The sequence below is a fragment of the Lepus europaeus genome, chromosome 1 (assembly GCF_033115175.1).
Source record: "Lepus europaeus isolate LE1 chromosome 1, mLepTim1.pri, whole genome shotgun sequence".
NCBI lineage: Eukaryota > Metazoa > Chordata > Mammalia > Lagomorpha > Leporidae > Lepus > Lepus europaeus.
In genome coordinates this window covers 39,340,587-39,628,944 of record NC_084827.1, presented here as the reverse complement: position 1 = coordinate 39,628,944, position 288,358 = coordinate 39,340,587, and the positions used below count along the sequence as shown (strand labels likewise).

At 38.9% G+C, this 288,358-nt stretch overlaps 2 protein-coding genes across 7 annotated transcripts; one reads left to right on the top strand and one right to left on the bottom strand.

The window, feature by feature from the left end:
* Positions 1-47,995: 47,995 nt before the first annotated feature.
* GNAT3 (G protein subunit alpha transducin 3) lies at positions 47,996-99,576 on the bottom strand. The gene is made up of 8 exons (XM_062198794.1): positions 99,459-99,576; positions 79,234-79,276; positions 73,034-73,175; positions 65,094-65,251; positions 60,746-60,874; positions 48,878-49,007; positions 48,543-48,696; positions 47,996-48,186 (listed from the first exon to the last, which is right to left on the bottom strand). The coding sequence occupies exons 1-8, from the start codon at positions 99,574-99,576 to the stop codon at positions 47,996-47,998; spliced, it is 1,065 nt and encodes a 354-aa protein (XP_062054778.1).
* A 49,530-nt stretch (positions 99,577-149,106) lies between these two features.
* CD36 (CD36 molecule) lies at positions 149,107-278,253 on the top strand. 6 transcript variants are annotated; one of them, XM_062210433.1, is made up of 16 exons: positions 213,451-213,627; positions 217,597-217,725; positions 244,597-244,677; positions 245,143-245,350; positions 256,371-256,531; positions 262,203-262,350; positions 263,078-263,257; positions 264,329-264,420; positions 266,687-266,733; positions 269,227-269,296; positions 270,931-271,118; positions 272,367-272,485; positions 273,767-273,840; positions 274,304-274,358; positions 275,195-275,359; positions 277,349-278,253. In XM_062210433.1, the coding sequence occupies exons 4-15, from the start codon at positions 245,231-245,233 to the stop codon at positions 275,357-275,359; spliced, it is 1,419 nt and encodes a 472-aa protein (XP_062066417.1). In that variant the 5' UTR covers positions 213,451-213,627; positions 217,597-217,725; positions 244,597-244,677; positions 245,143-245,230; the 3' UTR covers positions 277,349-278,253. The 6 variants fall into 6 exon arrangements, with proteins under 6 accessions (XP_062066670.1, XP_062066587.1, XP_062066417.1 ...); XM_062210686.1 differs by lacking the exons at positions 213,451-213,627; positions 217,597-217,725 and adding an exon at positions 149,107-149,139; XM_062210603.1 differs by lacking the exons at positions 213,451-213,627; positions 217,597-217,725 and adding an exon at positions 188,260-188,282.
* The last annotated feature ends 10,105 nt before the right edge of the window (positions 278,254-288,358 follow it).

Sequence of the window (288,358 nt, the reverse complement as noted above, 5' to 3'; positions counted from 1 at the left end):
CTGCCAGACCCTATTAGGTCATTACAGTCTCCAGAAATGAGATAAAATACATTTTCATTGTGCAAGCCACCTATCTATGGGATTTTTTTCTGGGCAGCATGGGTTGACTGTTACAGCATTTTTTTAATGAGTATGCATTAATAGAAGGTCTGCTGGTACATTGAACAAATTGTATAACTCATTTCAAAACAAACTGATTAATGACAAGTTGTAATTAATTGGACAATGGCCACAGAGAAAAATCAACACCTTTTCTTAATTAGAGAATGAAAAATATCTTTCAGAAGGTCACTGATGTATTTAACAAAAGTTATAAATTACTATGCTTATACTATCTGTGTATAATTATATTATAATATTTGAGGCAGCAGCTATAGATTTTTTTATGCTTCGTATGTTTCATATATTTCCTTTATACCGGGTTAGGAACATAGTGGCACTTCCCCCCATCTTCCTTCTCACCCACACTCCAACCCTTTATCTCCCTTCCTCTCATATTCCTAACTCTTAATTTTTACAATAATGTTTTTCTAGTACACTTAATGCTCATATAGTTAATGCTATCCTAAGTAGAAGAGTTCAACAAATAGTATGAAGAGAAATCAAGCAAAGCAAAACAAAATATAGTTCCTCAACAAAAAAGACAAGGGCTATAAACCTATAAACCATCATTGATTATCAAAATGTCTATTTCACTTCAGTGTATTATATTTTAGGTACTCTATTTATTACCTCTGATCAGGGAAAACATGATATCTGTCTTTTTAGGACTGGCTTATTTCATTAAGCATAATGGTTTCCAGTTGTGACTATCTTGTTGCAAGATAGGAATTCATTTTTTTTACAGCTATAGTAGTACCCCATAGTGTATATATACCATAATTTCTTTATCCAGTCATCAGCTGATGCACATCTTGGTTGATTCCATATCTTGGCTATTGTGAATTGTGCTGCAATGAACATGGGGGCACAGATAACTCTTTCATATACTGCTTTCTTTTGGTTTGGGTAAATTCCCAGGAGTGGATGGCTGGATTTTATGGTAGATCTATATTCAGATTTCTGAGTATTTCCTTACTGTCTTCCACATTGGCTGCATTCTCACCAACAGCGAATCAGTGTACCTTTTTCCCCTACATCCTCACCAGCTTTTGTCATTTGTTGATTTCTGCATGTGGACCATTCTGACTGGAGTGAGGTAGTTTTGATTTGCATTTCCCTGGTTGCTAGTGATCCTGAGCATTTTCTCAAGTGTCTGTTGGCCATTTGAATTTCCTCTCTCTTTTTTTTTAATTTTATTTTATATTTTTAAATTTTATTTAATGAATATAAATTTCCAGTGTACAGCTTATGGATTACAATGGCTTCCCCCTCCCATAACTTCCCTCTGATGCCTAGCTTTATTTTCCTCCTGGTTTGTGTTAAAGCAGACCAGAGGATGCAAGTCAAGGGAGTGCCTGTGTCCCATCTCTAATCTTCGGTGGCCTGAACTACAAGTCTATAGTCACAGGCATGTTCTGCAGTAGTTTTTCTAAGGTAGACAATGCCCATGAGGAAAATTATATTCTCACTTTAAAACTTTCTTTCCCTTTGGTCTGAAAGGGAGGTTTTTTTCTACTTACTATTTACTTCGCTGATGGCGAAGTAAATCTATCTATGAGATTATAATTTAAGCTCTTATTTTGGCTATGCTATTACAGAAAAGTGTTAGCCATCTCTTTTATAAGGTCTAAAGATTAAATTGTGCATCCTACAGATTCCTTCATAATAGAATTAGTTTCCTACCTTGAAGAGAATAGAGAAATGAAAGAACAAGTTGGGCTTAAAATAGAGAAATGAGGGAGCAAGTCCTAGATCGCTTGCTGACAATAGCAATATCACATGAATACTTAGCAAACCGTTTCAACCATTAGATAACAACTTAAGAAAACATTTACCAGAAGGTCCAATGCCTTCTATAAATTTTAAGAATCATGTATTTGAAAACACCTCTTAAATATCTAACATGGTGTAGTTTGTTTAACCAGTAAACTTAAGCACAACCATATAAAATGTTTTTAGTTTCTTTCTACCAACACGTTTAAAACATATGATACACAGATTCAGGTCACACAAATTAAAATGTATCTTTGATTGATTTTAGCAGCTTAAATTTATGGACCATCTTATCTATAAGCCATTTAAAATAAAACTCTTAATAAAATTTCCCCATGTGGACATACAATATGTACACACATATAACATAACATAATAGACCAATATAGCAATTTTAATAATAGCTTTTAAAATCTTTAACTCTTTTTGTAGATTGGCATTTGATTTGAATTGCTTTTTGTTTTTAGTAACCTCAATTAACCATACTTTCTCTCAGTTGGTACTGTTAATACATTATTGGCTTCATCTGTTTACAGATCCATCCCAAAGTACTGAATACAATAGAAGTGGCTGGGAAAAGTCCATAGGAACCTATAGGAGGACAGCTAAACACAGAACCAACAACGCTTTAGTTTTATGAGCAGCACATCATATATAACTGTGGATGACAAAAGACTTTAAGTGGCCATGTTTAAAATTATAAACTCATCAACCAACAAGAGGCACTTGCTTACTTCACAGTATTTTTGAAAGCACCTGTAGGATTTTACAAGTATTTATCCCTTTAGGCCTCTGGGGCTTTCTCATTAAGATAACTATCATGTCTAGTAACACAAGATCATTAGACTTTTTAATTCTCAAACATTTGTATTAATAGAATTTTCCATTATAGAAACTTCAAGTTTGGTACCACGTCACATCTTGACAGTACTTTTAATATAATCCAAATAGACTGATTAGTTGGTGTCTCTATAAGATGAGAGACATAGGTCCTTCGATTTTTTCAGTTGGGCCCAAACTGGAAAAACCAAAGTCCAAGATTTACTGGAAATTTTAGAGACCAGATTGTTTGAAACTTTGATTTTTTGAATGCCTGTCAAGAATGCCAAGAAGGCTCAAAATCCAAAATATCTGGTTGAAATAAGATTCCTTAAAATCATGACATAACATAGACCAAATTTGATCATTGTTACAAGGTGATTATTCAAATCTTTAAAAATAAGCACATATTTAAATAACCCACAGCTCTTAATAAAAATTCGGCTGTTTTTGAACAATTAGAATTTAACAGACATCAAGAGAACATGATAGATTACTTTAACACATTGCTTTAACAGAGCATCAGAGTTTAATTCTATGTCAAAGAGAAACTGAGCTTCCTGTGATCTTTTGCTGTGAGGTTTCCTTCCTTTACCTTCTTTCATATTGGTGACCATGTTTCTGTGTTTCTGTGTGTAACACATCTTTAAGCATCTTTTGCAGGGCAGGATGAGTGGCAACAAATTCTTTCAGTTTCTGTTTGCTATGAAAAGTCTTAATTTCACCTTCATTCACAAATGAGAGCTTTGCAGGAAATAATATTCTGGGCTGGCAGTTTTTCTCTCTTAGTACCTGGGCTATGTCTCGCCATTCCCTTCTAGCTTGTAGGGTTTCTGATGAGAAGTCTGCTGTGAGTCTAACTGGAGATCCTCTGAGAGTAATCTGACGTTTCTCTCTTGCACATTTTAGGATCTTTTCTTTATGTTTCACTGTGGTGAGTTTGATTACAACATGTTGTGGTGAGGATCTCTTTTGGTCATGTTTATTAGGGGTTCTATAAGCTTCCTGTACTAAGATGCCTCTGTCCTTCTCCAAACCTGGGAAATTTTCTGCTAGTATCTCACTGAAAATGCCTTCTAATCCTTTCTCCCTCTCCATGCCTTCAGGAACTCCGAGAACCCGAATGTTGGGTTTTTTAATAGTATCCTGTAGATTCCCGACAATATTTTTTAGATTTCTAATTTCTTCTTCTTTTCTTTGGTTTGCCTGTTTCCTTTCCTGTTCTCTGTCTTCTAAGTCTGATATTTTCTCTTCTGCTTCGCCCATTCTGTTTTTAAGGCTCTCTAATGTGTTTGTCATTTGATCTATTGAATTCTTCATTTCATTATGATTTCTCGTCACTAGCACAGTTTCTTGTTCCACTAGTTGTTTCATTTCATTTTGATTCCTCCTTAATATTTCATTTTCATGAGAGAGAGAGTTTCTATCTTGTCCATTAAGGATTTCTGTAGTTCAAGAATTTGTTTTTGTGAACTTCTTAATGTTCTTATCAATTTTTTGAGATCCGCTTCTTGCATTTCTTCGATCTCATCATCTTCATAATCTTGAATTGGGGTGTCTTTTTCATTTGGGGGCGTCATAGTGTCTTCCTTGTTCTTGCTAGCTTGGTTTTTGCGTTTATTGTTTGGCATGTTGGAGATATTTGGTTTCTTCACTGTGGTGTTTTTTCTTGTTACACTATGGCTCTATATTAAGTGGACTGTCTGCTTTTGATGGAGCCTTAGAGGCTTGAGATGAGTGTGGACTGAGAGCTGTGTTTGGTTCCTCAGGGTTGAGGGTGTGTCCAAGATGACACTCCCAGTTAGGTGTGGTAAATCTCTTTCTTTCTTTTTTTGATTCAGAAGGGAAGTAATTCCTCACAGCTCGTGTTCCAGCTCTGGTGTGTTGAGTCTGCCGCTGCTGTCCCGAACTTGGGCTCCCACGCTCTCCACGAAGGTCCACTGTGAATCACTAGTTCCAGAAGAGTTTCCTCTGCTGTTTTTTCCCCTACTCTTCCTTGACCCTGCAGTATCTCCACTTTTATTAACCTGTCTCTCCCCCAGACTAATAGTGTGCTCCCTTCCTATTCCGCCATCTTGCCGCTCTAAATTTCCTCTTTTAAAAAATGCCTATTCAAGTCCTTTGCCCATTTCTTAACTGGATTATTTGTTTTGTTGTTGAATTTCTTCAGTTCTTTATAGATTCTGGATGTAAATCCTTTATTATTTGCATAGTTTGCAAATATTTTCTCCCATTCTGTTGGTTGACTCTTCACTTTACTGATTGTTTCTTTTGCAGTACAGAGGCTTCTCAGCTTGATGTAGTCCCATTTGTCAATTTTGCCTTTGATTGCCTGTTCTTTTAGGGTCTTTTCAAAGAACTCTTGCTTATGCCAATGTCTTGCAGAATTTTCCCACTGTTTTGTAATGATTTGATGGTATCAGGATGTAGATTTAGGTCTTTCATCCATTTTGAATGGATTTTTGTGTAACATGTAAGGTAGGGGTCTAGTTTCATAATTCTGCATGTGGAGGTCTAGTTTCCCTAGCACGATTTATTAAAGAGACTATTCTCACCCCAGGAATTGATTTTAGCTCCTTTGTCAAAGATCAGTTAGTTGTAGATGCATGGATTGATTTCTGGAGTTTCTATACTATTCCATTGGTCTATAAGTCTGTTTTTGTGCCAGTACCAAGTTGTCTTGATAATAACTGCCCTGTAGTTTGTCTTGAAATCAGGTATTGTGATGCCTCCAGCTTTATTTGTGTTGTATAGGATTGCTTTAGCTATTCAGGGTCTCTTGTGTTTCCATATGAATTTTAGTATCATTTTTTTTCTAGATCTGCGCAGAATGTTATTGGTATTTTGATTGGGATGACATTGAATCTCTAAATTGCTTTTGGTTGTATGAACATTTTGATGATTTTGATTCTTCCAATCCATGAACATTGATGATTTTTTTCTATTTTTAATATATTTTTCTATTTCTTTAGTGTTTTATAATTTTCATCGTAGAGATTTTTGACATCCTTGGTTAAATTTATTCCAAGGTATTTGATTCCTTTTGGAGCTATTGTGAATGAACTAATCTTAAAAGTTTTTTCTTAGCCATGATATTTTCTGTGTATACAAAAGCTATTGATTTTTCCATGTTGATTTTATATACTGCCACTTTACCAAACTCTTTTATGAGTTCCAATAGTCTCTCAGTGGAGTTTTTTGGATCCCCTATATAAAGGATCATGTCATCTGTAAATAAGGATAGTTTGATTTCTTCCTTTCCAGTTTGTATTTCTTTGATTGCTTTTTCTTTCCTAATTGCTCTGGCTTAAACTTCTAGTACTGTATTAAATAGCAATGGTAAGAATGGCATCATTGTCTGGTTCTAGATCTTAGGGGGAATGCTCTCACGTTTTCTTCCTTCAGTAGGATGCTGGCCATGGGTCTGTCATAGATTGCCTTGATTATGTTGAGGAATGTTCCTTCTATACCCAATTTGCTTAGAGTTTTCATCATGAAATGATGTTTTATTTTATCCAATGCTTTATATTGAGATAATGGTCTTTGTTCTTCAGTTATTAATGTAATATATAACATTGATTTATTTGTAAATGTTGAACCATTCCTGCACACCAGGAATAAATCCTACTTGGTCTTGGTGAATGATCTTTCTAATGTGTTGTTGGATTCAACTGGGTAATATATTGTTGAGGATTTTTGCATCTATGTTCATCAGGGATATTAGTCTATAGCTCTGTTTCTCAGTTGCATCTTTTTCAGGTTTAGGAATTAAGGTAATGCAGGATTCATATAAGTGGTTTGGGAAGATTACCTCCTTTTCAATTGTTTTGAATAGCTTGACAAAAAGTGGAATTACTTCTTCTTTAAATGTCTGGTAGAATTCAGCAGTGAAGTCATCTGCTCCTGGCCTTTTCTTTGTTGGGATGGCCTTTATTACTGATTCAATTTCCATCGTGGTTATTGTTCTGTTTAGGTTTTCTATGTCTTCAAGACTCAATTTTGTTAGATGGTATGTGTCTGGAATCTATCCATTTCTTCTTGATTTCCCATTTTATTGGTATACAGCTCTTTGTAGTAATTTCTGATGATTCTCTTTATTTCTGTGGTGCCTGTTGTTACATTTTATTTTTCTTCTCTGATTTTGTTTATTTGATCTTCTCCCTCTTTTTTGTGGTTAGTTGTACATAGGGTGTATGAATTTTGTGTATTTTTTCAATGAACAAGCTCTTCATTTAACTGATTTTTTTGTATTGGTTTTTGGTTTCAATTTTGTTTATTTGTTCCATAATTTTAATTATTTTTTCCACCTATTTATTTTGGGTTTGGTTTTTTTGTTGTTTTTCTAAGTCCTTGAGATGTATTGATAACTCATTTATTTGGTACCTTTCCAATTTCTTGATATTGGCATTGATTAGTATAACATTCCCTCTTAGCATTGCTTTTGCTGTATCCCATACGTTTTGACATGTCGTATTGTCATCTTCATTTGTTTCCAGAATTTTTAAAAATTTTTTCTGTAACCCACTGTTCATTCAAAAGCATTTTGTTCAGTCTCCATGTGTTTTCATATGATCTACAGATTCCTGAGTTGTTGAATTCCAGTTTTCCATGTGGTCCAAGAAGGTGCATGGTATGATTTTGGTTTTTTTTGAATTTGCTGAGGCATTCTTTATGGCCTATCATAGGTCTATCCTAGAGAAAGTTCCATGCACTGATGAGAAGAATGTGTATTCTGCCACTGTGGGATGGAAGGTTCTGTAGATATCCATTAGGTCCATTTGGTCCATAGTATTGATTAACTCTCTTGTTTCCTTGCTGATTTTCTGTCTGGTTGAGCTGTCCATTGCTGAAAGTGGGGTATTGAAGTCCCCCATTACTATTACATTGGAATCTATGTCTCCCTTTAGATCCATTGACATTCCTTTTATTTTTTTTTTATCATTTCTTTTAAATAGCCAGGTGCCCTGTAGTTTGGTGCATATACATTTATTATAGTTACATCTTCCTGTTGAATTGATCCCTTAATCATTACATAGTGCTCTTCTTTGTTTCTTTCAACAGATTTTATGTTGAAGTCTATTTTGTCTCATATTAGAATGGCAACTCCAGCTCTTTTTTGGTTTCTGTTAGCATGGAATATCTTTTTCCATCCTTTCACTTTCAGTCTGTGTGTATCTTTGTTGGTGAGATGTATTTCTTGTAGGCAGCCAATAGCTGGGTCTTATTTTTTAATCCATTCAGACTATTTCTTTTAACTGGAGAGTTGAGGCCATTTACTTTCAAGGTAACTATTGATAAGTAATGACATGGCCCTGCCATTTATCCATAAATATTCCTATTTTTTACTTTAGATATTGTATGTACTTTTTACTGGGGGATTTTCTGCCTTGTCGTTCTTTCATGGTGCTGGCTATCTTTCCGTGTTTCTGTGTGTAGCACATCCTTAAGCATCTTTTGTAAGGCTAGACTAGAGGCAAGAAATCTTTCAATTTCTGTTATTGAAGATCTTTATTTAATCTTCATTCATAAATGAGAGCTTTGTAGGATACAGTATTCTGGGTTGAAGTTTTTTTTCTTTGGATACTTGGACTATATCTCACCATTCCCTTCTAACCTGTAGGGTTTCTGATGAGAAGTCAGCTGTGAGTCTAATTGGATATCCTTTAAAAGTAATCTGGCATTTCTCTCATATATTTTAGAATCTTTTCTTCATGTTTTACTATGGAGAGTTTGACAACAAGGTGTCATGAAGATATTTTCTGGTCATGTCTATTAGGTGTTCTATGTGCTTCCTGTACTTGTATGTCCTTTTCTTTCTCCAAATTGGGGAAGCTTTCTGTAATTATTTCACTAAATAGGCCTGCTGGTACATTCTCTGTTTCCACACCCTCAGGAACTCCTAAGACCCTTATGTTGGGTCATTTGATGGTTTCCCATAAATCTACACTGATTTTAAGTTTTCTATTATCTTCTTGTGTTTCTGACTGTAAGATTTCCAAAGATTTATTTTCTAATTCAGATATCTTTTCTTTTGCCTTGCCAAGTCTGATGTTGAGGCTTTCCACCACATTTTAATTTGATCTATTGATTTCTTCATTTCTAATATTTCATTTTGATTTCTCTTTAAATCTCAATTTCTTGGGAAAATTTTTCATTCATGTCACATATGGTTTTCTTTAGTTTGTGGATTTTCTTTTGAATGCTTCTGAGTAATCCTATGAATAATCTTTTGAATTCCATTTCCAGCATTTCATCAATCTCTTCATCTTAACATTCTAGTATTGAAGTGTTCTGTTCCTTTGGAGGAGTCGTGTCTTCCTTATTCTTGGTTCTGGAATAGCTGTGTTTATGTTTTAGCATTTGTGGAGGTATTTTTTTTTCTCCATGTTGGCTTTTATCTTTGGACTATGCCTGTGTGGCTTAGTGGAGTGTCTGCTCTTTCAGCGAATACCTAGAGGCGTGTGCTGGGTGTGGTCTGAGAGCTCTGTTCAGTGCTCCAGGTTGGAGCAAGTGTCCAGGGTATCATCCAAGTTGGAGGTGTTAGCTCTCTTCTTTTTAACAGAAGGGGAGCCATGGTCAAGTCTTCTGATGTGATCACTCCCTCACTTCCTCACCTTCAAGCTGAACAATGCCTAGGTGTCAGTACCCATGTGTTCAACATTCATCCACATGAATGATCTTTGCAGAGCTCCCTGTGTGCATGGTTCCAGCAGCAATGAGAAGCCCTAGCAACTGAGGAGTTCCAAGAGTGTGTCTCTGCAGCCAGAGTTTGGCCAGAACCCCAGCTATACCCTACACCCTTTCATGCGGTCACAATATTTTCAGTCTTAGCACCCAGGGCTCCCAAAGTCAAGGAATGCAAGAGAGTCCACTGTGCTCCTCTGGGCTGTCCTGTCCACAGAGAGTTTGAGGGGTTTCCAGAGCCACTGCCTGTGTATATTTCACTCTGGGCAGAATGGGTCTGATCCCCTCAGCCAGAGTCAAAGTTCATGGGGAACTCGAATTTTTGCCTCTGGTAGAATCCCTGGGTTTCAAGCAAACACAGTACCTGCTGCTGTCTGCAGCCCGACTACTTTCAGATTTATGCTGGGCGTGTACAAGAGTCCCTATGGATGGCATATCCCTTTGGTGGGGATGGCTCCCCCTCCCTGCCTGTTGCTGGGTGGGTGCAGCAGAACTGGTGTTGTTGCCCAATGTTAAGGTGGGATAGACCCCACCAGTTGATTCAAACTGCTGTGGTTGCTGCTACCAACAGATCCCATTAGCTGCTGTGTGTGCACAGAGAAGCTGGAGCTGCTGCTCCTGTTTATGTCTGGAATGGCACCAGCCTTTTCCCAGCTAGTTAGCTGCAGAGTGCTGGTGTGGTGGGGGAAGAAGTGGAGAGGTGTGCCTTCCACAGTCCCCACCTCTGGTGAACAATTGCCCAGCTACCCTGAGGGTTCTGGGCCGACTCAAACATGGTGTAGTCTACTAGACTCTCCCTGCAGCTGTATCAACAGTGATGCCATGGCAGGTGCAGTCTGACCTCACCTTGCAATCCAGGGTGGTCTGCTGGTTCCTCTATTGTGTTCCTGCTCTGTGCTCCATGCTGTATGCTCATTGCTGTGTGTCTGTGCCTTCCCCTTAGATCCAGGCCATTTCCTCTGCTTTCACAAGCTTTCCCACTGCAGTTTGCCCTGCAACTGTTTCCTGAGAGTGTAACTTCTCCACCTTTTTTTTCCTCTGCTAAACTCACAAAGCTTAGAGCAGACCTCCCTCTTGCTAGTCTACCATCTAGCCTCTCTTCTAGTTACAGATTCTTAAGCTCAATAATTATATGATGATCACAAAGATACTTCATCTTTAGTGAGTACTTACTATGTTGTAGGGGACATAATTACATCATATTGTTTAAACTTCACAGTATGAGGTGGAGATGAATACTTCTCCATTACACACATGAAGAAATTGCTGCAAGCCATACAACTAATGAAAACACAGGGACTTCATTAGATGAATCAGTGCCTAATTAAGCCGCGATACTCCATGGTCCACCATGTTGCTACAGGGCTGTACCTGTGACATACAGCATGGGCTGGTGTGAGGGAACAAGGCTTCCTAGGATGAAGTGGAGATGCTATGCCAGTTCTCTTGCCTGTAGCTCTTTTGTCAGATGCTGTATAGACCATGAATTTACCCACAGAAGAGTTTCCTCATTTACAATCACTCTTTGGTTGTGCATCTTTATTTTGTTGGCTCATGATCACTTTATCTCCAGATCTTGCTCTTGAATTAGCATTTTAGTACCCTCTCAAATACTGTCTCTGATTTTGCCCACTTCTGTATATTTTATATGATATATTTTTCTTTTTTATTTATGTAAAATGAATAAATTTCATGTATTTCATAACTACAGTTTTAAGAGCATATTGATACATCCTACCCTTTCCTTCCTCCCTCCCTTCCATTCTCCCTCCTCTTCTCTTTCTTATTTTTCTTTTAAATTTTTCAATGACATACTTTGAATTTGCTTTATTATCACAAGTTTCATCCTCAACTAAATAAAAAATTCAACAAGTAGTAAGTAGAAAATCCACTATTCTTCAGTACAGACAAGGGCTATAGACAATAATCAAATGTTAAAGTGTCCATTTTGCATATATACATTACATTCCTTTGTACTCTGTATGTCAATTACCCCAAATCAAGGAAAACATATGCTATTGTCTTTTACATGCTGGCTTATTTCATTAAGCATAATGGTTTCCAATTGCATTCATTTTGTTGTGAAAGACAGGATTACATTCTTTTTTACAGCTCAGTAGTATTCCATTGTACATATATACCACACTTTCATTATTCAGTCGTTGGTTGATGGATATCTAGGTTGATTCCATATCTTAGCTATTGTGAGTTGAGCTGCTATAAACCTGGGGTACAGATAAATCTTTCGTATGCTGATTTCATTTCCTTTGGGGAAATTCCCAGGAGTAGAATGACTGGATCATATTTTAATCAGATTAGTGTAAAGTTTTAGATACATGATTCATCTTGGTTGTTTTCTTTTTTAAAAAATAAAAAAAAATTATTCTATTTTTATTCATTTGAAAGAATTAGACAGAGAGAGAGAGAGAGAGAGAGAGAGAGAAGAACAAGAGAAGGGGATCTTCTATCTGCCGGTTCACTCCCCAGATGGTCACTATGATCAGATCTGGACCAGGCAGAAGCCAGAAGCCAGGGACTCCATCTAGGTCTCCCACGTACATGGCAGAGACTCAAGTACTTGGGCTGATGTCGGTGGCCTCCCCAGGCAGAGAAGAGGGGACTCAAACAGGGATGCCAACATTTCAAGTGGAGTTTTTTTGTTTTTGTTTTTGTTTTTTGAGAGGTAGAGTTACAAACAGACAGAGGGAGAGACAGAAAGGTTCTGTGTCAGCTGGTTCATTCCCCAAATGGCTGCAATGGCCTGAACTGGTCCAATCCGAAGCCAGGAGCCAGGAACCAGGAGCTTCTTCCGGGTCTCCCATGTGGCTACATGGGTCCAAGCCCTTGGGCCATCTTCCATTGCTTTCCCAGGACATAGCACAGAGCTTGGTTGGAGGAAGAGCAGCCAGGACTAGAACTGGTGCCTGTATTGAATGCTGATGCTGCAGGCGGAGAAGGATTAAGCTACTGTGCCACAGCGGCGGCCCCTCAATGTTATTTCAATTATCAAATATTTATATCTACTAGTATTTTTATTTGTATTGATAAGAATTGCTAGCTGAAGTGAATAGTGATACATATAATATTCATTTTAGCTATAATAAACTATGTTTGAGGGAATCCATTTGGCAGACTAATATGAGAGATATTCAGAAAGTTCATGTGAAATGCATGTTACCAAAGGCAATGCGTAGATTTCAAAATACTTCATCAAAGTAAGTTAATTATTTTTTCCATGAACATTCTGAAGTACCTTCTGTTCAATTAACAACATACTGCTCTTCTACCAACAGGGAATGTTAATAAATTCAATTTATTATCATAGTTTACAAAAATGTGTGTGTTATTGTTATGGACTGAATATTGACATTTCCCAAAAATGTATGTCTTGAAATTCCAAGCCTCAAAGCAATAATATTTGCAGATGGTACCTCTGGGAAGTTATTGAATTGAGGAAAGAAGGGTGGAGCCTTCATGACAGATCAGTGGCCTTATGAAGTCCAGTGGGCTGTCTGCCTCTGTCTTTGTCCCTGAGCATCTACAAAGAGGTCAAGTGAGCACCTAGCAGGATGGTGGCTCCCTACAAGCTTGGAGAAGAGGTTAAAGAATGAAACCTACCTGACTGGTACCTTGAAGTTGGACTTTATGAACACGAGAACTAGGAGAAAGCAATTTCTGTTGTTTAAAGCACTTAGCATTGGGTATGACCATTTTTTTATGGTAGCCTGAGCTAAGATAGTTATATTAAAAAATCCTCATATATGTGTATACTTAGACAACGGGAGGAATAGACACCAATTCTGACCAACACCCAGCACCAGAATTTGAGAGTTCATTGACTCCTCACTTTTTATATTTTTATGTTATATTAATATTTTCTAAAATGCATAAATGATCGCTCTAAATTCAAAAAAAGGAAAATTAAAATGAAATCAGAATTAAAATTTAAAAAAATTAGGATAAAAAAGAATCATATTATTGTTGATCATTTTATTTATAAACAAATAAACTTAGACAAGTTACTGACACTTCCTAACCCAAATCCCTCCATTTGAAATTATGTACACTCTTTGCCCCACCCAAAGTGTGGTGATTTTATAAGGAAAACAGAGGTAGAGCATAATAAAGCTTTTAGAAACCACAAAGTTACTTTTTATGTGTGCATTATACTGAAAAATGTTAATTGTTAAGTATGTTAAGAAAACAGACTTTTTTCTGAATAAGAAAGAGAAAAGCATCTTTAGACAGAACATTATGAACAAGCTAGCAATACATAAAGATGTTTTAACAACATTCTCCAAAAACCACATGGCAAATGTAAAAATAGAAACTCCTAATACTGCAGAACATGCTGAAGTACAAGTTCTTATTATTCTGGGATGTCAAATAATTCCGATAATATGTTTCTTTAAAGCATTGTTTGGCAAGTGCAAAGCAAAAGGAAACTATCTTTTTGCATCATGAAGAGCATATGCAAATATAAACAGAATGATGAACTGTTCTAAAACATCCATATCAGGGAAATTAGTTACATTTAGTCACATGTATTTTTATGATAAGCAATGTATAACCAAAACCACATATTATTTGGAAATTTTGTGCTTGAGAATGAAGTTATGAATAAGTCAGTGTGTATATCTGAATGGCTTTCCTTTCCTGAACTCACAGTAAAGCCTAACACAACTTTAAAGTCACAGAAAAGCAATCCAAATTGAATCAGGCAAAAGTGAGTGTATTCATTCATATCAGTAAAAGGGTCCATGGATGGGTCTTGTTCAGGTGCAACTGAATCGAGGGCCACAATAATGTCATCAGGCTTGACTTCCTTCTGACTCAGTTCTGCTTCCTAGATAGGGTCAATTTCCTGGCTGACACAATAGCCTTGAAGAGCTGTAGCTTAGGCTTCAATGCCCCTAACCCATTTGATATCTAAACTTTCTTTTCACTAACACTTTAAGCAAAATGCCTGTACTTGGTTGTGTCTTGAGTTGGCTCTTTACTCACCTCTAATCAGTGTTCAGTGTTAAGAGCAAAGATGGACATTGCTCAAATAGAAAGGAATTCTGGAACAGACATCTGACATGAGTTTCCAGCCTTCAGGCTCATGCCTGTGTCTACTCTGAGTGTTCAGTCCACCAACCTGCCCTAAAGATTTGGACTTGCCAACTCCCACAGTTATAATGTGAACCAATTCCTTGAAATAAATCTATCTATCTCTATCTATCTTATGGCAGAATCTTATCTAATACTGCACTTTACTAAAATGGGGGACACCCAGTTTCACAGAAAATATTAAGAATCACCTAAGAAGAAGAGCATGGAATATGTATTAGATGTAAAATCAATATCTAAACTTGAGAAAATTTGCTAATGTTTTGATCTATTATCCAATTTCTTCTGAGAGTTTCACTTGTAATATTACTTTGTATCAATATACAGAAAAAGTAACACAAACCATAAACTTTTTAAAGTTTTATGAGAATCCTAATGAGTATGTTATGTTCTTTTGCTCTGTCCTATGAAGACATTAGCAACTACTGTTTTACTGATTAGACATTTGGGGAGAGACACAATTGTATATTATATAATTTTACACCAATATGTTTTTAAAAATTAATTATTTTCAGAGGCAGGAAGGGGGGGGAGGGAGAGAGAGGTAAACAACACTCAATAGACATAGGGAGTGTGCCACTATATGTTGATATTCACTCCCCAAATGCCTGCAGTGGCTCCTGACTGGGGCCAAAGAAGGGAGCCAGGAATGCAATCCAAGTCTCTCACATGGGTGGCGGGAACCCAGTCACCTGAGCCGTCACCACTGCCTCCAAGAGTCTGCATTAGCAGGAAGCTGAAGTCAGGAGTGGAGCCAGGTATTAAACACAGGTTCTCCAGTACGGGACACTGGCCTCCTACCTGGCGTCTTAATCCATAGGCCAGATGTCCACCCCAATATGTTTCCATGTATAAAATACCAGGTATGAATACAGATTGCCCAATCAGGCTCTCTGGGGTAGGAGAGACAGAGGGGGCATCCAGAGAAAAGTGGATATGAAGAGCATTAGGTTCTTCTCTAATGCCAAATTTATGGTTTCCAATTTACTCAACCCTGGTGCAGAGTCTTGCAAAATCCCAGGGGTCTGACTTTGTCAGATAGCATAGTTCTTATTCTCTAAAACTCACTAAGCATTTGTCTTCTAAAACAGTATATGTACACCCACATAAACACACATGCTTATTTGGTCTGCAACTAATAGAATTAGAGCATGTGGTAAGTGGTCCTATTCAAAAGCATTTCTACCAGATTCCAAAGAATATGGAAAGATAATAGGAATAACAAAGTATAGAACATAAGCCTGTATAAGTTGCAATGATTTTATCAATAAATTTTATCAAATTGCTACTATGTATACCAATGTGTTCAACATTTAGGATAAAAATATACGTAAGACATGATGATATCTCCCATTTATGTCAAAGTCTTATTGGAGCAGAGAACCAAGGGATTGTTTTAGTTAAATGCTTTACTCAGCCAGTAAAAAGCACCTGGATCAGTTTGGTTTAAGTACCATGTGGGTACTGATTATGGTACTGACAATGGGAAGCTTTAGTGGAGGAACAGGACTTGTGTGAAGCTATTTTAGTAGAAGTAAGAGTTATGAAAGTTAAAGCAAGCACTGCGGCTCAATAAGCTAATCCTCTGCCTGCGGCGCGGGCACCCCGGGTTCAAGTCCGGGTTGGGGCGCCGGATTCTGTCCCGGTTGCTCCTCTTCCAGGCCAGCTCTCTGCTATGGCCCGGGAGTGCAGTGGAGGATGGCCCAAGTGCTTGGGCCCTGCACCCGCATGGGAGACCAGGAGAAGCACCTGGCTCCTGGCTTCAGATCAGTGCAGTACGCTGGCCGCAGCGCACCAGCTGCAGCGACCATTGGGGGGTGAACCAACGGAAAAGGAAGACCTTTCTTTCTGTCTCTCTCTCTCTCACTGTCCACTCTGCCTGTCAAAAAAAAAAAAAAAGAGTTATGAAAGTTAAAAGGGAAAAAAGATTATTATGGGTAAAAAGAACTGCGTGAGCAAAGACACAGAGATGGCCTTGCACTGGGTGTGTTTAAGAGCCAATGAATGGGCCATATTGACGATACTGAATAACACAGGTGAAGACTTTGATAGAGCTGTTATAGAACACCTTGTGTACTCATCTAAGAGTGTTGGTATTTATCCTGTTGATGTCAAATTATACAATTATATAGAAAAATCAGCTGATATGTGAGATCTAAATTCTAGTTTCCTAGTGATCAGCCTGGCAAGCCCTGGTAAACCACGTAACTCGACTAGTTTTAAGTTTCTCAGTGACTAAAATAAGCGGGTTGGGGAAAAAAAATGATTCCTAAATTAACTTCCAAATCTCATCTCCTTTTGATGCTCTAAAACTGAAATTCCATCAGTGTGAAAGCTTTTAAAGCTGCGTATACAAAGAAATGGGTTACCAGGGTAGGACTGATGCCATTCACTCTGAATGGAGAGGGCCTGGTTTCAGGGAGTTGAGGTGGGGCATGGTTATTGTTTGGCATCCTATGACAAATCCCCTCACCAGAATGGTAGCCATGGGAACAGAAGATGAAGAGGGGTTGATTTTGCAAAGAAAACACATTTAGAGATATAATACTTTTGACAGATTGGGAGAGAATAAGAAGGCGAAATAAATCAAGATCAGCCTGGGAGTATGAGCTTGAGTGATGCATAAAATGTCAAAAATATGGAAATGAAGACAGTTTGAGGATAATGTATGCTTGAGATCCCTAAGTGGAAATGGCCATCAAGCTACAAAACTTGCGATGAAATGTGGCCAAAAATGATGGATTTGAGGCTCTTCACAAAGGGGCAGTGCATGATAAGATGAAAACAAATAAAGGTGAGGGCTGGTGCTGTGGTACAGTGGGTTAAGCCGCTGATTGCAACACTGGCTTCCCAGGTCACATTGTTTGAGTCCTGTCTGCTGTGCTTCCAACTCAGCTCCCTGCTAAAACTTCTGGGAAGGAAAGCAGTGAAAGATAACCCAAATGTTTAGGTCTCTACCACCAACGTGGGAATCCCAAATGGAGTTCCTGGCCCAGACCTGGCTGTTGTGGTCATTTAGGGAGTCAACCAGTAGATGGAAGATTTTACCTTCTGTCTGTCCCTCACTGTTTCATTCAAATAGATAAATGCACAAAACTTAAAAAAAGGAAAAAAAATGAAGTAAAATCATGGATAGTACAGAACAAAAAGGAATGAAACAGAGAATGCTGATTCCAGGATATGTGCATATCCAGGTGGCCAATGAAGGTGAAATTTTAGAACTCAGGAAAACAGAGTTGAGTTCAGAAACAGAAGAAAACCCATGTCAGTGCTGCAGATGGCTTACAGAGCAAGGATAGAGGCATGTGTGTTCACTGTGGCATAAAGGAGATCCAACCCTGGGGACCTTGGAGATAATAGTTTTGGTCAAGAGAAAAATAATATTATCTTACAAAAGTTGGAGTGGTCAGAGAGGGAGAAGGAAAGGGAGAGGGAGAGGGAGAGGGAGGGAGGGAGGGAGGGAGGGAGAGGTGAGAGAAGAGGGAGATGACCAATGCAGACAAATATTTAGCAATTTTAATTTTTTTAAAAGATTTTATTTATTTGAGAGGTAGAGTTATAGACAGAGAGAAGGAGAGACAGAGAAGGGGCTTCCATCTGCTGATTCACTCCCTAATGGCTGCAATGGCCACAGCTGTGCCAATCCGAAGCCAGGAGCCAGGAGTTTCTTCCAGATCTCCCACAGAGGTACAGGGGCCCAAGCACTTGGGCCAGCTTCCACTGCTTTCCCAGGCCATAGCAGAGAGCTGGATCGGAAGAGGAGAAGCCTGGACACGAACCAGCGCCCATATGGGATGCTGGCACCACAGGTGGGGGCTTAGTGTACCTTGCCACAGCGCTGGCCCCAAAACTTTAATTTTAATTTTTATTTTTTATTTTTGACAGGCAGAGTGGACAGTGAGAGAGAAAGACAGAGAGAAAGGTCTTCCTTTGCCGTTGGTTCACCCTCTAATGGCCGCCACGGCAGGCGCGCTGCGGCCGGCGCACCGTGCTGATCCCAAGGCAGGAACCAGGTGCTTCTCCTGGTCTCCCATGGGGTGCAGGGCCCAAGCACTTGGGCCATCCTCCACTGCACTCCTGGGCCACAGCAGAGAGCTGGCCTGGAAGAGGGGCAACCGGGACAGAATCTGGCACCCTGACCGGGACTAGGACCCAGTGTGCTGGCGCCGCAAGGCGGAGGATTAGCCTATTGAGCCGCGGTGCCGGCCACCAAAACTTTAATTTTTAAAAGAAAGATGATGATAGAGCTATAGCTGAAAACTGAAAAGTGTGTTTGTTTGACAGGCAAAATAGTGCAAAGAAAAAGATCATTAAAAGAGAAGTAATCAGGGCGGTACAGTGGATTAAGTCCTCTCTTGGGACACCTATATCCTATATTGGAGTGCAGGTTCTAGTCCCAGCTACCCCATTTCTGATCCAGCTCCCTCCTAATGCACCAAAGGAAGACAGAATGAGATGGCCCAAGTACTTGGGTCCTTGTCATCTACTTGAGAGATCCAAATGAAGTTCCAGGGTCCTGGCTTTGACCTGGTCCAGATGTGCTGTTGCAGGCATTTGGGGAGTGACACAGTGGATGGAAGTTTTCTTGCTCTCTGTTTTTTTTTTTTTTTCCCTTTTGTGCTGCCTTTCAAGTAGGTGAAACAAATGAACATTTTTAATTTTTAAAAATCCTTTAAAAATCTTTAGAAGTAATTATTAGGTTTTTTTTTTTTTTAAGTAGCATGTAGTGTGAAAAACTAGGAGTAGGGCAGAAAAGGAAAAAACACTATGTTGACTTGTGGAGGGAAGTTGGTCTTGGAGAAACTTTTATTTTGTTTGCAGAAAAATGTTGTCTCTTATTGCATCACTATCATTGCTTTGAACCTTTAAAAATTTTTATTAATATAAAGAGAACAGATTTCATGTATTTCATAGATACAATCCAGGAACCATAATAAGTGTTTGCCTGAATCTTAGGTCTCACAGCAATTTTATGGGAAATGTTACATTATTACCTACTTGGCTACAGATGACAAAATTGAGGCTTAGCCTTTAGATAATTTACAGAGAATCATGGGGCAGTCAAACTATGCTTTAAACACAGGCCTGTCCAGCTCTGCAATCCACCATTATGTAGTCTTTCTATTAAGTTGGCCTTAATCTTCTCATGAATTATAAGAGACCATCATTTGCTGAGTGAATGTGGCATATATATATACATATATATATATATGCATTTAAAGATTTATTGATTAATTTGAAAGTCAGAATTACACAGAGAGAAGAAAGGCAGAGAAAGAGAAAGAGAGAGAGAGAGAGGTCTTCCATCTGATGATTCACACCCCAGTTGGCTGCAATGGCCAGAGCTGTGCCAATTTGAAGCCAGGAGCCAGGATTCAGGAGCTTCCTCCGGGTCTCTCACATGGGTGCAGAGGCCCAAGGACTTGGGCCATCTTTCACTGCTTTCCCAGGCCATAGCAGAAATCTGGATTTGGAAGAGGAGCAGCTTGGACTCGAAGTGGTGCCCAATTGGGATGCTGGTGCTGCAGGTGGTGGAACCAGACCTTTCTCCACTTTACGGAAGTATTGCAGAACCTGAACTTACAAGTTGGGGCCCTGCCTTCAGTGTGCACTTAAGGAAATACAGTCACAATGGCATTGCTCCTAGTTAGATTCATTAGTAAGAGTTTGTTAACCCTGTTTGTTGAGAAGCTTCTTGGAAGCTGCACTGATTATAGACTAATCTCAGGATCAAATTTTAATGTAATATCAAACAAACATATTCCTTGAAATTCAGAGTGATAAAAGGAATCTTAGAAAATCAATGCTTCAAAATTGACGCATTAAAACTTTTCTGGCAGGGCCGGTGCTGTGGCACAGTGGGTTAAATCCCTAGCCTGAAGCGCTGGCATCCTATATGGGCATCGTTTCTAGTCCTGGCTGCTCCTCTTCTGATCCAGCTGTCTGCTATGGCCTGGGATAGCAGTAGAAGCTGGCCCCAGTCCTTGGGCCCCTTTACTCCCATGGGAGACTGGGAAGAAGCTCTTGGCTCCCGGCTTCGGATCGGCACATCTCCAGCTGTTGTGGCCATCTGGGGAGTGAAGTAGGGGATGGAAGACCTCTCTCTCTCTGTCTCTACCTCTCTCTGTAACTCTGTATTTCAAATAAATAAAATAAATCTTTAAAAAAATTCTGGCATGTAACTTTGAGGTATGAGTAAGAAAGTAGTAAGTGACACTTGTCATTGGCTGTATGAAAGAGAATGTGATTTCACAACGAGGTGGAACACTCTTTTTGTATTAGAAGGCCACTGAGCTATGTCTGGTTTTTGCTATGAAAATGACAATCCTATGGTTGCTATTTTATCGATTTAATTTGCATCACTGCTATTAAATTACTTTGTTTTAGAAATCACTTTTTTGAATTTCATGCTGTAATTCTTAAAAAAATACAGAAGAAAAATCATTGTTACTGGGGGTACAGACTAGAGATTTAGAAGTGGAAGAGAAATTTAAATCATCTAGTGACTACATTTTTCGATTAAAGATAAAAAATTATATTTCAGGACAATCTTGGACATTTTAGTAAACGTAAGTTTTTAAAATTAAATTCATTAGCTCCACCTTAAGAGTATTGAGAACTACCTGCAGGAAATATGCTTTGTAGAGCAATCTCAGAGAAACTTTTTCTGCACTCTGCTTTGTGTCATTTGATTAAAAGATTGCATTTTACAGCCGAAAAAAAAAAAAAGAGAGAACATTCACAGATTGTATTTTTAGCAAGCATCCATAATTGGTGAAACTGGCTTGCAAAGACAAGCCTAAGTCACTCCAGATTTTATGATCTTTCCAGAACACCATGCCACCTAACTCCTATGATCCTAATACAATGGTTGTACCAATCATATAGAAAGTGTTCTGATGAGCTAAGAACCCAAGGGACTGACAGCAAGATGGTTTGAATGACTAGCAACAAAGTAGACCACTTTCCAGGAGTTTCCCCTTTTATCACAGTGTGTTTCATAAGATGATCTCTCAATCTTCAATAGAAGGTAAGGTAGGATGAGGGACTCTGCATATAGTGTCAGTTATCCATAAAGATGAGAGTTATGTCTTGAAGGCACTGTCTCCTTTTACTCTTGCATCTCTTGCCTGTAAAAAGTCTTTCTTTTCAGGTAGCCAGATTCCTGCTCTTCTCTTCTCCTGAAGCATGCCTTTGACATGCTGGGCTGAGCTTCCTCCTCTGACCCTTGCCCCATTCTACTTTTGAAAGACTGTGTCTCATCTAAAGGTTCTGCATGGTGGCTTCTGACCAATCAGTGAGCTACAGGTATAATGTCTGAACCTTCTAATACTTTTTTTTTTTTTACTTTTTAACATTTTATTGATGGAGACTAGAAATACAATATTCTATATACTTTGATTAGTTTCAACATTCACATACACCTTTAGTGAGGATAACAAATCCTCCCGAAATTTTCTTCCACTTTGAAGAAGCACATCATGAATTAAAATAAAATTTGAGCTATTCAAGGGATAAGCAGAAGCATTCTATTCCTTTTACTACCTTTTGCTTATCTGTAGCTTAACTTCTTTTGTAATTTGTCATCCTTTTAAAGTTCTTGAAATACAAATACATATGTATATTGTATAATATTCAATCATAAACGCTTTTTAAAAAATGCCTTCTGAATGAGACAATTACTCTTGATATTATAAAAATTCCTTGACAGTGGATTCTGGCAAGGTATACCTGTCCAGTGCTTTCAATTGGCTCATGTGTAGTGCCATTCTCATTTGTTCTCATCAATACAATGCCCTACTGGTATTTGCATTTATATCTGTTAAACATCTTCCTATTCTTTGGCTGTTCCCTTTCCCCCACTTTTTCATCTTGTATTGTGGCAATAAACAAACATACATACTTAACTTCCCAAGCTAAGGATACAGCACACAGTCAGTGATTCCTGCATCTCTATGCACGGCCTAGATGAGGCCTTGTCCATCAGGCTGACAATCCACATTAGCATGCACTTCATATATCCTAGTCCTATATTTTTGCTTTCTCTAGATGTTTTATAATCGCTCCCAGTCTGTTCTTGCAAAAGGAGACTCTACAATATTAATTAAAGCAAACTTTCCCTTGGATTAGCCAGACCAGCATATGATGGAGAAAGCCTCTTATAGACCCAGAATATTTTTGAACATGGAGAAAGAAGGTTATTGAGAAGGGCATAATCAGCATGTACTTGTTTCACACTGAAAGACATATTAGCAACTGTAAAAATTTAATCAGAAGTGAAGGGAAATCAGAAAGCTCTACAAACTTTGTAACAAATAAGAAAAATATAATTCATATGATTTTTTAATATGGGAAGCATTTTAATCTGACTGAAGTATTTCTGTGAGAACTCATTATCCTGTTTATAATTTAGAGTTGGAAAATATAATTATTAAATTTGTGAGTATCTGTAATCAAATAAAATGAAATGCACAGAAAAATTATATTTAATGTGTTTTGAGAGTCTACTATTAATTACTATTAAAACCACATAATGGAAAGTAATCCTGGAACTGTGAAAACATTGAACACTCAGCTTTTTACACAGGTTTAATTCCAAAGGAGTTGGAAACTCCACGGTGTTGATTCTCCCAAAGAGAGATAAAGAAACAATGTCTCCAGCACATTGGAGATTTGTAATCTCTCTTTTCCTTCCAGAAGCTCTATCCCAGCTCCAGCTGTATTTGTTTTTTATTGATACAAATTAAAAACAGTGATGAGAAACAACACACATCTATTACTTTACAATTTCTATGGGTTGGGAGTTCAAGTATTTGTCGGGTGGCTTTTCTACTCATTGTCTCACTCAGATGAAAGCAGGGTGTTAGACAGTATGGGATTCCCATTGGAGGCTTGGTGTCTTCTTTGAAGTGAACTGGTATTTGAGAGAATTCAATCTCTTATGACTATGGGACTGAGGCCCACTGAGACTCTAGCTTAGTAGCCACATCAGTTCCCACCATCTGCCATAATACAACATGCATTTGAAATCCTCTTAGACTTCTCCCCACCCTTGTGCCATTTCAGAGGCTTTTATAGAGACCTTGTTCTTTTAGAGCAGTTTTGGGATCACAAAAAAAAATGGAATTGAAGATACAGAGATTTCAGGGTACCCCTTGCTCCCACCACTACCAGACTGATGGATGGGTTACAAACAGTAAGCTCTCATTGACACAGCATTATCATCTAGAGTCAACCATTTATATTACGGTGCATGCCTGATGTACATTCTGTGGATTTGAACAAGAGTATGATGACATGTGTCTACTATTATATTATATGGAATACTTTTCCTGTCTTAAGACTCCTTTGTACTCTATCTTTTCATCCCACCTCCCCTCAGCTCCTTGGGGACCAGTCATCTTCTCACTGTCCCTACAGTTTGTATTTTCAGAATGTTACATGGTTGGAATATTATAGTACTTTGGCTTTTTAGATTATTTTGCTTTACTTAGTAATATGAATTAATATTCCTCTATGTCATTTCATGGCTTGATGGCTCATTTTTTTTTTTAGTGCTGAATAATACTCCACTATTAGGATTACACCTCAGTATATCTATTCACCCACAGAAGGGCATATTGGTTGTTTTCATATTTTGGCAATTATGAATAAAGCTGCCATAAATGCTTGTTCACAGGTTCTTATGAACATATATAAAAATACATTAACATACAGGTTCTTACTCCCACACATAAGAGCTCCAATAAAAGACACGAAAGAACTAAATAGTTATTCCATGTTCTTGGACAGGAACACTCTATATTATTAAGAGGTCATTTCTTGGGGCTGGCACCATGGCTCACTTGGCTAATCCTCCGCCTGTGGCACCAGGATCCCATATGGGTACCAGGTTCTAGTCCTGGCTGCTCCTCTTCCAGTCCAGCTCTCTGCTGTGGCCTTGGAAGGCAGTGGAGGATGGTCCAGGTGATTGGGCGCCTGCACCCGCTTGGGAGACCAGGAGGAAGCACCTGACTCCTGGCTTCGGATTGGCGCAGCTCCGGCCATAGCGGCCATTTAGGGGGTGAACCAATGGAAGGAAGACCTTTCTCTCTGTCTCTCTCTCTCTCACTGTCTAACTCTACCTGTCAAATAAGTAAAAAAATTTAAAAAAAGGTTCATTTCTTCCCAACTTGATCTATAGGTTAGATACAATTCCATTTAAAATCCTACAAGTTACCTTCTGGATAGCAATGGATTCTATAATGTATGGAAAATACATATTGTGAAACAAAACTATGCACAGATTTCAAAATATTTTTCATCAAGTAAACATCTTTAAATTCAATTTTTCAAAAGTGATAACTAAAATACAGATCCCAGAAATTGAAGAAGACACAAAGAAAGGGAAAGATATTCCATATTCATAGTTTGGGAAAATTAACATTGTTAAAATGTCTGTACTACCTAGAGCAATTTATAGATTCAATATGATCCTTCTCAAAATACCAATATAATTTTTTGTAGAACTAAAAAAAGCACTACTAAAATTTATGTTGAACCACAAATGATCCTGAATATCAAAAGCAACCTTGAACAAAAAGAATAAAGTGGGAGGCATCACATTACTTGACTTTAAATATATTACAAACTGCAGTAGTTAAAAAGCATGGTATTAACCTAAAAATAAATACACATACCACTGGAACAGAATAGAGACCCTAGAAATAAACCCACACATCCATAGCCAACTGTTCCTTGGGTAAGGTGTTAAGAACACATATTGGACAGGAGATTGTCTTTTCAATAAAGATGTTGGGAACAGTGGATATTCATAAGCAGAAGAATGGAACAAGACACCTATCTCTCATCATGTACAAACATTGGCTCAAAATGGATAAAGATCCAAAGTTTTTATGTAAGTCTTTATAAAGTCTTTCATGTAAGACACAAAACTTTTTAAAAATACTTTACAGACACACATGGCAGGAGAGAGAGAGAGAGAGAGAGAGAGAGAGAGAGAGAGAGAGAGAGAGAGAAGAGTGCACTCCCATCTATTGGTTCATGTCCTAAATGCCTAAAAAAGCTGAGGCTGAATGACATAAAAGTGAGAGCTGGGAACTCAATCCAGGCCTCCCACAGTGGGTGGGGGAGTGGAGCAGGACCAACTCCCTAGGCATAGATAAAGTGAAAGCCAGAACTGGGAGCCAAGGCTGGGAAACAAACCAAGGCACTTCAATATAGCACATGGATGTCATAACCACTAGGCTAAATGCTCATCCATAGACTTGAAACTTAGAGAGCACTAGAAGGAAACATGAGGGAGATGCTTCAGGATATTGAATGAAAAGGATATTTTGGATCAGATCCCAAAAGCCCAGGAAACAAAGCAAAAGTTGACATATGGGATTTCATCAAATTAAAGAGTTTCTACCTAGTGAGGAAAATGGTCAAGAGCGTGAACAGACAACCTATAGAATAAGAGAAGATATGTGAAAGTAATGCATCTGACAAGTGGCTAGTTACCAGAATATATAAGGAACAAAAATAACCCAATAATGAAAATCTGAATAATCCAACTGAAAAATGCACAGTAGATTAAGACATTTCCCAAAGGAAGACAAGCAGATGGCCAACAGCCACATGAATGCTCTTTAACCATCAGGAAAATGCCAGTAAAAACCACAATGAGATATCACCTTATGCCAGTTGGATTGGCTATTATCAAAAAAAACAAAAGATAACAAGTGTTGGTGAGGATATGTAGAAAATGGAATACTTGCACACTGTTGGTGGGAATGTAAATTAGTACAGACATTGAGGAAAACAGTACTACAAATAGAAGTACCCTAGGATCCAGAAATCCCTCTACCAGGTATATATATCTAAGGGAAATGAAATCAATTTGTCAGAGAGGCAACTGCACTCCCAAGTAGAACTATTCACAGCAACTAGAAAATGGAAACATCCCAGGTGTTCACCACCCAAAAGATGGATAAAGAAACTGTGGTACATGTGTAGAATGGAATACTATTCAGCCACTAAAAAGATGAAATCTTCCCATTTACAGTGAAACGGATGGAATTGGAGATCATTATGTTAAGTGAAATCAGCTAAACACAGAAAGACAAGCAGCACATAGTCTCACTCATGTAGAATATAAAAAGGTTAATCCAGTATATGTTAAGAGAATAGTGAAGGTTCACCAGAGACTGGCAGGGAAGAGGAGACTGTGGGGAAAGATTGATGAATGGGTGTTAAGTTATAGTTCTTTAGGAATAAGAGGTTCTGTTGTTTTATTGCAAGGCAGAGAGAATACACATGATAATGTATTGTATATCCTCTAAGAAACTAGAAGAGATGACTCTTATTTTTTTTTTTTACCATAAAGTAATGTTGAATGTTTGAATAGATATGTTTTCCCTGATTGGATATTACTTACTATACACACATATAGAAACATTGCTGGGTACTTCATACAGATATTGTATTCATCAGTAGAATATTAAAATCATCTTCATTTTTTATTATTAATTCTGGAACCATTGCTTCCACCTTTGAGAATTTTGCAACTTCATACTGAAACCTAAATGAGAATATGAAGAGGCATTTCTTTCTCTCTTACCCCCTAGATGGAACACTTTGTTCTAGTCTGGTTCTGTTTGGGATACCAAAGATGTGTCAGTCATAACAAAGGAAAATGTATACATTTATAGGTTAATTCATGGTTTGCCACTCTCCTTTGACACAACAGCTCATGGAGTTTTCTCTTCTGCCACTCATCTGCTTTTCCATGGATATGCTTGTTTTCTCTTTTAATTAGTAAACTCAGGGAGTAAGTGGCAATTTTGTCTCCTTTTCCTCTGCCTGGAATTTTTTTTACCCATCCCTAATATTAAAAGCAAAAGTTATATTTTATGAACTTTGATGATTTTGCATCTCTACATGGTAACATATTCAAAAACCTTAAATGAGGAAGATTTGAGCTAAGGAATGTTCTTTCCTTTTAGTTGAGAACTCTGTTTGAGATCAAATTATTCGTTGGAGATTAAGTTGTTAAGTAAATGGTGGATTAGGTAGCATCCTTGGTTGAAGTAAATCATGGGCTCATCTAGGTAGAGGGAAGTGGAAGCGCAGGGCAAGAGACACCATTTTTGTGGAAAGGGATGAATCAGTTGAAGTGTTGATAGGGAGTGTGTGTGAGAACAAAATGACTAGGTACTTTGACAGAGAAGTGCATGGTGTATTGAACAGAAAATGAAAGGGTGAGTCAGGAGGTAGAGATAATTTTTGCTTTCAGTTAGGGATATAGTGTATTTGAAATGCTGATAAACATTTGAAATCAGCACTCTCTTATCTTTCCCTATCACCCCTTTTCCAGTGCTCACCACAACCTCATCCTTATTCTTCATGTCTTGACTCTCATTTTACCATCACTATCAGCTGTAAGTCTTTGCCAAAGCTTCCTCAGTGACAACTGCATCATTTATTCTAACGGGGATTGTTCAGACCACACCTTAATGGACCTTTCCCTATACTACTACAACTAACTGCTCTTTCTACTTTTGAAAAATTTACTGCAGTATCACTTTATACTCTCTAGTCTGAATCTACTTCTTTTCCTTTTCTTCTTTTTTCAGTCTCTATTGCAATTTCCCCCTCTTTGCCACATAATTGTTATAATACTTCAAGGCTCTATCCCAAGGCTTTTTGGCTTTCTCCTCTATATCTTTAGACCATCACATTTACACCTGTGATTTCTGTTGCTATCTATCAGTGAGTATTCACAAATGCCTATCATCTAGCCTCACTTCTCTGAGATCCAGAACTGAATTTCCAGCTGCCTACTCAGCTGGGCTGGGCTATCTGGCAGACCTCAAATTGGCCATGTTCAAAACCACTGTCATGCCCGTCCCTCCATTTGTCAAGCTTGGTGCCCTTGCACATTGTCTAACTTACCAACCCACTGTCTCTGTCTTATCTTTTGGTGATGAGTTCATGACCAAAACATGTTTGAGTGCAAATTGGCACCTCCTCACATGGGGAACCAAATACAAGGAAAAGGGAAACAGAACAAAGAAGAGGCAGGGTTCAAATTTTCAGCCAGACAGAATTTATTTAGAGAAAATAAATCCACAGAGGTGGGTGACCAATTACCAGCGTAAATGCTGACCAAACATGTGGCAGAGGCCCCGACCCCAGGGGCTGGGCCTTTTTATATCTTAGGTGGGCTAGAGGTGGGGGTGGGAGGCAGGAGGTGGAAATGAGCTTCTCCATACTGGTTCTTCAGGTTTGGACCACTGGCTTCCATACCTGGGGAAGAATGCAGTGGCTGGGGTGGGAACAGTATAGGATACGAGACGGAACTGATCTCTTGAAAGAAGGCAGGGATAGCAAGAACCTAAAATGGCTGAGGCTTATGTCCTTGTTCCATCGATCCTGACTCTGAGTATAGATAAGGAGATGGGCACCAGTTTCTTTCTGACTACTTCCTGCTGATACGGGGCATTGACATGGGTGAGGTATCTATACTCTGGATCGGATTGATTGAAGAAGAGCAGTCCTGTGTTATTCCTTGCTTGGGGTATAGCCATCATTCCCTCCTGAAAGGACATTTGAGATATGTTAATTATACATAGCAGAAATAAGAGCACTATGGGGCCGGCGCCGTGGCTCACTTGGTTAATCTTCCACCTGTGGCACTGGCATCCCATATGGGCACCGGGTTCTAGTCCCAGCTGCTCCTCTTCTAGCCCAGCTCTTTGCTTTGGCCTGGGAGGGCAGTGGAGGATGGCCCAAGTGCTTGGGCCCTGCACCCACATGGGAGACCAGGAGGAAACACCTGGCTCCTGGCTTCGGATCGGCACAGCGCTGGCCGTGGTGGTCATGTGGGGAGTGAACCAATGGAAGGAAGACCTTTCTCTCTGTCTTTCTCTCACTGTCTATAACTCTACCTGTCAAATACATTTTTAAAAAAATAAGAGCACTATGATTATGAGGGTAAAAGGAAAAATTAGAGAAATTGCCCATGGTTGAAAAGATTGCCTAAATGAGGGCAAAGTAGGAAATATGAAAATAAGTGTCCTGCCTGTATGCCTAGCTGCCAAAGAGAAAGAACACTCCCGTTTTGTTTAGTGTGTGCGTGTAGGCAAGAGCTATGGGATGGAGTTGGTCTGGCCTGCTTCTATTTCTGGACTCCCTCATTTTCTCTCTGCTTATGGAAACACTGGCTGCTGTCACAGGTTTGGGCAAGGACTAAAGCTGAGTTCTTCAAGCTAAGTTGGGGCGGAGCAGGGACCTGTGGTCAAGACAGGGTTCCATAAGGTAGCCTCTTGAGGGGCCTGCAGCATTAGCTCACAGAAACTGTCTCCATTTGAGGTTTCGTATGTATGACCATCTAGAGTTTTATTGCCTGGAGCGAATGAATCAAAGAAGCAGATTAAATACACAAGGTCTAAAACTAAGGACGGAGTCATTATTAGAGGACCTGAGAAAGGTGCTGTCCAAACCAGGAGGGAGTTTTCTCATTGAGAGGCAAACAGAAACTGATAAGAAGGGCTTGAAAATAATCAGGCACACATTAAGGCCTCTCAAGGCATATGTGAGGTCCACACCTCTCTATCTCTTCGCGTGTGGTACTGGATGAGACATCACAAGGGAGGTGTGAACCTCCTTAGGGAAGACACCCTATGACTTCCATTACCTAGCTGACCTGGGAAGAGAGCTGGCCTACATAGGAGGTTAGTATCAAATAAGTAACATCTCTACAAGAAAATTTACAGCTCTGCCCCAAGTTGTTACTTACCCTACGCTGTCCTCCTGATGGTGATAGCTATTTTGGAAGCTAGGCAGAATGAAGGGTTTTTTAGCTTGGGGCCAACAGGGTCTGAGGTTCTGACTCAGGAGTCCTTCAACCTCTAGAGAAGTTCCACTTCCAGTGGCCTGGCTCTTGGCAGAGCTGACAGAGCTGGCAACTGCTTGCCCAATGCCCCGACTCTTCACGTTGAAAACAGGTGCTATTTGGGGGTGGACTGGCCTTGTTTGGTCTCCTTGATGGCAGATCATCATGTAAAGCAGCCATTAATTTGCCTGACAAAGGACTAACTTCCAAAATCTGTAAGAACTCAAGAAACTCAACAATGACAAAACAAACAATACAATTAAGAAATGGGCAAAGGAACTGAACAGACATTTCTCAAGACCAGAAATTCAAATGGCCAATAGACAAATGAAAAAATGCTCAGGATCACTAGCCATTACAGAAATGCAAATCAATACCACATGGGGTTTCATCTCACCCACATTAGAATGGCTCTCATACAGAAATCAACAAACAACAGATGAGGATGTGTGAGGATGTGTGAGGATGTGGGAAGAAGGGTACCTTAATCCACTGTTGGTTCGAATGTAAACTGGTACAGCCACCATGGAAGACAGTATGGATATATCTCAGAAAGCTGAATATAGACCTACCATATGATCCAGCCATCCCACTCCTGGGAATTTATCCAAAGGAAATGAAATCAGCATATGAAAGAGTGATCTGTACCCCCATGTCATCTCAGCTCAATTTACAATAGCTAAGATATAAAAACAACCCAAATGCCTATCAACTGAAGCCTTCCATAAATTTTAAAAGCATATATGATTGGAAATATTTCTTGACTATCTAACAAAAGTGTAAGCCAATTAAAACAGAGCTGTTAATAAATTTTCCCATGTAGACATACAATATATACACATGTATAATACATTACAGGAGAGAACAACAAAACAGTTTCAGTTAATAGCAAAGACAAGGGAGGGGACAAGACAGAAGAAGGCTAGGCATGGAGCATTCTTTGAAGCAAAGTTGCTCAGGACTTACCAGTGTTCTGGGATTTTTCTTTGCTAGCCCTGCCATATATATTACTAGAGATGGCTGGAAGAGAGGTTTCATCTTCATGGGAGATGTGGCTCATTTATGTTAGGCTTTAGGATTTTAGTGTTCGTAGAAGGAGAGGAGGTGGCTAAAGATGACTTTATTTTAGGGAAGACAGGAACAGGGGTAGGGGTAAATGGACAGTAGGGGCTGAGCCTTTGGGGATAGAGGGTAGGGGTGGGTTGGTGGTGTTGAAGTCAGGCTTCATTGCATTTGAAAAGCAGGCAGAGTCCTTTCTGGAGTTGCTTGTTGGGAGAGGTGCCGAGGTCCTTAGGGACCCTGTTAAGGTGGGCAGGGAGATGTGGGAAAGGCTCCTGGGTGAAGATTACAGTGCATTGTTTCAGGAGTTTGGAATGTCCCAGGGCATGGGGTAGAGAGGTGGTGTGTGTGTGTGTGTGTGTGTATGTGTGGTGGGGGGTCAGGAAGAGAGGAGAGAGGCAGTTTTGCCTGTCGGTGAGAAGGGGTAGGGAAGAGCTAGACAGGGAGATAGAGTGAGAACAGGGTCCTGTTCCAGAGGCGGCAGCATCCCTGAGGAAAAAGCAAGAGAGGAAGAAGAGAAAGTCGAGAGTTCAAAAGTAAGCTCCAAGTCTTTCTCTTGCCCAAGGGCTTGGAATGAGGAAAATTGACCTTGGAGGAGGACAAAGCCTGGGATGTAGGGGACCTCTGACCATTTGCTGTTTCTCTGTGTAGAATTTTGAGACCACACATGCCAAATTAGTGCAGAGGTGGATTAATCGCCTCCACTTTATCTCCCCTTCAGGCCCTTCTCATACAAATCTTTTAAGAGAGAGGCCAGAGGGGAGTTGAAATTTGGAACCCATGGATTAAGCAAAATACAGTGTGGGGGAAGAGGGTCCTTTCATAGGGCATCCCTGGGAATCATCCCAACCGAAAACCTAAGTTCTGAGTCCTCTAAGAGGAGAGAGCAAGAGAAACCGACCCAGCATCTCAGGCCCTACGAGGGCGGATGAACCGACCATGAGCATCGGCCCAGCACGCATGAGGTGACAAAAACCTCTCTGATCCGACGAGTTGAGAATGAGGTCCAATGTGGGCATGGAGCAATGAGATCTGGCAAAGGCTCTGGCTGTGAATTTGTTGGGAAATGACAAGGGCAAGCAGGAGTGAGAAAGCGACTAAAGCTGTTCTCAACTCGCTTGGGAGGTTTTGGAGAACTGTCTCCCAGGCCCATCGGCATCCCTCCAAGGAGGACGGCTGGGGCAATCCTGGAAGTTGCTCCTCCCTACTCCAAGGAGAAGCCAGGTCAGAAAAGAAAGTAGAAAGGGAGACACTCTTGGATGCCCTTTTGGGCTGTTGGGGTCTGGTTTTTGCCTGGGGAAGTTCGAGCCTCACCAGAGAGTCGTCCTGGTCAGAGGCTCTCGGTCACCTACCAGGTTATTGCCAGTCCCTTGCATCCATGGTCTCTCTCTTGAAAGGTAAATGAGGATACACTGTGCTGCAGAGAGGAGGAGAGTTTGGAAGGCGAGAGAGTTTGGAAGAAGGGGGAAGAGAGTCACAGCTCTTACCCCAAAGCTGGATCCTTTGCTCCCCTCCTCAGCTGGGGCACCAGATATAAGAAAAATAGGTGCAGAACAGAGAGGAGACAGAACACGAACTTGCAGCCAGACCGAATTATTCAGAGCAAATAAACTCGCAGACGTGGACCAACTGCCAGTGCGTGCACAGATGCAAAGAACACGTGGCAGAGGGCCCAGACCCCAGCAGGCTGGACCTTTCTGTATCTTAGGTGAGCTCCAGGTGGGGGTGGGGGGCAGAGGTGGAGAGGAGCGTCTCCATACTGGTTCTTCACACGTTTGGCCCACTGGCTTCCAAACCTGGGGAAGAATGCAGGGAGTGGGGTGAAGAACAATCCAGGGTGTGGGATGGAGCTCATCTCTTGAAAGAAGGCAGGGGTAACACGAATCCAAAATGGCTGAGGCTTAAGCCCTTGTTCTGTCGTGTTCGGCTTCTGGAATGTAACACACTCCTGTGTGCCTTTAATTCCCCACCTGTAGTGTGCTAGCTCAGGCTTTCTCCCTGTAATCATTTTCCCATACCACTGCCAAAGCCATCTTTTCATGCCTTCACATTGCTGAGAACTTTTTCAAAATAAAGAAGAAAATCTTATCTTTAAAAAAACCCTGCATGTTCTGATTTTTTCAACCTATTCTCCTTTCTGAGCTCCAGCCACCTCGGTCATTTCCATGTCCCACAATTTCTCTTACCCCAGGGCCTTTGCAATGCAATTCTCATGGCCTGGAATAGTTTCTCTCCTCCTTTAATCTCATTATTGCATCATCACCTGTAGTTCAAGAAAACGCAAAGAAAACTCCCCAGGTCCCTCTGACTACATCACCATTTGCATACTATGTGCTTGAGGATCATGCTCTTTGCTTTCATAACAAATATTGCATTTTATACTTATCATGTTATAATTTATGGAATGACTTTCTTCCTCTTAGGCTGGAAATTCCATGAATGTAGAATTTGTGTTTATTTTTGCTCCCCATTGTAGCCCTTTGACATGTTTCCTACCTTGCAATAGATTAATAATACATACTTAGTAAATTAATGAATAGTTAAATGACAATGTAGTCAAAGTTGGAAATAGCACCTTTATTAGATAAATCTTTTGAGGTACATCTTTACTACAATAGATAATTTTTAAATTAGACAATAATTTTCACTTACATTTCCCTCAAACAGGTAAGTTCCTGAGTGCTTTGTTCACATTAAAACTAAAAAAAAAAATTGTTGAAACAGAACTTAATACAAATCAATGTTTTGTCTAGATATTTAAAGTAATGTCTGCCTAAGCATAAAATATTGTGGCCAGCATTGTTGCACAGCTGGTTAACCAGCCACTTGCAATGCCAGCATCTCATATTGAAATGCTGATTTGAATCCCAGCTGCTCCTTGTCTGATCCAGCTCCCTGCTGATGCACCTCAGAAGGTAGTGCAAGATGGCTTGAGTGCTCGGGCCTCTGCCACCCATGTGGGAGATTGGATGGAGTTCAAGATTCCTGGCTTTGGCTTGGGCTAGTCCCAGCTTTTGTGGGCATTTGGGGACTTAGTGGCTGGAAGATATCCGTCTGTCTCTCTCTCTCTCTATGTCTACTTCTACCTTCCAAACAAGTCAATAAATATTTTAAAATGCTAATCAAATTCCTGCATGTTCTTCAGAGCATTGGAATCAGGGTAGCAGCCTGTGAATCTGCAATTGTAAAGCAATTTTGTTGTTATAAAGTTAAGTTTAAGGAAAAACAGTTTAATTTAGTCATTATATTTATATTAACAGACAATGATAAGAAAAATATGTACATATTATTCATATAAAGATCATGGTTTCTTACTATTTTCTTGTACTTATATGCTCATTTAGATATAGCTAAAAATCAGAGTCAAGTTTATTTGTGATGAGCTTACAAACCTGGCTTTGTTTTTCCTGGTTCTTAAGTTGGCTTTGTGTTGCATGGATCAGGTTTTTGCTATGAGCAGAAAGCCGGGAGTCCTGGGTGATGGAGAAATTGTTACTTGTGTCTTGTGGCTGAAGATGTGTTTGTTATATTTGAAAGCTGATCCTGTGGTTGCACTTAATAATATGTGATTTATCCTAATCTGCCAGGGTGCAATTGTGTCTCATCCTTTTTACTGTATATTCTTTTGGGGAATTTTAACCTAAGTACTAACATTTTTCTATTTTCAATTGTGTGGGTGAAATTGTCTGGAAAATAACTGGGCTGAGGGAGTCACGTTAAGATGATCCAGTAGCTTTTTGGTGAAAAATTAGAGTGTCAGGGAAGAAGTCTGCACAACCTTGTATAACAAGGGGCCTTGTTATACAAGAAAGGAGGAAAAAAATCTTGACTTTAGTTCAACATTTTAAATGATAATAGATCAGATTAGTAGCATCCTAATGGTTCCAAGTTTGAAGCAATGGTGATTTCTATTAGGGTAGGATTTGATTGTAAGCACAATGATTCCATAACTTCAGTGTAGCCCTCTTCATGTTTTATAACTTCAATCACGGTCATCTTTATGTCATGCTCAGTTCACCCTGAAGGTCCAGGATAAGAGTCATGTCCCTGCAGAGCCCCAACAGTTCCTCACTACCCAGTGACCTTTCTTAAAAAAAAATTGCTTCACCAAATCTCTTCTGAGATTGTCTCCATTTTAAAGAATGGTGCGGCTGCTGTCAGAAACTCATTATCCATAAAGTGGCCTGGCAAACCCAAGCAGTGCTCCCTGTCTTTAGAGAAGACGTTGTCCACTGTCTGTGCTGCCCGTGACCAGGAGGAAGTCTATTTTCCCTGTGTGTGGTCTATCAAGAGGAACGTCAGTTCCGTCATTTCACGTGGAATAGAACTGAAAACCAGGAAAGAGAAATGGCCTCTTTCTGAAAGAGCTGTCACAGAGTCCATGCAGTAACGTTATTCCTATTGGCATATTACTTAACATTTGCCAACTTGTAATTTCCAAAAATCTAGTTGTAAAAGTAGGGCTTCGTAAAGAAGAGGCTCTTATACTCTGTTTCCTTCTTAGAAATATGTGGGAGGGGCTGGTGCCGTGGCTCACTTGGTTAATCCTCCACCTGCAGTGCCGGCATCCCAAATGGGCGCCAGGTTCTAGTCTTGGTTGCTCCTCTTCCAGTCCAGCTCTCTGCTGTGGCCTGGGAGGGCAGTGGAGGATGGCCCAGGTACTTGGGCCCCTGTACCCACATGGGAGACTAGGAAGAAGCAGCTGGCTCCTGGCTTCGGATTGGTGCATCGCTGACCGTAGCAGCCATTTGGGGAGTGAACCAATGGAAGGAAGACCTGACCTTTCTCTCTGTCTCTCTCCCTGTCTATAACTCTACCTGTCAAAAAATTAAAAAAAATATATGTGGCAGTAAAAAAATATATTTAATTTTATTTAACTTTGTATTTCAAATACTTATTGGTTGAAACTACTCCCTTGTCATTTGACAATACATGTCAGTCCACTGGGATTATTATAACAGAATACCATAGGCTGAGTACTTCTGATGGTTTTGGAGACTGGATAATCCAAGATCAAGGTATTTGTAGATATGGTATCTGGTGACACTACACTTCCTTGTTCATTCACGTATGCTCTTCTCTGTATTGTCTCATGATAGAAGGGCCTAGGGAGCTCTCTTGGGTCTGCTTTGTAAGGGCACCGATCTTACTTGTGAAAACTCCAGCTTCATGTCCCAATTACCTTCCACAAACCTCACTTCCAAATATCATCCCAGAGGGGCTGGGGTTCATTTTAAGAATTTGGGGAGGACATGAACATTCAGCCATAACAACCATTGACCATGAATTTTGCTGATGTATTCTAGTGTGGGAAACTGTTGTTGGCAACAATTTGAAATTATATGGTGGCAGAAGTTTATCCCACAATAACTTTCAGATTGCCTATTAACTGTGAAAAAAATTCAGATGAATAAATTAATGGATGAGTGTATTTACAAATAAACAAATGAATAAAAATAATCTTTGGGCTTCACACAATGAAAATAATTATTAAACATGCTTATAGTAAAGATGAAATAAGGCTTTCTGGAATCAAATGTTACTGATATGATGGACCAGTGTTTGTAATAGATGTAAAAATGGTCAGTACATCTGTCTTTTAATCAGGAGTAGCCCTTTCAGAAAATGCTTTTTTCCAAATCTCTTCCCTGTATACCACCATCTACTTCAAGTCCTTTCCTCTTCTCTAATCAGGTCCTCTATAATTGTGCTATTAACTCTTTTTGTGTTTCTATCAGACAACATTTCTATAGCCCGTTAGTGTCTCTGCCCCCTCTGTCAGTAACTATCTTTGACATGTACCAAGCACTCTTGTGAGCACTCCACATATATTAGCTCATTTATCCCTCATCTTACAGATATAAATAGCAAGACCCCAAGGGACCTTACTGCCAGGTGTGCAGCTGATACAAGAGAGAGAAAAGACGTGGCCTCCATGACTAACTAAAGCACTCTTCCTTGGTGCGACTCGATTCTGCTTATTTTTCCTCCACTCTTGAGAGGGATGTTTCTCTTAATGGTTTATTCGTCTTTAAAGGCCAGAGTGTTTTCTCCTGTGCTTCACATTAGCTACTCGTATGTGCAAGTTCCCATAACAACAAATAAAATGAAATCTACTTTCCTAAGTTGAAACTCAATACCATTGCACTACACTGTAATAATTTTTGGCCGTCACAGTGATTAGGAGACATTAGGGAAAGGCTAAACTATGTTAAAATAGCCTACCTCCAAAACCTGAACAGCCTATAAATAGTTAAACTAATCGTTGTGGCTTAAGACACCAGGACTTGAAAGAAGCAAATTCTTTTGCAATCTGGGAACATTCTATTGAATGAGAAATCCTCCATGTTAGCAGATGGTTAAAAATAAATACCATTTGAGTTTCAAATAGCATGGATTTTACCATACTGTACTTATATAACTTGTGTATATAAACAGAGCTTTTTACTTTCAAAATCCATACTCAGCCATACTTCCCACACTTCTTAATACCTCTTATTGGAATGGTAATAAAGTATGTCCCGACATGAGTCGCTTGATGAAGTGATTTGCGACTACAAGATGTTTCCAATTCAGCTCTAACCTCCTTAGTCAGCTGACAGCTGGAGATTGATGTCAAAATTAGTGTGTGGATATTTAGCGTGCCAGCCTCCTGGGTTTAGAGCACTTGTGCCGTGTGATGGGCTTCGCTGGGCATGTTGCTGTCATAGATCATAGAGGTAATGCCAGCAGACAGCTGCTGTGTGTTGCTCATGCAGAAGGGCCTCTCCTGGAGTAAGACTTTATTTAGCTAAAAAAGAAAAAAAAAGTCTTTCAAAGTGAAACTATGATTTTCAACTTTTCAGACTGCTGTCTGGTTAGTAGAAAGTCAAATGTGTATATTCACCATGTATGCTCTGAGTTCACTGGATTGCAAGCTGGTTGTAATTCAATCTGGTCATTATGCATGGGGAAAAGTGTGCCTCTTTAAATATCTCTAAAACTATAAAGTGATACTGTTTGTATTTTTGGAATTTAAACATAACTGGGAGATAATATAAACTGAGTACGTGAAAGATAGAAATTGACTTAATCTAAGGAGTTTTCAAATTCAGCTTTTCACGGAAGACGTCCCATGAATTGTGTACAAAAATGTACAAACTGCAACTGGTTGGATCTAAATTTGTGAGTGTAAAAATGACTAAATAAATGGTTAAAGCAATAAAACACTCCTATAACTGTATTTATCAGAGTGTTTTATATCCTAATGGATCACAAGATAATGTAGTAGAATATGTCGAACAACTTGATCTTTTACAGCAAGAAGACCAAATGGTTGGGAATTGCTGGGCTTTTGTGTTTTCATGTTTAAGGAAGGAGAATAAAAGAAGCCTAAAAGCTTTAAGATGACTGCCGTAAGTTACACACATATACACACATACCTGTGCACACACACAGAGAATTTTATAATTAGTATAAGTGATTGTACTTTTCAAATATCTAAATCTAAATTTTACTTATTTTTTTAATTCTCTTAGCTTAAATTCATGAATATTTCCTCAGAATTTTAGTATTGAAGCTCATAATTAAAAAATATCCAAAAGGATCTATTGATTTTCAACTGAATTTTATCATAAACAATGAAAGAATTTTATACATACAAAGAAAATTTTTATGTGAAGATCCTCATGTGGGATCTCTGTCCTTAATGTGTTTTCCAATGTGAATTAATGCTATAACTAGTACTGGAAGTCATGTAGCATAATTGTTTTGTGTTTTAGAAATATCACCCTGGTGGCTAGGGGGACACAGAATGAGAAGGGTAAGAGTGGGGCCATGGGTACAGTTTAGGTCCAGGTTCAGGTCCCTTTGCAAGACAGATGAGCTAGACAAGTGGAGGGATAATGAAGGAATGCAGATAGCAAAACAAACATTTAGAATGTAGAATCAATGGGATGTGAGCAATTTGAGTGACAGGTGAAACAAAAAAAAGACTAGAACTTCATGTGGTTTGAACAATGGATGTAGATCATAGGAGGAGGTGTACATTTGGTGGAAGTGGAGGATCGTGAATTCATTGTGAAGATGCTGAATTGTCTTAATCTGATCCTGCTCCCAGGGAGTGTTGGGATATGCAACTGGGGATCCGAAAACAGATCCTGCCTGGAAAAAGTGAAGCCATGAAAGTATTAAAGAATGTGTTGACCAAGATGAGAAGATGGTCTAGTAGACATTTTGAGTAATACTACCAGTGACAGGATGAGCAGAGAAGTTAGGAGAAGGAATCAGGGAAATGAGTGAAAACCCGGGCGTCTATGGAATTCTGGAAGCCGAGAGAAAAGAAATTTTCCAGGAGAGCTTGGAAGATAACCACTGGTTTCTCTTCCTTCCACCAACTGGTCCACTCCTCAAGTGACCACAGTGATTGGAGCTGATCCTGGCCCGGATCCAGGAACTCCATCTGACTCTCCCACATGAGTTGCAGGGGCCCAAGCCCTTGGACCATCTTCTGTTGCCTTCCAAGGTACATTAGCAGGGAGTTGGATCAGAGCAGAGCAGCTGGAATTCCAGCTGGCACTCTGACGTGGGTTGCTGGCATTACAAGCAGTGGTTTAACCCATTGCACCACAACATGGGCTCCTTGTTTCTTGTAGTAATGACTAAGAGAAGCTGGCTTCGGTATTGGTTTTCTTTTTTTTTTTTAATTTTTTTAAATTTATTTATTTATTTATTTTTTTATTTAGAGACAGAGACAGAGGTTAGGAGATGGAGAGAAAGAGAGAGACATAGACAAAGATCAGGAGATGGAGAGAGAGAGAGAGAGCCAAGTTTTCAGGAACAGGTCCTTTTATTTTATTTTATTTTTTATTTTTTTTAAATTTTTTTTTGACAGGTAGAGTGGATAGTGAGAGAGAGAGAGAGAGAAAGGTCTTCCTTTTTGCTGCTGGTTCACCCTCCAATGGCCGCTGCGGCAGGCGCATCTCGCTGATCCGAAGCCAGGAGCCAGGTGCCTCCTCCTGGTCTCCCATGCGGGTACAGGGCCCAAGGACTTGGGCCATCCTCCACTGGCCATAGCAGAGAGCTGGCCTGGAAGAGGGGCAACCGGGATAGAATCCGGCGCCCCAACCGGGACTAGAACCCGGTGTGCCGGCGCCGCAAGGCGGAGGATTAGCCTGTTAAGCCACGGCGTCGGCCCGGTATTGGTTTTCAAAACAAACTGCTGACTTGGAAGCTTTGGTTTCATTGGTTTGTGGTGATTGTCTACTCATCTGACCTAAGAAACACGACCAACTAAAATAAACAAACATATATTCAGCATCCCACCAGGGACTGGTCTGCAACTGGGATCTAAAATCCAGTTCTCAAGCCTGAGCCAGGGTTCCCTATTCTAATCATGGCACCTGTTCCAAGAGGGAACATTTACTTCAGGAGAAACTTGTGTCACACATTCACAATGAAATACCCACAGGGGATTTTGCTGTTGGAATCTCAGAGCTTCACGAAGGCTTTTAAGAGTATAGAATACAGGGGCTGGCACTGTGGCGTGGTAGGATAATCTATTCCTCTTGTGGCGCCAGCATCCCTTGTGGGCACCAGTTCAAGTCCCTGCTACTCCTCTTCCAATCCAGCTCTGTACTTCTAGCCTGGGAAAGCAGTAGAAGATGGCCCAAGTGCTTGGGCCCCTGCACCTGTGTGGGAGACCTGAAAGAAGCTCCTGGCTTTGGATCAGCCCAGCTCCAGCCCTTAAGGCCACTTGGGGAGTGAACCAGTGGATGCAAGACCTTTCTCTCTGTCTCTCCCATTCTCTGTCTGTAACTCTACCACTCAAATAAATTAATAAATCTTTAAATAGTGTGGAATACAATATACGACATCTATGTACTTCTACTAATGCTTTAAAGTATTTTTGGAAAAGCACAGGAACACAATGTGGCTGTTGCTTAAAACAACAATGCGTTTTAGGGGGAAAAAATAGTACTATCTTTTGCTTACCTCCTGCTAGGTCCATGGGTGAGATCTCTATCATGAAAGGCATAGGAATTTATTTACTACAGATTTGATGTACATTTTGCTGAAGTTTGACAAAGCCTGGACAGTTGTACATAAGTGTGACTGGATGAAGAGGGTTGTTATCTAACAACCGTAACCTGGGGGACAGAGACGGCCTGTTCATTCAGGTTCTTCTTGGCATCTGTGCACCTTCCTTTCTCTCCTGTGCATATGACAAGGATCCCTCTGGAAGGAGGGCCTTATGACCTACTTTGGAGGAAGATCAGAGAATTCCTTTCTGGCTACTTTGGGGAGAGTAATAGGGTTCTCAGAGACCAGCTGCTTCTGCTGCCTTCTCAAATGCCAGCGGGCCATATTTGAGAACAGCATGTCCAAAACCCCTTCCCAGGACTCTTTTTTAAAATTTACAAAATATTAGAGTAATAATAAAAAGTAAACACCTGTGCCTGTTTTCATGTAATAAAAATGATATAGAGATTTCCATGATCCAGTTATTTGCCCTGCGTTACAAAAGATGGACATCAGCATGCTGCCATGCTACAGTGGACACCCTCTACTCGGAGATGGATAGAAATGTTGAGTGGTTGTTTCTTGAACTGAGTAGTGAGTAAGCAGTGTGGACTCACAGGGGACTGACAGATGCACTAACTCTGGATTTAAGAGAAAGAAAATTGTCTGCAAGGTAAATTATCTCAGACCTTATGCTTTATATGAACGTACTTCTACAGCTAATATTTTAAAGTGTAGTAAAATATTCAGGCTTTTTTTGTAAGATTTATTTATTTGAAAAGGTAGAGTTACAGTGAGGCAGAAGTAGAGAGAAAGAGAGAGAGAGAGAGAGAGAGAGAGAGAGAGAGAGAGGTCTTCCATCCACTGGTTCAATCCCCAAATGACCACAATGGCCAGGGCTTGGCCAATCCAAAGCCAGGAGCCAGGAACTTCCTCTGAGTTTCCCACATGTGTGCAGTGGCCCAAGGACTTGGGCCATCTTCTACTGCTTTCCCAGGCCATAGCAGGGAGCTGGATTGGAAGTGGAACAGCTGGGATTTGAACTGGCACTCATATGGATGCTGGCACTGCAGATGATACTTTACTTGCTAGGCCACAGTGCCAGCTTCTCAGGTGTTTTATTGATAAGATAATTGTAGCATAGATCATCTTTTTCTTCAGCATTCTGGATGGAGTGCTTTTGATGGGAAACTTTCTTATGCTAAATTGAACACTAATCATCTAGTGCTTTTCTCTTTAAATGAGTTAAAATGAAGTTAAAATGAGTTAAAATACGAATATTCATTAATTTTGATATTCCAATATTATTTAATCTTTGACCATTTTTCTTCTCAGAAGAGAAAACAGCAATACATTGAGTAAAGATTTTCAATCCCAACTGTGAGTTTGGTTTTGTTTCAGTATGACAACTTTAGAAAATATGAATGTCTTTCCTATAAAATAATGATTTTGCCTGTGTGTGTCATATATTATTCCTTATCTGAAAAGTGTAATAATTACAGGAACAGTACTGTCCCTAAAAAGTTAATTAGGTTCTTTTTATTTCCTTTCTCTTTCATGTGACTCTTTTTATTACTTAAGTAGTATGACAAATGGGACTTAAAATTAACAATATGCTATTGCTAAAGAAAAATGTACTGGCAGCAGCAGGGCTAGTTAACAAACAATGTCAGAGAGCACTCACTTTCCTTTGGATTTGGTGGAGTCGTCTGGAGGAAGGTTGTAATAAACAGAGAATGGGACGATTCATGGGGTAGCAGAATGGAATTGTCCTCTATTTACCCAAAGGACACACATTAACAAGCAGCCAATTGGCTACAACTCACAAAACATTGTAGTTGTCAGCCAGCAAATTATTTTGAGCTAAAGAAGATTTAAAACACCATACAGACTGAATGGGAAGACAGACTTTACAAAATGAATGGTTACTTAGACTTAAACAACAATTTGAAAGTGACCCCGAAATCCCACCAGAGTATGAAGACCCTGTAGCTGTGATCACACATTTAAATCTGTTTCAATGACTTTGCTATTTCTGAGTTTGATTAAATGATTCTGTCTTATGATTCTCTGATTATCATATACTACTGATCTAGAAGCAAAAACTGAACTATGATTCTGAATATGATTTTATTATCTGTTTCATTAAGGTTATTGTGATCCAAATTTATTATGGTTGCAGCGTTTGTGTAGAAAAACATATGATGTAAGTGTGCCCCCATGTGGTCTGGATTAGGCTATAAGAATGTCAGAAAAGGGAATATTGATGGGAAGTGTGCTCTAGTTGGTTATGACATCTAATGAATACTTATTCCACTCCAGGCAGAACATCATGGCTTTCATTTTTAAAGTTATTGTAAATTTGAGAATTCACAATATCTCCCATAATTCTTAATGATGTTTTATTTCGAGCAGTCATAAATTTTAACAAATGTGCCCACACTTGCTTCAGAAGTAATACAGCATAGTAAAGATATACCAGTCAATATAAGATGTTATTTCTCTCATGTCCATAATGTTATGACGAAGCCAAGCTTGAGTTATTTTCTGCAAATGTTTTAAAACATTTCATTATTTGAAAAGATGAGGGATAAGTAAATTTGTACTGGGACAGGTTCATGAACTGAGAACATATTTTTCACAATTACATGATGTAAGTGATGTTTGTTTATAACTTTTGCTAATTAATAGGATATTCAATATTTATAGTAAATACTGGCAACCATACAAATTTTGAAATTGCTTTTTTATAAAGCTTATTTTGGAGTCGACAGCTTTCACAAAATTTCAACACAAAGGAATTGCTCAGTTCATACCTTTTTCTTTAAATAAAGATTTATCTTTTATTTATTTGAAGGAGCAACAGAGAGAGAGGGAGAGATAGGGAGAGAAAGAGATCTTCCATTGTTGTTTTACTTTCCAAATGACCACAATAGCAGGGGCTGGACAAGGCTAAAGCCAGGAGTCTGGAACTCCCTTAGGGTCTCCCACAGAGGGGAAGGGGTCCAAGTGCCTGGGCCATCTTCTGCTGCTTTTCCAGATGCATTAGCAGGGAGCTCAATGAGAAGTGGAGCAGCTGGGACTGGATCAGGCACTCTCCTTTAAGATGCTCATGTTGCAGGTTAACAGCTTCACCACAATGCAAAGGCCCCCGGCTCACACATGTCTTCATTTACCCCTCTAATCACTAGTCCCAGAATACCAAGTCTTGTCTTTGACCAGCTCATGCATGTGGAAAACCTCAGAGGACCAGTCCTAAAGTCCCTGCTGGATATATGCCCACATCAGGTCTCGGAGGTAAATGCAGTCTCTCTGTATTGGGAAAAGTTAGAAATGAATGGATTGGGTACGTGTGGTAAAAATCCAAGGTAAGCAGGTCTGGAGAGCGTTATGAGTTCAGGAAGAGAAACCTCCCATAACGGAGGAAGAAAACATCTGCTGGCTCATACTTGAGTACACTTGATCCGGGTACATTTTTGTTTGTTTGAACACACACTGGGGTGGCAGAGACCTGGCCTGCCTCTTTGGAATGCTGTAAAAGCTGGAGGGCTGACTGCCCAATACAAGGCTGAACTTCCAGCTAAAGCAGGTGTCGCAATTTTAACCAACTCCATTTCTTGTCTCTCTGGGAGTTTCTTAAAAGCAAATCTTCCCATATTTTCATGTTGTTTTGTCTTAAATTAGCACCAAGTGTCATGAATCTACTTCTAACTTCTTATATCGAAAATTAGAAAATAAAATCCAAAATACTTTCAATTTTAAAGATTGTAACTGTTAAAAAATAAAATATGTTTATTTTGTTTCTTAAAAATTCTTTCCTAACTTCATCAAAATTCATTGTCTAGCATGGCAGTGTTTTTGATAATGAAGTAAAACTTGTAAATTCCTTTATAGAATTAGAATTTAACAGTTGTTATTTTTTAATGATCCCAATTGACTTCTACTTTTAGTTTGCTTATTTAACATAGTATTTAAAGCTTTCAAAGAAAAGAATGAAGATTCATTTATTTGAAAGGCAGAATCATAGAGAGAGGGGAGATACTGAATGAGAGAGAGAGGGAAAGACAGAGACAGAGACAGATCTTCTAGCTGCTGGTTCACTCCCTAGATGGCAGCAACAGCAGGGGCTGGGCCAGGCCAAAGCCCAGAGCCTGGAACTCCATCATCTCCCACATGGGTGCAAGGGCCCAAACACTTGGGCCATTTTCTGCTGCTTTCCCAAGCATGTTAGCTGGGAGCTGGATCAGAAGTAGAGCAGCCAGGACTTGAACCTACGCTCATATGGGATGCAGGCTTCTCAGGCAACAGCTTAGTTCTCTACTCCACAATGCTGATCCTGAGAAAAAATGTTTTATAAACAAATATTTATGCCTATCTCTTTTTGCACAAGTCAAAATTATATGTATATATATAATATACATAAACACATTTGGAAGGCAGAGAAGCACACAAACGCAGAGAGAGAGAAAGATTGATTGATTCCATCCACGGGTTTGCTCCAAGTCTGTGGCAGGCCAAAGCTTGGAGTCAAAACTCAGTCCAGGTCATCCATGTATGTGAATTTCAGGGACCCAGAACTTGTGCCATCAGCTGCTGCTTCCTAGGTGTGCATTGGCAGGAAGCTGGAATTGGGAGCAGAGCAAGAGCTTGACCCAGGTACTCCAATATAGGACAAAAACATCCCAACTGCTACACCAAAGGCCCATCCTGAGTCTATGGTTTTAAAAGGAAAATTGAACCATTTCTGGCCCCACTCTTTCCACTGCTGTCATCTAAAAGAGGAACCCTAAATCAGAAAAATGAATAATTTAGCAATTGTTAATAATAATAATAATATCTCAATATTTCTACTTTCTGTAAATTCCTCACACTGACATGGATAACAGTTTAAAGTAGGGTAAAAGAATAAAAATATAAAGAAATGTGTGAAATTATAGTATCTGCATTCTTAATTTAAAGTCTCATAGCATTGAATATCTCCTAGCAAAATGCTGTATCAATATCATTGTCATAGATATTGGGTCTTTGCCAGCAATTTCACTAGATGCCTGGACTAAATGATTGCTGATGCTACTTAATCTCTTGGACTCCTTAATAATTTACATTCTGCAAAGGAATCTCAAATTTTTAAGTGTAATTTATTTTGTACTTGATTGTATATGTTAAAAACTCCCTCGTGGGGTGTGTGTGTGTGTGTGTGTGTGCACATACACACATGTGCAAAGCCAGACACTCTATTCATGATGACTTCTTGAGTTACCATCATGCTTAGGTACTGAGAATGGAAACACGTCCGAGAACAAAGAAGCAGCAACAGTTGGAGAGACAGAGCTACCTAAATTGAATTGAAGACTGGTGAACTGCTTAATTTATGCTCCTTGCATCTCACCTGGCTTGTAAAAGCCCAGCTAAATCCCTTTGGAGAGTCTGTAAATCTTTTGTACTGAACTAATATTCTAAGTGATAAAGAAAGATAAAACAATTTTGAGATATACTCTAGGAGTGTATTGAGTGTGTGTCTGTGTGTGTATTACACTTCTAAAAAAGAAAAAAAAGCCATCTTTGGTTTGTAAAGCATCAGTTGAGCTTTTTAGAAGCAGGCTTTGACCACTAGAACACGAAATGCTATTTAGAGTGATTAGATCATACAGTATGAGTGGAGAAGCTCAGTCTTTCTCTTCTGAAGTCCCCCTATCTGCTTGTCCCTAATTTCTCCTTAATTACAAAGCATAAAAGCCTGTTAGCACCGAGACATAATTTTTCCCTCTTGCTGTCTAGAATTGTTGTCCCAAAGCCCATGTGACCATCACCGTAACAGTGTTCTGTGCCACCCTGAAATAGAACATGGGAAATATATACTCCTCTGAGGGCAATCATTCAGCTTACAGAGCTTTACCGTGTGTACTTGGCCATCTACTTTCTCTCCTCTTTCACAAGGATGATGCAAAGAGGTGCATTAATAAAATTTTCAACTCTGAAAATAAATTCAGCATTACTGATTGTTAAGCAAAAATGGTAGTGGATAGAAGTGTGTGTATTCATTTTGCATATATAATTTCCCAATTTCGCCTATATGTGTAAGGAGCACTTCATTTGGATGGCTTAAAACAGAGCCAATGGACCAGTAAAATGACTCAAACCATTTTTTAATAGTCCCTGCGTACAAACAAAGTTGCATTTGTCAGCAAAAGTGAAAGTCTTTCAAAATCTGGCTAGTAGAAATAATACAGAGTACTCTGAATTTTCATTATTTTATAATTAAAATTAGGCCACATGAATGAGTTTATTTCCAAGAAAATTCCCTGACACTGATGTATACTATTTCAGTTACCAAAATATATCAGTTTTTAGACCTAAGAACATAAAAAACAACCCCATTGTCCATAACCCAGAGAAATGAAAACTTATTCAGATACAGATGACAACACATGGAAATTTTTTTGGTGAAAACATCTCGATTTATAATGCTAGTTATGTTTCTAGGTAAGCTACCATCTATTCAAACTAATCACACAGCCCTTTTTATATCCTGAAGTACTCCAGTAAGAGTAGAAGGCAGAGTATTGGTTAGAAGAGGCCACAGTCTTTCAGATTCTCTTTGATTATTATATCTGTCACTGCATCAAACACGAACTTGACATTTTGCGTATCAGTAGCACAGGTCATGTGGGAATAAATTTCCTTGTCTTCTTTTTTTAAATTCAAGTCCAGAAACTGATTCTTGATGTAGTTCCCAGCATCTTCGAATGTATTTGGCCCTTGTCAATTAAAAAAAATTAAAGAAATAAATAATAGTTATAGGTTTTAAAGAACAAGGTTATAAATATTATCAATGTGTCTTAGGATTTTCCTTTGTGTGCTACTATTTGAGGTTCTAAGGGCTCTGTTTCAAAATCACAGTGTCAAGGGTCAATTATCAGCATTTATGTAGCTTCTACTTGGTACTTAACCCACTGAGGACTTCTGGTGGCTAAAGTGTAAACTCTGCATCAAAAACTCATAATACCATAGAAATAGCAACATATTCACCCAACAAACTAATATAAATATTATCTATCTACCTATCTACCTGTTCAAGAATTAATTGCTACAAGCTAATGGGAAAGAATCTCACCAGTATATTCTGGGAAGCAGATGCTGAGATGCACCTTGGTGACTTTTTCTTGAAAGAGATCTTTTTTATTGAGAAACAAGACAATGGAGGTGGTGGCAAAATACTTATGGTTGCAGATGCTGTTGAACAGGTGAAGGCTTTCATGCATTCTGTTCTGTAGGTATGAAAGATGAGCACAGGTGGGGTTATTATTTGCAAAATATGAACTTTGGGCCCCCTAAACAAGGAGCTGGAACAACTATCAAGTTGCCTTCACTGGGCTGAGAAATGTGGTAATACTAAGGGACAGCACGAGTGTTGGTTTTTCCCCTGGGCCTCGCTCTCCATCCACTTACCACTTCTTCGTCCTCCACCAGGACCATGTCGTAGGCACTGAGTGCAGCACAAAATATGATGCACGTAACTCCTTCAAAGCAGTGAATCCATTTCTTCCTCTCTGATCTCTGTCCACCTACATCAAACATTCTTTAAAAAAGTTCAAGTGAATAATAATCTTACAAAATTCCTCCAAAATTTCTCTTAACATTTTGAGTAGTAAATGGATGCTCCCATATCTTTAAAAGGCATATTATTTTTTAAAAAAAAATTTTTGATTGATTATAAAATAAATCTACTTTGGTCACCACACAAAAAGAGAAATTTCATCTTTTTTATCTTGTCTTCATGCAGTCTAGAGTAAAATAAGTCACACACAGATGTTGAGCAGGTGGAAGATTTAAATGTTTAGATCTGTAGTGAAACGTGTTATCTTTAAAAGCTTTCAATCTAAGTTTTTATCTGTTTTTTAGATGAACAGAAATGTAAGAATACAGGAAGCTACAGTAACGCTGATACCTTGATTGCCTAATCTCTTAGCTCTTTCTACATTCATTTGTTCATTCAAATAATTGTTTACATTTTATGTACTAGATGCTGTCTATTGGAGCAAAGATAAAAAAGGTGTGTTCACTCTCTCCAAAGAGCTTGCTGTCTGATAGAAAAGCAAGTCATTATGCGACAGATATTCTACTATGCAAGATAACATATGAGCACGTAGGAATATTTGTTAGCCTGCAGGATCATGAGACAAACTTACAGAGGGTGATTGAAAACAGGACATTCCTCTAATTTTGTGTTCTGGTAAAAGGCATCACTGGGGACAGTAGCTCAATAAGGAAACTAGGAGTTATTGCTAAGACCTCAACTTCTAATTCATCCGTTCTTCCCAACCCCTCACCTCTTGTCTAGGCCACCAACATTTCTCACCACTATTAAAGACTCAAACTTGATTCTGACAGCACTCAGAATTTTGTTTCATTGTGTTGCATTTAATGTTTTAATGAAATTTAGTAAATTCCATATTATGCTGCTTTCTTGTTTACAACCTGTTAGTATGTCCTCTTTCCAAACTTAGAATAAAATACGAACTGTGCTTGATGAGTTACGAGGTTGTAGCTGTCCTGGTTCCTGCTTAGGTTTCCAAGTTTATTTCATACCACTTACCTCCCTTCCATACAGTCTTATCTCAAAGATATTTCAGTTTCTTTAATATAAACTGAATGCTTTGCTGCCTCAGCACTTTTGCCCAGGTTGTCTCTTCTTCCTGTGACACAGATTTCTTTTTGAATCTGCTTCTTTTCTCAACTTTCTGATGTTAGCACCAGTAGCTCCTCCATGAAGAAGCCTCATGGGGTATCCATGTAAATTCTCTCTCTCTCTGTCTTCCATTTATGTCCTGTGGCATCATTCTCTTTACTTTGTAGTAAAGGTCACAATCAATAATTAACTTTTTTTAACATTTAATTTCCACCATTGCTCTCGTAGAGTAGCAACCTCATTAGGGCAGGAACTTGATCTGTTAGTAACTCCTGTATTCCCAGGTTCTGGCCCCATGCCACATACATAACAGATATGCAATAAAAACTTGCTAAATACAAGGGTTGCACATTAATTCAGTTGGGGAGTAGGCTACACAATATGCATATGAAAAACACCAAGGCATGTGAGAACACGGCATGTTTGGAAAACCAAATAATTTATATTTTTGTAAATTTGAATAATAGGGTAAAAACATTGAGATGTGTGGTCTAACAATTATCTATTTATTCACTCATTCATCATTCATTTAATATATAGAGTTGTCTCTCAGCATTCATAGGGGAACTAACTCTCTCAAGTTAGAAAATCTGCAGATTCTCAAGTCCCTTATGTAAGATGAAGATGGCAGAGTATTTGCAAGAAATCTACCACGCTCTCCAGTTACTTTCTTTTTTAAAAAATTAACTAATTAATTAATTAAATGTATTTGAATGGCAGAGAGAGATGGGGGGGAGAAGAGGGGGAGAGAGAGAGAGAGAGAGAGAGAGAGAGAGTTAGTTCACTCCCCAAATCCCTCATCAGAGACTGAGCCAGGCTAAAATCAGAAGGCTGAAACTCATTCCAGGTCTCCCACATGGGTGACAGGGATTCAAGTACTTGAGTCATTACCTGCAGGAAGCTGGAATCAGGAGCCAAGCCAGTACTTGAACGCAAGCTCTCTGATGTGGGTCACAGGTGTCCCAACTGATATCTTAACTGCTGCACCAAACATCTGTGCCATATACTTTAAATAACCTCTAGATTGTATGTAACACCTAGCACAATGTATTTGTAAGTTGTCATTATAGTGTACTGTGTAGGGAACATTGATAAGAAACAAAGTCTATATATCTAGTAGAGAAGAAGTTGTTTTCCTCTCAATATTTTCTGATAATGCTTGGTTGAGTTATGGATGTGGATACAGAGGGTTGATTATATTTACTGAACACTTATTATATATGTGTCTCCAAGAAGTTTGTAATCTAGTGGTTGTAATGATGATGAGGAGGAGGATGGTGACGATCATGATGGGGTATGTGATGGGCACAGTATAGACTCAAGATACCCATATAGAATAGGGAGGGCAGGGGGCAGCAAGTAATCTGAAACAGAGTGAGCAGAAACAGTAGATGATGGGTAAGTAAAAATCTAAGGAGACAAGGAGTTGAGTTAAGGGGATGCTGGGGAGGAATGCTCCAGGCCATGTAGTAAAGGAAACAGCAGGACTCAGGAGTAAGCCCGGGGTGACTGATCAGAAATAGATAGTCTTTCATGTTCCATGAGACATGTACATTTCATATTGCAGTCCGTGGGGGACTGTGGGAGAGTTTCAGTAGGTATTTACTTTTTTTCCCCTGTCTTTTTGTTGTTGCGTTAGGTCACTTTAAACACAGTATGGAAGATAGATTTGATGAGAAAAAGACTAATCACAAAGAAATAAATTATGGGGCTACTATAACAGTCTAAGACCAAGATATTAAGTATCAAAGAGCACCCAAGTGGTCTAGACTTCAAGAGTAATGGATGTTTGGGATCATAAATGTCAACCAGCTGATTTGTGGTAGATAAGCACCATGAAAAATGTATATTATGAAAAAAGAATGTTTTCAAGATTATTTTTGCACCAAAATAAACTTATATTTAAGTGCATTTTCTGTGAACATTTTGAAGTATCTTTGAATATGCACCAATGCAAAACCAGCCCATGCAGTAGTAAATTGAAAGAAGAGATGCTCACACTTTTGAAGACAATGGGTAAGAGTTCAATAGTTTATGGTTTGCAAATTTAAATCTAGCATTAACAATCAATATTATAAATGCTGCTAACTACCCAAGCTTCTGCAGTTTCAGACGTGCAAAATAAAAGGAGGCAGAGGACAGAGTTTTGACTTTAAGGTTATATTATGTGGAAATTAACCAAGAAATTTAATTTAAAAAATCAGTGAAATTCTTATGGAAACATTAAGTATTCAGGCACTTAAATTTTTAGTCAAATATATTTTGTCAATCAATGATGACAGCCTTTTTTTTTTTTCAGAGTTTGCAGAATAGAGTTTAATCTATTCATTTAATTGCTACAATGAAACACCTTTGACAACCAGCATTATCAAGGAAAAAATAAAAACAGTTTACTTTAGCTCACAGCTCTGGAGGTTGAAGTTCATAATGGGATGGGCCCATTGCTTTGACCCCTGATGAGGGTCCTAGATGGTAGGGTTGGAGCCAGCATGGAGAATAAATCACATGGTGAATTAGAAGCAGAGAGGGTCATTGGGTCTAGACTCTTGGTTTTTATAAGAAACTTCTCACAAGAACTACCCTCTGATGGCACTACATCAGTGACCCTAACGACCTTCCACTAGGTCCCACCTCTGAACACCATCATTGGATCAAATTTCCACATTTTTTGGGGTCATTAACTTGTGACTTTGGGGTTTAAAGTTCTATAAGAATTCAGCTAAATCATAGTCAAAGCTTAGCAAGTGACTTTGTATAACTGTTTACATTCTTGGCATGGTGACAAAATATTTTACCTTGGAGAAAATAATTATTTCTCTCATGTTAATTTCATATTGTTTTGTTTTTGGCAGTGGAGTCCCCAGTGAATAACAGCAATAATAACAATGAACAAGACATTTGAATTATTTTATGGACTGTACAGCAATCATAAATTCCTTATATAGCCCATGAGGAAAAGACTAAAGTCAAATAAATTTTAGTGCTATCATAATGGTTTAAGACAAAGATATTAGGTATCAAAAAGCACCCAAGTTGCAGACTTCAAGAGTAATAGATACATTTAGGATAATAAATGCCAACCAGCTGATTTCATACGAACCCATGCATTTATTTTCTACAAGTCTCGAATGGCTTCCCACCAAACTGAAAATCAGAAAATCAGAGCAAAGGCAAGCCCAGCAATCACCCTGGCTATGTCCTGATTTTGTCTGATGACGCAGCGTCTCTGCGGCCTGCAGGTAATGCATTGATTACTATTGATAAAGCAGCTAATCGCCTCCTCAGATAAATACATACAACTGATAAATAATATAATGGGACTAATAGCTTACAGTTCAATGCCCTAGGCTCTGGCCTCTGATTCTTAGCTTCCTACTGTCTAACTGCAGATAGTGTGAGGCAGCAGCGATGGCTCAAGTAACTGGGTTCCTGCCATCTGTATGGCAGACCTGGATTGAGACCCTTGCCCTTGGCTCCTGCCTCAACTCAGTTGTGGGCATTTGAAGAGTGAGCCGGTGAATGGGAACTTTTCTCTATTTTTCTCTCTGTTTCTTCTGCCTCAAAGATTTGAAAGTTCATGGAAAATGGAATTAAATGATGTTTATCTTTGTACAAAAACATATTTGAGATTTATGTACTTTTTTCATAATAAGCCTTTGTCATGAATTTTTTGGAAGACCTCTCATACCCATTTTGCAAGTGGAAAAACTGAGCCTTTGAGGATTAGGTGGTTTATTTCCAAATTCACAATTAGGACACGGTAGAAATGAGTCGACCTGACCTTTAGCCAGTGTTCTGTCAGCGTATCACACAGCTTCCAATAAACACACTCACATAGGCCAAGTTTTCATTCAAGGAAGGGAGGACAAAGATTACTCAGTCTTTATTCAAGTTGATAAAATGAATTCTCAAAGTCTATCTTAGGCTGAACATTTATAATCTTCTCATTTATGACCTACTTGATAAACAATGCTTTTTTTTTTCTGTGCAGATTGATGTAGGAGTCATAGGTCCAGGGAACACTGAACATTTCTCTAATGACATCTGCTGTTACTGAACTGAAGTGCTTCCCAGTAAGTCAGATCAAGGCCAGTGTTTTGCTTTTGTATTGATTTTCCTGGACATTATGTAAGCTCCAAGAAAAGTGACATTTGCTATTATTGTCATAATTTATTTTTCATGCACCTCTTTTAATGTCATCTTTTCATTTCAATTTTAACTGAAGTCTTCTTGCACAGAGATGTGAAGTGTCCCAACTTATTAAAACAATTTGTAGATACCCAAAGTAGAATATTTACTTATCAATTTGACTGAAGTCTTTCCCTTATTTATAAATACAAAAGCAAAGCCAAAACCTTCCTTGTGGCCATTCTGTGAAAAGCATGCATCCTTGCTGCCTGAGTATTTGGATTGTTCATATATAAGAGAAATTAATGGAATAGAAATATTTGAATGTCATAATTCTCTGAAAAGCTAAAGTAACTGGAGACTTAATGATCTGAAATGGAATTTACATTTCTTGTTTTGGGAAAAGAGCTTTTATTTTATGAGTTTATTGGGGGGGGCAATAACTATCCATTAAATCTGATGTTTAAGTTAGGATTATTAAAGTTTAAAAAACAAAGTTTTTAAATGATTGATATTTTTGTAGGTGAGCATTGACAAACCAGGCTTTAAAGTGACAGCTAAGCATTTGATCATTTGTGAAATTGCCCATGGCATTAATATATTGCAAATCATCAGAGTATTTTGGTTTTATATTAAACAGTTTGCTAAACAGTTGAGTTCTATTTTAGGCAGTTGGCAAAGCTGTTGAGTTTTATGAGTTTATGTTAAATACTTGACTAAATATTAGACCACACATGATTATTCACACTTTGTATCTGATTAGAGTATTATGAAATAATCTTCCTTTTACAGTTCTTGAAAAAATTATCACAGAATCTAAGATAGGTTAAAATCCATAATGCTTCTGCAACTAGTTTACTTATTTTGCAAAATTAATTAGTCATTTATTTAGAAGGCACACACACATGCACAGAAAGAGATCTCCCATCTGTTACTCCTCAAATGCCCACAACAGATGATGCAGAAGGCAGGAACCAAGAACTCAATCTGAATCTCCCATATGGATGTGAGGGACTCAAAAACTTGAACCATCACTCATTGCCTTCCAGGGTGTTTTTCGCTGGAAGTTGGAACTGAGAGCAGGACTGAGATTCGAATCCAGGCACTTGAAGTTAGAGTGCAGGGTCCCAAGCAGTGTGTTAACTGCTGTGTCAAACACCCACTCTTCTGCAGCTAGTTTGATACATGTCTTTGCTCATCCTATAGACATGTGACTATCTTGGAAATAAATTGCAGTTTTTGACATCTGCTACTATATACATGGCCTCATAAAAATAAAATTTAATCTGAGTAGAAATTTATTTTAAGCTATTTTATTGAATAGGATTTTTCCAAGATGTTTTACAGAGTTGTAAGAACTTAAAACTGTTATTTTTGAGAGGGTCAACAGGTGCATCTGTGCCATCACTATACAGACACAGCAAAATGGTCTGACCTAATCATTCCCTTGTGCCCAGTTCTGAGAACAGCAGGGTGGATAGTTGGAGACACAAAGGCTCTGCATGGAGATCTTTCTAAATCCCTTAACTACTCATGATTAAAAATCAGAATCAAAAGTCCTTATAACCATAAAAGAGCTATGATTTTCAAATGCCCATACTTGTTAATACCATTATGTACTTTTTTGAATGTGTGTGTGTATGCATTTGGAAATTCAAATGCCCACTAGATAATTCTCTGATTGTTGCACAATGTAATTCATAAAGGTATTAAATAAATTCCGTTCCTAGAATAGACATATTAGGTTGCTGATATTAATCATGATGTCACTTGAAATGAGTATATAGTATATGTGAGTTACTGCTCTATGAGATCTCATAGAGAATAATGAAGCTCACCTGAAATGAAGGTGCTGGATAGACTATGAGACTCATGCCTAGGCTGGGGGATCCATACTCCATTAAAGAAATGCAGGGTACATAATTCAATTTCGTATTTCAGGGACACTAATTTATTTCATATCAGTGGGCCACTTGAATGTTCTAGAAATAGTTATGTTACATTTATCAAATCTAAAGCTCTGTCTGGAACAGTTGCTGGCCTTGTTTCTTTGGTATCTATGCAGTTTTCAGTCCTTTCAATTTTTTTTTTATCCTGGAACACTTAAGGAGAAAGTTACTTCTCTAAAATTGCTTGATACATCCTTGGAAATCTCTTTCTAAATTACTTGTTCTGAGGAAGTATTCTGTAACAATAGAAGGGCTCACAGTTACATGGCACTTTTCAACTTACACGGTGGTTCAACATCTGTGAAAATATTTTATTTTATGAGCTTGACAATTGGGGTTCTTGTTTGATAAGAACTCTAAGGCAATTTCCATTAAATTAGATGATACATGAAGATGATGCAGTACATTGGCAGAGGGAATTTTTCATTTTGATGTTCCTGCTTAAGATTCCAGTGTTCTCTAATTTGATATGCAAATGAAATCCTTGGTTTTACATAGTCATAGGATGATTTATGCTATGTGAATACAAATTAATGCTAATGTAATATTATTAGTACCTGGGCACTTACTGAGATAAAGTTGGAAGGTACATTATTTTTGTATTGAAACACTACAGAGTTTTACCCTATAAAAGGCTGTGCATTCTTGGACAATCCTATTCAGGACTTAAAAGTTATTAACTGTGAGAATTTATTAGATACTTAATACTTCTCGAGTGCTGTGACTAACCTTAAAAGTGCACTGAAATGATTTCTGGTAGCTCCTTAAGAATAGCAATCATTAAAAAAAAAAAAAAAAAAAAAAAAAAAAACAACCTGTAGTTGGGCAGGTGTTTGATGTAGCAGTTCAGATACAAGGCGAGATACCCACATCCCAGATCAGAATGCCTGGGTTCAAGTCCTTGTTCTACTCCTGGTCACAACTTCCTGCTGATGCGCACCTGAGAAGCAGCAGTGATGGCACAAGTGTGTGGATTCTTGCTGCTCATGTGGGAAATCTTGGATTGAGTTTCTGGCCCCTGGTTTTGGCCTTGCCCAGTTCTGGATGTGAACCAGCAACTGTGTGATCTCTCCTAGCCTCTCACATAAATAATATTAGACAATTTGTAGCAAAATTTAAATATTTCCAGGATATTATTTTTATAAAAGAAACTCCCTGCATTTGAGTAATGAGCTAGTGTTTCCTCCAGCCTCTGCCTTGTAAAAGAAGCCTTTGATACCCCAGGACCTGAGATGGAGGAATGTAAACCCTTCTTAAGAAAGCAAAAATAGCTCCAAAGCTGTTTGAGTGGATGACAAACAGGTGGGTATTACACAAGGAGGAGAATGGTACAGCAAACTACTTCCTAAAGGGACTTCACAATTCAGTTCACAGACACCTTCCATGTAGCATTCATATTATATTCACAGGGCCAGCAATATTCAAATGTAGAATAGAACCAGGTTTCTGCTAACGCAGACCCTGAGAAGCAGCAGGCGGCAGCTCAAATGGTTTAGCTTCTGCCACCCAGGTGAGACACCTGGACTGACTTTCCTGGCTCTCTGGCATTGGGGAGTGAACCCACAGATGGGAGCTCACTCTCTCTCTATATGTCTCTGTCTCTCTCAAATAAACTAGATAAAAATTTTTAATTGTTATCATTATTAAAAATATTAAGGCAAGTACTGTATTATATTCAAAATATACTGTAGATTTAAGAATTTCTAATTATTTGTATTACCTGGTTCTAAGTGAACTAGGAGTTCCAGGAACTGATTATAATTTTCCTGTGTTTTGTTGTTGGTGGCTGACCATTCTGTGCTTTGGTTGTAGAATTGCTGAATTTTTCAGTACCCCAGGGCCTGCCCTCTCAGACACCCCCCTAACAGGCTGTCATTGTGCCCCCCTCTCCCAGGCCCATTTTCCCTCTGAAAGGAATTATAAATGACCAACAACATTGGATGGACACCTTCTCTACAGAAAGTCTGGCTTCCATCCCCATTGACCCGACAACTTGTCAATGAAGCGCAGTGTGGGCAGTGTAGTCTTTGAAGCATGACAATGCACCTGTGATGTGCAGTGGAGACAGGTGTCCTGTGATATCTGAAACCACCCACCTGCGACATGCAGTGTGGACTATGTGCTCTGTGAAGACAGATGAGCATTTCAATCCCCTTTCTAGCACTGCCTATGGAGGAACTTGGGGGAATCTTTCACATTCATCTCAACCTCCATTTGTTGACCCTTTATCCTACCTGAAGATAGCTACTCCCAGCACCTCACATTACTGAGGAGATGTAAAGATTGTGTACATGTGGGACTTTGCAGGAGCATCACTCACTCAGCAAAAATGCACTAGATGTTTCCTCTCAGCTAGCCTTTCTGATAAGCACCAGAGGTGGAGCTGTAAACAGACATGACCCTGGCCTCTGGAGCTGATAACATCTGAGGAAGAAAGAAAAACAAAAGAGCAAACTGACCACAAAACAAAACCCAGCGATCCTCTGTTCTTACACGGGTAGGTTTTGAAGAGTAAAGCAGTACACTGGATCCACAATGGCCCATGGGGACTTGCCTGCAGAGAATGAGTTATTTGTGTTTCTTCCCAACTCTGCCTTTAGTGACATTATGCACACGGATTGAAATCAGCCATGGGGCCAGTATGTATACCAGGGAAAGCACTGAAGCTTTTCATCAGTACTCTCTCTCTCACCCCACTGTCCCAGAGATCTGCTGCACACTGCTGGGTGTAACAGTGACAGGGAAATGAACAGATAGCAAAGAGGTAGGATGCACATGGCCTCTGCATGAGGAGATGGCATTTGATTGGGACACTCAGTTCTTAGAAGTCGATGTTCCTGGCAGAGATAGGGGCATAGCACTTCAGGCAGAGAGAATAGCAGGTGAAAAGGCCTGAAGCCTAGGGGGGTTGGAGAAGAGATAGATGCATAAAAAAGATAATGTGTGAGACCGACCACTTCTGAGAAGATACTAAATTTGTGTAGTAGACAGGAACAGATGTCCGACAGACAACATTAATTGTCAATACTGGTTTATAATTGAGACAGTTCAGCACCCAGAAAATTCCATCTGCAAAAGTAGGATCAACCCCATCGAGTTATGAGTCTCTGCTCCAATCAGTTTTTCTAATCTCTACAGCAAATTTATTAGGGAAGTAAAGGACAGGTAACCACCGCACTCCTGAACTCCCACTAAATGATCACTGCAGAAGCTGGGGTTGGAACTTTGGTCTAAGCTGCCTCACTCGCAGTTCAAGTCTGTGTTTCAGTGAAAAATTTGGAGAGAAGAAAAAATAAGAAAGGGCAGGGAGTGTCAGCAGTGTTTAGACAGAGGTAGGAGAGGCAGGGGGAGAGGCAAGTAGATGTGGGCTCCCAAAGGAAAATCCCAGAAATGGAATCAAAGGTCAGGATTCTGGAGAAAGCAGCTGGCAAAGAGCAGTGGAGCTGGGCTGGTGACAGAGTTTTACGACATTCACCAAGAGGGGTTGCTGGTTTCAGTCTGCGCTGGTCTTTTCCTCTGATTCCATCTTTGGCTTATCTTTCAGAAAATGAACTCTCTGTGAGCCAGAAAATTAAGTAGGGATTTTGAAGACGTTTCTTTCATATTAGTTGAAAATATTCTATCAATGTAACAGCCATTCTAATTAGATATTAAATAGCCAGTCTTCATATTTAAAACATTTAGAAGCTTTTATCCCACTGAAATTAATTATATGATACCAATTAATTACCATTCTCTTTTCCTTACAAATGAATAGGAGTAATTAACCACATCTCCAGTTTTTCCACTCTTGGAAGATATGCACATGATTGGACCTTTTTATTGTATTGTAATTGCTATTTTTCATTACTGAAGGATGCAGCTAGATCCTGGCATTAATGTTTAATGCTCCATCTTGCCTACAATCCACAGCAAAAGGGGCTTAAGTATCAAAGGATGTTTTCTAACAGTGTAGTTTGGGTTTCCATTTCTTGGTATAGTAAACATTTTATAACAAAATTTCTAAGAAGTCTTGATAATGCAATAGCAATCAAATTAATAATTCATTTTCATACTCACAACCTGCTTCTAAAATATGCCTTGTCATTCCAGCAAATAGCATCACATCCAAATAATTCAAAGATTATTTGAATTTTTAAAATTAAAGGAACAAACTTAAAAGGAATATTTTAAGCAAATGAGGAGAGTGAGAAGGCAAAAGGCACAGGACCCCAGCCCCAGATACTTGAGTATGCTGTTTTAATTTTTGACTCCTTTCCACCCCTTCCACTTCCCCACAGCATATGATGTCATTTTGATGTCATTTGTAATCACAAGGGAAGTACCATCTAGCTCCCACCTGGTCTGGACAGGCCATCCAGGAGGGCTGAGCTCAGAGGAAAGGGCTACATAAGGGTGAGAGGTGGTCAGGACAATGACGCTGAAGGAAGCCAAGCCAGTGAACAGCCCCATTGTCACGGCTTGTGGCACTGGGTTGGTGCTTTCTCCACGAGGAACCATTGAGCCTGATGCATATTTTTGCCCATACTTGGAAGTGATGTTTACTCATACCTGAAGTGCAAGTCTTTAAAGGAGAACTGAGTTTCGATGATCCCAGTTGTTTTCACTCGAGAGTGTAGAACATCTTGCTCATTTGGTACATACCCGGGAGCTGTGATTCTATCTAAGTCATTCAGGTAGCTAGTAAAAACAAAACAAAATAGCAGAGATGCATGTAGATATTTAACATAGCAGTGGAAGACACCAGGATTCATTGCAAAGAATTTTTAGTGTAGTTGCTATTAACTATAGCAAACTCCACAGGGTGGGTTTTCCAACTCTGCCATCCACATCACCAGTTTGGTAGCTGGCATGTTGCCTAGCTGTGAAGCCCTGATTGTGGCACCCAGCTGGCCATGGGGGAACTCTTTCCTAAAGGCAGCCATTCAAGCTGCTGTAGCTGGAACCTGTATATGTTTGAAGCATATTGTAATCGATTCCCTGGTATTTGATTCAGAGTCTGAAACAAACTGTCTCTTTATATATAGGTCAAAATGGAGGGAGAAGGAGGGATGAAAGATAGTTTTGAATGACAGACACTAGACTATCCTGAAAATTTAGGTATTAAGGATTTTAAGAGAGTGGTGGGTTTTAATGTCATAATTTGAACTTGTTTACTATTTCTACACAGACCACCTGCTGAGGAGTCAGCCATTTCCCTTTTGTATCACAGTAATGCTCAGTCATTATCACCATAAAATAAGTACCTTTTGTTTCTCATGCTGATCCACTTAGGAACTCCTGAAATTGCTGACTCAGCACTTCTGGGGCCAGCGGGCTGGACCTGCCCACTGTACCCACTCCCACCTTCTCTTGCATCAGTGCATCCTTCCACAAAGCCATAGTAAAAACCCCATCTTCATTAGGCTGTCTTCTTTCTCAGGAGATCTTGGCATGTGCTGGCCAAGGAAGAAGTCCCATTTTGCTGTGTGCTCTAGAGGAGTCTGTGAGAGTAGAGGAAGGAACCTGCTCCTGACCTCTCCATCCCTGGCACACATAATGACCTTAACCAATTCTAAGTGCTTTCTTGCTTCAACGTTCTACGCTTTTCCCATTAGGGATTTAATAGCTTCATAATATAACTGCTTCTGTGAAAATTTTAAATACAAATAGCGGAGCTGCCTGCACTCAGGCAGTGGCTTTACCTGCTACCCCACAGCGCTGGCCCCAGATACAAATAGTAATAGTGTGGTACTAATTTTTAAGACATATTTGACCACTGCACTGAACCGAGTTTACATATATAGCTCAAACAGAAAGGTGAAGATTGGAATAACTCCACCGAGACAGAATTTGGGAAGCAGAATCCAGCTGCAAGTGTTCAAAAGCTGAATTCTTTCAGTAAGTGGAGGAGCTTCTGTGCCTTATCACCCAGCACAATAGCTTAAAATACAAAGTTATTTTATCATCAAAAAATAAATTCGATAGCAATATGGGCTATTTATTCTTTAAGGATGTTTTTGTTTTTAAACTGAAAGTAAACTAAGAATGTGTAAACACCTGAAAGGGAATTTGGTCAAGGGCAAAAGAAAATCACATCTCAGAAAAACACACACGCATACTGTGAGAATTTATCATCATTGCTTTATCTACCAGTGATCATGTTTTCTTAAATCAAGATGTAAATGTATCAAACTTGGCAAACTTGGCTAGTTTATTTATTTTTTTTTACTTTGGGAAGCAAATCTCTTGTGAATTTCCTATCAACCAGGTTTACATTAGGGTAGACATATTGTTGGTCAGTTGGCCTGTGAAGGTTTAGAAGAGATCCAGCCTGTTCTGGGTGGTATGGCTGTAGACAGCCCATAGAGGTTTAAAAAAATCAATTAAACATACCTCCCAAAATAGAGGTGAAGTTCATTTTAATAGTAACTAAATGAAAGGTTTTAATGCACTTTTTATTTGCATGTGTAAATGATTTCAGGCAAAGCAGGCACATTAGCAGACTGGCATATTTGCATGTGAAATACTTGTTTTAATAAACAAATGCAGGATCTGAGTGTTCAGGCCAAGCTTGGACCAGAGGCTCTTAATACATATGTTTCAAATGACTTAAAAATGCTTGCTTGACTCTTTTTCCAATCACATAAAAGTAGTATTTTACCTGGCAGGGACTATGCTAATTCTTCAATCCTGTGGAGCTTAAGTAGCACACTAAGTGGGCCCCAGCATCTGCCACGCGGTCTGCATCCAAACCTTCCCCCGGTTGGGTTGCCTCTGCCATGCTCCCCCCCCCTCCCCCTTCAGTTTGCTGGCACTGACTTGGTTGTCATGGTGTCAACTACAGCATTACTCTCCCTCCCGCTAATTAGAGTCACTTCTGTTAACCTCAACGTGGAGGATCTCCAGATCTGAGAAAAACAATGAGTGTCTTACTTTCACACTCCCCAGGAAAAAAAGGAAAAGAAAGGACAATGAGAAAAAGAAATGCTACAGAGTCCGCTCTGTGTAATGCACATGATATAGTCATGCAATATGGTATCATTTTCGTTTTGCATTGACTTATGTAATAATGTATTCCAGTGTTGGGAAAAAAGAACTTGAAAGTTTTAGAAGAAATCAACAGCTTTCAATTGTTTTTCTTTGGGAGTGCTCATTTAACTTTAAGGACACCTAGGGCAGAAAAACTTTCAGCTTTTTGATTTATATATGAAATATTTCTAAGATATGGGGAGAATCAGCTTTCCTGTTGTTATCCTACTTCCATGCAAATGACTTCTTCCAGTAGTCTAAAACCAGAATGATATGGCAGTATTCACAAAAGAAATGCTAATCAATGTTGTTCAATTATATTTAACTTGTGGAACAGATAAATATTTGTAATAAGAATTAATAATGGCATAAGCAAAATATATAACATATTTTCAGTATTTATATAAGAAGAAAGTTAAAGATTAGGAACTACAAATGAGATGACATTTACTTGCCCATCTTAACTGTGGGATAATAAATTTTTATTATCAAAGAACAAATAATTTGGTAAACAAAATGATCATATAATTGCTAACACTTTCCTTTCAATATTTTAATGGAAAAATAATGTTTACTGAATAACATGTATTCAGAACTAAATATACTAAGTATAGCTCTTTCTCTCTTATTCCCCAGAACTTTGCTAAGCAACATTTTATGGGATTCTTTCATGATTTGTCTTTTACTAGTAGTGACTTCCTTCACTTCTGATCAGTACAGATAAGCAACATTTTCTACCCTACAGAGACCCCCTCCTTCTATTATCGTGTGATGGGAGCTGAGACACTTAGGAAGACAATTATTCGAGTTTCTTTAATCACAGAATGACTCCCATTCTCTACTTCATCAGAGGGCTAAGAGCAGCTCCTTCCAGCTAAAGTAGTGTGCAGATTAGCATTTGGGACCTAAAATGAAGATGAATGAGTGGCCACAGAAGACTTCTCTTTTGCCTGGAATTTACATGGTTTATTTTCTCTCCATAATCATTCCATTAATCACTGATTTCAAATTTGAAGGATCATGACAGCTTACTTGCTGTGATTCTTCATTTGTTTCACTTTCATTTCTATTTTGCATTTTTTGTTTAAGTACTGCTGGCATATTGTCTTTGAGGTGGTCATTAAAAGGATTATATATTTCTTTACACATTCATATGCATGAACAGAGATATAAAAAGATTAATTAGATTGAATTTACAGACTTGTACACAGTCTTACAGGCATGTCATGATGGGATAAGTTAAGAACATTTTGTTAAAAGGAACTTGTAGGTCACCTTGATAATGAAATTATAAATAGTGTTATAGCCTCCTAAATTCTTTAAAGCTAATAAATGTTACCTGGCTAATACAAGCTGCAAAAATTACATAATCTTCCTTGAGACTTCAAGTGAATTCTATAGTACACAAATGTCTTAAAAACCAGTACATTGCTTCCTTCAGGGACTTTGTGTCATGCTCATCGATCCAATGAGCCAAAACCAGGTTGCTAATAAAATTACTGTAGGGGATGATTTCAGTAACATGAATACAGGTGAACGAGCAATCCCAAACCCCAGCATGTATGTCACCAGTGTGTGTTAACATTGAGCACTGTGCATATTTGTCCTTTCTTTTTAATCAAGAAAAGATACAGGTAACATGTGTCTTTTCAGACATACAGTTTCAAAATTAGTTATTTAAAATGTGCCCCTGGCTGTTATTTTTTAACATCTCCATTATGTCCCCTTGATTTTTAAAATTTCTCTTCAATTGTTATTTATTTTAATATAACAGAATGGAAAGCCATTTACTCTCCTTATTTCTGTTCACAAACGCACAGTGTGAAGAATTATCATGCCTGATTTCAGACAGTTCAACTGCAATTCCTGTCCAAGTGAGTCCACTTACTAGGCTGCCGAGTCGTTGAGCTGATAAGCAGATGCTCTTTCAAAGCAGGCCTGAATTCCCGGGTCCCTCCACAGGCGTTTGATGATCTCAGCCAGCTGAGGCGTCATAGTACCGTCTTCCATTGTGTTTGCCATAGCACAAAGCTGTTGCTGGTCTTCCTACAGCAACATTTGGAGAAGGATAAAAATACGTTATTCGTAATCACACATTCTATTTTTCAATGGCGCCTTTTAATTTGATGATTTTTATCTGATTCCTTCAGCTAATGTGTAGAATATTTTTTCAAGGTATATTAAAGTCAATATATAATAAAGCAAGCCAATATAATAAAGCCAGCATTGTGGAATCGCAGGTAAAGCTGCTTTGTATGATGTTGGCATCCCATGTGGACCCTGGTTTGAGTCCTGCCTCCTCCAGTTCTGATCCAGCTCCCTTCTAATGGCCTGAGAAAGCAGCGTAAGATGGTCCAAGTGCTTGGGCCCCTGCACCCATGTGGGAGACCTGGAAGAAACTACTGGTTCTTGGCTTTGGTCTGGCCCAGACCTCTTAAACATTGTGGCCATTTGGGTAGAAAACCAGTGGAAGGAAGAACTGCTCTTCTGATATAATTCTATTTAATATTTTATAAAATTAACAGTTTAATTTTACCATTTTATTTTTTAAAAATCTGCCTGTATATAGGAATCACGAATATAGCTCTTTTTGTTAAAGAGAGACTTTGTTTAGACTGAAAAACATCTTATTTCACTTTTCTTTTTGATTTTCTCTGTTAAAAGCAACTTAATCAGTTGATAATTGGGCCAACGGTCAAGGCTTTACCCTATTTTCTTGTTTCAACACAGGATGCCATTTTTTTTATTATTATTATTTGACAGATAGAGTTAGACTTGGGCCATCCTCCACTGCCCTCCCAGGCCACAGCAGAGAGCTAGACTGGAAGAGAAGCAGCTGGGACTAGAACCCGGCACCCATATGGGATACTGGCGCTGCAGGCAGAGATTAGCCAAGTGAGCCACGGCGCAGGCCCTGAGGATGTCATTTTAAACTCTTTTCTCACTGTTCGATGGATGGGAGGCAGAGTTGCAGACTTAGCAGAGTATAGCTGATCACTCTTGCAGGCAATGCCATCTTTGGTTGCTTCCACTATTAAAGTGCATTTCAGGACAAATGATGCAAGAAACAGCTGCACACACAGTTTTATCACCAAAAGGAACAAAGTGTATGCCTTATCAGCACACCTTTATAAACCAAAGTAACCCAAGCTTCCCTTCTTTAAAATTATTCTGTTTTAATTTTCATTGCATTTTATTTGCATGAGTGTTGTGAATACAGTTTACTGAAAACATTTCACTGTTGTAAGTGTCTTCAATCCTAGTATATTTCCCAAAGACAAGCCATCCTCTCGTTGATTTTTGTCTATCCAGACTTTTTACTTTTTAAGTTATTCCTGCATAGCTAGACCCGAGATGACGATCTTCAGTCCAGGCTGCATAATATGAGCACATGGGGTTTAAAAATAATAATCTCAGAAATCTGACCCAAATCAAGAGTTTCTCAGTGTGAAGCCTTTCAAAGATATTTTTTTTTTCAAGAATTCCTGGTGACTCAAATGTGTGGTCTGTGTTAAGGATCCCTTGCAAAATGCAGTCTTTGTGTTTTGCTTTTTTTTTTTTTTAACTACCAGTCGTGTTTTATTGAGCATAGTGCAGTCCAGTTTCTTGATGTTCCTTTGTACTTATTGAAGAGCTATATAATTTGAAAAATTAGAATTTATGTCTTTAAGGGTTTTGGAATAACTATCACGTCTGAATTTTTAAAATACATAGGGACAGGCACTGTGGCGAAGCGGGTAAAGCCACTGCCTGCAGTGCCAGCATCCCATATGGGTGCTGGTTTGAGTCCTGGGTGCTGCACTTCCAATTCAGCTCCCTGCTGTGCCCTGGAAAAGCAGTGGGAGATAGCACAAGTCTTTGGGCTCCTGCACCCATGTGGGAGACCCAGAAGAAGCTCCTGGCTCCTGGCTTCAGATCAGCGCAGCTCCGGCTGTTGTGGCCAACTGGAGAGTGAACCAGCGGGTGGAAGACCCCTCTCTCTCTCTCTCTGTGCCTCTGTCTCTCTGTAACTCTGCCTTTCAAATAAATAATTTTTTATTAAAAAAAACTCATAACACCAAGCTTAATAGGTTATGAAAAACAGCCAAACTGATTAAAAATTGAATTCCTACTAATTATCTTAGTCCCATATTTGAGAAATTCCAATAATTTCCCACAAAACTCAAAATAAAATCTAAATGTCTTCTTATGGTTCATAGGCTGCCCAGATTTTTTTTAAAGGTTTGCTTATTTATTCAAAAGGCAGAAAGAGAAAGGGAGAGATAGGGAGAGAGACAGAGGAAGATATATTTCATCCACTGGTTTACTCCCCAAGTGGCAACAATAGCCGGTGCTGAGTCAGGTCGAGGCAAGGAACCTGGAACTCTATCTGGGTCTCCCACATGAGGAGCAGAGACCCAAGCATTTGGACTATCTTCTGCTGATTTTCCCAGGCCCATTAGCAGGGAGCTGGTTTGGAAGTGGAAAAGCTGGCACGTGAACCAGCACCCATAAGGGATGCTAGTGTCACAGGTGACAGCTTAACCTACTGCACCACAATGCCTGCCCCATTGCTCTTGAGATTTTACCTGTGTCTATCTTCCTTTCTGCACCCCCCTTCCCCTCACCCCCTACTTCCTTCCTCCCTGTCCCACTTTCAAGATGTGCCTGGCTCCTTGAGCACCACGTCAGAACTCTTGGTTGGTGGTCATCTCCATATCATTTCTGCGACTCACTCCCTGTTGTGCTCAAGTCTCTTTACAGCACAGCCTCCTCAAGAAAGGCTTCTCCAATCATCCTTTCTTCCATCATGTTCTAATCCTTACCATCTTTTCTTTTTCTTTTTTTTAAGATTTACTTTTTATTTGAAAAACAGAGTTAGAGAGGGAGAAGGAGAGGGAGAGGGAGAGGGAGAGGGAGAGAGAGAGAGAGAGATTTGCCAACCTCTGGTTCACTCCTCAAATGGCCACCATGGCTGGTTTGAGCAAGTTTGAAGCCAGGAGCCAGGAGTTTCTTCTGGGTCAACCACATAGGTGCAGGACCCCAAGCCCTTGGGCCATCCTCTGCTGCATTCTCAGGTACATTAACAGAGAGCTGGATCGGAAGTAGAACAGCCAGGACTGGAACTGGCACCCATATGTGATGTCAACTCCAGAGGTAGCAGCTTAACCCACTAAGCCACAATGCCAGCCCCACCATCATTTTCCTTTTTGCACATAATACTACTTATCTAGGTCATATTTTTTCATTTGCCATGTATCTTTCATGTAGACCATAAGCACACAAAGGGAGATATTTTATGATTTTGTTCATATCCCCATTTTTAAGGTTGAACAGAACCTAACATGTAGGACGTGTTCCTGAAATATTATTGAATGAATAAATCAATAAAGTAAATTTGCTAATCAGCTTATACCTCATGTTCTAGAGAAGCTTTAAGTAATCACCAATAATCCCTAAAATTTTAAAAATAGTGTCCTGGATATTTGAGTGATATCCTGAAGGGGTTCTATTTCCATATAATGCATGAATTTTTGGAAAGGCTTGGGAATTACATTGGTCCTTGAATGGCTCCTTCTCTACAGGTTTCATAGCTCTGGGCCCTTTTGCATAAGAAACAAAATATATACATTTTTCTATACAGGTTATGCTGAAGTTCTTTGTCAATATTAGTGGCCTCATGTGGTCTTAGAAGCTTGTGAAACTCATTTTGAATTCTAGAGTCATATTTTCCCAAAAAATTGTGAAAAACAATCAAAGGAAGCAAGGCATATACAGCCTAATAAGTTTGAGAGATATTAGGTAAAAAATGCCAGGTGTTGTTGCTAGCAGATTTTCAGTCTTTGAGAAGGAATATTGGTCACAAATTCCCAAGTTGTTATACCATGTTTATATCCCAAACTTATTTGGTCATGGACCTCCAATTGTAGATGATCTCGAGGAATCTGAGCTCTGGTTCACATTGTAGATTTCATTTTGTCAAAAATGTTTTGATTGTCAAAAATGGCCAAAATAACAAACCATTGAGTAGGAGTGTTAGGACATTCAGTGTTCCTAAAATTCTCTCTAGAGGATTCTAATAGAATATATGAATTCAAAGACGATAAGTAGACATTTGTTAGTTATTTTTGCTATTTCTCTTTTCCTGTTTCTTCAGCTTTGTCCTCTTTGTAAGCTCTATGCTTTTGAAATTAGTCTAGCAAATATTAAGCTAAAACAAGAATAAGCCCTGTAAGCTGTTCCCCTTCACCTCCTCCCACCTGCAGATTTCACTTCTCCCCTGCTCCCCAGCTACACAGTTCCTGAAAACGTTGTCTTTGACCTCTGTTTCTACAGTTTCTTCTCATTGCCCAACACACTCCATGGATTCTGAGTCAGCTACATGAAACCTCTTGGCTTATCTCCCCAGGGACTCCGCATTGCTAAATCCAATGAATTTTTGAAAACTAAGCTTCTTGCTTGACCTCTCAAAGCCTTTCAACTTGCATAACCTCCCCTGGGACGACTTCTTTGGAATTCTGTGATTCCACAAACCTTGATATTCCTCTACCAAATATTCTATCATCTCTTCTTTTCCTTTCACATAACCAGGAAATGTTGGAGATACTTTAATCCTCTAACCTTGCTGCTTAATACTCATTCTCCCTACCACCTTGTCTTCTCCGTCTAAGCACTTGACTGCTGTATCTCATGTCCTTGCTGAATGTAAATTATATGCCATTGTGTAGTAGTGTGCCAACAGCATGGAGATTGAGATCTTTAGTCAAATACATCTTAGCATCAAATATACACATTTCTATATTTGACATGTACACATTGCAATTGGTTACATAGGTGACATCCCATAGAACTTCCATACTCAACATTTCCCAAGTCCAGCCACCTCGTTCTTCTCCATCCCCTTAGTGTTCCCTTTCTCAGTAATTGTGCCCACAAATAAGGTTCTAGCTACACACTTAGATATCCTGCCCTTTTGAAATAGCTGATGTTGGCCAGTGCAGTGGCTCAATAGGCTAATCCTCTGCCTGCAGCGCCGGCACACCGGGTTCTAGTCCCGGTCAGGGCACCGGATTCTGTCCCGGTTGCTCCTCTTCCTGTCCAGCTCTCTGCTATGGCCCGGGAGTGCAGTGGGGGATGGCCCAAGTCCTTGGGCCCTGCACCTGCATGGGAGACCAGGAGAAGCACCTGGCTCCTGGCTTCAGATCAGCGCGGTGCGCTGGCCACAGCAACCACCCGGGGGTGAGCCAATGGAAAAAGGAAGACCTTTCTCTCTGTCTCTCTCTCTCACTGTCCACTCTGCTTATCAGAAAAAAAAAAAAAAAAAAAAAAGAAAGAAATAGCTGATGCTTTGTATTCACTTGATCAACATCAGACTTTTCCTTCTTCCAAGGACAAGTAGGAAGTCCTTCTCAATTATTGCTGACCTCTCAGTATATTCCCTATGCCCAACCTAAAGTTTGTCACATAAGCAAGCTCATTGAAAAATATATTTTTTAATTGTGTCAGATGTGTGGGTTTCAACACAAAATTTTAGTGAGAGTTCATTAGACATGATTATTGGAAAAATAATGATATCTGTTATTTATTAGGAACTTACATTTAGCAATGCTCTGTACTTGGTGAGTTAGTGGATATCTTTGTTTCTCTGTTTATAGTTAAGGTAATTCAATGAGAAGAACACTAACGTTTGTGAATAAACTGATCTTAGAGAGGCTAAGCTGCTTGCCCAAATTTACAGAACATGTGACTAAAAAAGCTCATTTACATTTCCTATCAGGATTTTGAGTATGACAAGTTGTGTGGTGATGTGCAAATAGTTATGCAAAAGAATACACACCCACATAAAAAACAAATGAAAGTTAATCGGAATTCTGGAGGCTGCACATAGGTAGTGTTTTACAAATAATCTTTTGAATAAATAATTTAAAATAAATAGAGAGTGCATTGATCTTAAAATCAAATACTAAAGAGGCTGATTGAAACTGCCAGTGTTTGTATCATTTGAAATATGAGTTATGCAGTGCTTGACAGCCGTCACATTGTTCTGATATTTGAGGACATGGGTAATCCTGAAGTGTCATGACAATTGCTTAACGCTGCTTGAGCTAATGTGTTTACACCTCTCAATGTACACTTTGAGTAAGTTGTGCTCGTTTTTATTTTCTTGTTGGCATAGTGGCGATGATAGGTACATTATTATTTTTATTCCACATGTATGTTAGATCATTAAGACTCTCAACCAACAGATTTTAGTTCTTTAGTGCTGTTGTTACTGATTTGAAAACTGCATGAAACATGTGATGTATGTAAATCAACACATAAGGTTGACACTCCAACTTCCTTGATGCAAATACATGGAAGATTGCATGTACATATTCTAGCACCATTAAATCATTCTGATTTCAGAAGGCACACCTATTTCAATAACTACTAGTGCCAAGAAGAAAAAAATAAAATTTCCTAATCATTTTTAAAAAATCCATACATAGAGATAAAGCCAAAAAATGTGGTTTTTGCCCTAAATGCTAGCTACACATTAGAAGCAAACTTACCTCATTTAGGCCTTACTTTTCTTATCTTTAAATTAAGGGAATTGTACCAGGTTGTCTCTTAAGAGCCAATTTAAAGTCCTGGGTTCCTAGGATTAGCAGGAGTCAGAGAGATAACTGAACTACCCTTAAATAACACGATCACTTAGAGGTTGATAAAGGATGGATGATGTTGGAATTCAGCTCCTCCAAGCTCCTCCTTTACCCAGAGCCAGAGAAGCAGGTAACTTCCTGGGGTCAGTTCTGGGGAAAGCTAGACATGGAAGGGGAGTCCTAGAATCCTGGCTCTGGGCTTACAAATCATCTGCCCTGAGGGTTTGCTTATCTACTCCTTGTTCTCTGCAGAAAAATGACAGGAGGAAAGTGGATTTATTTTTTCCTTTCAAGTTGGCAACATGGAAAAGGCATTTTTCTTTTCATCCTAATGACCTCCAATGATCATGTATAGTCTCTCACCTGAACATGCAGGGGAGAGAAAGGAGAGGCAGGAGGTCAAAGTTGTTTTCTTCTCTGTGCTTACTGCATTGTGTTTTTGTTTAATGTTCCTCTAACAAGGTATCTAAGAACTGTGCTGGGAACAGTTCAGCTGCATCTCTGGAGGTAGCCAGCTGCTTCTGGAAGGGACCTATGAAAGTGGGTGAGTTCTTCCTGTGCATTGTGTTGGTACTCTCTTTTGTGGGTGGGGTGGACTATTGTTCTTTGGGAGTAACATCATATGTTCATTCACCAACAAAAATAGCATTTTATATTTGCATACGCATGGTTTTAAAATAAGTGTGTTTACAATACATTCTAATGTAAAATAATCATACTACAAAATGTATAATGGAACAAAAATGAATTTGTTTATATGCTATCTTATAAGCAAAACTATGACTACTTGAGTTTATTTGATGCACAGATATTTCAGTTATTCACACAACTTTGAATTCTTTTTTAAAATTGTTAGCATTATAAAATAATCATTTTCCTATTGCCACATAGCCCTTGTAATTATCATAGAATATTAATGATAATTATAGGGTAAAAATTTTTAAGTTTCCGTGAAATGACAATTAGGTTAAGAAAATAAATGTAGAGTATTTCAGATTATGTTTTATGTAACAAACTCATTTGTAATTTAGCAATCATAAACAATATTTTTCTTATAGTGTTGTATTGGTTATTAGGCTTGATCCTTAGGATAACAAATAATTACTAAAGTATTCTTGTAGATTAGTATAACAAACTTATTAAGTCCTACTCTTGCTGGCTCAGACTCCTTTGCAGGATCTGTAATGACCATTATTTGCATACTTACTGCACTTCTGGGATTTACATAATCAATCCCCAGGGTCCTCATAGCTTTCACAATAGCTAGGATGGATTGCAAGGTGTTGCTGTAAATGACTGCTCTGAACTCCATGCATTCTTGTGCAGTGTAGCCATTCTTGTGGATGATCCTATAATTGAAACATGGAAAGCTTTTGTAAATTGAACAGTTGATTGTTCTACTAAAACACTGCAACCACAAACTGCTGGAATACAATTACAGTGTATCTTCATTTAAAAAGGAAGAATTCTGACTACATATATATGTTAAATCTGACCAATTTATGCCTTTGAAAGTTTATTAATCCATGTCTTTTCGTAATATTTCCTTTTTCTGTACCAGCCATGACAAATATGAAGAAATTTGTTTGCAAAAAAAAAAAAAAAAGCTTTCTAAAATCATGAACATTTTACTTAGAAAGTTGATTTTTTCTCAACAGGAGAAAAATTATGGAGTTCTGAAATTTTCTGTTTTTTACCCCATGATGCCTAGAGGAAGTGAAGTCATTTAGTAAAACATTCTTGTCTTTTCCTATCACTTAAGGCACACTGGAAAATAGGAGTGTCTGCTTTCTATTTACAGCTTTAACAAAGGCACTTTTTTCCTGCAGGTAATTGCACTCTGTTAAATCCCTTGTCACTTCTCCATCTGTGTACGTGCCACTGAGTTCTCAAAGTTGAAATGACCAGACATTCTATTTGGCTGAACTCTTCTCTTCCTTCCACTCATTCAGGCAGAAAAAGTCAAGGTTTTACTAGTAGTTTTGGAATAATAGCTCAAAATAGATTTATGTATTATAAACTAATATTTGCTTGTGCCAACTATAGTTTTTGCTTCTGTATTACATAATATGTTCCTGTTCCTTTCTACTGTTACTGCTTGTTGATTTTGCAATGCTTTCTGTTCATTTTTGAATGCAATATTTCTAAAGATTTGTGTTGCATCTATGCACATAGAAGCTTTGCTGAAGGGGAAAAAGCATAAGTGCTTTTTAATGTCTTTGACAAAATTATAACCTTCAAACACAAGGCTTTGGAACTAAAAAGAGTAAAGGCAGTGTCTGTATTTATGTTTTTTAAAAGTAAATTTATTTGAAAGGGAGAGAGACAGAGAGAGAGCCAAGAACTCAATCCAGGTCTCCCACTGGTAGAGCAGGGACCAAAGTACTTGAGGGGTCACCTGCTGTCTCCCATGGTGCAAGTTTACAGGAAGCTAGAACTTGGTGCAGATCTGGGACTTGAATTGATGTAGACATCGAAGTGCAGTCTTGACTTGTAATGGTCACCCCTATTTATTTCTTAATTGACTCATATTTGACTAGCAATAATTGCCATACTTCTATGTTAAAACTGGCCAATATTTGTCTTGCTGCATTAAACAATTAAATAGCTTAAATAAATAAGTAAAGCAGACAATTAATTAAACGCTATAGAAAGCACAATAAAATATCTCGAGGGTTGACTAGGAATAAATTCTTTAAGGAAATTTCAACTCTGTCTAAATTTGAAATTGGAACATTATTTTAATTATGAAGTTAAAGTGGCAGTTACAAATAGGTGTGGCATGTTTGGCTATTCTTGCTTAAACAAGTTCTAATAGCTGTTCTCATCAGTGGGAGAGGAAACATCTATCACAAAGCAAAATGATAACATCAGAATTTACAAGTCTAGTTGAAGTTGGATGTTAAGCAACATGTTTTTCCTAGGAGCTGCATTAGTACACGTCTGTGTGAAAGAGTGCTCTACTGACGAGTCGGTTCCTAAGTCTGCTCACAGTAATAGGCTTTACTGGACATTTTCTATAACTCGCTATACTATAACACACTAAAGAGAATGGATGAATTATGTGTCTCTCCTCCTTGGAAATAAGTAGACTGCAGCTCCGCAGTAGCCAATAGCCACAGTGATTAAAGGTAGATTAAATTAAAAATTCCAGTTCCTCAATCACGCTAGCCATCTTTCCAATGGCTGTTAGAGCCCACTTGTGTCTAGGAGCTACATATTGGAGAGCACAGGCACAGAAGCTGCCTGTTATTGTGCATGATTCTATTGGAGAGCCCGGGTTTTGGGAAGGAAGAATATATAAACAAGTTTTGGTGCAGCATACCAATGCGTGACGACAACATAGGTATGTATGGAAAGATAGAGATAAAAAGAAGAAGTGATAAACCATTAGGTGTGGATGTGAGGTATTAGGGAAACCTCCCAGGAGAAGTCACAATTAGATGGTTTCTAAAGCATCAATAGTTATTCCCAATTTGCGAAAAGGAAGAACATCCCAGGCAGACTGATTAGAATATATAAATATGAGCTTGCAACAATCAAGCTTTCAGTATGTGCCAAGAACTGTGGTGAGGGCTTTATGTGTCTTCTTATTTCCTACATTGAAATTGCCACCTACATTTTATAGGCAGGAAATATAGGCATAGATAAATTAAGTACATAGTCCCAATTTATTCAACAGACAGGCAGACAGAGGGAGTGGGAGCTCCCATCCACTGGTTCATTCCCCAAATGCATGCAACAGCAAGGCCTTGAAGCCAGCAGCTGGGAACACAATCCAAAAGGGCAGGCTGTGTGGATAACACAGTGGCAGGCAGAACAGGGAAATAGAAACTACTTAAGATAAGTAATCTGGATCAGAAATAATGAGCTTTGGAACTATGGCAGTGAAAATGCAGATAAATGATGTGTTTGTAGATAAATTGTGTAGATGTGGCATGACTTGGTGAGAGTGAGAGCTCAATGTGGCCACATGAGATTGATTGCTTTGAAGGCTGCTGGTGTAGCTGTAATTTGTTTATGGGAATTAGAGACAAGTTTAATGTTCTTTATTCGATTTGTTTCTAGCCAGAGAATGTAGAGGTAGATGGATTTACTCCTCCAGATTAGGTAAAGTGTCTGAGTTTCAAAGAAATATTCTGGGATGGTCCTCTTGCAGATGCAAGAGAAAAACCACGGGACCTCAGGAGCTATAATTTTATGGATGTGCACAGAGAAAGAGGAAGGAAGAGCACGTGGTACATTAGAGATGTCAATTTTGGGGATGCAACCTGAGGACAGAAGAGGTGGAACAGAACCAGGAAAGATAGTTCTCCTAGAAGATGTGGAACAGCTTTAAAAGGGAAAAGACCAATGGTATCAAATAGAATTAAAATAAGGCAATAAGAATGCTGCACAGGACAGATGTTAGGCCTGGAAGTTAAGAAGCAACTGGGGATGCTCGCATCACATATGGGAGTGCTTGGGTTTGAGTCTTGATTCTGATCCCGATTCCAGCTTCCTGATAATGCACACATAGTGTAAGGCAGCAGTCAATGGCCTAAGTATTTGGGTTCCTGCCATGTACATGGGATATTGGACTGATTTCCCAGCTCATGGCTTCGGTCAGCAAATATGAGCTCACTTTATCTGTCCCTCCCTCTGTCTTTCTCTCTGCCTTTCAAATAAATAAAATCATAAAAAAAAAAAAAAAAAAAAAAAAAAAAACAACTAGTCCAACACCCAGCATTCTGCTTCTGATCCAGCTTTCCTCTAATATACCTGGTAGGCAGCAGGCTCAAGAGCTTATGTTCCTGTTAAGGGTGAGGGATGCCCAGATGGAGTTTCAGGCTTCTGGCTTTGGCCTGTTCTGTCCCTGGCTATTGTGCGCATTTAGGAAGTAAACCAGTGGGTAGAAGATCGCTCTCTCTCCCCCTCTCTTTCTCTGTGTCACTCCGACTTTCAAATAAAGAAATATTTTAAAAAGATACTACCTTCTTAGAAAGTGATATAAATATCTTTGCTCATAAATTTTCATGTTTTATATATTTGGATGTTATTATTTTCATGTTTGCATATTTTTAAATTACTGAGTTATGGAAAATTCTGAGATATATGTAGAAAATCAGTAATTATGATTTTCCCAGTTCACTGTGTATATTGAAAAACTATAAATTTCATGTATTAAATAATTTTACAAGTAGTGATAAGAAACTCATTTTTCAAAATGTCATCTTACTAGGTAATATTTTTATTTTAAACATTTTTATTTATTTGTATCTTATTTGAAAGGCAAGAGAGACAGAGTGAGAGAGTGACAGCGAGAAGAGAACTCTTCCATCTGCTAGTTCACTCTCCAATACTCACAACAGTGAAGCCTGGACTAGGCAGAGGCCAGGAGCCTGGCGCGCAACCCAGGCCTCCCACATGGGTGGTAGGGAGCCACCTATTTGAGGCATCACTGCTGCCTACCAGGGTCTACTTTAGCAAGACTAGGACTATATCCTGCTCTTTAATATGGGATATCGGTGTCCCAAGTGGCATCTTAACACATATGCCAGCCCTTGAGTAATATTATTATTATTATTATTATTATTATTATTATTATTATTTTGACAGGCAGAGTGGATAGTGAGAGAGAGAGACAGAGAGAAAGGTCTTCCTTTTTCCATTGGTTCACCCTCCAATGGCCGCTGCGGCCAGCGCATCGCGCTGATCCGAAGGCAGGAGCCAGGTGCTTCTCCTGGTCTCCCATGCAGGTGCAGGGCCCAAGGACTTGGGCCATCCTCCACTGCCTTCCCGGGCCATAGCAGAGAGCTGGCCTGGAAGAGGGGCAACCGGGATAGAATCCGGCGCCCCAACTGGGACTAGAACCCGGTGTGCCGGCACCGCAAGGCAGAGGATTAGCCTGTTAAGCCACGGCGCCAGCCGAGTAATATCATTTTAAAATTAGTTTGCTAATTTACTGGTATGAAAAACAGATCATTATTGATTTAATTTTTATATTTCATAAATAGTGCAATTAAACTAAAATATGTTTTATTTATCCATTTAATTTTGTCTTTTGTGAACTGTTAATTGTTTCCTTTTTTAAGATTTATTTATTTATTTGAAAGGCAGAGTTACAGAGAGAGGTAGAGAGAGAGAGAGAGAGAGAGAGAGATCGTCTATCTGCTGGTTCACTCCCCTGATGGCCTCAATGGTTGGAAGTGAGCCAATCTGAAGCCAGGAGCCTCCTCTGGGGCTGCCATGGGGATGCAGAGGCCCAAGGAAGTGGGGCCATCTTCTAGTGCTTTCCCAGGCCATAGCTGAGAGCTGGATTGGAAGTGGAGCAGCCAGGACTTAAACCAGCGCCCATATGGGATGCTGGCACTACAGGCAGCAGCTTTAACCGCTACACCACAGCACTGAACCCTGTTTATTGTTTCTTTCCATTTGTTGTATTGGGTAGCTTATTGTTTTAGTTAAAAGTCTAAAGAACTTTCTATATTAAAGTAGTCAGTTATTTAGCTATCTATCATGTTTATTAGTTTTTTCTTGTTTTTAGAAATTCCATTTGTGATTTAATAAATTACAAGTTTTCCTTTTTTATACAGCCTATAACTGATTTTGTTTTACTTCATTGAAGGTCATAGAAAATAGAGAGGTCAAAAATGATAATAGAGACCAAATCATGGTTTAGATGTTAAACCGAACACTGCTGTTCAACTGGGACTTTTCCTCATTTAATACATCCAAAGCACATAATGAAAAGTATTTCTTCTTTTCTTCTGCTTCTGCTTCTTCTGCTTCTTTAACAATTGTCTTTTAATTTTTTCTGTTATTGAGAGAGCCATGAAGTTTCATCCATGCACCTCCACCTATTAATCCTCATTTTATTAACTTAGATATTAGTGAATTACAGTACTTCGGTCTTCATCATTTTCTTACTAAGACATTCAGGTCTAGCTATTTCATAAAAATCAAAAAGTAGAGAAGATCATACAGTGACATTGAAATCCATGGTGGTGATCATTTAAAATATGCTTTCTGTTCCCAAGGTAGGCTAAATATCAATGAAGTTCAAACTTGTATTTTCTCAAAAATTCAAATGCCTCACCGAGTGACACGTTTTGAAATGTTTCATGGGTTTTGCCCATAGTATTGCAATCCTAGATCATTCCCAGCTCACTGTAATTACAATACAGCTGCTTTTCCTGTTTTTCCCGTTGAGAGGCAACATTTAGAGGATAAACGCAAGTTACCCTATTCCCTGTCTGCACTGCTTTCTACGGAAGGTCAGAGGAAATATCTGCACAGCCCTGTGACAGCCCTGCCACTGCTTGTGATTCAGAAGACTCCACCACGCAGCACTGTGGACAACATTTAAGTCTGGTCAACCACATGGACAGACATCTCATACGAAGCATCTGAGAGTTGTGCACCTACTTCATTTGCTTAACGATAGTACTTTTTCCAGATTCCCCTGCACCTGCAACAGAAAGAGGGAACTGTTAGCCACGGACACAGGACATCTGTATAGATACTAAATCCTGACCATCAGTTGCTTATGGGTAAAGCTCTAACAGATGCCTCTCCGAGTGTTTCTTCTAAAGCAAGTAGCATATACCATCCGAGAAAACTGTGTGACTGCATTTGAGCATAATTCAGATAGCTTCCAGCTTAGCAAGCCAAGAAAGTGGTGCCCATTTTCACAACCTCTTACTTTCTCAGAATATCTTCTCATATATTCTATTTGGTTGAATGGTGAAAGAAAAATATTAGACAATAATTTTTTATTTACAGAATGATTTAAATTCTATTCTGACTGAGGGGTGGGCTCTTGTCGACAGCTCTATGCATTCTTTTGTGCACTGGTACAATCCCTTCTCTTTAAACGAAGAAAGGTTGTAATAACAGTAAGCAAACCTAGGGAACCTGTGGGGTGAGTTGATCTGGGAGTGACTCAGATGGGTTTCCCTGCCTGGCTGCAGGGTGTGATGGTGGTGGCAGATGTGACGGGGAAGGAGCTGGTAGTGACACCACAGAGAAACATTGGCATTTCTCCAGAACACTTACTACAGGTGACTCTATAACATTTAAAACTATGTTGGCTGGCGATGTGGCTCACTAGGCTAATCCTCCTCCTGCGGCGCCAGCACCCCAGGTTCTGGTCCTGATTGGGGCACCGGATTCTATCCCGGTTGCTCCTCTTCCAGTCCAGCTCTCTGCTATGGCCCGGGAAGGCAGTGGAGGATGGCCCAAGTGCTTGGGCCCTGCACCCACATGGGAGACCAGGAGAAGCACCTGGCTCCTGCCTTCGGATCAGTGTGGTGCGCCGGCCGCAGCAAGCCGGCCGCAAGCGGCCATTGGGGGGTGAACCAATGAAAAAAGGAAGACCTTTCTCTCTCTCTCTCTCACTAACTCTGCCTGTCAAAACAAACAAACAACAAACAAACAAAAAATTATTTTGCTGTCAAGCCAACTCTGCAAACATGATGTCGAGGAATAAGAAATGTGGATAATTCTTAAAAGATAAGATACAGACCTTAAATGAAAGATCAGTGGTTGTTTCAGGCTGTCTCAATGCCTTTTCAGGGTATTTTTTGAATCTGTTTTGCCATTAAGGAATTTTTTTTTTTGAAAAATGAAAACCAAGAAGTGCTAATAAAAGGGTGAATTGAAGTTTGGCTTTGCCCTACTCCCCTACTCCCCTGTGTATGTGTGTGTGCACTCACGAAGGACTTCAGCAAGTCCTTTAACATTTTATTTCCTCATTTATGAGGATACTTCAAAAAGTTCATGGAAATGTAATTAAAGATTTTTTTTGTGAAAAAATTTTAAAATCCACACATAACTTTTTTTTTAAATTTTATTTGACAGGTAGATTTATAGACAGTGAGAGAGAGAGAGAGAGAGAGAGAGACAGAGAGAAAGGTCTTCCTTCTATTGGTTCACCCACCAAATGGCTGCCACGGCCGGAGCTACACCGATCTGAAGCTAGGAGCCAGGTGCTTCCTCCTGGTCTCCCATGCAGGTACAGGACCCAAGCACTTGGGCCATCCTCCACTGCCTTCCTGGGCCACAGCAGAGAGCTGGACTGGAAGAGGAGCAATTGGGACTCGAACCCAGTGCCCATATGGGATGCCAGTGCCACAGGTGGAGGATTAGCCAAATGAGCCACAATGCCAGGCCCCACACATAACTTTTTCACAACATACATTTTATATGAATATTTGAAAAATCTATATAAACTTAGAATGTTTATCTCAGAAGATAATTAGAAGACTATATTAACTCAGCAAGCATGAAATTCTTTGCAAACCATGGAACAAACATAGAGCAATGTCATCTGAGATTTCAAGAATCTCAGAAGCAGAGAACAATCTAATATCCTATTATAAATACTCCATATGTATTTAGCAAACATTTGGAGCATTTGTATGTCTATGTGGACAAAGAATGCCAACTTACTGACTCTTATACCATAATTTATCAAAATTATTTTGAAATATTTATAAATAAACATATATAAACTAAAACTCTAAAATTGTAGAGGAAATACATAGATTAGAAAAAAATCTTCACAGCCTTGAACTAGTTTAAAAAATCTAGTAGATAATATATAAACCAATGAAAAGTAAAATTTAGATTAATGGAACCCAGTCGAGGTTAGGAGTAGAAAGCAGCAAACCCCTGACTAGGAAGAAATATTCCCAATATGCTTGGCAGACTTAAGATAAGCAACCAGCAACCTGAGTGTAAAAGGACTCAAGAGAGTTAAGGCAAAGATATCTAAAATGATTGAGAATATGGGATATTCGTAAGAAAAAAAAATCTAAAAATGACTATGACTTGAGAATGAAAATAAGAGGTGATTAATACTTCTGCAATATTAGCCGGCGCCGCGGCTCACTAGGCTAATCCTCCGCCTTTCGGCTCCGGCACACCAGGTTCTAGTCCCGGTCGGGGCACCGATCCTGTCCCGGTTGCCCCTCTTCCAGGCCAGCTCTCTGCTGTGGCCAGGGAGTGCAGTGGAGGATGGCCCAAGTCCTTGGGCCCTGCACCCCATGGGAGACCAAGAGAAGCACCTGGCTCCTGCCATCAGATCAGCGCGGTGCGCCGGCCGCAGCGCACCAACCGCGGCGGCCATTGGAGGGTGAACCAACAGCAAAAGGAAGCCCTTTCTCTCTGTCTCTCTCTCACTGTCCACTCTGCCTGTCAAAAATTAAAAACAACAACAACAACAACAAAAAAAACAAAACAAAACAAAACTTCTGCAATACATAGGCTGTGGGCAGAACATAGAAACAAACTAGAAATTTTACTTATTACTATGATTTGCATATGGTTTATCATGTCTGAAACCCATGCTGAAATATCCCCATTATGAGATATTAAGAGGAGGTCTGGGCTCTTCTCTCGTGAATGAGCAGATCAATTCATGCAATTAAAGGATTAATGGGTTAATGGTTCATCTCAAAAGTCTCTCTGCTTCTCAAACAAATAATTCAACAACAACAACAAAAAGTATGAGTGTACTATTAAAGCAAATGTGTCTGGGTCTTTTGGGTCTTGACCAGAAAAGTGAGTCGAAAGAAACTTTTTCTTCTTTAAAATTGTGGTATTGTGCCATTAACAAGAGAAAATGAACCACTTGTTTATGAATCTTAGACATACAGGGAAGAGAGGAGGAAAAGGAATCCAGACCACTTTCTGACCTTTGGAAATTCTTGTGTTATAGACAGAAGGGAAGCAGGGTATCATCAAAAGTTGAGGAATTCTGGTAATATAAATTAGATCTTAAAAGTTTGAGATAAAATCACCAGTAAATCTCTAAAGAGGAAAAGTCAACATTTTATAATTCTATGAGAACATGTCTTCCATGAATGTATATCTTCTGGATCTCACATACATACGTTATTGAGCTATATGGACCAACAGCCTGATCTAAAAAGCCAGTGAATATATTTTTCATCCACTGATACTAATTTCTGTGTCTCTAGGGGAAGCAAAGGGCTTACTCTGTTACTGGCAGTTCTATTAATTGGGTCATAGAGCATATTCGAAGACTCAGTGTGCCTGCCAATTCTGGACAGATTTCAAAGTTACACAACTAAAGCAATTTCCAGACTTCCTATGGAAAATTCAACTTCCAGAAAACTAACATAGAAGTACCCCTTACCAGTACAGAAGTCCACTTACTTGTTTTACCAAAATTAGGATTTCATGCAAGCAAAAGTAATATGACTTTTGGTAACTCCAAATCTCAGAATTCCATTTGAATTATATTCAAGCATATTTTGAATCAGAGCAGCCTGTCCATTTATTTCAGTTTTTAGCCCCTGTCACCTATTTGATTTTTTTCCCCAATCTACCTTCACTTTTTTACCTAGCACTTCTTCTAGATACTTACACATTATTCATATAATTTTTTTTTCTCATTTGTCTCCGTCACTGCAAGGTAAATCCCAAAGGGCAAGGGTCCTTGTTTTGATCACTGATATATACAAAGCACCTAGGACTTTGCCTAACTCATAAGGGAATCTCAATAAAACAAATGAATTTAAATGCACACTTTAAAAGTAAAATTTTGCTTTTTGTGTTATGTGTCACAATTTTCTTATACAAATATTACTGTAAAGGGAAGGTGTTTGGCCTCATTGTTGGAATGCCAGGTAGACATCCATAGCCCACAACGGAGTGGCTGGGTCGGAGTCCCAGCTTCACTCCTTCGAATTTCCCGCAAATATGTATACTGGAAGTCAGAAGTAGTAGTCTCTGCTGCCCACTTACGAGTCCTGGATTGAGTTCATGGCTCCCAGGTTCATCGCCAGCCCAACCCCAGCCATTGTAAGCCTTCGCAAAGTTAACCAGATGATAGGAAATCTATGTCTGTCTCTTTGCCTCTTAGTAAATAAATTTTTAAAAATTTTCAAGAAGAAATATTACCATATAATTTACTATTTTCTCTCAAGCCTTGATGAACATAAATAGCTACATTTATAATTAATGTTATTTAGCAGCAAATGGAAATGTGTCTGGTTCTGGCAGTTGTCTAAAACAGCTGCCCCACTCCACGTGATACTGAAAAAATGAGTGTGAAACTGTAGGAAACAGTGTGTCATTTCCTGGTGAAAATATATCAGGGTTCTTCTAGAATCACATGGAAAATGTAAATTTTGAAAAACTTTGCATGGATTTCAAAAGTTTTTGCAACAAAATCAATTTTTAATACAATGCTTCCATGAATTTTTTGAATTACCTAAAACTCCAGAATACTTCTCATTGTAACTTTATCCTAGTGTGCTCTGTAGCACAGATTGTAAAATTTGAAAACAAAATTGATGAAGGCTAAATTGAACCAAAACGTTTTGAAAATACTTTTTCTTAGACAATATAATCAAACACAAACTGACAGATAGGACAGGCCCATTCATTTAATTGTGGCTGTTGTGCCCAAAATGAACCATTTGAGAATAAAATAAAATCATATTAGAATATCACCTCACCTATTTTCAGAAGACAAATGCCTATACTCTTCTGCATGGCTGAGAGATATTTGTTTGCAAGAGTGGCAAGAGTGCATTAAAACTGCTTTGCAAAAACATTAGTTCATGCTTCAAGGAAATTGCAATTTGTTCTAGTATGTGTGCATCACTTTAAGTGGGAAGTTATGCAGAAAGATTTTAGAACTATCCTTGATCAATTTTGTTTCAAAATCTCTGACAATACAAGTGAATATCAGAAATTAAAGTCTCTTCCTATTTAGGTGACAGATTTTGAGAGTATTTCACTTCTCTAATTTTTAAAAATTTTCATTTTATTAAAATTTACAGAATTATAGGAGTATTAGTGGAAAGTCAATAAACCCAGTAGGAACTGCAGAAATTGACCATGCAAGTGTATTTAGTGTTGTATTCTGTTGAATCAGAGCAGAAATGTTGGGGAAAATACTGTGACAAAAACTTGAGAATGGAAAAAAAAGGCTCATTTTGGAAACCAATTGACTTTCCTTAAAAATGTAAAAAAGGCCTGCACCGTGGCTTAACAGGCTAATCCTCTGCCTTGCGGTGCCGGCACACCGGGTTCTAGTACCGGTTGGGGCGCTGGATTCTATCCCGGTTGCCCCTCTTCCAGGCCAGCTCTCTGCTATGGCCCAGGAAGGCAGTGGAGGATGGCCCAAGTCCTTGGGCCCTGCACCCCCATGGGAGACCAGGAGAAGCACCTGGCTCCTGGCTTCAGATCAGCGCAGTGCGCCGGCCGCAGCGGCCATTGGAGGGTGAAGCAGCGGCAAAAAGGAAGACCTTTCTCTCTGTCTCTCTCTCTCACTATCCACTCTGCCTGTCCAAAAAAAAAAAAAAATAGAAAGACCCACCTCAAGTGCACATGTGAATACAGAATGTTTCCTTGGAGGCTGGGCGCCATAGGAAGGATAGAGGAAGTATAGATTAAAAACAGGGGATCTGGGTGTGGCTTGTTGACTGTGACAAATATGTCACTCTAATATAAAATAATAATAGAAGAAACTGAGTGCGGAGTATATAAAACTCTTTAAATCACTTCACAATTTTTGTTTTGTAAGTCTAAAACTATTCTGTAACAAAAAGTTTACAATGCTATACTCTGTGATGTTTACAATGATGTGAAAATAACTGAAACTGTTTTTATTTAAAATAATTATATACCTTTATAATATTGAGAAAAACTCAGTTAAGAGTTTTCCAGAATTACCAGCATGTTTTTCATGGGCAAATTTTGTATCAACTAAGAACCACTGTTGGGAGAATAATAATTTAAAAAAAAAAAAACACCTCAACCAAATTGCATCTTATTCACACTGTATTATTTAGTCAAAAACTTATCATAAATTGGGAGAAAAATGGCTTTTAGACTATGTCAGAACATTAATGTACATTCAGAATATGAGTCATAAATACAGCTGTTCCCTGTGATCTGTGAGAAATTGGTTCTAGGACTCCTGCAGATACTGAACTCTGTGAATTCTTAAGTATGTTACATAAAATGTCATAGTGTTTAAATATCCTATGCACACCTTCCTGTATACCTTAAATCATCTCTAGATTAATTATAACATGTAATGCAATGCAAATGCTAGGTATATAGTCACTATGTTCCATTATTTAGGGAATAATGACAAGGAAATAAAGCTTATACATATTCAGTACAGATGCAAAATTTTTCAAATATTTCTGGTGCATAGATGGTTGAATCCATGGATGTGGAACCTCAGACAGAGGTTTACTATATGGTTGACTGGTAATCACACTGATGACATCAGGACCTGGCATTGAAAAATTATTTCTGAGGGCAGAAAGTGTGTTGTGATATACTTGTTCTTTGTAATTTAGCTGGTGATTCATGATGTGTCTAAGGTTGAACACAATACTTAGTCTTTAAAAAATAATGAGTGATTTTTAATGAAACTACACATTACAATGAATATTTGTCCTTAAGAGTTTTTTTTTTTTTTTTTTTTTTTTTTTTTTTTACAAAGACACTTTATAATGTATCTGGAACATCCCTGGCCTATGCATTGACATCAGTGTTCAAGGGAAAGCTCCAGAACGGTGAACTATGCCATTAACAAGAACCTATCTAAAAATCTATTTTATCATTAGGGGCCCTGTTGCAAAGTTATTTCAGAAGTAAATGACTGAATTCCATTCTCAGACTGATTCACAGTAGCCATTCCATTTCTGTAAGATGAGACCATGTCACAGAGCCAAATATGCACATTGCACCAGCATGTTCACATATGCTGCGAGTTTCCTGAAATAATCTCTCTCTTCCAAATTGTGGTCATTACTGACATTATTTTCTGGGTCTGAGACTTCCAAGGAATTTTGACAAGGTTGTTTCAAAGTGGTAGATGTTGTGTACTTTAGTACTTATAAGCTGTTTTATTTTCAATAAGAATAAATTAAGGATTTTGTTCACATTTTTATTTGTAAATATCAAGAAACAATGGTAAAGCTGCCCAATAGTTACACCTGGAACTGAATTTTGACTGAACACACAAAAGGCTTAATTGTTCATTTGGTACATACAAGTGTTAAAACAGGTAACATGAGATTAAAGCCTTTAATTTGTAATCATACCCGAGATAATTTTGCAGGACATGTTGAAATCACAGAATTGTACATTGGAAAGAGACCTTAGAAATAAGTCAACTGTGCATAGCCTTTCATACTATGCACAAAAGAGTCCAGCAAAGATTATAATAATCATCCTAAATTCCAGATTCATCTTCACACAAAGAAACTACATCTCCTGACTTCCAAATTAATACTATGTTATATTACTTTCTTTTTAGGTATGCACTAATAATGTCAATATTAAAATGGTTTCAACATTTATTTTAAAATTCTTGGGATGCACTTTTTTAAAAATTATTATGAAACAGTACACTGTCATAGATGTACTGGTATCCTGGTGTCAATTTATCATCCATTGGTAAACTGTTGTAATGAAGAATTTTTAGCATTGACTTTTTTTGAACCTATTTAATTTTTTTCTACTCATTATTCCTCCTCCTTATAGAGCAATAGTAAAATTCCCTCTCTCTTACATTCAGAGGCCTTTCAAATAGTCTGTTCTCATGGTGGGAAAATGGAATAGACAAGCTCAGGTTTTGTGAATAAATAGATATGGGCTTGCACTAATTTGTGACTTTCAGTAGGTGTCTTGATTAATCTCTCTGAGTGTCAGTTTCATCTTTTATAAAATTTGGCTATTAATATCTACCTCATAGGGCTTTGAAGATTAAATTACAGGTATAAATTACCTAGAACATATTCTAAACTAAAATATGGTTATAGTGATCTTGCAACATTTTCTGTTATCTGAAGAATGTGCTCATGTCTTTTTAAAGAAACTGTTCAAGTATAATATGTTCCATTCTTTTAATTCTTATATGTGGAATATGATATTAAAAATTTTATCCCCTGTATCACATCTCTTGTAGGAATCAATGTTCTTCTGAAATACTGTCTTCTTGTGCTTTAGTTTTTAGATTTATGAACTGCACTGATGTTCTGATACAAGAGGATCAGGATGCAATCTCGGTTTGCATGTTTTTACACAGAATACTCTTCTTGATAGAGACCATGGCTAGTTTGCCTTCTTTGTTTTTGACTTTGTAGTTTTATCACATTTTTTAAAATCTACATTGAACTTGCAGCACTTAAATTTGTTCTACTTTTTTCACATTTATGTATATAATTGATCATGGACCTGAAAAAAGATATTTATTAAATTATATTTTGTCTTTTTGGGGCAAGTGTTTCTGCCAGTTGACTTCATGTTGCCACTCTGTCCTTCTAGAATAATCTTACTCAACTTTGCAATGTATGCCTTACCCACCTTCACTCAAATATCTGATGAGAGTATTGAAGAGAAGAAGGTCAAGGGCAGGATAACGTGTATATGGCAACCTGGAGTCTGTTCTGTTAACAGGAAACCCATTAATCGTGATAAGCCCTTGTTCACTGTCCGAGGTCAACAATGTTCAATGTTCGTCATCAAGTGTGTTAACTGCTGAAATTTCCTGTACATAATGTATGTGGGTTAAGGGAATTCACTAATATTTTTAACTTGATAAGTATGTTTTTATCAGGAATGGTTGAATTTTTTAAAAATTTCATTAAAGTCTATACTTATGACATAATTATGATTTTTCTCCTTTAATACAATTTTATATAGTATTAATTTATATTCTGAGAGTATTTCAACCATGCATTCTTGGAATAATACCTCATCCAACCTTCCTTTTTGTTTAAATTTGACATATTTTTGGCATCAATTTATCAATATTTGCTTTGGTTTTTGTATCTATGCCTGTGAGAAAGATTGGCCTGTCATTATCTTTGTCAAATTTTATTTTTATTGTCAAGAGTTATCAAATAATGAACAACATTTTCTAAAAGAGTTTATGTAGTTTTTAATGAACTGCCATTGGGCTATTTGATAGAATTCATTTGTAAAGCAATTGGAATGAGTATGCTTATACATTGGTACATTTTCTTTTTCCAGAGAATGATGATACAATGTTTATTTATTTTTCCTGGATGCTTTATTTTGCTATTTTAAAACAACCTACAGAAGTTTGAGAAAATGGTATTTTAGAAACCTGTATTTTATATCCTTTACCAATTATTGATGCTTTGTCCTATTCACTTACTTATCATACATACACACACACACATATATACATATGGAATTATACATATATATAGGCACTCATTTTCATAAGTTTTGTTTTCTTGAGCCTTTCAAAAATTTATCAGTTACTTTCCCCATCAATACTTTTTTTTTTTTTTTTGACAGGCAGAGTTAGACAGTGACAGAGAGATAGAAAGAAAGGTCTTCCTTTTTCCTTTGGTTTATCTCCCAAATGGCCACTATGGCTAGCGTGTTGTGCCAATCTGAAGCCAGGAGCCAGGTGCTTCCTCCTGGTCTCCCATGCGGGTGCAGGGCACAAGCACTCACTTGGGCCATCCTCCACTGCCCTCCTCGGGCCACAGCAGAAAGCTGGACTGGAAGAGGAACAACCGGGACAGAATCTGGCGCCCTAACCGGGACTAGAACCTAGGGTTCCCATGCCTCAGGCAGAGGATTAGCCAAGTGAGCTGCAGTGCCGACCCATCTGTATTTTAAAATCTGTCTTCTAAGAAGAAAAGAAACAAAATTATAATACTATTTTCATTCCTAAAATTTTTTATAGTAATCCCCAAGGGTGTCAAATAGTCTCTCTCTCTGTCACTATTCAAATTTTTCAATTATTTAAAAAAAAAGTTTTTCATTCTTACCATTTGTATTTCCTGGACTCAAGGTCCAATCAAGCCTGCCACATTTGCTTTGTTGTCCAGATATTTAAACTCTTAATGTAGAATATTTCCCTTGCAATATTATTTTGTTTTCTTTTTTAAAAAAGATTTATTTATTTATTTTTTACTTGAGAGTCAGAGTTACACATAGAGAGGAGAAGGAGAGAGAGAGAGAGAGAGAGAGAGAGAGAGAGGTCTTCCATCTGCTGGTTCATTCCCCAATTGGCCATGATGGCCGGAACTGCGCCGATCTGAAGCCAGGAGCTTCTTCCAGGTCTCCCACGTGGATGCAGGGGCCCAAGGGCTTGGGCTATCTTCTACTGCTTTCCCAGGCCATAGCAGAGAGCTGGATTGGAAGAGGAGCAGCCGGGATTAGAACCGGCGCCCATATGGGATGCCAGCGCTTCAGGCCAGGGCATTAACCAGCTGCACCACAGCACCTGCCCCGATATTTTGTTTTCTTGACATTTGCATTTCTCTGAAGCCCATGATCATTGTCTTATACAATCTGCAGGAGCCCTATGATCTGATTCAATGTGAATATTTTAGCATACATATATCAGCAATGTTGTGGCTTTTCAGTGCATCATGTCATGAGTAATTGGTGTCAGATATATTTCCACGACTGTTAGTAAAACTGAGTACTAATTTCTCATACAACTTAGAGTGCAGGGATTAATTTAAAACTGACACATATAAAATTAAAAGACTTTGCTTTAAACTAATTTTTGATCTTAGGAAACCAAATTGTCTTCTCAGCTCTCATTTTCCTCCTTTTGTTATAATGAAAATGATATCCATATCATCTGATTTTATTATAGATAGAATAATCACCATCATAATAAGCACCATGAATTTCTTAAATTCTTCACCAATCAAACTATCTAAGTATGTTCCATTTATAAGAAAGAATTTTGTGACTATGTTTTGTCTTTTTAATGGTTCTTCACTTATATACTCTACTTCAACTTCCAATTTTATTCTAAAAAAAAAATCTGGTAGTATTTATGGTGCAATTAGCAATACTGAATTGTATACTGAAAAATTAGCTAAAAGGATAGATCTTATGATAAGTGTTCTCACCATAAAATAATAATAATAAAAGAAGTCAGGAAGAAAATCTTGGTGGTGGTGTATACATTTATGAAATAGATTATAGTAATTGCTGCATGTGTGTATCAAGTTGTATAATTATGTACAGCTTTGGGTATGTCAATCATACCTCAACAAAGTGTTTTTAAAAATGCCATATGAGTCCTTTTGGATTCTGAGAAGGATTTTAACAAATACAAGAGTTTGTGGAAAATGAAATTAAAAGATTTTTTGGGCCAACAGATTTTGAAATGCAAACCTAGTTTTTTCGTAATCTGCATTTCCATGAAGTTTTTGAAGATACCATCATGTGTCATCCTTCTTGTCTTATTAACATATAGTTTACACCAAATAATGAAGATGCTAAAAATAGAATTATATGATATATTTTCCACACAATCCTAGTACAGGTAGATGGATAGGTGCTTGTCTAAGTGTTCATTAGTTGTGGAAATAGCTGTGTATATAATCTTAATGGAAGTTAGTGTCTCAAAAAAATGCCTTGGTTAATTATGTGATTTGCCTATACACACTGGATGTCTGAAACAGGCAAGACATGAAGAAAGAAAACACAGAGGAAACACATCAAATGTGTGATTCTCACTTGAGTTTTTCTTTCTCATTTCCAGACCCACAAAGTAATCAGATCAACATCTCCACTCAGTTGTGCTAAAAACAAAAAACAAATAAACAAAAAAACATAGTTCTGAAGTCCCAATTATTATCCCTTTCCCTTCTTCCTGAGGCTCAGATTTGTCCTGCATTTCACATGCTGATGTATAAAATAAGCACTACACCCAGTTCCACCCCTAATCATTCCTTCCATGGAACACTCACATACACCCAGCTACCAGCATCTCTTGCTTCTGTCTCTTTATGTCCCTCAAATCTAACTTCCAGGATTGTGACTTCTGCCTTATTCCAGAGTCATGTCAAGCCCTTACATTAGTGATAATTTCCTAACTGCAAGTTACTTCAATTCTCCTTGTAAAGTTCTTAGTCCCATAGTATACCCACAGTAGTTTTTGATGGAAAAAAAAAAAAAGAAGCTTATTATTATCATTTTCACTTTACATACTTAAAACCTTTTAATACTTCCTGTAGACTTCATATGAAAAGCAAATTCCTTAGAGATAACATATATGGGTCTTTTCTAGTTCCATTTCTACATGCTAAAGATAGAGTCACTGCCAACAACTCATAGGAATAATTTAGGTTCCAATAGTGTCATTCTTCCATTCATCAAGAATGCACATTTTCTTGTGCTAAGTCACAAGGATTCAATGAAGAGCAAAACCAAATGTGTTCTCTGTTCTCACACAACCTAGGATTCAGGGATTAGTTTAAAACTGACACAGAAAAAAAAAGACTTTGCTGTAAGCCAATTTTTGGCCTTAAAGAAACCAAACTGTCTTCTCAGTCCTCATTTTCCTTCCTTTGGTATAATGAAAATGGTATCCATATCATCAGGTTTTCTGGTAGATTAAGGCAACAGCAGAAAGTGTGGACAAAAAGAAATATAAGGTTTATTGCATTACAGAGTCAAAACCAAATGTTATGACAACATTGACTTGCCAACGGGCTGATAATAGTCACAAAAGGGCTAAAGAAGAATGAACTATCACGTTGATATAATAGGATAGGGAAGATGGAAAACAGAAAGTTTGGGGATGAGTGGGCAGCAAAATAAAATTGAGAAATAGTTGTGAAGTCTCCCAAAGTGCTGGCAGGCCATTGACAGACACCAGCCTTGTATAAGTGTGAATCAAGACACTGAACAAGAGTTTTAGAGACCTATGGGTCAAGATCTCTCATGAGGTCCTCAAAACAGCACATAGATGATGATGGAAGGTTGAAGGTTGAAGGACAAATCATTGTGGGGGAATCCTCTTAGGAATGGAAAGAGATGCAAGCCTTAATGAAGTGAGAAACAAAGGGGATATTTAAAAATGATGGGACTTCGCAGTGTTACAGAAGCCAGAAAGGAGAGAAGCCCAAAGTTATTGAGGCATGAGTTTTGTGAATTACCAGGGTATTGTGAGATGTGGGTTTTTAGTATATCATAGAACATAAAAGCCAGATTTCAATGAACTGGAGACGACAGAGAAGGTAAGAAAATAAAAGCAGCAAGCACGGCCTATTCTGAGAACCATTTTAATACTTACAAATAACACTTTAAAACATAATTCTTTTCTTTTCTTTTTTTTTTTTTTTTTTTTTTTTTTTTTTTTGACAGGCAGAGTGGACAGTGAGAGAGAGACAGAGAGAAAGGTCTTCCTTTTTGCCGTTGGTTCACCCTCCAATGGCTGCCGCGGCCAGAGCGCTGCGGCCGGCGCACCACACTGATCCGAAGGCAGGAGCCAGGCGCTTATTCTTATTCTAGGGGTGTTATGGAGTCAAAGTGGTTGGTAGACTAAAGGGAAAAATCATCTTTTTTCACCAAGGGAAAGGGACTGGTAGTGCGTTTTGAGAATGGCACTAGACACCAAAGGCATTGGAGCAAAATTGATAGACAGAAGATAGAATTATAGCACGAAGGCTAACCTTTATTTTCAATGCAAATGGGGTGCCGCTTCCTTAAAACTAGCATTCAGTGAAATTTGGAGATGATATATTAGTCACTATTTTTTTGTACATTAGTGGTCATCTGAGCTGATGTGGGAAGTGCAGTTAGGAATGCAGGAATAGTGGCTTTTGGTAGTATTTCCATGGAAAACTGAGATTTATTGGGCCAAGTAAAGCTGAAAATATAAATTGGTCATCCATAAAGTGAAAATGATATCTTATTTGATTCTGCAACACCTGGGAATGAAGGATATTTGAAGTTTATAGGGGGATTGGATTAGGTCAGTGTTGAGGGCTGCAAGGCTTAATTCTTAAAAATGTATCCATCCATGTTATTTATTTGAAAATCAGAGAGACAGAGATCTTTCAATTATTAGGTCAGTATCCAAATGCCTACAACCAGTGGGGCCAGCCCAGGTGGAGTCAGGGGTCAGGAACTGAATCTGGATCTATCACATGGTGTCAGGAACCCAAGTTCTTGAACCTGCTTTCTACCAGGTTGTGCACTAACAGAAAGCTGTAACTTGTAGCAGAACTGGGCCTCTTACCCAAGCACTCTGATATAGAGTGGGAGTGTCCCAAGTAGCTACTTAACCACTACATCAAATACCTATCCTAAGTCTAGTATCTTAAGTGGAGGAGTATTTTATTTTATATACAACATAGTAAGGAATCTTCCCACTATCAAATGTTTCACTATTCACTTCTTTTCTAATACAATGGAAGGGTACATAACTTGCTAACTGCTGTGTTGATTATATATGTTTTTAAGGTACAGTATTACTCTGGAATTAATAATCCAGGGATTGAATGAAAAAAGATACATAGAAAGACATCCTGTGATATTTCTAGAGAGGTTCTGTTAAATCAAAATGAAAAAGAATCATTGTCAGCAAGCCAAGATTTTTCACTCTCATTAGTAAATAGCGTTATTTGCCTGGATATGGACTGCTTTAGTAAATGACTTGCATCATTAATGTAAGTAATTTATGAGTCTGTATTTAAGGTGCACTGATCAATTAAGATAAATTTAAAAATATGCAAAATAGTTGTCTAAGTGCATTGTGGCTATTAGAAAATAGACATTATAGTAAAACATTTTAAATTGCCTTCTGGAACTCTTTAAAAATAAATGAGACATTATAAATATTTGTTGTTTGCCTCTGGAAATCTTGAATTGTTATGCTGTACTCTGGAGAAAATTTGAAACTATAGAAGTAGAACTTTTTTCTCCACGTAATTTTAACCATTTTTATGTACTAAAAATATTCATGTATCCAGAAAATTGGATACATTTAGAACTATAAAATAAATTATCTTTTAACATTTTACAATAAAATACATTATTGTTAGAAGAGGTGAAGAACGGTTTTAATCTGGCGAATGAAACAAAACTAAAAATTAGCAATATTATTTGAGAGTATGTCTTCCATGTTGTTTGTAGGATTCTTCTCTTGTCACTGATGATTAGAAAGAGATTTACTGGTTAATCTTAACATAATTATTCCAGGGAGTCTATTCATCTGATCACACTGTCGGACAGGCATTGACTGCTAGTGGAATAAAATTTCAAACCAGATTTTCTTATATCTAGTGAATTTATAATTTAGCCAGTGACTCAGGAATAGCTATGAGTCATCTCCAGTCTCTCCCACTCATACCTAGAGATTTTCTTCAAGGAGAAAAATAAAGCCCTATTTAAAATAAAAAATACCCAGAATATCAATAAGAACTTTGATATAACTTGAGTATTATGTCTTCTCATCTCTTAGCTCTGTATACATGGAATACAGAGGAAGAAAATTCTATGCATTAATTGACATATATTTCAGAATTGAGAATCTACTTTGCAAAAGAAAAAAACCCACATCTCTCTGAATTTTTACACTTTACAAAATATTCTAATGTCTGTCATTTCTCTGAGGATATTAGCTGGCCCAAAATCACTCTTAGAAGTAATAAAAGTACATAACACTTGATAAAAATATTGACAAATCAGTTTGACCTTAAATGACTTAAAAACCATTTCTGCTGTACTAGTTTTTTTTTTCCATTTATTAAACTTTTATTTAATGAGTATAAATTTCCAAAGTACAGCTTATGGGTTACAATGGCTTCCCCCCTCCCATAACTTCCCTCCCGCCCGCAACCCTCCCCTTTCCCGCTCCCTCTCCCCTTCCATTCACGTCAAGATTCATTTTCAATTCTCTTTATATACAGAAGATCAGTTTAGTATTTAAGTTGCATTGCATTCACTCTGCTATGTGGTTAAAACTATGTAACTGATTATGCTGTGTAAGCTTTATTATACCAATTATTTTACAGGATTTTAGATAATGTCATTGTCACTAAAATCTTCCTACTGCAACACTAGAAAAACTTACTGCCTTGCAAAATACTCATTTGTTGAATATGTGGGACAATTTGGGATATTTGAAAATGCTGATTAGCTTCAATAAATATAAGCACTTTTTAAAAATTTATTTGACAGGTAGAGTTATAGACAGTGAAAGAGAGAAAGAGAGAGAGAGAGAGAGAGAGAGAGAGAGAGAGAGAAAGGTCTTCCTTCCGTTGGTTCACCCCCCAAATGGCTGCCATGGCCGGAGCTGCGCCGATCCGCAGCCAGGAGCCAGGTGCTTCCTCCTGGTCTCCTATGTGGGTTCAGGAGCCCAAGCACTTGGGCCATCCTCTACTGCTGTCCTGTGCCACAGCAGAGAGAAGGAGTGGAAGAAGAGCAACCGGGACTAGAACTGGCCCCCATATGGGATGCTGGTGCCACAGGCGGAGGATTAGCCCAGTGAGCCATGGCACTGGCCCCTAGAAGCACATTTAGTGTAGTTTTCCTTTGCTCTCTAAACTTAATCCAAATTTCCTTTTCTAAGAACTAGATAATCAGAATGATATTTTAAAACAATAAACTCAGATGGCTGAATTGAAAATAATGATGTGATCTTTGCAATATAGCACATTGAGAATTCAGAATAAAAGATTTAGAACTAGTAGAGAAGAAGACCCATAATTAACTTCCCATCATGGTGCTACAAAGTCCTGGCTAAAAGCTAATTACGGTATTGTATCTGAGTATTATAGGTTGAATACTAACTATATGTGAAATGTGGCACAGAATGTTTTGAATATGACACAAAATAAAGATAATTTGTTCCCCTAAACTTTCCAGGGGCTCTGAATCTAACCAGTTCACATGATGAAACTTTGTAAAATTACAAATATGTAAAAATGTGAATTCACTCAAACTTAATTGTGAATCAAAAGGCATAAGGAGAGAAACCATTGGAAAAATGGAAACATAACCCACATAGACCCCACAGTTATGGGACAGGTGTTTACCTTGAATGGATATAATTTAATACAACATTTATGAAGACTGAAAACTAGCTTAGGACATTTATGAAGATGAGCCTTTTACTAGTAAAATTTGTTTATCTTATTGAAGTGAACTCTTTTAAAGCATATGACATTATTGTCTAATAGCAGTTATCAAATGTACCAGTAATAAATTAATCACTTTTGGATTTTCCTAGAAGCCTGCTCCTTGTGAAAAACACAGATGTGACATCTATTCTGTAATTTTACCAAAGATCTGAAAGATGCCATAAGGAAGGAATCTGTGCAAGAGGGTCTTTTATTTGGAAAGTAGCAATCTGATATCTCTTTGGAGTCAGTGAAATCTTGTGTATACACATTGAGTTTAGAAAGCTGGTGTGTTGTGTCTAAGCACCCAGACATTCGTAAAGTAATAAGGATCACTGTAAAGAATGTATTGTGCTGAAACTGTTTCTAGATTTTTCATTTTTGTAAATGTAGGATCATATTCAGAAACTGATAACTACCAAGATTAAACTGATTTGTCCTATGAGACATACACTCACTGGCAGACTTAATAACTGGTGTTTCGACCACACTAGTGAGACAGGACATTGTTTCAATAGTGGGGCAGATTAAATAGATTCCATTGGTGAGGTGACTTGAGTGTGGGAGTGGAAAGGTTCAGATATACAGTTATGGCCAAATTGGAACTAAAAGTGAGAGTGTAGAGAGCATTAGTTCAAGTCCAAAATGACAGTGGAGCAGAATCACTGAAGGCCGTCGCTGTTTTGAATCTCATGATTGAATCATTAAAACACATGGACATCAAGTAGAGTCCAGAAGGGAAAATATTTGGCTGAAATAGGAAATACTAAAGAGGATTTGATTCATTTTGTATTCCGGAAACATGTGACTGAGAATTTTAGCACATATATTGTTGGAACCAAAAAAAATGTAAGTGTACTATACGGTAATGTTGGAACTGGATATACAAAACAGTGATCATCTTGGGAAAGCAGAACATAGAGTTCTATATGATCCTTCTAGATCTCTGGTACAATGTTGCTCTTTCTTCTTGTCAGAACCTACCACCTAAATTGAAAATAGTTGGTGTGGTTCTTGCTTCATTTGACAGTATTTTCTATAACAAATTGGGCCAACATCATTCGCTGTAGAACTGCAAATTTTCTGATTCTGGAAGCCTAGATAAAAATTCTGAATCTCAATCCAAAGTTTCAGGAAAAAAATTCAGTTCCTTTGTCATTACACTGCATATTTTTGACTCAGTTTTTGGCTATGCATTATGTATTTTGGGTCATGTGTACATATTCTTAACCTATTCTCTCCCTTCACAATCAAATCTCCAAGGGACCAGCTATTCTAATATACTCATCTCAAGAGTCATCGCTTTGGGCATATTTAATGATATTTTCCTTTGAATTGTAGCATTAGCCTCCCCACTTTTTTGATTTCTATTTGTATTTTTATGAAATAATAAGAAAAATGTAAAAAGAAAGATAATTAGAATATGAGAATCCATGTTGTTCTTGCAAAATTTTGTTCAAACACAAGAATTCTTAATGTATTTCCTCACCACTCTTGAACCACCGTTCTTAGTACAAAAGAATATAAAAGGCTCTTGTAGATGTGCTTGGCTTTGCCTCATGCCTTTTGTTTTGTTTTGTTTTATCTATATCTACTTTATTTTCACTCTTGATCAGAGCCTTTGAGACTTCTCTGAAGTGTTAAAGAAAGCACATTTGCTGATTCTGTAAGCTCTGATCCCAATATCTTTCTAAGTCCCTAAGCTCCAGCTGGTAGCCTGCAAATGCTAGGGGTATGTGTGCGGCCACAGGACCTATGAATCAATGGGAGAACATACCCTTTGCTTTGAGGAGCAAGTGCGGGGGATTCCACAGTTGTTTATTTTTGCCACTGGGAGCAAATTGGACACAGCTAAGGAGCACTCAGAAATGAGGAAATTTGTTGTGTGAGATTCCCAACTCTGAAATAAAATGAAGTCCCTTTGTGTATATGTATAACTAAGATCAGGGAAAATACACTATTCTAATTAAATTAAAGTTTATGCTTTCTGCAAGAATTTATTTTATTGCAAAAGCGTGCCTGTTTTAGTACCACTGCAGGCTAAATGTTTTATGAAAATGTGTAGCATTCTGGTTAGTTTGATTCTTTTGACTACTTGATCACTTATTGAACTTATAGTTGTGGTAAAACAGAAGGAAAAAATAGAAAAGACAATTCCTGAATAGGATAAATATTATAAATGCTGAAGAAGGATTTAAATGGAGTATTTGTCAAGAGTACACATAATATCACAGGCAGCACTTGGGAGTCTGAATAATATTATTACCATAAATGAAGGTACTTTATGAATACTATCTAAGTAACTTGAGACTTATTGATTTTACCATCACAAGTAAATAAACAACATATCAACTTTGATGTAAAACAATGGAACATTTCTGCTCAAACAAATAATACAGTTCTTTATAACATAATTAGCTGTTTTCAGTATTAGAAAATGACATTCAGGGAATGATCAGGGTGCAATAAAATAACAAATATATAAGGTTTCTTTTTACTAAGAGTAAATCATTGTTGACAGAGAAATTGAGTCATCTAGTAAATATTCATCTCTTTGCTTAACAAAAATGTAATGAAATACTAAGCAGAAAATTATTATGAAATATTTATAAAGTGCACATTTTCATAATAAATCTTGTGCATGGTAAAACATTTGAAATTAAAGTTTGAAGAAAGCAAACACACAGTTGAAGGAAAACAGATTTTTGAAAGCAAAAATGAAAAAGAACCTGTTACCTAATAGTAGCAACTTTACAGTTCTTGCATCTCGCTCAGCATCTTCTTGGAGCTTTTTCTCTAGTTCCTTGGATCTTTTGGCTGACTCCTTGCTCTCTGAGCTAATTCCACTTCCCATTCTGCAGCGTTAGATGCTTGTGGCTTTATTTGCTCAAAGTTTTTCTAATGTAGAGCACGGCTCTGGCCTGGACGCAGGATGCCAGAGTAATGTCTGCCGAGGTACCCAACAGCCCATTCCCTCCGTCATAAAATTCTGCTTTGACTAAGAGGATGCTCTCTGATCTGTCACCTGATCCAGGACTAAAACCATCCAGCCATGCTGGATCCTGAAGAGGAAATTAATTATGCTTCCAAATTAAATGGTCACTTCTGGCACATCTTCACAAACATGAAGATCTTCCTTAGCAAGAACCTAAGATAATGTAGGACATTGTAAAAAATCTACACAATCAATATGACCAGCAGTGAGCAATCAAATCATTCATTCTCACTGAAAGTCGATGGTGCTTGTGTCTTCAGATATTTGGCTCTTAAGATTCTTCATAAGCACTCCTACATCATAATCAGAATACTTATGTGAAATTATCCAAATTTTGTGGTCTTCCTATGTGTGTACTATGACTTAAAGTCCTTTGGAATGTCTTAGTATCTAACAGTGAATTTTTAGAAAACTCCATTCTTAGAACAATGGGAAAAATACATATAGCTCTTTTATTCATAAATATTGTCTTATTACAAACATAGAATTCAACACACAGTTTTCTGAAATGATTGCTTTTAATCTCATGGGATCCATTTCTATAAATTGAGCTTTTACTGCCTGTGAGAAAGTCAATCCATCAACACTAATTGAGGGCCCACTTTGTGCAGACACCAAAATGTGTTCTACACAGGCAGCACATTAACTCTTTGGGGCCATTAGGCAACAGCTGCAGTGCTGGAAGGATTGTTATTGATTTGGTACCCAGGGAATAAAAGCCAGTGTGCTTTGAAACAGTGGGTAATGTGGCTCATCCTGAAAAGTAACAACCATAAACACATCTAAATATGTCTTATGGTTTTCAACCACCCCAGCAGATATCACATACTCCCTGAAAATCTGCAGGTTTGTGGGCAAATATTATATTGCACAGGTTTTTAAAAAAGTTTTAATTCATTTTTATTTTATTTATATGTACCATAAAGCACATAGTAGATAGAAAAATCACCATTTTCCTTATAAGCAAACAGACTTGGTTACCTGTGGGAGAGATAAGTCTTTCAATATGCATTTTAGGATTTCTGAAGGTGCTGAACTACAAAACGCTAAAATACAGCCAGGCCATCAAGCTGTCAGTACTGTGCTTGTGGGATCATGTGCAAAGTTTGAACAGGTGGGTTTTTGCATGTTCATACAATAAGGAAATAGGCTGCCAGATTAAATACATATTCCTTCTTTGTTTACTTTTACATATTTAAAAATTATGCTGAAGACACATAAACATAGTCAAAACTTCTTGGATTTCATCCCTCCCAAAGCCATATTTTGCTCACAGAAAGATGCAGAAAGGTAGGAATGCAAAAATGGGTGCAAATCTTTTGGTATTGCTTTTGCAAATACAAAAGGCCTGAAAGGAAAGAGATTCGCTTGGCTCGGTTTATTTAAGCACACCTATGAATTTATAGTCTACTGTTAGTACTTAGCAGAACATTAAGTCTTCTTTTGCCTATGCTTTTAAATAGAAATTAAATCTACATGGTTCCCTGGATATAGGATTCTTATATGTTCTAAAGCAGCAATAGACTGGTAGGATAGATGACACAATTTGCATTCAAATATAAACATACTCCCTTTTTTTTTTTGTGGAAAATGTACCCTGGCTTTGAGAGGGCAGGTGCTTTGCTAAAGCTTCCTAGTTGCATTACTAACTAAAATGCAAAAGAGATTGTGTTGGAAGGGTGTGGTATTTTGTATTTATCATTGAAAATGACTTAATAAATCGTTGCTTTTTAATTTTTATTTTTTGTGTTTCTTTCCTGCCTGAATGGGCTATCGTCTTTTGGCAGTGTCGTACACAAAGGAAAACTGACTTGAGGTTGAATACATAGAGAGAATCCTTCAATTTTAGAAGTCATTGAAAAGCTGTCAGCCTAGATGGTATAAAGAATTTACCTCTTGCTGTATTTGGTTGGGGTCTCTGTGAAATCTTCAGAAGGGGGTATTAGTTTTGAAAAAGTTTCATTGATTACTGCTGAACACTTGCAATTCAACATACACTGGAAGGAACATGCTTCAAATAATCAGTTTGCAGTCCATGATTTTTAATGTCTCTTTTGCCAATATTAATTATCTGTATTTCTACAATCATCAGATTGGGTTTCCCTGGGGAATGTTCCATGTGGCTGATTTCTGTGACTTCAGAGCTTCAGTGGCTTAGCTCCTGCTTGGGATTGTCAAGACAAGCTGTCGTCTGTGTTACTCTTTATTTTGTTTCCATATCTTATAAGTGGTGTTGATTTCAAGCACTGTGTTCCTGGGCGGTTTGAGCCCTTGCTGCCTTAGCAATGACCTTCACACTTGCATATTCCCAAGAAATTTGAGGCAAACCATCTCTCCTTTGCTAATGGTACTCAAATGTGCACTTCTGGGAGCTCTGAGTATGGTATTTCCTCCAGAGAGCTCATGGTTTTTGGGATTTCTTAAGAGCAATCTTTCAGTCTTGAGGGAGTGGAGGGACACTTGCTGTTTCAAGTTAGTGCATTCAGATGACGCAGTAAGTTTACATCATCGGCGTTATAAGTTCTTATGTCTTAACGGGCAGTATGGATATATACTTTTATTGGAGATGGTTTCTACCTTCACTAGTTCTGGGCACTCTTCTTTGTGGACTAGGATATAATTATATGCATAATAATGATTGAATGGCAGGCACAGTTGGTTCCCAGAGTTCCTCCTCCTGTCCCCAGTTCTGTCTATTGTAAGATTTGTGAAATACATCTACTAAATATGGTAGCATTACTAACTCCTTTCTATCTCTGTCCTTAGTCACTTCAGTTTTGCTTATTGTAACAACCTCTTACTAAGGCTTCCAGATTCCAGGCTCTACCCTCGCTCAGTCTTGTTGGACTGGGCCAGGCAGAGTTGCCCCAAACCCAATGCTCGCCATTACTATTTTCTTACCGAAAAACAAAAAATCAGTGGCTCCCTGTTAATGACTGTCTTCTATCACACTGCTGCTGCTGTATACTCAGTAGTCTAGTCAGCACTACTCAACTTATCCACCTGCATTTCTCAGTATTTCTCAAACTGCATTCTCTATTTTGGCCGAGGTGGTTTTTTTGTTTGTCTGTTTCTTGTTTTTGTCTCTCTCCTAGTTAGGCATCCATCTTGGTTTTCATTCATGCTTTTGTCCTTACTAAGAATGTCTTCCTCCCAGGCATGTGATTTCCCCATACTATCCATTCTTTACAAAAGAGCACAATGCTTGTGCTCTTCCCTGCATGATTCCTTCCTCTCCAAATCCTAAGCGGGGTCTGCTGCTGGTCATTGTGTCGCTCTTCATTAACTGGAGGTAGAGTGCAGTGGGCAGCACAGTTTCCTGTGCCTGTGCACTCCAGACCTTCTCTTCTGTTTGCAGGTTCTAAACTGACTGACTGTACGTAGAAGAAACATCGCTTATTGAAATAAATGGTGACTGATGGGTGGATAATAGAGTGTTTGACAGCTCTCTGCTGCATCTAGGAAATGCATTAGTCTCCTTCCTAAGTGCTTGCAAGTGGAAAATATCAACTGTGGAATTGCAGGAATTTATTTATGCAACAGTTAGTCTCCTGTCATGTGCCAGGCATGGGAGATAAATCAGTAAACAAAATACTCAGATGCATTCCATCCTAGAACTTAAACTTTGTGTTTGTGTGTGTGTGTGTGTGTGATGGGGGGGAAATGGGGAAGTTCACAGAAACAATAAACCAAATATAGTTTATAGAATTATAGATGATAAAATGTGCTATGAAATACACAAGTAAGGAGAGTATAGCATATAGAGTATGTAATGATGGAGAAGTCTAGGGGTTGGAAGTTTTAGTAATGTGTGCTAGGAAGACCTCACTGAAAATGCCATTGTATTAGATCAAGCCCTCTGGAAATGGACTTGAATAGGAACACATGATTGAGAGATTTTATTGGAAATGTCATCTGGAAGAATGCATGTGAGCCAGTGAAGCGATACTGATATGGGAGAAGCTGAGCTGCAAAGCATCTGCAACGGAGAAATCAGCCAGCCCTGCATGGGGAGCTCTGGAGCTGGGATTGTTCTTTTTTTTTTTTTTTTTTTTTGACAGGCAGAGTGGACAGTGAGAGAGAGAGAGACAGAGAGAAAGGTCTTCCTTTTGCCGTTGGTTCACCCTCCAATGGCCGCCGCGGTAGCGCGCTGCGGCCGGCGCACCGCGCTGATCCGATGGCAGGAGCCAGGTGCTTCTCCTGGTCTCCCATGGGGTGCAGGGCCCAAGCACTTGGGCCATCCTCCACTGCACTCCCGGGCCATAGCAGAGAGCTGGCCTGGAAGAGGGGCAACCGGGACAGAATCTGGCACCCTGACCGGGACTAGAACCCGGTGTGCCGGCGCCGCAAGGTGGAGGATTAGCCTAGTGAGCCGCGGCGCCGGCTTGTTCTTTTGATATATACTGAAACCAGGCAGGAAGACTGGACCATCTGAACCCTTGTAAGAACCAGACACTGAATGTGCACTGGGGAGAGGTTGCTATTTTGGGTGAGATCCTTTTGGGCGAGTATGATTTCTGAATAAATGTAAGTTGTGACCATGTCAGTGATTTCTGGGTCTCAAAGGGTGCACCTAGGCAATGCGTCTGGGATTTCTTTACAGTCCCCTCTTTGTCTAGTGCCTCCACTGCATCTGATTACTCTTTGTCTTCGGGAAATTTATAGTAAGTTTAGTGAAATAAACCACAGCTCCTGTCAGTGCTGTTGGTATCAAGACTGCAATGGTTAGCCATAACCTTCCTTCTCTGCTGTCCATTTTAGGTTTCTCTATCATGACAAGAGCCAGTGGATTAAATATTCTGTAAATTCCACAATAGGGTAGGAAGGGTAAATATATGTTGGTGCCAATCAAAATGAAAGGCTGTGCTTTCTAGGATGGACAGAGTCCACTGAAATAAACTTGTTGAAAAGTAACTGACTGGTCTCCTGAAGAAATGTTACTATCTGGGAAAGGGGGTGTCATCTTATTTTTATTGTTTGCAGATAGGACATTGGACAGAGATGGTCGCAATCAGCATTGGTGAGTAGGAGGCCACACTGACAGGCCCATCCATAGTCTCCATCTGGGAACCCATGCTATTCCACTCGTGAATCCATTGGTCTGGCAATGGGGATCCCCTGACAGGCTGGATAGACATCAATTGACCAAGTGTGTCTGCCTCTTGGTTACTTACAGCTCTTTTATGGTACATGTTCATTACCATAAAAGCATAGGATATAAATCTTATAATATAAATGAGATAAAAAATCCTCAGCAGGTACATTCCTCAGACCTCTTTATCCATGACCTTTTAATCAGTTTATTTCAGGATTCCACAGCATCCAGCCAATGCATTCACAACTATCCATAAGTATACTTTTTTTTTTCACACAAAGTGGATAAGTAGGTGCAATTACCATAGCTCTGCCAGTTGGAAGGATTTTCCCTCACATTTTATCAGTTCCATCGTTAGGTAGGGATATGAAAGAGGAATAGTTTATTTTTGGCTCATACCCATAATTTTACATCATATATTTTTACCTGACATGTAATCCTTGCTTAGCCTTTTCCCCTTTGTTGCCTGTTACATGGTCAGCTAAGGAAGGAGCCTTGGTGACTAAGCCACCTGAGTAAGCAGTTTACTTGTATCCTGTGGCCATGGTTTTGCATACCTCAGATGTTATACTCCCACTAAACAATGGATTCCTACTAAGTCATCCAAATTCTTGACTTGGCGGGTCTTATGGAATGCACATCATTGTAGGTATGCTTAGCCACATGGTCACTTGATATCTTAGTGTTAGATGCTTCATTTCTTAATTGGCTCAGTAATATCAAATAGCAAATGTAGATGTTTCAGTTATACCTGGCATGACTCTACTCATAATGGATCTATGTTATGATTCTCCTATTGGGACTTTCTATTAACTCTAAAAGACATTATTTCTAACTGTAGATGATTCTGATGTAGCAGTTTTCAATGGCAGTCAACTTGCACCCTTCCCATATTTGTCAATATTTGGAGACATTTCTGGTTGTCACAAAGGAATTTTTTTCATATTGGTCAATATCTGGAGACATTTTTAGCTGTCACAAATGAGAAAGAGAATTGTTACTGGCATTATAATGTCTCCTACAAATGCACAGGAAGCAACCCTCATCCCCCAAGCAGAGAATTATCCAGTCCCCAGTGTCAACTGTACTGAGGTTGAGACACCCTACTCTGGTTCTGTAAGCCTGTTGGAATGTACTAGTTGATGGAACAATGACATAAGCATCAGCCATTTTTAGATTTCTTGTCACCCTTGCCTTCTTTCAAGAGATCAGTTCCATCTCCCATTCTGTACTGTTCCCCACCCCACCCCCTGCATTCTTCTCTAGGTTTGGAAGCCAATGGGCCAAACCTGAAGAACCAGTATGGAGAAGTTCATCTCTGCCAACTGCCCCCCACAGCTACCCTTAGCCCACCAAAGATATAAAAGGGCCTAGCCCACTGGGGTCTGGGCCTCTGCCCCATGTTTGCTCTGTGAGCATAGTAGCAGTTGGTCAATCTCTGCAGATTTACTTTCTCTGAATAAATTTTGTCCAACTGCGAATTTATATTCTGTCTCTTCTCTGTTCTGTGGCCTCTGTTTCTTATATTTGGTGCCTGTTTCTTATATTTGCAACCCTGTTACAAATCGTTACTCTTGTTTCTTTTATATGACTTTGTAGATAAGTTGGAGCTGGATGTGCAATCTCTATAACCCAAAGAAACCGCTAACGTATGTACATTTTTCTCAGCAATTAGGTGCAAGAGATAATTTGTCCTTTACTTTCAAGGAGACCTTGCATGTTTCAGACTATGGCATTTCTAGAAAATTCCATGGAATGGCAGGGCTCTGAATATCTGTAATGTATTTTACTGCATTCTAGAGTTTCCAAGCTTTACCATGGCTTCCAAATGTATTTGTTATGTTTGGTTCACCTTGTCCAGTTAACATGATGTCATCAATGGTGTAGATCTGTGCAACATCTGGGGAATGTTAAGACAGTACACCTCCCTTTGGAATCTTTATGGCAGAGTTTGAGATAGTCAACATAGACAAGTCAGAAAATAACTTACAGTCATTTGTCCCACTTGAATGCAAGCTATTTCTTGTTCTAGATAGGAATGGGGAGAAAAAATTTCACTGAATCAGTGGCCACAGATTATGTACCTGAGGCTATACTAATTTGCTTCAGCAACGACACCACGATGGGAAATGTGGCTGCAACTAGGGTCACTGTTTAACTCAATTTGTTGAGTACCAGGATCCAATGGTTAGTACGGTTATTCTTTCTTAAGTTAAGCAGGAATACAATGGGGTCATCCATCCCTGAATCCTTATGCTTTTAAGCTGACAGATACCCCTGCCATTTTCTCTAAGGTGCAATATTGGTTTTGCTGATTTTAATTGGGTGGTGTATTGGTCTGCTTTGGCTACTGTAACGAAATACCACTGACTAGGTGGCTTGACCACAAGAAGTATATTTTATCAGAGATCTGGAGACTGGAAGTATGGCAGGGTTGGTTCCTGGTGAGTCCTCTCTCCCTGGCTTGGAGATGACAGTCACCTTGGAGCATGGCTACTCTTAGCATTTGCCTCCACAGATTGACTAAACTAAGCAATACTTGTATTGGCTGTTTATTTATTTTGGCTCTAAGAACACTGGGCTCTGCTGAACCCTTCCATGGGTCTCTGCATGTCCACTCTGACCTTGACTTTCATTACACAAATATACCTACTTCATACCTCATAATTAAATGCTGCCATCTGGCCTCTACTATTGTGGGTTTATATCATAACCATTCTTTGAGGAAGCCTGTCTATAACTGTATTTTCTATTATCAACTCCTGCTTATAAAGACAAATCTCAATAATGCTGAAATCCCTGTCATGGGACGATTCCTAAATTTAGTACATGGGAAGCTTTGTGGTTAGTTTCTGAAGTCTGATTGATTTTCCAGCCTCCTGTGTGTGTGTGTGTGTGTTTTAAAGATTTATTTATTTATTTGAAATAATTGCACTAAAAAGAGAGAGAGAAAGAGAGAGATCTTCCATCTGCTGGTTCACTCCTCAAATGGCTACAATAGCTGGGGATGGATCAGATTAAAGCCAGGAGTCAGGAAACTCCTCTGGATCTCCCACGTTGGTGCAGAGGCTCAAGGACTTGGGCCATCCTCCACTGTCTTCCTAGCCACATTAGTGGGGAGCTGGATTGGAAACGGAGCAGTTGTGTCTCGAACTGGAACCCATATGGGATGCCAGCATCACAGTTGGTGGCTTAACCCACTGTACCACAGTGCCAGACGCACCTCCTTTGTTCTTCATTCTAATGTGCCAGCCTATATCAATCTTTTGTTGCTTCCTCTACCATTTGTCATAGGACAACATTATATAAGGATACTTCAAAAGATTAAAGTGGAATTAAAATTCAATTTTATTTTGGAGCCAAAAATTTGAATTCCATGCCTAATTTTATCATATGTGTTTCCATGGACTATTTGAAGCACCATTGTATTTAGGCTTCCAAGGACCATTCTAGAGAAACAATACCATCTCTCAGGTGTTGAGTCCTGTATCACTGGAAAGGGCTTCTATATAATATTTCCCCTTTATTTAATTTATATTTCCCCTTCGCTCAATCCAGCACCCTTATAATCCCGTAGTGTGTGTGTGTGTGTGTGCAGGTACAGTTGAAATACTCTTCTGGATCCTGTAATTACTTACTGGCTAGATACTGTGGCTCTTTTTATATATGGCCTCTTTCTTTCATTAGCAGATTCCAGATTTCCCTGGCCAGGTTTGTCATTAGTAGATGATGGTTAAGTCTTTTTTTAAAGTATTTAATAATTTATTTGAAAGGTAGAGTTATAGAGAGGCAGAGGCAGAGAGAAAGAGAGGTCTTCCTTCCACTGGTTCACTCCTCAGATGGCTGCAATGGCCGGAGCTGTGCCAATCCGAAGCCAGGAGCCAGGAGCTTCTTCCTGGTCTCCCATGTGAGTGCAGAGGCCCAAGGACTTGGGCAATCTTCTGCTGGTTTCTCAGACCATAGCATGGAGCTGGATTGGAAGTGGAACAGCTGGGACTTGAAGTGGCGCCCATATGGGATGCTGGCGCTTTAGGCCAGGGCATTAACACACTGCGCCACAGCGCCAGCCCCTGATGGTTAAGTCTTGATCTCCAGGAGAAGCAAATATTGATCCTCACTAAGGTGCATAACTTGTAACACAGAGGCCTTTGACTGTGCTCATGCAAAGGGTGGTGTTAGCCTTTAAGAGGGAAGAGCGAACCACTTCTGCAAGCCCAGAAGGTCTAGGGGGAGTTACAGACTCAAGATACTTTGTTGTGCAGCCTACAAATCCCTTTAAATTTTTTTTAAAAGATGTATTTATTTATTTGAAACTCAGAGTTAAACAGAGAGAGAAGGAGAGGCAGAGAGAGAGAGGTCTTCCATCCACTGGTTCACCCCCCAAATGGCTGCAACAGCCGGAGCTGCACTGATCCGAAGCCAGGAGCCAGGAGCTTCTTCCAGGTCTCCCATGTGGGTGCAGGGTCCCAAGGACTTGGGCCATCTTCTACTGCTTTCCCAGGCCTTATCAGAGAGCTGGATCAGAAGTGGAGCAGCCGAGACTCAAACTGGCACCCATATGTGACGCCAGTACTGCAGGTGGTGGCTTTACCACGGTGCTGGCCCCAATAAATACATCCTTTTTTTTAAATACACTGAAGAGATATGGGGAAGACACAGTGAAAACCAACTAGAGAGATTTTGCAATAATTCAAGTGAAGGCAACAAGATTTAGACTAAATGATCACAGTGGTGACAAATGGTGCAATTTTGGGTTTGTTTTATAGGCAGAAGTGGCAGGATTTGCTGGAGGATCTGATGTGATATTGGAGAACAGGAGGGGCCTGAGATATAGAGTAACCTGAAGAGGAAAGGATCCTTTGATCGAGATGAGAGGAGGCTGAGTTACCCTCAGAGTAATTGAGTCCTGGACTGAAGTGGGAGGAGTGGGCCTTGGCAGGGTGGCAGGAAAGGACTTTGCAACACTCATGCCTCCCCAGTAATTTCAATTTGAGCAACTACTCCTGAGTGAAAATACCTTGAGGAGAGCTAAGGAACTCAGGAGAGAGATCACAGCACCTCGGAGTAGCACAAAATACAAAAGGACACATTGGGGAGAGTAGAAAGGACAGTTTGCATTATGCCAGCACTGCTCCCTAGCTCCAGGCGGCACCATGTGCCCAGATCCCAACCTTCTACATGGCGGGAGGCAGGGAAAGTGAGCACCAGCCTTTGCCCTGGACCCCTTACAATCCAGGAGAAAGAAGATCCCCCAGCAAGAGGCTAACTAATACACATAGAATCACAGCTAGTGTGTGACTTGGCTGACATTATGAGTCGATGACCTGTAAAACTACAAAAGTAGTCCGGCGCCGTGGCTCAACAGGCTAATCCTCTGCCTTGCGGCGCCGGCACACCGGGTTCTAGTCCCGGTCGGGGCACCGATCCTGTCCCGGTTGCCCCTCTTCCAGGCCAGCTCTCTGCTGTGGCCAGGGAGTGCAGTGGAGGATAGCTCAAGTGTTTGGGCTCTGCACCCCATGGGAGACCAGGAGAAGCACCTGGCTCCTGCCATCGGAACAGCGCGGTGCGCCGGCCGCAGCGCGCTACCGCGGCGGCCATTGGAGGGTGAACCAACGGCAAAAAGGAAGACCTTTCTCTCTGTCTCTCTCTCTCTCACTGTCCACTCTGCCTGTCAAAAATAAAAAAAATAAAAAAAAAAAAAACTACAAAAGTAGATGAGAACATCAAAGGAATAAATAATAATAGACAAGAGAAGAGGCTCAAGGACTGTGTCCAAGATCACTTAAAAGAGTTTGAAAGGTTTTTTTTTTTTTTTGTCATGCGGAAGGAAAAAATATGAGTTGAATATGTTGTCCTCCTGGAAGTCAACAAAGAAAAGGCTTTAAGAGGAAGGAGTGATTCCTTTCATCAAAAAAAATACGCTCAAAATTAATCATCAACTCCATTTAGGTTTACATCATGTGCAGCATATGCATTCCATGAGTGCAAGGGTTCTGCCGGGGTAGAGCACAGAATTGACAGTGGAGAAAAAGGGGGCTACCTGCATACTACTAGCTGAGCTGGGACATCCATTTTTTCCTGCTTTCTGAGGCTGGTTGTAAGGTCATCAGACTAGCACTTGCTTTCCTACTCTCTGCTCTTTGACTGCCTCCTTGACCTTCTAGAACTTCCAGCTCACAGACAATAGATCCTGAAGCTTCTTGGTCTTCATTATCCTGTGAGCCAATACCTTATCAAACATCTCTTTAGGAATTTATTGTCGTTTCATTAAATTATGTTTGTGTCTAGTTTATCATGCATACTAATTGATAAACTGCAGACTTTGGAGCCAGGGAAATCAGAAGTATAATCTTAGTTCAATCTTAGAATTATAATCTTAGTTCAATCATTGCTTCTGACTCAATGAGGAGACACATCATGCTATGTGTCCTCTACAAAATCCAGGAATGACCAATTTGATGCTGCTCGGAGTGATTAGGCCCTAAGGATCCTCCCTCATGAATGATATTAAGGCACTTATCACAGAGGTTGACCTACCTAGCAGGTGTTGGCTTGTTCTTCAGCCTTCCACCATGTGAGGACACGGCATTCCTCCTTCCCAGGGGATGAACTTCACCAGACAGCCAAACCTGCAGAGGCTTTGATGTTGGACTTTCCAGATTAAAGATCATGAGGATATCAATTTGTGGTTTTGCATAAACTATTAGTCTCAGGTACTTTGTTATAGCAGCACAACTGGGCTAAGACACACTCAAAGCTGTTTATATTTTATCCTTTCATGAACTTCCTTAGGCTATAAGAATATTGTCAGGAGACATAGTTGATAGCCTTAGTAGCAATACTGGGAAGATTTGAATCAAGGGACAAGTACATTTGTCAAAAACTAATCTTAAAAGACAACTCCATTGGTGGGTGTTGTGGCACAAAAGTTAAGCTGTGCTTTGGGACACCCGCATCCAGTATCAGAGTTCCTGGTTCGAATCCTGGCTACTCTGTGTTTCCAATCCATGTTTCTGCTAATGTGTCTGGGAGGCAGCAGATCATGGCCCAAGAGCTTGAGCCCCTGTCATCCATGTAGGAGACAGGATAGAGTTCTGGACTCCCAGCTTTGCCTGGTCAAACCATGGTTGTTGTGGACATTTGGGGAGAAAATTAGCAGGTGGAAGGTCTCCTTTCTCTGCCTCTTCCTCTAACTTTGAATAAATAAATAGTGTATGTGGTGCAGTGGGTTAAGCCACCGCCTATGATGTTGGTAATGCATATTAGTGCTAGTTTGTACCCCAGTTGTTTCACTTTAGAGCAAGATCTTTGTAAATATGCCTAGAAAAGCAGCAGAAAATAACCTGAGTGCTTAGACCCTGCAACTCTGCTGGGAGGCCAAGATGGAGTTCCAGGCTCCTGGCTTTGGCTAGTTGCAGCCATTTAGGGAGTGAATCAGCAGATAGAAGATCCATCTCTGTCTCTCCTTCTCTTTGTAATAGATTTTCAAATAAACAAACAATTCTTTAATAACTTTTCAAAAACAAATAGTGCTTGTTTTGGGAGCCTCACTACTACAATTAGAATAGAAATCAGCATGACCCCTGCACAAGAATAACATGCAAATATATAAACATTCCATGTTTTTCTGTTTTGGCCAATGAGTTCAAAAATAAATTCCCAGGCATGACTCATGGGCACTGCTGTCCTGGGGCAGTGAGGAGAAGCCCAAGGGCTCATCTGAAAAGGACAGGAGCTCAGGACCCAGTGTCAGGAAAGGTGAGAGGCAGATGGAGAAGGATAAGCTGCCTGAGAAGTGGGGCTTTCCCAGCATGGTCACCATACCCTGGGAGAGTGCTTAGAGGGTATGCAGATGATGAAGCAGGGCAGGGAGTAGAAATGAGAAGACGCAATCATACAACAAAGCACAGTGCAGGATGAAACCAGAAGCTTATTAGATTTAGGCAATTCCTACCTGCTACAGAACAATCTGGAACACTTTCAGGCAGATACAAAAGCACAACCATTGCCTCTAAAGATGTGCCAGGTTGATATCTGTGAACAAATAGAGGATTCAGTAGATGGGAAAGGGATGGGAACGTGTCAGGTGATTTGGTGTCAAGTAAGGCAATGGATAAGAAAATTGCAGATCTTAACAAAGCAGTAGTAAGAGAAAGGCAAGAAAATCTGTTACTTGCATGACTGGTGCAAGATAGGGAAGTGATAGAAAGCAAGAAGAAAATGATTTGTTAAGTAGAGTCCAGGATGGCATAGAATATGAATGAAAAGCAAAAGCAGGAAAATAAAACTCTTTTGAAAGCTGTTGGGCAGTTGATAAGTCACACTGAGTTAGGCTCATTCCAACAGACTCAACTTAATCACTCCTTAAAAGGTTTATCTTGAAACACAGTCATCTGCTGAGGTACTAGAGATTACAGTTTGATCGGATTTGGGGAGTCATGACTGATTATAACAATCAGATGCAAGATTGTGATTGAAACATTTTCCAGTTGGAAACAACTAGAATAACCATTAGTGTGAGAATGAATGAAAGAATGATTCTTGTATTTCTAAGATCCTTGTATTAATTTGAGAATTTGAGAGAGAGAGAGAGAGAGAAAGAGAGAAACAGAGATCTTATCTGCTTCTTTCTCCAAATGACTGTAATGACCAGAAGTGGTCTGGACTGGAGCCAGAACTGAGACCTCAAGACAGGTCTTTTACATAACAGGCAGGAACCCAACTACTTGAGACAGCTCTGTGACTTCCAGGGTCAGCACTAGCAGGAAGCTGGAATTGGGATTAGAACCATAACTTGAGCCCAGGTACACCAATGAGGGATGCAGGCATTGTAACCACTAGGCCAAATGCCTACCCTGAATGAATGAATGGATTCTAGTATTTCAATACTGTGCAATTATTTAAAGTGAAGATTTAGATCCATGGCCATCAGCCTGGAGTTGTGTGTCATAAATTGTTAAGTGAGAAAAATAAGCTGAATGGAACTATAGATAGTATGTTTCAATTGCTATAAATAGCTAATAGAATGTAGCTCTCCACATATGTGTTGTTACATGAGCACAGAAAATGCTGGGGAAAATGATTAATACTGATTACCAGGAGTGAGGGAGATGAGGAGAGGACAACAGAGGAACATGTTTGTGGAATGACATTAGGAACTTTTTATTAATGTAGCATTGAGTGGTTTTACTTGATACAGAAAGGTGTGTTTCTTTGTGACTACATTGAAAACTTTAGCAGAAATTAATAAAAGTAGCTATTTCAATCACCAGAAAATATGACACGTTACTAATACTTTAGCTACATCGTCTAATATAATATCCATTAACTTCAAGTATTGAGCATTGGAAAACGGATAGTGTTACTGAAGAGATATATTTTTAATTTTGTATATTAGATTTTTAAGTAAAACAAGGAGCTAATGGCTTTTGGATATTATATGTTTGGCCTTCTGGATAACCTACAACTGCAAGATCTATTCAAGGTGATGCTATGAATACGGCTACAAGACTCACCTTCAGTTTAGCCACTGCAGAACTTCACTGTGTAAAAAAGCTTGGGCCCTTTTACTACAACTCATACTATGAGAATCCTCATATAGCTACTTTCCTTTTCCTTACACTACCCAAGACTCATGAAAGCATCCACTAAAGTCACAAGCCCACAACTCTCCTGGCATCAAGCTATATTCCAATGTTTTAATTATTTTTTATTTTTTTTTATTTGAGAGGCAGAGTTAGAGAAAGAGAAAGAGAGAGAGAGAGAGAAAGTCCTCCATACTCTTGTTCACTCTCCAAATGGCTGCAATGGCCAGAGCTGGGCCGATCAAAAACCAAGAGCCAGGAGCTTCCTCCAGGTCTTGGGCCATCTTCCACTTGGGCACTTGGGCCATCTTTCACTGATTTCCCAGGCCATAAGCAGGAAGCTGGTTTGGAAGTGGAACAGCCAGGACTTGAACTGGTACCCATATGAGATGCCGGCACTGAGGATGGAGGCTTAATCTACTATGCCACAGTGCTAGCCCTTCCAATGTTTTCATTCTCATAGTTTTCATTTTCTTTTTTTTTCTTTTTTCTTTTTTTATTTTTGACAGGCAGAGTGAACAGTGAGAGAGAGACAGAGAGAAAGGTCTTCCTTTGCCGTTGGTTCACCCTCCAATGGCCGCCGCGGTTGGCGCGCTGCAGCCAGCACACCGCGGCCAGCGCACCGCGCTGATCCGATGGCAGGAGCCAAGTGCTTATCCTGGTCTCCCATGGGGTGCAGGGCCCAAGGATTTGGGCCATCCTCCACTGCACTCCCTGGCCACAGCAGAGAGCTGGCCTGGAAGAGGGGCAACCAGGACAGGATCGGTGCCCCGACCGGGACTAGAACCCGGTGTGCCGGCGCCGCAAGGCAGAGGATTAGCCTAGTGAGCCGCAGCGCCGGCTATAGTTTTCATTTTCTATCAGAGAGTCAGCCTACCAGTAAGAGAAATTAATCTGTTACAATGACTGCATTTTTCTCTCCTTTTATTGTGCTGGTGCTGAACTGCCTTTACTCTAGGCAATTTTCAAATAACTCTTCTGCCTATTCAAACCTATTTATGTATGTACTGAAATCTTGAACTTTAGTCTTACTAGAGAATTATGCTATGGAAGAGTATATAGCTATATAAAAACACAAATACACATGAAAAGAGAACTGTGTTATACGAGGTTTTGGTAAATATAAAATGAATTGCACATACATGCATACGCATATACACACAGATTCAAGGAGATTAGTGGAGAGAACAGTAGGTTTTAATATGGAGATCAAGAAATGTTGCATGAGGTTATTATTTAACTGGTCTTTGAATTACTGGTAAAATTTCAAATGGATAAAAGAATAGGCATTCAGAACACAGTATATAATACTGCAAGGTCATGGAATTTGTTGTCTACTCACCAGGCAGGCACATCATTTTCTTGATAGTTGTGTGATCTTGTGCAGATTTCATGGTATCTATAGACTTAATTCTTGCCTTGTAAAATGAGAGCCATCTAAAGCTTTTTTGTAGATTAGAAAAAATTCTATAAAATCCCTAGCATGATGCCTAGAGGATCAACTCATAACAGCACCCATGACCTTTGCAGATGAAAGACTTGCATGCCCTGAGAGCTAGAGGCAGGGATTCCCACAGATATAGATGAAATAGAGAGACAGTGCAGTGAGTTATCTCAAACACATCAGTTTGGTTTGAAGATTGTATGTATCTGGAAGCAATTGGAGACTAATAAATAGAAATATAAGTGCAAATGGGATTTTTGAAGGCTCTGGTTCCCAAGGCAAGGAGTTATTTTACAGGTGAGAAGAAGGCGATAATTAGCGTTAAGTCAGGGAGTGAGTGACCAAGTTGGAAAAGCATGCCAAGAATAGAGATCCACCAGTGCATGCCACACAGAGCAGAAGTAAAGGGAATAAACAGAGAATCAAGTCAGGATCCTAGTATAATTAGAAAGTCAGGATGAGAATTAGGGTTCCAAATGTGGGAAAGTCATTTTAAAATAATGTGTAAACACCAGGAACAACATTAAGAAAAGAAATGATAGCTGCTTATGTATGTACTGAAAATTTTGTACAGTGAAAGAGCACTTTTTGTGTATTCGTGGTCTTCATTCACTTTGTGGCATTGATCATTACTCAGTTTCCCTGAGCTGTAGTTAGCTCATCTATAAAACAAAAGTGATGATACCAGTGACTACACTGCAGACTTGTCATAGGAATAGCGTGAGTGAGGCTTTTTCTTTTATTTTGAATTGTGCTGATATTAGTACAAATAGTGCAAATGGAGATGACTGGGGTAAAGAAAAACATACTTGAAACCAAAAGCAGCATGACCAACATTTTATTTGCTTAATTTGATATAACAGCAAGTTTTATGTTTTAAAGAAACATAAAACTGACATTTAAAAGATTATGGCTAGCACTCAAGAGAGAGACCATCATTTTGTTTTATTTTTAAAGATTTATTTATTTATTTGAGAGGTAGAGTTAGAGAGGGAGAGACAGAGAGAAAGGTCTTCTATCCGCTGGTTCACTCCCCAAATGGCTGCAATGGCCAGGCTGGGGAGAACCAAAGGCAGAAGCCAGGAGCTTCTTCCAGGTCTCCCACTTGAATTCAGGGGCCCAAGCATTTGAGTCATCTTCTACTGCATTCCCAGACTATTGCAGAGAGCTGGATTGGAAGAGGAGCATCTGGGACATGAATCAGTGCCCACTGGGGATGCTGGTGCCAGAGTGGAAGCGTAGCCTACCACACTATCGTGCTGGCTTCCATCATTTTATTTTGAAATTAGAGGATATTTTAGAACTCTGAGGAGGAAAGGGCTGGGATGAGAGAAAATTGTGAGTCTTATTGTATGTGGCTTTTCATTCCTGGGTTCAGACCAGGAAAGATTCTCTTTATTGTGTGGTAATATGATTCCCTAGCCTGTTGCTCTCACTTCTCCATTCAGTCTTCAGAACATGACCAAATGCATTTCCCTAAGCCCTATTCAAAAAATTTGACTGATTTTCAAGGTTGGAAATTCTCATCTCTCTGCCTTTTGGCTCTGATATACCCTCCTGGTCTCATATCTTACCACATTTCCTCAAATTCTTTGCTGTTCCAGGGAAAATCCCCCAATGCTTCACAATCTTTATAAAAAAAAAAAAAAAAAAACAAAAAAAAAACAAAAAAAAACTGTTTGCCCTGAAATGTGCAATATCATCATAAACCACACATACATCCGGGACATCCGGGATGTCAGAAAGTTTCATTTTAAAATGGAAAATACCCGCTATGGAACTTAGACCATTTGTTTGAGGTAAGCACCAATCTAGCAGTCATTCGCTTTATATCATGGTATATATCAGCTCCAACTGTGAGTCAGATAGGAAATAAGACTCAGATTGATCTTCTGTCTTAGCTTTGCAAACAATGCAAACCCAGCCCATTCCCATTAGCGGTAGTAAGGAGCCATTGGCAGAATGCAGAGAGTCTTTGTTATCCTGCGTATTTGCCTAGAATAAGCAGCCAACAATGCTACATCCTTCTAGGCTTAATTTTACTTGACCTCATACCAGTCTCTTTAAAGAAAGTTATCTTAATGTGAAGTGAAGGAAATCATTATTTGCACAGCTCTAACTCCCTTCAGAGTTTCTGTCTTGTTTTCTCTCTTGGTTCATTCTTCCTTAAATCTCAAAGGCCTTCCAGATCTTTTCCCACTTTCCAAATAGCATGCTTCACCTAAACCCTCCCACTCCACTGACATTGTAATTCAGACCTATTCTACCCCCTGAGGAGTGAAGCTATCAGGGTTTTCTCAGTAAGCAGCATGGGGTAGCAAAAAGGCAGGACTTGCTGAGCTTAAGCCTTATTATCTAAAAATGGAGATATTAACGTCTATCTGTTGTCACAGTGAAAGAACTAACACATGAGAAAATATCAGCACAGTTCCTCACACATCACAGTTGTCCAAAAATGGCATTTTACCTTGTTCTATGCCAAAGAGTTGTTCTGACAGCACTCACCTAGGTAAACAGTGATGATTAGGGATCCAGTATAATACTTTACCTGGGGCTGGGGCTGTGATGTAGTAGGTTAGGCCTCTGCATGCTGCACCCGTATCCCATATAGGTCCCCATTAGAGTCTCGACAGCTCCACTTCAATCCAACTTCCTGCTAATGTGCCTTTGGAAAGCAGTGGAAGATGGTCCCTGCACCCATGTGGGAGACCTGGATGAAGCTCCTGGCTCTTGGCTTCAGTCTGGTGCAGCCCTGACCTTTGTGGTCATTTGGGAAGTGAGCCAGCAGAGAGAAGACCTCTATCTTTCTCCCTTCCTTTCTGTGTCTGTAACTGACTCTCAAATAAATAAGTGAATCTTTTGAAAGAAAAAAAAAAAACTTTATCTTGAGTAGCATAAGGGTCATGTTTACTAGAACTTCCCTGAAATAACCTATTGTAATGCTCTGCTGAGCCACCCAGGAACGAGAGGCTTACTTCCTTAGTGAGTTCCTAGAATGCTGAGAGCTGTCAGTTCTCTCCAAAAATTTCCTGCAAATGAAAATGTTTACCTTAGCCAAAGTCATACAGTTCCCTGGGGTATTGTTCTGCATCCAAGGACTGGTGCCTCCAATCAGGATAAATGTGCAGGTGCATCCGCGCTTCAGAGCTCCCCTGGGGTTGGCTGAGGCCTTGCTGTTAGCGTGCTGAAGCCCAGCTTCCCCCTCTGCTTCATTCTATTCTATTCATTCTATTTTAATTTCCTCCACAGATGTTGACCTGAGAACTCTCCTTAGTAAGCTTCTTCCACACAAGCCAGCTTTCTGGGGAACTGCCCCAGGTACACGCTCCAAGCCAAGCCTGTTCCAAACAGACCACCACCATGTCACCACCTTCAGCAAACTGGCTCTTCGCACTGCATTTTTTGGTGACAGGGTTGTCTTTTACTCAATAGCTCAAAGCGGCCCAGTCATTCACCCTTACTTCATGCCCACATCCACTTTTCTCTCTAACTCTACAATTTATCTCCAACTGATAACTCATTTTCATTCATATTTACACTGCTTTTTTCAGACAATTTTCCTCTGACTTATTTTTAATATTATTACCTGGCATCATTTTTATTTTATTTTTAAAAAGATGTATTTGTTTATTTGAAAGAATTACAGAGAGACAGGAAGAGATGATAGATAGATGGATAGATAGATATATAGATAGGGATCTGCCATCCACTGGTTCACTCCCCAGATAGCTGCAATGGCCAAGAGCTCCATCTGTGTTACATGGGTGGCAGGGACCCAAGCACTTGGGCCATCCTCTGCTGCTTTCCCAGGTGGATTAGAAAGGAATTGGATTGGAAGTGGAGCAACTGGAACTTAAACCACTGCCCATATGGGATACCAGTGCTGCATGGAAACAGCTTAACCCACTGTGCCACAGTGCTGGCCCCTGGCATCATTTTTATAGTACATTCAGAATGTACTATTATAGATTCATGCACAATATTCTTCAACATATAGTAATGTCCCTAAACTCACACAGATATACTTGATATCTACAATCTTCTGGAGGACAGAAGATCCACAGATTGTTCAAAGGATCACCACTTACTCCACAATAGAACAAAGTTATAGGGAAATAGACACTTGAATGCCTTTGGATAGATTCCCCATGGAATGTTGTATTACCAGAAACCAAAGTCTTTGGGTTGTTATGATGCTGAAGGATTTGGAGCTCACTTCCTGAAACCAGATCTGGCTAGGAATTAAACAGAAGGCCATGAGGACCGAGGAGTGAGAGGAGTCTCAGGGAAGCATAACCCCCAGCGGGAGCAAATACACATAGATGAACTGGGGTCACAACAACAGTGAATTTCTAGCTCCCTGAGGTGTGGCCTTCCTGCAGCCCATGACCTCATCTGTTGTGGTCGTTCTTATCATCTTCCTTCACCTCTGACCTTTGCATGTGTGAGAACAATGATGCTGCTTAGGGCAACAGTTATTCCAAGTAAGTCATGGGTAAGGAATAACACAGGTTAGCTGCCTGTGTGCAGACACACGCGGGTTGCTTCTGGGAAGAAGCCTGCTTCTGCCTTGCACATGCGCGTTTGCTCAGGCTGCCAGGTCCAGAGTTAGTTTGACTTGGATACTTGATTCATGAGGCAGCAGGTGGCCTTGCTACAGCTCACAGAGCCCTGTGTGACCTACCTCTTGTCCAATTCCTACCTCCTTTTATTGTCGCAACGCCACACCCCTACTCCAGGCTTCAGGGTTGTGGCCCACAGATATATTTTTTTTGCCCCTTCTAGACTGTAGGATTTTTGTCACCACGGTTTCCTCTGTCTTGAATTTCCTTACTATCTTAAACAGTTCCAGTTTGAGCTGCACTTTATACTCTTTATACTATCTTAAAATGAAATTTAAAAAACACCAAACTTTCTACTACTCTACACTGGGCCAAATATTGTCATTTGGTCTCCCCTAACACACTTGGTTTATCTTGCTAATGGTATTCATCAGTAGATAAAATGCATACTCTCTCTCTCTCTTCTTCTTCTTCTTCTTTTTTTTTTTTTTTTTTTTGACAGGCAGAGTGGACAGTGAGAGAGAGACAGAGAGAAAGGTCTTCCAATTCCGTTGGTTCACCCCACAATGGCTGCTCTGGCCGGTGCGCTGTGGCTGGCGCACCACGCTGATCCGAAGCCAGGAGCCAGGTGCTTCTCCTGGTCTCCCATGCAGGTGCAGGGCCCACAGACTTGGGCCATCCTCCACTGCTCTCCCGGGCCACAGCAGAGAGCAGGACTGGAAGAGGAGCGACTGGGACAGAACCCAGTGTGCTGGAGCCGCAGGCAAAGGATTAGCCTATTGAGCCGGGGCGCCCGCCCATACTCTCATTTTTAACTCCTCATATTCAAGGTTCTATTCCCTAGTTATTTTACTAGGGGAGATAATCAGTGTTATTTGCCATCATGGTCTTATATCTTGACATAGGCTCTGACTTGGCAGGCATCAAAATCTGTTGAAAGAATGAATTATTGTTGTGTTGAAATGAGTATTTTCTTAAGATTTTTTTAAATGAATTTTTATTTCTTTGAAATGCAGAATGACAGAGAGAGGGAGAGGAAGAGAGAGAGAGATTGCCCCTCTGCTGGTTCACTCCCAAATGGCTGGCCCAGGAAAAAGCCAGCCTGGGCCTGGTGCTCCATAAATGTTTCCCACATGGGTGGCAGGGACCCAAGTACTTAGGCCATCTTCAGTTGCTTCATCAGGTGCATTAGGAAGAAACTGGAAAGGAAGTATGGCAGACCAGACTCCAATAGGTACTCAGATGTGGGGTTCCAGGGTTGCAAGCACTTTTACTTTTTTTTTTCAGCTTTATTATTTACTAGAAAGTCAGAGTTATTGAAAAAGAGGAAAAGGTAAACAGAGATCTTCTGGGTTTATTCCCCAGATGGCCACGACAGCCAGGGCTGAGTAAGGCCAAAGTCAGCGGCTAAGAGCTTCATCCGGGTCTCCCACATGGGTGGCAGGAGCCCAAGCACTCAGGCCATATTCTGCTGCTTTTCCCAAGCCATTACCAGGGAGCTGAATCAGAAGTGGACCGGCCAGGACAAGAACTGGCACCCATATGGGATGTCAGTGTCATAGGTGGTGGTTTTACCTGCTATGCCACAATGCCAGTCTTGCACACAGTAGCTTAATCCATTGAACCAAAATACTGACCCCTATTGTTTTTAATTTTTTTATTATTTATTTTAATTTTATTTGAAACACATGATGCACATCACACACACACACAACAGGGATCTTTCATCCTTTTTGTTCACTCCCCAAATGTCCCACAGTTGAAGCCACGTTCTTAAAACGTCCATCCAGGTATCTCACAAGCATGGCAGGGGCCTGAACACTTAAGCCATGAATGCCTACCTCCCAGGGTGTGCATTAGCTAGAAGCAGGAAACAAGAGCAGAGCCAGGACTTGAACCCAGACCCCCCAGCATAGGCTGCTGGCATCCCAAGTAGCATGTTAACCACTGTACCAAACACTTGATATAATCAAAATGTTGTTTCAAGTGTAGATATAGCTCTAAACTGGGAAAGAGTTTTTTTGAGCTTTTAATCTCTTGAAATTAGTGATAAAATAGAATCATAAGGGGTTGTATCATTCAAATCAGAACAAGTCATACTGTATTTTTTTAAACTTTTTTAAAAAATTTATTTGACAAGTAGAGTTATAGACAGTGAGAGAGAGACATAGAGAAAGGTCTTCCTTCCATTGGTTCACTCCCCAAATGGCCTCCACGGCCGGTGCTGCACCAATCCAAAGCCAGGAGCCAAGTGCTTCTCCCTGGTCTCCCATGCAGTGCAGGTGCCCAAGCACCAGGGCCATCCCCCATTGCCCTCCCGGGCCACAGCAGAGAGCTGGACTGGAAGAGGAGCAGCCAGGACTAGAACCCGGTGGCCATATGGGATGCCAGCACTGCAGGCAGAGGATTAACCAAGTGAGCCACGGTGCCGGCCCCCAAGTCATACTGTATTAACAAACAATGCTTGAATCTCAGGGACCTGGAACAATGATTTGGTTCTTGGTCACTGCTATGGTCTGATTATTTTTACTCCCTGAAAATTCCAGTTTTGATATCTAATCCCCAGTGTGAGGGTATTTGGAGGAAGGGCCTTAGAGGTTATGAGGTCACAGGGTGAGACTCTTTTTTATGTTAGAAACCATCGAAAGATTTTTCAACTCATCTACTGTGAGAGAATGCAGTGAGAAGACCCTGCCAATGAGGAAGCAGCCTTACCTTGGCCTTGGATTTCCCAGCTACCATAACTGTGAGGAGTAAATGTTTGTTGTGTAGAAGCCACTCAGTTTGTGGTGTGTTGTTATAGCAACACACCCACAAATGACTGTAATCATTTCCAACAGTTTCTGCTGCACTGAAATGCATTTATGTACACCTATTTGAGCAAAAAAGTTTATAGTTAAGTGTTTAAGACTATTTAGATATCCAGGCAATTGCTGTTAATAAAATTTTCCAATGGAAATGAAAAGTGTGTTTTGATTTGTGTGACTATTTCCTCTAGAGAATGATTAGTTACTTCTTTTAGATTCCAATACTATTCTAGAATAAATGCATGCAAAATAATATTTTCCATTTAGATACATGAATTAATGAAATGGAAAGCTTTATCACAGAAGCTTTTATGGCAGTTTGAAAATAATTTTCAAGTTATGTATCCCTTTATATTTTAGATTAGCCCTAATTGAATTCTAAGACTTTGTTTTTTACGTTTTCTTTGAAATTTTTGGTTATTAGCAGTTACCCCAGATACTTTTGGAATTATTGTTTTCCTAACAGATGTGCTAGGATTTGCTGGCTTATTTTTTACAAATTGAGAGTGTTCTCCCTTTCATTTTTATTTCTATTACTCCTGAGAATGCAGATTGTGACATTTCATTAAATGATAAGTTGTACCGTTGCCTACTGCTGCCTCACTTTCTTCTGCTGTAGAGACTGACTTTTTCCCTCCGTAGCAATATTTGCCAAAGATCAATCCTGTTCATGAACAGAGACCATCAATGGATAAACCATGACAGTTAGAGTGAATTTAGATGTCATCAAAACCAATCCCAATTGCACATTACCATATTGGTCATGATTTTTTAGAGATTTATTTATTTATTTGAACATCAGAGTGGGGGAGAGAGAACAGAAAATCTCCTTAAAAAAAAAGAGATTTCTGCGAGGAAAGTCTAGAAAACCTATTCTTCTGAATACTTTTAAAGTAGGTTTAAAATTTATTTCCCAGTATGCAGATGGTTAAAAATATTCAGGTAGAGTTACAATATTATTGCAGTAAAGCAATGAATAGTAAAGATTAAGTAATAAGTAGTAGTAAAGTTACTACTTTAAAGTAAACTTTAAAATGTAAGTGAAGTCTTCCTCCAAGAATGACACAAGGTAATCTGTAAATGAGTTACCTTGATTTATTTATTTTTAAAAAAGATTTAGTTATTTATTTGAAAGCCAGAGTTACACAGAGAGAGAAGAGGCAGGGAGAGACAGAGAGGTCTTTTATCCACTGGTTCACTCCCCAATTGGCCACAATAACTGGAGCTGTGCCTATCCGAAGCCAGGAGCCAGGAGCTTCTTCTGGGTCTCCCACATAGGTGCAGGGGCCCAAGGACTTGAGCCATCTTGTGCTGCTTTCCCATGCCATAGCAGAGAGCTGGATCGGAAGTGGAGCAGCCAGGTCTTGAACCAGCACCCATATGGGATGCCAACACTTCAGGCCAGGGAGTTTACCTGCTGCTCCACAGCGCCAGCCCCGTGCGTTACCTTTAAGAGTGTGTTTTCCTAGGGGCCTTTAACCAGTAAGCCATGATATCTCAACTATGAGTCAAGGATAGATAATCTGCTGATCAGCTCCATCAAATAAACTGCATTCACATCCACCCAAGTAGGCAAGGTGAGTGTCCCCACTATCTCATAGGGAGAGATTTCTTTTTTTTTTTTTTTTTTTTTTTTTTTTTGCTTTTTGACAGGCAGAGTGGACAGTGAGAGAGAGAGAGACAGAGAAAGGTCTTCCTTTGCCGTTGGTTCACCCTCCAATGGCCGCCACGCCTGGCGTGCTGCAGCCAGTGCACCACGCTGTTCTGAAGGCAGGAGCCAGTTGCTTATCCTGGTCTCCCATGGGGTGCAGGACCCAACCACTTGGGTCATCCTCCACTGCACTCCCTGGCCACAGCAGAGAGTTGGCCTGGAAGAGGGGCAACTGGGACAGAATCCAGCGCCCCAACCGGGACTAGAACCGGGTGTGCCAGCGCCGCTAGGCGGAGGATTAGCCTGTTGAGCCACGGCGCTGGCCAGAGAGATTTCTTGTACTGTTTGTGGAATGCCTTTTGGTGTGAAGGTGCATCAGGATGGGGTGTCATGGTGGCCTCAGCACCCCTAAACAAATTCTGCTCCCTTGAATGTGCCTTGTGGCTACTATATTTTCAAATTTGCACTTCTCTCTGTTCAGTTCCTTCTCTTACATGGCTGTGTCCAGTCTTCATTTACCTGAGGTCATCAACTCTGGAGATCCTTAAATATGGTTGAATCACCTTTGTAAACAAATGCAAAAAATACTTTATGAAAACACTCTTCAGATTTTTTTTTTCCAAAACATAGCAACAAAAAAGCTCTCCATACAAATTAGTGTTAGGCTTATTTGAGAGACGTGCAAAAGAATCACATGAAAGAGATGACTAAATTACAATTCAGAGTTCTGTTTAGGAAATCAAAGAAATCTGAAACCTTATGCTGATTTACTTCAATCAATTATTCACTCATTATAATATAATTTGTCATAGACAGCTAAGGTTGAAAATGTTAGCACTTTTCTATCATATGTTGCTATATTTTTGTCATAAGTAGTTATGAAATTTGTGCTTAGAAATCATCTGCTGTTCATATATAACTCTCTGAATACTTCCTGCAAGAAACTTTCTTGGATTTTATTCTCTTATTAGGCAATGCAAGTACAGAGGAGGCACTTGGACATCACAGCACTGATACGGATTTCTCAGAGGATTTCTCCTTCTTTGACTTCATCAGCACTTTGCCTGTAGCCTGATTTCTTTAGGGCTTTTGCCTATTGACATCTCTTGACAACTTGCCAAAAGGAATTTCAAGGCAACCACAGTGTGGAAAGGCACAGTCAGCTGCTTTTGCACTCCTGAGAAAGCCTTTCTGGGTAACAAAGTTGTTCTTTTTTTTTCTTAAAGTCCTACCTAGGACAATTTGAGAGTGGAAAATTTTGAGATTTCAGGTTTTGCATTTTTTGAAGCCCATTTTGTCTCCCTAAAATTCTACTTCCTACTAAAACCATACCTTCTTTCCTCACTCCTACCTTCTACTCTAGTTCCTGGAGAAAAACTATATGAGTCCAGGACCTTAACCAGAAGATCCATCAAGCAGGGGATGTATTTAACTCAAATTTCTTTTTTTTTTTTTTTATTTGACAGGTTGAGTTATAGACAGCGAGAGAGAGAGACAGAAAGGTCTTCCTTCCGTTGGTTCACTCCCCAAATGGCCGCCATGGCCGGCACTGCACCGATCTGAAGCCAGGAGCCCCTTCCTGGTCTCCCATGTGGGTGCAGAGGCCCAAGCACTTGGGCCATCTTCCACTGCACTCCCGGGCCACAGCAGAGAGCTGGACTGGAAGAGGGGCAACCGGGAACAGAACCTGGCGCCCAATGGGATGCAGGTGCCGCAGGCAGAGGATTAACCAAGTGATCTAAGGCGCTGGCTCCATAACTCAAATTTCTTACTTTCCCCTAGTGCCTGAGGCATAAAAGACCCTTAGAAACATATTGATTGACTTTCTGACAGCTTTATTGACTAATGTCCACATCAATAAAAAATAAATCAGTAAGTATAGCTATTGTTAGATATTTTCCTTGCCTCCCTTTTCCCTTCCTCCTCCTCCTCCTCCTACTTCTTCTTTTTCTCTCTTCCTCTTCTTCTTCCTCTTCTCCCCCCTCCTTATTTATGTTTTAAGATTTGTTTGACAGACAGAGGGAGAGAGGGAGGGACAGAGATCTTCCATCAGCTGTTCACTCACCAAATGCCAAAGCCAGGAGCTGGGAGCTCCATCCGGGTCTCCCACAGGGGTGGCAGGAAACCAAGTTCATAGTCCATCATCAGTAACTTCACAGGAAGCTGGATTAGAAACAGAATAGCCAGGATTTGAGCTGGCTCTCCAGTATAAGATTCGGCATCCCAAGCAGCGGCTCAACCTGCTGCATTGCAGTGCACATCCCTCCTCTGTCTCTTTCAAGTTATTTCTAGAGCGCAGTCATTACAGTTAGCTATTTGCTTATTCTTCATCATGTTTTGAATTTTAAAAAATAACTTGACATTGGTTTATGGCTTACTATCTCTGGTTACTTTACATACCTTAAATCTAAAATAAGTATACAAAACTTAGTGAGCCCAAGTAAATATTTGAAATAAACATTCTTTTTCTTTTTTCTTTTTTTTGTCTCCTTTTCTTTGTATTTTGAAAATACAAAGCCCAAAGAAAGTACAATCTGTTCAGGGCAAGGCCATGTGTCTCAGAGAACAGAGTTCACTTCCTTGTTTTTCTTCATCTTTCCCTGTGAGGCTTTCCAGAGGCAACTTTGGGAACTTGTTATCCTAACAGATCTTGGGGAGGACAACAGAACTATATTTTCCTTTCTGTTTTATACCAGTTCTACAACATCTATGGGTAACTAGAAGTGAAGCAGTGCTAACACACTTGTTAGAGGTTCAAAGAAAAAGACAATGAAAAGGAGGTAGAAAATAAAACCTAACTCATTATGAAGAGAATGGGTAAAATGCAAATAAAGAGTATTATAAAGCAAGGTTAATGTATTATTGATACAAATACCTGAGGAAATACAGACATTTATGTAATATGGGGAAAATAGAGACTTAGAATTTTATGGTTAGCTGATATTTAGAAATTACATAAAAGCTTACTCAAAAAGCTCTTATGTCATAGATTAGAGACCTGGATTATTTTTTTTTTAATAAATCAACCATTTGAAGCCCACAACAAAATTAGAATCTGGGTTTTCCTATTTTAAATATAGTCAAGGGACTTTAAAAAGTTCTTTCATGTGATTACTATAAGCTCTGAGTGTAAGGATACTGGTTTCTTCACTTTGGTATCCAAAGATCCTACTCAACTAAAATCTGTGTGATAGACCAATATGTACTGAGTACACTGATTAAATAAGACCTAATATTTGGGATAAAGCTCCCATGTCGACTAATAAAGATCCAATTTCCAAAAGCTTTATAAATATTGGACTTTTTGAATACTTATACATTTTTAGTAATTAAATGAAAACTCATGTAACTATTTATATTTGAATATTTTCAACCTACAAAAACAGCAATTCCATGTTTCAATCTAAAAATCATTGGCAGGGAGCAGATGTTTAGCATGTTGGTTAAGCGTTCTGCCTTTAACATTAGAATACCCATGTAGGATACCCTGCTCTGACTCAGAACTCCAGCTTCCTGTGAATGCAAACTCTGGAAGGCAGCAGTGATGGCTCAACTAATTCAGTTCCTGCCCATGTGGGAGACCTCGCCTGAGTTCTTGGTCCCTGATTTCAGCCCTGGTCCAACCCCAGCATTTGGACAGTAAACAAGTGGAAAGGAGCATGCTCTCTTTCTCTCTTTCTCTCTCGCTCTTTCTGTCTCTCAAATAAATAAATAAATAAATTTTCAAAAAATTCACTTCAACAATGAATAATTCTAATAATATGGGGGAAAATGCCATGGCATGTTGGAAAATAAGAACTCTGACAATGGCAAGAGGAATTTTTGCCTGATTTTGTTGGATAGGTTGGCAGAAGACTCATCCTGGGAGTTTGCAAAAGTAGAGATTCCTGAATCCCTACCAACAAACATCATGGCCTAGGGAAAAAAAAAAAAAAAAAACCTAAGCCTTCCTGGCATGGAAAACACTTGTCTTTTCTGTTCAGTACCACCTCCTGACCAGCTCAGTTTGCTCCATTCCTGAGCATATGTTACACATCCTTAAGTCCCCTTGCTTTTGCTATTTCTAGTTGAACTTCTACAGCAGTTTGTGAAATTAATAAACTTATCAACCCTCTCCTCATAGATTTATTTAATTGTGTATTCATAATTTGTTTCTTCCCCATTAGCTAGTAAAATCCCCTTTGACAAGACCACGACCCTGGTTTTTTTTTTTTTTTTTTTTCTAGTAAATAGAATGTGAGGGACCGGCACTATGGCATAGCAGCTAAAGCCACCGCCTGCAGTGCTGGCATCCCAAATGGGTGCTGGTTTGAGTCCTGGCTGCTCCACTTCTGATGCAGCTCCCTGCTATGTCCTAGGAAAGCAGTGAGAGTTGGCCCAAGTGCTTGGGCCCCTTCACCTGTGTGGGAGACCTGGAAGAAGCTCCTGGCTTTGGATCAATTCAGCTCTAGTGGTTGTGGTCATTTAGGGAGTGAACCAGCAGATTGGAAGACTTCTCTCTCTTTCTCTGCCTCTGACTTTCTGTAACTCTGCCTTTCAAATAAAAATAAATGAAATCCTAAAAAAGAAAAGAAAAAAAAATAGAATGTGATTAAGAAATATTTGTGATATCCATAACTGGATGGCCTGTGTCCACATTGTTGTAGTGTGAAGACCATGACATCAGTATGAAACATGGATGCTTGTTCCATTGCGAGGGACTGCAGACAGTGACTATGTTAGTTTTACTGGGGCTAGGGGTAGTTACAGGAAGGCCTCATTGAACTGGTGCAAATCTGGTAGGTTTTGCATCTGAAGGCTAAGGATTTTGGCACAGGCGAGACTGCCTGAGGTTCTTAGTTTCGTCCTCTGCCTCACTTTCTTGCTTTCACTCTCAAAATGAGCAAATTGTAAATTATTAGTTTTTTGTTAACTTCTTAAGTTAACTTTGCTACTAGCTATGCCTTACTAGTGTTCCACAGCTGGATTCAATCTCAATGGGGGGTTCTGTCTTTTTTTTATTTCTTTGACACTGCTGCTTTTCTGCTCTGAATGTCTTCTTCTTTAAGGCGAAATCTTATCAGCTCTCCTTAATTCTCTTGGAATTTGTACTCAGTGTAACAGGCAGTAGTCTTTTGGAAACATGCCAGAACCTTTGACCTATAATTTACGACACTGGCTGAATGACATGTAAGAAAACAAATGAACAAACATTTTCTATAATGTCCCTAGAGACTTTTCCCATTAACGTCTAATTTTAGATTGTTTCAGTTCCTGCTATTGGAGGTCCTGGCCTCTTCTGAGATACACAGTGCTTTCAAATTTGCAGCAGAAGGCGGTGGACCCATAGGGGATAGAGATCTGTTTTTCATATTCTGCGTTTTTAACCTTTCCCTTTTGCAAGTTAATCAGGGAGGGAGGAAATAAACACTTTTTTGTCTTGACCATTGTACCATGGGAATGTTATCCTCCTCCATTTCCCCCATGATAGTGGACTTCCAGAGGGCTGCTGTTAAACTGCAAAATTTCAGCAGGTTGTGTCCTAAGAACCACTTGGCAAGTGCTTTTACCAAGCAGAGGACAGAGCCAGCGAGCCAAGTGCTCCTCTAATGCCATTCTCGGGACTCAGCATTCGGCTTTGGAGTAAGATGGCTTACGTCTAAGAACTATTTGACATTTCACCTACATTATAACCCAGAAGGAGAAAACAACAATGAGAGAAAGGCTTGAGGCTTATGGAGCATTTTGGAGTTCTCAGAAACTAGGCTTTGTGCTTCAGAATATCTTCTGAATAATTATGAAGATGTGAAATTAGGAGAGAATCACTAAAAATTCACTGTTTTCTGAGCAGTTTCTCCTATTTCATAGGAAAAGAAAGAGAAATACTTTGGCAAATCCATAGAACTGAAGAATTTTAATCCCTTTTTAGACAAATATATGTTTTCTCTGATATGTGTTAGTTTATAGAAAATACAAAAAATGCATAGGAATGAAATGGAAATATTGTGATTTGATTGTTATTTTTAACCCTTGTTCATACTCCTGCAAAACTCTCATCTTTTTTTTTTTTTTTTTTGCTCATTGAATATTATGGTTAGTGGTTCCTTAAGCCTGTGATTAAAGATTAGATGGAAATTATGTTTTTGAAAAATTAAAGAAAATAGGAAAGAAGGAGGGAAATTAAGGTTGGGAGGGGGGGAGTATGGTTGTTAGAACTGTACATATGAACACATGAAATTTTTTCTCTTTATATTAAAAACAATTTTAAAAAGAAAAAAATTAATACTAAGGAAAAGAAAAACAAAAAATCATGTAATACAATTGCTCTATCCTGCTTTTGTTGAAATATAATTGTGTAGGTAGATTAACTTAACTTCCTTTAGAGTTCACACTTAATGGCTTTACATTTTATTCACACCAAAATAAATAGGCCGGTGCCACGGCTCAATAGGCTAATCCTCCACCTGCAGCGCCGGCACACCAGGTTCTAGTCCCGACTGGGGCGCTGGATTCTGTCCCGGTTGCTCCTCTTCCTGTCCAGCTCTATGCTGTGGCCCGGGAGTGCAGTGGAAGATGTCCCAAGTGCTTGGCCCCTGCACCCGCATGGGAGACCAGGATAAGCACCTGGCTCCTGGCTTCGGATCAGCGCGATGCGCTGGCTGCAGTGGCCATTGGCGGGGTGAACCAATGGAAAAGGAAGACCTTTCTGTCTGTCTGTCTCTCTCACTGTTCACTCTGCCTGTCAAAAAATAAATAAATAAATAAATAAAAAGCAGAAGTTCTCATTCTTTAACCGTAGATAGGGAATGTATTTTAAATATAAAGGAAGGAAGTTTTGCCTTTCAAGGACTCACCTATTTCAAAGAGTAACTGAATCTCTCTCTTTTTTCAAGGAAGACTTAACAAATTTGTATCAATTCCAAGTTCAATAAGAATCTCACAGCAAATTTAATTATTCTTTTCATTAATTACATCTTGAGATTTTTTTCCTTTCTACCAATTATTTTGTCACTAGCTATATTCTTTCCAGATAGTTTCAGCAACTGGATCACTGCATCACTTAAGAAACATTTTTTTTTTTACCTCCACAACATAAAATACATGGAAACTATTTTAAGTGCCAATTGTTCTTGTTTCTTGAGTTCCACTTGAGTGTGAGGTACTATGATTAAGAACTTTTCAATTTGATTGTCGACTTACCAGATTGTTCTCAAATATAAAGGGAAAGGTAATAATGGCTTTTACCTCCTTTTTTTGCAGTGTGAAATGCATTTGATGAATGCAAGCCTTTAGAGCAGCATAGGTCCCATAGTAACTCTTAATATAATATTTACTATGTTATATAATATTAATATATAATATGACCCTGGTATATTAATATATTACTTAATAGAATTGTCCCATGATGGAGGGGTGGTATTTTTTAACACATTAGTGTCCAGTAAATTCAAGCTCAGGAGTTTCAGAAAGTTGCTCAATTTCACAAAATAAATAGAGAAATCAAAATCTGTCTCCATTCCAAGCCCAAGTTTATAATCCACCCCTCTTACTGCTGTTGTACTCCCCACCTCCAAACACTGCCCCCTGGTACTTACAGCACAAATGAAGAAGGCACTGCACCTTGACAAACGTGCTTCATTATAGGAGAGGTCTCTGCTTGAATCATGCTGTCCATGTGGCATTTTGTGTTTGCTGGTCACTAGGCTTCCTTTCAAGTCTCTTTTCTATCATAGGTTTGTTGCCTTCCGTTTCTCTTGCTCCATTCTCCCACCTATTCTTTGATTTTCTAACTTGACCTTTACTGGGATCTCTAGTAAAGCCATCCAAACTCTCACTGAAAGTTGTCTGTCACCATTTCTCAGCAGTCCATTTCTTAGGCATGGTGTAAAACCTGCTTCAGTGAGCCCTGTCCTAATTTTAGTTTGCAACTTTAACGATAGTTAGGAATACCTCAGATGGCTCTTCAAAGATGACCATAGTCTTTCTGAAGCTACTCTACAAATTCACAGGGGAGAGATGGAACACTAATGCATTTTTCTGAATTTGGGGTCCAATTATAACTACACAGGACTGTGGAAGTTGGGGGGGGGACTCCTCCCTCTGCATAATGGCTAACAATGGCTAATGATGTGCCTTATTTCACTTCTTGAGGCATTACATGAACCTTGTAAAATAAAACCAGGCACAAAGCAATGATTTCTAGGCAAGGCTCCACAAATCTGGGAGAACATTTTGTGAAAACCTTATTTGTGAAAACCAATTTTTACTTTGAATAGGATAAACAAACCTGTGCACCTATGTCAAAAGAGCCCTCTGCCTCTTTCATAGACAATTTGTAAACAAGTTTTTACTGGCATATGAATCGAGGAAAAGTCACCCTGCTCCTTCCTGCCTTTCAATTAGCAATATAGGCAGAGCTGCTGTTTCTCTTCCTGTTCTCTTAGCACTAACCTCCATCCCAGTGGCCCAGGGATAAACTTCCTGACATGTTTCCCCAGCAAGCCCAAATCAATAATAATTTCTCCTGCAGAGATGAAGTGGCCATGAAAATTTGGACTACTCATATTGCTATTTCTCAATAAACCGTGAAGAGTTCCATGCTTCACTGTGCTAAGAAATATATCAGGAATGATAACATATAATGTGTGAGGCATCTAGAAATTAGTATAGTTCAGCTGCACGGTGTAGTTTTTATTTCTGGCCTTTATGATCACTGGTCCATAAATCCTTGAATGAGTTCATGACACATGGTGTCACAGTCTTGCTAACCTAGGACTGACTGAAAGAGTCAAAATCACTCATTCAGGAATACCGAATCCTGACTTTGCAATTGTTTTCTAGAACTAACCTGGGGATACTGTTTATGCACACACAAAAAAAAATCTATAAAGATGCTTTTAATTCATGATTCAGATCTCATCTCTTAGTGATACCTTTATTTATGGAATCAAATGTATTTTTACATAGTATTTCATCTAAAAATTTCTTTTCCCACCTAGCCATGTTGGTTCCCTTCAGCCAATTTCCATAGCTCCAGTAAATACTTTTTATTTTGCTCAATTTGTCAAATTTTATGACCTTAAGTTCTCTTCTTATGACTCAGAGTCCCATGACAGGCAATGTCAAACATAAAATCTGAATGTCTATGGAGTCTGGGGATAAATCACTATTGACTCCACTTGGCTGAAAACTTAGATTGAAGTCTCAATATATACTTTCTGGGTATAAAATATAATCTGAGGGGCCGGCGCCATGGCTCACTTGGTTAATCCTCTGCCTGCAGTGCCGGCATCCTATATGAGTGCCGGGTTCTAATACCAGCTGCTCCTCTTCCAGTCCAACTCTCTGCTGTGGCCCAGGAGGGCAGTGGAGGATGGCCCAAGTACTTGGGCCCCTGCACCCACATGGGAGACCAGGAGAAGCACCTGACTCATGGCTTCGGACTGGCGCAGCTCCGGCCATGGCAGCCATTTGGGGAGTGAACCAACGGAAGGAAGACCTCTCTTTCTCTTTATGCCACTGCCTCTGCGTTTCTGTAACTCTGCCTTTCAAATAAATTTAAAACAAATATAATCTGATTGGAAAATGATCTACATTGCCAAGACTTCTCAGTTTCTAGAAAATTGTCAAGATTTTATCAGAAGTTTTAGTTTTCTAATGTTGAAAAATATTTCCTATGGTGTTTTATTTTTGCTTTTGCTATTTATCAATATTCTTATTTATCTTCATTAATTCTTTATGATGTGAATTCCACATTCATACAACATGTGTGAGGTAGGTATCTCTTTGCATATATATAAAAAATATATATATATACACATACGCATATATTTGAGAGATAGAGATCATGGAAGAATGTAAGAAAGACAGAGCTTACTCTCTCCTAATGTCTGCAATAATATCCAAATCTTCAACTTGGGTGAAAGCCAGGAACCGGGAAATCAATTCAGGTCTCCCATGTGGGTGACAGGAACTCAATTACTTGAGCCATCAGTGCCACCTCCCTGGGTTTGCATTAGTAGGAAGCTGGAATCAGGAGCTGTAGTTGGGTACTGAAGCTTGATACTCCCATATGGGACACTGGCATCTTAACCACTAGGTTAAATGCCTGCCCTGATATATCTCCTTTTACTTCAATTATATATGTAATTTATTAGGGTTTATTATCTGAAGAAGCTTTTTAGTGTTGTTTATAATGTATCTATAGATGACTGAGACATTTGCTAAGCCCACATGGTGCTTACAACCTGGCAAGCAGAAATCACTACATGTACAACATTTCACTAAAATGCAAGCCAAAAATTAGGAGTTGATGGGGAAGCTACATTCCATTTTCCATGTGAGAAAAAAAAGCAAAGAAAGATTTCCAGCATGAAAGATTGTTTTATTCCTGAGGAACAGATTAGGTTTCTAATTAATAACATTTTTAACATTTATTAGTAAAATTTCAAAAACATAGAAAATCAGGAAATATAGTGAAACTATGTTAACCTTCTTATTTATTCCATTATTAGTAATATTTTGTTATATATGCTTCAGAAATCAGATTTTTTTTAAAAAAATTATTTACTTTATTGAAGAGAACAGTGAGAGAGATGGAAAAAGAGAGCTGGAGAGAGGGGGAGAAAATGAGATGGAGAGAGTTCTTCCATAATGTAGTTCACTCCCCAAATTATTGAAAAGGCCTGGGCTGATAAAACAGAAGGGTGAATCTGGGTGCTCCATTTGGGTCTCCCATGTAGGTGGTAGGGACCCAAGTATTTGTGCCATCTTCTACTGCTTTCCCAGGTGCATTAGCAGGGGACTGGATCAGAAGTGGAGTAGCTGGGACTTGAACCAGTGCTCTGATACAGGATCCTGTCTTCAGAGGTGGCTGCTTAGCTTGCTGCATCACAATGCTAACCCCAGAAATGAGATGTTGATGGTGGGAAATTTGGGGTGGGCAATCAGTTAAAATATGCTTATAAGTGTTGCTACCAGGGTAGTCATTCAGAGATTGTTAAAGAAGAAGACATGCAGGAGGCTAGGTTACAAAACTGAAATCGAGGCTGTTACAGACCTGGTATGTGAGTCATATGAACACCAGGCTCAAAGGTACTGCTACGTCAGGGGACAATAGGGATAAAAGGACCTAATTCCATCCTGTGGAACGTCATGCTATCATCATATTTCATATAAGATGCTATGGACTTTTTTTATCGATGGCAAATCTCTGTCATCACAGTTCCTTTTTGGAAGGAATTTCTGGCATGCTGGGGTGAATGGCTTTCAGGGGAGGAGGAAGGAAAGCATGAGAGTCAGTTTAGGGGCTACTGTCAGAGCCACGTGTGTACGAACGAGATAAGCTGACCACAGGGCCTGGAGAAGGACAAGATGTGAGTATTCCTCTAGGTTATCTTTGAAAGAAGTGACAACTGACTTGGTAAGAATCGTGAACAGAAAGGAAAAGCCACAATGAAGAAGAGGATAATAACAAGCTAGCATTTACAGAATACTTACTGTGACCCAGACAGCACACTAAATACCTAAATTATTACATGTAGTGTTTGTAAATCTCAAAGACAAATGCATTGCATTTCCTATTTAAAAAAAAATAGAAAACCAAATAACAAAGGAGTTAGAAAACTTACAACCAATTAAAAAATTCCACATAAAAGACTATGTTGCAATTCTAGGCTTGTTTCATATATATAACCTCATATTTTCCTGTGTTATTTCCCTAAATTCACTTAAAAGCAAACACTTTTGGTTGTTAGTGAAGCAAAAAAGAGTTACGCTATCAGTAATGAGAAGAGGAAAAACTGGCCATGGAGAATGATAATGAGTTTGGGTTTGATATTGAAGCAGCAACTCTGGTTGTCCTTTAACACCCATTCTCTTCTGCAAATTACCTTCCAGTTTTTAACTGATACTGTTGTTGTTGAGAATAAAGGCCATAGGCCGGCGCGGCGGCTCAATAGGCTAATCCTCTGCCTTGCGGCACCGGCACACTGGGTTCTAGTCCCGGTCGGGGCGCCGGACTCTATCCCCGTTGCCCCTCTTTCAGGCCAGCTCTCTGCTATGGCCCGGGACTGCAGTGGAGGATGGCCCAAGTCCTTGGGCCCTGCACCCGCATGGGAGACCAGGAGAAGCACCTGGCTCCTGGCTTCGGATCAGCACGATGCGTTGGCCGCAGCGCGCCGGCCGCGGCAGCCATTGGAGGGTGAACCAATGGCAAAAGGAAGACCTCTCTCTCTCTCTCTGTCTCTCTCTCTCTCTCACTGTCTACTCTGCCTGTGAAAAAAAAAAGAGAATAAAGGCCATATTTCTTTAAAAAATATTTATTTGAGAGGGGGGGGGGGAGAGTGAGTGAGAGAGTGAGCACACTCCCATCTGCTGTCTCACTCCTCAAATGTCCACAGAGGCCAATAACAGGATCTGGGAATTCAGTTCAATTCTCCCATGTGGGTGGCAGAAACCAAACTACCTGAGCTATCACCTGCTGCCTCCCGGAGTGCACGTTAGCAGGAAGCTGGACTCAGGAGTGAAGGTGGGATGCAAGCTCAGGCACTTCAATGTGGCATACAGGCATACCAAGTGATGTTTGAACTCCTATACCGAACACCCTTCTTGCCCAGAATAAATGATACATTTGCCAGCTTCTCCTATAGACAGATGTGGATATGTGGCAGGATTAAGGCAATGGGAAGGAAGGAAGTACAGTGTGCAGGAAATGGCATTAAAAATAAATTGGGCCAGCATTGTGGCGTAGCAAGTTAAGCACCACCTGCAGTGCCCGCATCCCATATCAGCACCAATTCAAGTCTTAGATGCCCTACTTCCAATCCAGTTTCCCTATTAATGTGCCTGGGAAAACAGTGGAAGATGGCCAGAATCCTTGGGCCCCTGCACTCACATGCGAGACCTGGAAGAAGCTTCTGGATCCTGACACATGGTTTTAGACTGGCTCAGCCTCAAGTGTTGTGGCCATCTGGAGGGTGAACCAGTGGATAGAAGACCTTTCTATTTCTCCCTGTCTCGGTAATTCTGTTTCAAGTAAGTAAATAAATCTTAATAAAATGAGTTTATACTTTCCTTCCATTTCCTCCCTGATGCATGGAAGGTGATGGCCATAGCTGAAGTTTCAGTGGGAATCTGAGACCATGGTACTGAAAGCTATAACCTAAGGGCAACAATGGAGAGGCATCTTGGAAGCCTCTCAAGGTGAAGTGAGAGAATAAGCTTGTTTAAATTATATTGGAATTTCTCACATATGTGAAGCATAATCTCAACCTACCAAGCACAAACACACTGATTTTGATTTTTCTTATATTGCTTTTTCAAATGTTCTATTGTTTTTTCTATTGTGCAAAAGTGAAATACCTTCCTTGCTTCAATACCTGTACTTTGGATTACATTTTATTCTTTTTTTTTATTATCTTTGGTATATAAGAAGTTAACATTTGGTTCTTTTTCAAAGTAAGGTGTTTAGTTGTGAGAAGACAACTACCTAGAATAGCAGCTAGGTTACGTGCACCTGGAAGTTCTTAGGCAAACAGGATGGTTGTGGCCAAAAACAGCTGAAACAAATGCTGTGAAGATTGTAACCCAGCAGTACTCAGCCAATGAAAAACTGGAGGTGGGATCTGTGTGCTAGGAAATAAATAGTTTGCTGTAAACTACCCCAGGTGTGCTGGCCTACTAGGCACCCAGTCTTGCAAGATCATGGATAAAGTCTAGCTTTTGCTACATTTCCTGAGTCTGAGTTCATCTTTTGAGTGCATGGGTGAGTCTGTTTCTTACAGGCACATTGAATTATTTTTAGCCATATTGATATCTTTTGTGAAGCTGGAATGAGTTTAGAAATTATAGTTTAGCTTTGTATCTCACCTATAGCAAATATTAGCTGTTTATCTGTGAAAAATCCTTAATCTCTCTGAAAATTGATTTTCTCATCTATAAAATAGTGATAAGATTATCCATTTCAAAAATTATTGTGGAGTTTATATAAGCTATTTATGGAAAATCCTGCATAAATCTCATTTTTCTTTTAACTAATAAACAGTGTTTGCTGTATGAAGGAAGATATTAGGTGAGTAAATTACAGTTTTTTTTTGTTATTCCAAAAATAATTGTAGAGTGAATGTTGTTCAAAGTCATATTGTGAATACTGTGGTGAGTACAAAACTAATAGTTGTTACCAAATATGACCTATGTAACTTTGGATCTACAGTTTTCAATTAATAGATTCAACAGAGAACTTAACTCCTAGAAGAAGAGAGTCTTAAGTTTCCATGTGAATTCCTTAAGATTTACAGAGACTACATAGATAATATGAAAGTAACACGAACATCTGATTTTTATAGAATATTACATCCCTTGGCTATGACTCTTTTTAAAGGTTTATTTATTTATTTATTTAAGAGGCAGAGTTACATAGCAAGGGAGAGATCTTGTATCCACTGGTTCATTCTCCTTAAGTTCACAATGGCTAAGGCTGGGCCACGCTGAAGTCAGAAGCCAGGAGCTTCATATGGGTCTCCCATGTAGGTACAGGGGCCCAAGCACTTGGGCGATTCTCCACTGCTCTTCCAGGCCATTAGCTGAGAGCTAGATCAGAAGAGGAGCATGGGGGCTGGCGCTGTGGCATAGCATGTAAAGCCGCCACCTGCAGTGCCAGCATCCCATATGGGCGCAGGTTTGAGTCCTGGCTGCTCCACTTCCGATCCAGCTCTTTGCTATGTCCTGGGAAAGCAGTTGAAGATGGCCCAAGTCCTTGGGACCCTGTACCCAAGTGGGAGACCCGGAAGAAACTCTTGGCTCCTGGCTCTGGATTGGCGCAGCTCTGGCCGTTGTGGCCAAATTGGGGAGTGAACAAGCAGATGGAAGACCCTTCTCTTGCTGCCTCTCCTTCTCTCTCTGTGAACTCTGACTTTAAAATAAATAAATATCTTTAAAAAAAAGAGGAGCAGCCAGGAAAATAACTGGTGCCCATATGAGATGCCAGCACCGCAGCTGGAGACTTAACCTCCTACACCAGAGCACTGGCCCCCTGGCTATGAGTCCTAATTGAACCCTTAGGGATTACTCATATTTATGATGCAGAACCACATTAAAGATCAGAAGATATTTTGAGCCAAAGGACCTGATGTTATAACCAATTAGATTATCATCAAACACATTACTAGTAAATGAATGAACATAACAATTGAAAGCCGTCACTGACAAATGAATATTCCTGGAATCATTAAATGAGTTTTATGTGGAAAATCTTCCTTGGTTATCGAATGACTACATTTGATTTCCAAGAGAATTGGGTAAATTTTGGGAATATTGGGTTGCTTCTCAATAAGCTATTTAGCATCTATCCTGTCCTGATGAACGTTGGTTTATTCCAAGTTACTTTCCAGAATAAAAAATATATAATGTACAATAGATCACTGGAGAAGAACAGTTCATATAGTTTCAAGTTAGGAAGAATCTTAGTGTGTTGGAGGGAGAATAAGCCACAAAAGGAAAGTGAATTGTTAAAATACAGCACCCTTAGTGCCGGGAACTGTGGGTTAGATCTATGTTTGGGAGATACAGTTAAAAATAGGCATTGCTAGTAATGATTTTGATTACAGGAGTATTTCTTTGAATGTGGCACTGACTCATTGGTGGATAGATAATATTTATGATTTTATTTTCATTGTGTGAAATTGCTATAAAATTGCTATAAAATGGAGAATCATTCAATTTCTGTTCCATACTAAGGGTTAATTCTAAGTATATGCAAACTAATAAAGGAAACATTAATTGGTCGGCTCTTTGGCCCAGATATGCATCTGAAGGAGTGGATGGCTGTCATCCCAGGTGATACATATATGTGCATTAGATGTTGGAGCTCAGTAGCTAAGCATGAAATACTGTGACAGTTGCTTGGTAACTTAACCTCATACTGCTGCACCTGTGGTTGTGCAGGCCTTTAGTATCCTTTGGGAGAGAAAAAGTAAAAATACTTACAATACAAGGCAAATATAGGAGAATTTTGATAGGTATAGGCATCATTCTATCTTGCTCTGCAATAAAATATAGGTTTCTTTAGGGGGAGACCAGAACTTGTTTATTCCTAGTCTCAGTACAGAATTAAGAATATAGAATATACTCAGCAATTACTTTTTTAATTGAATGAAAGTGCAAATGGTGAATTTAAATGACCACTTTATAACACAGTAAAATAAATCTCCTTTTCAAGGACATATTTACTAGGAGTGAAATTTTGATATATTCACATACACAAATACAAAGCCATATAAAACATATGTGTATATGTAAGCTAATGAGAAAAATAGTAGTGATAAATGTAAAAATAATAAACACTTTCTATATAAAGTGATGTGTACTATGCAATGTTCTGGCTAATACATAGCTCCATAAATTATAAAATTTTAGTATATATTATATAATCAGGTAAATAAATGTGAATATAATGTCATCATTGGTGGCAGTATAAAATATTTGCCTTCAGGGACTATGCTCTTAATTACTGTTTGTATATTTATAAGTAGGATATAAATATAAATATAAGGCTATTTATGTTGACAAAAGACAAAACTGTATTTTCCTGGCTTTTTTTCACTTTTGACAAAATATTTCAAATATTGCATTTCTGCCTTCAGTCACATACCCATGCAAAGAAAACGATGTGTCTTTCTCATGGTAACATTTTCTCATTTTCAGTGTGTTAGTCTAAAGGTGCGAAAGTGAAGCAGGTCACTCACGAGGTATTCATGGAAATTATTATTACTTGCAATTTTTTTAATCCAGCAAGAATTTGATTCTAAATAATGGTCTATTAGCTGTATCTGTATTAGCACCAAACGGTATTATGTAGATTACAAATGTTTCATTACACAAATATAAAATCAGATTATTTCTGTCTCTATTTTTATTGGGTTATATCATAAATTTAACTTCTGAATACATTTTGAGTCCATCAGTTTCTTGGCAGTTTTCTCAAGTCTTAACCTCAACACATTACCAAATTTCTTTTGTTCTAGAGTTAGTTCATAACTGGTAACTTTCATGGTACCTGATACATGAATTGGAACTTTGCTCTCAATTAGCACATATGCTGCTTAAAAGTCCAGCCAAGCTGACCAAACTACGTAGCTCATCTCTGGAGACAGCAGGCACAGTACTCTACCTTAAAGGGGCTCCTCTATAAATCACCATGCCATTGACATCCTAAGACCTTCTCTGATTGGCACATTCATAAATCTATAGGTTTACTTTCCACCCTTCAGCTAAAATATGTCATAGAAGAAAAAAAAAATCCTATACTTTCACAATGCTCATACTTACAGAGACTGTCACATCTGAGAGAAGTTACTTGAATTTCTCACCACACGGATCATTTCTTCAATTCTCTTTGGACCTTGACTGAGTATGTTACAGTGTAATTCAGTTCTGACACTGCCTACCTGGAGATAGCATCAGATCCCTCCAGTTAAGGGCTCTGTCTGACAAGAATCTTAACCACACACACACACACACACACACACCCGCTTCAGATGCCAACCAGTATTCACCTGTGCTACTGACTGGCTATAAATTGAAAGCTCCCTGACCCCAGTGAGTCCCATCACTGGCTAGAACTGCTTCCCACTCAGAAAAAAAGTTTATTGCAAGATTCCCAGTTTATCACAAAGAACATACTAAAAGATACACGTGGGCAGATTAAGAGGTATAGGGAGCAAGATCTGGAAGAGCCCTGATTACTGGAGCTCCTGCGCACCTGGAGTTCTGGGGTGCACCATCACCCTTGCACTTGGGTGCATTTTTGTTCAGCAACCTGGAAGTTCCCCAAACTCTGACCTATTAGATTTCTATGGAAGCGTGATTACATAGGTGTGATTGATAAAATCATTGGCCTTGATGTTGACATTAATCTTTAGTCCTTCTCCCTTCCTGGAGGTGAGGAAGTGCAGTTGAAAGTTTCAACTCTTTTTCACAAGGTTGATCCCCCAGGCAATTAGCTCCATCACATGCTATCCAGGGGCTTTCCAGAAGTTATTTTACTCACAGAAACTCAGATGTGTGTGTGTGTACTATAAATAATAGGAAATGTTCATTTCATTGTCATCATTTTAATCATTTAGGAAATTCCAAGCATTTTAGGAACTCCGTGTCAGGAATAGGGCAAAGACCAGACACTTATTAGTGACATGTAACACAACATCCCAGTATTTAACCAAACTATCCAGAATACTACTTTATGTTCACCTGGTCTAACTTGAAAAATATCTTCTCTCTCCTTATAGAAACAGAGTGACATTCTTCAGAACGTGAGGGTCATCAAGTGTCCCATGTACTGTATTAGGAAAGAAACAGGGAGTGAGCAATTTAACATAGCTCTGGACCATTACTGGGAAGGTTTACTTCACTGCTACCCTTCCCATCTAAAGGTAGAGTTTTGACTCTCTTTATTGATGGGGATTCAAAAAACTATATTTGCCAACTCAATAGACTAAGTGGCAGATACAGAGTTGATGTGCCCCGATAAAGATAACACATCCCCACTGAACTGTGTGACTGGGGACACTTGGTCAGTCTATGGTAGATCATTGGCATTCCTAGAATGCTTGCAAAAGCAATTCAAATGAATCAAATGGGAATATCATGGTATTATCCACAAAAATATCCTTAAATCTCTGAGGATGTCATTAATCCCTGCAAGTCTTTTTATTTAAGAAATATTTATTTGGGGCCGGCGCCGCGGCTCACTAGGCTAATCCTCCGCCTTGCGGCGCCGGCACACCGGGTTCTAGTCCCGGTCGGGGCACCGATCCTGTCCCGGTTGCCCCTCTTCCAGGCCAGCTCTCTGCTGTGGCCAGGGAGTGCAGTGGAGGATGGCCCAAGTGCTTGGGTCCTGCACTCCATGGGAAACCAGGAGAAGCACCTGGCTCCTGCCATCGGAACAGCGCAGTGCGCCGGCCGCAGCGCGCTACCGCGGCGGCCATTGGAGGGTGAACCAACTGCAAAAGGAAGACCTTTCTCTCTGTCTCTCTCTCTCTCACTGTCCACTCTGCCTGTAAAAAAAAAAAAAAAAAAAAAGAAATATTTATTTGTTTGAGAGACATCCACTCCCTCAAATGCCCAGGAGCTAGGAACTCAATCCAGCTATCTCACATGAGTGGCAGGAACCTAACTACTTTAGCCAATGCTGCTGCCTCTCAGGGTCTGCATTAACAGGAATCAGGAGCTGGAACTGGGCATCCCACCCACATACTCCTAATGTGAGATGTGAATATCTTCACTGCTAGGCCAAATGCTCTAAACCTGGTAATTCCAACTACAGCATGGTTTTTCTTCTGAAGTTTCAGGAATGAGAAACCTCAAAGGCATCCACTGTTTTTCTCTTACGCTACCCTAATGTCTCTTCACCATTGGTTAAAAAGCAATATAAAAATTTTTCCAGCTGCACACTGCATCCTACCCAATTTAGCACTTGGAGATAAAAAAAATATACATAGTGCATCTTTGGATTTGGGTCCTAGTCTCTTCTTATTTCTTGGCCTGTTTTAATCCACAGTAACCACAGAGCCACACTTGCTTTTTAAAAAATTTTTTTTAGATAGGCAGAGTGGACAGTGAGAGAGAGAGACAGAGAGAAAGGTCTTCCTTTTGCCATTGGTTCACCCTCCAATGGCCGCCGAGGCCGGCGCGCTGTGGCCGGTGGCACCGTGCTGATCTGATGGCAGGGGCTAAGTGCTTATCCTGGTCTCCCATGGGGTGCAGGGCCCAAGCACCTGGGCCATCCTCCACTGCACTCCCTGGCCATAGCAGAGAGCTGGCCTGGAAGAGGGGCAACCGGGACAGAATCCGGTGCCCCAACTGGGGCTAGAACCCGGTGTGCCGGCGCCGCAAGGCGGAGGATTAGCCTATTGAGCCGTGGCACCGGCCCACACTTGCTTTTTTGTCTCCTGATGTCAGAGTCAAATAATATCCTGAAGCCCAGAGAAGGTCAAGGTATTTTCCTTTCTTCTTGTGCTGTTATCCTGATAAACAGCATGAGATCCTCTTTCGAACGATTGGTGCAGCATTGCCGGAGAGCTCCCTTAGACAGCCAGCCCCGAGTTGCCTCATCTAGCTTCACACCCCAAAGCCATGGAAGTACAATCCAGCTCTTGAAGTAAGAGGATCAAAAACATTGTCACTGTTTGTTTTAAAGGCTCCTTATGATATTTTTTGTGAAGTTTTTTTTTTTTTTTTTTTTATTTGAAAGAGTTACAGAGAGAGAAAGATCTTACATCCACTGGTTCCTTCTCCAAATGGCCACAACAACCAGGGCTAGGCCAGGCTGAAGCCAGGAGCCTGGAATTCCACCCTGGTCAACAACTTGGGTTGTCTTCCTGCTGCTTTCTCAAGCATATTAGCAGGTGCTGGAGTGGAAGTGGAGCAGCCGGGACTCTAACTGGTGCCTGTGTATAGGATGAGAAATTTATTTATTTATTTATTTATTTATTTATTTATTTATTTGAAAGGCAGAGTGAAAGTGAGAGTGAGAATCTTCCATCCACTAGTTTACTTCCTAAATAGCTGCAATGGCTAGGCCTGGGCTAGACTGAAGCCAACAGCTTAGAACTCCATTCAGGTCTCCCAAGTGGGTGTCAGGAGCCCAAGCACTTGGGTCATCTCCACTGCTTTCCCTGGCACCTTAACTGGGAGCTGGATCAGAAGTGGAGCAGCTGGGACTCAAACCTGCATTCACATGGATGTACCCTCACAGGGGTGGCTTCTCCTGATGCGTCACCTGTGGGAGGTTTTCTAGTTCCAGGGTTTCTGACTATAGAAAGGCCAATGTCAACCATAGACACTTATTTTTGGAAATATCCCAAAGGTACTCTCTGGTCACTTTCCATTTGTCTGTTGCTTTCTTTCTCCAGGAATCAATCAGAACAATAAAGGCAAAGTGAATGCCTGGCCTTGATTATTCATAATTTCCTCCTTGACTTTACATTTTCCATGTTTGGTGTAGAATAGTTTTCAGCAGAATCACCAGGTTAATTCACATGGAAAGAAACTGCCCTGAGTATAGATACTCTGTTAGTGGTCAGTGTTTCACATTGTGGCTGCTGATGTCTTTTATTGTCATTTTGTCCCCTCCCCCCAATATTTTCACAGCACATTTATTCTACTAAACAGAAGCTCCAAGAGAGATCTGTATTTTTTGAATTCCACAGCTGATTTTTGGTGTGGTAGTTTGAAAACAGCAGGAGTCAATTTTCCCCTAAGTTCTGCTTTGGTTTTATTTTCCTTGTTCAGTGATACTCATGGGACATACATTCAGATGATGGTCTAGGGCCTAAGGGAAAAATATTTGTTTTAATTTTTTTAGATTTATTTATTTCAAAGCAGAGTTAGAGGCAGAGAGAGAGAGAATGACAGAATGACAGAATGAAAGAGAGAAAGGTCTTCCATCCCCTGTTTCGCTCCCCAGATGGCCACAACAGTGCTGAACTGAAGCCAGGAGCTTCTTCCAGGTCTCACACGTGGGTGCAGGGGCCCAAGCAGTTGGGCCGTCTTCTATTGCTTTCTTAGGCTATAGCAGAGAGCTGGATTGGAAGTGGAGCAGCTGGGACATGAACCAGCGCCCATATGGGATGCATTGCAAAGGGCTTTAACCTGTTGTACCACATCACTGGCCCCTTATTTTAATTTAAATAACTACTCTCTACATTATAAAATTAGATCATCTTTCTAGGAGGCTGTGTCCTTCACCTGGTAAGATTGTTATTTCATAGTGTTGATTATGTTATCTAATTGACTATTCAAAAAATTCCATCTTGAAACCTAAGTTCAGATACACAAAGAGATAAACATTACTGAAGATTTGAACTGTGCTGACTGCTTGTGATTTTTAAGTTATGGCTGTTTAAGCCTGGGTTTTTTATTCTGTATATACTTTTTTTTTAGTGTTAAGATGGAAGTTTATTGCAATTAGTGTCTACATCAAGATACTGGAGAAACATAAAATAAATGAGCTATCAGTGCATCTCAAGGACTAAGGAAAACAGCAAAATAAACTCCAAATATACTTTTAAATATCAGGATGGTCAGAGAAGTATTTGAAATTTAAAAGTATGAGTCTGTGGATAATCATTTATATTTCTCCATCTATAAACTTTTGAAAAGATCTTTTAGGGGCAGGTGTTGTGGTGCAGTGAAAAAGCTGCTGCTTGGGATGCCTACAACCTATACTGGAGTTCATGATTCAAGTCCCGGCTCCTCCACTTCCAATCCAGCTTCCTGCTGATGAATCCTGGTAGGCAGCAGATGATGGCTCAAGTACTTAGTGCCATCTGGGAGTCTCAGATGAAACTCTGAGCTTCTGACTTTGGCCTGGCCCAGTCCCATTAAGGGTATTTGTGTAATGAGCTTGAAAATAGAAGATCTCTCTATCTATTGCTCTGACTTTCAAATACATGAATAATCCTTATAAAAGATTCATTTAAGTCTTATGTTTCTAGAGTATAAACTTTGAAAAGTAGAGAAAAGTCATCATGTACTCTGTAGCAGATTGCTGAACACATTTACATGACTGAATATCACTCAGTGCCTTCAAGTATTTTCAAGTGTTTAAAAATAAGATAGGAGAATAAATACTAAGACACAAGACAGTGTACAACTTCAAGGGAAGGTACAGTCATTGTTCCATTTCTGAGTACCCCTTGCCCTATTTCTCTGAAACAAGCTCTCTTAAATATTTAAAGTTTTATTTTGTATTATAGCTCCACAATTATACATGCAGTTAAGATAAAATGATAGCGATGTGTGTGAATCTGGGTCTAAAAACTCTTGGCTTTGTATCTCAGCTTTACCATGTGTAAGCTTGGTCACCTTAAACCTAATCTTCCATGTCTCCATTTACTCATCCAGGAGATAGGGACAAAAGTACCCATTTTAGAAGTTGTAAAACATTGATAGTTTAGTGTTTGAAATGTAGAATAGATACAGCCTTTTAAATGATATTGTTTTCTGACTCATCAGTTTAGAATATTTTCTATCTATGAGATAAAAATTAAACCCATGTAAATCAACTGGTCTGGTGCTCCCTGCAATTATTTCCATGTGTATTCTGAGCCACGGCTTCCCTATATTTACTTTGTCTTTCTCTAACTTCCTATTCCTTCACTCTTTCAGAATAGTGTTGCTGTCTCCCATGAACTGAAGTTTCTCGCTTTGCTCATTTTGTTGGGTTTATACATTTATTATGTTTTCCCCGTTATCACATTAGAATTTGAGAGTGAGGAAGTGTCATATTGAAAGATTAACTAGCATATGAAGCCTACAAACCATTAAGTAGTTTTTTAAGTGACCAAGAATGATATAAACAAGTGCTACTTTTATGTGAATAGGGAAGATAGAGAAAATTATGTAAAATACTTGAAGTTGCAAAGATTTCTGATGCTTAACTTCCTTTCAGTAAAATACAGCAGCTACACAAGGCAACTTCTGTGTTCCTCCCAACTCAAGCATTTTGTCATTGCGTTGGCTTCATGTTCCTTACACGTCTCTCCACCTTCCTCTCATTGCACTGGCCTTATCTGTTTCAGTAAGGCACAGTCCGCACATTCTGTTCTTCTCTTTGTGTCTTTGCTCATCTTCAGATCCGTACACTAAACCTGGATGATCGTACAGCCTCCAGGAGTAGCACCCTAACTGATCCCCTTGATTTTTTCTTCTACACTCCTCTGTTTTGAAATTTCTGCCCAACACACACTGATTAAAATCTACACTCCTGCCAAGATCTGGAAATCTTTCCCAATCTGGCCTGGTCTACTCCTCTGTCCCTACCAATCTTTCACTGTCTCCTTCACTTAGTGTTTCTCTGCTATGCTAACCCCTTTGGGTCTTTGCACTGTGGTATAATCTTTCTAAAATGGTCTCTGTGATATTTACTTTTCTTTCCCACAGTTCCTAACTCGGCACTCCTTCCCCAAGGCAGTACATAGACATTATGGGAGGTGGCCCATAGAAGCTGTAACTTCAAAATCTCAGACATACCTTCTCTGATAGTAAAGAGATAAAAATCCCCAATTTAGAAAGGGTCCAGCCCCATCGCCCAGAGGAAGGATGGCTGAAGAATCTGGACAGACAGGCCCTGATGGACGTCCCCTCGGTCTGTTTGCATAAGATCATACCCCTTTTATCCAATCACATGCTTCCATCATGCCTATGCAATGAATTTTCCATAAAAGCCTCAAAAGATAAGGTTCAGAGAGTTGCCAGCTAGCTGAACTCAAGGAGGTTCCTGGAGGGCAGCGTCTACAGAAGGTATGGACACTCTGTGCTCCTTCCCCTTCCCTCGCTCTATGCATCTCTAACTTTGTGACCTTTAAAATCATTTCTTAGAAACCTGTAAACAGAAATGTTGTGTTGGGTTTCCCTGAGTTCTGAGAGCTGCTCAAGGAAAAGAATAGAAGGTGAGAGGTTGTTGTGAGAAATTCGGTTTATAGCCACAGGGTCAGGAGCACAGAGGAGACAGCCTGGAGCCTGGGGTTGGCATCTGAAGGTGGGGAGAGCAGAAAGGCAGTACTGGGGCCTGAACCCTCAGTCTGTGGACTCTGAGGCTGTCTCTGGGCAGTGTTGGGATTGAATTAAATTAGGGGGACATGCAGCAGGTGTCTGCTGCCAGATTGTTCGCTTGTGTTGATTGCTTGCTCACTGGTATCGGAAGGGATCTATATAAAGAAAGCCTAGTAGGAAAAGTTGATTTTCCCATAACATACTCCGTCTCCCAGTTCTTTCTATTTGCCTATTGCATCAAGATGACTTATTAAGTGTGGAGGCAGATGATTTACTTTAGACTAAAACATAATATCAGGAAAATTCTAAAAATCATTCAACGATTTATAGCATTGTTTGCTAATGTTCATAGATAAAACAAATCTGTTTGTGTTTTACATTAACAAACCATAGTAAATGATGATTATCAATCAACCTAATCCTCTTATGTACTATATGTACACAAGCTTTTTATTCCAACTATGTTTTTTTTAAGATTTATTTACGGCCGGCGCCGTGGCTCAACAGGCTAATCCTCCGCCTTGCGGCGCCGGCACACCAGGTTCTAGACCCGGTCGGGGCGCCGGATTCTGTCCTGGTTGCCCCTCTTCCAGGCCAGCTCTCTGCTGTGGCCAGGGAGTGCAGTGGAGGATGGCCCAAGTCCTTGGGCCCTGCACCCCATGGGAGACCAGGATATGCACCTGGCTCCTGCCTTCAGATCAGCGCTGTGCGCCGGCCACAGCGTGCCGGCCACAGCAGCCATTGGAGGGTGAACCAACGGCAAAGGAAGACCTTTCTCTCTGTCTCTCTCTCTCACTGTCCACTCTGCCTGTCAAAAATAATTTAAAGAAAAAAAAGAATACTTATTTATTTATTTGAGTTACACAGAAATAGGAGAGGCAGAGAGGTCTTCCATCCACTGGGTCACTCTCCAGATGGCTGCAATGGCTGGAGCTGTGCCGATCTGAAGCCAGGAGCCAGGAGCTGCTTCCAGGTCTTCCACACAGGTGCAGGGGCCTAAGGACTTGGGCCATCTTCCACTGCTTTCCCAGGCTATAGCAGAGAGCTGGATCGGAAGTGGAACAGCCAGGACTTGAACCAGCGCCCATTTGGGATGCCAGCACCTCAGGCCAGGACATTAATCTGCTGTGCCACAGCGTCGGCCCCCCAACTATGTTTTTTAAATTAACTAATTTATTTGAAAATCAGAGTTAGAGAGAGGAGGTGGAGATACACAGAGAGGTCTTTCAGCCTCTGATTCATTCCCCAAGTGGCTGCATGGGTCAGGGCTGAGCCAGGCCTAAGCCTGGAGCCAAGAACTTCTCCCAGACCCCCCTGGGTGGCAGGGGCCTAACCACTTGGGCCATCCTCCACTGCCTTCCTAGGTACATTAGTAAGCAGTTGGATGAGAAACAGAGTAGTCAGGACTTGCACTGGGGCTCTGATATAGGATGCAGGTGTTGTGGGCAGCAGCTTAACCTGCTGCGTCACAAGCCAACCACTCCAACTATGTTTATTTTTTTTCCTCTAAATACCCCTTTTCTTCAAGCTAGTTTTGGTATTTGACTTTGTTGTTTTTAGAACTCCTTTTTTTTTTTTTTAGAACTACAGTAATTCTTTAGATTGCATTTTTATTAAACTCAATGCAGTGTGAACCCAGTGAATATGGTGAATGTGTACATGAAGGAGTTCCTTCAAAACCTTTCTTTTGGTTTCTCATTAGTATGTCAATATCATCTTGAAGTTTTGGGAATAGCAAAACATTGATGATAAACATCCAGTTTGATTTTCTTCAGGAGCTTATTCATAGGCAGAAATACAGTGACAGGTCACACAGTGTGATCAGGGAGATGTACTTTACATTAAAATGGAAGTTACAATACACTGTATTCTTGAAAAATGCAAAAGATTGAGTGATATGTTCTCATCACAAAATAATAGTAGCCTAAAGTAATATATGCAGTAATTAGCCAGGTTGAATCATTCCACAGTGTGTATGTATAAATATACTTTGAAACATCACATTGTATATAATAAGTGCAATTTTATCTGTCAATTTAGAAATAAAAGAATAAAAAACCACGAAAACAACAAAGGCAAAATGTTTGCAACCATATTATTTCCTTCACATCTTTAAAGTGTGTTGGTTTTACAGAGTCATCTAGTACATTGAAAACATCCTTGTTTCACATTGATCAGCGGTCCTTATCAGAGTATTAGGAAGAGTGGTATAGATAATTCAGCACGTGTGTGTGAGTGTGTGTATGTGTATGTGTATGTGTATGTAATGGTACAGAAGGGTCATTGTTATAGCCTCAACTCAAATATTTACCATTTCTTTATGTTAGAAGCATGGAAAATTCTGTGTACTAGCTCATATGAAATACACAATGAATTATTGTAAAATTATTCTACCTTGCTGTAGAACATTGGCAGCTATTCCTCCTATCCTACTGCAACCACGTACCCATTAAGCACCTCGTCTCTATCTGGAAGGCTGTTTCTTATTTCTTCTTTGAGGCAAGGCAGTGCTCTCCTTGTTGAAGTTCTTCTCCACAAGGCTCCTCATCTGATCCATAGAACGATTCTCCCAAGTATGGTGCATAAGAAACACCATCCTGGGTGCATTAGAGAGAAGTGATTTTGGTGCATACAATGGGTAACTGAAGCACTAGTGCTTGTTGCTTTTGTGGATGCCCAAGTGAGGAAGACTATAAGAAATATCATGGTTTCTTCCTTTGAATTGCTCTCTCTTCATGAAGGTTCAGGGACTCACATCCATGGCAGACCCAGGGCCACGCCTTTGGGTTTGGAATTAGGTTCTGTCATCTTGGCTGCCTGCTCTCAGCAAGCTGAGAGTAATGCATTTTCTCTGGCTTTCATAAAGTCTTCCTAAACATTTGGAGACATTTAATTGGCCAAGTAATATTGTCCAGCATAGAGGCGCAGCAGATTAAGCTACTGCCTGCCACATTTGCATCCCATATCAGAGTCCCCATTCAAGTCCTGATTGCTCCCTTTCCCATCTAACTGCACCTCGGAAGGCAACAGAAAATGGCCCAAATTCTTAGGTCCCTGTCACTCATGTGGGAGACCAGAACCAGAATGGAGTTCTGAGCTCTTGCCTTTGAATTGGCATACTCTTGACCATCCAAGCCATTTGGGAAGTGAACCAGTTTGTGGAAGGTATCTCTCTCTCTCCTTCTGCCTCTGCATCTCCCTCTATTGCTGTCATCATACTTTTCAAATACTTTTTTTTAAAAAGATGATAGTTCAGTCCTGTCTATGTCTGAGTCTCTCTACACATTGATGCAAGCCATTACTGCCTGCTTCTGTGCTGCTTTATGCTTCCATTCCTTCTGTTGTGTCTACTTTTCCTAGTGGGAACCCTAGACTTCTCTCACCTTGCCATTCTCAGCGTCTCTTTGGAGTCTAGAAGTCTTCCCCACTATTCTCACCCTTAATACTCCATCCTTTCTCCATGTTTCTCCAATACATGAGCATTGCTTCTGCAACAAGCATTGATCTTTACAAAAGATGAGAGCAGTTGGCTTCAATTGGCTTTTGTTGTTTTCTCCCACAAAATCAATATTTGCATCAGGGAGATGCAAAAATTCTATGCAAGTGTTTAAAAATTTCATGGAAAAAGTAAAAAAAAAGTTCATTTTGGTGCAAAAAGTATTTTGAAATCCATGCAGAGTTTGTAATACACATATTTTCCATAAACTTTTTGAAGACATCTCATACATATTTAAGAGAGGAATGAAGGATGAGAAGACATAGAAGGGACATGCAAATTAATACCTCTGCCAAATCTTTTGCCACAAAATTTGGACCTACATATTATGGGCAAGGACATGAGAGGATATCTCTTTCTCTGACCCAGTAGGAGCTGAGGTCAGGCATGGGCCCAGCATCTCGAGACCATGGAGACAGTGTAGAGAATTCCAACAGTGTCCCTTACATCACCATGCCTGGTACCAGGAGGCAAATATCAGATCAAATATGATTTATAAGTTCAAGGTGTGTCTGAGTCTAGAGGTTAAGGCAAGTGCCCTTAAGAGAAGAATTTGGTGTTTGGTAATCAAATCAAATGAATGTCAGAATATGGACAGGATAGAGTAGTTAGGTAGATCAAGAAAATTACAAGGGCCAGCACCGTGATACAGTAGTCTAGGCTTCTACCTGTGGTGCTGGCATCCCATGTCCCGGCTTCTGCAGCTCCAATCCAGCTCTCTGGATAGATTGGAGCCACATCAGCCACAAGACACACTATGGAGCCAGTGTGATTGTTGCCTGATTTAAAACAGGAAGCATCCCTTAACCTAAAGGCAGGAACAGCCCCGTTCAGGACTTTGGGAATGAATGGACCTTGGATGAGGTAAGTGGCCCCAACCTCCAAAAGCTAAGGGAACATTGGATCAAAGAACTAGGAGCACACATCTAACCATCCACATCTTGGATGATGGGAATGCCATGGAGAACCTAGCCTTGCCAATTTAAAAATAGGTGAGTCTTACACTGGAAATACAAGGGTACTTCAAAAAGTTAATGGAAATATGTATTGTGACCAAAAACTATGCATCAACTTAAAAAATATTTTCATTAAAATGAGCTTATCTTTCAATTCAATTTTCCATGAATTTTTGGAACTACTATCTAGATGCCAAAAGGAATTAGAAAAATTTTTTCTTTTTTTTAAAAACATTTATTTAATGAATATAAATTTCCAAAGTACAGCTTATGGATTACAATGGCTTCCCCCCCTCCCCATAACTTCCCTCCCACCCGCAACCCTCCCCTTTCCCACTCCTTCTCCCCTTCCATTCACATCAGGATTCATTTTCAATTCTCTTTATATGCAGAAGATCAGTTTAGTATATATTAAGTAAAGATTTCAACAGTTTGCCCTCACATAGCAACACCAAGTGAAAAATACTGTTGGAGTACTAGTTATAGCATTAAATCACATTGTACAGCACATTAAGGACAGAGATCCTACATGATATTTTTTAAAATTGATTAATTTTCTATGCAATTTCCAATTTAAAACCAAGTTTTTTTTTCATTTTCAATTATCTTTATATACAGAAGATCGATTCAGTATATACTAAGTAAAGATTTCATCAGTTTGCACCCACACAGAAACACAAAGTGTAAACATACTGTTTCAGTACTAGCTCTAGCATTACTTCACATTGGACAACACATGAAGGACAGATAAAGAGAAACACACACATGTATATACTCCCATACATGATGACAGCTACTCTTCTGATAATAAATTCTTTAGAAAATGTTTTGTGCCTTCCGTACGCCATGCACAAAACATTTTGTGCCTCATGTTCACTCGGACTTACCTCCAATGGTGGAACTAGAAATGTGCCAGGGCATTTCAAATCAATTTTACCAAGGAGGCAGGTACCAATGCCAGCGCACTTGGTAAAGTGATAAGTATAAATACACAACCAATCAAAAAGATAGGGTATGTGTCGAAGAGATTTCACAAATAAGACCAGTGTAAGCAAATAATGAAGGATAGAATTAAAAGGGAGAGAATGATCCTGCGGGGGAAGCGGGGCACATAGCAGACTCATAGAATGGCAAATGCCAAAAACAGCACTCCTGCCTCAGAATCAACCCTTGGGACATTTGGATCTGGCTAAAAGGTCCATGAGAGTCTCACAGGCATGGAAAGCCATGACACGATGGCAGAAAAACAATCTAAATGAAAGACCCTGGTGAACAAGACCGCAGCAGAAGGAACAGGCCATCAAGGGGAGAGGCACCTTTCTCCGAAGGGAGGAAGGAACCTCCACTGTAATACGGCCTTGACTAAACAAGTTCAGAGTTGGTGAACTCAAGGGACTTCCATAGCCTAGACAGCTCATAGCAAGAGTCTCGGGTGATTGCTGACGTCACAAATAAGAGTGCCAATTGTTAAATCAACAACGGGAGTCACTGGGTACATGCTCCCCACGTAGGATCTCTGTCCTTAATGTGTTTTACTATGAAACTTAAAAACACTACTAGTCGAACAATACCCTATACCTTGTGCGGTTGTGTGAATGCAGCCTGTTGAAATCCTTGCTTAGTATATACTAAGTTGATCTTCAGTATATGAAGGTAATTGAAAATGAAACTCGATAAAGGGCGGGATGGGAGAGGGAGAGGGAAGGGCCACAGGAAGGACGGAGGTGGGGGGGGAGCCACAACAATACAAAAGTTGCACTTTGTAAATTCATATTTATGAAATAAATTTTAAAAAAAGAAAATGTTTTGTGCCTGTCTAAATAGGAAGCTGATAAGCTTACTCTTTGAAACAGAATCATCCTGTTGCAAAAACACATATTTGAAGAATGGAGAAACAAAACCTCTTGGATTTTTTTTCCTGATAAGAATCAGGATTTGGAATTTTAAAGACTCACCAGGATCCTGTGGTAGGGCCACATCCATGTCATTACAGTCAAGTCAGCTACTTTATAAAATGTGTTACTGTTGCTAAATGGGTGATGTTGGCATGACTATTCTTAGGATAGGGTTCTTGTTGAGACTTTTCCAAGAAATGGGCTTTACTTTTGTTGCTTTCTTTCTAATGTCAGAGTTTTAAAGAGGAGTGACTCACTGTTCAGAATAATTTACAGGAAAATATGGATGACAGTGACAATTCTGAACCATGCCACCTCTGAATAAATAAGAGATTTGAGAGTTTTCAGAATACGGAAAAACTCCTGATTCTGAAGCCAGAAAAAAAACTAATTTAGTGACATACAGAAAGATTAGAAAAACAGGGTTATATAAGAGGAATGGCTGAGACATGGTTTCTGAGGAGCTTTGATTTATGAAAACAAAAGTCTGAAAGTGGGTCCAATTTCAGTTGCTTTGAAGATCACATCCATTTTATTGTTTCATTTGATATATTCCTTGCATTGTTAAATATTCTATAATTTTACTAAGTGTGTGTTTGATGTACTTATGACTAATTTTCTTGGCACTGAGCTGTGAGATCCTCTGTTTTCCAGGAAATAATTTATGTGTATTAACAGCTTAAGTTTGGAATACTTATAGCATCATCTAACCTATTTAGCACACAAAATGATTGCCAATGAATATTGGTATGGAGAGTTTAGTTTAATAAATTTAATATCATAAAGCAGAATGCAAAGATGATTGATGTTTTGCCCTTTACAAATAATGCTTTAGTGTGCAGAGGAGTCATCAGTTTCCTGGCTTTTTGTCCTACTCACCTTTTTCAGATTCCCCTCCAATGTTACTTCCCAAAAGATGCCTTCTTGGTCTCCCTTGAACTGGGCCTTGAACCCACCCTCAGGGTTATGTGTCCGTATTTCTGTCCTGGCCATTGCCATGTTATTCTGTATCAGTGCCACTCTCTCTCTACGCTCTATTCTTGACCAGACTTTGAATTTCTTGAAGGCTGGAAATATGTCCCATCAGTCTTGAGTCCTCTGCTTCTGGGATTTAGAATGTGCTGCAACATTTTTCAGAATTTATGCAGATGTGATCTGTTGCTAGATGACTAACATCAGCATGAAAGTACTTCAAAAAGTTTTTGAGTTACTGGGCTGTTGACCATAAGCTCAAGCAACAGCATACATGATTAATTAATCAACAACACATATTAATGTGTCTTCAAACTGAGGCACGTAGAAAACAGGGTTATCTATTAATCAGTTACTGAAAGTATTGTGACTGGGGGCTCCTGCAGGAAATAACCCTGTATTTCCCCAACAGCAGGAATCAGTATATGCTAATTTAGTGTTCACAGTGCCTTGATAGAACATAACTATTGTGAATAGTGAGAATCAACTATAACCTAAATTAAGATAGCATAGAGAAAATGAACACACTGATCCGGTAAAAGGAAACCACTAAACACAGTTATTTACCTAAAGATTCAGATACATACCAATATGCATGCAGCGATTAGTTTTAAATGGTGGTATTTTATTTTCCTTCTTTTGCTTGTCCATTTTCTGTAATTTTTATTCCAAGATCTGATTCTATATTTACCTACATGGTTAATAAAATTAACTATGTGCAATAAAAAAGTGAAAATCAGTTTGTGGAAAATGAAGTTGGAAGATAAGCTTATGTTGGTGCTGGTTCATTCCTCAAATGCCCACAACATCCAGGACTGGGAAAAGGACAGAGCCAGGAGCCTGGTGCACGATCCAGGTCCTCTCCCGTGAGGGTGGCAGGAATTCAATTACTTGAGTCATTATCACTGCCCTCTAGGGTCTGCATTAGTAGAAAACTGGAGTCAGGAACTGGAACTGGGAATTTAATCCAGAAACTCTGATGTGGGACATGAGCTATGTCAAGAGCCTGTTCTAGATCTTTACTTTTTAACTTGACTGCAGCCAGCTTTATATGCTCTAACATTTCTACTAAAGTCTTCAGTGCAACACGAATGTATTCAGTGTACTACCTGGGTAGATCATTTGTAAGGGTCTAAAATTCTTAGAAAAAACATTTTACAGAGTTTGCAGTTGTACTCACTTATCTCAGGTAAGCACCTTTAAAATTTCAGCTTAAAAGCTAACAGATGATATAAAAATTCAATATGATGGAAGGACTTGAAAACACCTCATCAAATAATAAGTAAATCATAATTATAAATAATATATCATAAAGTTATTTGTGATGGCTTTAGCAAAACAAAATAAACCTACAGTTAAGGGCAAATGTTATAGCTGCTGCTTGGGACTCCTTCCTATACCTGAGAGCCGGTTTGAGTTCCACCTACTTTGCTTCAATCCTGCTCCCTGCTAATGCATCCTGGGAGCCAGTTATTGACAAATTGGGTACTTGGGCCCCTGTCACCCATGTGGGAGTTCCTGGTTCTTGGCTTAAAGCTGGCCCAGCCCTAGCAGTTGTGAGCATTTGGGGAGTGAACCTGTGGATGGAAGATTTCTCTCTCTCTCCCTCTTTCTGTCACTCTTTCAAATTAATAAACAAATCTTAAAAAAATAATTTTCAAGTTATTTCAAAGAAACAGGTTTCTCCAGCCACTCATGAAAAGCATCTAACTTATTAAAATAACTAAATTCTGTCAAAAAATAAAAAATAAATTCCAAAATGGATAGGTCTTTTGGGTAGAAAATAATTAGAATCAAAATTAAACTATATAAGGTTAATCTTACTGCCTTCAAATTTAAAATATGTCAAAGAAAATGATGAGAGAAATACATGATTTTATTTAAGTAGCTTTCCTACCCCTTCTCCTAGGTTGCTTCCATTGCCACTCATATAGACTTTAAAAAACATTTACTGAATATTTACCTGTGTGCATCAGACTTTGCATGTTAGAAAACCCAGGAGAAGCTAATGGCAGAGTGTAGATGGCACTGTGTCTCCTGCCTGTTTGGTTTCCTTCTTGGAAATGTAATCTAGCTCTGTGGACTCTCCTGCTCTAAATACCATCTTCCTAGCCCTACCTCACACAGCCTCTTTGATCCTTTCCTTTGCCACCCATCCCTAATCTTGGTCCCTTTGTTCTTGCTTTGAATTGACATTAATAGGATAGTGCTCATTTCAAAAATGGTTTTAGCTAGGAAATGAAAAGAGCCCCTTATCCAATTAAAAGCAAGCCTTAAATACTAAGATTTGATCACTCATACTTGAATTTTGCCTATCATAGATAGATACCAAAGAAACCATGTAAGTCCTTCTTACAAAAGGAAGAAATGAATGGAAATTACAAGAGACTTTGTCCTGGGAGAATATAGATGCTGATGCTAAAGCAGGAATTTCCCAAGAGCAGGAGACCAGGGAGTCACTAGAACCTTCTATGTACTTCTTATCTTGCCCAGGAGGAACCCTGGGGTTTTAGATTACAGGGATGTCATTCTGGGTGTTTACAGTTGTAGTGGCTCTGCTTGGTGCCAGGCCTTGTGATAGGCTCCAGGCCATCCTACAGCCAATGACAAGGCTACAAGACCTCAGTAAGGCAAATATTTTTGATTTCCATTGAGCAGATAGGAAGACCGAGGCCCAGGGAACATGCCCATGTGATTTGATTTGATTAAGGTTCCTGGGAATGTTCTTGATAGAACTGCTTCAAAAGGAAATCCTGTCATTGGTGACAGCATAGGTGAACATGGAGGGCATTGTTTTAAGTGAGACAAGCCAGGCACGGGAAGATAGATAACACATGCTTTCAGGTGTAGGTGGAATCTAAAATGTCAAAATCAGAGAACAAAGATTACGTGGGATTACAAGGACGTCAGGGCACCATTGGTTAAGGACTGTGGTTTAGTGAGAAGGAATCAGCTTGGGACATGGATTATAGGATATGGCAATTACGGTTAATGGTCATCTGTTGTGTATATGAAAACTGTTACAAGAGTAGATCTTAAATATTCTCATCAGAGTAAAGTGGCATAGATGTGAAGTGATAAATGTGTCAGCTTGATCTAATTGTTCCACAGTGAAAACATGTATCAAAACGTGATGTTGTGCCCCACTAATATTCATAATGCAACAAAAATGAACACATCACCACAAGCAAACATGCAGGAGAATCCTGATCCCCCATTGTTCTTTGAGAAACAGAACTACAATTTAGACTTTAGATGTATGGCTTTAAGGACCTACTGTCCTGTTGGCTCCCATTCTGTACCCATTTTGTCTTCACCTCATTGACTTCAATACTGTTCCATTCTTCTCTGTCCCTTTCTCCATTTCCCAAGTACATTTTGTAGTTTGTCCTTGAGGTGGTGTATGTTGCTTCATCATTTTAAATAGACCCCGTTGGGATCCCATGATGATCTCTGCCCTGAACATTTTGGCCAAGGTGCCAGGTGAGCAGGAGGTGTGCCAGCAGGTTGCACAAGAGCTTCAGTCATGTAATCAGATGCCGTGGCACAGGGGAGCCAAGGAATGAGGAGGAGGAAAGAGGGAAGGAGGAAGCCAGGGTTGCTACCTCATTGCACCAAAAGCACAACAATCTGCCTGGTTCTCCTCCAGAGTACTGACAGAAAGAAGTTTAAATAAAACTCAGCATCCAATCATGTGAGAAGCTATTAGGCCACTTGACCCAAGATTGTGGGCCAGAAGCAAACATGCCTCCTGGAGCTTAGAGCTTGGGGTACACAAGACTGTAGTGGGAAGTATGCAGTATGTGCTGATATTGTTCGTATTTCATTTGTCTCTGAAATTTGTTGCTGGTTTTATTCTATGGGATTATAAAAGAATTGGGGAAAGTCTTAGAATGTCATTCCACACAGTTTCTGAAATGTCACCTTATTTCTGAGACAGTACCAGTTTTATTTCTTACACTAGCATGGCAAATTATATTCAATAATTTTTTTTTTAAAAATTTTTGACAGGCAGAGTGGACAGTAGAGGGAGATAGAGAGAAAGGTCTTCCTTTTTGCCATTGGTTCACCCTCCAATGGCCGCTGCGGTAGGTGCGCTGCGGCCGGCGCACCACGCTGATCCGATGGCAGGAGCCAGGTGCTTCTCCTGGTCTCCCATGGGGTGCAGGGCCCAAGGACTTGGGCCATCCTCCACTGCACTCCCTAGCCACAGCAGAGAGCTGGCCTGGAAGAGGGGCAACCGGGAAGGATCGGTGCCCCGACTGGGACTAGAACCCGGTGTGCCGGCGCCGCAAGGCGGAGGATTAGCCTGTTAAGCCACGGCGCCGGCTCTATATTCAATAATTTAATAATATAAATATAACTGGCAGATAGCCCAAAGTGATTCCTCTTTGAAAAAATATTGAAATCATCATTTTTATATTGTCATATTTGTTTTTAATGATGAATTATTACGTTTTCTATAAAGATGAATAGCATCTTTATAGTTAATTAGGGAAATAAGTAATTACAAATGAGACACGGGGTGGAATTTAGCAGTTTGGTGGGTGTTTAATGAGATAAACATTGGTTGTGATACCTGCCTTCTATAACCAAATACTTGGATTTGTAGCTCAGCTCAGCGGTCAGTGTTAGCTTCCTGCTATTGCATACCCTAGAAGGCAGCAGTGATGGCTCAAGTAGTTGCATCCTTGCCATCTACCTGGATTGAATTCCTAGCTCCTGACTTTAGTTTGTCTCTGTCCTGGTTGTTGTGGACAAAGGTAGTGAACCAGTGTATGGGAACTTTCTCTGCCTGCTTATCTGTATCTCTCTGCCACTCAAATAATTTATTAAAAAAGTATATTTATTCTAATATCTAAAGATAAACCACTCAAGCTTTTACATATTCCAAATGAAGATCAACTACTACATATCATCAAAATATAAAAATTCAATATTAAAATTTTAAACTGGCAGTAGGAATTAGTAGTCCTACTTACTGAATCCGTCATGACAATTTGTTCTCATGCATTAGGTCTTTTCTCTACTGGAATTACTTCTTAATAAAATTAGGGGAGTACTTTTCTGGTGTTCTAGACACCTACTTTAATCTTGCATTTTTAAAATATTTACGTTATTAAATTGAAAGGCAGAGTGATATAGATCGAGAAAGAGATATTCCATCCACTGGTTCACTCCTGAAGTAGCTTTGCTTGTTGGGGCTGGGCCACCTGAAGCCAGGAGCCTGGAATTCCATCCAGGTCTCCTACATGGGTGACAGGACCCAAGCCCTTGGGCCATCTTCTGCTGATTTCCCAATGCATTAGCAAGGAATTGGATGCAAAGTGCAGCAGCCAGTACTTCAAGTGGTACACATATGGGATGCCAGCATCTCAGGCAGCACCTTAACTACTGTGCCACAACACTGGCCTCTATAGTACATTTTTTGTCCACTATTTCTAGATATTGCGGCAGCAAGCATCTATGGAGGATAGCAAAGCACTAATTCTGATTTCAGGTGTTTTGTGAATCTCAGTCTCATATTTAAGTAGTGATGACTCTAAGATCAAACTCAGAACCCTTGTGACCATAATCTAACCTTCCAGGGCCCAGAATTCTGGCACAGAGATGCAAGAATGTGGGCATTGACTGTAAAACAGTTAGATGAGGCAGGTGAGTAGTGAGAAATTATCTCATTAACAATACCTAGAAAATGAAGATTCGTGGGTGGTCCATTAACCATTGAGTTCCCATTCTGAATTAAGAGTATAAAGGCAAAAACAACAACAACAACTGGCAGGATAAGCAAGAATCTTAAAATCAAAGGAAGTTTTGACATTTAATGTACTTGAATAAAGAGCTGAAAAGTAAGGTGACTTCCTGGTCCAGTTAATAATTTACACCATAGTGTTCTGAAAATGAGAGATTGAAAGAGGCTTAAATGAAATAGTTCATTCCTGTCTTAGCTCCATGACTTCTGATTAACTGCAAGGTGGAGAGTTGGAGAAGGAACAGGGGTAGCTGCAGTAGTGCAGGAACAGATGTAAACTGTGCATAGAAGAAACATATGCTCTGAGATATTGCCTTGGAAATTTAAACTCAGTAATGTGCAAATACCAGGAGTCTGTGACGGAGTTGGCGTCTAATAATTGTGAGGCCTTGAAGAAGCATTCAATGTTCCTCATCTGCCATATGCATCACTTTGAAGTGATCACTTGATGTACATGTGTGAGCCAATCTGAATTTCACAATTACAACTTCTCAGAAGAGTTTTATCAAAAATCAGCCTTACTCTAGAGAGCTTGAACCTAAGAAGTCAAAAGAAGTGTCTTGATACTGGAAAGAATAGTGAGTTCTAAGGGAAAAGATGTGCTGATTTGGTTTTAGGTTATTTCAAATGAGCTAGAAGCAAGTCTCTGAACCAACTATGCATAGGCCAACAGGAGAAACCAAGGCATCCGGAGATTTGCAATAGGCAAACTTTATGTACAACAGATATTCAGGAATAAGAGTCTATCAAAGGTCTGATAACTGATTACTTTGTTAATGTATTCAAGAGCATTACTGAGCAGTAACTGTGTTCTAAACATGATTTTTGACTACAAACCATGGTCACTTTTCTCCATGGTTTCTAAGGTAGTAGATGATGATTATTGTCAACACTAGGCAGTGCCATTAATTTCCAAATGAACATTATTGACTGTAAGTTCACTATGAACTCATAAGAACAAGAATCTCTATGGAGGTGGGTTCATGATGTCTTCACGCTCCAGGACAGTAATTAGCCCAGATTTCATGAACAATTGAATGCTCAATGAAATGTAGAATCAGCTGGCATTTGTATAAAATTTTGGGCCTGATTTTTTGCAATAAGCCATTTATTCATTATTTCCATTTTATAATGTGGCTGAGAGCAATAACAAACATAAATGGACATACCAGGAATGTTGGTTTGTGAGGATATGAATATTTCATTTGTACTTTATGAAAAAATACATTTTGAAAGCCATGCTGAAAAACTAACAGTGTCTATAACATTCCTGTAAATATTTTAAAAGTTTCTTGAAAAGGGAAACTTTAAGACTTGAAAGAAAAATTGAAAACATCAATCCTATTGATAGGCTAAATGATTCTTGGTGAGGCAAAAAAGGAAGTTGGCTTTGATAATATGTCTTAATTTAATCTTACACTGCAGTTGCAAAAATACATTCGCAGGTTTTATTAAGCCACCAAAATATTTGGCTTTCATTCCTTCCTGAAGGAAACAATGAAAGAAAAGTATACATGGCATGTTGTTTGTTAAGTAGTTACGCAAAGGACTGCAAAACAAAGCCTGTGGATTCATAATGGAATGTTAGACGAATACAATAATTTTCATGAATTCCATGAAACCATTCAAAGGCACACATTGAGATACATCCCCAAAATATAGGGTTGTAAGTATCTTATCTGCTTCTGATACACACTATCCAAATGTGTCTTTTTAGAGGCTTGAGATGCTGTAAATTTTGCTCAGCAACTTAAGACAAGTGAGGCATCATGGAGATAGTTATCAGGATTTGCTTAAGCCTTGTGTAAGTCGCATTGCTGCACAAGTTACTTACGTTCTGTAGTTCATTCCTCTGGGAAAAAGGGAGATTCTTGGTGTTACAGAAAGGAGTCAGGGATGAGGAAACCTATGTAGTTGTTCAGTCTGGAAAGATTTTCAATTTTCAGCGGTGGAGAAGGAAAGCTGAGCCTGTTCATGGAGAGAGGAGGATGGAGAGTCACAGGTCAGACACCTGTTATTTTTGCAACCTCTTTGGTGCTCATTTTTTGTGTGGGAAGATTAGCTGTTGTGAACCAGTTAGTTTTTGTGATTTTAACTAAAATCCCTGGGAAGAGCTTCTTGGGAAGGAAAACATTTATTTTGGCCTACAGTTTGGGGGAGCACAGTTCAGGATCTGATGTCCCCATGAGTCTGTGTCTGACCACAGCTGGCAATGGCAGAGTGTATCTGAGGAATAATTTCACAGTGAGGGAGGAAACAGAGAGGGAGAAGCTTGGCCAAACTCAGCTTAAATACCCCAGCTTCTTGGGAGAATGTCTTCCTGCAGGCAAACCCTCTCACCCTTACCCATCAGCCATTAGCACTGTTAATGAAAGACTTTGGGATCAGCAAGTGTGCCTGAGTCTGCTCAATCCCCAACAGACAGGCAAACCAGATTTCTCTTAGGCCCAGGGCTGACGTGGCTTAGACATGTCAAGTGGTTGGCATTTGTCCTCACAGCTTTACCAACTCGTTTTGTAATGCCTCTGTCACCATGGTCACACATCCCTCCCTTCTCTTTTTTTTTCCTTTGCTTTTCAAATAAAGAAATCTCAGAAACAATAGAGAGAGGAAGAAGGAGAGAAAGACACACACACATATATACACACACAAAGGCATCTGCTGTTTCATTCCCCAAATGCCTACAAAAATCAGGCTGGTCCAGGCTGAAGCCAGGCTCCAGGAACTCCATCCTGGTCTGCCACGTAGGTGTGTGTAGGGGGTGCACAGGCTCTTTTTCCATCTTCTGCTGCCTGCCCAGGCACTTTAGCAGGAGGCTGAATCAGAAGCAGAGAAGCCAGGACTTGAACCAGCTCTCCAAACTGGCAATCTGTTATGGTTTGCTTGAGTCGCAACCAGCAGCTTAACCTGCTGTGCCACGTGAGTGGCCCCCACCCTGTCTCTTGATCATCAGTTCTGTTGTTGAAAAATCTGTTTTACTTGGATTTCTCATGGACATAACCTATCCAATCTATTTCATGGAAAGTCTTCAACATGACAGGTTCTGTGGTGAAAAAAGGTCAAACTCACTCCCATGGAGTTGTGCTGGGAAGATGAGCCAAACTCCCATGGGAATTTACATTGTACATGGGACAAGGCTCCTTTTTGACATTACGGCAATGGTATTGAGTTCTTATCAGAGACTCCATGAACAAAAGTAGAGGTAACCATTTCTGACTCAACCATTTATATTATTTACTGGATTCCACGGATATCTTAGCCCTACAGATGAATACAGTGAGTTTCTCCTGGGTTATGAATTACTGCACATACAAAAGAAATAAAATCTAGTGATCTTTCTTTTTTTTGTTTGTTAATTTGAGAGACAGAAAGAGGGGGGATAGAAATAGCTATCTCTCTCTCTCTCTCTCCCTCTCTCTCCCTCTCTCTCCCTCTATCTAGAGATCTTCCATCCACTGAATGCCTGAAATTGCTGGGCAGGGCTGGGGCCAGAACTGAGAGCTGGAGCACAGTCCAGGTCTCTCACATGGGTGGGAGTAACCTAATTACTTGAATCATCACTGCTGCCTCCCAGGGTCTGTAGTAGCAGGGCCAAATGCTTGATCCAATTGAATGTTCTTAATATTTTCAATCTTGATCTTTGCAATTCTCATTTAATCTCTGATTTAGCTCTCAACTTCCACTATTGAGGAATCTACTCATTTTTTATGTGCCTTCTGTGTTTCTATTCCTATTTCATTAAAACCTTTTCATTTGGGACTGAATATCTAAAATGGCTTGCATTCCAAAGAGCAAAATGCTGACAAACATGGAAACTGGGGTATGGTCCCAGGGGGGACCATCATACCATATCTCCACTTTGAAAATATCCATAGTACAGCATCAAAAGACAAAATCATGAAAAAGGTGATTTTTCCAACATTGTGAACTAGATGACTGTGGCCTTGATTTTTAATTTTACAGAAAGGCTGAGCAAGCCTAGCTGTACTACTTTGGTCCATTAAAAAACACAAGAGATTTCCACTTGATGAATTTGCGTGCAAGTATATATTTATATGAAAGACCATCTGTCTCCGAGGAGTTCGAAGTTTCCTGAGAAGGGCATTATTGGGTAAAGATTAAGGGCTGGACCTTGAAACTTTAACTGCTCAATTCACCCAGTTCTATATTGTGGCCATTGTTAACATAAATTTCAAATTCCACAGGTCTCTGCTTTTTTTAGTACATTATTTATGCTAGGGACCAGATGTTTCCTTTAGAGAAAATTGTGGCTTTTTTATTTGTTTCCCTTTTTTCTCTTACAATACATAGCTACCAGTATCTTCTGTGTGGATGCTTGAGGGATGTTACAGAATCCCTGGGTTGGAGGCTTAGACTGTCTTCTGGGATAAGGAAGGAAGCCCTGAGTACAAAAGTGTAGAAAGGAAAAAAACACTGTGTATGGCTATACCAGATGAGGCTTAGAAAAAAATAGATAGCACTTTCCAGCTTAACTGTGGTTTTTAATGCAGAGCAAAACAATTCATGGGGGTGGGGGTGTTTCAATGCATTTTAAGTATGTTTACTTTAATATTTGGATAAATTCAATAATTATCTTTTCAAACATGGAGTATTTCCATGGCTCACTATTTCCATTGCATAATTCGATTTTCTGCTTTGTATCATTTAAGTAAAAAATAAAATAAATCCACAATGTTATTTACTGTGTTTTCTTTGAAGTAACACTTGCTGCATTTGAATAAATAGTACCTAAGCACTAAGACATTCAGAATTATATGGTACTCTAAGGAAATCAGGTTCTATTAGATCATCATCCTTCTGCTGCTTTTTATAATTAAAAAAGTACAAAATTTAGTGAGAGTAAGGGGTCTGCCTGTGATGATGAGCCTAGTAAGTTGTAGTCAGGATTTAGCCCAGATCTTTTAATTCAGAAATGTGTGTTTCCAAGTGCTCCCTCTACATGAAAAGCCTATTCAGAAAATAATAAAAATGGTATTTTAAAAAACATTTTCTTTTCATTTATCAAGGTTTCTATACAAAATTTACACAAATCTTACCGAGGATATCATTTAAGTTTCAGACATATTGAATTGTTAAGAGTTCTGTGATTCACTTAAAACTCTTTGCAAGTAGTTTTACAGAGTTTTTGCCTTAAGTACTGTACTATGCACTATGTTTCAAGGTTGTGTTAGGTATGGGCCCTGCATATCTCCAAAGGAACAGAATGACACAGCAGCATGTTTTCTTCTTACACAAGTATTATAATTCAAAGCTGAAGGCCAAAAATTTTTATCTCATAAAAATTGTTTATAAAATAAATTACTCTATATACATATATACAATATACAAATACATTCTTTTTTAAAAGAATTTAAGTATTTATTTGAAAGAGTTACAGAGGGAGGGAGGGAGGGAGGAAGGGAGAGAGAGGGAGAAATCTTCCATCCGTTAATTCACTCCCCAAATGGCCACAATAATTGGGACTGTGCCAGGCCAAAGCTAAGAGCCAGAGTTTCATCTAAATCTCCCACATGGGTGTCAGGGGCCCAAACACTTGGGCCATCTTACTCTGCTCTTCCCAGGCCATTAGCAGGGAGCTGGATTGGAAGTGGAACAGCCGGGATTGGAACTTGTGCCCAGATGGTGAGCTGTCCATAGAGGCGGCAGCTTCAACCACTATGCTACAACACTAACCCCTAAAAACATTCTTAAAAAAAATTTATGTATTTATTTGAAAGGCAAAGCAATGGGGACAGTTGGAGGGAGGGAGGGAGGGAGAGAGAGAAAGAAAGAAAGGGAGAGAGAGGGAGAGAGAGAGAAAGAAAAAGAGTCTTCCATATGTTGGTGTAATTCCCATGTAGCTGCAACAACCAGGGCTAGGACAGATTGAACCCAAGGGCCCGGAACTCCCTGCAGGTCTCCCATGTGAGTGGCAAGGGCCTAAGTACTTGGGCCATATTCTGTTCCCTTCCCAGATGCATTAGCAGGGAGCTGAATCAGAAGCAGAGCAGCCAGACCTTGAACTAGCGCTTGGGTATGAGATACCACCACCCCAAACAGAAGCTTAACATGCTGAGATACAATACTATCCCCTATTATTATATTTTTGGGATATTTAATTATAGTTAAGTGTTTATTTTGAAATGTATGTTTGAATAGATGGAAAATTAATTCAAGAAGCCCAAATTTTACTTTTAAGCCCCAAACTGCTGAAGATATGCTGGCCTTCTTGGGCACTATCTGATTAACCAGTGGTAGAAGGTGAATTTTTCCAAGGTGCAAGATACCACTCAATGTCCCACTTAAGAACGCAGAAACTGTAACTGCTAGTGGAAGGAGCCTAAGCTAGACCAACAGATAAGCTGAGTTCAAGAGTCCAGGCAGTGGACCTGGGAACACCATGTCCACTGGGCAGGCTTGTAGTTCAAATCAGAAATGTACAGAACGAGGTGAGAGGGAATCGGGAACATGATGAACATAGATTAGAAGTGAGCCAGCCGAGCTACATTTCATAGGGAGAGGCTGGTGCGAGCAGATAGATGTCCCATGAGTTGTCAACAAAGCCTAAGTCAGCGATTAAATAACATGATTTAAGAAAGTTCTCTTTCCTTTCTGCTGGGTTTTCTTCTTCAGAAATAGCCTGTGTTCCCAGTGTGGACTTCCCCCATAAATCCACCCTGCACACACACACACCCCCATTGAACTGGAGGTAAAAAGAAAGCAATGACAGGACTCCTGTTCAACAATTCTTGGTATCTGCCTGCCAACAGGTTGATGACACTTATGCTGGTCACATCACAGAACAACTATAATTTCTAGATTCTTCCATTACTGAAAAATGCATGGGGGGCCCCTATCCAGGGTATTTGTCAGTCCTGGCAGCTGTTGAAATATTTAGAAGAATGTTAAAGAAAACTTGTTGTACTCAGGTTCCACAATCATGATGTCTCAGAACAAAAGGTTACCTAAGAACAGGTTGCAAGGACTCAGAATGAAAACCATCCCAGTGGCTTGCGTCAAGTGTGCTGCTGAAAGAGCAGTACCACATGAACACCTGCGCACAATAGATGAGGTCACTCAAAACATTCCTCCAAATGGTGGATACAGATGCTTTTCAGCCCATGGACCTTTTTCAGATGATGACTATGCCGGCCTTTTGTGTCTTGGCTTTTTAAATTTATCTGGCTCTCTGGGGATGACTGACAGGTAGTAAATCTACAGGCTTTCCTTAAAGTTTTCCAGTTAAATATATGCACCTTCAAATAGGATTTGATGTGGCCTACATTAAGTGAGATTTTCATGGCTTCTTTGTCATATTTTAACCACTATCAGCAGCAGCAGATAACAATGTCCTTTGAATAACACATAGTTTAATCAATCTGTTTTACATGTTTATGCTTGAAAAGACAAAGCATGTAACTTCTTAAAAAAAAATGAACATACTAAGGAATAACATATTAAGTTGTTCATCATCAGTCAGGGCAAGGGCTGATCAAGTCACCATTTCCCTCTTAGTATTTTTTTGTCTGTTCTACTTAATACTATTCGTTTAATTCTGTAATTCATACACAGTTATTCTTAAGTGTTGAAACTTAACTGAAAAGTGATCCCTGTTAAATATAAGAGTGGAAATAAGAGAGGGAAGAGATGAACAATTTGGGACATGATCAAGCTGACTTGCCCCAAATGGTAGAGTTAGAAACATACCAGGGGATTCCAATTCAGTCCCATCAAGGTTGCATGTACCAATGCCATCTCACTAGTCCATTTGATCAATTTCTGTTCACAATTGATCATAATGATAGGACTAAGAATCAAAGGGATCACATAAACAAGACAAGTGTCTGCTAATACTAACTGATAGAATCAAAAAGGGAGAGAAGGATCCAACATGGGAAGCAGGATACACAGCAGACTCATAGAATGGCGAATGTTCTAAACAGCACTCTGGCCTCAGAATCAGCCCTTAAGGCATTCAGATTGGGCTGAAGAGCCCATGAGAATATTTTAGGCATGGAAAGCCAAGACATTCTGGCAAAAAAACAAAAAACAACAAAAAAAAAAAACAAAAAAAAAAACCTAAATGAAAGATCTCCGCAAGTGAAATCCCAGTGGAAAGAACAGGTCATCAAAGAAGGAGGTACCATTCTCTGAAGGGAGGAGAGAACTTCCACTTTGACTATGACCTTGTCTAAATATGATCTGAGTCGGTGAACTCAAAAGGCTTCCATAACTTTGGCAACTCATGACAAGAGCCTAGGGTGATTACTGATGCCATAAACAGTGTCAATTTAAGTCAACAACAGGAGTCACTGTGCATTTACTCCTCATGTAGGATCTCTGTCCTCAACGTGCTGTACAATGTGATTTAATGCTATAACTAGTATTCAAACAGTATTTTTCACTTTGTGTTTCTATGTGGGTGCAAACTGTTGAAATCTTTACTTAATATATACTAAATTGATCTTCTGTATATAAAGAGAATTGAAAATGAGTCTTGATGTGAATGGAAGGGGAGAGGGAGTGGGAAAGGGGAGGGTTGCAGGTGGGAGGGAAGTTATGGGGGGGGAAGCCATTGTAATCCATAAGCTGTACTTTGGAAATTTATATTCATTAAATAAAAGTTTTAAAAAAAGTGAACATAAAAAGAACAGTGAAAGCCCCCAGCACTGATTATTAGAAGCTTCTAGAATGCTTACAAATGTATCCTATAAATGCAGATACTGAATCAACTAAGAAATTAGAATAATAAACCTGACGTAAAATCATGCATTAATATATAGTTTACATACTCATTTTAGCTAAAAAAAAAATCCTCATCTAAGGCAAAAGAAATCCAAGCATGAAATAAGGAAAAAAAAAATCCAGCTGATACCATTTACCTTGAAGGACATCCTATCTACAAATAAAAAGGCAAAAGTTGGCATCCTCAGACTTAGCCCACAGCTTTTGAGAATCAATGATTACAATTCCTAAAGTTGAAATGGCATCAAACAACTGTGAATAGCAAACACAGGATCTTACGTTACCATCTAATAGGAGATTTCAGTGATGATTTATTAAATATTTGTTTAAAATTTGTCTCACAATGTAAAAAGTCTTGTTAAATAATACTATGTGTTTGGGCTTTTATGCTAAGAGGTGGTTCAATTTCAATAGATGCAAAATCTTTTCTGTACCCCTAGTATGTATTAATGATTTCTGGTTGAGTCTTCTGTTGAATAATGGGCTTCACTTCAGATTGTAATATGAACTCAGTAATAAAGTACATAGACTTGGTCTGACTGCCTTTTACCTTCCTCTCAGCCTATATTATTATAAAGGATACATAGTATTTACTAAAGTAATAATACTCCTTACTGATACCTAGATGATTCACAAAAAATGATGTGGCAAACATATTCAATTCATAATCTTCCAATTACAAAGTACAGTACACAGATTTGGTAGTTTAATGTCAATTTGTGAATAAGGGAATGGAAGATTATGTTAAATAAATAATTGGAAAAGTTAAAGTAATAATTCAAACACCAAGGCAAAAGGCTGCACAGGTATCTTGAGTATTATTCTAATGCTCTTTCTTAAAAACATGAATGTCTGATAATTTTCAGAGAATAGACAACAAGAAGCAAAAAGAAATTGTGAGTTAAAAGATGACAAATGTGGAGAGACTGAATTGCATCAACCTTTCTTTAATTTTCAAGATTCTGCTGAACCCAATCCCTACTTACTGGATACTTAGCCAAACATTCAATTGTTTCCATAAACTTTATCCACTTTTCATTTCCCTTATTGCCCCACATAAAAATTATTTCCTACTTCTGGAGTTAGCAGAGCTCCAGGAAAACTGAATGTCTCTGTGTCTCATACATTCCCTGCCTCTTTCAGGGCCTTCAAGTGTTCCTTTACCTAGACACCCATTCTTTATCCTTTTTCACATGTTCAAATACTATGTTTTTTTTTTTTCAGCTTTCCAATGATATCCTGTTATTGCATACTTTCCCATCTGTCTCTGAACCGTCAAAGCAATTTCATGCATAATCTTAGGGTATTTTAAACTAGCTATCTTCTGTGATAACTAGTTTCTATTATCAAAGCATTTTCCCCAGTCATTGATTTAAATTAATGAATTACAAATTAGAAATAACATTTATGATATAATATCTTTATTATCTGTTTCAGTTTCTACTTTATAATCAATTCAGAATATACTTAAAAAAGAGACGAAATAAACAGTTTGAGATTGCCTTAGATGTTGTCAAATGAACATTCATTATTTTTATCAAAACTGAACACTGGAGCAGGTGTTAGGTGCCATGATTAAGTTGCCACTTGAGGTGTCTGCATCCCATATTGGAGAGTCTGGTTAGAATCTGGATCCACTTTGGATTCCAGCTTCCTGCTGCTCTGTACCCTGCCAGTCAGCCAGTGAGGACACAAGTACCTGGGTACCTGCCACTAATGTCAGAGACCCAGAATGAATTCCTGGCTCCCAGTTTCAGCCTAGCCTATCTCTGGTTGTTGTAGACATTTTTAGGGAGTGAGCATATATATGGAAGATCCATCTGTTTCTCCCTCTGTTTCTCTCTGTGTTTCTCCAAAATGAATTAAACACCTTGGAATAAATTTAACCTAGGTTGTTGGGTCTTCTCCCTCTTTTTTTTTTTTTTTTTTTTTGGTTGGGCTAATGGTACATCAATTTTACTTTTTTTTTTTTTCCAAAAAAAAACCTCTTAATTTTATTGATATTTTGTATTTTTTGTTTCAATTTTATTTATTTTCTAATTTTAATTTCTTTCCTCCTAGTAATTTGGGTTTGGTTTGTTGTTTTTCTATGTCCTTTAGATGCACTAATAGCTCATTTATTTGGTACCGTTCCAATTTCTTCATGTAGGCATCGATTGATATAAACTTCCCTTTTAACACTTTTTATTGTATCCCATAAGTTTTGATATGATGGATTGTTTTTCATTTGTTTCCAGAAATTTTTTGATTTCTCTTTTGATTTCTTCTATGGCCCACTCTTCATTTAGGAACATGTTGTTCAGTTTCCATGTGTTTGCATATAATCTAGAGATTCTTGAGTTGTTGATTTCTAGCTTCATTCCATTGTGTTCAGAAAAGATGCATGGTATGATTTTGAATTTTTTGAATTTGCTGAGACTTGCTTTATGGCCTAACATGTGGTCTATGCTAGAGAAAGTCCCATAGAATGATGAGAAGAATGTTTATTCTGCAACTGTGTGGCTAAAAGTTCTGTAGATATCAGTTAGGTTCATTTGGTACATAGTGTCATTTAGCTCTGTTTGTCAATTTTCCATTTAGTTGATATGTCAACTGATGAAAGTGGGGTTTTGAAGTCCCCCTTTACTATTGTATTGGAGTAGTTGTCTCCATTTAGATTCATTAACATTTCTTTTAAATAGGCAGGTGTCCTGTAATTGCATATGAATACATTTATTATAGTCATATCTTCTTTTTTAATTGACCCCTTAATGATCACATAGTGCCCTTCAACTTTAAAGTTTTTAATGTTAAAGCCTATTTTTTCTGATGCTAGGATGGCAACACCTTCCCTTTTTTGCTTTCCACATTTAAAAGTGACAGAAAAAAGTCTTTATAATATTCAACATAAGGGCAGTTGATAAATATATTACCACTGAAGTAATCTGATTGGTAGAAGGAATTGAATATTATCACTTCAATGTTTTTCAAGTGCTTAGGAAATCTTCCTAATTTCCTGAAGCCTAAATCCCAGAGTAACTGACACCATTAAAGTTTCTTCTTTTCTGTTTGACTGGGTGTCCTATGAGTTGACAGAGATTTAGTGGTCTCAGTTCATTGGATACTTCCCCACATTTTTTCACAAGCATGCCACATAATACTGTTCTAAGAAGAGGAAACAGGCTGGCAATAACTTAGATATTGCACATTAAATAGTAAAATATATTGAAAGTGACACTAATTTTAACATCAGAAATTACATTAGGAGAAAACTTACCTGCAAATTATGCAGATGTTCTGCTGAGGAGCAGGGATTTGTATTGTTTGATTCCTGGGATAGCAATCCTGATATAAGAAAGCATCTTTTTTTCATATGTGAGGCAGAATCCTGAGATAAATTGGATTATGGGATTAGTAACAAATTAATTTTCTAATATTTATGGCTAGCATTATTTATGTTACTATTTCAAAATTCAAATCATCAGCTCAAGATGAATGAAACTAGCACAATGGTTTTCAATGAGAAATGATAGCCATAGGAATTTAAATAATTTTCTCTGTTTAAAGAGAAAATAGGAAGCTCTCATAACTGTACGAGCTCTACAGATGTGAGCAACCATTTCTTGATCTTCTTTTCTGGGTGTGACCAACAACGTTGGTTGGACCTGCTTTGACATAATAACATATTAGGTGTGGTAGACAGGATTCCTGATAGCCTCACACATTTCTTCTCATAGGAATCCCCTTCCCTCTGAGTGTTGGTGGAACAGTGTATTTGGCATTTTTCACTTCTGAGACTGTGAAATGGTTATGCCAAATGTGAAGGGACTTTGCAGATCCCAAGTGGATTAGGTGCATGGTTTTAGAAAGGTGACAGGGCTTTGAAGTCTATGAGATTCTTCTGCTGGCTTTCAAGTAGGAAGGCCTCCTAGCTAGGCTCTGAGGGAAGTTTCAAGGAGTCCAACCTTGCCAATGGTCAACAAGGAAGCAGGGACCTTCATCTCACAAAGGCTAGGGACCACTATATGGGCTTGGAAGGTACCCAGCCTCAGGTGAAAACCCATCCCAGTCCCAACTTTGACTTTAGCCCATCTATGCCCACAATTCTGACACACAGAACTATGAAGTAATAAGTGGGTGGTGCCTTAAGCAATAAATTTGCTATTTGTTATGCATCATCACAAACAAATACAGCAGGGGTTTTCTTTTCATGTTTGTTTGCTATTAATTCCTATAACTTCTTCTGGTAAGACAAATCTGCAAGGGACATACTGTATGATAGGTTTCTTCCTTCTCCACAAATATTCTTTCAGGGAATTGTGGTTCAAAATTAAATATTGAATGTTTTTGTCATAGGTTAATTTCAATAAAGAAGTATATGAAAAATTGTTATTTAACTAGTCAATCAATACTTCTGGTGTGCATTCTAGGCACTGAGTACTGCCCCAAGCAGTATGAATATGGCCATACACAAGATATGGAAATATCTTTGGTCTCAAGGAGCTTACACTTTCATATGGAAGATAGATATTAAAAATCAGAACAATAGGACAATAATAAGTGGAAAAATCATGAAGTATGAGATGGGCAATGAATGGGGTTGGGAGACAGAGAATGGGGAGGGTTTTTCAGGAGCCTTTGAAACGATGGCCCATGGGAAGGTAACAGCTGAACAAAGACACTGATGGGGTGGGGAGAGAGCCAGGCAGAGGGATCCACTGGGACAGGTGCAGAGGTGGGATGTGGTGGTCACCTTCCAGGGGGCCTGTGTTATTTGACAGCATGGAATGTACAACACAGTAAGAGAGAAGGATGGAAAGCTAGGCATGGGCCAACCCCTGTGAGGTCTTATAGAGTCTAAATCTCTGAAGATCATTTTTGCTTCCTAAGCTGTCATCAGTACTATGGAGACACTGTCCATTTTAATGGTTATCTTTTATAAAGATCCAATTAAGCACTCTTAGAACAGAGTGCCTAAAGTCATTTGATGTCTCTTGAAAGACTATTGAGTTCTCTGTTATTTGGTGAGAGCTTTGAAACACAATGCAGTTCCCTTGTGGTCCTGGCTGCCAGGAAGAGACACCAAGCTTGGACTTAAGGAAACCGTCCTTGACTATTGGGGCAAATCCCTCTTGCGCCTTCATGATTATTTTCTTTATTTGTTCCACTGATTTCATATTGTTTTCTGTTATTTGAAATTTGTTGTTGAAATACTTATAATACAAAAAAAATTCTGTAAGGCCACCATATTTTCCAACCTGAAGTCTTTCTAAAGCTATGATTTATCTGAAATCAATTTATAAAACAATTGTTTAATTTAACTGTAGGATAAATTAACTAAATACACCCTCAATTCTGCCAATGAGGTTATTATTAACAAGTCTAAGTGAGATTTCTATTGGCAGGTGAAATAAGGCCTATGAGAGATCAATAGAGAAATAGATTTTATTGACTAAAGGGTATTGAAGAAAACATCACAGACAGGAGATACTTTCACTGAATCCTGAAATAAAAGCATGGTACACTGCTGAATATAGCAATTCTAAAGACTGCCTTTCATACTATGAATGTGATAATATACATATGAGTATGTTGTACTATACATGAAAGCTGTAAATATATATTACTTATATATATATGGCAATTTTCTTGCAGAGTAAAGTGTCTTAAGGAAGTGACTTGTTTCATTTACACAAAGTTACTATATAGGCCAATGGTGGCACTAACAGTAATTTTCCAACACAGAAATACCAATTAATTCAAATTCAGTTAGACTGGGATGGATACTGGACATGCTATTTTTCAAAAGGCTTCAAGTATACACATCTTATCACTGAGAGGCCAACACTGTGGCATAGTAGGTGAAGCCCCTGCCTATGGTGTGGCATCCCATATGGGCTCCAGTTCTAGTCCCAGCTGCTCCTCTTCCAATCCAGTTCCCTGCTAATGGCCTGGAAAAGCAGTAGAAGTTCATGTGCCCCTGCACCCTTGTGGGATATCATTAAGAAGCTTCTGGCTTCAGACTGACCAGCTCTGGCCATTGCAGCAATTTGGGGATTGAACCAGTGGATAGAAGACTTCTCTGTCTCTCCCTCTCTCTGTCTGTAAATCTGCCTCTCAAATAAATACATAAATTAATCTTTAAAAATTCATTAAATTTAGGGTGTGACAGGTACAGTACTGACAAACTCTCAACAGAAGAAATATTGGAAGCAGGAAGAGATAGTGCAGGAATTATTTCATTGAAGAGCAGATTATGCAAGAAAAGGAATGACAGTTGAGGGTCTTAGAGATTGATCTGAGAAGTTAAAATCTATGGGGTTAAAAATCTATTAATGTTTCATTTAAAATGCATAAATTATAAAATCAAATTTGAGTTTTAAGAAGATATCTAATCAACTAAAGGGCAAAAAAATCTGTGTGCAAGGATATCAACTATGTCTCCATAGTAAAAGTGAGTGATAATCACTGACTTAGCAGGAGGCAATGAATATGGAACACAGGAGACCAAATAAAATATATAATTATCCCAGTGCCCAAGACCTGCACCCATGGGTGCACTGTCACAGCAAAGTCAGATTCTTCACTACTCCAAGCCTCCATTTAAACTTGTAAAATGATAAATGTCCGTATTATATCAGAGTTAGAATATTAAATCACCAGCACTGTACTAATATATGGAATATTTTCAAAAAATCCAACTGATTTTACTAGTTAAAGTTTAAGGGTAAAAAAATAGATTTTGGAATTTAGCCTGTGAAGAGGATAGTTCACCAAGGAAGAGAAGATGTTGGAAGATAAGAGAGAACATAGGTCTAGACTTTAATGGATACATATATTTGGAGTGTATGTAAAGCAAGGTGGACATTGGGTACAGTTGTTAAGATGCCAGTTGGGATACCTGTACTATAGTCACTGAGTTCAAGCCCTAGCTCTCCTTTCTGATACAGCTTCCTGCTAATGCACACACCCTGGTATGCTGCAGATGAAGGCCTGAGTACCCAGGCTCTTGCCACCCAAATGGAACACCAAGATTGAGTTCCAGATTCCTGGCTTTTGAGGGTAAACCAGCAAATGGAACCTCTCTGTCTCTCACTCTTTCACTCTCTCCCTTCCAAATATATAAATTAGTTTAAAAAAAAACAATTCAGATAAATCAAAGGAGACCAAAAAAGTTGACAGAAAGGGTGGACAGGAAGGAAATATGCAAAAACAGAGGGGTTATCCATGAAGTGTGATCTAAGCCCGGACATCTCAATTCTGGCACTTGACCAGATCACTTTGACCTCAGGATTATAAGTATGTCTTGGAGACAAGAGGGTGGAACTCCTTTGTTTACTGGATGCTACTTTGTACAATTGCTTATCGAGAGAGTATATAAGAATTGTTTGATTATTGTTGATAATTGTCTGATAACATGAACACAAAGTTTTCTACAGCATGGAGGTAATAATTAGAACAAACCAAGGCTCTGTCTCTGATTTAAAAACCAGTGGGACATCTGCTTGGCTTCTTCCATAATTGGCCATCAGCCTGTTGTTGTGCTAGATGAGAGACTTTATGTCCTGTGGATATTATTTGCTCTTGGTCCTGGGGGAACCAAGTTCCCATTAGATTGCAAACTCTATATGCACAGCCAGATGTATGCAAAACTCTTGCACAATTTCTCTCAGGCATGTTTAACATTTTGCTGTTAGTACTGTTCTTCTTTTTTGTTGTTTCCTTTGGTTCTTCCTCTGTTAGAATTGAGTATCTCTTCAAACTCACAGTTCCAAAGTTGTCACTTGTGTGTTGACTTTCCTTGTCAAAGCCTTGTGAAAGCTTCTTCTGATGGCCAAGCTAAAAGATATACTGTTATCCCTCAGTATCCCCCTGGGAATTGGTTGCAGGACTTCTCACAATACCACAATTTGCAGACACTTGTTTCTGATGGTATAATATTTGCATATATCAAGTACACCCTCCAGTATACCCTAAACATCCTAGAGACTATTACCTAGTACAATGTAGATTCTTCATAAATAGCAATTATACCATGTCATATGACTTAGGGAATAATAAAAAGAAAACAAAGTCTATATGTATGCAGTATCGACATCAGTTTTTGTAAATAGATATTTTCTATCACATTAGTTGAATCTGTGAAGACCAAAGCCATGGATACTGGGGCAGACTGAATTGTTGTAATATCATTCATCCCTGTGTTCCTATTGTTCCATCTGTTCACTCATTCATTCACTCTTCATTCAGGACATAATTGTTTAGCACCCGCTATGCACTAATTTCTTGGCTAAATGTGTTGTCAGATGTTATTCAAAGAATGGATGTTGGGGTATAGAATAGCTTCAATTTAAAGATTTCCTTAATCAATCTCATTCCTCTTTCTTTTCCTCTGCCCCCCATCCCACCAGTTGAAGTTACCTTCTGAATATTTCTGAAACTCATGTTTTTCCCTTAATTTTACTGCATCCATTTTAGGACAAGTTATCATCACAATCAGCAAAAGTCGCCTCCCTGGGTTTGCCACTCCGTTCTTCCATCTTTGGTATATTAACAACCTAGTGGCTGGCTGGCTGGCTGGCTGGCAGAGACTATGTTTTTAAATGTAATTGAGACCCAGTCCTGTATTTCTCAAGATTAGAACACTTCAGAGGCTTCTCATTGTTCCTAAGACAAATCCTTAAAAACCCCCATGACATCTGGTCCATCCCTAATCCTCCTGCACCCTCTCTTACTACTCCTCCCTGTTCTTTGCTACCCAACCACATGGGTTTTCTGCTTTTAGCTTTCAGTTACTTAAATTTTCCAGGTCCCTTCTTGTCCATTGCATACTTACTGCAGCTGTTAGTCCCTTGTCTTTGAATGCTTTCCTAACTCTTTGCCATAATACCTACACCTTAGCTTAAATACACATGTGCATACGTACACACCCTTATCTATATATTGTGTAATATCCACATATACCTGTATATATACAATGTATATCTGTATTTTTAGATACAAATATCAATATATGCATGTATTCATCACACACATCCATGTGTATGTCTTTGTGCATGTTTTAAGATCCATGCATAAGTTTTTATAGTATACATTTTCCATGTAAGTATTTTTGCATGTGCCCCATATGCATGGTTTTCTTTTTTTATAGAAAAATTTTATTTAATAAATATAAATTTTGAAAGTACAACTTTTGGGTTATAGCAATTCTTCCCCCCATAACCACCCTCCCACCCACAAACCATCCCAGCTCCTACTCCCTCTCCCATCCCATTCTTCATTAAGATTCATTTTTAATTATCTCTATATACAGAAGATCAACTCTATACTAAGTAAAGGTTTCAACAGTTTGCATCCACACAGCACACAAAATATAAAGTACTGATTGAAGACTAGTTTCACTGTTATCATAATATAATACATTAAGGACAGAGGTTCTACATGGGGAGCAAGTGCACAGTGACTCCCATTGTTGATTTAACAATTAACACTCTTTTTTTAAACTTTAATTTTTAACTTTCATTTAATAAATATAAATTTCCAAAGTACAACTTTTGAATTACAGCGACTTCCCCCCCATAACCTCCTACCCATCCACAACCATCCTTCTCCCACTCCCTCTTCCATTCTTCATCAAGATTCATTTTCAATTATCTTTATATACAGAAAATCAACTTAGTATATACTAAGTAAAGATTTCAACAGACTGCACCCACAAAGACACACAAAATATAGAGTATTGTTTGGGTAGTAGTTTTACCATTAATTCGCATAGTACAACATTAAGGACAGAGGCCCTACATGGGGAGAAAGTACACAGTGACTCCCGTTTCTGATTTAACAATTGCCACTCTTATTTATGACGTAATCACCCAAGGCTCTTGTCATGAGCTGCCAAGGCTATGGAAGCCTTTTGAGTTCACCAACTGTGATGTTGTTTAGACAAGGTCATAGTCAAAGTGGAAATTCTTCCTTCAGAGAAAGTTACCTCCTTCTTTGATGGCCCATTCTTTCCACTGGAATCTCACTCGCAGAGATCTTTCATTTAGGTCATTTTTTTTTCCACAGTGTCTTGGCTTTCCATGCCTGAGAAAGTCTCATGGGCTTTTTAGCCAGATCCAAATGCCTTAAGGGTTGATTCTGAGGCCAGAGTGCTGTTTAGGGCATTTGCCATTCTATGAGTCTGCTGTGTATCCTGCTTCCCATGTAAGATCATTCACTCCTTTTTAATTCTATAAATTATTATTTGCAGACAGTGGTCTTATTTTTGTGATTCCTTTGACACTTAATCCTATCTGTATGATCAGTTATGAACTTAAACTTATCACTTTAACTAGTAAGATGGCATCGGTACCTGCCAACTAATGGGATTTGGAGTCTCATGGCAAGTTTTTAGCTTTACCCTTAGGGGTAAGTCCAAGGGAGTATGTGCCAAACTGTACATCACCTCCCTCTCTAATTCCCACTCTTTTTTTTTTTTTTAAACAGGGATCATTTACCAGTTAACTTTAAACACCTAAGAATAATTGTGTGTCAATTAAAGAGTTCAACCAATGGTAATAAGTAGAAAAAGAAAATACTAAAAAGAATAAAGTAGTAAGCTGTTCCTCGACAGTCAGGACAAGGGCTGATCAAATCGCTGCTTCTCATAGTTTCCGTTTCACTTCCACAGGTTTCCTTTTAGGTGGTCAGTTGTCACAGATCAGGGAGAACATATGGTGTTTGTCCCTTTGGAACTGGCTTATTTCACTCAGCATGATGTTTTCTAGATTCCTCCATTTTGTTGCAAATGACCTGATTTCATTTTTTTTTTACCACTGTGTAGTATTCCATAGACTACATATGCCATAATTTCTTTATCCAGTCTTCTGTTGATGGGCATTTAGGTTGATTCCATGTCTTAGCTATTGTAAATTGAGCTGCAATAAACATTGAGGTGCAGACAACTTTTTTATTTACCAATTTAATTTCCCTTGGGTAAATTCTGAGGAGTGGATGGCTGGGTTGTGTGGTAGGGCTATATGCAGATTTCTGAGGTATCTCCAAACTGTCTTCCATAGTGACTTTACCAGTTTACATTCTCACAATCAGTGGGTTAGGGTACCCTTTTCCCACATCCTTGCCAATATTTGTTGTTGGTAGATTTCTGTATGTAAGCCATTCTAACCGGAGTGAGGTGAAACCTCATTATGGTTTTGATTTGCATTTCCCTGATGGCTAGTGATCCTGAACATTTTTTCATGTGTTACTTGGCCATTTTGATTTTCTCTTGAAAAATGTTTGGTTAGGTCCTTGGCCCATCTCTTAAGTGGGTTGTTTGCTTTGTTGTTGTGGAGTTTCTTGATCTCTTTGTAGATTCTGGTTATTAATCCTTTATCAGTTGCATAGTTTGCAAATATTTTTTCCCATTCTGTTAGTTGCCTCTACTTTCCTGACAGTTTCATTTGCAGTACAGAAACTTCTCAGTTTGATGTAATCCCAGTTGTTAATTTTAGCTTTGACTGCCTGTGCCTCTGGGATCTTTTCCAGGAAGTCTTTACCTGTGCCTATATCTTGCAGGGTTTCTCTGATGTCTCTAATAATTTGATTATGCCAGGTCCTGGATTTAGATCTTTAATTCATGTTGAGTGGATTTTTGTATAAGGTGTAATGTAGGGGTTTTGCTTCATACTTCTGCATGTGGAAATCCAGTTTTTCCAGCACCATTTGTTGAAGAGACTGTCCTTGCTCCAGGAATTGGTTTTAGCTCCTTGATCAAATATAAGTTGGTTGTAGATATTTGGATTAATTCCTGGTGTTTCTACTTGGTTCCATTGGTCTATCCATCTATTTCTGTACCAGTACCAGGTATGCTTGCTTTTCAATACTTTTTTTCTATCAAAATAAGCTTACCTCTTTATTTTATATTCCATGGACTTTTTGAAGTCCCCTTGTGTAAGCCTTCTGATTGCCCAGCTTATCCCCTTGCAATGTCTTTTGCCCTCCTTTGCTAAACAATAAGATATTGACAGCAAAGACTTTGGCTCTTAATTTACCATTTTTCATCAAAGAATAGCACAACAATGCATGTAAATGGAATCTCAATGTATCTTTCTGCTGAATGAATAAATGATTAAATGACCACACATCCATTCAGCAGGCAAGTGTGCATCTTTGTGGCTACAGTGTGTCATGGAGATGGTTGCTAAGACTTTTACAATGAAACAACAGACATTGGAAGGGAGAACAAAACTAAAGAGATGAAGTTTAGCAATAATTTTAGCCTTAAAAGACTTAAAAGCCCTATTTCATTAAATTATTTTAATAGGATAAATTTTCCTTGATCCTCATTATTTTTGAGTAGCAAGCACATAGGAAGTACTTTCCCCTGAAGTGAATATTTTTTCAAACATATAAGTTACTGTTTTTTAATTGACACATAAAATTGTGTGCATTTATCATGAACAACACTGTTTTGAAGCATGTCTGGACACTGTGGAATTAGAACCTGGCTAATCAGCACAGATGTGGCCGCTCATGGTTATCATCTATTTGGTGAGAACACTTCTCATCCACACTGTTAGTGTTTTTCAAGAAGACAATATATTGAAGTCTGTTTTGAGAGACTATGGCAATAAAGGCTTCACTTGAAGTGGATGTTTGATTAAGGACATTTCACACAGGATTGATATGAGGGCAGCTGGTTGGGCAGAGTTTAACATGAACCACTAGGCTAAATGCCTGCCCCAATGTCATGAATGCTACATAAGGCACACTGGAAGATGCTGGTTAAATGGAAAAGAAAAATATGTGATGGAGAGGTAGGATCCAGAAGGCATCAGAGAAGCAGGATTTGGCAGGTGATAGTAGGAGAGAAAGTACAACAACTAACCATACTACTGCTACGGTAACCAGGATGCTTTGCACATGTACAGATGGATTTAACTGCTTGTTCTCAAGAATGAGTTTTCATACAGAAATGGGAAATTGCAGGACAGTGTCTTGGGTGGGACAGCTGTACTAGCAGCATGACTGTTAATGTAGCTTTCCTGTCTTGAACTGATGCCACTTCCTGCCAGTGGAGGCCAGTTCGAAAGTTCTTAAGTATTTGAAAGGCCACCAGTTGGATCAAGAGGCCATGTATTTAATTGATGCTCCTGGGGGAAATGTTCCATTTTGAAGATGGTTGGTGAAAAAAACTTCTGAGTCCCTGGGTGGAGGGGCTGGTGTTCTTGTGCTAGTTCATGGCTAGAGCCATGGTCCTCCCTCACCCATCCCCCTACACTGCCTCTCTTCCGTCCCCCTCCCCCTCCCCCCTGCCCAGGTTGAGGTCCAACCTGGGGTTCATAAATGGTAAGGTATACCTAATTCATGGAAAGCAAATCTAGGAATTCCTATTATTTTTAACAGAATAGAATTCATATTCAGAGATGGTAGTGCTTAGAACTTGGAAATACATTCTATGATATTAACTGGGCTTCACAAAAAATATTGGAATACCTGAAAAAGCCCATGGAAAAGTGAAATTCAAAGTAAGATTAATTTGGAGGCCAAAAATGTGAAATTCAGTTTTTTCATTGTACATATTTTCCATGAACTTTTTGAAGGGTCAATCATGGATTTAAAACTTTTTTTTTTACTCCCAAATAAATTTCTCTTTTAATTAAATTTTTCCACAATTTGAAGGACCCTCAGATCTGTGACTGTGTTCATTGACTTTTTAAAAAAAGATTTCATTTATTTGATAAACAGTTACAGAGAGAGAGGGAGAGACACACACAGAAAGACAAATCTTCCATTGCATTCATTCTAAAAGGCTACAACAGCCATGGCTGGGCTATGCTGAAGTCAGCGGCCTGGAAATCCATCCAAGTAGTCCATGTGGATGGTTAGGATCCAAGCAATTGGGCCATCTTCTGCTTTCCCTGGCACATTATCAGGGGGCTGGATCACAAGCAGAGTGGCTGGTGTTCAAACCAGTGCTCCAACATGGGATACAGGTATTGTAAGCAGAGGTTTAACCTGATGTGCCACAAAGCCGGGCCCTGTTCACTCAATTTTTAAAATTTGTTCTCTCATTTATTTGATAAAATAGTTTGACAAGTTCCTAGATGAAATAGAAGAAACATTTTACATGCATGATAGCTGGGACTATATGACTTCTTGTCTCCATGCAATAGTGACCCTAGCATTGACCACCTGGTCTGACCCACTGATTCCTTCCCCCTCATCAGACCTCAGAGTGCCAGAGAGGTGGGCACAAGGGCTGGCCCTGCAGGCTCTGGTTGGACAAATCCTGCTTATACAAATGGGCAAGAAGAACTTGACAACTATAAAACCAAGCGATGAAACCATCCTGGGCTAGTGCTGTGGCTTGTGGATCCTCTTTTCCCTGTGTTAGGGACATGATGCTTCTGGGGATTTGCTGGTGTCATAGCGATACTCCACAGAGACTGGTTCTGTGCATTCCCTAACTTTGCTCCAACAAAAAATAAATAAATAAAAGAGGCCTTAGAATTGCTTGGAGGAAGGCTAATGGGATACATACGAAGCATGGAGGAAATTCATTGTGCACCTGAAACTATGGTGTAGGGGTGAAAATACACTTGCCTTCAAGTCAATTATATGGGTTAGGTTCTCAAATGAACTGCTTATTAACCATGGGTCTATTGTCAGGACACTGAGTTTCACTTTTCTTTTGCAGAAAATATACCTGAAAATATTTGCTTGATTTGGAAGGCTATTGGGAAGTGAGAAAGATATTCTGAAATATCTATCCAGCAAAGCAACAGGCACATGGGCACTGCTTAATACACAGGACTTGTTCTTAAAATATTATGTAAATACTGGTTTTGGTAACTTGACAAAATAGCCATTTATTTGTTTTCTGGGATGGTGGGAATACTGTTTTATTTAAAATGTGGTAACTCATGGCAGGCATTTGGCAGGGTGGTTAAGATATCTTGAGACAGCTGCTTCCTATATTACAGCATGTGGGTGTGATTCTGGCTACACTCTTCAAATTCAGCACCCTGCTAACGTGCACTCTGGGAGGTAGTGGGTGATGATTCAGGTAGTTGGGTCCTTGCCACCCAGATCAGAGACCCAGATGGAATCCCCAGCCTTGATCTGGCCCAGCCTAGCCCTGGAAGTTGTAGGCATTTGGCAAATGAACTACTGAATGAGAAGTTTCTGTCTCTCTCTCATCCCCACCCTCTTGGAATCTCTTTGCTTTTCAAGTAAATAAAACTTTTTAAAATGTGGGAAATCTAAGGTCTACCATTTTTGTTTTTTTAATTTTCTAATTTTTTAAACTTATATAAGGTGAACAAACTTTATGTATTTCATACATGCAGATTTAAGAGCATAATGATACTTCCCACCCTACCCTCCTCCTGCGCATGCTCCTACCCTCCCTCATACTTCCTTTCTTATTTTTTTCTTTTAACTTTTACAATGACTAAGCCTAATAGTTTCTAGTTGCATCCATTTTGTTGCAAAAGACAGGACTTAATTTTTGCCGTTGAGTAGTATTCCATAGAGTGTATATACCATAATTTCTTTTTTAAAAGATAGATTTATGTATGTATGTATGTATATATGTATTTGAAAGGCAGAGTTACAAGAGAGGCAGAGACAAAGGCAAGAGAGAGAACTTCCATCCACTTGTCCACTCCCCAGATTGGTGCAATGGCTGGAGCTGTGCCGATTTGGAGCCAGGAGCCTTTTCAGGGTCTCCCACACAGGTGCAGGGACCCAAGAACTTGGGCCATCTTCTACTGCTTTCCCAGGCCATAACAGAGTGCTGGATCAGAAGTGGAGTGGCCAGGTCTTGAACTGGTGCCCATATGAGATGCTGGCAGTGCAGGCAGCTGCCTTTTCCTGCTATACCACAGCTCAGGCCCCATATATACCATAATTTCTTAAAAAAAAAACAAAAAACAAAAAAACCTATAACTGACATACTTCAGTTTATTTTATAATCACAAGCTTAACCCTTTACTAAATAAAGAATTCAACAAGCAGTAAGCAGAAAAATCACTGTTCTTCAAGATTATAGACAAGGACTAAAGACAAATTTCAAAATGTCTATTTCACTCATTTACATTTGATGTTTGTGCTCTAAAGAAATAATAATTGAAAATATTTAATACCACCAAATGTCACAGAGCAGTATGACTTTCTAGTTTCTCAACTCACTTGAAGACAGAAGTTCTTGATTATATGAATTCTATAGAGTTATTTATTGTTAGAAATCTCATCATATCTTTAGAGCTATAATTTGCTAGAACTTCATTCACAATGTGTGTTCAGGCTGAGGGTAGAGCCTTATTCATGTGAGTACCAGTAACACTGAATTCACACTAAATCAACTATTATGCAACTGTTCCAAATGATTAAAGAAAAACAATAATTTAAAGCAAAGCATCTTTGCAAGACCCAGCACAATGAGCCTTGCTAACTGAGGCAAACAAAGAGTGACCAAACTACTACAGAAAACATATCAGAGAAAAATGGCTAAGAAATACATATTCACACTTCGGCGGCTCACCTGTAAAAGTTACTGAAGCAAACAAGCTCCTTGTGGAGTAAATGATACTCAGTGTTCACTATTTTATGGCTTCTATGAACCAGGAAGGGAGCGCCTGCATCTGTTACTGACACCATCACAGCAAAGGGTCATCAAGAGAAGCAGCCAACTGATTACTAACGATTTTGAATTTCGCTGTCGTTTGAGCACAGCAACTACCTGTGAAGGAGCACAACAGGTTTTAGCAGGAAAAGGATTAAGGGTTTCATTTTCCTCATCTGAGACCCAAAATGAGAGAGAATTTCTAAGCGCACTTTCGCTTCCTTTGGCTCAGGTGCCAGGGATCTATATTTATCTTGGGTCAGGCTTGCGTCGGAAGCTCTGGAAGTCTCAGGATGTCAATGGCTGGCTGATGTCAGGCTAACCTCGAAGACAGATGAGTGGTAGAGACCCGCGCCTCCTATTTGAGCTCATAGCTGCTGTGCTGTGGAAATCACGTGCTTACTCTGCGTCTCCTCCTACCAGAGGCTGGCTGAAAGCAGTCTTCAGATCCTTCAACTGAGCGGGTGAGCTCCTATAGAAGTGGGTGAGCAGAATTCTTTTTATTTAGGAGTTTGACTGTAAATGTCTGTACTTTTGGCACCGCCATCTACTTAGCAATTTTTAACTCCCCGAGAAGATGAATACTAGCTGGCATAATAATTTAGTCGAAGATGCTTGTGTTAACATATTTATAAGCTTTCAACCAGCTGGATAAAGAAATTTGACTTTTAACCCAGAAATGTTACATTCCCACACAGCTCTCAGTTCATCCTGTGAAATTCCCATTTGCACATTGCATGCCTTTTATGTAGAGAGTGTTGGAAAGTTTAACTTCTCATGATTTCAAAAGTACAATTATAGTTGAAATCTTTATTCTTTTAGATTCCTTACATTGATCTGGTGTGTGCTATGATAAGTTCTTATTTCAATTTCTATTTTTTAAAGAATATTAATCCTTTGAAAATAATACTCAAATTCTGACCAATTAGATTTTTCTGTTTTAAGTTGGAAAAACCTTTAAAAAAAAAGACCAGAAGTTAAATGCCCTGCTCTTGAGGGACTTGGCTTTTGAGTTTTTGTCTCTATTGACAAATTTGTGAATTAAAAAAAACTGAGTAAAAAGACCCAATTCTCTTACCAATTTAACTCTTAAGGAAAAAAATCTTTCCACAGTAGAAAACTTGCTGATCATCAATGATCATAGAGATTTTATTAGCTGTGGGCATCTAATGTCCTATTGGTTGGGTGGAGGGAGAGTTTGCTATATAGCAGGTTTTTCGTTTTATGGTGAACTTCATATATGGCTATGAAAGACTAGGCAAAGAATTATGAAGTAGTGACATATAGAAAGAAAACTTAAGAATGTACTTATTTGGAGGCAAAATTAAACGCTAATACCCCAAATAAGAGTCATCCCAATTTCTCTCCATGATGTTCTACTCTATAAAACCTGTGTAGGAGTAGGTGGGGTTCTTTACCTTTAGTGAGGGCTGCTATGTTTTGTTCTTTGGAGAGTGGGTGCTCGGTGCTGTGCTGAATTCCTGGGAAAGCACTGGACTGATGCTTACAGAAATGTAAACCTCTTGCTCTCTCCCATGAGAGAATTCAGCACTCGGGTGGGGGCTCGATCAGAGGAAGAGCTGCAGGCAGCCCGCCTTGTTCTCAGGTGTATCTGACTCAGTAAGCAAAAGTGGATTTGAGTGGCGGTATTTGAGACTTGTGGAACCTGGAGGAGAGGCAAAGAGAAATATTTTCAAAGGATGCCCTGCACAAACACTAATTATTTGGAATCGGATCCTTTTATAAAGGACAATGACAATTTTGCTCTTTCCCATTCTAAGCACTTAAGAAAGCAAGCAAACACCCGAGGACAATAAAACAGTTTATACTTGGTTGAACTCAGAAGCATATGTCGGATAAATGAAATGAATGAATGCATGCCAAATCGGTGGCAGGACTGTGTGAAAATCTAGAGTAGGATAATTCAATGGAACAAAATATTTCTCTTAGACTAAAGAAATAAAAATATAGTGCTGACAGTATGAGCATGTCTTATTTTGTTTTGACATAAAATGTTGATTAAGTTTCCTACTTAAGGTATTCAATCTATTCTCAGTAATTATGCCGTAACCAAAATAGGGGCTTTTTGGGGAAAAATTTAGGAAATTTTGAAATTAAGAAATGCTATAAGGAATATGAACAGGGGCAATGTCATTCTTAAATATTGCTAGGTACATGAAAATCGAAGTGTATGTCAGCACTTAATGGCAACCTACAGGAGTGGTCCAGGATGAAGAGTAGGGATGGTGCTATGCTCTGTGTCTGATGCCCAGAATCCTCAAGGTGCCAAATCCAAAGAGACTGAATCACTAGGAACTGCTCAACAGGAGAGGACAGAGACTGAAACTGGGGTGAATGCACAGGGCGTAGAGAAAGAATGTAGTCGAGTACATAATTAGTTTTGCTGTTTTGTTTGTCCCTGTGGAGGTCCAAAAGCTGGCTAAGCCACTGGAAACTTCTTTCACAAAAGGGCAATTAGTAGGCTATTGGTTCCATAATAAACTTTCCAGCCATTTCTTTATAAAGAAGGCTACGGTGAATTCTGTTTTGTGTCTTTAGACAAATTAAGCCATGTGGAGCATAAGTCACACTTTCACTCGGGTGCTTGTAGTATCCTCTAAACCAGTGAAGCTGTTTTGCAATACACACAGAGACCTTTGTCACACAAACACCATGAGATGAAGGAGGAAATGACAGAAAATTGGCAAGTCGCATGGAGGGGACATAGGAAACAGCTTTGTGACATTCACCAAGGACACCAGAGTGTGTTGAAATGGAAAAGCATTGTATGCCCTTCGATGCTCCTCAAGTTTAAAAGCGGAATAACAAGGTTTTTAAAAATAGTATTAGTTTCCAAAAAAATATTGCTAGTTTCATCTCCTAATCAATGTTTCTTCTCATGACACTTTCCAAACATAAACCTTACAGTTTCCTGTTTTAAGTTTTAGGAAATTGCAAAGAATATCAGTGGTCACATCATGTTTTAATGTGTGATTTCATCAGAACACCTAGGTCATTGGAGAACATTTTGTCCCACTCTGGAATGTCATTATTGCTCTATTTGAAATGTAGTGGAAGCCTTTATAAAGTGTTCAAATTGTATCTAATTATAGGATGTTTACTATTTTACATAAATATTCTTTTTTAAGATCAAACCCTAAAACATAACTACTTTGGTTGAATTCATGATGTCATTGCTATCTTTCAGATTCCACTTACTCATTGACACATTTGTAAAAAAAATTTTTAAAGATTTATTTATTTGGAAGGCAGAGTTACCAAGAGAGAGAGGGAGAGACCAGGGCAGGGGAGAGGGAATGGAGAGAGAGATCTTCCTTCTGCCGGTTTACTCCTCAAATGACTGCAATGGCTGGGGCTGGGCAACTCAAACCAGTAGCCTGGAAATCCATCTGGGTCTCCCACGAGGGTGCAGGGATCACTTTCTGCTTTTCTATGAGCATTAGCAGGGAGCTGCATTGGAATTGGAGCAGCCAGGACTCAAATTGATGCCTATATTGGAATGGCGGTGTCTGAATTGGGGACTTTACCCACTTCTGCGCAATGCCAGCCTCTGTTAAAAAAAAATATTTAGTGAGCACCTACTGTGTGTCAGACATTGTGGTAGGCTCAAGGGAGTACTATTAGAAGCACTTTATGCTGAATGGATCATAGAACTTTTTATAGATGTTAGTTCTCAATTTGTTCATATGAAATGAAATCTTTAGATGAAAGTTAAAAAAAGAAAAAACCAAACACTTTACTTAGTAAATGATGAGCACATAGGTTAGATTTTGTGGACACATTCCCCATGGACCCACAATCAATCCTCAATGTCTTAGGAAGAAATTGCCTGGATAGATGAGTTACATTTATGGAAGGAGTGAAAGGAAGATACTGGGCAGAGTAGCTTCCCCAGCCTGCTGAAAGGTTCTTATTGTTGTCTTTTCAGACATGTGAATGACACTTAAAATGCTAAGTCTCCTTGGGGCAAATAATGCCAGGCCGTGGTGAAACTGCTACTTGAGGATTTGCTTTCTGGCTGCTCTACTTCCAGTGCAGCTCCCTGCTAATGCACCTGGGAAGGCAGTAGAAGGTGGTCCAAGTGCTTGGGCCCCTGCCACCCATGGGGGAGACCTGGATGGAGTTCTGAGCTCCTGGCTTTGGCCTGACCAACCCTGGTTGTTGTGGCCATTTGGAGAGTGAACCAGTGGACGGAAGATTCCCTCTCTCTCTCTCTCTCTCTCTCTGTGTGTGTGGGTGTGTGTGTATTCTCCCACTCTTTCTCTCTATCATTCTGACTTTCAAATAAAGAAATCTTAAAAAAATACTGTCACCTCCTATAGCACATGAAAACCATTCCAGAATCAAATAACTACAGGAAGAACTCTCAGTTTTAGGATCTATGACTTCCTGGATTTACTTCTTGTTGATCTGTCTTGTCTGAAATAGGTTATTAATCCTAATTTAAATTCTAGACCTCTAATTTCTGTAAGCCTCATTCTTTCAAGATCTTCTTGGCAAGTTACACCTGAGCAGCCATAGAGATGGGCAATTCCAATGCAGTAGGGAGGGTGACACACAATGGCAACGGCACTGTTTATGGACTTCTGCTATTGCTTAGAGCTGGAACTTCTGGCTGAGATGCAAATTACATGAAGGCAGGGCTAGTTTGCAAAGAGATGTGTCAGTGTCAGCAAGATCCTAGTGACTGACATCTAGTCAGCACCTCGTAGATAAATTGTATCCATTAAGAAAACACTGTCTAAATCTTTTTAACCCCAAATGGTGACCTTCTACTGAAGATTATGATTAAAATTTTAATCAATTTTAATACACTCAAATGTATTGATCATTTATATTATAATCATTTACATCACTTCAAATATGTCTTCCATATCTTATGCTTAGCTCTGTTTTAAAACTATCAAAATTGGGGTTGAATATTATGGCAGATGGGTTAAATTGCCACTTGCAATGCCATCATTCCTTCTCATTGTGCTGGTTGGAGTCCCAGCTGCTCCACTACAGATCCAGCTCCATGCTAATGTGCCTGTGAAAGCTGTCGATGATAGCTCAAGTGCTTGGGCCTGGGCTACCTGTGTGGGAGACTCAGCTGGAGTTTTTGGTCTGGCCTAGACCTGACTTTTGTGGGCATTTGGGGAAGGAACCAGTGATGGAAGGTCTCTCTTTCTCTGTCTTTCCTTGTCTCTCTGGCACCCTGCCTTTCAAAAATATGTCTTAAATAAAATATCAAAATCCAGATATGGTAGCTCTTTATCACAAAATGGTGCATAGATTTGTGACTTAAATTTTGTCTGTGAAATCCTCAGGTAGATAATGTTATGGAATGTAACCACCCTGCTCTTTTCAGAATGTCTGGGTGGGTTGGGTTCAGTTGTCTTTTTTCTCCTTATTTATTTATTTATTTATTTGCAGTATAGGACAGATCTGCTCATAAAACTAATGATCACATTTAATAAAGAATGGTTTTATAATTTCCATGATGCCAAGTGTGTGGACTCGCAGCCACTGGGAATTTCTCAAGGAGCCAGTTCATGAAGCTCCTGTGTTTCACCACCCAGCACTCATGAATATCCTCATCCTTTTCCCCAACCCTCAGATGTGCTTGTTTCTGTGTTCAGGCTCTTAGATGAAGCCAGAGTGAGCCACCAGATCAGTCAGTGTCAGCCTGGGTATGATGGGTGTGCTGGGGATTTGCTAACCTCAGATTGTATGGGTTGTCATTTCTCCACAGCATGTAGAGCAGCGCTCTTTTGCCAGCCTGCTTATTCCTTCCCCAGCCTTCTTCCCTGGGTTTGGACAACGTAGTGGCCGGGTAATGATGCAGGTGCAGGCGTTTTCCACTGCCCCTTTTCTCTCCATCCCGGGGTTCCTTCATGGTCTTGTTGAGAACCTCTTGAAAGTTTCCTCCCACTCAAATTTTCCAAATGTTTGTCTATTGCATGCTCATACTGTTGTCCTATTACAATGCAGCTCAACAAAACTATGTTTTACAAGATGATGTTCAGAAAAACAGCATTAAGCAAGGGAAAGAGCAAATCAATGTATTAAGAGGCAAACAGCCAGCAAACTAACTACAATCATCCCTATTATCTTCTCTACCCCATTACTATTCCTGTGGAGTATTGGAGATGCCATTTTGTTCTCAACTCTCCCATGCAGAACTTTGTACATAGTAACAGCAAATGCATTTCTGAAGCTGAAATCCCGTGGAGTAAATAAAAGCAACTGAAACCATCTGAACGGCCTTTTGTGAGAAAGAAAAGGCCTAATAATTATTTACCATGGCAAAGCAGCAGCTATGAAGCCTGGCTTTTTCTGAGGCTTGAGGCTAGAAAGTCTACTTTCAGATTCCCTTTCAACATCTACATCTTTTCACAGCTCAAGCTGCAAACACTAAAAGTGGGATGGTTCATCACTCACTCTTGAGCAAAGATCCATGGAGCTTTACAAAGAAAGGACTGGGGTTCATAGAAGTTAAGTGAGCTTGCATAGCCTGCTCTGCACTGGGATCATGAACCTGAGTTTCCATGTGTGCTCATTTTCTGGGATCTCCCTCTACCCCTCTGTCCCCACCTCTCAGCTGATCTTACCTGTTTACAGGGCTTCATCTGTGGATTGAAATGACCCAAATAGATACCTCACAGCCCCAGTCTCTCTCTCCTAAGCTTCAGAACCATGTAGCTGTGTGCTAGTGAAGCCCTAGATAGGGGTACCATATGTTTTGTAGTGTTTTTCCCCCTATTATTTGTTGAATTCTTTACTTAGTGGAAGGTTAATCTTGTAATGATAAAGTAAATTTAACATGTCATTGCAAAAGAAAAATATTATTAAAATAAAAATAAGCAAGGAGGAGGAAGGGTTGAGTGGGAAGTATCATCATGTTCTTAAAACTGTATTTATGAAATATATGAAATTTTTTCCTTTTAATATAAATCAAAATTGCTTAAAGTATCAAAACCCTTTCCACTTATAGCCTTGTCATTCTGTTCTGATTCATTGTGTACATTTTTATGTTCAAAATTAAAGGACAAATAACCTCAAGATAGCTGTGTCTTTTACTATGCCTAAATCTATCCCATCATTGAGGAAAATGTGTGCATGTAACATGGAGTCTGTAAGTTATATTAATAAGAAATGAGTCAGTAAATAGCTATTTATTTTTAAGATATATTTATTTGGAAGTTAGAATTACAGGGAGAGAGGGAGAGACAGAGATCTTTCACCCCCTAGTTCACTCCCCAGATGGCCACAACAGAAGGGTCTGTGTCAGGCTGAAGCCAGGAGCCAGGCGCTCCAGTTCTCCTATGTGGGTAGCAGGGGCCCAAGCACTTGGGCCATCTTCTGCTATTTTTCCAGGCCTAATGGAAGGGAGCTGGATCAGAAGTGTTGCAGCCAGAACTTCACCTGGTGTTCCTACTGAATGTGGGCATGGCAGGCAGCGGCTTTACCTCTATGCCACAATGCTGGCCCATAGCTATTTATTTTTACTGGCTGCCTGCACACTACTCTGATGATAATTTTTCCAGGTGCCTAGGACTTAGTGAGAAGCATTGTAAATTATTGCTTGATCTACCCTCTCTGCAGCCAGATTCTGTTGGTTTGAAATTTAGATCTCCTGTTTCCCTGCTCTGTGGCCTTTTGCAAATGAATAAACCATGCTGTACCCCTGTTTCCCTGTCTGTAAAATGGAATAATAAAAGTACTTCAGGATAATTGCTCGACATAAACAAGTTAAAATGTTTAAAATACTTATGTAAGTGCCTTGAATGTGGTTCATGCTGTGGAAAGGTTAACTATTGCTTAACTTCTAAAATAATTTAAAGTTCTTAAGGGCTGGCAAAGTGACACAGCAGGTTAAGCTGCCACTTTCAATGCTGGCTGCCCATGTTGGAGTGTTGGTTCGTGTCTGGGTTGCTTTGCTTCTGATCCAGCTCTTGTTACTCTAACCTGAAAGTCGGGACCCATCCTTGATGAACCCATCTAGTTAATTACTCACCGAAGTGACTCCATGGCACCTTGTACATTTGTCCCAGTCTCCTCTAAATATTTCTGAGATCTTTCCCAACTTCTCCTTCCCTTAGCCACTCCTGGACTGAAACCATGGCATTTCCTGTCTAGATTTTTCCATAGGTCTCCTCTGGTCTTTCCTCCAATTCATTCTCTCTGGTAATGGTAAACAACTTTCATGGGATCCTAGGATAAGCCTATATTGCTTTCAAGACACATTCCTGAGAGGATGAACCACAAGGTGTTCAAGGTACATGGTGCAGCTTGTAGGTTGAGGGCTTTTGGAACCATCTGTGCCCCCCTTTCTCATGTCTTGCCTTGTTCTTTCAGAACTTATGCCCTGCACAAAACCTTACAAAAATATCTTTTTTTCCTCTAGTTGTAGGTTCTCTCCATTGTGTATTTTCTTATAGATCGATTTGTGGAGGGGAGGGGGAAGTTTGACCCCTTATACCCTCTCCACTTACTTAACCTGGACCTGTGGTGTTTGTTTTGTCTTTTTTTTTTTTAATTAAAGACTTATTTATTTGAAAAACAACATCAGAGAGAGAAGGAGAGACAGGAAGGAGTTTCCATTCACTGGTTTACTCCCCAGATGGCCTCATGGCCAGATTGCTTTCTCAGGCACATTAGCAGGCAGCTGGATTGGAAGTAGAGCAGATGGGACCCAAACTGGCACTCCTTTACTGGATGCCAGCATTGCAGGCAGCAGCTTAACCTGCTGCACCACAACACTGGCCCCAACCTGGGCCTGTATTCTGCAGTCCTTAAGTAAAGTATCATTTTCTCCAACTGTTCCTTAACACTCTTTTACCACCTCACATTCCCTCTCAGTACCTGGGTGTACATGTTACCATTTGCTATACCTGTCTATTATGAATCAGCCTGCCTTGCCATGCTACAGGATCCCTGGGAGGGGGATCAGGTTTTTGTTTAGTGGATTCTCACATTTTATACCAATTAAAAGCTCAGATGAATACTTGCCAAATTGTATTTATGTGTCATTCACAAGGGCTCTAGATGAATAAAACATTTGTCTACGTCACTAGGGGAATGAAAGCAAACACAAATGAACACCAAAGGTAATGATGCCAGTTATGATAGGAAAATAATTTCAAATGTAATCACATTTCAACAAGAAAGAGTTTGGCAGGGGCATAAAGGCTTGATCTTGAATGTTTCAGGCTCCTGGGTACTAACTGCTGGTGAAGAGAGTGGGATCCAAATTTGGTTCAGGTTGCAGGCATGACTCCATAGCAGAACACGCTATGTAGGCAAAGGGTTGAGGTCAAGATAAGATTAGGAAAGGACACATGCTCTGAGGGGTGAACCAAGTTCAGGGTCTGATCTAGTTTTAAATCCTTCCTCTGTGGTTAAAGCAAGGACTGGCAAGTGAGTACTGGAAACGAAAGAGTGAGAAGTATTATCCTGAAGCACACAGCTTAGTTTTAACAGCTGAGCAAATCAAACGAGGCTTAACACACTTGTTCTCCGAAATTGGTATGCATAAGAATAAGCATAAATGGGCAACTTGGAACTCACAATGCTTTAATTTAAGAAAATCATGATTGCTGTATTGCAATTATCACCATTACTCTTGTTGTTTTCCTCATCTCTGTACCCTGTACCTTGCACCTCCCTGATTACCCAAAATTTTAACCCCCTTTTTAATACAGTATGTCTGAATCCCTTCTGGATGATTTTTAACAATTCACCTTTTATAATCTTGGTAGCCAGCTGCTGAAAGATCCATAGTTCATTAATTATATTGTCCTATTTTAATGTCCTTTTTGCATCAAGAAGAGTATATTTTCAATGTAGCAGTCGAGACTTACTCTGAATGAAATTTTGATGATTCTGGTTTAAAATTTCTTCTCTTCTCTCTCTCAGTTCAATAGAGTTCACTCTCATCTGCTAGTTCACTTATCAGATGCCTGTAACAGGCCTGGATTAAGCTGGGCCTACAGCCAAGAACCAGAAGCTCCATTTATGTCTTGCACGTAGGTTCCAGGGACCCAACTATTTGAGTTATCACCTAATGTCTCCCAGGGTATGCGTAAGTGGGAAGCTGTAGTTAAAATTCAGAACTAGAAATTGAACCTGGGCACGTGGATGTGGGATATAGGCCCAACACCCAGTTCTACCTTCTCTTGATACTAGCAATGAAGCTCTTAGGTACTTCTGGACCTTTCAGCAGGTGATCTTTCCTTCTGCTATGCTGGGCTCCATTCCTCATCTCAGCTACCCTTCCTTCTGTGCTTGGCACAGTTTTTTAACTTAAAATCTTTGTCCCAAGTCTTTTTTGTACATTCAGAACAATCTCTTCTGTTGTTCATCACTTATGGCATCTTTGACTTGTCCATCTTTCAAGTTGTATTTGGTCTTGTGGAATATTCTGATAGCATCTGCTACCAAATATATCAGTCTCCTGATGACAATGACATCCACAGCCATGCTTTTTAGGTACCTTGTTTCTGCCAATGTCTTTTTGTCAAAGAGTACCAGGAACACACTCATAGTCGACCAAACTGAATCTTATTTATTGCAAAGATGGAGGAGTATGTCACAAGGAATCAAGGGTAATCCAGTAAAAATGTATGTGTTAGCAGAACTCTGTTATGGGCTCTGAACTTTGTCTGATGGGTTGTGGAGGTGAGGGTGAAGGGGAATAGTGGAAACATCAAAGAAAACAGAGGTTTTCTCTGAACTGAATGTTGTCAGGAGGCAGAGCATGGTGATTTTGTAACTAAAAGTCTTCATCTTATCTGGGATGGGGAGGACTAAACTGAGGTTAAAGCTGTGATGGATAAAGCAGTAGCTGATATTTACGTTAGGTGGGAAAGGAATGTATGGCTATCTATGACTTGGGTGATGTTCATGTTTGGTCTGTGCTGTAGACCAAGAAAAAGTCAACATAGTTAAGAACAAAAACATATATTTATTTTGGGTCTTTAGGATTGTAATCCAGGAGACAAAAAATTCAAGCAGCCTTGAATATGTACTCTGAAGCTTTAAAAGATAATGGCTAAACTGTTAACAGCCTCTCTTGCTTATCACGTGTTGTGACTGGTGCATCAGGAATTTGCAAGAAAGAGATTGGGCAAGTTCAGGAAGCCAGAGAGTCTAAACTCATAGCTATTACAAGGATTAGTGATTTTTTGTTCCAGAAATTATAGCCCAGCCCAGTTCCCAATGTTAATAGGTATCCAGATAGGTAGGTATAGATGGCTCAGGTCAAAAAGTTAGCTGTGGATGGACCTGAGATGTGTTTAACCTGGAGTTCCTAACTCATTTTAAGTGCCAGGAACCAATGCTATTCCACTTTTTCTTCCTTAACAGCATTCACAGGTGGTTACAGAGGGGGTCTTGCTTGGCCTTGCTTGACTCATCGTGATCACAGAATGTCCTTGTCTAAAGTTAATGTTCTATGAAATTCCTTATGTTCAAGGCGAGAACACCAAAGCCATCTGAGAGCACCAGGCCAGTATCTGGAAATAGCAAGGCCTAACTGACAGTACGAGATCAACTCCTGGATATTGGGCTTTTGTGTTTCTCATGACAGAGTTCTTAATTGTTTTATAAAATCCACATTAAATCCATTTTTCACAACTTGGATGACAGTAGAAATAATATTCTTATAAAGCGCCTTTGTAATTTCCTCCCTAATCTCTGGGGTGTGCTCAACATATTGAGTAATTACAGAATTTCACTTCTATTTTGCTGGTAATTTGATGATTAATAATAACCACAAAGGAGGGGCTGGCAATGTGGCTTAGCGAGTAAAGCCAACAACTACAGTGCCGGCATCCTATATGAGCACTGATTCGAGTCCCAACTGCTCCACTTCTGATCCATCTCTCTGCTATGGCCTGGGAAAGCAATAGAAGATGGCCCAAAATCTTGGGCTCCACACCCGCATGGGTAACCTGGAAGAACCTCTTGGTTCCTGGCTTCAGATTGGTGCACTTCTGGCTGTTGTGGCCATCTTGGGAGTGAACCAATGGATGGAAGAGCTCTCTTTCTCTCTCTGCCTCTGCCTCTCTGTAACTCTGCCTTTCAAATAAATAAATAAATCTTTCAGATTTTACAGAGAGACAGAGGCAGAGAGAGAGAGAGAGAGTTCTTCCATCCAATGATTCACTCTCCAGTTGTCTGCAACAGCCGGTGCTGTGATAATCCAAAGCCAGGAGTCAGGAGCTTCTTCCAGGTCTCCCACAGAGGTGCAAGGGCCCAAGGACTTGGGCCATCTTCTACTGCTTTCCCAGGCCATAGCAGAGAGCTGGATCGGAAGTGGAGCAGCTGGGACTCAAACCAGCACTCATATGGGATGCCAGCACTGCAGGCAGAGGCTTTACCCACTACACAACAACACTGGCTTCAAATAAATAATCTTTTACTTCTCATGTGGGATCTGTCCTTAATGTGTTGTCCAATGTGAAGTAATGCTATAACTAGTACTGAAACAGTATTTTTACACTTTGTGTTTCGGTGTGGGTGCAAACTGATGAAATCTTTACTTAATATATACTGAATCGATCTTCTGCACATAAAAAGACAATTGAAAATGAGTCTTGATGTGAATGGAATGGGAGAGGGAGTGGGAGATGGGAGGGGTGCGAATGGGAGGGAAATTATGGGGGGGAGAAAGCCAATGTAATCCATAAACTGTACTTTGGAAATTTATATTTACTAAATCAAAATAAAACAAAACAAACAAACAAAAAAAAAACAAAACAAAGAAAGAACCACAAGGGGAGATAAATCTGCATATAGGGGCTGGTGCTGTGACGCAGTAGGTTAATCCTCCACCTGTGGCACCAGCATCCCATATGGGCACTGGTTCTAGTCCCAGCTACTCCTCTTTCAATCCAGTTCTCTGCTGTGGCCTGGTTAAGCAGTAGAAGATGGCCCAAGTCCTTGGGCCCCTGCACCCATGTAGGAGACCAGGAAGAAGCTCTTGACTCCTGGCTTCAGATCGGTGCAATTCTGGCCGTTGTGGCCTTTTGGGGAGGAAACCAATGGATGAAAGACTTTTCTCTCTGTCTCTCCTTCTCACTGTCTGTAACTTTACCTCTCAAATAAATCTTTTTTAAAAATCTGCATATAATAACTGCAACATGCACAAAGCATTCAAGAAATTGATACTTTTTGGTAGTTCCATCTAAAAACTAATTTTTTTATAAATGAAAAATATATAAAATTGGAAAATATGAAATAAAATTGGCTATTGTGAACAAATTGAGGTGTCTTTCCACTTGCTAAATATAGAAATATCTTAATAATCAGATTGTAGAATCTTGGAGTTGGGAATTATTCTAAATTGATGTATTACTGAAAAAAAAAAAATATATATATATATATATATATAATTTTGACAGGCAGAGTTAGAGACAGAGAGAAAGGTCTTCCTTTTCCATTGGTTCACCACCCAAATGGCCGCCACAGCCGGCGTGCTGCAGCGGGCGCACTGTGCCGATCCGAAGCCAGGAGCCAGGTGATTTCTCCTGGTCTCCTATGCAGGTGCAGGGCCCAAGCACTTGGGCCATCTTCCACTGCCTTCCTGGGCCATAGCAGAGAGTTGGACTGGAAGAGGAGCAACCAGGACTAAAACCCTTTGTGCCGGCACTGCAGGTGGAGGATTAGCCAAGTGAGCTGTGGCGCTGGCCTGAAAATATATATTTTAATAAACTTAAGTAAATGCTATTAGAAATATATGCTCAACTCCCTGTTTAGATATTCTAGATATCTCCTGAAATAGGTGGCATATCTGAGCTTTTGTGTTAAAAATGTTTTCTTATCTGTGCTATCATTTTTAATTTAATTTTTACATTGACATAAAATCATATTTTAGGATGCTTCATGGCAAAATTTAATGGAATGCAAAGTTTATATTGGTGGAAATAATTTGAAACTCATGCATAGTTTTTTTTTTTTTTTTTTTTTTTGGTAATGCACAGTTTCCATGAACTGTTTGAAAAATCCCCTGTATACATGGATTTCAATTTTTTACAATAAAAATATCTTTTAATTACATTTCCCATGAATTTTTTGAAATACCCTCATATATGCTTTTAAAACAAAAGCTGCATAATAATTTCAAGGTTTTGATACTGTATGTTTTTCCATCCTTCATTTACTCACTTTTTATTTTTCTCTTTTTAATAATTGACAGGTGATATTGTTTACATTTATCATGTACAACATGATGTTTTGAAGTATAAGTTCCTGTATCTTTGTCAAATGGCTAAATTTAGGTTATTATCTTAGAAATTATCTTACACAATTAGAATTTTTGTGACAAAAACACTTAGTAGCCATTCTCTTAACATTCCAGAACACAATATACTATTGTTAACTATAGCCACCATGCTGTGTAATAGGTTGTGTGACCTTGTGCTTCCTAACTATAATTTTGCCTTCAGTGACTAAAATCTCTTGTCCCCCACGAACTTCCCCAGCCATTGAGAATTTCCATTCTACTGTACTTCAATGTGATGAACTTTTTGTAGATTCCATACCCAAGGTTTCTTTCAAAAGTTTATGGGAAATGAAGATAATAGCCAAGTTTATTTTGTCACAAAAAATTGAAATCTGTGCATACAAGGAATGTTCAGAATGTTCATGAAAAGAAAAATGTATGCAAGGAAAAAAACTGCTTGGATGGGCCAGCGCTGTAGCATAGCAGGTGAAGCCACCGCCTGTGGTGCCAGCATCCCATATGGGCACTGGTTCGGGACCCAGCTGCTCTACTTCTAATCCAACTCTCTGCTGTGGCCTGGGAAAGCAGTGGAAGATGTTCCAAGTGCTTGGGCCCCTGCACTCATGTGGGAGACCTGGAAGAATCTCCTGGTTTCTGATCTGGCCCCCGTGCCATTTGGGGAATGAACAAGCAGATGGAAGACTTCTCTCTCTCTCTGGCTTTGCCTCTCTGTAACTCTGTGTTTCAAAATAAATAATTTTTTTTAAGAACACATGGATTTTAAATCATTTTTTGCACCAAAATATGCATTAGCAGAAAGCTGGAGTCAGGAGCCAGAGCCAGGAATTGGACCCTGACATTCTGATGTGGGATGTAAGCACATTGCTTAACTGCTAAGCTAATTGCTCACTCTTTTTTATATTTTATTTTATTTTATTTTTTTGGACAGGCGGAGTTAGACAGTGAGCAAGAGAGACAGAGAGAAAGGTCTTCCTTCCATTGGTTTACCCCCCAAATGGCCGCTATGGGCAGCACTCTGCGCTGATCCGAAGCCGGGAGCCACGTGCTTCTCTTGGTCTCCCATGCGGGTGCAGAGCCCAAGCACTTGAGCCATCCTCCACTGCACTCCCGGGCCACAGCAGAGAGCTGGACTAGAAGAGGAGCAACTGGGACGGAACCGGTGCCCCAACCAGGACTAGAACCCAGGGTGCCGGTGCCACAGGCGGAGGATTAGCCTAGTGAGCCGCAGCACCAGCCTATCATTTATTTTTTCACTATTTATTTATTTATTATAGAGAAAGTGTGCTTCCATCCACTAGTTCATTCCTGGAATCCCCACAACAGCTAGGGCGAAGCTAGGGTTACAGCTGAGAGCTGAGGACTCATTCCAGCTTTCTCTTGGGGGCAGACTGGAACCCAGTCACTGAGCCATCACCACGGCCTCCCAGAGTATGCATTAGCAGGAAGCTGTATTCAGGAGCTGGAGCCTGCCATTGAACCCAAGTGCTCAGATGCGGGATGGGGCTGTCTCAATGGCTAGGCTAAACATCTACCCATGCCTAATTTTAATTGGGCTATCTCTTTTCTTGCTAGTGAGTTGTGTTGTTTATATATTTTTGAATATTAAGCCTTTATCAAATGCATAGTTCACAAATATTTTCTATTCTGTGGGTTGTCTTTTGACTCTGTTGATTATTTTCTTGACTGTGCAGATTTTCTAGTGTGATATAATCCCTTATGTCTGTTTTTGTTTGTATTGCCTATGCTTTCGAGGTCATATCCCAAAACTCATTTCCCAGCCCAATGTTATGGAGATTTTCATCTATCCAGTTCCTTTCAGTAGTTGGATAGTAATAGATCTTATATTTAATCCTTTAATCCATTTTTGAGGGTTCTTTTTTGTATGACTGAGGTATGGTTCTGATTTCATTCTTCTGCTTATGTATCCATTTTCCACAACATTTATTGGAAATGCTGTCTTTTCCTCATTGTGTGTTGTTGGTGACTTTGAAACTCAGCTGATTGTAAGTGCATGAGTTTGTTTCTGGGCTCTTCCTCTATTCTGATCCATTGTTCTATGTGTCAATTTTATGCCAGTACCACTATAACTTCATAGTATATTTTGAAGTTAAGAAGTGTGATGACTTCAGCTTTGTTCTTTTTGCTCAAGATTGCTTTACATATTTGGAGTCTTTATTGGGTCCATATTTCCTGATTTTTTTTCTATTTCTGTGAAGAATATCATTGGTATTTTGAGAGAATGCATTGACTATGCAGATATCTTTAGGTAGTATAGACATTTTAACAATATATGGCATCTTTAAAAAGTTGATGAAAATGGACATTATAAAAATGTGCAGATTTAAAAGTTTTGCACTAGAATAAATATTTTCATTTGTCATGAACTTTTTGAAGTATTATCATTGATTATTCCAGTCCATGAACTCAAAATATCTTTTATTTAGATCTTTTAAAATTACTTCCAATTGATTCTTAAGGGGTTTGATTGTGAAATATGATAAAAGCAATACAAAAGAAATACTGTTCTGTTTTCTACCTCTGGTCTATGAAGCTATTTTTATTAACTTCATTGTTCACCCTTTAGCTACTTTTGAAGAGACCATCTAAACAAAGAAAGGTGCTCGTTCTCCTTAAGGTTTATCCTTTCTCAGGGTCCTATTTCATCAGTCCTGTTTTCAATAAATATGTAGGTCCATTATATAGGAGCCAGCAATAATAATCTACTAAACAGGAAATTGAAGTTGAGAAGCTGAAATACCAGTCAGACTTCTTAACGTTGGGAAGACAATGAGGCTTCAAAAACAAATTAGAGATTCCTATCAATGGCTAAGGAGATGAGGTCTCTTCAACTTTTATACCAATTGTGGCAGCAATTTTAATCCCTTAAGTTCTGAATAGTTCATTCATTAAATTAGAGTGAGATTCTGATAACTGTCTTTTGGTTAACACTAATAGAAGATAATATATATATATATATATATATATATATAAATAATAGAAATTATTTGGGAAATTAAAATAATAGTCAAAGTCTATTTAAATATTTATTTTCATTCTGTCTGAATGGCAGAGAAAGTGAGCAAGAGTGACAATGAGATTGATTGATTGATTGATTTTCCATCTGCTGGCTCACTCCCCAAATGTTCAAAACAGTTGTGGCTAGGCAGGCCAAAACTGGGAACTCAGGGTCTCCAACATGGGTGGCAGGAACTCATGTATTTGTGGCATCACCTGCCGCCTCCTAGAGTGCACATTAGCAGGAAACTGAAGCCAGAAGCAGGGTTAGAACTGGAACCCAAGCACCCCAGTGTGGAATGCAAGTGTCCCATCCACAGGTTCCAAATGCCTGCTCCCTGGAATTTGTTTTGTGCCAGATCAAACTTGTACATAGCCAGCGCCGAGGCTCAGTAGGCTAATCCTCCACCTGCAGCGCCGGCACAGTGGGTTCTAGTCCTGGTCATGTTGCTGGATTCTGTCCCGGTTGCTCCTCTTCCAGTCCAGCTCTCTGCTGTTGCCCGAGAGTGCAGTGGAGGATGGCCCAGGTGCTTGGGCCTTGCACCCGAGTGGGAGACCAGGAGAAAGCACCTGGCTCCTGGCTTCGGATCAGTGCAGCACGCAGGCCGTAGCAGCCATGGGGGGGGGGGGGTGAACCAATGGCAAAGGAAGACCTTTCTCTCTCTCTCACTGTCCACTCTGCCTGTCAAAAAAAAAAAAAAAAAAAAAAAACTTGTACATAGTTAGCCAGTGTGCTTTTGGATTGTGTGTTCTTTGATATCCCTACCAGGAAAGTTGCTACAGATAAACATTTATTACTGATTAATCTGAACTGACAGTCAAGGGGTATTTTGTTTGTCCAAATTAGCTCAATGCTGGAAATGGAAATAAAAGATAATTAGTGTCAGTTTCCTTACCAGAGATATTCTGGTACTTGACACATTTTTGTGAATTCTTTAGTCATCTTAAAATCTTAAAATAGTTGCCAAAATAAAATGAGAATATTTCCCTTCTTTGCTTACCCTTTGGGACAAAGGGTAGTGATGCTTTTTAGATACACAATTTACTCAGATTATTTCTTGGAAAGTTTCTTCGTTTTTACTATACACACACACGTATATATATATATACATATATATATACACATATATACATATATACGTATGGATAGGTATATGTTCTCTTTATCTTAAATCTTTAAACTGTTAGAATAAACTTACATTTTAGACAGCGATAATTGATGAATGGTTACCACCAGGCAAGATTATATAATAATTTTGTATTTTATATGTTGCTGCTTTCACTTGAGTGCAGTTCCTGGTCCTGGACTACGTACAAAGAATTAGCGGTGTCTCCTGCTATTTGCCTGTGGCCTTTGCCCCTCAGCCTATCTCTTGACCTTTGCTCGTCTCCCCTCTCCTGCTTCATGACACTGAAGTGCTTCCTCACCATGCACTACCTGGAAAGCTGAGCAAGGAGGCAAATGCTGACCCAGGGATAGCAAACTGTTAGTTGAAGGGAGTGAGGAAAGAGAAGTAAGGGGATCAAATATTTCCTAATACAAGTTGAGGTCTGTGGGTTCTCTTGCAGTCTGCTTTGCTCCTTGTTAGCTTCATTTTATATTTCCCATTTCAACCGGAGCCAACATAAAGGAAGTGTTAAGTTCTTTGGTGCCATTGACCTTGAGTGTTTTGTCTTTGCTTCTCTTCTTTTTTCCCTTGCTGTTGTATCCCAGAGTGCCATCAATAACACTCACTCATGTTTCAGTCTTCCCCCTTCCATTCTAGCCCTCTCTGCTGGGGCTGCTGTCGCACACTGGGGGTACATTCCTCCCTCGTCCACACTGTCTCCAGTGGGCCGACTTCTATTCATCAGGATAAACACAAGTTCTTGTTCAGGGTCTTTTTCCTTCCCATAACTGTGCTGTTAGTCCTCTAGCTGAGCTTCTCTTCCCAAATTATTAATTTTCATGTGACCTTTTGAAAGTACAAACTCTTATCCTGCCGCTCCCTGTATGTTTATTTCTTAGTAATTTTATTCGGCTTTCAGAATCAAGTTCTAAAGCTCTTTAGAATATCATGCAAGGAACTTAAAGGCCTGGTTTCCACCCACTTTCCTTGCTTTTTGCCACTTCCCTAACACTTGTCTCTTAGCTTTCCAAACATCACTCCATTCCTGCCTGTGAACTGATAAATGCCATTCTTCCTGTTCCTTTTGTCCTTTCTCTCATGTGACTAGCAAACGTTTTTATCCACTGAAGCCCTTCTATTATATATTATATATATTATAATTATATATTATATATCTATTCTATTATATTCTACTCTCAATAAGTCCAGAATTTTTCCAAGATCCTATTTTATTAATGTTTGTATCCCAGTGCCATGCCTAGAGTCTGGAGTACAGTCAATGGCCAGTAGGGCTTCAAAGGAATACATTTGTTCCTTAAAACCTTTTCTCCTTCATCATTCTTGTCTCTACTCTTTACAGTTTCTTCCCACAAAACTTAGGGAAGAAGCTTCATGAAAGCTCTTGGGATTTCCCCTGATGTTAGTTCCTCAATATAAAAATGATGCACTCTGTGGCACTGGAGAGATTTGAGTTCAAATCTAGCTCTGCTACACATTTGTTGAGTGACATTGAATGAGAATACTCAGTGCCTCATTTTCTCTATTAGCAAAATGGGTTCAAATGATCTTATGGTTAAGATGTTGAAAACCAAGCCATGTATGAGAAATCTGAAACTGTTTCCTCATTTGAAAAAGAATTCAATGAGATTAAATTACCTATAACATCTCTTCCAAAGTTCAGGATCAAGACACATGAATTTGGTCTTTGTTCTTTTACTATCTATGACATTTAGACAGTAACTTCTAATGTCATGTCTCTACTTCTTAGTTAAAATGAGGAAATGGTAGCAGATGCTACCAGATGCTATGTAAAGAATCAATGCCAACGTTATTTGATCATCTGAATTTATGCATCAGTGCCTCTATTTCCTTTCTTTTATATGCTCTGTTACATTAGAATTTCCAAAGTATGTTTGTATCATGCTTGACAGATAGAGATATCTTGAACTGGAAAAAATATTCTAGATTTTCAAAGCAAATGACTGGAAACTGACAAGCAATGGCAAAAAGATCTTGGTCCAATTCCAAACAAAAGAAAATTTTTTGGATGTTGACATTTTGATATGCATAGAATTATATAGCAAAATTATGTAAAGACTTTAATGCAATTTTATGTATGACATCCAACTAATGTATTTTGCAATGAGAACATCAATATTTTAAAAACTTGTAGAAGTCACTAAAAGTGTTAACAATTTGGTTTTTTGTTTTTGTTTTATTTATTTATTTATTTTTTTATTTATTTATTTTTTTGACAGGCAGAGTGGACAGTGAGAGAGAGAGACAGAGAGAAAGGTCTTCCTTTTGCCGTTGGTTCACCCTCCAATGGCCGCCGCGGTAGCGCGCTGCGGCCGGCGCACCGCGCTGATCCGATGGCAGGAGCCAGGTGCTTCTCCTGGTCTCCCATGGGGTGCAGGACCCAAGCACTTGGGCCATCCTCCACTGCACTTCCTGGCCACAGCAGAGAGCTGGCCTGGAAGAGGGGCAACCGGGACAGGATCGGTGCCCCGACCGGGACTAGAACCCAGTGTGCCGGCGCCGCAAGGCGGAGGATTAGCCTAGTGAGCCGCGGCGCCGGCCTAAAAGTGTTAACAATTTGGGGCCAGCACTGTGGCGCAGTGGGTTAAAGCCCTGGCCTGAAGCGCCTGCATATCATATGGGCACCGGTTCTAGTCCTGGCTGCTCCACTTCCCATCCAGCTCTCTGCTATGGCCTGGGAAAGCAGTAGAAAATGGCCCAATCCTTGGGCACCTGCACCCACGTGGGAGACCTGGAAGAAGCTCCTGGCTTCAGATCGGTGCAGCTCCAGCCGTTGTGGCCATCTGGGTAGTGAACCAACGGATGGAAGATCTCTCTCTCTGCCTCTCCTCTCTCTGTGTAACTCTGACTTTCAAATAAATAAAATAAAATCTTTTTTAAAAAGTACTAACAATTTGTTTAAGGGCTTAAGGGGTCTTAGAGGAAAAGGTAAAATCTTGGAGGGTACAAATCATTCTAAAGTTGACTATAGTACTGATGCATAAGTAATAAGCCTGCAAAAGAAAACTTGACCCCAGGTCAAAGTCCAGTCTTGTTCATTTTTAAATTTTAGAAATGGATGATTAGGAGTCAAAGTCACTGGGCTCCTAATCTCATCTATTTCAATTTAGTTATGCATGAATCCTCTTATGACAGCCATAATTCTTTTTTTTTTTTTTTTTCCTGTTCAGGTTTTGGTATTCTAAGGGATTCTTTTTGAAGCCATTATCCTCTTTAGGAGTGCCTACTTTAGTTATTTTATACTTCCCTTTTTGTGCTTACTTTAAGAAAATCGTATTTTATAAAGCATGAAAATTTTCCGTGGAATTACATTATTAGAGACAGTTGAGTAGTTGAAGTGAGGTTCATACATGTGCTATAAAGGTGTAGTGGATAAAGCTGCCACCTCAATGCTGGTATCCTATTTGGGCACTGGTTCATGTCCCAGATGCTCTGCTTTCAATACAGCTCCCTGCTACTGGTCTGGGAAAAAAAGCAGAAGGCGAACAAAGTACTTTGGCCCTGTCACACAGGTAGGAGACCTGGATGAAGCTCCTGGCTTCAGCCTGGCCCAGCCCTGGCCACCGAGGCCATTTGGGGAGTGAGCAGCAGATGGAAGATCCCCCCCTTCACCCTCTCCAACTCTGACAAAGGAGTGCTGAACATCATAGTCATAAAAAGAATGCAGGATAGCTCCATTTTATCCAGATGACTCCTATATAGCTATACTTCATAGAGGGCAATATTTGTGTGTGATTGTGTCTAATGTGAAATGAGCTGCTTATTTAGAACACTCATTTGTCAAGATTTAATTTGATACTGCTTGGAAATGATCATTCTAAAACATATTTCTGGGCATTTTAAATATCCTTAATATTCTAAAAAGGAGCTAAACTCTCACTAATACTTTGTGACCTAACATAATCAAGTTCCCTCTTTGGAAAAAGTATTAAAAGTGAAATGCATTAGATGAGAAAATCCAGTCTTCTCTACAGACTGCCTGGCCTATATCCTGGATTCCTAATCACCACATAGCTCTCGATTCTCGTTTTCCTGTCGGAAAAGAAACATATCACTAATACTAGTTTGAGATAGGATTTGCCCAGTTTGCATCCAATGTCCATCCTGGACCAGTAATGCTTGATCAATGATAGGCAACATTACCTATGGTCTAACTTCAGTAGGAGCCCAAACCAATCCTTGTACACAGAAAGCTCACAGTGGAAGGGGTTGGCCGCGGACAGAACAGGTAAGCATTCTTTACAAAGAGAATCTCAAAAAGGAAGGCAGAGCTGGTTTTCAGGAAGAGTTTTGTAAAGACATTGAGACTATGCATTAGATGGACTGACTCTTCAGTGAAATAGGAAATAAAGTGGTGTCTTGAAGTCATGTTTCCCAGCAAATTCTTAAAAGAATAAAGAAGATGTAGAAAAGCTACTAGGATGAAGGTAGGAAACGTAATGTGGAAAACAAAGTAAAGGACTGATGAGCATTTATTAACCACCATTCGGTTCATATATAATCTTTTTAAAATATATTTGATTATCTAATGAATGTTTATTATTGGAAAAGGAGAGTATTACAAAAAGAGGGAGAGACAATTGCTCTCTCTTTGCGAACTCTTTCATTCTCCACACCTCTTTCTAGAAGAAAATGCTTTGAACTATTTCCAGATACAATGCTATTCTTTGATTTTTTTTAAACAAAATTACTTTCAACATTCGTCTTTGATTTCCTTGTGTAGAAAAGAATTAGCTTTTATATTACCACATGCAATACCATTCCACAGTCACCCACCACCTCCACAAACATACTTCTCTTGTACCACTCCCATTGGTATAGTTCCTTTTTTAATACTTCGGATTGTTTTCATAATTATTGTGAATTTTCTTCCTTACCGAGCCAGGAATTACATAATGATGACTTTCTTCCTGGTACACTTATTTTTCTCCTGGTTACAATAATCATTTCCTTAAATCTCCTGCACTCCTGATTGATTTCTGCTCCCTCCCTTCCCACCCTGGCCTGTTGCATAATTCTCACCCTGAGACTTCCTTTCCATCTTTTTTAGAAATTCTCTTTGTCTCTACATTGACAGATGGGCTATTTCCTCAGTCCTCTTTCTTCTGATTTCTCTTTTTGGTGGAATTTTTGTTCTGGGGTAGTGCATATATTAAAATATATTCTTGAAAACTTGCATGTAGACTAACAGTTGGAAATTGATTTCCTTCAGTTTGTTAAAGAGATTGCTCATTTCACTTGAAATTCCAAGTATTGTGTTGAAGTATAATTTCTTTCTGATTTGTATGTGGGCCTGCTCTCAAGTCCACCCACCAGAGGCTTTGCTGACTTTCTGTTTATTCTCTACACTCTTTAGTGTTCTGAAGACAGGCAGGTGGGCAGGCCATGATGTGTGGCCCTTTGAATCCATTGTACCATACCTGGATGGCTTCTCCCACTCTAGAAACTTAGGTCCTTCACTTTAGGGAAATACTGCCTTCTATCCCACTTTTTTATTTTATGATTTTGTTTTGTTTTCCATGGAAATCCCACTGGATTTTCTCTATTCCAATGTCACTTCAACATTCCTGTTGTGCTCTATTATATTCACAGCCATTGTTTAAATTTCCCAGATTATCACCCCTTTTGCTTTGCCTTGTGGGACTTTGTGATGTTCTGTTTCACTAGTTTCATCATGTAATATCTTAGTTGTCCGATGGCATCAATCATAACATTTTCTTAGAGTCCCCTGTCTCATAGTGACCTTTGTCAATTTGTTGTTTTTAATTTTTTTTTTCTTACATGTCAGGCTTTCTTTAAATGACTGATGGGTGTTTGGTCCTATTTCAGTTTTTATTTATTTATTTATTCTGAGAGAGAAGAGAGAGACTGTTCCCATCGACTGGTTTACTCCACACATACTTCCAATGGGCAGGGAAGCCAAAAATGGGAATTGAGAATACAACCCAAGTCTCCTACATGGGTGGCAGGAACCCTTCTTGAACTGCCACTGCTACCTGCTGTCTTCTGAGGCCCTGTCATTGGACAAAGGCGAGGCCAGGAATGCATTTGAGTGTAAAATCTTAGCCATGTATAAACTAGTTGAAAAAATGTCCAAGATTTGGATGGAATTTTCTCTTATGTACATGTGGTTACAGTTTTATGTCATGTATGATCCTTATTCTATCATAAGTAAGAGGGACTTTATAATTTTTAAAGGTTTATTTGAGAAGCAGAGTTACAGACAAAGAGAGGTTTTCTATCTGCTGGTTCACTCTCCAGATGGCTGGACAGCCAGGAGCCAGGAGCTTCTTCCAGGTCTTCCACTTTGATGCAGGGTCCCAAGCATTTGGGCCATCTTCCCTGCTTTCCCAGACCATTAGCAGGGTGCTGGATCAGAAGTAGACAGCTGGGACTTGAACTGCCGGTGCTGCAGGTGGAGACTTAACCTCATATGCCGCAGCACCTGCCCTGGATTTTATAGTTTTTATAATATTTTTATGGTTTTTGTAAGGTTAGTAACAGTAGCAGGCTCTAATAGCAGTCAAGAAGGAAGGGTCCAAATGTAGCAGCGAAGCTTAACTTGGCTCAGTATTGCTAAACCTTGAGCAAGTTACTAACCTCTCCCAGCATCCCTCTTGCCATCTGTAATGCTGAGAAAACAATGATACCTCGAAGGGTCACTCAGATTCATTGAGATGATTCCTATGACATTTTTCAAGCCCTGTCTAGTCCGTGTTCAGTGCACTTGCTCTCAGTCAGCAGTATCATGGGACACAATGTAGATTTTTTTTCAACAAACGTGCTTCTTAGAAGATGATTTCACATGAATAGATTTAACAAGGAATAAAAATAGTGATGTGACTCTTTGAAAAGTCAGTCAACACACGACTGTGTTGCCTGCCCTCCAGTCCTATTCTAGAGACATGCACCGTGCGTCTTAAAGTCCTCACCAGAAGCAGCCCAAAGAGGGAAGGAGAATGGAGGGGTCCAGATACGGTCGAGGTGGAATTCACCATTACATGTAAATACTTCCCCAGTTACCTCATTTCTGGAAGTTGCTCATATCTAAAGAGGTATTCATGAGTTTCAACTGAAGCTCATTCAAGTTCAAGGTAAAAGGAGCCTGGTCTCTGTCCCAGGGACATTGATGTTACCTCCCTAATAGGACAGAGCAAGGCTGCCCTTCTTATTGCCTAAGCCAGTTGAGCAATAGAGAACGGAGCCAACCCAGGGCAGAGAGAGGACCATGCGCTGGGGCAGTGTGCTGGCCTCCAACTGACCCCTGCGTTGGGCAGGGCAGGAGAGCCTGGACAGGCAGCACTAGGTTTGTGTGGCACCAGGAGCTTGGATTTCCAAACGAGAGATCTGGGTGGCTTGAAGATGTCTCAAGTAACAGAAAGGGGGATGAGGAGAAAACCTGGACATCTAAAAAGGTATCAGTAGTTTAGGAATAAGAACAAAGAACCTTTTATTTTAAAATGACTTCCTGTCTCTGCTTTCCAGTTGGAAAAAATACGATTCACCCCTGAATTTAATTTCTTTGAACAAATATGAACTACTTCTGTTTTTATTTTATAGTAAATTGTTATACAAGCCTCAGGTTTCTTGTTTGCATAGCCCTGAATATAAGTGTTTGCTTTTTCTAATATTCACAGTAAACTGATAAGCTCTTGTTTTTATTATATAAATGGAACAGAGCTCATGTATTTCATATGTACAATTTGAAGACTATAATGATACTTTCCACCTTCCCTCCCTCTCTCCCTGGCTTCCACCCTCTCTTTCCTTTCTTATTTTTCTTTTAGTTTTTTCAATGACGTTCTTTCAATTTACTTTATCATCATAAGATTAAAATGACAGGCTGTTATCCACAATAAGAGAGGAATACACTAATATCACACTAAAATTTATATTACTTAGCAAAACAGCAAAAATCTATAACTGTCATAAAGACGTTAGTTTTAATGCTTGTAGTCTACCTGGTTTTAAATTTAAAAATTATTAACATATTTCTGAAGTTATACATTAACCCTTAATTTTGTATCATTATTTTATTATTACATTTGCTCTCTTTTTTTAAATAATAAGTCAGCATATTTGTCCTCATTTTCTAAAATTAAATGGGGCTTTCTTCAACTTGAAAACCACCAAATGGCAAAATAGAGATGCTTTTAAAAGATGATTGAAGTCATTCTCTTTTTGGCGCCAAGCAAAACTATGGTTCTTTGAAGCAAAATATTTTTAAGTGCATATTTGAAAGGCAGAATGACAGAGATAAGAGGGAAAGACAAATAGAGAAACATCTTCTATCCATTAGTTCACTACTGAAATGAACCCAATGATTAGGTCTGAACCAAGCTAAAGCCAGGAGCCAAAACTCCTTCTGGATCTCCCACATGGATGTCAGAGACCCAGGCACCTGGGCCATCTTCTGCTTCCTCCTCGGGCTCATTCGCAAGGAGCCGGATTGGAAGCAAAGCAGACGGGACTGGAATTGTCGCTCTGATATGGAATGCTAGTGCCACACACAATGACTTGGCCATGCCAAGCCAGATCCCTGGAGCAAAAACATTTAGTTCCTGTTTGTCTTCTTTATACAAGTACAATTAGAACTTTTAGCAGCTTAAAAGTAATTGCTTTCAATTCTAATGTGAAAACTATTTTTTTCTAACAGTATTTGTACATAGCTGGTACTTGATTAATTTGAAATGATTTTCACTTATTCTGAAGTTGCAATGCAATGTTTGCTTCCTCAGAACTTCTGGCCTGTTGTAGAAATTACTAGATCCTTCTATAGATGGGGCAGTCTCTTCTGCCTTTGTCTTCCTCTGCATAGGACAATGTCTATGTTGATCTCTGACTTGCGTTTGACAGAAGACCTGGAACCTCATTGTCTCCATGGAGCCCAACAGTTCTTTTCAAGGTTCCCTCTGGGTAGCTCCTGCCATGAATCTCCCACTGTAGCACCTATTGTGCTATTTTAGCATATATATGTATATATGCATTTCTATTAAGCAAGGGTTTTTGTTTACTTATTTTACAAGTATCTCAAGTTAAGGGACTGATTTATTAAACTAAATGTCTATGTAAATAAGTTTTGTTTTGATTATAATCTATATTATGAAAGCAAAGTAAATAATTCTAAAACATCAAAGTAGCACAGGAAAATGGTTCTATTGAGAAACTTTTTAAGCTTTATTTATTAGTTATTTATTGAATTGAAAGAATCACAAAATGAGAGGCAAAGACAGAGAGAGGGATAAAGAGAGCTTTCATCCACTAGTTTACTCCCACAAATGATAACACCAAGTCTGGGCCAGGCAGAAGCCAGGGGCCAGGAACTCCATCTGGGTTTCCTGAATGGGTAGAAGGGGTCCATGTACTTGGGCTATCATCCACTGCTTCTCAGTCACATTGGAGGAACTTGGGTCAGAAGCAGAGCAGTTGGGATTAGAATCAGTGCTATGATATGGGATGCCAGTGTCACCAGTGGTGACTTAATCTGCTGTGACACTACTCTGGCCATTTTGGAAAGACCTATGTTGGCAAATGTTAAGGTTTTAGAAATGGGGAAAAATGTTAAGCTTCTTTTTTTAGCCCTTATTTTTCCTATGAATGCTTGGTAATACTCATTGTCTAGACTGATAACCTCAAGGTCACCTATTTCATCCTAATTTTGGATATGTTTCCATTTATCTAATATGCTTTTTCCTGTTTCAGTAACCACCTATGTAAAACTGTGGCTAATGTAACTTCATTTGTAGGATTATTTTGAGATTTAAATAATCACACATGGAAGTGCTGAGCATGAAATCTGACCCTCTCCTATAATTTTCAAGTTGCCCCACAGGATAGAGAAGAAATAGAAAATTTTAATTGTTATATTTCATAACCATTTATATAATTAAATTTTAAACACTTGAAATAAAATTAAAAATTACAAAGAACTCTGACCCAGAATAGTTTTAAAAAATCAACTGCACACTAGTAACAGAATGCTACTCACAGTGTATGGCAATCAAAAACAGGTCCTTACGATTCCAGTTATCCAGGAGCTTAAGATTAACTTGAATCACACCGCTCAAGTAAAACAAAGACGAATAATATTTTAAAAAATGAAAACATCTATCTGCTATCTCTGTCTCTCTCTGCTATTCCCATAAAATTATATTTAAAAAGTTTTTAAGGAGCAGGTGTTTGGTGCAGTGGTTAAGATGTCCTTCAGAAGGCTGGCCTTGTTGCATAGCAGGTTAAGCTGCTGCCTGCCACCCCGGCATCCCATATGGACACCAGTTCAAGTCCTGGCTGCTCTGTTTCTAATCCAGCTCTCCCCTAATGTGCCTGGAAAAGCAGTGAATGATTGCCCAAGTACTTTGGCCCCTGTCACCCAGGTGGGAGACCCAGGTAAAACTCTTGGCTCCTGGCTTTGGCCAGGCTTAATTCTGGCCATTGTAGCCATTTGGTGAGTGAACCAACAGATAGAAGATCCTCTCCTTTCTCTCTCTCTCTCTCTCTCTCTCTCTCTCTCTCTCTCTCTCTCTGCAACTCTGACATTGAAATAGATAAATCTTACAAGGTACAATTTGGAATTCTCATATCCAGTATGAAAGGGCTTGGGTTCTGGTTCCAGCCCCTTCAGATTCCAGCTTCCTGCTCATGTGCACCCTGGGAGGTAGCAGTTTACGGCTCAAGTCCATGGGTCCCTGCCACTCACATGGAAGACCAGCTGTTGGATTTGCCCTGACCCAGCCCTGGCTGTTGTGGGTACTTAGGGAATGAATGAACCACTAGATAGTAAAACTGTCTAAATCTGTTTATCTCTTTCTGTCTGTCTGCCTTTCAAAGAAAATGAAAATGAATACATTTTTTTAAAAAGTTAAAGCAATTATTTTATAAAATACCAGGATAAAATCCGTGAGAAGATATATGAAAGAGGTGACAAATAAAGAAATAACAATTAAAGAAGGAAAATTAAGTAACATTCTAGTAGAGGGTTTAAAAATCATCAGGATGATTTAGAACACATGTTTCTCACTTCCTGGGTGTCTGCAGCCTCATATGTTAAGTAATGGGGAATAGATGATGCAGAAAATTTTTTTTCCAATTTCTGTAATGCATGAAGGTCATGAAGGAAAGAGAAGTAGGCCAAAGGTCCTTGAATATATGAATCACAGCAATCTATTTCTGAACAAATGTGGACTTCCTATGAATCTTCTACCCATAGATTTTCACGTGGAATTTTCTTCTGTGCACAAGTTACATTTCTGTAATGTGCGTTCCTTGAAATAAGTGTTTTTAAGCTAATGAGGCCAATATGGACATGTACTATTTCCTTGGTAAGTACTGGTCAATTAGTAACAAACAACTCATTAAAGATGCATATTTTAATTTGCTCACTGTAGAATCCAGTTGATCATCCATAGACAACTAAGAATGCTCTAAAATCAACAACCAAACACCTGACCGTTTCTGAACTGTGCTTCAGAGAACTGTACTTGGCAGAATTTTTCTTTTAGCCCTGTTGCTTAAAGGTAGGGAGTTGGCCAGTAATATTTATAGGCAACTCATTTCAACTCATTTCATATCAATTTCACTAATTAAAACTTCTGTGTTCATATTGATGATGCCAATCTTTAGATGAAATAAAGATAATAACATGGGACTTCTATTAAATACTAGAAAACCAGTTCTAGAATGAGTGTTGTCAACTAACATAACTGCCTACTTCAAGAAAATAAATTCAAAGTGGCTAACACTCACATCAGCATATCAGTTTATATCAAAATATTCAAAAGGCTTTTGGGGAGTACTTGCATTAGGGATCATACCTAGTAGCAGACTTCTAAGCTTTTAGTGGCTACATGATATATATCTACTATGTATGAGAGTATATGAGGATACACATGCAATAAATCATATAAATTGATCAAAATTTATGATTTTTAATCCCAAATCATTGATTTCATCTAGCATACACCACAATGGCCTTATTTTTCTTTAGGATTTCTTCATTTTTGTTCTAATTTACCTGATTGTTATCATTGCACATATAATACTCATCAACGATTGCTCTCTTATTTCTCCAATGCACACAGGAGCATCGTAGCAATCGTAAGCCTACCTGCTGTTGGCCTCATTTCCAGCTTTCCACAAACCAGAATATTTGTCAATGCTTTCTTATCTCAAAGACCAGGGTACATGTGATATGGCACCTAGGAGGACTGTAATGTGCTAAGACGCAGGATGGAAGAGACAAGGGAATTGCTTTGAGAAAGGCAGGAGGAATATCCCTGGAGAGGGAACTGCTTCTGTGTTCTTTTAAACGTCACAGAGTAATTGTTTCTTTCTTTAAAGGAAAGAACCAGAGCAAAGAGCAGCTCCTTTTCAAGCTAGAGAGGTCAGCAAACACTGGCTGCAGAGTTTACTGTGGTTTAGGAGCCCCACAGCCTCACTGGAGTGTCAATCAAAATTCCTCAACCATTCTTGGCTCTGTGGAGGTGGGGCTGACTAAGGTGCAGCAGGATCTGACCCAGCACTTGGGGCAAACAACCAGAGTCATCAGTGTTAATTCCGTGGTCTTCCACCCAGCATTTGAACGTGTGATATCATTCTTGACCGTGCGCTCTTCCCTCGGACCTCTAACTGGTAATTACACCCCTGTAATGGATGCAAAGTTACCTAGCCTAAAGATGTCAGATCTAGGCTGCTGCCTGCAGTACAAAACTCTGTGACTTTGCTCTGACTTTTGCTTTGTTCCTGTCCAGTTTTAGATACATTTGCATTTCTCTCTTCTCTCAGGGAGTAGAATATATGGGGTATTTGTAGGCTTTAAGGCACCCCAATCCAAAGAAAGTAAAAAGAATTGATCAAATGAAATTTTACTAAGATCTTCTCAATACTGACTATATTACTAAATGATATGAAGGCACTCAGAAAATACTTTAAATTACCCGAAATTACCAGCATACATATGATTATACAAATGCAACAAGGGGAGAATATCATAACAGAGAAACCTACTGAAAGTACAAGTTCATGCTTGGCTATCTTCATTTTGAAGAATATATATTTTCCTGGAAAACTGTTAAAATTTGCATGCCATTTACTGAAAGAGGTGATTCTAGTGAACATCATTATGGAGTTTGGACTTTCTTATATTAAGATTAAAAGGCAGAATAGTTGTCTTCCTAATCTTGGAGAAAGAATAATCTGACCTCCCCAGTTTTTGCTGGTCAACAGTAGGAATGTGGAGGTTCCAGGCGGCCTTTACTGCTGGCGTTTCTGCCTGGTACTAGTTAACAGGGGACTGCTGTCACTTGTTTGAGAGAGGCAACATTGCAACTTTATTATGCTCTCAAGTTAGAGAAATCATCATTGTATTGTATATATTTGAGTTTTTGAATCTTTGATCTATTAGTAGGCAATAGGATGTATGAATTACTGCATGCTGAAGATTAACCAGGAAAGTCAGTTTTGGATTTGTAAATCATTGCTGAGCTGTTTTTCAATAAGAATGAGCTAGTAATAATGGGAATGCTAATGGTAATAGAAAACCAGGTATAGAAATTAGGTAAAATATTACAGAGGATAGGCACAATTGTTTTACTGGTCACATCTAATCATTTCTAGTCATGGCATTCTATTTTTGCCTTCATGCTGATACAAAATTCTGTAGGATCAAACTATTCCTATGTCTTAGCTTTATTTATTGTGATTGTCTTCAATGCTGGGACATTGGGCTTGGAGAATTAAAAGAGCATGGGAGATGATGGTTTGCCTTGCTGGGCATTGTGTGGAGACACGGACAGGAAATACCAAACTGCTAATTTGAAACATCACAACCATGATTTTGACTTAGTTCTGTGCAAATCTGCCACTTGTGTAGTCAATATTTATACTCAAGTATTCTAGACAAGTCATGATTAAATATTTTAACATAAGATCTCAAGTAATTCTTTACAGTTTCCTATGATACTTATATGTATAGTTATTGCAAACAAGGAAATTAAAGTGACATAGTGTATGGCAATGCCACTATATAGACATATTTCTATATTACTGGCAAGGAATTTATGAAGGCTGGCACTGCAGAGATGATTTTGCTTCTAGAGAGCTAGGTTATGTGTGGCATCTTGTTCATTCATTCAGAAATATTTGTCCAACATGTAAAAGATACTCACAATGTTCTGTGTCCAATCTCATCTATTTAGCACAGCAGGTAATCAAATGATCCCATGGTATAAGTATTTTAATAAACTGAATGGATAGCAAGACAGAGGATGTTTTGTGGAGGATGCTGCTCTATTACCTTACCGAGGGATCCTGCATTGAGTGTAGTACCGAAAATTTTCACATTTCTTCTTTAAGGCTGATGAAAGATCAGTGGACTGCTAACTCTCTGTAGCCTGTGGAGTCAGGTTGCTTAGAAACTCAGTGACTATGAGCTTGCCATGGCAACCTAATTTATCAGTGACTGCAAAACTAACTTAGCTGGCACTATGCCAAACCTCCATAGTGCAAGTAAGAATATTCAGTTTAGTTCTTTTTCAATGCCAGGATTGTATTATTCACACAATCAAGCTAGATAATATTTCAGATTTGCCAAATCTTGCAAATAATGAGTTATAATTTATAAGAGTTATGACCACATAACAATTAAGCCTAAAGTATACTTGCATTTTATATTAAATTATATAATGTGTTATAAATGTATCTGTTGTTACTATCTCATTGCCTAAATTTATATATGTATATGTACATACATATATATATATAAGCTTTGTTACATTAAAGTACATACATATGAACTTCATTAAGTTTGACAAAGAAAAACCAGAATAGTGTATTATCTGTGTGCTAATAAAAGGCCCTGTAATATTGACTTTTAGTAGTAGTTCTAACCAGACAACCTATAATATATATATATAGATGAATATATATAGATGATTTTATTTTATATTACTGACTCCTTATTTGCAGATCATATAAATGAGATGTTATATTATTTGTCTTAAAATCTTATCTTTTAAGTAATTTACCTGATAATCTCAGATACAAATACATTAGAAAATGAGTTTCTTTGAAAATCACATTTTTGCAATCACAGAAAAAATATTTGAGAACTTGTTTTCATCCTTAGACTGAGTAGTTGCTCCCTGCAACACATTTTTTGAAGATTTTGCCCTTTTAGATTTAAGGCAGGTTTTTGCATCTTAATAGCAGTTTCTGTTATACACATCCATGCTCTGTGTAAACTGTCATATCTTCTTCTCTATACTTCTTCCTCTGTAAGTGTTGTATTCATCTTATTTCCCTGTGGTTCCAACTTTGTGTTTATCAGAGTCAGTAGCAGGGATAGAGCCGCAGGTCTCCTGAGGTAGGACTATTACAAGCCCTTTTCTCCTGGGCTTTGGCATTTATGCATTTTGTTTTGCTATTAAGAGTTCACCATATTAAAGGTTCTCTTGAGAATGAAAGATGCAGTCTGACTCGGGTTTTCACGAAGCAATGCTACATTTGGTGATATTCTCAACTTTTCTTTATGATTCATTCATTTCCTCCTAATTCTGCAATTTTTTTTTTTTTTTTTGCATTCTCTAGTCTATCCCTTCAAGTAGGCAATGCCCTTGTAGATGACAACATGCTTCCTCTCAAGATGGAAACAAGCACAAATATGGAACCGAGGGCATTTTTGTGGAATTAATGGCATTAATTGGAACTCAGCATCCAGTTCCCAGGAGTCTTTTTTTAAGGCCCCAAAGTCTAGGCCACATTGGTCCCCTCTCTTTTCAGGGGCATTTTCTAGTTAAACTAAAGGTACACTGTTTCTAGCAAAACAAATGAGCAGCGCTGAACACTCAGCAACCTAAAGGAATCAAACTTCTATCAAGGGATCGTGTATGTCAGTCTCTATATGAAGCAATGGACTTGCATGTAAAAAATTATATAGCACAGCATAAATACCATGAGACTTAAAGCAGGCTTTCCACTGGCCAAAACAAAATCATACTATTGTGAATGATCTACTTTTTATGTTTAATCGTACCTTTTTGATCTGAGTGAATTATTCTAGTAAATTTCAGAAAACCCATTTACTCAATATGTCTGTTCCTGAATGGCAACCAGTACATAAACAGAGCTGAGACATTGGATCATTTTAAATGTTTGGAAAAACTTATTGTGTATGACTGTGTCGCTCATCATTGAGTGATAATCACTCAAGACATCTGTGGAGTAGAGGAATTAATGCCCTTAGTAAGCATGTTGTGTAAGGTGGAATAATCAGATTTTTGTTTAAAAGTGACTACATCTATTCTTTATTCCATTACATGCAGAGTGTCTAATAAATATGAAACTTACACACCTGGAATATCATCAGTTTCTTTTTTTAATATTTATTTGGAAGGCAGAGTCTCTCTCCCTTTCTCCCTCAGTCTGTCCCTCCCCCCTCTCCCTCTATCCCTCCCCCCTCTCCCTCCCTATCTCGCTCCCTCCTCTCCTTCCCTCTCTCTTCCTCTCCCTCCTTCTCCCCCCCACCCCCCACACACGGGGCACAGTGGAGGGACAGCGGGGAGAGGAAGATAGTGAGAGAGATTAATCGATTGATCTTCCATCTGCTGGCTCCCACCCCGAATTTCTTCAACAGCCAAGTCTGGTCTGGACCAGGCCAATGCCAGGAGCCAGGAATTCCATCCAGGACTCTTGCAGGGGTGGCAGGGGCACAAGTACTTGGGCCATAGTCCACTGACTTCCCAGGTGCATTATCAGAGAGTTAGATTGGAAGTGGAGCAGCTGTGACTCGAATTGCCAGCATCTCAAGCAGAGGCTTACCCCACTAAGGCACGACACTGGCCTTAGTCAGCAGTGTTTTAAAACTTGCTATCAGATAATGTGGAAAATCAAAGTAGTCATCTACCAAAGTAACTGGCAAACTCATGTCTTTTTAATCTATGCTATAATATTTATGATGCAGTTTATTCAGCATCAAACTAATGAATATTTGAGCATCTGTTGTAAACCAGACGCTATTTGAAACCTGGGACAAAATGGTAAATGCTGCCAACCTGATGCCTATGGAATATTGTGTAGGGGATTTCTTTGTAACTCAAACTTTGCAACACATGAATGAGGAAATAAATGATGAATGGAGCTTTTCAGGAAATATCATTTGTGGCCGGGACACTAAAATGTGCTGGAGATATAGAGAAGAATAAAATACAGTCACATGATATCTTATATGTAATTTGTTATATTAATAGCTATAATGGTTGCAGATAGTATAGAAAATCATACTGCAGAATTATTTCCCCTTTTCATTTTTTTTAAAAGAAAACTACTGATTAAGTCATGTTCTTTGACCATATTACATGACCTAGAACTTTGGTTAGGTATTTTTATTATCTAAAATACATGTGATCTAAATATTATATTTTATATAGAATCTCAGATTATTAGTCTGAGTGCTTTTGATTTAAACCAGGAGATTTATTGGCCCACATAACAGAAAACTCCAGAGTTAGCACTTGTAAGGCACAGTTGCATCAAACTATAGGCCCTGCTAAACTTTTTCTGCTCTACCTTTCTTTTTGATGTTGGACTTGACTCAGGCTGGCTTTCTTTGAGGTTATGAAAAGCCAATAGTAGCATGGATAAAACCTCCTTTGTCTTATGTATAAGGGTTGCAAGGCAGATTATAGTAGAACAACCCATTACCACTGGTGATGATAGTAGAAAAACCCATTACCACTGGTGTTGAATGAAGAAGCATACATGGATTTGGAGTCAACACTCAATCCAGGTCTCCTACCAAGGTGGCAGTAACCTAAGCATTTGAACCATCACCTGCTGTTCCGCTCTGTGAAATTCCTAGGCATGATGAATTATCCCCTACAGGTTAAAATTTAGTCAGTTGAGGGTGTTGTATTTAATCAGATTTATTCATTGTGCTTCATCGTTATGGTTGGAGCAAATCCCTCAAACACCTCTTATCCCTCATGTGTTGTATTTTTCTAAAAAGATATTGCCTGTTTTCAGGTTTAATTTTATTCACCTAGGATTGGATGAAGAAGATTGTCTGAAAGACTGTCATATTCAGTGGTAGCAACTGCATCACAGGAGGGAAGAGTTTTCCAAGTAATTAATTTGCAGTAAGAGACTTTTAAAAAATCACCACAGTATATTCTCTGAACCTAAAAGACAGATAACCAAGAGAAAGTGCTAAATAGCACCAATTTAATTTAATCTTCACTTTATGAATTTAATTTTTTGAGTACACATTAGGGTAGTAAATATGAAGTTCAGAGAGTAAGTGATAGCCTACAGTTCCATTTCGACTACAATATCTTTTGATAATACTGGAAGACCCAGTGTTTGTTCATTGAACTGCCATTGATGGCTATATGCTCTGCAAAGCATCTCTTAAAGAGCAGGCATTTGCTGCAGCAGTGAAGATGTTCCTTGGGATGCCTGCATCTCATATCTGAGTGCCTGGGTTTGAGTCCTGGATAGTCTTCTGATTCCAGCTTCTTGCTGATGTCACCCTGGAAGGCAGCAGGTAATGGCTTCAGTGGTTGGGGTCCTGCCACCCACATAGGAGACTTGGATTGAGTCTCTACCTGCTGTCTATGGCCTGGTCCAGCCCCAGTTGCTGCAGGCTTTTGGGAACTGATCCAGCAATTGTTACAGGCATTTGGGAACTGAAACAAAGCTGTCTGTTTCTCTCTTTGTCTCTGTGCCTTTAAAAAGTAAATAAATGAAAAGGATAAAAAAAAGTGTTATGTGGATAAATCTATAAAAGGAGTTGAAGACCAAATGCATTCATGGTTTCTTCTAATTTAGAGATATTTGTATTTTTGTCTGTGAAATTGCTAGAAATTAATTGGGTATAATTGCAAATTTACATATCTGAAACCAGATCTTATTTTGAAAGGAAAGATAAATATTAGATGTGAGTAGCCAAAATATCAACAAGAACAGAACAGAGGAAGAAGAAAAAGCTAAAAGAAGCTTGTGAAAGAGAGAAATCTATATTCGAGACTTATCAAAGCAATATTTTGGGATACACACTGTAACATGGGAAATCCTTAATGGATTTTTTTGGGGTGTTGCATGGAATGGTATGTTTGTCATGTGTTTATATGTTTATTTCATCTCAATTTTTTTACTCTAGTCTTCTTTCCACCATCCTACTGTAATTATCCAGTTTTCTCTGAGGGGTTGTTGGATATGTGAGGAAAAACAGGTCTAGCAATGATCTTGGATTATGTCCAGAAAATATTTTTAGTCCTTAGAATAGACGAAGGATGCTGCTCCAAGCCTCACACATGTAATCTGGCAAAATAAATGGTAGCCTTAGCATACTCACTATAACACAAAAGCACTGTGTTGTTGACAACAGTGCTTTTGTGTACAATAGTACAATAGAATATATGCAGATAACCTAAGCATCTCCCATCACATTTGTATCTTTACCCATGACCTGGAGGCAGTGTGGAGTGAGAGATCTTGGACTCAAAAGGCAAAATAATATAGCTGTGGCTCAGAAGAGCAAAAGTAGCAGGACTTGGAGATTCATTTGAAGGTGACATGCCATACCAATGAAATTTCCATAACCTATCATTGTTTGCTTAAAAAAAAAGAAACCCAGAAAACAACAACAAAAGTTACCTTAGAGAATTTGAAGGGGAATAGTCCTAACACTGTGAGCCCTTGGTTGCTTCTCTGAGAACAATGAGTTGACGCTTGACTAATGATGGAGTTTGGGATGCTCAAACCAATCTAAGACAGTTAGAGGATAGAGATTTTCTGTGTGATTTCTGTGAGTACTTTAGGAAGTCCATTGCCATTCTCCATAATGTAGCAAGCTTTAATGTTGCTATGAAACTGTCAGAGCTCATATGAACCTTAATAGTTAAGTCTGCTTTCTCTACTATCCAAAATTTGAACGTGGAAGATTACAAAGGGAAGGTTTCATGTTATCCCTGACAAGTTTGTCATTTCTTTCACTCAAGCAAGTAACAGGATATTGCAAAAATACATGCAAATAGTTGAAGGAGTTCAATGTTTTAGAATGATTCTAAATTTATAAGGTATCTATCTTTTATGTCATACAATGGTTGTTGGTAGTCTGCCACTTTTTATTCTGTCTGGATTCTAATGTTTTATAGAACATGTGTATGAAAATATGATTCAAATATACCAATTTAAATGATTCATAGAATTTCCAGAAAAACATGTATTTCTGGACATTTCCCCTTACCCAGTATATGTATGTGCATGTTTGTGTATGTGTATAAATGATTCATGAAAACACATATTTATATATTTTTGATACTTTGTTAAAACTCAAAAATCCACTCAATGTAAGATGTTCCAAGTTTTGATCCTATCAATTTTGGCAATCTTAAAAATATGTTTTAAGCTATTCCCTGTGATCCATTTGAGAAATAGCACTCCAAACCAAACCTCCTGGCTCCTCAAAAGACAGGAAACCCAGCCTGTTCCCAACACAGATCCTCTCCTTAAACCCATTGAAAAATCAACCTGGAAAATGTTTTGGTTTTACTGTAGGAATTGATGGATGGTTTTAGCTTCCTTTAAAACTATAAGCTGCTTCCATGTCACTCAGATGCCAGTTTCTTGCAGTTGTCAGTGCTAGAAGATCATACCACTCCATTGGGGGGGGGTGGGGTGGGCATCAGAGATGCGTTATTTCCTGTGTGGCATTTTTAAGTGGTTGTTGTTAGGAAAAGAGTTGCAGATTGGTGCCTCCTCACACAGGGCACCAAGATGTTAGGAAGAGAGGCGCAGAATAGAGAGGAGGCAGTGTACGAATTTACAGCCAGACCAAATTTATTCAGAGAAAATAAATTCATAGAGGTGGGTGACCAACTGCCTGCGAGCACATTGATGGAACACGTGGCAGAAGGCCCCGCCCCCTGGGGTGGGGCCTTTTTAAGGAGGGCTAGAGATGGGGCTGGGGGTAGGGGGCAGCAGGTGGAGGGGCATTCCTGGAACCTGGGTGGGGCCTTGGGAACCTGGAGAAGAATGCAGGGTGGGCTATGAAGGCGGTAGGGTGTGAGACCCAACTGAGATTCAAGGGCAAGGAATACATTCCATTGTTTATCTATCTTTTGGGCAATGAGCAAGAATGGCTGAGGCTTAAGTCCTTGTTCCATCAGCTGTTATATAACATACTTATTAGAAAACAATTTTTCTTCTCCTGGATTTAGAATTCAGCATGCTTCCATTTCCTTGGAGAATGTATGTTTGTATGTGCACATGTCCCAACTATGGACCTAGTTCTTTCACAGAGCTAATACCCAATTCCTCTCTATCTGTACGCTTACAGTGTGGTAAATGAGCAGATGGCCTACAGATCAATATTAGAAAATTTTTAAGAGACAGGCTTGTAAGTGTGGTTACTATGTGCATGCTTTTAAAAGATATGCCTTGATTTTAAATTTCAGATGTTTTATACTATAAGGTGGAATAGTTAATTTGAGCTTCATCATAAACCTTGTATCTTTATATACATTTTTCTATTTTAATTTTTCCATTTTAATTCATCATGCTCTCCAAATTTTATGTTTAAACAGAATTTTTAAAAAAATCCTTGGCATTACTTTAGTATCTTAACACAAGCTATTTTGACCAAGCAAAGAGCCTTTACAAAAGTAAATTGATTTCTCTAACCTTTTTTAAAATTATTTTATTAACTTCATTTTTTAGGTTCTCATTTTAGGAACTCTCTCAGTAGGCCAAAGCTGTCATATTTCTCAGCACTAAAATTTTTGTACCTTTCCTTGTAATTTTCTATCTTGCTGCCTTGTAAAATTTCAAATTAATTAACTGAAGAATTACTTTCCTTAATTATTTTAAAATTGATACTCAGCAACTAGATGCTGTCAATGATTTTTTTTGTCTGCTATTTCACCACATCATGCTTTGATGGTTACTCTTTTACCTGAGTGTTTTGTTTTTTTCTGATAGTACTGTTCAATCTATGGTCTGAGGATAACCAACCTGACAAAGCTGATCATAACGTTTCCTCATGTTTCTTAGCTTCACTTTAATGTTGACTTCTCTCTCCCATTCCTTGGAGAGCTAAGTCATCTTTTCAAAGTGTTCAAATAAGAGTTAGGGCTGCCAACTTTTTTGTTGGCCTATGACATGTACATAGTGATCTGCTCATGCTCACCTGAGAACCATCTCCAATCAGCTCCTACCATGGTTTCTAATAAACATGTGGGTAAGACTACTTTATATTTTTAATGTGATATGTTTCTTTCACTCTATCTTGTGGCTCATTAGACCACATGGTTCAAGCCTGATCTTTACCCTGATATTCTGCTTTGTGTCTTTAAAGATGTCCTTCCATCATTCTTTTAAATGAATGATAAGAAATTTCCATTTTAGTTTCTCAACATTTTACTGACATTACATTATGCTTTTGTCTGTTTAGTAAGTCTTTAACGGTTGTATACATATGTGTTTATTCTTATCCCTGGATATGAAATTCTTCTTCTTATGTAAAGCAGATAGAATAAGATATTAGAGCAATAATTATAGGAAATGAACATCCTAGGAATTAAAAAAATGCATATGTTCATATATAAACACAATTACATACAAAAGTACTTCAAATAGTTCACAGAAAAATAAGTTTATTTTGGTAAAAAAATTGAAGTCCATGCATAGGGTTTTTATCATGGAAATATGAATTTCTATGAACTTTTTGAAGATTCCTCATATTCTTATATAAGCATCTATGCATGTATAAATCTCCGCTGTTATTTCCTACAAATTAAAGGAATCAAAATTTGTTTTAGCTTTACATTGGTAACTGATGTTTTGAGACAGTTTACAAGTAATTAGAATGAAATTTGTTTTAAATCTGAAAATAATTCTGTTAATTGCCACCTCTAGGATGTTCACTCCTCACTGCTTATTGTGTCCAAATATCATTTTCCTCTCCATGTAGTATCTCGTTACATAAAATTATTCATCAAGTTGTTTAAATAATGTAAAATGAATATGTAAAACTAGGTATTGATCAAGAGCAGACTTATCATTTCTTAGAGGGGTATATGCTCTTTTGTCAGTTTGAATTTTAACCCTTGTTTTGGCACATAGCAAAGGGTTATCTGAAGGACCTAGTAGGGTGTTGTAACTGGTCAGCGAGGTAACACTGACACATTCACCTCAGCAGACACTAAGCTCCCTATGTGTGTGAACTCTGTTACTCTATCATTATTTTCATAAGTTTTGAGTCCTTGCTTACCCGTAGAATCTAGACCCACAATGCATGTTATACTGAGGTGTTTTTCCTTGTTGAGTTGTAAAAAGAAAAAAAAAAATCATTAAAATTTTTTTCAAAGTTATCTACTACTATAAACTGCCAATATCTTGTTATCTGTATCTAGCTTTCTCAGTTTTAAGTTTAAATCTACCATTGGATTTTATCTCGAGCTCAAGGGTACAGGTAGGCTCCATATGGCTATTCTCTTTGACGTGAAGAGACCAGGAACACAATGACTATGTCTTGCTGCTTTTGCAACCTCTACTGTTAATAAAGCTGTGATCAGAACTTTGGCCATGTGATCCCTCTCCTAGAACTTCTGTAATGAGTCACAGCTGCTTCTCAAATATGTTGCAATATTTGTGTTACTCATTATACTCTTCCTCTTTTACTTCACAAGTGTAAAAGGCTATGGCTCAGCTTATTTAACAATATTGTTAAAAATAAGTTTTAAAAGCCATAAAAATGCTAGAAAAATAGGGTATTTTGTTTTTGACATTGTGGCAGTGGAGAATGGCTTTCCAAGTATGACACAATCCTTAAAAGGAAATGAATGAAAAGTAATTAAATAAATATGAAAAATTTCTGTAATTTAAACATACAGTAAAAAGAAAGAAAACTTTGTCAACCTAAAAAAGTCAATTGTCGGCCAGCCCGTGGCTTAACAGGCTAATTCTCCGCCTTGCGGTGCCGGCACACCGGGTTCTAGTCCCGGTCGGGGTGCTGGGTTCTATCCTGGTTGCCCCTCTTCCAGGCCAGCTCTCTGCTATGGCCCAGGAAGGCAGTGGAGGATGGCCCAAGTCCTTGGGCCCTGCATCTGCATGGGAGACCAGGAGAAGCACCCTGGCTCCTGGCTTCGGATCAGCTCAATGCACTGGCCGCAGCGGCCATTGGAGGGTGAACCAACAGCAAAAAGGAAGACCTTTCTCTCTGTCTCTCTCTCTCACTATCCACTCTGCCTGTCCAAAAAAAAAAAAAAAAAGTCAATTGTCAAAGAGTGGGTATTTCCTTAATAATTAACCAAAAAAAAAAAAAAAAGGACAAATCAACTCATAGAAAAAAAATTAACAGGAATATGTCACAAATGTTTTAGATAAGAATTGTTAGTATACTTTGTTTTAAAAGATTTATTTATTTATTTGAAAGGTAGAGTTACAGAGAGGCAGAGGCAGAGGCAGATAGAGAGACAGGTCTTCCATCTGCTGGTTTACTCCCCAGATGGCTGCAACAGCATGAACTGCACGTATCTGAAGCCAGGAGCTAGGAGCTGCTTCCGGGTCTCCCACATGGGTACAAGGGCCCAAGTCCTTGGGCCATCTTCTACTGCTTTCCCAAGCTATAGCAGAGAGCTGGATTGGAAATGGAGCAGCTATGACTCACACTGGTGCTCATATGGGATGCCAGCACTGCAGGCCATGTCTTTATCCACTATGCCACAGTGCCAGCCCCAATATACTTTTAAAATAAAAAAAAAAAAAGATTTATATACTTACTTGAAAAGAAGAGTGACAAGAGAAATAGGGGGAGAGAGAGAAAGAGAGAGTGAGAGAGTGTCTTTCATCCTCTGGTTCATTTCCCAAATGGCTGCAACAGCCAGGGTTGGGCAGGGTGAAACCAGGAATCAAGAACTTCACCCAGGTCTCCCACATTGGTTGAAGAGGCCCAAGTACCAGGTTCTTTTGCAGGCAGTGGATTGGAAGCAGAGCAGCTGGGACTCAAAGGGTGCTCTGACATGGATGCCCACACTGTAAGCAGCCGCTTACCCTTACCTAGCATGCTTTGGGAAATAGCCTCAATTCAATTATATAGAAAAGTTTTACCAAGCAACAAACTTGGTAAAAACTTAAAATTTAGTATAAACCAGTCAAATGATGGATAGAGACAAGCCTTCTAACACGTTTTTGTGCACAAGTATGAGCAGTAATTTAGTAAAATGTTCCCTACAAAAAAAGAACTACAAATCGTGTCTTAGGAAGTTCATTTCCCACTTTTACTGATATTCCTGCACAAGTATACAAAGCTACACGTGCAATATACTTTCTGCATTATTTTTGTGAGTAAAGAACTAGAAATTATAATATCTATTAAATGGTGACTAGACACTGAAATGATGAAATAGTCACTGTGAGCTATTTTACAATAGTGATAAAAGGGAAATTCTCTTTGTGATATGGTAAGTTCCAGAAAGTGTTTATAAATCAGTCTAGGCATTACCTCATATTAAATGTTAAGTTTCACATCGCAGGAGCAGGGTAGCATATGTAACAGTGGTTACTTCTAGGGAATAGATTTGGATGTTGACTTCTCATTTTATACCATTCTATAATTTGTGGCATTTCTTACTTGTTTGTGTTTAACAAATTACCTAAAATAAAATTTTGCTTACTAGCCCATGATAATTGACAATAACTTTTTCAACAAAAATGCTGTGTGGCTCTTTCCTAAATCCTTTGTGTCATCACTTAATTGTTACCACAGTTTTGGCAGAGAGATTTCCACTGTGGCTGTGAGGCTTAAAGTAGCTAACATTTCATGCCCCTAGGAAATAATGAAAACTAATCTTAAATTGAGTCCCATTCACTTTCTGAGCATATCTTAGACCCAATCAAACTATGGCATAACTGCTAAGAACAAGCAGCACAATGGCCTCTCCTTTCCATTCATTCTCGGCTCCTTTTAAAATGTTATTCTCCTTGTAGTCCTTGTATGTGTCCATTCATTCAACTGTTTACCAGTCTGTGCCCCTTCTGAACTCGGGGGCACTCTCAGTGAATTTAAACAGGTACAGCCCAGAATCCTAATAAATGCAGAGACGGGACAAAAACATAGGTCATTTGTAGGATTTTGTTCAGCGGTGATAAGTTATCGGCAGGGAACAGAGCAGAGACAGAAGCGAGGGGAAGAAAGCTGGCAGGAAGAGGGCAACAGGAGAAAGCATAGTTTGAGTGCCCAGGGGTTGCCAGGCTTTTGTCAAGGGCTGCACACTACTCATCTCATTTAGTTCTTACCAGTCTGATATTTCGTTTTCTCTAATGTTTGATTATGAAAAGAAGAGCAGTGGATATGTTTAGCTTGCTTGTGCAACCATTTGACATTGTATATATACATGTTGAAATTTTAATAACTTATGCCTTTTTAATTTTATAAATATTATACCAGATTTCATATATCTCATAGGTACAGTTCTAAAAAGCTAACCACACTTTCCTCCCACCTTGTTTCCCTCCCTCAATCCCCCTCCTTCCTTCTCTTTCTTTTCTTTAATGCTTGCAAAAATATCATTTCTATGTATTCTATAAACACAGGCTCAATGCACCACTAACTATAGTACTCAACAAGTAAAAAGTAGCAAGACCACAATTCCACAGGAGTATAACCAAAATCTCAAAAGAACAATTATATCACAAGGTGTCTGTTTGATGCCTATACAATTATTCTATATTAACTCTAAAACATAAATGGTTACTTAATTCCTAACCCCGACTTACATAATGAGGGCTTGGTAGCCTCAGGATTTACTTCTGTCATATGATTTCTAGCCCTATATGATCTCTCACAAAGCAGAGTTTACAAATAATTGTGCCTTTGCTGGTTTAAGTATATTGCCAGTTTTATTCTGTTATTCTTATATGTTCATTTAGTGTTATCGTAGATATACATAAAATAAGATTTACCCTTATATGAAACACATTCCTTTTTAAAAAGGAAACCCCTGAAATGGGTGCCAGGGTGGAAAGTACATGTTTTCCTCAAAGTCCATGCTTTCAGGTTGAACTTGGCTTTGTGCTTCCTGGTTCTGATGTGCTAAGCTGCTCAGAAACTGTTGTCCCTGGGCTTTTTTTTTTTTTTTAATTTACTAAATATAAATTTACAAAGTACAACTTTTGCATTGTTGTGGCTTCCCCCCCTCCCATAACCTCCCTCCCACCTGCAACCATCCCACCTCCCACTCCCTCTCCCATCCCATTCTTCATCAAGATTCATTTTCAATTATCTTTATATATAGAAGATCAGCTTAGTATATACTTTAGTATATACTAAAGATTTCAACAGACTGGGCTTTTAAACACCCAGCAGCTGCTTCTGGGAATGTCAGTTTGCCTGTCTGAACAACCAGCTCATGGCAATGTGTGACGTTTTCCTCTGCAGAGACTTGGATGGCACCAGGCCATCAGTTAAATACAGAGCCAAGTAAGACCAGTGCCAAGGCAGCCATCTATTTTGTGTCTATTTGCTTCTGAAATATCTTTCGCTAATAATATTCATATTTTCCTGATGATTTACCAATCCTTTCAATACGTGTAAAATATGACTTTCAAAAGTATCTTGTCTGGAGACCTGTTGTGTTGGCAAGTATTTCTGAATTGTCATATTGGTCTGTGAATATGTACAAATGAGAAAAAAGGTTAAGAAGAAAATATATCAAAGTGGCTTAAATACCAAACAAATAGCTATAATATATTTTTAAGAAATATATGTATTAAAGTAACATTTATACCATACTGCATTTTCACACGATACAGCCAACCTTAAAAAGTTCCAGCCATGGAACAATTGCCTTTTTTAAGTTTCCTGGAATCTCTAGGAGTTATTCATTTAAATGGAAAGGATAATCATAATAAGATTTCTCTGAGCGATTTCTATTCTCTCCTAATTAAGTGGTCTGAAATTTAGAAAACTCATCCTAATATACCTAAAGTATTTTTATGGTTTATTAATTTTTAAATAAACATGTCAGTAAAAAAAAAATTCTGGAAAATGCCAGAAAGAGTCGCTGGTTCCTTTTCACATCGTGTCTACTGCCTGCAATGTGCTGCCACACACGACTGAAAGGGACAGCGTGGGCACCCTAATGACAAAAACTGGCTTACATATGATCTAATGGACTAAATATACCTCTGGCTGTTATTCTTAGCTTGCTTTATGTCAAAGTTGACTTGAGACATTTATCCAGCTAGCCTGTGAGATCCAGGCTAATTTAACCTTCTGAAGATTTGCCTGTAAGATTCGGAGGATTTCTTTCTACAAATGAAGATTTAATAATGAGAGGCCCTCTACCTCCAAAGCGCAAGTCCTTCTGTTTTGATTAGCTATAAAAATAATGACTTTGAAAATGATTTAATGGCATTTTTTTTTAAACATTAAATGTTCAACCTCTATAGTAATTGCATGTAAATATTATTTAATAGTCCTATTTGGACTGAAGATGTGTAAGGGATTTCATTTTTGGTAGGAGAACTTTGCTGTGCTTGTGAAACTAATGTAAAACAAACAGAAAATGATAAATGGTTAAGAATGTTCATTGAGAACAATAGGCTGCTTCCTTTTTTTAAGCCTGGTTGTCATCTTTGTTGATTGACAGAATATCCGATTGTTTTTAGGGTGGTTAATCACAGAGCTCTTCAGAGTTATGCTCTATAGAGAAAAACACATTTTATTTAATATTGACAAGATGAGTTTTGCAAGCCCAGTCATGACACAGAAGTGAAAATAGGCTTTTCCTTCCCGATTCACTGTTTCTGCTCCCAGTCTCAGTTCAGCATCTGGAATAAAGATTCTAAAGGAAAACGGAATGTATTAGAGATGGCTCTGCAGAGCAGTTCTTTTTGTTTCTCTGGCCTCTGACTTACTTGGATGGCAAAACGGCCAAGAAAAAAAAAAAAGTACTGCTGAGTAGCTCAGATATAGGTGATGGGTCTTCACATGATCACAAAAATAGACTCTGATGAGCCATACCAGTAGCATGATGTGTGTGAGTTTCTTTCTTTCTTGTTTTTTTCAATTCCTCTGGCAGTGAGCCACACACTGGGATCTGACGTTGTAGGGTTTTTTTAAAGCATATTTAAACTCTCACACACTTATGTAATGAGAATTTTGGTGTAAGATTTTTCTGCGGAATACCATTTGGTCCTATTAAGAATTGTCTATTCAAATGTTGGAGCATTCGTTCGAAAAATCCTTTTTAGCCCTTCTAAAGGTAAGTCATATGGTTTTTCTTAAATAAAAAAAAGATGTAGAGACTCCCACTCCCAAATGATGGGAGATGACACTACTATGGAAAGACTCCTAAGATATTTTATTAATAAAGACAACCAAAAATAATAGCTCTTGTCTTAAAGTCACTAGGCTTTATTTAAAAACCAGGTTTGTTGTGTTTTCCAGCTTGTCAATCTTCCTACATTTTATGTTTATAAACTATTAGAACCATGTTCAAAGACATTTCACTATTTGATGTTTAGTATCTTTTGTTTACATGCAAACATTTATTTGCTAACATTTAAAATGATTTATTGTCTGATTTAGATTATTGTAAAAATATTTATTTTGTGTTCAGTCTATTTATACAAGATGCTTAGTTTAGATAATGAAAATTATCAAAATAATACTAAATATAATGGGATTTATTTATATAAATGTCTTGTCATTCAGGTCAGAATGCTCTGTAGTATGCAATTTTTAACTCATTATTAATTTGCAGAATCATTAGTTTGCTTAGTTTCCAGGCTAAATTTCACAGTTCCTTTTGGAAACTGAATTTGTCTACATGATTAAATTAAATGTGTAACTCGGATATGAAATTATTAAGCATTTTTCATTAATAAAGATGCAATAATTGTTAGTAGGAATTTAAATTTTAAATATTGACATTAATTAGTATAAATTAGCTTACAATTTAGTAGAATTTAGTAGAATAACTAAAATAAATGTTTTTGGCAATCTAGTGAACTGTTTTCTTACATGATATAGAATTTGAATAAGAGACAAAGCATTCTGGAGAAATTAAGAGGCTCGCTTATCCAAGTAAATTTCTAAATAACTGTAAATGGCATAAATTCTGTATTGTAAATTTCAAACAGTGTCTGGAGTTATCACAAAACATATTGATAAATTTTTTGTAAAGATTTGCAGTCTTTTCCCATTTGGTTTTAAGTCAGTGATGTCTGTTGAAGTGGAAAGAAAGCAATGCTTTAAATATTGCCCTAAACTGAAATGAAATATCTAAAAAGTTTTGTTATATAAAGAATCTAGTCATTCTTTGACATTAATTAAGAGGAAAAACATATAAATCTTTTAATCTACTAAAGTTATTAGTAAACCAGAAAAATGAACCAAATACAAAACTATCAGATAACAGCTTAGCTTGGGAGGACTATTATAATTACAGTTGGAGAGGTACTTGTACAGAGTGTACTGAAAGCTTTGGAACTTATCTAATAAGTAACATTACTGCCTTTATTTTATGAAAGTTTTGGCCAAGTTTACACAAATATATTTGCTTTGTATGTGTTGTCTTTTATCTGCTGAAAGAAGTAATTCATTTTCTGATTTAATCATGTTTTAGTTGACTAGCACAAGATTTTGCTAAAAATTTCAAGTAACATTGTTTTCGGCTTCCTTTCCATTTGCATGGTATTTTCATTTCATATACATATGTGTATAAATGTATATGTAATCAAATTTTATTGTAAGTTTAAAATAATCATTACTATTTGCATAACATGTATACATTTATTATAATTCTGAAACAACATGGGCAATAGGAAGTAACTTTGTTATAGTTGCTTAAAATGACATTTTAAAATAAATCCCTCCATGAGAATTTTATACACTATTACATTTAATTTTATTTAATACTTTTAATCTTATTTGGTGTACAAAAACTCATTTTTGAGAAAATTGAGTGACAAACTCTAAGAGCTTCAACTTTAGCTCTCAACTTCAGCTCTCAACTTCACACCCACAATCCTAACTCCTGCAAGCTTATTAGTATCTTTCTATTTATACTAGAATTTTGGGTGTGAAAAAAAATATGTTTTGAAATTAAGAGTTTTTCTAGGCAAACGTGTTTAAGTTACTATTACTCTACAAGAGGCATTTCAAACTTGTAGTAATCCCTAGTTCATATACCTCTAATAGAAGAATTCATTTTAGAAGGAACCTGAGTATAATATGTGAAGCCCAATACATTTATATGTATGATTATTATTGTGATATTTGAGTTATACAATTTAGCTAGGTGTAGTATTGTTTTATATGACAAGTATCTATTCAGAGAATATTTATATTATATATTGTTACCTGCATATATTTTGATAGTATGCAAAGGCACATACAAGAAAGGCAAAAGATTATGGTAACTTCTATACCAGAAGATGTTGGTCATCTTCTAATTCTATTTATTTTTTGGGTAGAGGCATTGGGTTTCATTCAGTAACTCAGAGCCCAAGTACAGTGTGACTGAAAGTTTGAATGGGTACAATTCCTGCCCTATTTTCCTTTTTTTTTTAAAATATTTTATGTATTTACTTGTGAGGCAGAGTTATAGACAGAGAGACTGAGAGACACAGAGGAAGGTCTTCCATCCACTGGCTCAATCCCAAAATGGCTGCAATGACTGGAGCTAGCCTGACCCAGAGCCAGCAGCCCTGAGCTTCTTCCGGGTCTTTGATATGGGTGCAAGGACCCAAGCACTTAACCTATATTCTGCTGCATTCCCAGGCAGTAAGCAGAGAGCTGGATCAGAAGTGGAGCAGCCAGGGCTCAAACCAGCTCCCTTAAGGGATGCTGGTGCTGCAGGTGGAGGCTTAGCCTACTATGCTACAGCACCACCTACCTGTCCTCTTCTTATACCAGTTAGCTTTTCGTTGCTCTTGGGTATTGTGCATCAAATTTAAAAGGAGAGTTCTATAATTGAATAGTACTTCATGAAGGTGAATCTAATGACCTTCTGTTTCCAATGATGAAACAGAACCAATTTTAAAAATGGGTTTCACCTATTTCTATGAGATTGGATTTCGATCTGTTATCCCACATATGTCTAGGGAACCATGGCATGGTTTGCATAGGGTAAAAATCTGGAAAAAACATTGTGTTAATTTTGGAAACTAGATTTTATACTTTTTTCAACCTATTGTTGGATTAATCATCCCCAGTAACTCTACAAATTGGATTTTATGGGCAAATGTTGAAGAGTCTGTGTATGAAAAAGATGACTACATGTACTTAATAGAATCACAAGTGTGTGATCTAGTTTCCTATTCTAAGAAAAAGTGGAAGGAAGGCTAATAGGAAATTTTAGGTATCTAATCATCAGCAGGAAAATGTCACCTGGGTACTGGGACTCATTGGTGGTACAAAAACCCTGGAAATCTGAAACTATTTCCAATTTCATAGTTCATATCCCAGAAAAGTTACCTCTGGGTGGAGTTTCCCAGGGAACACAGCTTTGTTCACACATGGGAATAATTATAGATTCTCTGTGGATTTGCTCTCATGTTCCAAACTTTTTTTTAAGATTTATTTATTTACTTGAAAGCTGGAGTTAAACACAGAGAGAAGGAGAGGCAGAGAGAGAGAGAAGTCTTCCATCCAATGATTCACTCCCCAATTGGCCGCAACTGCTGGAGCTGCGCCAATCAGAAGCCAGGAGCCAGGAGCTTCTTCCAGGTCTCCCATGCAGGTGCAGGGGTCCAAGGACTTGGGCCATCTTCCACTGCTCTCCCAGGACATTGCATATAGCTGGATAGAAAGTGGAGCAGTTGGGACTTGAACCAGTGCTCATGTGGGATGCCAGCAATGCAGGTGGAGACTTTACCTATTACGCCACAGCGCCTGCCCCTCTAGTCTGTTTTCTAGAGAAGCCTCTTATAGCTCAGTCTACCACAAGTTTTGCAATAAGCTCAGTTCTTGAATTCCCAAAGTATTGGAAGGTTATATTGCTTAAAAGTTCATTATAAAAACACTCTATTAATTTGACATCAGAAAAAGTTCCTTTTATCCCTCCTTTCAAAAACAGCCCAAGGGAATATAATCTACTCTGAGTTCTAAAAAGGAATAGGATTTATAATCTATAAATCAGGAACTCTTATTCACCTTGAGAATCAGGAAAAGCATGTAACTAGTAACATCTTATATTCTTTTTTTTTTAAACTTTTTTTTTTTTTTTGACAGGCAGAGTGGACAGTGAGAGAGAGAGAGAGAAAGGTCTTCCTTTGCCATTGGTTCACCCCCCAATGGCCGCCGCAGCTAGTATGCTGCGGCCAGCACACTGCGCTGATCCGAAGCCAGGAGCCAGGTGCTTCTCCTGGTCTCCCATGGGGTGCAGGGCCCAAGGACTTGGGCCATCCTCCACGGCACTCCCGGGCCACAGCAGAGAGCTGACCTGGAAGAGGGACAACTGGGACAGAATCCGGCGCCCAACTGGGACTAGAACCCAGTGTGCCGGCGCCGCAGGTGGAGGATTAGCCTATTGAGCTGCGGCACCAGCCTTTTTAAAAAACTTTTATTTAGTAAATATAATATTTTCCAAAGCACAGTTTATGGATTACAATGGCTATTTCCCCCCCATAACTTCCCTCCCACCCGCACCCCTCCCATCTCCCGCTCCCTCTCCCATTCCATTCACATCAAGATTCATTTTCAATTATCTTTATATACAGAAGATCGATTTAGTATATATTAAGTGAAGATTTCATCAGTTTGCACCCACAGAGAACATAAAGTTCAAAATACTGTTTGAGTACTAGTTATAGCATTACTTCACATTGGACAACACATTAAGGCAGAGATCCCACATGTGGAATAAGTACACAGTGACTCCTGTTGTTGACTTAACAATTTGACACTCTTGTTTATGGCATCAGAAATCTCCCCAGGCTCTAGTCATGAGTTACCAAGGCTATGGAAGCCTTTAGAGTTCACTGACTTTGATCTTATTCCGATAGGGTCATAGTCAACATGGAAGTTCTCTCCTCCCTTCAGAGAAAGGTACCTCCTTCTTTGATGGCCCATTCTTTCTGCTGGGATCTCACTCGCAGAGATCTTTCATTTAGGTGTTTTTTTGTTTGTTTGTTTTTGTTTCTGTTTTTGTTTTCAGAATGTCTTGGCTTTCCATGCCTAAAATACTCTCATGGGCTCTTCAGCCAGATCAGAATGCCTTAAGGGCTGATTCTGAGGCCAGAGTGCTGTTTAGGACATCTGCCATTCTATGAGTCTGCTGTGTATCCCACTTCCCATGTTGGATCGTTCTCTCCCTTTTTTATTCTATCAGTTAGTATTCGCAGACATTAGTCTTATTTGTGTGATCCCTTAGAGAATAAGGGAGGAAATAGATGAACAATTTGGGACATGCTCAATTGGACTTGCCCCAAATGGTGGAGTTAGAAATGTGCCAGGGGATTCCAATACTATCCCATCAAGATTACATGTACCAATGCCATCTCACTAGTCCAAGTGATCAATTTCAGTTCACAATTGATCACACTGATAAGTCTAAGAGTCAAAGGGAACATCTTATATTCTGCCATTTATTTTCCTTTCTTTCCTTTTTTAAAATTTATTTATTTATTTGAAAGGCTAAGTTGCAGAGAGAAAGAGAAAGAGAAAGAGAAAGAGAAAGAGAAAGAGAAAGAGAAAGGGAAAGAGAAAGAGAAAGAGAAAGAGAAAGAGAGGGGTCTTCCATCCTTTAGTTCACTCCCCAAATGGCTGCAATGGCCAGAGCAGGGCCCATCCAAAGCAAGCAGCCAAGAGCTTCTTCTAGGTCTCCCATGTGGGTGTAGGGATCCAAGGACTTGGGCCATCTTCTACTGCTTTCTCAGGGGCTTTTGCAGGGAGCTGGATTGAAAGTAGAGCATCTAGGACTCGAACCAATACCCATATGGAATGCCAGCACTGCAGGTGGCAGCTTTACCTGCCCTGCCATAGCTCTGGGACCCTCTTCTTTCTTTATATAAGTCTGAAGAATTGTCTGAAACTATTTGCTATCCAAATTTAAGAACTCTAAGCAAGAAGTAAATTATGATATATCAAAGTTTTGTCTGTTTCTTAAAAGGCAAATAACCCGTAAAAAATAAAATTGAATTCAGGGTTAGCAAGTGAAATTAATTATCTACTTAATATTTAGGAAGCTATCCATTAAAAAAAAAAAAACCCAAGTATGCAATACCCAAACTTTGCATGCTATAAATAGCCACATTTGATGAAATGGTAGAGAGAAACTATACCTTTTCTCTGACAATAAATAAGAGTGGAGAGGTGTTAAATAGAATATTCTGTGTAACCTGAACTTTTCTTTCAATGCTCAGTGCCTGTCCTCCATGTGTTTGGTCCTTCTTTTGCCTCTGGTAAATTTGAAACTAATTATAATTTTGTATTAGGCAGCATAAAGATAAAGTATGATTATAACAGCAATATCTCATTATTCATGATTTCAAGGCACTCACTGCAGAATAATAAATGAACCCAAGGAATGTCAAATGACTGTCCTATGCTTAGGGGAAAAGTAGAAGTTTACAGCAAGGTAGTAAAAGTTCATTAGTTGAAACTTGAAGTAGATAAGTTCTCTCTCTCTCTTTATCTCTCAAATTGAGTATATGAATGAAATAATTAAAGATTAATACTTTTACCTTTGCTCACATACCACCGAGTCTAATGTTATATAAGCAATCTGTCTAGGCATGATTCAACAGAATACATTACTTCATACTTCTGTTTTCTAATGAATTTTGCTTAATAGCAGTGGGATGTGTACACTGTCTCACTTCAGTTTTAAGTTTAAAGAAGACAGAGCATAGGCACTACACTGGCCTGTCCACTGTTGTCTGGGCTCAGAGTGCATAGAAGCCCACATACTTAGTCTGTGTGTCTAGAGACGGCAGCTCTTATGACTTATGGAGGTGATGCACTGGTTCAGCTGCTTGTCTTAAAACTTCTGATCTCCTCTTCACATTTCACTCTACACTGGGGGACTTTGAGGGGCAAACAAATTAATTGGCTGGCTCACTCTCACCTGGCAAGAGAATGGTACATCCATCTTTGGTTTAATCTCCAGTCTTCTAACCTCTATTACACCAATTTGCAGAGCTGTATTTTTATTGCTTCCTTAAGTATAACTTCAAGATAGATTGTTGGTTTCCAGCACATACAACCCCAGGGTGACATTTGCTATTTAGCAATTACTATGGTAGCTTAAATGATTATGTTTCAAGAAAAATTTAAGCAGGCTGGTGTGGTTAGGCTGCTGCTTACAACACCAGCAACTGAGACTGGAATGCCAATTCTGCTGCACTTCCAATATAACTCCCTGCTAATACACCTGAGAAGACACTGGAAGATGGTGAAATGACTTGTGTCCCTACCACCTATGTGGGAGACCAGGATGGAGTTCCAGGTTCCTGGCTTTGGCCATATCCAGCCCCAGCCAATGGGGCCACTAGGGGAGAGAACCTGCAGATAGAAGATCTTTTTCTTTCTCTCTCTCTCTCTCACACACACACACCCCTTGCCTTTCAAATTAAATAAATCTTTAAAAAATGTTTAAGGCACTATATAATTATACTTTGCAAAGGAAATGCATTATTTGATAATATTCAGTCTTTATTATCAATCTTAAACAAATTACCCTTTTTCATGATGGCAATACTTGCTAAAGCACAGGAGGTGGCACAGTGCATGTGTTCAAAGGGTAAGGAAGCTGTTATTTCTGCTCCACCCCAAATGATTAATAAAAAGCCAGTCCCCCGTGCTCAGGGAGACATAAAAGTTCACAGGAAAAATAAACCAATTGTACATGCTTATGTGTGTTCCTTTTACATTGATGAAAACATGTGACAGTAATGACCTTCCCAGTCTCTATGACCTCAGTGGGACTGAGTTGATAGGGTACCTTGATAAACAGTGACAGAATCCTCAGGAAACAGAAATCATAAAGGATAAAAAGACTCAATAAATTTTGTAGCAGTTATCTTTCACCATTGTTTTCTTAGCTCTGATGTAATAGGTCTGAGAACCTGAAAGTTTTCTCAAGTGGATATACATACTGGCAGAGAGAATGATACTTCTATGGCAAAAAAGCATGCGGGGTTTGAGGGGAGGGAACTGAGATCATAAGAAAATATGGATTTTCCTACAATCATTGGTAATGGGGCAGCAGTTAAGAATCACTTGCAATGCCTGCAGGGCATATCCAAGCACCCAGGTTCAAATTCGAACTCTTCTCCCAATTCCAGCTTCCTGCTAATGCACACCTTGGGAGGCAGCAGGTGTTAGTTCAAGTACTTGTGCTCCTGCTGCCCACATGGGAGACAGGATAGAGTTCCAATCTCCTGAAATTGATGTAGCCTAGCCCCAGCTGTTGTGGGCGTTTGGGAAGGGAACCAAAAGATGGAAGATCTTCTCTGTTCCTCTTTCTTTATCTCTGCCTTTTAAATAGAATGAAAATAAAGAAATTTTTAAAATTATTGGCAATTATATTCTGTGTGCACCTCTTTTTGAACTACAGCTTTTGTACTGCTAATACCTGTGTTTTCCTTGGTCATGAATCTTGATGTGAATGGAAGGGGAGAAGGAGCAGGAAAGGGGAGGGTTGCGGGTGGGAGGGAAGTTATGGGAGGGGGGAAGCCATTGTAACCCATAAGCTGTACTTTGGAAATTTGTATTCATTAAATAAAAGTTTAATAAATGAAAAAACAACAACAACAACAAAACAAAATTAGTTAGTTAATGAAAGAGAGGAGCAGAGAGCAATATGTTCCCATCTTCTGTGTCCCTCCCAAATGCCTGCAATGGCAGGGACAGGGCTAGGTTGAAGTTGGGACTTGGGAACTCAATCTGAGTTTTTAATGCTGGTGGCAGAGATCCAATTACTTGAGCCATCATCAGTACTCTAGGAAGCTAAAGTCAGGAACCAGAGCTAGATATAGGGTCCAGGTATTCTGATATGGGACATGGATGCCTTAAGTACTTCCACCCTGAGACTATTTCTTTATAAGCTTCAAAGCACATTATTGTGTCTCAATGACAGGTAAATTTCATTATGGAAAAAATCCCATCAGAACCAAAATAATTCAAATGAATGTGCTTTGAAGAATATTAATCTTATTACAATAGGATCCATCCATTCCATATTTTGTTTTAGTCCAAGTTTTATGTTATAATTGTATATAAAATGAAATATACAGTTTAGACATGAACTCAGTATCCATGAAAAAGATTTTTTAAAATGGTTATCCTTATGATTGCATTTGAGTATATTCAACTATTAATTTTCTGACAATATTTTTTACATAATATTTTATCTGTTTATCCATACTTTTGTTTTTAAAAGCTTACAAATGATTGGAAGAACTGAATCTGTCTGAAGTTCCTCAGATTATTTCCTGTGAAATCCTGTTTAATCGTGAATAAGGTATAGTAAAATATGAAAAAGAAACAAGGAAAACCCAAAACATGCTACCCTCCTTGCTTGGCAGTTGGAGAACTACAGGTGGGGTGGAGATGATTATGTTTTGGTGGAGAAGCCAGATAGAGGGCAAGGATGCAACCGATCATCCCAGGCTTGGAGATAGTGTCTGCGGGTGAGAGTACAGGAGCGTGGCTTTCCCCAGATAAGGTTTCAATGTGTTAATCACCCATGGGAATAAAATTCAGAGGAGGATTTTGAAGAAACACAATATACAGTATGGTTTCTGGCACTGTAGATAGTTTAGGAGCAATAAAGAGAAGCAGCAGCCAGAAAGTGAGTTTGGTAGAACTGAAGAATTAGTCCATTTATAACTGGAAAAACTATGTTTCAGTTGCATGTTGTCTTTGTACTTTGAACTTTTTGTGCTGATATTTATACCTCTGTTTTATGATCTTTTTCTAATGACAGAACCAAGCTTGGTAGAAAACACTTGAATCATACCTGGGAGTTTGGAAGAAGCAGGTGCATAACCTTCATTTGTTTCCCACAAAAGAAAATGGGCTGCGACCGGAACTGTGGTCTTATCACAGGGGCTGTGATCGGTGTGGTGCTGGCTGTGTTAGGAGGTATTCTAATGCCAGTTGGAGACATACTGATTGAGAAGACAATTAAAAAGGTACGAGTAATCCAAACAGTATTTCTTATCATACTACGTATTTCTTCTATTTTTTGGCTATGGGGACTTACATATTCCATGGTAATCAGTAATTCTGTTTCTTTAACATAAGGATAATCACGATCACTGTAACTGGACATGACAGAGAAGTGACCCTGTGGAAAACATTGCAAGTGTAATGTGTACATAACATGAATATGTTCCCATCTTACATCCAAATTCAGATAAAAGCTATTCACGGATCTGAAAGTTAGTAGAAATAATTATTTTCAGTTATGTTCAAAGAATATGTTGATGTGCTTTGGAATGAGAAATAATAAAGGTATCTGCTAAGTAGATATAAAGTAGTTGAATTTTGATTACTATTGATAACAGTAAAATCATATGGATATATTAAACACTATGTTTTTTTTTAAGATTTATTTATTTATTTAAGAGAGTTACACAGAGGAGAGGCAGGGGGGTGGTCTTCCATCCGATGGTTCACTCCCCAATTGGCCACAACGACCGGTGCTGCACTAATCTGAAGCCAAGAGCCAGGAGCTTCTTCCAGATCTCCCACACAGGTGCAGGGACCCAAGGACTTGGGCTATCTTTCACTGCTTTCCCAGGCCATAGCAGAGAGCTGGATCAGAAGTAAAGCAGCCAGGTCTGGAACCAGCGCCCATATGGAATGCTGGTGCTTCAGGCCAGGGCATTAACCCACTGAGCCACAGTGCCGGCCCCAACACTATGTTTAATATTGGAGCACAAACATTTGATAAACTGATAAATAAGTTGGTCAGTTTGGTAAACTGTTACATTTTATAGTAATGCAGTATCTCAAATGTGTGAAAAGCTGGTTATCTTACTGATACTTTTTATATTTGACTCAGAAAATACCTTTTTTCTTTTTTTTTTTTCTTTTTTTTTGGACAGGCAGAGTGGACAGTGAGAGAGAGAGAGAGAGAGAAAGGTCTTCCTTTGCCGTTGGTTAACCCTCCACTGGCCGCTGCAGCCAGCGCACCGCGCTGATCCAAAGGCAGGAGCCAGGTGCTTCTCCTGGTCTCCCATGGGGTGCAGGGCCCAAGGACCTGGGCCATCCTCCACTGCACTCCCGGGCCACAGCAGAGAGCTGGCCTGGAAGAGGGGCAACCGGGACAGAATCCGGCGCTCCGACCGGGACTAGAACCTGGTGTGCCAGCGCTGCAGGCAGAGGATTAGCCTATTGAGCCGCGGCGCCGGCCTAGAAAATACTTTTTGAAATATATTATGTGAGATATATCTCAGCATATCTCAACAAGTTGACTGTAGTTTTAAGAAAAATTAGACCAATTTGATTGACACTCTAGAATTTGTCTCAGCCAAGTTCATTCTGATTAGCCTCACACTGACTTACCAGAACATTCAATAAAAAGAAGATAGTGAGGAGAGGCATGCCTGCTGAAATCCTGAAGCGGGATGGCATATTCAATGGCAGGGTTACAAAAATTAAGCTGCCAAGAAAAAGATAAAATGAAGCACAAAGACTGTTGTGAACTTGAGAGTTTGTGTCCTGCCCAAAAGCATATATGTCCATCTTTTAAAACACAATGCTGGCCAAATTAAACACAGCCTGGTCAGGGTTTCAAGGACCTGGACAGAGTTAACATAGTACACAATGGAAAACAATAAGAATTGAACCAAAAACTGTGGTAGACCAACCAATTCATACTGAAATTTCTGTTACTGTCCAGAATTTTGTCTCTCTTCTCCATTCATCCATGTCTGACATCATCAACTTACTAGGAATATAAACACCATTTTACTTCATGGAATCATGGACTTAACTGACAAAGTAATATGAAGAATTAATTTCAAATCTCGTTACTCATGACAAGGTGTTACTACTATATTTTGATTTTTCTTTCTTTAGCTAAAAGTGCTAAAGGTTTTAAAGTTAAAGGAAATCTTCTCACTGAATGTTTATTGTCTTAATATAAAATATGTGAGGACTGCAAAAAGTTCATGGGAAATGGAATTTTTAAAAAAGTTTATTTGTGGGCAAAAAAACTTGTAATCCATGCCTGGTTTTATCATACATATTTTCTGTGATTTTTAAAAGATTCATTGTATGGGGATCTTTAGAGTAATAATGCCTATATTTGAATCCTACATTTATTCAGTGATAGTATAAGAATTCCCAGCTCCTCTCTTGCTGATATATTGTAGATCTTCAGCCTCATGCACTGATTGAGTTGAATTATATCTCTGGCCTTTGAATCTCCAGTTCTCTTGACAATGTTTTTGCTGTAGGCTATTAGGGACAGACAGGTGATGATGAAGCACAACTTGTCCATTAATGCAAGGTGGTATTGCCATTGTTCGACACCCTCCCCCTCTGTGAACTGTGCTTCTCACTTGGCCTTTCTCCACTGACAGCACAGGATCAATGTCTATGTTAGCACAAACTATAATTTCTTTTGCAAAAGTCTTCTAAATGGAAAAGTCACAATCATTTCCCAGTATACAGGCTTTTAGACTCTTTTTTTCCAGACACATTTTAGATCATCAATAGCTGGACATTGATCCTCTAATTTATTTTCTGCTTCATGCAACAAACTGTATACCCATTCTCTCCTGGTTGACATGTGAATTCCAGCATATATTTTCAGCCAGCTCTTTAATATTTATCCATAGGCTCATAATAATCATGAGAAAATAAGAGATGACAGATGTCAAAAAGTACTTTTTGTAAAGTGACTAAGAGAAAAAAATAAATTTTTACCTCAACAGTGTAAGTTGCAACTGGGGAAAATTGTGTCATAAAAAATAGATAGATGTGAGAATCTAGAGTTGAATTGTAGGTGTATAATATGGAAAAGTAGATGCTGTTTATAAAGAAATATCTCAGAACATCCAAAATATTTCAGGAAGAAGGTGGAACTTCAGTTGGGTTTTGAAGTATGAAATTTGGAAGTCTAATAGACAACAGCCCAGAGGGAAAGAAGAAGGTGGGGAATGTGCCAGGAATGACGGATTGACAAAAGGAATGATTAGCAAAGCAACATAGGCTTAAGTTTAGGAAGTTTTGACCCACAGACCAAAGAATATTTTAATTGATGTTTTAAAATGAAGTAGTAGTTGCTAAATGCTTCTTACTAAAGGTAAGCTATAACAAAACCTACATTCAGAGATTGAGAGCATCAAGTGGCTGGGTTTCATGTGGTACTTACTAAGAGTGCCTATATACCAACTTCTTTAATCTTCACAAATTTCTAGGAGGAGATAAAATTATTTCCCTCTTATTACAGGCACAAAATTTGTTAAATCAACTTGCCAACTTATCTAACACCTAGGAAAGGGAGTCAGTTGCCAGATGTAGGCAATCTAAAGATAGAGATATATACATAGCCTTGCATGCTATGCTTCCACAATAGAAAGGGCTGAAAAATATGGAGACCTAAACCAGCAAAACAAAAGGAAACTATGTAGGCCATGACCACTTTCAAGAATTTAGGATTCCTTTTCAGAAATGAGTTTGCATAATATGTACATTATATAGCCAAAGCATTCTGGTCTGGCATGGAGGGTACACAGAAAACATCAATGGATAATAGAATATAATGGGAGTTTGGAAAAGGGGGCTGGATTAGGAGAGATGAAATAAAAAAATGCAAGATGTCTATGAATTCTTAATAGAAATACATAAGTTAGGACATGAAAGGATTTTACACATTGTTTGATATGAAGATCATTCTGTACTCTAAAATCACAGCTCATGTGGATTTGATCATGGCTATAGAGATGACAGACAAAACAGATTTGTTCTCCAGTGAGATTAAATGAAGAGAGAAAAGAATAGAAAGGTTGCTGCAGGATTTGGGCATAATTTGGAGGCAGGAATACAAAAGCAAAAAGGGAAAGAAATGATTTCAGATGAAGTAATAGAAACAAGGGGGTGTAATTTCTTAGGATGTGATAGGAAGCCAGAGCTCAAGGGAAGAAGGAAATAACAGAATAATGTGCTTTTCGGTCTTGGTTTTGAAATGTAGACTATCTGTGCCGTCTTTCACAAAGCAGAAGGAAGAGGTTAATGGAGTCAGACTCAAGAAGGAGGAAGTACAGAGCCAAGGGTTGAGGAAATGATGACTTCTAAAAAGAACTGTCAAATGATATTACATTTACCATATATTCTAGACCAGGACTCATCATTGGAATTTACTATGACCAAGGTCTGTGGCTGACCCAAGGCCAAGTTCAAGTTTGCTCTCAGATTTGCTAAAAGTATAACAACCATATACACTTTATCAATTTTTGTCATATAAAGATGCTGGAACTTCTTATTTATGTAAGACTATATCCCTTTCCTTTAGTTTACAAAACTATTTTTAAAGTGAGAGTGGCATACGCATATCTTTGGCAGAGAAGATTCAAATCTGTGAATTACATGTAAACCTAGAGAGTCAAGTGTCTCACTCTCACCTGAGATGCACTTAGGGTTATGTTGTTATTTTACAAACAAATAAGAATTTCAATGCTGTTGAGTTCTTATATGTTTATTATTGCATCTCACCAAATATTACTTATTATTTCAATTGATAGCAAATTTAGAAAATGTTATTTTGAAAAAAAGAATTAAAGTGCTTCATTGAAAAGATCAGAAAATCATCAAATTTTTAAGGTCAACTCCCTTATACCTTCCAGTTCTAAATAATGACACCCTATTTGTATCATTTGAAATGTTCTAAAATAGACCAGAAATTTTACTTCTAACTTATTTAGTTTTTCTGTTTCTTTCAAAGAGATAGTTACTGACGATTTTATGCTAGTTATGGATTACAGCTCAAACCTCCCTTTTTTTTTCTTTTTTTTACTAATTGATTTGTGTGAAGCCAGAGGTTCACACAATCATTCTAGCAGAATAAAAGTCAACAGCATGAGCTGCTATCAATGTGGAAACCACCAAAGCACTTTGGAAAAAGGTCAAAGTTCTGCCATCATTTGCCAAAGATAAAGTATTACTTGACATTGTTAATATCACTCAATAAAATGCTTAGTGAACATTGCACAACAAAGAGAATATTAAATAAATATGAATTTAATCCCTGTGTTATTGACTATGTCATAGCAAAAGGAAACTAAAGCTTTTTGGCATATTAAATGAGTATTATTCAGCTATAACATTATTTATTTCTATTATTTCTACCATCATTCAATTTTACTATCATTTATTTTCCCTATTCTTGAATAGGATGGTCCTTTAGTAACTTGTTCCTAAATTTACTTTCAGATAAATTGAAATAATAACAAGTTGCTTATTAAAATGACTAGTCTTCTGAAATAATATTGTATATATTAATGTAAATTTATTTTTTTTAACTTGGAGAAATTGTTCTGTTTAGGATCAGCTAAGAGCAAATGGGAGTAGGGGTGTGGAGGATGAAGTATCTTAAGTATGTTTCTGCTTTCTGCTATTTAAGGGATATTTTACTTTTTTTAGAGGGAATGCATATAAAAATGATGACAGCAGAGATAGAAGTGTCATAGGAAAGTACATTCGCTATTGGCACATGACTGGTTCAGGCAGTAGAGAATGTGAAGTAGTTAAAGAAGTGTGGGAAATAAATTATATTAAAGCCAACCTTCTAAATGGTGGACAGTATTTGTATAATACTAAAATCTAAGATATATGAAGTACTCATGGTGGGCTTACACTGTTCTAATGCCCACACTTATTCATCCTCTTAGCAACCAAAAACATAATTGTTAACTTAAACTATATGAAAATACTAGTTGTCAACAATTTTTGACCTTCAAAAATAACTAACTTTGGGCCGGCACTGTGGCATAAACCGCTGTCTGCAGTGCCAGTATCCCACATGGGTGCCAATTTGAGTCCCAGCTGCTCCACTTCCTTTTTTTTTTTTTTTTTTTTTTTTGACAGGCAGAGTGGATAGTGAGAGAGAGAGAGAGAGAGGAAGGTCTTCCTTTTTGCCGCTGGTTCACCCTCCAATGGCCGCCGCGGTTGTCGCGCTGCGACCTGTGCACCGCGCTGCTGATCCGATGGCAGGAGCCAGGTGCTTCTCCTGGTCTCCCATGGGGTGCAGGGCCCAAGTACTTGGGCCATCCTCCACTGCACTCCCTGGCCACAGCAGAGAGCTGGCCTGGAAGAGGGGCAACCGGGACAGAATCCGGTGCCCCGACCGGGACTAGAACCCGGTGTGCCGGCGCCACAAGGCGGAGGATTAGCCTATTGAGCCGCGGCGCCGGCTCCACTTCCTTTTATTTTTTTTTTTAAAGATTTATCTATTTTCTTTGAAAGTCAGAGTTACGCAGAGAGAGAAGAGGAGGCAGAGAAAGGGAGAGGTCTTCTATCTGCTGGTTCACTCCCCAGTTGGCCGCAGTGGCGGGAGACACACTGATCTGAAGCCAGGAGCCACAAGCTTTCTCCAGGTCTCCCATGTGGGTGCAGGGACTCAAGGGCTTGGGCCATCTTCCACTACTTTCCCAGGGCACAGCAGAGAGCTGGATCGAAAGTGGAGCAGCCAGTACTCGAACTGGTGCCCATATGGGATGCTGGCACTGCAGGTGGCAGCTTCACCCACTACTCAAAAGTGCCAGCCCCATGCTCCACTTCCAACCCAGCTCCCTGTTAATGTGCCTGGGAAAGGAGCAGGTGATGACTCACATGCTTGGGCCCCTGCACCAATGTGGGAGACCTAGAAGAAGCTCCTGCCTCCTGGCTTACACCTGGCCCAGTCCTGTTACAGCATTTGGAGAGTGAACCAGAGGTTGGAAGACTATCTCTTTCTCTTTCTGTAATTCTTTCAATTAAATAAACTTAAAAAAAAAAAAAAAACTAACTTCATGTAGTTCTAACTAAAATTATTTTTATCCTCATTTTCTGGGGAAGGAAACTGAGGGACAAGTAACCTGCCCAGATTTAAATGGTTATTAAAGTGACCAGACAGGGAATCAAACTCATAGCATTTCATTTCCTTCTATGATTTGAAAGAAGAAGCCATTATATTTTGTTAGGACATCCATACGGCCAAATAGTCCAAACAAAGATCAAAATGTGCTATATATGATTCTGGGAAGTGAAACAGTATGTTTTCTACATTTGTACTCCACCTACCCTACACATAAAAGAATACCAAGAGTATTTGAATAGTTATGCTAAAGTTGCCAGTCATGTAGAGGAGTGCTAATTTCATGCAAGAACAATAATTGCCTGAGTATGTTCTAAAAGACTTGACTGTCCCTGGGCAGCCATTTGGCCTATTGGTGTAGATGCTTCTTAGGATGCCTCAGTCCCACACTGCAGTGCCTGTGTTTGAGATCTGGCCCTGGTGCCTGATGCCAACTTCCTTCTCATGCAGACTTTGGGAGGCAGCAGTGATGGCTCAGGTGCTTGGGTCCCCAACACCAACATGTGAGATATGGATTGAATTCTTGACTCCCAGCTTGGGTCTGACGCAGCCTGGCTGTTGGGAGCATCTGGGGAATAAATCAGAAAATGAGAGTTCTGTCTGGCCAGCATGTTTTCCTTCTCCCTCTCCCTCTTCCTTTCCCTCTCTTTCTTGCCCAGTCTCTCTCTCTGCATCTCAAATAAACTTTTTGCTTTTTGAAAAAGAAGACATGACTGTTAAAAATAACTTCCACTTTGATTATGGCCTTGTCTAAATAAGGTTGGAGTTGGTGAACTCAAGAGGCTTCCATAGCCTTGGCAGCTCAAGACAAGAACCTCGGGTGATTACTGACGTCATAAATAAGAGTGTCAATTGTTAAATCAATGACAGGAGTCACTGTGCACTTACTCCTCATGTAGGATCTCTGACCTTAATGTGTGGTACTATGCAACTTAATGGTAAAACTAGTCTTTGAACAGTACTTTATACTTTGCCTGTCTGTGTGGGTGCAAACTGTTGAAATCTTTACTTAGTATATACTAAATTGATCTTTTGTATATAAAGATAATTAAAAATGAATCTTAATGAAGAATGGGATGGGAGATGGAATGATTTGTGGGTGGGAGGGTGGTTATAGGGGAAAAAAATGTTATAACCCAAAAGTTGTACTTTGGAAATTTATATTTATTAAATAAAAGTTTTCTGAAAAAATAAACCAATAAGATGGAAGAAAAAAATAACTATCTTGAAACTGGCAAAGTAGAATAGACATTTCAAAGTCATCAGGTTAGACTTATTTATAAGATTTAGACAATCTGAATACTTAATGTCAGGGATATATGTTGATGTACACACTAGCCAAGTCAGAGGTCTTCAATTATATCTTTTATTCTGTCTTCATAATTATCAGCTTTCTTCAAAATCAGTGAAAGATTTGCAAACAAGGCAATATAGCTCCATTTAAGATCTTTCTCTTTTAAATTAACATGGATGTAAAATCTTTTACTCCTCGTACAATTAAAGGACCCTCTAACACATTTAGTCTTGTTGTTCAAGTAGCTACTGCACAATTTTCTAAGGCACATAGTAATGTCATCAGAAGAAGAACTGTATTTGTTTTGACCACTACAATAGTTTTCCCTTTGTGTCTGAACAAATCCTGGCGCTATGGGAACTGTACAATACTGGAGTGAGAAGTTGTGACGTCTCCATTGCCTGCTACACAATCATCACATAACAATGAATCAGACGTTTGTTTTTCCTATGAACTCCCCTTTCTACCTCTGAAAATAAGGTGGTGCTAACTCTAACAGTATATAATTCCATATATCATTTCAATTCATTTTTTCAACGTTTCTATTAAAAAAATCTCCAGCAACTAATAAGGCAAAATGATTTATAGCATATAGAGGAAAAAAAGGCCTAAAACACTTACAATGTCTTAAATGAATTATACAGTTAAGTAGGCATTATATATGTCAGACCCTATTGAATTCTATAGGAATTGGAGTTTTTCTTTAAATTTGGGGCTGAAATAACATATGAACTTGGAGAGGCATGTGGTCAATTACAGATACTGCTTTAGGTTCCAAGATTCTTATGGTGTGATAATAATTGCATAATTCCCCTTTTGTAAAGTCTCTTGAAATTGGTAAAGAGTTTCCAGCATCAACACTCTCATCAAACATCTTCATCTTTAGAATGGTTATAAGGTTTAATGTGATTTTGCCTTCATTTGGGGCTTGTTGCATGGAAGCAAGCTTTTTGAAGAGCAACTGGAAAGTTTTCCAGAGACAAGTTCTCAAAACAAGAAATTTGAACATTACTTTAGCAGCTCCAGTGTACACAGTGTAAGTGCTTTGCAACGGCGTGGGATTTTGTAATTGCGTTTTAACACCATGCCTGATAGTTCTCTGAGGAATTCCCTGACACTCAGCATTAAGCAATAGAATATGCTGAAGATACTAAACTTTATTTGGCTTCCACCCAGTATGTGCAGAGGGTGATAGACAGGAGAAACAAAGACAGCTGGGACCTGCTGTAACAAAGGACTAGTACGGGGAGAGAGGAGGATTTTCTGAATCCACTGCTCCTTGCCCAGGTCACTCTGGGGCCACCTCCCTGGGTCCTCAGAGCCTCATTGTGCCCTACTGAAAAACAAGATTAGGTTTGATGTCTTTTCCTGACCCATTGTTCTAAGAACTCATGCTTCCAAGAGAAGGAAACAAATAGATCAGCTTGTTCCTGGATCCATGGATCCCCTTACACTTGTTTCTGTGAAATGGTTCTCTTCCTTTTCCCCTTGCACAGGTCTCCTACCTGTGCCTGTTTCTCAGGGCACTTAATTGGAAATACTTCTGGCTACAAAATCACCTGTGTTTGCATTGGTTACTATAGCTTCATAGACTTTGTGCTCTGAGAGTCGGCACTGAGGAAAGACACTGTGAGAGCCTCTATGGTGACTCCCTCATTTGGCAAACAATGAAATTGACCCTAAGGGGGTTGGTGACTTTCCATTTGGTCCCAAAGCTCCTGAAGCAAAGAACCAGATTTCTAGTGGAGGGTTTTTATGTGCTATCATTGATGCAATTTCTTCTTGTCTATTTTTGGTACAAGACTTTGTGAATTTTAATAGATTTTGCCTAAGAAGACATATTCCTATCTCATCTTTTCATTTGCAGAATAGTACCCCACACTTGATGGATTAGACTGTTGTAGTAACGGGTTGCTGCAAATGTATTAAGAGTTGGAGAAACTGTATTGAGCAGGATTCTGAGTGGAGAAGTCAATTTTATTTTTTTTTGTCTAGAAGTATTTATTGTCTTCATTTAATAGATGCTAAGCCATAAGCTTCTGAAATATCCAAGAAAGGAAAAAGTTTCTAATTTTTTTCCTTCAATTTTATGTTCTGCTTAATTAAATAAACTCATTTAGGGGCATAAAAGAAGTTAATGTTCAACTTGAAAAGTTTTTGGAACAATTTGAATACACGTTTAAATTGTTACTGACCATAACGGTGTTCCCCCAGGGTCACTCTAGAATTTGCCAATTGTTTGCTTTAACATCCACAGTCCAGCCTTCAGGGTTACACATAGATGCTTGTCACAAGAGGGTACCTAAAAAGGGTTGTGGTCCTAGTACCTCAATGTCCACTGTGGCCAGCGCTGTGGCATAGTAAGCTTCTGCCTGTGGTGCCAGCATCTCATATGGATGCTGGTTTGCATCCTGGCTGTTCTTCGATCTAGCTCTGCTATGACCTGGGAAAGCAGCAGAAGATGGCCCAAGTGTTTGGGCCTCTGCATCCACGTGAGAGGCCCAGCCGAAGTTTCTGGCTCCTGGCTTTGGATCTGCTCAGCTCTGGCTGTGGTAGCCATCTGGGGAATGAATCAGTGGATGGAAGACCTTTCTCTCTGTCTCTCCTCTCTCTTTAACTCTGCCTCACAAATAAATAAAATATTTTAAAAAGAGAAGAAAGACCAAATCCACTGCCAAGTTCATGTCAAAGTTGCAGAGGTTCTCATGAGCAAGACCCTTGAACTTGAGGCTTTCATCTTGGCTGATTGAAGGTGATAAAAAAGAAGCTCCTAGCAGGCCCTGCCTTTACTACAAAGAAATAACCTGCATATTTTATTTTTTCTTATTCCTAGGAAGTTGTCCTTGAGGAAGGTACAATTGCTTTTAAAAACTGGGTGAAAACAGGCACAGATGTTTACAGACAGTTTTGGATCTTCGATGTGCAAAATCCAGACCAAGTGGTGGCAAACAGCAGCAACATTAAGGTGAAGCAAAGAGGTCCTTACACGTACAGGTGAGTGATTCTCCACTGCTGAGTGGGCCATGGGGCTTGTGTCTGGAGCACATACGTTTCTAAGAGGGTGTCTGCCTGACCAATGTCCCTGAATTGAAATGTCCTTATTGTGTGTCTGTCATTTAAGATACTTTGAAATGCTCTTTCCCATCTGGGTAGAACCCTAGACCATTAAGAATTTAATCATTACATTTATTTTTTAATTAAAAATATTTATTCCTTTTTAAAAGACTTGTTTATTTGAAAGTCAGAGGTACAGTAAGAGAGGGAGAGACAGAGAGATCTTCCATATACTGGCTTACTCCCCAGATGGCCACAAAGGCCTGGGCAGGGCCAGGCAGAAGCCAGTAGCTTCTTCCAGGTCTCCTGCGTGGGTACAAGAGGCCCAAGGACTTGGGCCATCTTCTGCTTCTTTTCCCAGGCACATTAGCAAGGAGCTGGATCAGAAGTGGAGCAGCCAGGACTTGAACTAGTTCCTTATTAGGATGCCAGCACTGTAGGCAGAGGCTTAATCTGCTACACCACTATACCTGCCCCATGCTACTTTTTATAAGCACTGCCTTCACGAAAGATTAGGAATACATTTATGATATCCATATGGAAACATCCCTAAGTCCTGCATTGTCACTTGTTATACAAATGTGTGAATGTCCCTTCATGGGTAATTACAAGTAGCTATACACCATGATGAATTCTTAGGAAATCCTATATTTGTAGTTATAGTTCTTATTTGTTTGGGATATTTGATAGCTGTATAATTTTCCTTTCTCTCTAAAGCATTAGTATGTTTCTAGATTGGCAACTCACACCCCAAAAAGAGTCAATGCCAACATTTGTGGTGAGGGTAGAGCCTCTGCTGAGGTGTGTGACAGGGAAGTGGCAGAGGTTTATTGTGCCTGCCTGTGTCTCAAGTTTTCCCCAAGTCACCTGTCTCTATGCCCAAGTGTGTGACTGTTCATAACATAATGTTGTTGAGAAAGATTTTTTTTTCTTTTTTTTTTTTTTTGTTAAGAAAAAGTCCCACCTTGGAAGACTTTACTTATAATATTAGCAAATTCCTACATGGCTATTTGATTGTAAAAGAATGTTATAGGCACAATATGATATATAGTTGTGAGAACCTGGAATTCATATGTCCTAATGGAAATATAAGCATAAATTTTTAAAAAGTGGTATCAGTGAAGTGAGTATGAAGAAATAGTTACTAAAATTCAGAACATGTCATGTATTTTGTGTGTTTGGGTTAAGCTGCTACATGTGACTCTGGCATCCCATATAGGCACTGGTTTGAGTCCTTGCTGCTCCACTTCCAATCCAGCTCCCTGCTAATGACCTGGGAAAGCAGCAGAAAATGGCTGAAGTAATTGGGCCCCTGTACCAACTTGAGAGACCCCTATGAAGCTCCTGGCTTCAGGCTGGCCTAGCCCCAGACATTGTAGCCATTTAGGGAGTGAACCAGCAGATAGAAGATTTCTGCATGTGTATGTGTGTACATGATTCTCCCACCCTTCATAACTCTGTCTTTCAAACAAATAAAAAATAAATCAACTTTTTTGAAAAAAAAAAAAAAGAATAATTTTGTGATAACAGGAAGCATAAACATAATGTGCCTCTCATGGGTGGCATCTCATGTGCATGTTATTCTTAAAGCCTTAACCTATCTCTCTAGGGGATAAATGGGGAAGGGGTTGTATATACTTGACCTGCTTGGAGAAGTGACAGAGGGTGAGCTGGAGAAGAGGAGTTGAGTTTGCTGCAAAATGCTCTAAGTAATAAATCCCCCATATGGAATCACGTTCAAGGGATTCTTGCTCAACTTGGGGTTACTTTGTGTCATGATGTTACCAAAATGAAGTCTTTTCAGTTTGCCTAGACATCTTAAGTAATGGAAGAATGGTGAGTTTGCTCTTAGGAAAAAGGTGGTAATTTGAGGGTTTCCTGTGTGTTGAGGAAAACGTGCTCCCCCATAAATGAGACCCTGAATTCTATGGAAATGAAAAGCATGGGAGACGTTTCTCCTCCATCAGAACCAAGGGTTTATTGACCAATGGCTCTTAGGGTAACTTTGATGAAGTTTTGATAGACAAAACATGACAGGGGTCTAAGCAAGCAATTGCCTGGATCAAAATATTTTAGTTTTCTCTGCAGGAATTTTTAAGAATTTATCCATAGCATGTTCCACTTCAAGATTTATTTGTTTGAAAGACAGAATTACAGAGAGCGGTAGAGATGGGGGTGCGGGGGAGAGAGAGAGACAGAGATCTTCCATCTGCTAGTTCACTTTCCAAATGGCCATGATGGCCATGGCTGAGTCAATCCAAAGTGAGGAGCCAGGAGTTTCTTCCGGGTCTCCCACATGGGTGCAGGGGCCCAAGTACATGATCAATTTTCCACTGCTTTCCCAGGCACACTAGCAGGCAGCTGGATCACAAGTGGAGCAGTAAGGACTCAAAGTGTGTACATATGGGATGGTGGTCATGCAGGTGGGGCTTTTACCCACTGTGCCCCAGTGCCAGCCCCAGATGTTCCACTTTGTTTTTAGAGGACAGCAGCACATCAAAGGCCATTTGTAGCAGGGTCATCCTCTCTGAATTACCCAGCTGTATCTTGGCATCAATCTGTTTTTCAAGGCTGAGTGTAGAAGGGGATTCTTCCCATGACTGAACTTTGACCCTTTCCACTCTGCAGATATAGTGGGGAACTTTTTGCTTCAGGGTCAGCTTTCCCTATCTCCGCTGCTGCCCCTTGCTCTCTTGTATCTTCATTCACTATCAGTGACACTATGTTATCTTGGTTCTGCAGATATTCTAAATAGTACCTACAATCATTGTACCCCAAACCCCTACTTTCCAGGTGGCTTCTTTAGTTTCTTGCTGTCTGCCAGCCCCTCCTTAAAGACATTCTTAAAACCATTCCTACATTCCATTATTTTCCTCATGTTTGCTTATAAAGCAGAGATTAATGTTAACTAAAGGAATTACTAATGGAAAACCCATCTTTTCAATGTCTGTTGAAATGCGCTTTAAGACTTGCATTGACTGTGTAGATGCAGATTTAATAAGAAAAATAGAGCATTACAGATCCACTTGTACAAAAACAAAACTGCACCCTCAAAGGATGGACAGTAGGTTAAGACCTTGTTAGTGGAGTAAAGAAAGCCAGAATTTAGATATTTGAATACTTCTGTTTGATCCCAAGAACTCATAGATTTTGATGAAATGTAACATAATAGAGTTGGATCAGTTATGTAATATTTCTTATCACTTATCTAACTCTTGTATATTGTTCTAAACATTAAACTTTAAATCTGTATGGTATTAAATTACCTATTAGATATTTGCTTTTCAGATTAAAAAGTAGAAAGAAAAAATTCCACAATCTACTCAAGAAATTCCTAAAACTGATTTTTGTTGATTTTCAAGTCTAGTGAATTATATTTGCATTCTAAGAAGAAATAAAAAAATGAATATTTATTTATGTATTTGAAAGGCAGAGTTAGAGAGGAGGAGAGACAGATTTTCCATCTTCTGGTTCACTCCCAAATAGCCATGAGGACTGGGGCTGGTCTAGGTTGGAGCCAGGAGTTTCTTCTGGGTCTCCCACATGCGTGCAGGGGCCCACAGAATTGGGCCATCATCTGCTGCTTTCCCAGGTGCAACTGAAGGGAGCTGGATTGGACATGAAGCAGCCAGGACACAAACTAGCCACCATATGGGATAATAGTGCTATAGGCCTTGGCCTTAACTCACTGATCCACAGTGCTGGCCCCTGGACTGAAATCTTAAGTTTATTTCAACACCCACCATCTCTGTGTAGATTTTAATTCCTTCAGAATATTTTTAGATCCACCAGGTATCATTTGCCTTTGCAGAAATAGGAAAGAAAGCAATCTGGGAAAATGCAGGACAGAGTCCTTATTTTGACCTTACAAAGTAACACTTTGCAAAATTTCCAATATTTTAAAACAAAACACTGACAATGTTCTCAATTAGAAAGTGGATTTTAAAGGCTCAACTCCTTTTTAAGGATTTTCTCTGAGGGAGTGTCACCTGCTGGTAGAATGTTGTAAGCACAACTTTAAGTGAGCTCAAGAATGGGTCACGATTTTCACTATTGTTTCAATTTTACATATACATATAGCTGATCCTAAAATTTAAGTAGCTTATCTTGCATGATATTATTCCAGTTTTAAAATACAATTACTTGAGAGGAAAGATAGGGTAATTGGCCATCCTGAATATTGCTTCAGATTTTTATTTTGTCTGTAGCTACCTTACTCTGGGGAGAAAAAATATTATAAAGCATTGGTGAAATTATATCAGAAATAAAATACTCACCTAGATGATTTTGAATCCTCTTTTGAAAAATGTGACCATCAGCGATGGCACTGTGGCATGGTAGATTAAGCTTCTACCTGCTGTATTGATATCCCACATGGGTGGCTGTTCAAGTCCCTGCTGCTCCATTTCCAGTCTATCTCCCTGTTAATGGCCTGAGAAAGCAGTGGAAGGGAACCCAAGTGGTTGGGCCCCTTTACCCACGTGGGAGACCTAGAAGAAACTCCTGGCTCCTGGCTTTGGATAAGCCTAGCTCCAGCCATTATGGTCATTTGAGGAGTGAACCATTGGATGGAAGATTCTCTCTGTCACTCCCTCTCTTTCTGACTCTGCCTATCAAATAAATTCTTAAAATCTTGTGACCATCAGTTTATTCCACAAGAAATCACTGTGTGTCAGGCTCAGTGTTTGGAAGCATAAAACACTACTCCTCTGTACTCTAGGGGGATTTATAGTTAATGAAGGATGGTTTGCCTTAAATTCTAGTTGCTTTGTTCAGTCTTTACCTTAGTTATCTACTTACCTCATGTAACACATAGTCAGATATTTGACAGTGCAGTGACTACCTCATTTCCTCTGAATATTTTATACTTGCAAAATATTTTCTTCATAATAATCACCCTTCACTCCATTCCTCAAATGCAGTTGTTACTTTGCAGATGTTAAAACCAGGAGCTTAGCACTAGTAAGTATTCAGTATATGAGAGGGATGGAGTTAGTCTGTGACCCTTAAAAATGGAAATTTTATTATCTCTAGTTATCATTAAAGTGCTGAAAATAATGGAAAAATCTAGTGCTGAGGAGGTTATACTCTGAGAGTTCTTTCTAATATAAGAAAATGTTCTCAGTGTTCCCCTGTTTAAGCTTCTCTACTATCTTCCTTGCCCTCAGGATCATTTTAATGTATGAGATCTTGCTTGTATCATTATCTCTGTAATCTAGCCACACTAAAACATTTGCATCTCCCCAAATATATCATGTAATTTCTTATTTATACAGGCGACTTTCTGCCCTTCTTTACCTAACTACTGTTTGGTATTTGGACCACATATATAGAGTTGCTACCAAACTATGTACCACCACCCCACCAAGCTGACATTTCTGTCTGCTGTGTGCTTTCCCATGGCCTTTGTGAAAACTCCCAGTTTGCTAGTTCGGGACCCCTTCTGGATAGCTTACTAGGTCCAAGTAGTGGCTAATTTATCATTTTCACCCCACTGTTTAGCATAATTGCTAGCATTTTCTATGCTCAAATATTATTTGTTGAGAAAATTAACTAACGTCCACAGGAGAAAAATGTGGTTTTCTTGTCACTTTGCTTCTGTGTTTTTCAGAGTTCGTTATCTGGCCAAAGAAAATGTGACCCAGGACCCTGAGGACCACACGGTTTCCTTTGTGCAGCCCAATGGAGCTATCTTTGAACCTTCCCTGTCCGTTGGAACCGAGAATGACACATTCACAGTTCTCAATTTGGCTGTCGCAGTGAGTAGGCAAACAGAACCGTTGTTATTTGAGAAATAAGCTACCATAATTAAGCTCATCACTAGAATTATCAATAGATTTTATCTGCCATTTTAAGAAATCTGTATTTTTACTTGAAAGCCAAAAACAAAAAAGGAGAGAGAGACCAAGCCTATCCACTCGGTCAGTCCCTAAATGACTTCAACAACTGGGGTTGGGCCAAGTGAAGCTAAGAACCCCAAATTCAATTTGGGTTTCCCCCATGGGTCCTAGGGACCCAACCATCAAGCCACCGTTGTTGACTCCAGGGATGCGCAAAGCCAATACTCAAACATAGGCACTTTCCTGTGGGCTACAGGCCTCCAAGGGTGTCGTCCTCACTACACCAAGCACCCACTTCTACTTGCCACTTTTAGAAAAATGTGTTCTGGGGATATTTTCAAGAGTTAGGATCATTTAGAAAAATAGCAAAGTCATAATCAGCTGGGTTAGAATATGGTTTAAAGTATACTGCTAAAAATCTTAGTGCTAAACTTGAGATGTCTACTTCCGTGCCTGGCATTGAGGCAGAAAAAAATCTAATATTTTAGAGATTAGACAAAAACTTTCAGTCTTAGGAGCATTTGGCAATACTATTAAGGGTAATTTTTTTTTTAAGTTCGTATTAAGCTCAACTATAGTACTTAATCCTTTTATGTTAAGATATGATATTGTACTGATATCTTAATAGTGAATTTCTTTTTTGTAGGCTGCACCTCATATCTATCAAAATGCATTTGTTCAAGTGTTACTCAATTCACTCATCAAAAAGTCGAAATCTTCTATGTTCCAAACCAGAACTTTAAAAGAATTACTATGGGGCTATAAAGATCCATTCTTGAGTTTGGTTCCATACCCTATTACCACCACAGTGGGTGTGTTTTATCCTGTAAGTACCAAATATGAATAAAAATATTGTTATCTTTTAGCTGGATGAAAACAATGTCTTAGGCAAGGCATCCTTTATAATTTAGTGTTAGCCTATTGTTGATCTGGAAATACATACCCCAATATATATTTTTAAGTCTTCATCACACATACATTCAGCTTTCCTAGTGGGAAAATTTTTAAAATTTTATGCTAATGCCATCAAGTTTCCACTCTTTTATAAATGTACAAGTGGTTCAAACATACCTTGTAAGTCTGCAAATCATTGAAAACTATTTTTAGTTTTGTTTTTTCCTTCTTACAAAATCAAGTTCAATACTATATTTCTATTTGCCCAATGTATTCTGTCATTTCTCCTTCTCCAGACCTCTTACAAATTTTTAAACATTTAAGTAAAATGTTAGCCTAAATTTATGCAGTCAGAAGGCCTTTTTTTGATGGGACTGTGATTCAGACCTTCTAGTAGTACCGAATGCTGAGAAAATGGCATTTTGAAGATTATGTAAAATAGTTTCATTAGGTTCTATATATGTACATATTAGTTATATTCTCAAATTCTTTGTTTTACTTTCTCTAGTGGTTAGGATTGCAAGGTTCCATATCAGTCAAATATGAATATAGAAAGCCATAAGGAATCAAATTCAGTTATTATAACTCAACTACTCATAATTCTTTACCATGGCTAATTCTGTTTTTAGTTTTAGTACTTCTTACTTAAGGTCATAACATTTATAGTAATTCTAGAGATGTGTCACTGCTCTCATAGGTTTTATTCAATCTTCTCACTATATAGGAGTGCTGATTGGCTGAATTATGACAGAGTTCTAGAGTTCGAGTTATGTCAATTGGTGATGTTTAGTTTTTTATTTTGGCTCTAGCACTTATTTCTTGACATATTTTACATTAGTACTCTTATTTTAAAGGCAAATAACTAAAAAAGTTATTGCATAGAGTCATATAAATGAATGTGCATAACCAGTGTTTGAGGCATATGAAAAGGAATTATATATTTCATAATGGGAAAATATGGCTTGTTCCAGAAGTAATTTTTTTCTTGTTCATGTCTTTTCAGTACAACAATACTGTAGATGGAGTTTATAAAGTTTTCAATGGAAAAGATAATATAAGCAAAGTTGCCATAATTGACACTTACAAAGGTAAAAGGTGAGTATCCGGGTGAAGCATGCATGTGTGTGTGCATGTGTATTCCTAGGGCACTGGCTGGCAGGAATGTTGTTTGCTTAATAATTGCTAAAGTGCAGGCACCAAGCTATGGAACAGACCTGGCTACACCTCCACTCTGGACTGGTCTTTCTGCCAGGCATCAACACTTTAGCTGTGCCCACAGGCATGTTCGCACCTGTGCATAGTTAGTGAATATCAGCCCTTGTTAGGGTTTGCTTACCTATATGCACAGGCTCTGTCATATAAAGAAATTGAAAGGGGCTACTTTCATCTCTACCACAGACCCAGCATTACAGTGTACTCAGACAATTGGAGAATTACATATAGAGTCAAATAAAATCAACTGATAGTCTAGTAGGTACAAAAATTTATTTTGTACTTTGTAAAATTACACATATTAAATAAAAATTGTATGCTGTAGTAATACAGCCTAAATGTGCCCTTAAAGACAGAAGTTTAATAGACCTATGCACATTCCTGAATTTTCCCAGAAAACAATCTTTCAATAATTTTGTGTTGCTACCTCAGCTTTCTTTACCATGCAAAAATGAAATTATTATGTCAAGTACAATTCTAAAATGTATGTATTGAGTGGGGGAATACTTTACCTTTGAAGTAGTAAAAGAGCATATTAGCTCTATAAAGCCATTATTTCCTTTCTTTCCTAACTCCTAAAAGTTCAGCTGAAGGATTCGTAATTTATCATAGCATTTCCATGAACTTTTTGAAGACCATTCCTATTTTCTTTAGAAGATCTTATTTGACAGGTGGAGTTACAGTGAGAGAGAGACAGAAAGGTCTTCCTTCCATTGGTTCACCCCCCAAATGGCCACAACGGCCGCAGCTGAGCTGATCCGAAGCCAGGAGCCAGGAGCGTCCTCCTGGTCTCCCATGCTGGTGCAGGGCCCAAGCGCTTGGGCCATCCTCCGCTGTTATCCCAGGCCACAGCAGAGAGCTGGACTGGAAGAGGAGCAGCCGGGACTAAAACCGGTACCCATATGGGATGCTGGCACTCCAGGCGGAGGATTAACCTAGTGCGCTGGCCCCAGACCACTCCTGTTTCTAAAACTGTGCATGATTGTCAACAATCTTTGACCAACATCAACTCATTGCTTTTTCCCCCAACTTTTCATAGTGTCCTCCATAGAAAGACCCTTAACAAAAATCAGAAGTGAAAACCTCTTCTTCCCGTTAAAGTTTATACCTGTGTTATAGATCAGTTATGCAACAAAGTAATCAGAGCTGACAAAGATGGAATGTTTCCACAATATCCATAACTACTGCCTCCAACTGATTGCTTATCTAATAATGGTACACTGCAGTTAAATATTTACTAATGTACCTTTATGTCCAAAGAGTTCATAGTTACGTTTGTAGAGAAGTCTATTAGAGGAATACAAACATTTCTAAGCACTCAGGGGAAATCACATCCATGTTTGCATTTTGAGGAACAGTGAGCTCTTCACCCCATTTTAGTGTTGTCGAAAGGGAGATGGGAGAGTTGCTAAGTGCTTCTAATGAGAATAAGAGCTAGACTGAGGTAGATTTAACTCATGGCCAGACTGAACCTGAGAAACAGCTTATTCTGTTTTAAAATGTAGCCACAGAATGTGTGGCTGTCTCATTGGATGGTATATTGCCAGTGAGGAAAACCAGGGAGACCATTACTACTGTTTGTCACCTGCAGAAATATAGACCTCATTCAGACACTAACAGATAAACGAATACATGCTGTCCTACTTTTATGCCAGTGCATTCAAGAGTTAAAAGGGTGAAAAGTCGAAACTGAGTATTCATGTAAATTCCATTGATGAAAACATTTTCCTCACTCCTCTCTTCTGCCTTATACTGAGTGAGCTCATTCAAAACCTAGTACATTCCTCCTCTTCGATTTGAACAGTCAGAATTATACCAAGTAATTAATTTCTCCCACTGGAATAAACAATTCCCCCTAAGCAAAATCTAAGTTTCTGATAAGTGTTTCTCAATTTTCTTCTTTCAAAACTATGTTTATTTGAAGTTATCTTTAGTGAACTAACAATTTGGCAGTTTCTTTTTTATGATCTGGCCACTTAAAAGTATTATTCTAATACTTTAATAGGTCAAACAGAACATTTCTTGAATTTAGTACTTGTCACATCAAATCTTCATTAAGTGCAGAGAAGCACTGAGTCAATAGAAAGTGTAATATGAGAAAGGTACGCTTGGAAAATATTTATTCATTGTTTTTATTTTTATCCCTAAGGAATCTCTCCTATTGGCCAAGTTATTGTGACATGATTAATGGTACAGGTAAGAATATTTGTTTTGGGTTTTATTCCTGATAAATCCACCACACCCTCTGTATAAATATATATCCACATACCCAAAGGTTAAAGGTATATGTTTATCCATTTTTATATTTTGTACAACATAATTCAAGGTCTCTGTTTTAATAAAGGGTTAATAAATGCCTGTTTAATATGATGAGATTTCTGAAGATTAACCATAGAGGACTAGACCTTACTGTATTACTAAGGAACCATTTGCTTTGTGAAAACTTAATAATCTGCCACCCTGGGGAAAGATGTGGTTAAAAAATAAAACAGATTCAGATCATTTATAAGTCCTACACAGGTAGCAATATAGAATTAAAATGTAAGAGAACCCGAAATGATTATAAAAGGAAAAACATAATTCTCAGTAAGATTTGAAGCTGATGTATAATGCATAAATTTGCAAGAATATCTATTTGGTGAAAAAATGGCCAAAATGGGACAGGAAAAAAAAATGAATGTCTACTAACCATGAAAAAAAGGTAGGTTTAAAAAAAAAAAAACCTTAAATAGAATTGGGGGGAACCAAGAAAGAACTATAAACTAAGTATAGGCAAATCTGACTTATTATTGAAGAAAAAAGCAAAGTATACATGTGCCTGTTAGTTTGAGTTTAGATTTTAAAAAGCAATGAGAATCCAAATCCATGGGGTTATAATATTGGAGGTGAATTACCGAGAAGCAGAACATGGTCTTGACAAAGTGGGTGAGAGAATGCCCCATAAGAAAGCAAAATAATAAAGATGATGGAAGTTACACAGAAACAAGCACAGAGAATGTTTACTCAGGTATGAGATTTGAATGCTTTTTGTCATCGCTGGAGAGAAAAATACAGCAAAAACACTGCTGCATTTTCTTTGTAGGGTTTGATCCATGGGAGTAGGTGAAGAAATTCCTATTTAATTAAAATGACTCATACACAAAGACTAGAATATTTTATAGATTTAGGGAAAAAGATATTAAGTAATTCTCTGAAAAGCAAAGTTGCAGACTTAAAAGCAACTAGAGGATTCATTAATGACAGTGTGATTTCATTATTTCAAAGTACATCTTTTTATACTTACTGAAGAAAGCAAAAGACATCAAGTGAAAATAGTAATCTATATTCAGACTCTTTCTTTCCCAAAAGTCCAGCTCATATTTATCATGAGGTCACTAACTATGGTAATTGTTGGTTATAATTATGATATAACCTTCAATGGTATTTCAGGTAATGCTTATTAATGGTTTTCAATATGTTTTACATACACTGGTATGGTATTGGGAAGACAAATGTCGGCAATGTCCCCACAGGGACTTTTATGGAGAATGTATGCTAGACTGATATCTAATTCTATTTATGCTTGGATCCAGCAGTGATCATATGACCACTGTGATCTTATAAGTGAAAGATATCAAGTGTTTCAACCTTGTGACCTTTTTAAGAATAGAATCTGGAATAAATAATTGAAGGATGGGTACTACCATTTTAAATAGACACCTGTAGTGGTAGCTCATGTTGATCATATTCATCGGCCCAACCCATGGGGTTACCCAGTTATTTCTTTGTATATCCCATGTATATTGTGGAACATACCATAGTGTAAATTCAGTGCAATCCATGACTCTTTAGATTTTATGATTTTCAATGTGGACATAACAAAAGTTCTAAATGAACTTCATGAAAGTGGCACTGTGCTAATGGGAGAGAAAAAAATTTCAAAAAACAAACATCAGATTTTACCCTTTTTTAAAGAGATTTTTATGTATACCAATGAAGTGAATAATAGGAAGCTTTTTTGTTAAATATGGTAGCTACATGACTACTTGGCACTTGATATAAAGATATTATAAATTGAATACATTATGAGTCTGCTGTATAGCCTTGGCATCTCATGACAAGAGCCTCAAATGATTACTGGCATCATAAATAAGAGTGTCAATTGTTAAATCAACAGGGGTCACTGTGCACCTGCTGCCCATGTAGGATCTCTGTCCTTAATGTCTTGTACTATGAGCACTAGATTTACCATTAATTTGCAAACAGTACTTTACATTTTGTGTGTCTGGGTGCAAACTGATGAAATATTTACTTATTATATACCAAGTTGATCTTCTGTATATAAAGATCATTCAAAATGAATCTTGATGAAGAATGGGATGGAGATGGGAGAGAGGTTATGGGGGGAAAAGCCACAATAATCCCAAAGTTGTACTTTTTCAACTTCTATTTAATAAATAAATTTCTAAACAATTGAATACACTAGATTTTGAGAATGTAAAGTATGTCAACATGTAATAAATATCTTCAATGTATTGAGTTTAATAAAATATGCCTGTTTCATTTATTCTATTTTTCTTTGTGACTACTAGGTAAGTATAAAACTACATAGGTCGTTTGTATGATGTTTATATTGACCATACTGGAATGCAAATTTTAGATTTTTCTAGACACAGATAATCACTGGTCACTGACTTGATTTCCCCACAGATGCAGCTTCATTTCCACCTTTTGTTGAGAAGTCTCGAGTGCTGCAGTTCTTTTCCTCTGATATTTGTAGGTAAGACAAAGATACCAATGTATTTCTAGGAGTCAGACATTTTTCCTTTCAGGGAGAGAATACAGACCCAGAAACTTTTCTTGATTTCCTAAGAACAAATGCAACAATTGTATTAATTCTTTGCACAACATCATTTGACATCCTTAAACATTATTATAATGTAGATAATTTTTTAAAATTTTTTGACAGGCAGAGTGGACAGTGAGTGGACAGTGAGAGAGAGACAGAGAGAAAGGTTTTCCTTCCATTGGTTCATCCCCCAAATGGCTGCTGCAGCTGGTGCGCTGCACTGATCTGAAGCCAGGAGCCAGGTGCTTCTCCTGGTCTCCCATGCAGGTGCAGGGCCCAAGCACTTGGGCCATCCTCCACTGCCTTCCCGGGCCATAGCAGAGCTGGCCTGGAAGAGGGGCAACCGGGACAGAATCCGGTGCCCCGACCAGGACTAGAACCCGGTGTGCCGGTGCCGCAGGCGGAGGATTAGCCTAGTGAGCTGTGGTGCCGGCTCTAATGTAGATAATTTTCTATGCGATTTCTAGCTAAGAGAGACATTAAACTATTAGTATATGTAACAACTAATCTAAAAGGACCCACTCAGTCTATTTTTATATTTCTATTCATTTGAAAAGCACGGGGATCTCCCATTGACTGCTTCATGCCACAAGTGCCTGTAATAACCAGGGCTAGCTCAGACTGAAACCAGCAGTGGAGAACTCAATGTGGGTCTCTCACAGAAGGAGTTAACATCCAATTACTCGAGCCTTCAAGTAGCAGTGTTGCCTCCAAGAGTGTGCATTAGCAGGAAGCTGGAATCAGTATCAGAGCTGGAACTTGAACCCAGATGCTCTAATATGAGAGGTCAATGTCCTAAGTGATATCTTAACCACTGTGCCAAATGCCCCCCGACCCGATCTTTGTAAAGATATTCATAGATGATGATCATGCAACTGTCACAGAACTGTGCTATTAATTAAGATGCTCTACTGCTGTTAGAGCATCTTTTCAAATTGCTGGGTCCCAGTAGATACCACACAGATTAGAGACAGGGTGTGGGCTCTAAACACTGCATGATTGTGGGCAAGCATTCCATACCTCTGAGTCTTTTCCTTGTCTTCAAAAATTGAAGAACAGAGATCCTTCCAATAGAATTATCTGGGGATTAGAATGAAGTGTTGCTCTTAGCACATTGGCTAGGTTCATGGTAGACAGTTGGCAAATGATGGAGGTGTGTGGTGTGTGTGTGTATGTAGATCTGTCATCTAAAGTGCTACCCTTACACCCCAGCAAGTGAGTGGCCTCTCTCTCTATGGTTAAGTTTTGAAAGACATTTTGTTATTTCATTTAACCTAAGCATAAGTCAAATACCAACGTTTAACCAGTGGAGGAAATTATGAGAATTTGATATAAATACTTGATCATTCACAAGCAAAACTTGTCCTTAAACCAAGAATGGTTCATACACAGATAAAGTTCTGATTGTATTAAAATTTCAGATGAATTTTTTTGTAATTTCCGTCAAGAATATTCAACTTTCTAAGTAAATAAAACCTAAAAATCAATAAAATCTTAAAAAAAAAACCCTTAAAAATCAGAAAAAAATCTTCAGAACAATGAAGCTCCTTTCTGTGTCTATTCAGGTCAATCTACGCTGTGTTTGGATCTGAAATCAACCTGAAAGGAATCCCTGTGTACAGATTTGTTCTTCCTGCCAAGGCTTTTGCATCTCCAGTTCAAAATCCAGACAACCATTGCTTCTGCACAGAAACCATTATCTCAAATAATTGTACATCCTATGGTGTGCTAGACATCGGCAAGTGTAAAGACGGTGAGTACATATTCTCAAAGTCATGGTCTGTGATGGAGTCTACAGTACTTTTTTTCTATTTAAGGTATACAGATTTCGTGCATTTCATATAAACAGATTTAGGAACACAGTGATTCTTCCTCCTATATCCTCTTACCCTTCTTATTTCCTTCTCTTCATTTTTTACAATAATCTACTTTCAGTTTACTATATATTCGTAAGATTAACCCTACACTAAGCAAAGAATTCAACAAATAGTAAGATGAGAAAAATACTATTCCTTAACAGAGACAAGGGCTGTAAACAATCATTGAATCTCAGTACTCTTTAAAAGGGTATCTTTACCCAGATTCCCTTTCTACCACAAATATGAAATAATGGTGACAGGATTATTGGTATTGCTTGGGGTTCCTGGTTGGTGTTTGTGTTTCAAAGCTTAGTTATGAATATAAAAAACTGTATCTTTGCTATTTTGTGCAGCTTTCAGGTTTAGGGTCAAAAGAAGACAATTCTTGGTATACTTTGAGCATCCCAAGTTTCCCATTTACCATTGCTCTACTTTTCTTAGAAAAAAAAAGATAAGACAGATTCCAAATTTTGTGTTTGTCCATTCTTGTTTTAGAGACAGAGCAAAAGTATATTTACTTACCTTCATAGTAGACTGGCTACATATTAGAAAAAGAGAACTGGGGCCAGTGCCGTGGCTCACTTGGTTAATCCTCTGCCTGCAGCACCAGGTTCTAGTCTCGGTTGCTGCTCTTCCAGTCCAGCTCGCTGCTTGGGCCCTGCACCTGCATGGGAGACCAGGAGGAAGCACCTGGCTTCAGATCAGCACAGCACCGGCTGTAGCGGCCATTTGGGGAGTGAACCAATGGAAGGAAGACCTTTCTGTCTCTCTGTCTATAACTCTGTCAATTTAATTAATTAATTAAAAAAGAACTAATTCTCAGTCCATCTACATATTACTGCCTGGTCTGTGACTTTTTAAAATTGAAGCTTTGCATTCAGCAGCTAAACTTCACCTGAACTGTTGAAAATGAGCAACTAAGGAATGAATGACTGGTATCACCTGAATGCTTCATGGGATAATGTAGAATTTTAAATTTCATGTTTGTAGTATAGCATCCTGAGGTTATAACTCTCCCCTACATTTACCCTCTAATCAGTGCTCAAAATCTTTAAACAGCTTTTATTTTCAAGGAAATATTTCTGATAAGTGAAATGAGGAAAACAATTGGTTCTCCATTGACTCCTAAAAATTGTTTTCAGGAAGACCTGTGTACATTTCACTGCCTCATTTTCTACATGCAAGTCCTGATGTTTCAGAACCTATTGAAGGACTGAATCCCAATGAAGAAGAACACAGGACATTTTTGGATGTTGAACCTGTAAGCAAATGTTATTGATCCAATTTGGTTAACACTCTTTAAAAATGAAATTAGGTTACACATTTGATCGAGTAGCTGAGATGCTGACCTGCCTGGGATGCTCAGAGCCCACGTTGGAGCTCCTGCCACCCACATCAAAGTCCTAGAATGAGTTCTCAGTTCCAAGCTTCAGCCCTGGTCCTTGTGCACAGTTGGGGAGTGACAACAAATGGAAACTTTTCCAGATAAATTTTAAAAATTAAATTGAAGAAAAAAACCTCCCCATTTATACTTATTAATAACAATTTTAATAAATTACTGAAACTGTTAGTAAAATTCTATTGATTTCTTCCCATTGTACTTATGAAATAAAGAAAATTCAATTATAATGTCAGCATATAGAATCTACTAAGGCTTTTTTTTTTAAAATCCATAGGTCAGGAATACCAACAATGATTCTAACTGACCTAATGCACTTTTGTTTAATATTTTATGAACATGGTTGTGAATTCTGGGTGCAATCTAATACACTTCCTTTCAAGAAAAATCTATACAAATTGGTGCATCATGGCAGTTTTTAGCCTTAAGTTATTTTAATATTATAATTTTCAAAAACTAAATATGACCTAAATTTCTAGAATTTCATTTCAATAATGACGGCATTATAATTAAAGTTATGATACGTATTCTGGCTGAATATAAAGTCACCCTTTTGTATCTGAGTTCTGTGAATTGCAATCTGCAGATTGAAAATTGTCAAAGACATGTTATCTGCACTGAGCACGTACAGATTTAATACAGTTTAACATTGATTTACATAGCTTTTACATGACATTAGGTGTTATAAGTAATCTAGATGTGTTTTGAGTATAGAGAAGGTATTTGTAGGTTTTATGTTAATTCTAAATAACTTACACACCTACAGATATCTTGTACCCATGGGGATTCCAAAATTAATCTGGAGGAATGATTGTGTATTTGACTTTGCATTGTTCAAGAATTAACTCTGAGCTGTTACAGTCTGTTGCTATTTTCTCCCAACACACTTGGATAAATATCTCAAGTATGACCAAAACCTTCATATTAGGTTGGGCAAAGTAATTGTGTATGTGTGTATACATGTATGTGTATGTGAATATACATACATATAGATATACTTAAGTCCAATTTTTTGTAAGCTTAAGTAGTACTGTTTCACTTTAAGTTCTTCTTAGGAACTCTTCTATTACAATAACAAAATTTGGATATTATAAAAAATGTTTTTAATGGACTGGTAATTATTTTTGTTTGCTCTCTTTTTAGATAACTGGATTCACTTTACAATTTGCAAAGCGGCTACAAGTCAACATATTAGTTAAGCCAGCAAAAAAAATTGAGTGAGTCTTTTTAACAAGGTTATCTTTATATAACGTGTAGCATTTTCTTGTAAGAATGTAAGTTCAGCCAGGAAAGACTACCAAATGTCAACTTCTCTTTTGCTTCATGTCATTAAGCAGTCATTGTTAAATGCTTATCATAACTTACACTTGTATTTTTGAATAGTATCTAGTTTTTATTGAAATGATTTTAATTGGACCATGTGACAGTTGCTGTCATTTTGTTAGATATTTGATTTTTTGTAGAACTTGTTAAAAGCAACAAGGTATCCTTGGGAAAAGTAAAAATTTTGATTGATAAATCTGAGAAACAGCTGTATTGAGAGTTAAAGAACACATTACAGAAAAACAAAATCAAGGAGCTTAACCCATATGCAAGAGCAACTAATTTCTGCCCGTTTATAGTAGGAATTACTAAAATGTATCAGATATGAATATATAAAGTTCTCAATGTGTTTTACAGAGCATTAAAGAATTTGAAGAGGAACTACATTGTGCCTATACTTTGGCTTAATGAGGTTAGTATTTTAATGTATGAGTCACGAATGTATGTCATATTTACAGTCATATCTGCATGCATTGCCTGGGTGGCCCAGTTTACACATAATTGATTCTATTTGGGAGAACAACAAAATATATGTATGGTTCCATGTTTTCCTTTGAGGAGAGGCAAAGCATTTTAAGATTGTCTTCCAAATGCCTCTACTGAATATTATTTCTTGTCATAGTGCTTATCTTGGAAGAAAACTTGCCTAAAAATAAATCAAGTCTCACTATTACACTACCCACAAAAGCCAGGTTCGAGTAGGCACACATAGTCTGTCCTAGTGCATGGCAAGCTGTTTTTAGTGCGAACTGCTGAGTTGGTTCATCATAGAGTTCAGAAATGCACTGCATAAGCTGTTAGAACATGTACAATGGTTGACCCACACTTTTCCCTCTGGCCCTGGGAAATAACCAATGGAATCCTGTGAAATAGTTCGTAGAAACAGTCTTGAAATGAGCCCTGTTACTAGACAGCAAGTTTACAGAGAAGTGGATTATATGAAGATACTTCAAAAAAAACTTGTGGGAAAAGGAATTAAAAGAGAAATATTGGTGCACAAATGTTTAAAGCCATGCATAGTGTTCTTACAGTATGTATTTTCCACAAATTTTATGCACTCTCCTTATATTTCCCTCTTAAATACTTTGTCAAAGATAGCAAAGGTCAGGACATACAAAGGGTATCCCAGCTACTTCTCTTATATAGATGGCTAACCTCTGTACAAATGCTCAAAGACAGGAATGATACATAATTGAAAAGTTCGAGTATTATCAATGCCAGTGATACTATTTATTAATTTGATTGCAGACTGGTACCATTGGTGATGAGAAAGCAGAAATGTTCAGGAAACAAGTGACTGGAAAAATAAACCTTCTTGGCCTGGTAGAAATCATCTTACTCAGTGTTGGTGTGGTGATGTTTGTGGCTTTTATGATTTCATACTGTGCATGCAGAACAAAGACAGTAAAATAAGTAAGTATATACCAAAATATGCTTGTTCTTATCAAAGATGGGTTATACACTAGGCCATAAATATTTTTGCACATGTCTAATCAACTATTTTTAAACACATCCTTCAATTTTTAAGGCTTACAATGTAAGTTACGATACAAAGTAAGACTGGGCAACTAAGTAGAACAGATAACTTAGGACAGTTGTTTATTGTGACCATTATAAAGTTAATACAATATAGCTCTGTCCAAACTTTTCCCATTCTCACTTATTTGTAGCTATTTTTTCAAATCACAAATATATAATAACTGACTAAAAAAGTATACATTTTATTTTCTCTATTTTTTCGACTTTACATATAAGTGAAAGGAAAAATTAAATAATAAACTGATAAGAACAAAAAAGTGAATAAAATAGAGATAAAAATAGTGGGCTAGCATTGTGGCATAGCTAGTTAAGGGTGCCAGCATCAGCTCCTTGATAAGCAGAAAATGGCCCAAATGCTTGAGCCCCTGCACCCCTTGGAAGGCCCACATGAAGTTCCTGGCTTCAGCTTGACTCAGGTTGGAGCCACTGTAGCCATTTGGGGAGTAAACTAATGGATGGAAAATCTCTCCCTTTCTGTAACTTTGCCTTTCAAATATATAAATAAATCTTAAAGGACCAGAGAACAAGATAAAAATATACTACTTAGAAAAAACACTGAATTGAAATTGTAAGACAAAATTAGCATAATATAAAATATAACCTTTGCTCCATGTAGACACACTGATTCTGCATTGTACCAATCCAAGGAATGCATCCTAGATGTTTATAAAAGAGGAAAATGGGAGGTATAGGTATATTAAGTTACTCAGTTTAGAGGAAAGCCTACATCAATGTGGATAATATTTAAGTAACTTAGCACTACTGTAGAAGGGAATCAGGTCCTTGTGTCTTATCTAGAAGTCTCTTTGTTCTCCCTATATATGAACAGGAATGAATATTGAACTCTACCATCCCCAAGTGGAAGACTGCATTTATGAGGCCTTCCAAAGAGGTTTTCCATTTCCCTCATGGTTTACCCCAGTTCTCCCTTCCCAAACCACATCATTTCTGCTTATAATCTATTTGGACATGATATAATGTAAATGTTAGGTTAGCATTTTGAATATAAGAAAATAAATAATTCATTACCTGTAATGTCTTCCATTAGTCCAGTAGGAAACAGGAATATTCATATGATTTTTAGGATTTATAACTTATGTAATTGAAAAGATCATCCACTGAAATGCCAAAAAATAAATACAACTTGTTCTAGGGGGAAAGGATACTTTTCAAAAGGACGTGTAGTTATGTAATGTTAATGCAGAATGCTAATGGAAAAATTATATATTTCATCATTGCCTAATGATATCTGAGTATGATTCCATAGGTGCCCAAGTATCTTTGTCAAAAATATATACATTTAAGTGGTATGAAGAAACATGGATGCTTTTATGAAAACTTTCTATTTATAATTAAAAGTAATTTCTTTCTGTATTACTTGATTTACTGGATTTAAAAGAAGTACAAACAATGTAGATTTCTTTCAACAAGCCTCATTTTTTAATATTCTAAAACATGTGTCTTTGGAAAGAAGTATGAACTATTCAAAAAAGTGAGGAGATGAATACACAGGAGGGATGAGAGTAGAAGATGCTAAGTGTGAAGTGTACTTTCACTCCAATCACAGGCACGAGGACAGCAGTCCCATGAAAGCTCTAGTACGTCTACCACGAGATGGAAATGGCCCAAATGGTGGAAGACATTTGTCCAGCTCAGACTTAGTTAGCTACCATTCCTTTTCTCGGCTGCTTTTGAGAGCTCTGATGTGACTTGCTTTGTTGGTGAAGTCCGTCAGAGAACTTCTCTTGTCAGCTTAAGATACTGGGCAGAATAGAAAGTGTAGTATTTAGATATACATAAATTGAGTATTACCTTTTACTGTCACATGCATTACTAATCAATACTAACTTTTCTACTTGACAGGAAGCAAGAGTCCACATTCATACACCAACGATGTCAAGTGTTGGTAACATCGACCTACAAAGTGAGGATTCAATATGCTTTATTTTTACAAAACATACCTTATCTTTTAGTAGAAGGGTGGCACTCTCTGTAGCACATCTGCAAAGGATTATTAAAATATCAGTGAAATCCATACTTTGAACAAAAACCAGCACATGTAAAATTCATCATTTTTGCAACTGAATTGATGATTTCAGTCTCTACAGACCTCACTCCAGCATGACCGCTGTTGGTATTTGGATCTGGTTTTCTAGTTGGTTCACTGGTGGTAAACTCCACAGCAACGTTCTCAGCGTAGCCTGGGCTCTGAGGCCCCGTCATCTTCATCAAGCAGAAAACACCTTCTTGGAGTGTCCCTGTTCAGTTGTAACAGATCACAGAACTGTAAGTTTATTGAGCAACACATATTTTGAGAGACATTTAAAAAGGGAAATTAGAGGATTGGCTAATGGGCCATTTATTAGACATTACCTGCCTTTCTTTATGGAGTCATGCATGGAGCAACAGCAAGCATCTTAACCCTTTTCTTTTTAATAATGGCTTATGTTGTCTTTGCCACTGATCATGTCAATTGATGCCCTCTCTAGCACATATTAGCTCTTCTTATTTTAAGGACTTAGTCATTTTCCACGTTCTGGATCTCTTCTGGATATCGGAGATTCAGGCCTCCCTGCTCAGTTCCAACTTAGGCCTGGCCACCTCAGCATGTGTCTGGGTATTAAGATAAATAAATGATAAAGGAATTGCTGCACAAGAGACTTCAGGGAGCAGAATTTGCATTAATAGTTATGTCTTGTAATATTTCTTGCTTTTATACTCATCTCAGAAATATTGGTTTCAACCATTAAAATGTGTTCGCCCTTAAATTCCTGTTACTTTGGTTATTATTGTGTCCCATAGTGTTTACCTTAATTCTGTGTGAAGCTATCCTAATTTCTGAAATATTTCTTTGAATTAATAATTTGTTAAAGCTGACAGGAAGAAGACAAGGCAGTTGGTTTCATCCATTACAGCAGCAGGATTTGAGTCCAAGACTGTGAGGGAGACACATTGAGTGATCCTGCCTTTCTCAACTGGGAGAAGTTCACTTATTGTGGAAGTGTGAGTCCCCAAAATCTCCAAGATAGAAAGGGCAGATGGATTAGATTCTGCCTTGTGCTTTACACACATAGGAATGCAGAATAAAGGCATAGTAACCAGCCTGCTTGGATACTAAAGAATAACTTGTCCTCCTGATGCTAGTTACCAGGGCAAAAGTTGAACATTCTTACTGAAAACTCCTAGTAAGATATCACCTTTTTGGAAGGATTTTTGTATCATTGAATGGATGTAAAGCATGGTGATAAATGATTGGGAAGGAATATCACTCTAAAGATACTGACATGTAAGATGAGACCCTTCATGTCCTCCCCTAGTAGTTAAATATCTATTCACTTTTTATTAAGATATTTGTGAACACATCAATTTAACAGTTTCAACTACATATCCCATGAATTTCCTTTGTATTTGTTAAAGAATTGTTTGAGAAAATATGATTAGATATATATGTGAGGTGGATACATAACTCCAATATTATCTTTACACACAAGTGCCATGGTGTCAGAGAAAAGATTGTGACATATCTTCAGCATCGTTTAAATGCAATGTATTCTCATCTTTGTCATTCCTCAACATTTTCTTTCTCTAATCTTATAAAATGGATATAAGAGGTAAGAAAATTCATACATATAGGTGAAAATATTAAAATATTCAGTAGGAAACAATTGAGAGAATGATGGATTTTTTTATACAAAATATGGGGGAGGGTTGGGAAAAAACATCGAGCAAGATGGCAGAATAGGGTGTCTCCAGTGATCATTCCCCTGCATTTGAACAGCTATCTTCACATGAAAATACCTTGACAAGAATGAGGGAAACCTGATGAGAGGCCACCTCACATGGTTATAGCATAATAAAAGACATTGAAGGGCTCCAAGATGGCAGACTAATGACAGGACAGTCTGATTTAATCTAGCAAGAATAATATTAAAAAGGAGAGAAAATACACTCAGGGTAAAGCTGCAGTGGAAGATCCTGAAAAAGCAGTAGAAATAGTCAGTCCTTATCCATGCTGTAAGGGCAGACACACAACAAAAGACCCCTCAGCTTGGATGTGGGGATGAAGGTGCCCACTCCAGCAAACTATGTAAGAGCAGACTGCATGTGCCCATGGTGATGCTGATACAGTTGGAGGGAGAGATTAGTGAACAGTGCCCTTTAGGGTTCCACCTGGATTCCCCAGAGGTGGGGGTGTGGGTAGCATGCCTCTCTCCCTTCCCCCCTCTCTGCTACAACAGACCTGTAGCCAGTGGTGGGAGGACTGGCACCATTTTTGGACATAGGCAGATAGCAGCCATCCCAGCTCCCTTACAGAAGAGAAGTGCCCCACCACCACCGAGGACTCTCCTATGAACCAAGCACAATTGTGAAGTGAACAGAGCTGTGACAGGTGGGTAATTTATGTGCCCGTGAACTACAGTTCTCAGAGAGAAAGAACCTGTGTTCCCCATTGATATCAACTCTGGTTGGGAATGCCAGACTCAATCCAGCAGACTGGAACACTCAGATAGTGGCTGTGAAGGCGCCTTAGTTTTCTTGCAGACAGGACTGGCTAGGAGGGTGGGATGGCTCCACTGGCACTCCATGACCCCAAGAACCCTGGGACCTGAGAGTGAAAATACTGGACTGAATAAGAGGTGGCAGAGGGTGCTAGGTTCAAGGCAAACACAAAGTGATTCTCCACACACTCAGAGCTCCTCAGTTGCCTAGAGCAGCTCATAGCAGAGGGAACTATACTCACAGGAAAGATTTCACAGATTATATGTGCAGTTCATACATGGGTGTGGTGAGAGCTGAGCACAAGGACTAACACCTGTGCATTCCTCAGCTGGGAGGAGAACAGCTGGCTGCACCAAAAGTAGAAAGAAGAGCAGTGTATCATTGAAGAAATCAAGAAAAACCAAAAAGTTTCTGGAAACAAATGAAAATGACAATACCTCATATCAAAGCTTATGGGATACAGCAAAAGCAGTGTTAAGAGGTAGTTTATAGCAATTAGTGCCTACATCAAGAAACTGGAAAGTTACCAAATAAATGATCTGTTAATGCATCTCAAGGACCTAAAAAAAAAACAAACTCCAAATTAGTAGGAGGAAAGAAAATTAAGAAATAAAAACATTAAAACAAAAAAATAAAAGGTCAATGAAATGAAGAGCTGGTTTTTTTAATGTTTATTGGTTATTTTTTATTTTTTTTAATTTAGTAAATATAAATTTCCAAAGTACAGTTTATGGATTACAATGGCTTCCCCCCCCATAATTTCCCTCCCACTTGCACCCCCCCATCTCCCGCTCCCTCTCCCCTTCCATTCACATCAAGATTCATTTTCAATTATCTTTACTTAATATATACTAAATCGATCTTCTGTATATAAAGATTTCAACAGTTTGCACCCACACAGAAACACAAAGTGTAAAATACTGTTTGAGTACTAGTTATAGATTCACTTCACATTGGACAACCCATTAAGGACAGATCCCACATGGGACATAAGTACACAGTGACTCCTGTTGTTGACTTAACAATTTGACACTCTTGTTTATGGCATCAGTAATCTCCCTAGGCTCTAGTCATGAGTTGCCAAGGCTATGGAAGCCTTTTGAATTCACTGACTTCGATCTTATTCTGACAGGGTCATAGTCAAAGTGGAAGTTCTCACCTCCCTTCAGAGGAAGGTACCTCCTTCTTTGATGGCCCCGTTATTTCCACTGGGATCTCACTCACAGAGATCTTTTATTTAGGTCTTCTTTTTTTCCAGAGTGTCTTGGCTTTCCATGCCTAAAATATGAACAGCTGGTTTTTTAAAAAAATATTTATATTATTTTATTTTAAAAAAATAGACATATCATTGATCCAACAGATTAAAAAGTAGGGAGAAGACCCAATTCAATAAAATAAGAGATGAAAACAACAGGTATCACAGATACCATAGGAAAAAAAATAATCAGGAATTACAATAAAGAACTGTATTCCAACAAATCAGGAATGAATAGATTCCTAGACACATAAAACCTACCGTAATTTAATCATGAACACACAGAACACCTAAAGAGATCAGTAACCAAGACAGAGATTGAGTCAATAATAAAGACCCTGCTAACAAAGAAAAGCCCAGGTCCCAACAGCTTCACTACCAAATTTACAGAAATTTAAGAAGAACTAATCCCAATTCTAAATATTTTCAAAATAATTGGGAAGGAGGGACTCCTCCAAACTCCTTCTATGAGTCCTGTATCATCATACTACATAAGCCAGAAAAAAAGGTGTGATAGAGACCTATAGACCAATATCCCTCATGAACATAGAAGAAAAAAACCAAAATACTAGCCAATAGAATCCAACAATATATAAGAAAGATCATTTACCTGGATGAAGTGTGATTTCTCCCTGGTATGCAGGGATGGTTCAACATCCAAAAATCAATAAATGTAATAAACCACATTAACAAACTGAAGACAAGACACCACATGATTATCTCAATAGATGCATAGGAAGCTTTTGACCAAATTCAAAACCCATTTATAATGAAAACCTTAAGCAAACTTGGTATACAAGGACAATTTTTCAATATAATCCAACCAATTTATAACAAACCCACTGCCAGAATCCTACTGAATGGGGGAAAATTGGAGACATTCCTATTTGGATCTGGAACCAGACAAGGATGCCCACTCTCACCATTGCTATTTAATGTAGTCCTGGAAGATTTAGCCAGAGCCACCAGGCAAGAAAAATCAAAGGGATACAAATAGGGAAGAAAGAAGTAAAATTTTATCACTATTTGCTGATGACATAATTCTATATATAGGGAACCCAAAAGAATCCACAAAGAGACTGTTGGAACACTGTTATATTATTAGAGAACATTGGAGAAACCGTACAAGACATTGGCATAGGAAAAGACCTTATTGCAAAAGACCCCAGAAGCACAAGTCAATGCCAAAATTAACAAGTGGGACTACATCAAACTGAAAAGCTTCTGCACTGCAAAAGAAACACTAAACAAAGTGAAGAGGCAACCAACAGATTGGGAGAAAATGTTTGCAAACTATGAAACTGTCAAAAGATTAACTTCAAGAATCTATGAAGAGCTCAAGAAACTAAACAACCACAACAGAAACAACCCAGTTAAGAAATGGGCAAAGGACCTGAACAGGCGTTTTTCAAGAGAGGAAATTCAAATAGCCAATAGACACATGAAAAAATGCTCAGGATCACTAGCCATCAGGGAAATGCAAATCAAAACCACAATGAGGTTTCACCTCACCTCCATTAGAACGGCTTTCAATCAGAAATCAACAAACAACAAATGCTAGTGAAAATGTGGGAAGAAGGGTGCCTTAATCCAGTGTTGGTGGGAATGTAAACTGGTACAACCACTGTGGAGGACAATGTGGAGATATCTTCGAAGGCTGAATATAGACCTATTCTATGATCCAGCCATTCCACTCCTGGGAATTTATCCAATGAAAATGAAATCAGCATATGTCTGACAAATCAAAATACCTTTAATGAAGTTCAGCAAACTTCAAGAAAATATTGTATAAAGCATTCAAAGAAATAGTAAAAACAGTAAGTTACCAGAATGAGAAGTTAGAGAGTAAAATAATTTTTTAAAAAAATCAAACACTGGAAACCAAAAAATAAAATTAATGAAAAGAAAAATGTGATGCATACAGAAACCACATGATTATCTCAATAGATGCCAAGAAAGCATTTGATAAAATACAATGTCCTTTCATGATGAAAACTCTAAGCAAATTGTGTATAGAATGAACATCCCTCAACACAATCAAGGAAATTTATGACAACCCTATGGCCAGTGTTATATTGAATGGGGAAAAGCTAGAAGCATTCTCACTGAGATTTGGAACCAGATAAGGATGTCCACTCTCACCACTGCTATTCAATATAGTCTTGAACATTTTAGCCAGAGCCATTAGGCAAGAAAAAGGAATCAAAGGAACACAAGTTGGGAAAGTGGAAGTTAAACTATCCCTATTTACAGATGACATGATTCCATATATAGGAGATCCAAAAGACTACACCAAGAGACTACTGGAACTCATAGAAGTGTTTGGTAAAGTAGAAGGATATAAAGTCAATACACAAAAATTAATAGCCTTTGTATACACAGACAATGTCATGGCTGAAAAAGAACTTCTAAGATCAATTCCATTAACAATAGCTACAAAAAATATCAAATACCTTGGAATAAATTTAACCAAGGATGTCAAAGATCTCTACAGTGAGAATTACAAAACATTAAAGAAAGCAAAAGATACAAAAAAGGTAAAATCTTCAATGATCATGGATTAAAAGAATCATCAAAATGTCCATTCTTCCACCCTGGCAGCTCTGCCAAAAGTTGGATCACTGGAAATGGACCTGCCCTGGTCAGAGCCACAGATCTTATTGACTCTAAGCTGAAAAGCCCTTCACTCAGCCCAACTTCCAAAGTGACCACTGCAGCTGAGGGGACAGCCAAGTAGGGTCAGCAACATTGCAGGCAGAACTGTAAATTTCCTGTTAGAGATGCCACCTGCCTTTACCTGGCCAGCTCTCCTCCCAGGCCAGCTAGGTAATGAAAGTCAACAGAGTGCCTTCCCCTAGGAGGTTCACACCTCCCTTAGGATGTACCTCATGTGAAGAGATAGATAGGTCTGGACCTCTTAACTCACAAGGCCTAAAGCCCAACCAATTATTATCAAGCCCCTCTGTCAGGTTCTATTTGCCTCTCAATCAGAAAACTTAATTGTAGCTTAGACAGCACCTTTCTTAGCTCCTCTAATAATGACTCTATCCTTTGTTCTAGACCCTGTCTAGCGCACTTGGGCCTCATTCCTTCATAATCATAACCTCTACCACCAATGGCTCTACTCCCAACCTGTGTGTACTGATGGTCCTCTTCCCCACTTAATGCTGTATAATTGTTCAAACCTGGTAAATGCCACTCTTATGATCATTGGTTACTAACCTCACCCTGTCTTTTATGACATTGTCTAAATATGATCAGAGTCAGCAAACTTGGAAGGCTTCCATAGCCTTGGCAACTCATGACGACAGCCTAGGGTGGTTACTGGCACCATAAACTAGAGTGTCAATTTGTTGGGTCAACAACGGGAGTCACTGTGCACTTACTCCTCATGTAGGATCTCTGTCCTTAATGTGCTGTTCATTGTGATTTAATGCTATAACTAGTACTCCAACAGTATGTTTCACTTTGTGTTGCTATGTGGGTGCAAACTGTTGAAATCTTTACTTAATATATACTAAATTGATCTTCTGTATATAAAGAGAATTGAAAATGAATGTGAATGGAATGGGAGAGGGAGTGGGAAAGGGGAGGGTTGCAGGTGGGAGGGAAGTTATGGGAGGGGGAAGCCATTGTAATCCATAAGCTGTACATTGGAAATTTATATTCATTAAATAAAAGTTAAAAATTAAAAAAAGCCCATTCTTCCAAAAGCAATTTACAGATTCAGTGTGATACCAAAATAGCAAAGATATTCTTCTCAGATACAGAAAAAATGATGCTGAAATTAATATGGAAACATAGAAGACCTTGAATAGCTACAGCAATTTAAAAAAAAAAAGCTGGAGACATCACAATACCAGATTAAGACATACTACATGGCTATTGTAATCAAAACAGCCTGGTAATGATACAAAAACAGATAGATAGATGAATGGAACAGAATAGAAATCCCATAAGTCAATCCAAGCATCTACAATCAACTTAAATTTGAAGAAGGAGCTAAAACCAATCTTTGGAGCAACGACAGTCCCTTCAACAAATAGTGTTGCAAAAACTGGATTTCCACATGCAGAAGTATGAAACAAGACCCCTACTTTACACCTTACACAAAAATCCATTCAAAATGGATGAAAGACTTAAATCTGACCTAATACCATCAAATTATTAGGGAACATTGGAGAAACCCTGCAAGGTGTTGGTGCAAAGTGTTCTTGGAAAAGTCCCTTAAAGGCACAGGCAACCAAAGCCAAATTTAACAAATGGATAGATAGTTAATAAGGAAATGGGATATGGACTGGTGACAGAGCCACAAGAGTTTCTAGTGGAGAGCCAGCCTGGTAATCCAGCAGAGAGTGAGCAGGACTACACGGAGGGAGCAAGGAGTCACTGAGACTCAGCAGAGGTGTGGTGGAAAAGCCAAATGGGGTCACTGACGCCATGGCCTCCTCCTCACCAGGTGAACCAGGTGAGAGGTGAGTCCACGGAGCTGCAATTAGCAGTGAGTGGGAGAGCTGGGATAACAGTATTTGAAATTCAAAGAGGGAAGAATAGAGGAAAAGAGAGAACTCGGGCACATCCCTGCCCATCCAATTCTCCCCCTCCTGCCAACTAGACTTGCAGTTGGATGGGAGAGGCCATATTGTCTGTTTAGATCTCTAAATGTAAACACAGTGCTACTGTATTTGCCTCCCATGTGCATGCCCATCAATTGTGGGGCCATTTCACCACACACACACACCCCACCTGGAAACAAGGATTGCAACATTTCAGAGCAATCCCCCCACACCCCCACCACATGAACTGTACAATGGGGAGAAGTTATAAAACATTGAAATCCCTAGCTTGTTTCACACACCAAAGCCTGGCCCAAGAAGGCAGGGCTTTGCATACCAGAGCTCTCCTATCTGCCTCCATCACCATCCAGAAGTGAGCAGACTCCAGAGGAGGGTCTATATATTTCCACTGGCAACATACAGACACATAGCAGCTCTAGCAGGGGGAAGTCTCATCACAAGCACCGAGACACATACTAAAGATAAAGAGAACCAGAAATGATGAAAAACAAGGGGAAAATTTTAAGACTAAGGTAGATAGTATTAGCCCCAGAATGGAACATTACACCACCCCTTCAATAATAGCAGAAGAAGAGATTGAGGATATGCCAGAAACAGAATTCAGAATATTAATTGTCAGATTACTTAGAAGCAATCAGAAACAAATTCACAACCTAAATGAAAAGTGTTCAAGAAATTGAGATATTGAAGAGAAATCCAAATGAAATTCTAGATATGAGGAATTCAACAGAGCAAATAAAAAATACAGTGGATAGTCTCAAAAATAGAATAAGTGAGACAGGAGTGAATATCAGAACTCAAAGACAAATTTCTGGAAATAACAAATACTAAGCACAAGAAAAAGAAGTCAGAAAATTGAACAACATGGTTGGAGATCTGCAAAATTCTATCAAACGATCCAAGATACAGAGCCTAGGAATTCCAGAAGGCATCAAAACAGAAAGGATAAATGCTAACTGCATTTGGGTCACAAAACACCTTATCTGGGGGCCAGCACTGTGGTACAGTGAGTTAAAGCCCAGCCTGCAGCTCTGGCATACTATATGGGTGCCAGTTTGAGTTCCAGTGCTCCACTTCTGATACAGCTCCCTGCTAATGCGCCTGGGAAAGCAGCGGAGGGTGGCCCAATTCCTTGGGCCCCTACAACTACTTGCAAGCCCCAGAAGAAGCTCCTGGCTCAGCTCTGGCCATCTGGAGAGTGAACAAATAAATGGAAGACCCACTCCCTCATTCTCTCTGTAACTCTTTCAAATAAGTAAGTCTTCAAAAAAATGTTAAAATATTTATACAACCCAATCTATATATTGGTGCAATTCAAAATACCAATGACATTCTTCATAGAAATAGAAATATCAGTCTTGGGGCCAGTGCCATGGCACAGTAGGTTAACCCTCTGCCTGTAGTGCTGGCATCCCATATGGGCACCGGTTCTAGTCCTGGCTGCCCCTCTTCCAATCCAACTCTCTGCTATGGAAGGCAGAAGATGGCCCAAGTCCTTGGGCCCCTGCACCCACATGGGAGACAAGGAAGAAGCATCTAGCTCCTGACTTTAGATCGGCACAGCTCTGGCCTTTGCAGACATCTGGGGAGTGAACCAACAGAAGAAGACCTTTCTCTGTCTCTCCCTCTCACTGTCTGTAACTCTACCTCTCAAATAAATAAAATCGTTTTTTAAAAAAAGAAATATCAGGCCGGCGCCGCGGCTCACTAGGCTAATCCTCCGCCTTGCGGTGCTGGCACACCGGGTTCTAGTCCCGGTCGGGGCACCGATCCTGTCCCGGTTGCCCCTCTTCCAGGCCAGCTCTCTGCTGTAGCCAGGGAGTGCAGTGGAGGATGGCCCAAGTGCTTGGGCCCTGCACCGCATGGGAGACCAGGAGAAGCACCTGGCTTCTGCCATCAGATCAGCATGGTGCGCCGGCTGCAGCGCGCCTACCGCGGCAGCCATTGGAGGGTGAACCAATGGCAAAAGGAAGACCTTTCTCTCTGTCTCTCTCTCACTGTCCACTCTGCCTGTCAAAAATAAAAAATAATACAAAAATAAAATAAAAATAAAAAAAGAAATATCAGTCCTGAAATTCAAGTGGAAATGCAAAAGACCCTAGAAAGCTGAAGCATTCTTGAGCAAAGGATACAAGCTAGAGGCAATGCACTACCTAACGTCAAAGTGTATATAACACAAGACTATAGTAACCAAAACAGGTTGATACTGGCGCAAACATTGATGCATACATCAATGGAACAAAATAGAACGGCCTGGAAATGAACACATGTATTGACAGATAATTGATTGTGGACAAGGTGCCAAGGATGGGGAATGGGGAAAAAGTTTTTAAAAAGTGGTGTAGAGAAATCTGGATATTAACATGTAGAAAAATGAAATGAAATCCTTATTTTTTACCATATACTAAAAATATTCAACACAGAATTGATTAAATATTTAAAAGACAGAACTATGAAGCTGCTAGAACACAAATAAAAATCCTGACATTGGTCTGGGTAGCGGCTTTTTGGATATGACCTCAAAAGTTTAGAGAACAAAAG

Coding starts and splice junctions, on each gene's coding strand:
- GNAT3 (XM_062198794.1), bottom strand. CDS start 99,576: ATGGGAAGTGGAATTAGCTCAGAGAGCAAGGAGTCAGCCAAAAGATCC. Junction 79,277..99,458: donor TGTAAAGTTGCTACTATTAG/GTAACAGGTTCT, acceptor TTTCTGTTGCAG/GTGCAGGGGAATCTGGAAAA. Junction 60,875..65,093: donor CTCAACGACTCGGCAGCCTA/GTAAGTGGACTC, acceptor TGTTTTTACTAG/CTACCTGAATGACTTAGATA.
- CD36 (XM_062210686.1), top strand. CDS start 245,231: ATGGGCTGCGACCGGAACTGTGGTCTTATCACAGGGGCTGTGATCGGT. Junction 263,258..264,328: donor CAGTGGGTGTGTTTTATCCT/GTAAGTACCAAA, acceptor ATGTCTTTTCAG/TACAACAATACTGTAGATGG. Junction 269,297..270,930: donor TTTTCCTCTGATATTTGTAG/GTAAGACAAAGA, acceptor GTGTCTATTCAG/GTCAATCTACGCTGTGTTTG.